We start from the raw sequence: 217,189 nt of genomic DNA on the forward strand, positions 1-217,189 counted from the left end.
TGGAAATGGGCTGGCCAGCTAACCAGCCAACAAAGATGGAAGAGATGAGAGAAGTAGCGTAGATACCCCACTTCCTGGTGGTGAGTCCAGGAAATTGCCCTGAGCCTCTGTGTAATAAAAAAAGGATTTTTTATTTATGTATTTAAATTTTGAACACAAAATGACATTGTGCTGTTAAAATGATTTCTTTATTATGTGTTTTTTTCTTATCTGAAATGTTCTCAGACTGGAGTGAAGAGGAGCGCAGCAGTTTGCTGGAGAGGATGATGTTAAGAGATGCTTATTCTGGCCTTATGCCAGTTTGCTGGTAAATGCTGACACCTAGTGGCCCCTCCAAGTACTTTTGATTTTTTTCAATTAATCTGCCATTTTGAAATCTTCAGAGCATATGATGCAGTGTAAATGTGCCTTCACATCTGGATCATTATCCCTATTAACCCTGTCGTGGACAAATTGATAGTATAAGTATATTTTCATTGATGCGATTATAAAATGTATATTTTCAAAAAGGTAATGTGTCCCTTTACCAACCCAACTTTATAGATTATGGAAAAAGTTTATTTATAATAATAAAATAATGGCCAAAACGTTTATTTATTTATAAAATATGCAATTGTTGCACATTCTTTTTATAATAAAACCCAACATATTTTGTCAAACTTTCAAATAATATTAACTGGCCCATATTGGTTAAGAAATAACACAAGATGTTTTGCTGAGTTTATAATTAATTAGTTTATTTTCATAAAAGTTGAACATGAAGGTTGAAATCAAGATGACAGCGTAGACATTGGCATGACAGGGTCGACAAGGGCTTTAGTGGAGTAAATATGGAGGAACATTTGACAATTTACAACAAGAAATCTTAAAGGGTTAATATAAAAGGGTTTTAAACTTTTCAAGAATTCAACTTCTGTTTTCACTAATTATAATAAATTTGCATAAATATACAAATTAATAGCAACATAAACAATTTTTGTTTTTCAAATTAAACAAAATTTGCTAATGAATGTGTAAATCTTTACATTGTAGGCTGAAGGAGCCTGGTAATAATAGGTGATATCTCTTACTGTAACAAAGCACTTTGCATTTTGCCCTTCTCCATTTATTTATTTTTTTCAAAAATCCAGCCCACATCAGACGCATAAATCCGGCCCACATACCGCCTGGAATGATGGCAATAAGGCGGTTCACTCCTGTTTGCCAGATATGGGCCACAATTAAGCCATTGACATTCCACGTGTCAGCCAGAATTCAACCAAATGAACCAGAACTGCCCTATTCTGGCCCACAGTTTGCTTTTACTCTAGCACAGATCCGGCCCACACCAGACACGTACATCTGGACCACATACTGAATGGAATGATGGCTCTAGGGCAGTTCGCCTCTGTTTGTCAGATATGGGCCACACAAATAAGTCCAAAAAAAAAAAAAAAAACACACATCAGCCGAAAATCAACCAAATGAACCAGAACTGACCCTGTTCTGGGCCACAATTTGCTTTTATTCTGGTCCAGATCTGGCCTACACCTTACACTTGCTGAGTGTGGCAAAGAACAAACATCCCAGCATGCATTGCAGCATGAATACATTCTATAGCTTATTGATGGTCCAGTTTCATTATTTGCTCTTGATTCTGCTGTTTATGTTGACGTTGTTGATTTTGTCACTTTTAGTATTCTGTTTGTGATGTTTATGAGTTTTGTTCATTTTGTTAATTGTCACCATTGTTGAGGTTCATACACTGATTATTGGTGTCTCTGTGAGCAAAAGTTGATCCATAGAACTTTTTAGCTTATAAACCTTCATAATACTTTGACATGTGCAATTATGTTATTTAGGTATTTTGAATAATAGGTTAACATTGGATAACATCAGTGAATTATATTAGTGCATCACAGGTTGCGTCTTGCTGAATTTTATTGTTTTTTTTTACTTGGTTTGTTTGCTGTAATGAATAAACTTTTCAAGCAAATTTCTTAATCGTTACAGCAGTCCAAAAACAATATTTATATATAGAGGTTCAGGGCTATGAGCCCAACTAAAGCAAACCCTTTTATCCATGATGGTGACTTTAGTCCATGTGGTCCACATATGTTTTAAGATAACTTGGCCACATTTGCCATGTTTTCTCTGGGCTGCTTTTGGCTCACAGCCACATTAGCCATAGCTTACTGTGCTGAATATTTGGCAAAGTGACCCACAATTGTTTTAGGATAACTGGGCCACATTTTCCATATCTTCTCTGGGCCACTATAACCTAATGGCTGCATTAACCAGAGTTTACAGTGCCGGATATTTGCCAAAAGTGGTCCACATATGTTTTAAAATAATGGGGCCACACTTGCCTTATCTTCTCTGGGCTGCTTTAGGCTCACAACCACATTAGCCAATGTCTTAAGATAACTGGGCCACATTTGCACCTACACCTGTGAGCCACTTCAGATTTAGACCTAGATTACCAATTAATGACTGCCACATTTTGGCCATCTGTGGCCCACATTTGTCCTCCATCATTTGGGCCAAATTTATCATTTTCCACATGGGCCACATTAGGCTCACATTCAGATTACATTTTTCCGTAAGTGCCAAATCTTTGCCTTAAATGGCCCATGTATAAATTTGAATCTTTGGCCCCCCTTTGCCATTGTACAGGTAGGCCACTTCAGGCTCAAATTCATTTTGTCTGGGCGGAAGGAACACAACCCGTACAGCATAACTGCCTAAAGTGGCCCACATTCGTATGCTTTTAGGGCTTAATAAGTTTTTAATAATGTTTTTCAGAATGAGGTAAATAATTAGTTTACAGATGTTCACGTAAATGTACAAACACTTAAGGCTGTATTTTTATTTCAAACAGTCAATAAGTTCCTTTACATGGTCTTTAACAGATTGTCTAGACAGATTGCCAAAAGGTTTGTATTGTGTACTTATGTATTGCATCTACTAGTGGAGTATGTGTGTAAGTGTTGTAACATAAAAACATGAACTAGTTAACAAAATATTAAATAAATAAATAAACTGTTAATAACAATGCATATGTCCACCCTGTCAAGGAAGGATTTGTGACAGGAAGGACATTTTTGGCAAAAGATAGCATTTATTCAGCACGTACCTGCAGCTATTTAAGCTGTTTTAATTAGCTGTCCAAACAACAATCACCTGCTCCACTCTATCCTTATATAAAGCATGATTATTGAAAAATATACACAAAAATATGCATGGAAACATATACATATATTTTATATATAAAGAAAGTCTTTACACTATAAAATAATGCTTTACATAAAAAGAAACAGACATGTCTTCTGCAGGAGCTTTCCTTATTTCAAATATTTACAAAGGGACAGCCTTGTTTTTTTTCTGGCACCAAAGTCATCAGTAATCTCATCATATGATAATGTTCTGCTAATTTAGAGTTGATTAATATTATTGCCAGTCCACTCAAGTGCTTGTGTACCATAGTGGAGAGCAAGTATGTTTTGATGAGCTTCATCTTAGAAAAACTTCACTCAGCAGAGGCAGTGGTCACAAGAAGTGTTACAGCAATGCGCAAAACAATAAAAAGGTTTGGGTACAACTCTTGCAAGTGGATGTCATGAAGAAATAATAACATTTCCAAAGCTGTTGTGAGTGGTGGCAACTCTGAGAGGTTTATCATTTTTTTAGCCAGCTCAGAACCTGCTTCCCCCAGTGTCAGAATTTTCTATGTGCAGTGTTTCTGTAATGATTCTTTTGACATTCCTTAAACTTGGCTGAAATCTTGCTTTGACCCGAGTGAAAATTTCAAATCTTTCTTGTAGAGATGCCAAAACAGAGTCAATAATGCTATAAAAAAATGTTACCTCAACCTCTTTGAGGGCATCGCTGATGGGCTCATCTGCAGTCTTGTAGGCAAAATGTCTTTTCATGCACCTCAGCCGCTTCTCTTTAAGCTTAGGCTCTATGTTTAGGGTCTCACAGAGTTCCTTTGCAACTGACTGAGCATCTGCAAATCCAGACCGTCTGTATTTTGAGAGAAAATCTTTTGCACTTTCAATGAGTCGAACAGCAAAAACAATTTGCATTAATTTAAACTGTTCACCTGGTTAATATCTTCATGTCAAACTATACTATTGTGCATATCAAAAACCTGAAGGAAGCCACATCTTCTGCCAGGGCCTGAGCATCTACATTGGCAACGGGATCATTAATTTTTTGCCATATTTCAATGAAGGCATCTCTGATCTCCTTCACTTGGTATCTGACAGCTGTAATGCTTTGCAGCCTGCTTTTACACTTTACGTCACTCCAGGACTTTAATGTAAGATGGACATGCTTTAACAAGATGCTCCATCGCTGTGTAGATCCTGAAAAATATGTGAAGAGTTTCTGCACATAACCAAAATATCCAACAGCATCATTTAATGCCTTTGCTGCATCTGCTACCACAAGATTCATTGTGCTCCACAAGGTACAAACAAAGCTCTTGGATTTTTCTTTAATAAGAGTGCGCACCTTGACTTTTCTTCTTTCTATTAGCACCATTGTTGTAGGCCTGTCCCCTGCAATTTTTAAAAGGAGCAAAGCCTGACAAATATCATATTTGACAGATTTAATGCTGTAGTTTTAGATCAAATCAAATCACTTTTATTGTCACATCATTAGCAGCACGTGTGCTATGATGAGTGAAAAGCTTAGATACTGGTTCCAGACCGTACAAAATACAGATGTGCAAATACAACGACAGTGCAGATAAAATGACAGTTCAAAATACAGACAGTTCAAAATATAGACAGTGCAAATACAACAGCATACTCCTCAAAAAAAAAAAAAAAAAAAGACAAAAAATAATAATAAAAAAATCCATGTTTCAAGACATCCATATAGCCTTAAAGTATTCATTAAACTTTTGCTTTGGTTATGTTGGATTTTTAAGCCAATTCCATGCGTGTTCAATAAGAAAAGGTCTGGAGAGGGTTTTCTTCAATGCCAAAAATATCATAGATATATACATTAGATATCACATAGGGACCCTGAGCATGCGTCAATAGCGCCGCCACATTGGTACATTGCTCCCAGGACAAGTGTCATTCAACCGCACTAGTCAACACAGTGTTATTACGTGAAGATGCTAGACTTTAGCGCTGTGTACGGATGTAGTAATGAGCAAACAAAGAAAACAAAGCACAAATGCAGAACATTTAAGATTAAGTTTTTACATTTTTGTGTTCTCAACTTTTGTGCTAAACAGGTAACGTTATTGATGATAATACAGTCACTTACTGCATTAACCATGAGGCAAAGTAGCTATAACCCACACTAAATACTCGGCTTATGCTAGTTTTGTTGAATAAAATCCGCAAAAATCTGCAAAAGAAATATGATAACGAGATGCTGCACTGTCAGAAACTGGTATTATTGTCGGCTAGTCAAGGAAACGTTCATAACGGAGATTTATTCACAAACGAATCGCTCCCTCCGTCAGTATGAGTAGTGAAAGCAGGAGATAAGGTGTGTTTCAGGACACGAATTAGATCAAATTTAACAGGGAGGGTGGATAGTACATTTCCATACACACAAACATAAACTTTTTGTCAGAAATGCCTGTGCAATCACTGATCCATCAATGTAGAAAAGTGATGTAAAATTATAATTTTCGTAATTAAAAAAACTATTTGAATACTAACACCCAGGAAAACTCCCGATCATAGATACATGTGTATATGTGTATATCTCTGGCGTTGGATGGCCATAGTCCTCCACTGTACCTTGGTACCGCATTCAATTCAATGGAGCGCAACCCTGTTCCAAAATGGCAGCTCAACTGACGCATTCCTTTCAATAGACAACAACAGGGTGGGCGACATCTAATGTATATATCTATGCAAAAATATTAATAATTTATTTAATACAAATAAATAATTTAATGACAGAGCTCTGGGATACTTTACCCCAATGCAATACAAGAATTACATTCAAGAGGTTCGCAACTAACAACCTAACATTTCCTGACATATACACAACTGATATTAACAGGTGGAGTTTTGCTGTAGCGTCACTTATCAGTCATTCTTGTACCCTAGACAAGCTTCCTCTTTTCTGCAACCTTTCTCTGCACACCAAAACTGAACAATTAAGTGCATCTTTAATGTATTTCACAACTTCTACAAGCATCATGATCCTTGTGACATGTCTAGACTTTGCATTAAAAAGCAGTCTGAAACAAGGGCCCTCGCACTAAATTTATTCTTATTCTGCTATTTCCCTCTAGTCAGCAGTTCCTTCTAAAAAGTATGCAGCACAGTAAAAAAGAGGAAGTATGCCTGGTCAGTGTATGGTCTCATACAAAATAAAAAGATTTATTAATCTTTTGTTAGTCTAAACAATTATCTAATAAAAAATTAAGACACAAATAATAAAAATAAATTCCTTTTGTCCACAGTTCTAAAGTCACAGAAAGCAATATTACTGGCATTTGTTCTTTGTGACTTGCATTTGGTGTGCAGTCAAGAATAATATAGTATTTTGCCAGATCAATACTGGACACAGTATTTTGTTGCTTACAAGCTCTATCAGCCAATATTGGGTTTGCTGTCCAAGATAATGTGTGTGTGTGTGTGTGTGTGTGTGTGCGTGCGTGCGTGCGTGCGTGCGTGCGTGTGTGCGTGCGTGCGTGTGTGCGTGCGTGTGTGTGTGCTTTTGTCCTTAATGTTTGACAAAATATTTTCTATCACAGGATCAAATAGTGCAAGAAGCTCAACCTTCCTGAGAAAATTCTAATAGTTTGAATCATAAAGATGTTCTGAAGAGGCCCTAAAAGTAAAATTTTGTGATGCCAAAGATATTGTGATGCTGACCAACCACGTGAGGACATCTCGCCATCTTTTCCTCTCTGCCTGTAAAAGAGTCAGTTCTTGATTTATTGTCTTCTTATTCTTTAAGTGGTCCTCAAGTTCCCTCCATTTCAGCATTGATTGTGTGTTATCTATGCTATTGTCGTGACTCCTCAGAGTATTGCTGAGATTGGACCAGTCACTGAAACTCTTCCTTGACAGATTTGTGTCTTTTAAAAGGAAGAGTTTACAGGTAAAGCAAAAACAGTTTTTGTTCTTTGAATACATGAGCCAGCTTCTTAAAAACTTGTCTCCGTTTAAAAGTACATGGAAGAATTGCATATGATTAAATCTTTGTCCATCTTTGTTTTTTAGGAAAGAAAAATTTGAATCTACTTTATATGGTTCTTTCTGTACAATTTCAAGACATTCCAAATCTGTGAGGTGAGATGGCCAGAGTGAAGGATCAGCTGGAAGAACACCATGTCAGTTTCAACTTCTTTTTCGGCTGGTGATCTCTCTGTGTTCACAGAGCTTTTGCCAGAGTGTAGACTAACAATTGTGGCAACTGCACCTGTACTTGCATAGCTGGTAGATGGACAGTCACCAGTGCCGCATCCTGTTCCTGCATCTGTGCAACTACTAGGTACCTCTGGATTACTGTTGGATGATACCATCTTTTGTGACATATTTCAGCATTTAACCTGCAGGTACAATGCAGAAGAAATTAGTAATACTGTTTTTTTCAATTGTTTACACACATTTTCTGAAAGCAGGTCTCATATTGTCAAAACTCTACACACAAATCACAAAACACACACAGATTGGGCAAAACTCTTCAATTCTTCTGCAAAATTAAACTCTGCGTTCAAAACAATATGATTTCTTCTCAAAATGGTCTTTTGTTTTAAAATGACACACACAAACCATCACATGAATAAACATTCATAAGATCGGTTGAATGTGTGTGCTGAATGTAAAACACTCTGACCACCTCTTCTCCATTCATCATTATGACTTTCTGTAAGCCTTTTTTTGTTCAGTGTTACACTTTACTACAGACAGTAGGCCTACAGAAGTGCATTGTAAAATAATTCAGAGTATTGTTTTTATACAAAACAAACAAATACCAAATATATTTTACTGTATTTACCCCACAAATACAGTGACCACAGTTCATCCCAACCAACACAAAGTTGCAGATATTGTGGTCTACATATGCCATCAACAGAAGTATTTACTGAATACAGTCACAGTAAAAAAAATAATAAATAAATAAAATAAAAAAAAACATCTATACTGCATCCTCTTTTCTGTTTCGGTCTGGCCAAGCAGTGGGGGAAATGTCACTTTGCATGGCGAATCCAGCCACGAAAAGCTTCAACTGCTATAGCTTGGAGAAGGGGTATACGTGTGTGTGGATTTTGGTCATACACTTTACATCTCCAGACAGAAAAAAAAAAAAAAAAAAATCCTCAATAGGTTTGAGGAATGGAGAATATGGAGGGGGAGATAAACATCTAAAAAACATAGGTGGGCAGTAAACTAGTTGTAAACCAGATGAGCTCTGATTTCTAAATTGCAATTCTGTGAAATGTGTTTGCTCATGTGATGAGTTGGTATGCAAAGTAGGCAGGGCCGGAGTGGGAGTCCTTTTCAGCCCTGGAGTTTCAAGCCTCAGACCGGCCCACCTCAGTTTACGACTGACTATTATTAAAATAAGGACATTTCCAATTCAGTTTCTAATTACACTATCACGTCTTTTTTTTTTGAGAAAACAGCTGCTTCAGAACTTCAAATGTTCAACAACCCTAACAGTATTATGTCTTAACAAAAAAAAAAAAAAAAAAAACTACTTAAACGAGGATCAAACCCAGGTCCGCAGTGTCGTGATCTAACGTGCTATTCACTGGATCACAACAGCTGTGCAATAAGTGGTGGCTCGTCTAACTTATATCATCATTAACCAGGCTGCGAGAAAATAGATAAAAAGAGCAGAGTTGCGGTAAAATAATCAATAAGAAGACTGTGGTCAAGTAAAAAAAAAAAAATAATTAAAAAAATGTGTGACTGCTGAGAGCAACAGATTCTGGAGCTAGGGACACCCTCGCGGCCAAAAAACGGACCGGCCCACCGGGAATTCTCCCGGTCCTCCCGATTAGCCAATCTGGGCCTGAAAGTAGGACAACTGACTTTACAATTGTGAATGACAGTGTGTTCCTTGTGAAAACAAAAGATTTTCTGCATGAAAATTGTGCAAAATGCATAGAATTGTGTGTTGTGTTTTGAAAAAAAGTGTGTTGTAAACCTGCAGTTTGAGTGTAAAGCAGGAATCCTGCTTGTAGTTTAGCAGAATTGGTTCAGGGGGTTGGTGCATCAGTTACATGTTGTAAAAATTGTGTCTGTAGTACAAGTAATTGTGTGTAAACATCTAAGAAAAACTGTAAAAAAAAAAAAACAAACTCATACACATTCAAGTCAATGGGCTAGTCGAGCACACTTCATAATGTTCCTTAACTACAACCAAAATGTGGATTTAAGTTGCACTATAATCTATGATGACAAACATACTTCCTGTGTCAGTATAGATACAAGATATTTGCCAGTTTTTCTGAGAATGTATGCGTTATAAAGTCAGAAATCTGAGATAAAAAGTTACAACTCTGAGTTATAAAGTCACAATTATAAGTTAGACTTTATATCTCACAATTCTGAGGAATAGTCACAATTGCATGATATAAAATCAAATTGAGGGTTATAAAGATGTTTGAGTGTGTTATAGAGACAAATTCCTTTTTAACTAAGGCACTTAGTTTAAAAAGAATTCTAAAGCACTAAACAGACCATCTGAAACTAAGCTGTATTTTTTATGCCTCATTTCTTCTTTTTTTTTTTTTTTTTTTTTGACTTAGTTCTGTTATTAATTTGAGGTCACAACAGCGGAATTAACTGCCAACTTATCCAGCAAATATTTTATGCAGCGGATGCTGTTGCAGCTGTAACCTGAAAATAGTTTTCCATTATGTGTAAAAAATATAATTCACATTTGTTGATGTGAATTTTCCTGAACTCAGCAACTATTTATTTTTATGTTGTAAGGGCGGTCCCATGGGGTTTATTTGGGAGCTGCAGACATATGTATTGTACATAGAAATATGTCTATGGTATAATAGATGGCCCAACACAGTGGTTGCTACATGATACATGCACACTGTGGATTCTATGTCTTCTGCAGCACAACACCACTAAAAGGGCTGTAGGTTATTTTATTTTTCAGTTCAGTAAACAAAGTATTAACCAAATACTATGTCTTGGCCTTCAATGGGAGAATTGGGCTCACGAATCAATACCAGATCACAAGCAGAGAACCTAGAGCCTTTAACACTCCATTTAAGATCAATCTCCTCAACAGGAAAAAAATTCTTTATGTGACTTGCTTAGTCTCAGTTGTGACACTTTATCTCAAAATTCTGACTTTTCTTTTTTGCAATTGAGAGTTTATATCAAGCAATTGCAATATTATATATCAGAATTGCATGACAAAGTTAAAATTCTGACTTTGTGACACGGAATTGCAACTTTATATCTCAGAATTCTGGCTTTAGAACTCAGAATTTTGAGGGGTTTTTTCACGCAATTCTGTGATAAAAGGTTGTAACTTTTTTCTCATTTTTTTATTCAAAGGTGGGAACTGGCTTTCATAGAAAATGGCTTGGTTTATTATGAAATTTTTTTAACAAAAATAAACTCTTGTCTTACTATAGCTTGAAAGAATGAATGGCAGCAAAGCAAGAAATTATTTCACATAAACTGAATATACACTACGAATCAGGCAGTTTGGTTGCAGTTGTGGTGATGTTAAGGGTTAATTAGCCCCTCTAATATAACTTTACTTGATTAACCAAAATATTGTTTCCAGATTCATGGATGAACATACCTGAAAGTAATGCACAGGATTTTCTTTTTCTTTTCTCAGCCCCAGACTGTTGTTTTTCCAGGCATTGTATTGCATTACCTCCACAGGCCTCCAGGGCACCATACCAGCTTTACAAAATAATTTGCTAATTTCTTATTTGAAATAGTTCCGGCCACAGATAAAATTTTAAATTTTGGTGTTTTTATTTTCATATAGATAATAAAAAAATGCTTTAATTTTGGCCTTCTTAGACATAATATGATCACATGGTATCGATATTGATAATGTTGAAGTTGTGCAACAAAGTTGTGCTGCGTCATACTCTGACGCAGTGGTGTGAGGAAAACCACCTCTCACTCAACATCAGCAAAACCAAAGAGTTGGTGGTGGATGGTGAGAGAAGAGAGAACACACCCCAGCACCATCAACAGGATACCAGTGGAAAGAGTCACTGGAGCACTTTCAAGTTTCTTGGAGTACACATCGCTGAGCATTTGACTGGACTGCCCACACAGACACAGTGCTGAGGAAGGCACAACAACGCCTCTTCTTCCTCAGTCGTCTAAGGAGGTTTGGAATCAGTCCTCCGCTGGTTCTACACCTGCACTGTGGAGAGCATCCTGTCTGGCTGTATCACCACCTGGTACGGAAATAGCACAAGCAGCAATTGCAAAGGCCAACATAGGGTTGTGTAAACTGCTGGACGCGTAGTAGGAGGTGAGCTTCCCTCCCTCCAGGACATCTACACCAGGCGGTGCATGAGGAAAGCCAAGAGAATTATCAGTGACTCCAGCCACCCAAGCCACAGACTTTTCTCTCTGCTACCCTCAGGCAGACGGTTCAGCAGCCACGCACCAGGCGGCTGAAGTAAAGTTTCTTCCCTCAGACTATCAGGCTGATGAACACTTAACACTCCACACACAGACTCTTCTATACCCCACTTTAACCAATCCATACTTGAAACAATACTGCCTACAACTGTGGACACCTTTTTGTTGTACATATTGCTGTCAATTTCACACTGTCGCTGTATTTGCACTTTAATTTTATTTGCACTGTCTGTATTTTGCACTGTCGTTGTCTTTGCACTTTCTGTATTTTGTTCTGTCTGGAGCAAGCACCTACGTTTTTGACTCATCATAGTATGCGTGTTGCTGATGATGTGACAATAACAGTTATTTGATTTGATTTTTGATTTGATGACATTTCAGATCACTATTTAATTTCTTGTTTATTGTGCATTGATAGGTCTACAAATTCATCTTCTATTTATAAATATGGTAAAACGATCACCTAACACTTACTTCTGATGAAATCTATTGGTCGATAGATCCTTTCTAGCCCTTTAGACATAGTTGCTCCTTTACACTTAAAAAAGATTAGGGAAAAATTCTGATGCCATAGCACATTGAGCACACATATGCCTTAAAGAAAGCTGCCTGGAACATAGGAGGAAGAAATCAAAACTAGAGGTTTTATGTCTGGCCTGGAAAGAAAGCATACCTAACTTAAAAAAAAGCATTAAAGTCTGCCAGATCTGCTTATTTTTCAACTTTAATAGAACAAAATAAACACAACCCTAGGTCCTGTTTAACACAGTAGCCAATATAAGTAAAAATAAAACATCAACATGCATTTTTCAGAATCTAGATCCTATACCGACCAAATTTTAAAGCAATTGTTTTCAAAAGTTTCTGAACCTGTTCTTAACATTTGAAGTTCATTCCTACATTTCCGATATCTTCCTAAAACTTTTAAACTACCTGTCATTAAGTCACTTATTTAAAAAAAAATAAAAATCACAGCTTAATCCCAAAGAACTAGTCTCATAGATCCATTTCAAGCCTGCTTTTTCTAACAAAGTTACTAAAAAATAAGTAGTATCTGCTCAACTATGTTCCTTCCTACAAAGAAACAATATTTATGAAAAATTTCCATCAGGATTTAGAGGATTTCATAGCACAGAAACAGCACTCCTAAGAGTTACAAATGATCTTCTTCTGTCATCTGATCGTGGTTGCATATTGGACCTCAGTGCTGGATTTGATACAATCTGTCATAATATTCTCATTAATAGGCTTGAAAATTATGTTAGTATTACAGGAACAACATTGGCCTGGTTCAGGTCTTACTTATCTGTATGTTATTAATTTGTAGCAGTTAATGAAGAGGCATGGGTGATCAAAATGACACTGGGGTACCACAAGGCTCAGTTTTTGGTCCCTTTCTTTTCAGTTAGCTTTATGCTGATGATACAACTTTATATCTCCTCTCAACCTGATCATTTGTATTAATTAACGAAATTAACAGATTGTATAGCTGATATTTAAAATTGGATGACTAATAACTTCGTATTACTACATTCAGTTAAGTTGAATTTCTGCAGTTATCATAACGTAAAATTTAGGACTTTTTAAAACCTTTTGAAGACCATTAAGTATTAAATTTAAGACCTATATCACAATACCAAAAGCACACATACACGAAGAAAAAATGCAAAAATCACAAAATTAGTGGCAAAATGTATGTATTCAAAATGAACAATACTGAAGACAGGTTAGATGCATCATTGAACTACAGGAAAAAAAAAAAAAACAAACATCTTAATGCTGGATTTATACTTTCGCCTGGCGCCGAATCGCGCAACTCCGCAAAACTTGACATGTTCGCTGTTGTGATATTCTTTAAAATCACACGTCAAAAAGAAACTGATCGTAAGGTCAGATGGATAAACAGAGAAGTAGAAAGTTTTTGAGACTAGGTCATATCATTATGGTCATTCCATGTTTTTAAATGAATGGTTTTTATTATTTTTTATAATTTATTTTAATGATTATTAAGATTTTTATAACCATTCAAGTTTTTTTAATTAAACTTTGATGCATCACTTGCTTTTATTCATATCTCGGACAGTTTTACCTATTAATGTTTAATAAAATATTAATGACAACAGGACATGAGTTGCTCTACAAATATATATTTTTATTATGGCAGGAATAAACGCAAAAATAGAACACTTACTAAAAAATACTGATGGTTTTTTTTAGATTTAGCCTGCTCTACAATTCACACATTACTGTCTGGTTAGTTTCTGTCCTCTACTTATAAGCTAAAAAGGCAATAATGGTGCAAATATTCCTGACCATTACCACCAATAAAGCCTAGAAAACAGGCAATCAGTATATTGTAAACCGATGGGTTCAAATATTAATTTCTTGTTATCAAATAATTTGTTCCTTAATGACAGTTTTATAACTAATAAATTGTTTTAAATTCAAAACTGTAATAAACATCAGTGTAAAACCTATAAATGGTGGAAAAACATATTCTGTAATTGTGTACCTGGGTCACTTTTGCCATGAACTCTTTTAGCTTTAACAAACTTTTCTCTCAGGTTTTCCCAAACTTTTTAACAAAAACTTTCCTCCTTTCCCACTGCTCTTGCAATTTCTAGCTATTGGTCATCTGGTTATCTCTATGATCATGCATGGACTGATCATAAAGGTGTCTGTACAGTAGTACCTGTTTCAGATAAAATCTCTTCAAAGTGATGTATATTCAACAAAAAATAATACACGGCGCCGCGCAAACTGTTTGCTCGAGTCTCAAAATATTTTGTGCACTCCGCCAGCTGAAATCATGTGGCACGCACCCAAATGAACCTCCGCAAACTCTTCGATGAAGTCACATTTGCCACGTGCACTCAATAACAGAGTTCAATAACAGAAAGCTGATTGGCTATTGCATGTTGGTCTCATTTGTGGTTGTAATTACATCTGGACTAGTGAAATAAAGAACTACAACACCACGAAAACCAAGCAATAATCACAAAAAAAAGAATATAATGAGTATAAGATATAGCGTTACATGGACATTAGAAAAATAAGACCTGTGCATAAATATTTAAGACCTAGAACAGCAGATTAAGGACTTTTTAAGGCCTAACATTTCGATTTTTAAATTTTTGACTTTTTAAGACTGTGGAAACCCTGTAAAAATGTTGCCAAACTTCGACATATGCTATCAATGTCTGTTGCGCAAAAGCTAATTCATGCTTTCAGGACCTCTCAGTTAGATTATTGTAATGCATAACTAGGTGTTTGCCCTATTGGACTAATTAACAAACTTCAGCTGGTTCAAAATGCAGCTGCTACAGTGCTTTCTAGAACAAAGAAATATGATCATATTACCCCAGTTCTTTCATCACTGCATTGGCTCCCTAATAAAAATTGTGTAAATTTAAAAATTTTTATTGACTAACAAAGTCCTGAACAGCTTAGCTACACAGTAAAATCTTCAGAGTAAAATTTCCTCAGTTCAGAGAACATTTGGTCCCTCTCTAAATTGAGCAAAATTTACTCAGCAGCAGAGTTAAAATTAATGAGACAATGATGGGGTTAATTAAGTGATGATTGAGCACTGATGATGAACACCTGCTGTTAATAAGCAGAAACAGAAGGGAAGCAGCAGCAGCTTCGCTCATTGGTTACTTTATTTCTGTCAGATGTTCACAAAAGTCCATATAAGATTTATTGAGAATTAACCATTTTAGTTATTTTACAAAAAAAAAAAAAAAAAAAAACGTTTTTTTTCACCTGATGTCACCATCATGGAGAAAAGTGGTTGATTTACTTGGACTCAATTTCCAAGTTTTTGACTTGCAATAACAAGTATAAAAAGAGCACATGTGATCAATTGGATTGATCCTGTGTGAATTCTTACTCTTGATAACAGTAACTGTACAAGAAATTATGATTAAATGATGGATTATCATATAAGAAACAAATATCAGTGTTTTTCAAGAGAATGGATCTCAACTGTGGTGTTATATTAAAATACATTGAGCATCTGAATCACTTTAGAGAGACAAACATCAATAATCAGCTTATCTATCTCAACAGTGGTTAGAGATTTTTTTTGGCTGCTGTGCATGTTAAGACAATAATACGACATTCATCCATAGTTCCCAGCATGCACTGTAGGAAAATAAAACTCACCATAGTTGAGAAGCATACGCTTATTCTTTATGTCTGTGGGTTTTAAGTCATTCAGATGTTCAATGTGATCTGATAAAGGTATTGGTGAGCTCCATTTTCTTAATACAGTGCTCCTTTTGTGAGACAACATTATTTAAACTTAATAAGTCAAAACCAATTTTACTGATTTGACCAGTGACTAACCCACCACAGAGTCAATTATCCAGAGCACAACTGCTCTCTTCATACAATATTTGCCACAATACACTATTTGGCAAACAAAGAAAAACTATCTGTAGAAATCAAGTCAGAGTCCAAGTAAAGCAGCTACTGTTCTCCTCAATGGTGACAGTTAAACACAAAAAGTGTTTTTTTTATTATTATTATTTTTTTAAGTTGTAAAAAAAAAGTTAATTCTTAATATTATAACTATATGGAATTTTATAGAGTGTGGCAGAAATAAGGCCAAACAGGTTGTTAATAAGTAAAGCTGCTGTTGTGGAGTTACTTAATGGTCCTTTGCTGAGATTTTGAGAGATTTAATGTGTTTTATTTCAGTTTGTTTAATCTACGGCTGTGACTGAAGGTAGATGTAGTTTTGTGTTTCTCTTCTCTGTTTCTGCTTATTAACAGCAGGTGTTCATCATCAGTGCTCAATCATCACTTAAATAACCCCATCATTGTCTCATTAACTTTAACTCTGCTGCTGAGTAAATTTTGCTCAATTTAGAGAGGGACCAAATGTTCTCTGAACTGAGTAAATTTTACTCTGAAGATTTTACTGTGTACCCAGTATTTGAGGGAGCCCCTGGTGTATTATAGCCCCTCACGTCCACTATGCGAAATTAATTCTGGACAATTGATTATTCCCAGAATATCAAAATCACCTGTAGTCAGTAGTTCGTTCTCATATCTGGCACCTAAACTTTGGACCAGCCTTTCTGGCACAATTTAGGAAGCAGACACACTCTTTCAATTTTAAACTAGATTAAAGTCACATCTCTATGCATTAGCATACATACGCATAAAACACAAATGCTTTTGAAATCCAAATCTTATGAAGAATTGTTAGTCTGCATTATTTAGAGCAGGGGTTTTCAAACTGGGGTCCGCGGCCCCCTGGGGGGCCGCCAGATGGCGCTAGGGGGGCCGCAAGAAATTTTAGATCAATGAGCCCACATGGATGAATTTTGTGCCCCGCATCATTCTGAAGGTTAATATATTTTATTATAATTTTAGCTCAAAAGTACTGCAAAAATTAACCTTTATACTTATGTCATTTAAATGCAGTTGACACTTTCGTGACACAGGAAAAGAAGCGCAGCGGCCCACCTCCATGGACGGGGACTTTTATTGAATAAGCGCTTCTGGCCAGGCGCTTCCTGACTGTGATTTTTGGCGCTTGTCTGCTGCACCTAACGGCGTTTACCTTTCACTTACGCTTACCTCTTTTACGCTAAACAACTAAATAAATGCTCAGGTTTGACTGACTATATTTCAGTTAAAATACATGATCAATAAGAACATTATCGGTGGCTGAAAACACTACCCTGTTTATGGCTTGCGTTCCTAAGTAACCGATCAGCTGGGTGCTGCGGAGTTCGAGCCTCTCTGCGCAGGCTTCACTCATAGGGAACAAATAGCATTTTAAAGACAGGGCACAACATTGCACCTCGTCCACAGCGCGACAGGCTTTTACACTTTGCATTGTACAAATATCAGACTTTGCAGCATGGCAAACAAATATATTAAAATTGTAAAGCAAAAAGTGCTGCAATAACAATGAATGGAGCTGTCATCACATCAGCGAGTGCTCAGTTTCACTCCTGTTACACTGATGACAGCTGGATGAGCTCTGCAGTGGACGTCTTACACACATTGGTTCATAACTGGATGATTAAAAAAAATTGTATACACACTGAGTAAAACTACTATAGCCTTTAAAAATTATAATGTATCTGTTTGTGTTATGTTATAGGGCTAATAATTATTAAATATTAAAATGTATTAGTGCTCTGTATTTAATGGAGCTCAACATACCTGATCAAATTTTAATACTCTGAATATAAATGCATTTTTGTTCCACTTTTTCCCATATTTGTTTATGTAACTAATTTAAATGTAATGTTCAGTATTATTATTAATAGAACAAACTGGTATGGACATTTTAAAGTCAGCAAAGCTTCTAAAATTAAGCAAAGTAAAACTTGTGGCTCTTTGAACTTGAATACCCAATTCTAGATTGCATTTAGGAAATTATTTTTTTATCAGTGTAAGTCAGGATTGTCGACCTGAGTAAATTATGATGTGCACAAAAAAAAAGGAATAAAAATAAACAAAACACACTAAACCACTACAGCCTCCATTGTAGTATTGCTAGTTACAACAGTACAGTTAACTGTTAACAGGCTGATGAATGACAAAACTCTTTAAAACTTTAAAGCTTTAAATCTTTAGATACATTTAGACTCTCAGCTGTAAGGGTAAATACAGTAGAGTCTAGCTGTGCATAGGCTGAAAAAAAGCATAAAAATGGCATAAAAACTGTGTAAAGTGACAACTTGTACACAAAATATGGCTTGATGGAATAATCCAGTGAGAGCAGACCACAATGAGTACTGCGCATCAAGATTTGATCAATTGATTGAAGCACTAAAACCATGTCAACTCAACTAACATCTTACAAAAATTAATCCAGATAATGAATAATATAAATTTATTGAATAATATATAATAATATAAATGTATTGAATAATACAATTTAAAAAAATTAAGTACAGTTGTTAATTTGAGGGGGTGGCGTCATTTTTATTTTTGGGGGGTCCCCGAAAGAATTCGCCCTACACAAAGGGGCCCTCAGCTGAAAAAGTTTGAAAACCCCTGATTTAGGGCAACCGGAGCTGGGAACACTTCCCAATAGAAATTAGACATTTGAATGGCATATGCACTAATGTTAGTCTGTTTTTATGAGCCTGGTTTGTCTCGAGGTTTTTTTTTCTGACTCTTTGGTCAATTGGTGAAGTTTGTTCCTCGCTGCCTTCGCTTGCATGGCTTGCATAATTTTGGGACTTGTGGAGCTGTGCATCAATGGATTGGCTCTTCAGTGTTTGGACTTTCAGCAGTGAAAACTAAACCACACTAAACTGAACTAAACTGAAATTAAACTTTAAAATCTGGACTGACACAGTTTTAATTTATTAGAACTTCTACAGTGTGTTAAGCTGCTTTGACACAATTGTAAAAGCGCTATAGAAATAAAGATGAATTGAATTAATCTAATTACCATAAAACTGTCAAACGAAACAGTAATGAAATTGTAACCCTTATACAACATATCTGTAGGTAGAACAACAGAAATTAAAACACTGGCAAGGATTCTTAGAATTTATAAACATTCATTAAACATTTGTGCAAATGTACAGCATAAGTTGCCATTTTTCATTCACACAGCAAATCTTAATGACAATTGTTACACCAAAAATATTAAGGTATTGCAGCATGAAACAAAACTATTGATATTTATATACATTAAAATGGCAAAAATAAATAAATAAATAAATAAATAAATAAATAAATAAATAAATAAATAAATAAACTGTCCAGATATCATAATTTTCAAATCCTGTCCATGCAAACAAAGTTGGGTTTTCTGTTATTATGGTGAATTTTGAGGAAATTAAGTTGGGGTTCATCACATCAACAAATCAAGATACTGAAGTACTGTCATAAGATACAAAGAATGTATTAGGATTTAAAACACAAATTTGACTATTGATAAGACCTACACAGCATTTTCTTACTGTCTATTGAGGTAGTTGCTTGCTAGTTACAACTAAACAGCTAAGTTGTTGAAACAGTATATGTTTAGCATTCACTGAATGAACACAAAAAACATGCAATGATGAACAACAGTCAACCATTATTATGGTGGAACATCAACGGAAATGTGGCAGAGATCATCGGTCTGTAAAGATTGACAATCTGCAGTCTGTGAAGCTGGAGAATGTGAAGTCTGTGAGCATGTAGAATCTACAGGAATATGTGAAGTCTGTTGACATGAGTCAGCGGTCTGAGAGCTTTCTTCCTCTCGGGGAAGTCTTTGAATGTCCTGCCTTAACTGCAGTAGACTTTTACCCCTCTCAAGTCTGCTTTTATCCACTAGCCGAAAAGCCTCCATGAATTCATCGATGTCAATGCTACCATCATTATTTGTGTCCATACTGACAACCAGCTCATTAATGACCTCATCAGAGATCTCCATTTTCAGATAGGCACTGAGCAGTTTCAATGTCTGACGAAAATCCTCAAAAGAGATGAGACCTGACAGAAACAGAAATGAAGGCGTTAGGATTGCATATGAAAAGACATACAACTATGTTATGTCTGTTTTCTGCAAGAATTATAACATGCATTTAGAAGATATATTATATCTTGTTTCATGCAAATATTTTTTCACACCTGAATTATCTGTGTCTACTATTCTAAAAATGGTCTCCAGTGTGGATCGATGTCTATACAGTGTCTCCAACATTGACTGCTCAATGACCTGTAATAAAAACAGAGGACAATCGTTTCTGCAGAGTATCTGTTAAGATATAGTCCGTTATTTGAATAATGCGATTAGAACATGGGCTTCAATGTGTTTTTTTTTTTTAAGTTGCAATATATACATACAACAGTGTTAAACACAAAACAAAACACTGTGTACCTGAAACCAACTGTAAAATGATGCATTTCTCATATTACTCGCATTAATTCATATAACTTCCCATAAAAAAATAATACATATCTCTTAAAAATTATTAAAAGTACAAGCTGAGTGACTGACATTTGTTGGTTTGTACAGTTACAATTTGGAAATTTATTTTCAAAATTGTTTATTGTATTTTCAAGATCTGAGTTAAACTCTGCTGCTATGTTCAGTGTGGGCATAAATGTCACATAAAATGATATTCAAACTCACATTAGTAGCATTTAGCAATGCAAAAAGGTAAATAATTAGTACCTGAGGTTATTGTTGTCTCAGTAGTTTATGCTGCTGTTCAGTTATGAGAAATAGGATTTAGAATTACTTTCTAAAATATAAATTTGAGGTGGCAGTTTGGACAAAAACTGTGTTAAAGGAACACCACCATTATTATTATTTTTATTTATTAGTATTATTATTATTTTTTAAAGACCAATTTTACAAGTCTCCAACACTTAGCCATTTTCTAAACATTTCAGCTGATCATTATAGCTTAGCATAATTCATTGACTCATGGATTAATTTGATTTGACCATTAGCATTTCACTCTAAACAATTCCAAAAAGAGTTGTAAAAAATGAGTTTGCCTCGATCCAACTTCATGGTTAAAAGGTCATGAAACACCAAAACACATTTTTTGAGCTGTTGATAGTCGTATGTGTCCCAAACTGCTAAAAACACTATTAGAAAAATTGGTAGTTTTTGCGTTATTTCGAGCAAATTCGTACTTCCGAATTTTTGAAACTGCATCACGGCCATGAGATTTTATCGTGTGTTCCAGCGTGCAGACTGGAAGTCTGTACCTGGGTGTACCGTATTACGTCCCCAAGTGTGCTGCATTAATGCATGAGTAAGGCTTGGTTCAAACCAATAGCGCGCTCTATTGTGCAACTTCATTAATATTCATTATTGTTACAGTGTTTAGACGGCAGAGACGCCACATTGTGTTGGCAAAACAAGCATGCAGTGTTGCTTTCATAATTTGCTTCAGTCAAGTTTTGTTTTCATTTTCTCTCTGTGAGAGCACAGCTGGACTCACGTGTGGATTACAGTGGACGCGACGCTCAACAACAATAACTTACAGTACGTGTCTAGGAACATTGTTTACTCAAGAGCTTTTCTCTTCTGCAAATGGAGATCCGGATTCGCTGCTCGTCTCCTCTTAATAAAGACGCGGTTCTAGTTGCTGTGGATTGTCCTGTCTCTACAGATTTGGTAAGTGAGCCACCAGTAGTCTTTGTTTATTCAGTTTGTTTCAACTTTTGCACCGAGTGTAAACAAGTTAGCACCACAACCAAACTTTAACGTTCTCTTGCAGAACGTATTAAGGATAGGTGTGTGCATTTGTTTGTATGTGGGTGTGTCGTTTCATGCATGTGTTACAGGTACGAACGGCATTGGAGGATCCCCATTTCGTGCTGATGACGTTGGCCGCTGACTGTTTGTGTTGGTCGCTGACAGGTTTGCGCCACCAATCACTAATTGGTGTAGCGTTTAAAAGCCGAGCCCAAACTGTTATGGCGAGCTTTCTCTCTCCATCTCTTTCCTTCTCTCGCCACTTCTCGCTCTTATTCTTTCTGTGGGTCTCTATGAGCAGGGCCGGCCCGTGGCATAGGCAGTATAGGCAAATGCTAAGGGCGCTGTACATCCAGGGGGGCGCCAGAAATGAGCGCGGTTAAGTTGGTTTTGTTTGTGATATTCTTGACACATTCAGTGATAGATGGCAATAACTCAAAAACATCTTAGCCTAAAAAGATCTAAAGTGTGTTTCCTACAAAAAGACAAAGCTGGTTATGTTTCACAGCTGTCTTTTTCTTTTTTTTCGCTCAACATTATGACCACTGCTCCGTTTAGCTGGGGATATGCGTTTAGCCGGGAGAGCTGAGCTCGCGCGGAGTGGAGCTCTCAGTAAGGGACCGTCGGAAAAGCCAATATTTTCATATTGTTTGCTATGTTTTATATCATTTGAAGCTATTTGTTGTCCCATATTTTTTACATCCCAACGTTGACAGATATGGCATAACATTGCTAATCAATAAATATCTATAGTGCTATCTGTTAGTTTTAACGTCAGCTAATGTTATGGAAGGGCATAGATGTTATGGAAAATAGTAATAGTAATGTAACTACCTCCATCATTACTTCCTCAAGCAAATGTGTAAATATTAGATCTATTCAGCAATAATGTTAATTGCATTGGCATATTTATCTGACGTTTTCCCAGCTTGTAGTTGCTCAAAAAGCTATTTAGTTTCTTACAGTGGAATTTACTGCGATGTGATGGGGCGCCACCTGAAATCTTGCCTAGGGCGCCAAATTGGTTAGGGCCGGGCCTGTCTATGAGGACAGTCTCTCTTGCAAGGACTAGTCTGATAGAATGTGCTTTGCTTGTGTCTTATTGTCTTGTCTAAAGTTAGAGATGATAATGCAACGTGTTTGCTTGTGAACTTGTCCAGTTAACTGAGATGTTTGAGTGATACCTCGGAGAGGTGTAGGAGTGAGTAAGTCGCGCGATATACATATACAACACTGAGATGCATATTTTAGTTCATTAGGTTCAGGAGAATGTGCTGTTTTATGTATGTTTTGTTTTTATTTAGAGCAGTTTAGTTAAGACGTTTTGTACGTTGAAGATGTTTCTTTTCATGCTTTTCTTTTCATATTTAGTCTAGTTTGTTAAAAACAGTTACTGAGTTTTGTTATATTTATTTCTTTGATTTAAGCACATTCAACTAATTCCTCTCAACCCCCCAAGTAGTTCATCATTTAATCATTTTCCAGGGATGTAAATCTATATCTTTTTAGCAGTTGCTGCCTCTGCTCCAACTTCAGAGGCTGAAGATCCAGGATGACGGTGCCTTGCTGTACATACAATTGTGCTACAAATCCTCCTTTGCATTGATAATTCTCACCAACAACTGTTGCTTGCTAGATGCTGATCTCTGCTGCTCTGTGGGCTCATGTCATTCTTTCAGCATTTTCACATGGAAGATTTTTCAGGTATGATGTCTGGATAGAACTTCTATTTCATAGATCACAGTAACATTTTTTCATGTCATGTTGTATGGTTCTTGCCACTTTGCCAGCAACTTGTTGTCTAACGATGGAAGTACCAGTAGCACTTGATCTCCTTTCAGTCAAGCATTTTGTCATGACATGGTTTTGCTTCTCTTAAGAAAATCACAGGTTTTCTTGGGTGATACATGCTGAAACTTCTCTCTCAATTAAAGAGCATAAGGTATAATGTTTTGCTTGTGTGACTTACCATTGTCTTCCTAACTGTTTAAGATGTCCAGATTTGATGGGTAAACAAAAGTTAAAAAGAGGAGAATCCCATGAGGGATTGTACTTCCGGATATGTGAACAGTAAAAATGGTACCCATGTACCCTCATGTCTCTGAGACAAATTTTGTTACCATGCTTTTTAATGTTTTTTGAATCAATAAACAAACCCATCAGTTTGTGGATGAAAGGGAGTCATACATAGTCCATCCAAGTAAATGGAAAAGTTTGTAGCTCTGTTTCTCTAAATCTATTGCCCTTCTGGGTCCAACAATATCCCCACCAATTATTTTAAACGGTGTACATACAGTGGGCAATAATGGTGCTACTGCAGGGTTTTGGGTAACTGCTAGTTGATTATTGGGACATGATTTGCAATAGTCTTTAACATCTGTGAATATTCCTGATAAAAAAACAAAACAAAACATTGGTCTCTTTGGTCTAGTTCCTGCTCTTGTCTCCAATCTCATTTCTTTTGGAACTCCATACAGTAAATATTTGAAACATGCTTGCCAAAGCAAAGACCGCTGTATTACTTGATGTTGGTGTTAAATGTGTTCTGCCTTCTTACATTCAACCTTTCTTGGTATGTATGCACATTGCTACACTCTTTACTTGGGAGGCATCAGCTTTTTGGTTTAAGCTGGGCATACACTGTGCAAATGTGGCTCAGATTTTGAGCCAAATTCTGACTTATGCTACTTTTCTTTGAATTAGCTTGATTTTCAGTTTGTCATGCTGTGTCCATGCAGTGTACAAGAGGAACAGAGAAGCGATTAAACTATCAGCAATTTGATTGTTTTCTGACATGCCCCTTCTGACATGGGACTTGTGAAGAAATTGCACAGCTGAATCAGAGCTATGAAGTGACTGATTTAAGTTCACTGTTTATGCGCTCACTGCACCTGGACAGGGACCTCTAATTAAAAGTTATTTTATGCACAAGTGCTAAATATATTTACAGCTGAAAGTGATAAACATAACAAAACACTATGTCCTCGAAACCAAAAATAAAACAAACTGTACAAAGTATACAACATTTTTCTTGTCACTTAATTAATTTTGCAATATTAATACAACAGAGGCTTGAAATGTAGTCTGAAAATATTTAAATGAAGGGCTGTGCTTTACCTCTGAGTTGGGCTTTTTTAGCGCAAGATCACAAAACCAGCCATGGTAATTCAGCATACCGTTGGTGGTGGACGACACTAGCTGAGGATGGAGGATCCTCCAGGGCAGATCCAGGTGAAGAACACGCTCAACTGCTCTGGCCCAGTCACTCAAACTGATCAGTCCTGTTGAAGTCATACATTCAATATTTGTGGATCATAAAAACCTCTGACATGCAAGCCAAATAATTAATTTTAAGAGTATCAAAACATATTGCAAAACACAGCATATCACACGCATATTCTCTTGTACATCCGAATGAACGTGAAACTGAGCGCAACATGCATGAGCGCAAAACCCCTCCCTGCTAACCCCCTCGTATGAATATGCTAATGACTCTACTTTGGCAAAACCCAACAAAATTTTTTTGGAATTGAACACAATGTAAAAAGATGATTTCTGAAAACTACTAAAAGTTCCACAACATAAAATTACAAAAATATCTCTTTTTTCAAATAAACTCTTTATATACAGTATATGCCGTGTACTGGAAGTCTGGAATTTTTGACCTGTCTGCATAGACTGGAGTATTATAAATTATTATTTTTTTAGGTACTGTATACTGTGACATTTTGACATCTTATGGCAGACATCTTTCATTAATAGTGCAGCTGCAGATCAGCTAACTTTTTTTAGTTCTTCTGTAATATTCTGTTGTGGTGACCCTGGATTAATAAAGAGACTAAGCCAAAAAGAAAATGAATGAACAAATGTAACTGGAAAAGTCTCAGCTTACCCTCTTAAAAAGCAGCAGTACACTATCTTTACGTGTTTTTTATTAATAAAGTTTTACCACTAGCAGCGCTGAGACTCTTCATCCTATTTTTCAGAACTGGTATTTTATTCCATCTAATTTCTAAAGCAAATATTATGAATTGTATACTAGACAACCATTATATATTTCTGGTCTTAGCATTGCTCAGTAGCTATTTTCAATGATTGTTGACTTCCTCCTGAATAAACCATCACCATTTGTCTGTTACTTTCTTCACACATAACTTCCATCCATACTCCAAGCATTGACCACCTTTCGGGTCCTGATCTCAAGCTTTCGCAAATTACTGTAAAAACTAATCACTAATCAGAGCCCTCATTTGTTTGTCATCATAAACTGTGGACTTCTTGCAAAGTATTTTACAGTATTTTAAAACTACAAATATACAAGACAATCTTCAGAATAATCCATCATCATAACATGACTTGCCTAATTACCATAACTTGCATATTGTAGATGTTTAAGAACAAATAGACTGATACTTCTTTGTAGAACTGCAGTATAGCTGTCTTCTCTATTTTACAACCAACAACACAGTCGGTTTCTTACACGTAACTTTCTAAGGCAGGGATGTCAAACTCAATTCCTGGTGGGCTGCAGCCCTGCACAGTTTAGTTCCAACCCTAATTAAACACACCTGATCAAACTAATTAAGTCCTTCAGGCTTGTTTGAAACCCACAGGTAAGTGTGTTGGAGCAGGGTTGGAACTAAACTGTGCAGGGTTGCGGTCCTCCAGGAATTGAGTTTGACATCCCTGTTCTAAGGTCATGCTACATAACCTATTATTAAACACAAGGGTGAGACAAACAACCATAAATATAATCTACAGTTTCCATATTTTGACAAATAATTAGTCATTTCCAAGAACCTGTGAACATCATACTTATCAGCTGCGGTTGGCATAGAGCTGACTGCATCTGTCTTTGTGGGGTCAGGATTTATGCCCTCGTCAGTTAGAAGATGACCCACAAATCAGACCTCAGACACCCGGAAATGGCAAATGTCAGGGTTCAGCTTAAGATTTACAGCACAAATTCTATGCATGACCTCCCAAAGGCGCAGATCATGCTCCTCTGTTGCCCTGCCCTGAACGAGAATGTCATCAACAACGATTGCACATGGCTGTCCTTCGAAATGCTGCTCCATACTCCTTTGGAAGACTTCACTTCCTGTGGATATTCCATAGGGCATTTGAAGGAAGGTATATTAGCCCACCAGGGTCATGAAAGTGGTCAGCCTCGATGACTCATCATTAAGGTGCACCTGTCAGAATTAAGGATGCACCTGTCACTTTGCATTAAGGATGCTGAGCACCTTGGCCCCTGGCATGTAGGCGACTGCCTGTTCGATTGTTTTCATATGATAATGCAGCCTGAGGAGAGCTTTGTTAAGGTAAACAGGGTCAATACACAGTCTTACAGCACCATCTTTTTTGCATGCAGCTACTATAGAAAAAACCCACTCACTGGGTTATTGAACTGCTTTTTGACTCCCAGTTTGGACATTCAGTCTAGTTATTTGGTTATTTTGTCTTTCAATGCCAAAGGCACTCGTCTGGGAGCACATATTGTAGGGTGCACAGAGGGGTCAAGGTGCATGTGATATATTACAGGCAGTTTGCCTATAGTGTTGCAGTCAAAGAGATGATGTAAGCTCAGGAGCCCCCGGCTGGAGATCGTGCACACTGGGCCATGTTGCACAAAGTTTAATTTGACACTGTCTTTGAGGCCCAATATAGGTTTTACATCACTGTCAACTACATGGAACTGCAGTGCCCCGCATGTGAAGTTTACATTAGTAACACCTAAAGTCTTTATGATCTGACTGCCAAAAGCCACAAGGTTGACTGGATCAATGTGCTGGAGAGCACCTTTGGAGAGTACATTGCACTGTGCTCCTGTGTCGATTTCATTTAAGTTGCTTCCCTGTGTTGGAAGTAAACAGCAATATGAATATCTCTCCTCTATCCGCTGGCATAAAAGACATTTGCTGATTTATATGCAACCTGTGCATCAAGATCCCTTTTTCTATGTGTCCTCCTTCTGCGTATGGTGTTGGGTGCTCTGGTCGACTGAGATGGACCTTTTCCAGGTCTGTTGTTGGAGCGTGTTCTGTTCGATCTGTGACATTTAGACAAGTGTTTTCATTTTCCACAGGTATTGCATCACTTGTTGAAGGCTGGACAACTGCTTCGGTCGGATGAGCATGAAGGATACTGCATGGCACAAACTTCGCTTTACTTCTTTGATTCTTTGATAGCTGTTTCTTTTTTTAATTTCTTTGTTTCCCTTCTCAGACTGCTCATGTAGTATGCATTTTTCAATATCTGAGTTTAGAGTTAGATTTTTTTCTTTTAGCAGCTATGTGTAATTATTGTTGTTGTGAATGCCGCATACATTATACAGCATTCCAAACTCTCATTTTTTTCTCAAGGTTTCGAACATGTTGAAGTACGACTGAATTGTTTCATGCAGCCTCTGATTTGTTGTATTGAATGCATGTCCATAATTACATTCTTTACAGGCAAGCAAATTTCCTCAAACTTCTTTACTATTACCTTTGCATCCTCCAGATCTTCCCCCTCCTCCTAAAGTGAAAGTATCATATTTATCTTGAGCATCAGGACTGACGAGGTTGAAAAAAGTTTACACTTGTACTTTTGCAGTTCCTTCTGAAAGACAGGTATTATTGTATATGTGCCACTCATGCTTAAACTTTGTCCAGTTGTCCTTGATTTTGTCAAATATGAGGGGTTCAATCTTGCGAAGTCCTTGTGCTATTGTCAGTACAGGTTTACTTCTAACACCATGTAGATGCGTATGAACTAATAGACTGATTCTTCTTTCTAGAACTGCTGTATCACCATCTTTTCTTTTTTTTTTTTACAACTAACAACCACTTTCATGTTCCACGAGTAGGGGGAGGCTGCAGACTTGGATCCAGACAGATCTACGGCCCAAGCAGTTTTACGGCCCAGGATGTTTTACGCCCCTGTGGTTCCTGTTGTGTCCAGTAGAGGGAGGCAGTACAGTATTATTTTAAGCCTCCAGAACTTTATCACACCCAACCAAACGCAAGTGGTGCTCGCTGCAGAGCCATTTGAGGAGAGCTGAGCTCCAGTGAGGGGGAGCTTAAGCTTGAGCTCCACCTTTTTTGCACTTCTTCTACGAGTGATGTCACTGGGGGTAGGGTTAGGGGTGGGGTTGGTGTACGCATTAAAACAGCTTACAGGAGGAGGAGCGAGAGCTCATGCTCCCCCTCGCAGGAGCTCAGCTCTCCTCAAATGGCTCTGCAGCGAGCACCCTCTCACCAAACGCGACACCATGAAGAGGTATCTATGTTAAATACGTGTTTAAAACAGTAGCAACCATGAAACTTAAACCTTTTTTTTTATCAGATTAAGGTCGATATAAGTGTATGTCAACACAAACAAATTGGTGTAATATAACAGCAATGTTTTACTTTGACTCAATTTTAGCTAACTGTGCGACCAGCTACATGTTCTACATCAACAAAAGAGTAAAAGAACATTAACCTACATAAGAAAGTGTGTTATGTAGGCTAATTTTCTTTTAACTTTTTGTCTCAGCAAGGGAGTAATTATTATATTTTTTATAATTATTTAAAGATATATATTTTCTCATGGATTAGACCAGTGGTTCTCAAACTTTTTTCACCAAGTACCACCTTAGAAAAAAATCGTCTCTCCAAGTACCACCTTACGACGCTATTTTTTAACCAGTATTAAAAAATAGCGTCGTAAGCCTAATTAAGCAGCTACAGGTGTGCACAGTTTTAAAACGATGCAGATTACTTCCTATTAGTAAGAATATGTATTATTGTCAGTCACTTTAAACATTTGAAATAGTCTGAACATTAACTGTGCTTGCAGATAAAAAAAAAAGTTTTAGTTAAAATGTGCTTTTAAAAGTTCATAAAAAATGGCGCTGTTCTTAAAAAGTAAAAAGAAAACTGCTGTACTTAAATCTAAAGTATTCATAGTAGCCTATTCATCAAAAGCTGGAAATGCTGCTTGGACCTTATAAATATAGGCTATATGTCATATTCATACACTTTCAGACAAATCTTGAAATAAATGTTAAATGTACATGACAGGGTTCATACAGGCACAGCCTAAGGAAAATCAATTCCAGCACCTATTTTTTTTTTCAAGACTGACATGCTATGTATTGAAGACCTGAAATGTATTCTCAGAAACCCATAAAACATTATATAGGAATAGATACAAATAAAAACCATTAATAATAATATTTATTAATCATATATTAATAATATAATAAACCTGCACTAAGTGCTTGTGAAATCTTTTTTGTACTCAAGTAAAAATACTATTACACTGCTAAAATAACACAAATTTTAGTAAATAATACTAATATTAGGTAAAAGTACAAATTACTCTTTTAAAAAGTACTAGTTGGTTACTTTTGAAAAAAAAAATCTGATTTTTATTATGAAATCACTTTTTTTTAAGTGTAAACCTGATTTAATGGTTTGATTGCTTACATCCCAAAGCTACATGTATAATTTGCACTAACAAAGGAAGTATAGTCAATTTTTCCTTTCATGACAATTAATCTTTTTCAATAGCACTGGTAAAACTACCAAATAATCTTTAAGGCCATAGAGACACTTTTCGCCCATTTTTAAAAAATATATATTTTTAAGCTTTGAAAGGTTAAATTAAAGTATATGGTAAAAAGATTTAAATTTAGCCTTTTATTTACATAATTTACACTATTTTCTTTACAATATGGCAAATTTGTTTCTTAAATAGCTGTACATCACATGTAGATTTTATTTTACACTTGATCTTAATCTAAAATAGAAACGTAAAAAATACAAGTACAAGTCAGTAAAAAATAAAACAAATGACTTCATTTTACTTGAGGTATTTGAAATATGACAGCACTACATTTATCAAAGCAGTGCTTTAAGAGCCTTATTGTAAATTGTGATAAATAAACAATAAGTAACAACGGATTGCTTTGACCTGTAATGCTTTAGGACAGATCAGAATACAGCTAAATGTATAAATCACACAAATACCTCATCCAGAAACATTTCCAGCATAATTATTTTGTCGTAAAGAAATAAAAAATGTTCCACCTTTGCTAAAAGTAAGTTTCACTTCACAACACAGCCAAAAAAGAAGACCATTAGCATTGTCATCGATCATGCATCAATCTATTTCTAAATATTTGATAACTTTGAATACTTTTGACTAAATTTAGTTAAGGAGCAAAGATAAATAATGTCTACTTTAATAGTGGAAAGATCGCGATTGTATTCTATCTGAGCACACACGTGATCATGAGAGCACTTGCAGTTCATTTGAAAAAAGCCTGTTTAAGAGCTCGCATATCTGTTTTAGCGATTTGAGTACATGAATGCGCTCTCGTGTTAAAATAAAGCACTCGCCGCATTTGCAGAAATTAGTAATTGCGCAATACCTTCATTCCCGCGCCGCCATTCAGAATGTATTTAGAGGAGTGACAGGTCAGAGGCGAGTCGACTGGCTGTCGGAGAGCGAAGCGTGTATGAAGATCATCAAATAGGCAGGAAATATGTCCGCGGTTTAATTACTCTGCTAGACATCTCTGTAGTGAAAAGCATTATTCCAACAAAACATTTGTTTTTAAGTTGTTTTTTCTGTCTCTGCAACACAGAAAGCCTTTGTCCCGCCCTTACGTTTCACGCAACTAGACAAGGTCGACTGTAATTGGCCACTTTTCATGTCAGTCAAATCACGCTTCAGAATCAATTCTTAAACTTCGGAAACTGATTTTCAGCAGCTTATCACACAATGCACTAAAATAAACACTCTAAGCACAGCGTTGTGATCGTACGCTTCAAAAAACAGCCAATGCTGATCACATCAATGTTATATTACGCATTAAAGGATTAAAAGTGTTAATTGTTTCTTTCATTATTCAGCGATTCCTCCGCGTACCACTAGGAGGAAGCCCGCGTACCACTAGTGGTACGCGTACCACAGTTTGAGAACCACTGGATTAGACAATACACTTGCATGGTCTGGGTTGTCAGCCAAATCAACACTTAAACTACACAACATTATTCCTCCAAATTTGACTTTGTTAAATATTGAAATAAATCTAAACAGATCTGAAAATTTAATTGATTTTATTTTAAATTTTAAAATTGCATTGCTTTCAATTACAATCAATATAATACAATCCTGTTCTAGTTTAAACAGTTAAATTATCATATATCTATAAATGCATATAGAAACTCACAATTATAAATGGTCTACTCATTTTTGTTCATAGCTATGCAGTACATTTTATATATTACCAATGAAGTTTGCATTGCACATGCAATCATATTGTTTATCGGTTATTTTTTCATAATATTTATTGTAACAATACCTCTGCAATCTTATCAAAGCACATCATAACTCCATATTGCACTGTATTGTTTGGTTATCATTTTGTTATTTTCAAAATGCAAATTTATATATAAACAATACAACAAATGCTACAATTAACCATTACAGTATCCAAAAAATTGTGTTTTTAATTTTTTAAATTAAATGAATCTAAATTAATTTGCAATAGAGCTTTTGCAGATCTGGAATTATTCGGTGAGTGTATCAATTTTACATATTTTATAGTGAGTTTATAACTCACTTTATGATACATTAATCTAGCATTCATTTTTAGTGTAATCTAATTAAAAATTTATATATTTATCAACAGGACATTTAATAATCTGGGAGCGTTGACTTCAAATGTATTATGTGGTCATATCTTTCATCCCCCCTACTGAACGCATTAGGAACAACAGGGGCGTAAAGCTGTGGGGCGTAAAACTGCCTTGGTCGTAAAACTGCCTGGATCCAAGTCTGCAGACGCCCCATATTGACCTTATTCTAAAATGCGGAAGTGCGCCTGTTTTCGCGATTGTCTTAGAACTTCCGTTTCAGTCGCCTATGGGAGAAATGACTAGGAATAATAAACGGCAGAAAACGGGCAAACTACTTGCTCTACAAACAAATGTTTGCATGACTATACAGACCAAGTAGAATAATATAACAAGGAAATATCAGTTTGCAACATCAAACAGCGAAACGAGTAGTTTTTAATGTCTAAAAATGAATGGAAGTGAATGAGACCGGAAGTCTCGTGCCAAAAAGATTCAAATGGCACGCCCGCTCGTCCGCGGATGTGGTGTATTGGGATAATGTGTGTGTGTAATGATCTGGGTGTTGGTCTCGCTATTGATTGGTTCTCGACAACTATTTAAGCCATGTGATGTATTGTTGTGATGACGTTGTTTATATCTAAGTAAAGCACGCTTGATGGCATTTCTGTGTGTTTGTCTCGTAAATATATAACAAACTGGCGACGAGGAAAATTGTGTGGATATGGCCCAAATCGGAAGATTAGGTGAGTATAAACCAGAAAATGAGTCCTGGTCAGCATATATTGAGCGAGTGGAGTTATTCATGATTGCTAATGATGTGGATGATACAAAGCAAGTGGCGACATTACTAAGTGCTGTTGGTGCTTCCACTTACGGGCTATTGCGAAACTTGGTTCAACCTTTAAAGCCGAAGGATAAGACATTTAGAGAAATTGTCGGGATCCTGCAAGCACACTTTGAACCCAAACCGCTAATAATAGCTGAGCGCTTCCGATTTCAGCACTGCATACAAAAGCCTCATGAAACTGTGTCCCAGTATGTTGCCGAACTCAAACAATGTGCGTCAAAATGTGACTTTGGTGCAAGTTTGGATGAAGCGTTACGTGATCGTTTTGTTAGTGGAATACAAAGCGAAGCATGCCAACGAAGATTGCTTTCAGAGGATGCGCTCACGTTTGCACGAGCATTTGAAATTGCTCTCAGTATGGAAACAGCTGATCGGGATACGCAACAGCTGAGGAAAGCAGAGGATGCGGCGGCTGTGCATAAAGTGAAAACTACGCATCACCAGAGGTATGCATGTTATCGATGTAAAGGTAGCAATCATAAGGCACATGAATGCTATTTTAAGAATTCTAAATGCCATCAGTGCAGAAAATTTGGTCATTTAAAGAAAGCGTGTAGAGAAAAAGAAAAGCCTTACCCGAATAAAAGTAAACATGAGAGAAAGAGCAACGTGACGGCTTATATGGATGCCGAAGAGCCAGAATTGGAAATGTTTTCTCTGTTGAGTGATTTGGAAAAACAGAAGTTTAAAGTGAATTTTACTGTGAATCAGCAAGATGTACTGATGGAAGTTGATACAGGAGCTGCTGTGAGTATAATTTCCCACCAAACATACAAACAGTCATTTGCTAATGTACCACTGGAAAGAGCTGAAGTAAAGTTAAAAACTTATACTGGTGAAAGCATTAAAGTTCTGGGACAATTCAGAGCCACTGTTCAGTATGAAAACCAAATAAATGAGTTGGCCTTGCTTGTGGTTGAAGGTAACGGACCTAATTTGTGTGGTAGGAATTGGATGCATAAAATTAAGTTGAATTGGAAAGGAATTCACTATGTGAATCAAATGCAACAGCCTACATCAATTCAAGAAGTTCTTGAGAAATACAATGCAGTCTTCAGGGATGAATTGGGAACTTTTAAGGATATTAAAGCTACAATTTCAGTAAAATCAGATGTGCAGCCAAAATTTTTCAAGGGTCGTCCACTACCCTTTGCCATGAAAGAACAGGTAGAAAAGGAAATTGAGCGATTGGAGAAAGCAAATATTATATCTCCAGTTACATACAGTAAATGGGCTGCTCCAGTTGTCCCTGTGGTAAAAAAAAGATAAAACAATTCGGCTATGTGGAGACTACAAGGTCACTGTAAATCAAGTTGCTAACACCGAAACGTACCCGTTACCAAGAATTAAAGAAGTTCTGGCCACTTTAAGTGGAGGAAAAGTATTTTCTAAAATTGATTTAGCTCAGGCATACCAGCAAGTTTTGCTTGATGATGACTCAAAGAAATACACAACAATCAACACTCACAAAGGACTTTATGTCTATAATCGTCTGGCTTTTGGCATTAGTTCAGCTCCCTCTATTTTTCAACGTATTATGGAAAATTTGATGAAGGACCTGAAAGTTGTGGTATACTTGGATGATTTGTTTATTGTTGGAAAAGATGAACAAGAGCATCTATCAATTCTTAGCCAAGTCCTCCAGCGATTACAAGACTCTGGATTAAGAGTAAAAAAAAGTAAATGTGAGTGGGGCCGGACTCGAATTGAATATCTGGGTCATGTGATGGATGGAGGAGGAGTGTATCCAACGAAGGACAAGGTGAAGGCTGTCCAGGATGCTCCAGCACCTTTAAATGTAAAGGAATTGCGAGCTTTTTTAGGCTTGGTTAATTATTATGGACGTTTTGTACCAAATCAGAGCACAGTGTTGGCTCCATTGTATAGACTTCTAAAAGAGCAAGTGATCTGGTATTGGGGGAAGAAAGAACAAAGTGCATTTGAGAAGTGCAAAGAGCTGTTGACTAGTGATAAAGTGTTAGTACACTATAATCCAGAGTTACCTGTGACACTAGCATGTGATGCTTCAGCTTATGGAATCGGAGCAGTGTTGCAGCATACAATGCCAAATGGTGAGGAACGCCCTATTGCTTATGCTTCACGCACTTTGTCACCCGCAGAAAAGAAATATTCTCAGATTGAGAAAGAAGCATTAAGCATTATTTTTGGTGTAAAAAAATTTCATCAATATCTGTGGGGACGATCCTTTAAGCTGATGACTGATCACAGACCTCTTGTGACTTTATTTGGGGAACATAAACATTTCCCAATGATGGCTGCTGCCCGTATCCAGAGGTGGGCAATAATTTTAGCAGCCTATGATTACCACATTTGTTACCGCAAGGCAGAGATGCATGGAAATGCTGATGGGTTGTCACGAGTGCCATTGCCTGAAATTACAGATGTGGGTACAGAAGCCATGTCAGCACATATTAATACCCTGCTATCTAATCATATACATGAGGCCCCTATAAATGCATCACAGATTGCTAGAGCAACTAGAAGAGATCTACATATGTCTAAAGTTGCCCAGTATGTAATGGAGGGTTGGCCAAGTGAAGTGGCAGAAGAGTTGGAGGTGTTTCAGACTAAAAGAGACGAGTTATCGATGGAACAGGGTTGTGTGCTATGGGGAACAAGGGTGATTGTACCTTTCAAACTTCGAAAATCAGTGTTGTATGAACTTCATGCAGGACACCCCGGCATTGTTAAAATGAAAGCCCTGGCTCGCAAGTATGTGTGGTGGCCGAAAATTGATATGGAAGTGGAAAAATGTTGCAAAGAGTTTGAAATTTGTCAACAAAAACAACGAGTGCCCAGTCAAGTTCCTCTTCATCCATGGGAGTTTCCGGGTGAGTCTTGGAAACGTCTGCACATAGATTTTGCTGGCCCTTTCCTGAACAATATGTTTATGATTGTAGTGGATGCTTATTCAAAGTGGTTAGAAGTTTTCCGAATGTCACACATTACATCTCAAGCTACAATTACCAGATTGAAGCGATTGTTTTCAGCATATGGATTACCAGAACAGATTGTGACTGACAATGCAACTACTTTTACTTCAGATGAATTTCAGACATTTGTAAGAAGGAATGGTATTTTGCATACTACTGGGGCACCTAGACATCCCGCCACCAATGGGTTGGCAGAGAGATATGTCCAGACCTTTAAGGTGGGCATGAAAAAACTGAAAAACGAGCAGATGTGCATTGAAGATAAAATATCTTTATTTTTATTGCGCTATCGCACCACTCCAAATTGTACCACTGGCCAATCACCATCTGATCTTTTCTTGAGGAGACATGTCCGTACCAGGTTGGATTTTCTGAAACCAAATATTCATGAAGTTGTTCGCAAGAAGCAGTATTTGCAAAAACACTTACATGATCATAAGTCACGGGAAAGGTCCTTTGCTGTTGATGAGTCTGTTTTCTTGCGTAATACAGCTGGAGAAGATCCAAAATGGTTGTCTGGAGTGATGGTGCAGCAGACTGGACCAGTATCATATAAGGTGTGTGATTCATCATCAACCCCTATGTATAGACGGCATGGTGATCAGTTGAGGCCACGTCATTCTTCATCAGAAACCGATCAGTTGAGTTCGTACAGCTCATTGGAGAAACCAAGTTCTGAAAAAGAGTTGACTGATTCAAGCAGCCAAAATTCAGGGTTGACGGAGTCTCCAGCTGTTGAATGTGAATCTGGACTTCCTGTATCTGGGGCGGCAAGCCCAGTGGGGCCACGTCGATCTAAACGAACTATTAAGTTACCACAACGTTTCAGAGACTAAGTGGAAACATAGTAATGTTAAATTGTATTTTGTGATGTTTGATTTATGTGATGATTATCTTAAGAGGTAGGGTGATGTGGTGTATTGGAATAATGTGTGTGTGTAATGATCTGGGTGTTGGTCTCGCTATTGATTGGTTCTCGACAACTATTTAAGCCATGTGATGTATTGTTGTGATGACGTTGTTTATATCTAAGTAAAGCACGCTTGATGGCATTTCTGTGTGTTTGTCTCGTAAATATATAACAGCGGAGAATAAGGTGAATAGTGTTCCACACATACAGTAACTTCCTAAGGGCATTCTACATAACCTCTTATAAAACACAAGGGGGAGACATAAACAAAAATAAATATAATCTACACATTAAGAGTAATTATCCTAGTAAAGGCTTTAAATTGCAATTTCGGTTGAATCTGAGTATATTGAAAAATATTTAGATATAGAGTGGATTTTCTGATAGATGTCCGCTCAAGGGTAGAGTAACATGTAAAATTTCTGTCTTCATGATTATTAATAAAGTTGAGTGTTTAAGGGTCTAGATTGTATGATGACCTTAGTGTCATCCCTCTTCAGAGAAAATTTGGAATAATATGTTTCATTGCTTTTTCTGTATGCCAAATGATTTGTTTCCTCAGGATGCATGCATAGTCATGCATTTATACTTCTGTTTGCTGTTTGTGTTGCTCTGCAATACCACTTCTAAAATGCTACCTGGCAGTAGGTTTTAATTTTTCTCTGTGCCAAGTCTCTTTCGCGGGTGTTTTGTTTTTTTCTGAACGCTCCAAGTAGCTCAAACTTGCTCATTCAGAAGCGGGAACTGGTGGAAGGGCATCAACAATAATCATAAAAACACAAAACAAAAGTCTCCATCCATTTCTCTTTTACAGGACTCGACACTTGTAAACATTCCCTCCAGCAGGTTCGCGGTTCTCAGCACCGTCCACACTCATCACCACTACCAAGCTGACTAATCACAGAGTTTGCGCTGTGCATTATTACGATGTGTAATTACATTTTTTAAGAGGTGCGCATCGGCATCAGCCACGGCAAGACTTATGCGACTGCACGATGACTGCTCTGGAGCATATGCGTGTGCTTAAGGCTGACTTATACTTCTGCATCAAGTAATCACTGGAAAATATTGTTCAGAATTATGCAAACACACATGCACATTGAAATTTTCGAAGTCCATCTGTGTTTTTACATCAGGTTAAAACACCTTTATGTATGACACAGTTAATGATGTTATGTGAAGTATAATTGTTGCTGTTTTTAGATTTTAAGCAGAGCAGCGTACAAACTCTTTGAGATTGTTATAGCTGGTTTCTGCTGATGAAACTGCAAACTATCTTTAATAATCGATTTTAATTGAATCTCTGACTCCTTTCTTCTACATCTGACAGATCATTTTTAGTTTAAAACTGTTGTTTCCCCTAGACTAGTAAAATATTATGTTGTCATCATGACAAAGATAAAAGAAATCAGTTATTAAAAATTGTTAATAAAACTAATTTCATTAGAAATGTGTTGAAAAAAATCTTCTTAAACATATATTATGGAAATACTTTTGTGAGATCGCTACATGACCAATCCCTCTGATTGGTCTTTCTGATCTCTGATTGGGAGTGTTCCTGCATCCAGCACAAGTGACAGCACAAGCAGCAGCAGTGGTCGAGCTGGCTTTTCTCCGTCTACTCGGTGTTTCGCTGTGTGCCTAAAAGAGCAGATTTCCTAAAAGCGCAACATGGTTGAGCAATGCGTCTTTTAAAAATTTCCTTCCGACCATGTGTTTTTTGGTGTAGTGGTTTCCTCTCTCTGGATATTGGTCATGATCATTGCATTGCATGTCTGGGGATCTAGCATGTGGAGGTGGTACTCATGGAGAGATTATGCCCTCTCTGCAAGGGCATGTCTGTTATGCAGCTGAGGCCACGGCTCACCATTGCAAAAGGCTGCACCACCCATGTTGTTCCCACAAGTCACACAGGCATGGAGAGTGCCTTTCTCCACCTGGTCCTTGTGTGCTACAGGCCTCGAAGCCCTTGACAGCAGAGTAGCCAGGGGGTATGAAGCTATCCCCTTCAGTTCAGCAGCACCATCTGAAACATGCCCAGGAGTTCTCAGAGGTGAAGGAGCAGTCAAGCATGATGGAACATGCTATCTATTGTCAGGTTCCTAAAACAGCTCCTCCCCAGGCTCATCAGCTTCGATAGCTCTTTGCTGAGGGTGTCCACATGCAGTTTCAAGACCTGCTCTGCCTCTACAGAGAGAGCCACTCGGTGCGTTGATTGACTTGGCGTCAATCAAGAGGGTCAGGAACCTGGAGTCATTTTCAGTCAGAGAAACATGCTTAGAATTTAGGCTGGCTTTCTCTCACATTGTCCTGATATCCAGCTATATGTCCTCACCTTTTAGAGACCAAGCACTGTCCACAGAGAAGGCAGATGAAGCCCTTTCACTGCTGTGTCCCATTCGCATGCCAGACTTTCCTATGCTTCTGAGCAGCTCTTTGTCTGTTATGGTGATTGGCAAAAGGGAAGTGCTGTATCAAAATATGTATATAATAGAGGTTAGCCAACGCAATAGTTGATGCGGTTGCCCTCATTTATCAGTGCAAGGGTTAGCTGTTACCCCCAGGAGTGAGAGCGCACTCAACAAGAACTGTCGCTTTCTTTTGGGCAATAGCACATGGTGCCTCTGTAACAGAAATGTAAAATTTTCATTCGGAAATTTTTTCCAGTGCCGTATGAAATCTGGTCTGGTCCCGCGACAAAGCCCAGGTACAGCTACGGGAATGCATACAGCCGAGTGGAAAAGAGAGGGGAGGAAAAGTCACGCCAGCAGGTCAAATGGGCCACAGTGAGAGAGAGAGAAATGGAGTTCACTTTCATTACCTTAATCGCAGAGGAATAGGGTCTTCTGCTGGAAGTGTCAGTGAAAGATTGTCCAGAAATCACACACACGCAGTGAAATTGTGCACAGTTTCTGCGTTTTTAAGTAGTTGACGCCTGGAATGTTGTACTGTAAATACCTTCCTCGCAACAGAGCACATATGAGGTAAATGACGCCAGTACATAATTACCAGTTATGATTATTACTGAACCGATACCGAATTGTCCGCGACTGCATCGCGGTGCACCAAAGAAACAATTAATTTTGACACCCCTATTACCACAGCAGCTGGGTCTCCAGCTGATAGCTGAGTATTTAGCTTCTTTAGCAGCTAAAAGTATGTAGTGCTCTCCTGTAGCTTCTGCCAATATACTCTCATAAAGCTTTATTGGCAGTTTCGGAGCTCTTCTTTGCCAACTCATAGGCATTCATTGGCCTGTTTTCTTACTCTTCAGGATGATTGGTCATCTGGCAATCTCCACAAAGTTTCTCTTTTAGACACATGTCTCCATTTCCTCCTTCGGGAAACGTGGATTACAGACATAGCCAGGACAGTACACAGTGACTTCATTAAGTGGCACAATGCTGCAGTACTGTGTTAAAAATGTGCTTTATTTGGGGTAATTGTCTTTACCTGTGTTCTCCTTATCGAGTTCTTGAAAGGCACTGAGGAGATCTGACTTGTGTGCAAACAGCTTCTCACGTAGGACTTTGAGAGCTGTGTGCTCTGTGCGTTTTACACTGAAAAAAAATAAAAAATAAGCAGATTCTATTACAATGAATCACTGTCACTGTAACAAAAGCAATAATCATCATATTGAAAATAATTACAACACAAGGTAGCCCTTATCACAGATTTCGATTGATACAAAAGCATAACTTTTAACTGTAACAATACATGTAAATTGTGAATAAATATTATTTCCCTAGTACAGGGTTTCTCAGTCAGCAGCCCGGGCACAATGTGGGTCTTAAGGTGACTTACAAGTTCATCAAAAAACATTTACAAAATTGATTACTAAAACCATTTAAAATAATTCACAGTGAGCATTCTGTCGCCATAAAATCCCCATAAATCCTGTGTTTTTTTTTTGTCACCATAAAAATGTGATGTCAAACCCAACCTCAGCTGCTGCCATGACATGTAGGCACCATTTGTGGCTGAGGGAGCAGAGACAAGTGTAAATATATGAATAACATGTTTACATCCCTAAAAACTTCAATTAAAATTGGCATAAGCCACTTATGTTAATATGATTATGTTTACTGAGATTATGAGCTTAATCAAATTTTAGATAATTTACATGAGGTAAACTTTAAACGCATTATTGCCAAAATCCCATTGTAATTGAATTAAAAGGGTGAATGTAAACATACCCATTGAACAACTGTTGTAGGAAAAAATACTAAAAGTCAGTGACTACCAGTTTCCAATATTCAGCTGAAGGGAGAGTCCAAAAGGTCTAAAACCACTTCAAGGTGAGTAAAATTTAATTGATGAAATAATAACATTTTATTCAATTCCTTAAGATAAATTTTGGAAATTTGGTATTTGTAGAACTATTTGTATAAAATATCTGTTTGATACAGTTAAATGACAAAAAAATGTGATTTGGACTTTTCACCTTTTAAAGTAATTGGTTCTTTCGGTATTATTGTGGACATTGAGTGAATAGCTTGAGAAACACTGGACTAGTTTATCAAAGGTAAATAGTATCATGTGTGTTAATTACTTTTGTGGAAAGCTCAGTCCTCGGGTCATACTCGTGGCCTGATATTGAATAAAATAAGGCATGAGATCTGGACCAAGCCGGACAAAGGCTCCTCTGTTACTTCCAATCTCATAATAGTTTGAGGCTGAAAAAAGTGTCACAACCTGAAAGTGAAAACATGGAGAAATATGAATTAAAATAAACCAAAAAAAAAAAAAATTTAAATATACACTGGCATTATAATACTTTAGGCAACTTAACTACACTGTTTAAACAAGTCCATAAAATTTACAGAAAAATACCAGCAGCCGTGGTTGCCAGAAAATTTCCGTAAAAAAATACGGAAGTTTATAGAACTGTTTAAATTTATGGAAAATAACCGTACTGATACAATGTTCAGTTCACAAAAATGTAGCTTAGTGTATAAAAACACAAAGCCATTCAATGCACTCATGTATTCATGTGTGTTTACAATTAGTAAACATATTTTCACTGCATCAGTAACTACACAGTTACCTTTAAACAAAAGACGATGCAGCATAACGTCAAACTTTTGTAGTTCATCTCAGACTTGTACCCAGATGCTACTATCCTTCGCATTGGTGATACTAAAAACGTTTTACAGAATTTTGCTCTTTTTCTTTCTTGATTTTACAGTAAAATATGGGCAGCTGTGGTTGCCAGTAATCTGTTGTTTTTAACATTTTACATTCGTAAATTCAGTTTACAGAATATTCTGTTAAAAATACATTTAACAGTCTGTATTTTTCTTGAAACACATTTAACCCCTCAAATCCCAGAGCAAAATCCTCACTAGTGTCCTCACTACAGAGGGTTGAACACTTAGACAGTGATAAAGTTAATGAGATAATTAAATGTCTAATTAAAGGAGGATTGAAAATTATAGATATACAACTGTTAACAGCAGAATCACTGAAGGAAAGGAAAACACAAGTTACAGCCAAAACCAAAGATGAAATCAACTGAGAATAAAAACTCTAAATAAAATAATAATTAATAAAAATAAAACAAATTACACAATAAAAACGTAATTTCTCAATATCTCAGCACAGATTATTAAACAACTCCACAAACATCAGGAGCTTTACTTATTATTGAATTTCTGTCTCATAACCAACAGTCAATACTTTAGTATTAATAGTTTCTCCAAAACGAAAATTTGATCAGTTACAGCTATTTTCCGTATTTTGTACAGAAATGAGCTTAAAATCATTAAACAGGTTTTTACTGTAGATTGTAAGACAGACATTTACTGTTAAAATCAAAAACTTTTTTTACAGAGTACCCTTTAATGTTCTCATATTTAAAAAAAAAAATTTGAAGTTCTAAAGCAGCTGTGTTCTTGAGAAAGATGTGATAGTGTCATTAGCAACTGAATTGGAAATGACATTATTTTAATATAGTCAGTCATGAACTGACGTGGGCCGGTCTAAGTCTTGAAACTTCAGGCCTGAAAAAGAGTCTCACTCTGGCCCTGGTTTGAACTTACAGACATGTTGCCATGACAGTGAATTTGAATTTGTGTCAAATCATAAAAAAAAAAAAAAAATCAAATTCATCTCCCTGAATAATCTACGTATGAACAGACCCAAAATTTGTCTGTGATCACTGACCTTGCGATTGTGGCAAAACTCATATCCATCTTGTTTGCACTCGTGGGAGCGGATAATGAGCTGCAGATTGTGTCTGTTTAGAAAGTCTTCGGTGATATTAGGACCCCAGTAACAGCCTCCACCTCGCACCTCGTTTGGTACACAACCGTCCTGAGACATGGGGTCACTCCACAGTAGGTCCAAAATCTAAACATACACAAAAAAACGTCACTGTCTGTTAAATTCAATTTACTTTTAAAATGTAGATTGTTAAATGAATAAATACATTTGAAAGAAGAGAAATGTAAACCAGTTTGCTACAGTATGTGTCAGTGTGTATTTACAGAATGGTAAATGGAATGCAAAACTATATATATATATATATATATATATATATATATATATATATATATATATATATATATATATATATATATATATATTAGGGATGCAACAATACAGTTAGCCCACGGTTCAATACATACCTCAGTTTTTTACCACAGTTTTCGGTTTGGTTCTCATGGCTTGACATGTGTTTTTTTTTTTTTTTTTATTATTCTATAGGCAATAGGAACAGTAAGAGATTAAGGAGAAAAAAATAAAAACGATTCATTGCAATACTCATTTTGTTTTACTTAAAAGCCAAGAAAAGTACTCCAGTTCCTAGTGTATTGAATTAAAAAATTAACATTGAAATCTCACAGCTGCTGTTAGCCCATGTACAAACTGGGGAACACATAAAATCCTACACTTTGAAAATAAAAATACATGCAAAGTTAATAAAGATAAATTGTCCATTTCAAATAAACATATTTGTACTTAAGTAAACATAAATAGACAATCTTAATTATCTCGGTGCTGGAAAAATGCAAGACTGTAATCCAGGGCTATTCAATTGGCGGCCCGCGGCCCGAACCCGGCCCCCGAGCCAATTTTTTCTGGCCTTCTAAATGGTGTGACCAAGACATAAAAATAAATTTAGTTCAGTCGAAAAACGGCCGCTATAGCTATGAAGTGCTGTGCGTGTGTTCAATTCAGTATGAGCTGCAGAGGCTGCGCAGAGCGTGAGTCACCATAAGCGAGTGGTGCGGACAGCCTAAAACATTTGGATATGTTTTGTAGAAAATGCCTTTTGTACAATGCACTATAATCATTTATAGGGATGCAACGATTTGCTGATTTCACTATTAACTGCGCTTTAATTCTTCACAGTTAATTAATCGTAAAGGCTTCTCTAAGCCGCATTTCTGTTGCACGGAAAATTTATGACAAGTTGCCAAATGTGCACAAGTTTAAAGTTCCAAGTATGTACACCGAGGCTAATACGCACGCTTACCGTATTAACTATAGCAGCGGCCGTTCCCATATCACATCTTTTCTCCTTGCAAGTTTGTTATTTTTAATGTAAGAATGACAATTTGCACGCACAAGTGGAGCAACGCGCTTGTCTCTGTCTGGGCGCACGCAGTAAAAAACATCTCACGGTGATAGTTGTGTACGCCTTTCAGTGCAATGTCAAGCGCCCCCTTACTTTAGAGCATAGTGATTGGATATTTACTCGCGGGGAGGAGTTTCCTTATCTCAGCTCACGGACTTACAGGTACACATAGTCAATCCAGGGAAATATAAAACACACATAAATTATTTAAACGCAAAACCGAGAATACCGCAATTCACAATCGCGTATTAAAACGTGGAGGTTGTACCAAACGGTCCAATATTATATTGAAAACCGTGGCATCCCTAATATATATATATATATATATATATATATATATATATATATATATATATATATATATATATATATATATATATTAGGGATGCCACGGTTTTCAATATAATATTGGACCGTTTGGTACAACCTCCACGTTTTGATACGCGATTGTGAATTGCGGTATTCTCGGTTTTGTATATACTGTTGTATATATATATACAACAGTTCTGTCTGGTTCTCGAATCTCGAATCTATTGGCTGATAGCCGTACGATATTCTGCAATATCATAACTCCTACAGCCTCTTTACTCTTTGTGTATTACTCTGCCCACATACAGCCAGCAAAAAGCACCCACTACAGATCTAAAGTTTAAAAGATGCACGCTCAACTGTTTAATTGTCAGCTTATGGTTTGAATCCGGAAGAAAGTAGTTCCTCATACAAAAGGGTTTTTGAGACTCTCCATGTTTGATTTTGTTTTTATATACACAATTATGCCGTCAAACTGTTGTATAAATGCAATATCACATTCGTAGCAGTGCGATATGGCTGTATATTGGCACTGGTGGTGGCACTAAGGCACTCGGCTTGCAGCCTCGTGCCTCGTGCCAACGCCTGCCTCCCACTAGTGCCGATATACAGCCACATCGCACTGCTACTCGTGTGATATTGCTCATATATATATATACATACATACATACATATATATATATATATATATATATATATATATATATATATATATATATATATATATATATACATACATCTGCATAAGCATTCTGAATGGCATTTATGGTGAAGTGCACCAGTGTTGCAAGCTGGAAGGTGGCACGTCCCAGACTCAATAGTGTCCGGATGCAGCCTTTATGATGCAAGCTGAGATTGCATCACTCAGCAATGCAATGTCAGACACAATGCACTCAAATGGGGCGAGTGACTTTACTGTGACGGGTAGGGTTATGGGTGTGGTTATGTGAGCCCATTAAAAAGCATTTGATGCAGCTCAGATTGCACTGCACCAGGTCTGCATTCAGATCTCTCTCCCCATCTTTTTTTAAAAAATGTGTCACTAGCCAGTTGGCCTTTGGCTCTATGTTGTGTGATGGAGTTTCCCGGCCCTCCACCGGGCAATGATTCCCATTAAAATTTCCATAAACATTTTTCTGATCACTATGGAACACAACAAATTTGTCATAAAAAATCAGTAAAAGTGTCAGTACTCAATATTCAATGACATGTTAGTGACAACTTCATTTTTTTCTGTATTTGAGTTCAAGAAAAATATCAACAACGTGATTATAAAATTCTTGACAATTCTTGACAGGGAAAAAAAGCCCTTTTCTCTATTCCTGAATGTAATCTGTTCGGTGTTCACAGCTTTTGACAGGCTGTTTTACTATCGTTTACTATCGTAAGGTCATTGCTACAGTTTTTAATGACACACGACTCGTATTGACAGGTGAAAATCCAATCTAGGTTTGTTGCGGCTCCGAGCGGCGCATCTGGTGCCTCAGTCAAATTTAACTCAGTGTGCGTGGTTATTAGTCTCGGTGTACAAGCTCAGCATTTTAAACTGTAAAACTATTCAAAGACACAAATGATTTTGTACTTTCTGCTTGGTCTGTGTCCGAGTCTTAAATGTACGATTGAATGCTGGTCTTTTCACTCATGTTGCTTCTCTCTGTCTACCTGTCTGTTGCCAAACACAGAGTGGGGGAGCTCTTGGCTCCGCCCCCTTGTTACATTGGGCGGGAAGTCAAAACTAATTTTCATGTGAAGCAACAAACCCCTAAAACAGCGAGCTGTGTACACGCCCCCAAAATAACACTTTTTAACACTTTATAATAAAATAATCTGAACTGTGTTTTGAACTGAACCTAAACTGGCACACGCAGAAGAACCATAATATTAATATTAAATCATAAACAAACGGGTAAACTATGTGCCCTTTAAATATAATCTTCTTGGCTGCAGTTTGTGCAGTATGAAATATCCTATGTTGGTACATGTTTAAGTTAAGAGCATGAACATCATTTAATAAACAGATTTTGGGTTTTTTAGGAATAAATGTATTACAAAATTCTCATATAATTTGAAAGACTTTTTCTCAAAATGTACTTTTATGATATGCCATGCAATATCAAAATTTACTTACAACTAAGTCTTAAAACTGTGCAGTCGACATGACCAGAAATATAGCTGAATGTTAGAAAACTCCAAACCCCTTTTTAACAGGTGGTCTCTGTAATGTTTTAAGATTCTAGGGTGCTTGTTGTTCTAAATAAATTTAGTTATTATCTGTGGTGTAAAGTAACAAATTACAAATACTCAAGTTACTGTAATTGAGTAGTTTTTCTTAGAAATTGTAATTTACTAGGTAGTTTTAATAATGTGTACTTTTATTTTCCCTTGTGTACATTGTTATTGCTGGATTAATACTTTTGCTCCATTATTTTCGTTTAACCTGCAGCCACTTCTTTTATTTTTTCTTGTCTGTGAAGATTGGCTGAGTAATCTTGTGATTTCTGTCCAATCAAATCGCACATAGAAGTTAAATCGCATTATAATGAACTACCTCAGGACGTGTGCTTTATAATTGCAGTAAACTGTTTGGAAGCATTAACTGTGTCCAAGAAGATGTCCAAAATCTTTACACGCAGTGACCCAGAGACTGTTTAGATGCATGTCACTGATAAGAAGATGACGAATGTTTACTGTTTGGTGACCAAAATGGCCTTAAACACCCAGCAGGCACAAGACATCAACATGACATCGGATTGATGTTTTACCCCAACTTCATAGGGACTTGCATTTTGTTTGGAAATGAAAATTGGGTTAACATCAAAATCCCAACATCCAACCTAAAATCACATCAGAATCCCAATGTCCAAACATCCAACCTAAAATAAACCAAATATCAACGTCTAAATATGTTACAGATTGACCTTGTTATGGTTAATGATATTACAGATTTACGTCATGGACGTTATCACTATGACGTCTCTTAAAGATGTTAGATTTTGGTTGCCATACATTATTAATAAATGGGAATATTTGACATTAGTATGACATTGGCTTAAGATGTTGGCTCGATTTTGGTCACTTTCCAAAACATCCTAAATTTTTATACATTGGCTAAACATTGAATTTTGGTCACCTGACATCACAACCTAAATCTAATCTAATATTAACATCTTATCACATTGTGTGCCTGCAGGGCAATAACTAAATGCACTACAGAATATTACGTTTACACACATTCACAAAGTAAAAGGATATGCATCAGCTTTTTACAGTGTAATACTACTTTTGAGCACTTTCAAAATGTCTACTTTTTAATCATATTTTCAGTAATATTTACAACAGATACTATTACTCCACTTGCACTACATTTTTAGTCAAGTAATGATACTTTGACTTGAGTATGATTTTTCAGGACTCTTTCCGCTACTGGTTATTATGGAATTTATTTTTTTTTTAAAAAAACATCAACATAAACTTTAAACATAAACCAACGTAAACCATAACTAGCGCAATTTAAGAGGGTCCTTCACTTTAAGGAAGGAAAATCAGGGAGATAAGAGCAGTGTTCTGATCTCTGTGAAAACAACATTTATTTATTGCAAAATTTAAGGAATCCGAAAGGAGTTTTCCTATCAAGTCCCATACCACCAAATATAACTCAAGGGGTAGACCATCTAGGCCTGGGGCCTTACCTTTATTGATTGACTCTAGAACTTCTTTTTTACTTAGTTCAATTGGAGACTCTAAATATTTCTGTTTTTCATCACTTAGGCAAGGAAGATTGAATATAAATAAATTTCATATAAATTTAATACTTTGTTTATCCTTTACCCCACCTATATATTATCAGACATGCTGTGAGAATTTCTTTGCTCTGTTAAACATCATTTGGAAAATATTTTAAAAAGAAGGAAAAAATTCGAAGGGGGCTAATAATTCTGACTTCAACTGTATATACCTAAATTGTTATAGCTTTTGTTTGTTTCATATTGATTTCTTTATTTAATGTGATTTTATTATATCCGATATTTATACTTATTTAAATGATTTAAATTTAGTTAAGGCTATTTTATTTAGATATAACACTATTTTGTAGAGCCCACAAGTGGACATGTCATTTGTAAAGCTTTATGTCTTTCTGTTGAATTCGTATTTTGTATCTCCAAAATAAATAAGGAAAAAAAAATGTTTAATGCACAAACACAACTTTTAAACCGAAAGTTACCTGATGCTGTGTCTTTAATATGGTGTACAGATTATTTTGCGTTATTGAAACATCAAGGAAGATGCAGCCCTTATAACTAAAACTGCTTTATTATTTTTTGCAACAGACTTACATTTAAAAGGGAACATAAGGGCAATCATAAGCATAAAGACCCCTAGCCTATAAGGTGTTTTATGGAATAGCCTATCTTAAACTGACCAGCTCACCCTGGCATGCTCGCTTTGCATCATTATGTTTCAGTCTTAAAGCTAACTATTTAGTGGGTCTTTCTGCATTAACATAATAATTTTGTTTAGTGGAATGGATCAGAAATCTTGCCTTTCTTAATAAAAGTGCCTTACAATCAGATTTTAAGATTCCTAAAATCTTTTGTTCTAAAAAAGTTTCCTTTAATTGTTTTTAATTATTTCAATTTGGTTTTCCAAACAATTTAATTCTTAAGTTAAGGTTTATTTTCATAGAAGGCAAATGGTATACAGTTCCCTCTCTAGTAGTTTCCCATAAAATCTATGGATTAACAGCAGAGCTGAGAGAAACATGGTCAAACTATACTGAAATGGTTTAATAAAACCATCTTTCAATAGCAGAGTTGTATTAAAGCGCCACCTTTTTGTCCTTTGAGATCTCATAGGGGGAGACAAATTACTGCCGAATGGTCTGATAAAAGCATAGGAAGAATACTTATGTTTTTTATACTTTAAATAAAATATTTATATAATAATATAATAATATTAGATTTTAATGTATTCCTAAAAATTGTATTGTGTCAGGAAGAATAAAAGGTATAGTCCCTACAATTTTCATTCTTTATTCTCCAGATATCACAGAGGTCATTATCATTCAATGCCTGTGAAGCCTGGTCATTATATACTGAGAAAAGAGACTTATCAATAGAAGGATTGATGACTGTATTAGCATCCATACCCACCAGCAGATTGTAGTTACCAAAACTGAGGGGGAGTTTGGTAAGAGAAGGAAAAAAAATCTAACTCAAATTTATTTGGGGCTTAGACTGAAACAAAAACTATTTTTGGAATTTCATGATTCCGAAACTGAAACGTACGTAATCCACCCATGTTCATCACTAAAGAAAAAAATATTTTTTTTAATTTCATGATTCTGAAACGTATGTAGTCCACCCATGTTCATCATCCCCTGATTTCTCTCTTTTGAAAATGAAAAGGCGGCTATCATTTTAAAATGCCTATTTTGACAACAAGTCACCTCTGAGGTCCTAAAATGGGATTCTTATATATGAGCTATATCTATATAGATATAGTGTCCTGCTTATTCAAATGTACATCAGTATTGAAAGCTCAAATTTCCACTTGAAATATGTAAGCACCCTTCCTATGAGGTTGAATTTAGTCATCAGTGGTTTGCACCGTTAGATCACATCCCATCGAAATGTCAGCATCTAGCGATGTGACGAACCTCTCCAGGTCTGTGGGTGTCTGGTCACAACGCGACTGGTCACTTTAACCATCACTGGGTATAACAAGAACGACTCAATGCCCAACTGTTGGATGCATTTCCTATTTTCTGGCATAATTTTCCGTTTGTGAGATGTGCCCTTGCTGTAATCTGGGAAGAACCACAACAAGAATTTCTGACTTTCTTCAGGATTGCTTGCCTGTTGTTGTAATGGAGTAGCTTAAAAATCTGAGTGCTCGGTTTCTTACTGGATGTATCTTCATTTGCATACAGGTGATGTAATCATTCAATTTCAATCATCTTACCTTGTAAGGCAGGCAACCACTTAGGAATCTGGGTCTGCAGAAACTTAATTGCATTACTGCTTTTCGCTCCTTCAGGTAAGCCCACCAACCTTAGATGATTTTGTCCGGCCTTGTCTTCATAAAACCATAGATTCTCCTGCAGCTAACGTGGCATGTTGGTGATCGAATCCATTTTATTTTGTGCACTGTGGTTTGCATATAGTCCAGTCTGTCGCCGATCACTCTGACATCTTTTTCCAGGTTGTTAAGACATCTAGATATCATTGAAATTTCCTCCCAAATGATTGCAGACATGCTAAATTTTATGGCAGTCAGTTGTTTTTCGGCATGGCGTCATGAAGGCGTTCATCATCTTTAAAGGGCACCTAGGTTACCCCTTTTTTCAGATTTAATATAAGTCTTTTGCGTCTCTAGAATGTGTATATAAAGTTTCAGATCAAAATACCCATCAGTTTTTTCATTATACCTTTTACAAGATGCTGTTTTATACTGATTTCCAGCAGGGGGTGGTTTTGTCATACTGCGCCTTTAAGACGATTCTTTCCCGCCCACTGTTTCTACATGCCTCCTCCCTCAGCTGCGTCAGACAACAGACAGACTTAAAGGAAGGTCTCACGTAGCGTTTGTGAGATACTACAGTAAGAACTAACCTTTACTAATCAGTATTGTGAAGTTGCATTGATGAGTCACACACAATATCGTTACAAAGTTAACGCGCGCGTGCACACACGCACACACACACACACACACACCACAGATGACACACACACACACACACACACACACACAGGCAGGCAGACAGAGCGCGCTTAGCTTAGTTAAGGCTAACCTCAAGTACTGTGTGGATATCTGTTATGCTAATGTACAAAATAAACCTGATTTAACTTCCACAAACCGGGATTGAAGCGTCTTCTTTTATAATTGTTCTGACACGCGGCTGTGCTGATGAAGTAAAGCTGAAGTAAAACGCTGTAATTAATTACACACATACTCCGTTTTAAAACACTTTAAACATGTGAAACTTACTCTTAGTCACATTTGATGATGATTGCTGTCCAGATCTGTCCAAACAGCTTGAAAAGTAGATTTTTTACTATAGGTGCCCTTTAAATCATTTTTTAGAGGGAGAGTTGGGTTGTTCTTGTTTGGATGTCATCTCTTACATCTTTTAACAAAAACAAATGCTTAAAGCTTCAACTTAAATCTTTGTCAAATTATTTTCAAACCAAAAGGACATCTGAAGCGGAGTGCCAAATCACTAAGCAGCCATCACCATTCATTGCGCATGCGCATCTCCCACACTTAACAATTTCTCAATCCAACTGAAATCATCTATTAGCTCATGTAATTCATTAAGCAGCAGGCACGTGCACACATAGGGCTCAATCTGTGCAGTGCATAGGCCCTTTTTAGTCTTGGATAGAAAGTGCCCTTCCAAAATGAGCTGAAGTGCTCATTTTAAATTTTTGTCAAATTATATATATGTCAATATATATATATATATATATATATATATATATATATATATATATATATATATATATATATATATATATATATATATATATATATATATATATATATATATATATATATATATTATTTATTTATTTATTTATATATATTTATTTATTTATTTATATATATATATATATATATATATATATATATATATATATATATATTTATTTATTTATATATATATATATATATATATATATATATATATATATATATATATATATAGCATATTCCTTACAAAATTGTTTCATGTTATTTAATTTTCAACAGATTTTAGCACAAGAAGATTTGAAGACACAATGTGAATGTTTTTTATACTACTAGTTTTATGTAACATTATATAATATGAAAAAATACTGTACAAAAGGAGAGGAAAATATTTTCACTATTGAGCAGTTTTTTTCTCCATTAGGTTAGTTTGTTTGCCCATGATATGTTGTCTTGCATAAAAGGTTGCTAACTTATTACAATGCTGCTCATAATTTTGGACTTTAGCAAGAAAAATTACAATATTTGATTTAGATTTTTTAGATCAGGATAATCAGGATTTTTTAGATGTTTCTGGAGAGCCACCTTCCTGCAGGTTTCAGTTGCAACCCATATTAAACACACCTGCCTGTAATAATCACGTGGTGTTCAGGTCCTGATTAATTGGTTCAGGTGTGTTTGATATGGGTTGCTAGCAACTGAAATCTGCAGGAATGTGGCTCTCCAGGAACAGGGTTGGCCACCCCTGTTTTAGATAATTTGCCATAAACTTGAGCCACAAGAAGCTTAGTTGTTTGTTAATTACTCACCTTTACAATTTTAAGACCAATGAAGGATGAATTTACTTTGGCTCTGCAATTTATAGTACATATAGTGCGTTCCAATAGTGGAGATCAGCTAGTTGGTGCTATCCAGGTAAACTTCATTCTACTGTTCACTGTAGACAATATTAATAACATGCCTGATGTTTTTTGACAGAGAAATCTGCAACAGAACATGCATACAAATAAATTAACCCCTCAAACAAACACTTTTCTCTATCTAGGAAGAAATTGGGTAGGGGCTCAAGCCCCTAAACTCCCCTCACAAGTAATGCCCCACCTCTTCCTCTGCATGCTCATGTTGCAAGGTACACATTGTAAGTTACTTCATGCATTCATTTTCTTTTCGGTTAGTCCCTTTATTAATCCGGGGTCGCCACAGAGAAATGAACTGCCAACTTATCCAGCACGTTTCATGCAGCGGATGCCCATCCAGCCACAACCCATCTCTGGAAAACATTCACACATACATTCACACTCATACACTAAGGACAATTTAGCCAACCCAATTCACCTGTACCACATGTCTTAGGACTAGTGGAAACCGGAGCACCCGGAGGAAACCCACGCAAACGCAGGGAGAACATGCAAACTCCACACAGAAACGCCAACTGACCCAGCTGAGGCTCGAACCAGCGACCTTTTTGCTGTGAGGCAACAGCACTACCTACTGCGTCACTGCATAGCCTGTAAGTTACTTATACCTTAAAAATCTGTATGTTAAGATTTATTCAGTTATTCACAAAAAAAAAGTGTATTTAAATATTTTTATAGACAAAGTTGTGGCATAAAACTGATAAGGCTGTGCTAGTGGTGCAAATCAGAGAAAAAAACGTAAGGCCATTGAAGCTCACCTGCTTCCACTCGTCATTGCTGGTGTCGGTGAATTCAGATGACTCCGGTTCAGATTCAGTGGACTGGGTAGATCTCAGGATGTGCTGAGACTTGCTGAAGCTGGACAGGCTGAACTCTGCCTGTCTACGGCGAACCTCGAGCTCCTCCTCAACCGTCCGAGCAACAGTTCTGGAGAAGTCTTGAAGAGAGCGCCTCTGGAAACTATCCCGAGCCCCAAACTGTGAGGGAAATGTCAGAGAGCCCCTTCTGTTTTGACAGATTACCACCTTGCCAAAATGCTCTGAATCTGCATAAAAATTACTGCATGATGGAGTTGTCTTCCTAGGAGGCCTCAGTGCAGACACGTACTAGAGAAAAACAACGTTCATCAGTTTAGGCAACACTCTCCAGTAAAGAAAAATAGTTAATGGTTATCACTACACTTTCTTGATTGATTACAATAATTGCAAACACTATTTTGCAATACAAATTCTCTGAAAGGCTTTTTAAATATGCAAATGAGGAATTCTTCCAAATGAGGAATGACAGATTAAAAATTTACAAATTTAATGATGGAACTAGAAAGGTAATTTCACTGAGGGATATTTGGGAATCGCTGTTTATCAATCAATAATTCAGAAAATACTGTCAACAGCCATTCTATGTAAATTAAAACATTGATAATCAGGGACATTTTGTGTCAATATATCCCTTAGGTAAAAACCTTAAGCTTACAAATATGAATCAAACTGTAAATTTTAGATTTATGAAAGTGGAGTAGCTCAGAGCGTGAGGAAAAAATAGAGAATCAAAATGTATTGTAAATAAATTTCATAGACACTGCTGTAATTAAACTGTTGCAATAGCACCTTTAATGTGTATTTATATTAGACTGAAAATAAATCCATAAATCACAAAATCTCAATCTGCAATTATTGATGTAGTCTGGTTGTTTGACTTACTCTATGTCGGTCAACTCGAGCTATGAGAGCAAGGTTTGTGCTGTCTGAGATTCCTCCATGGACTATAAGCACCCGCTGATCGATCACTGTCACTAAAGGCAGCCAGCTGAAGATCTTCTGCAGCAGCTTCAGAATACGCTTTCCATGCAGCTACAAGTAGATAAGAAATGTCAGATCTCAGATTCAAGGAAAAATGCATCAAATGTATTGCTTTATATTGTGAATCTCAGAGAAGTACGGCCAAAAGAGAATAACACATTACTGATGACGTTAAAGCAACAGAAACATGAGCTTCATCATACATTTGACTGCAGTTATACAGATACAAAGTAACTGCATGATAGAAACAAAGGATAAATTGGAAAACTTTTAAATTAGTTTTTAAAAGTTTTCAAATTTCATCCTAGACTAAATTTGGTTAAGAGAACGAGTTACAAATTAACTTTTGTAAATTTATTGCCTTTATATATATATATATATATATATATATATATATATATATATATATATATATATATATATATACATACATATATACACACATATATACACACACACACACACAAACAAACACATTTTTGCCACCACGTTTTGTTCATTTACAAGCTACTAGATATTGATAGCCACCAATGAGGGAGGAAAAGAATGTAGCCTTCTGGCTGTAATCCTCTTAACACGGACTGTGAAAATAACTGACCAGAGTTTCCCCTTTTAAACTGTAAGTCTGAGATAAACAGCCATATGGTAAACAAACAGGAATTACTGAGCATGGGCAATAATCATGTAATTAATTACTTACCTTGTATTTCCCCAGCACTTCTTTGGTGAAGCCATACCTTTGAACAGAAATAACCGTTTATAGAAAATCTGGGGAACTGATTAATTAGTACACACAAAATTTGTACATCCAAATTTACATGTTAAGGAAAAACATTAAACAAAACATTTTAAATGATTACAGTTCAAGAGAAGCAAAAAATTATAAAACTTTGTTGAAATTTTGGCGTTTGTAATTTCCCCCCAATATTTTGCATAATTTTAAATGCGTTATCTTTCTATTTCTAAAGATGTTCAGTGATTAAAATATAATTTTAATAAATATATATAAGGCAGGTTCTGTGTATGTAAAATTGTCACAATATGATCAACACACAACATATAATGACAGCGGTGAGAATATAAGAATATAGCCAAAGGTAAATGATCTGATAATACTAATAATTCTTACTTATAGCCCTTTTAAGCTATTTATATCAATTTGGTAACTTTATATGTACGATGTTGTGGTGCTGCATACAACTTATGATACATGTTTTAAGAGGCACTTAAATATTGAAACTGAAATCAAGTGCCATTACCTCAGATTAATAATATGGTCTTCATGGTTTCCTCTATTAAGATAAACATCACCAGGATACACAAGCAGAAAAGTAAATAATATCAGCAGAACCTCCATGGAGTCTTTCCCTCGGTCCACATAGTCTCCATTGAAAACATAGGGTTTTTCCATTGATGGCATTCCATTCTGGACAAATTAGAATAGATATACTTAACCATTGTGTGCTGTTGGGGTTATTTTTATCCACACTGAGGTGATTCTGAGTCTTTATTTGGCCACAACTTTCTCTATGTTTCAGCAAATGGCATGATTTTTGGCGACAAATCTTATGTTGAGACATATGTTGGGAAAAGGCTTTGGAAATTAAAAAAAAAAAAAAACACAAAAATACACTACAAATTTACTACCCTTTTGATTTGTTAGTGTCTGTTTTTGTTATTATAACAACATTTTTTGATTGCAGAGCCATGACACCATATAATCATGCGTCATTGATTGTCGTTGAATATTTGTTGTCGATCATTAGTTGCAGCTTAGTTTCTTAGTTTTTATTGTGTGTGCACCCATGTGTCAGTGTACAAATGTGTGTGTTTATCTGTGAGAGCCCATTGTGTCTAAAATAAGCACCTCAGCTTTTAGAACATAGTACATATAGTAAGTGTATTAGTTCATGCACACAATAATGTAAAACTTACCCCAAATAAGTTATGCCATCTGTTGATCAACAGTAAAAATGACCTCTTCCCAACAGGGAAAACCACCAATAATGAAGAATGCATGGTTATATGGTGTTATAGCTTTGCAATAAAAAAGGTTATAATAGCAGTCAATGGGACAAAAACCAACAAAACAAAAGGGTGGTAAATTTGCCCAGAGTGTGTTTTTAATTTTGTATTTTTTTTTTTTAATTTTCAAAGCATTTTCCAAAAATATATGTCAAAATAAGATTTGATGCCAAAAATCATCATTAAAGATTTTGCGTAGGCTAACATAATCAAAAAGCGGATTATGCTAGAATTGAAATGCCTACCTTGTAAAATATTAGCAGTAAGTCCTCTAACTGTCCATGTAAATCACCTGTAACAAAGGTCACAATTTACTTAACAGGAGCAATAAATAGTGTCAAAATAGAAAAAAATAAAGGCATGTGGTGTCAGGCACTCTCACCACAAATGGTTATCTCTTTGCTATGGCATGTAGACACTCGGTTAATATTTGGCAACACTCTGAGTAACTTCCACGTTTCTAGAAGAAGCTGAAGAACGTAACGAGAGTGAAGCTGCTGCTTGGAAAAAAAATAAAAGAAGTGTACATAATTAGAGAAAAAGTCTTGAAATAATAAAGCATAAGTTTCTTAATGATACCATTAAAGAGCCCCTATTACAGGTTTTTGAAAATTACCTTTCATGCAATGTGTAACAGCTCTAAGTGAATGAAAACACCCAGCTCAGGGTTAAATCTAAAGTTCCACTGTGTTTAAAACCATTGATTCTAAAAGAAAAGAGTCTACTCATTATGTGTTCAAATTTTTTGCCTGTTCATATGGACCAATCTTGTTCTGCCAATCATGCGCTGTGTTTGTTTCTGACAAATGATTGATACAATAACCTACCCTGCAACACAGGATTCAAGGCCTTTTTCTGTTAAAAGAACGATCAGCATTGTATGGGACATTTTTCAGTAATTGTTACACAGTTTATATGGACCAGTTTCTGTACTCTGGCTACTTCATAACCTTGGTGGGCAATTCTTTCTGTCTCGTGCTGAATGCAGTCAACCAATCACAACAGACTGGGTTACTGGACCAATCACCATAGATTACATCATGTAAAGGAGGGGTTTGGATCAAATGAATTGCTAAATAAATCATATGGAAGTCATTGGGATAATTATGTAAAAATAAACCTTTTATAAAAATGTTAAAAAATATTACCTTTTATAAAGCATAAAAGGGGTTCCTTAAGAACATATTTTGAATTACTTTGATAACCACTTCTTAATTTTAAAAGAAAAAAAATCACTTTAATAAACTTTTTGTAATTTTAACGATACTTCATGGAACCAAAGGTGCCAATAAAGAACCATTGTTTCCTAAATACCTAAAACATTTATTTTATGCATCCTCATGGAGCACCTACTTGTTTGTTTTTGAAGGCTTCTACAAGATCAGCAGCCTGGTCCATATCTAAAGGAAAGGTCAGCCGTGGGCCAGAGTAAATGTCTGGCACATCAATATTGGTGTAGTTGAAGTATCTCTCCCACTCTGCATCTCTGCAAACTTCGTTTTCTCGGAAGATATGTGAGATAAGGTTTCCTGCATGAAAGAACATACAAGATGTTTTTAGCATGGTTTATTTGAGTGCAAATATGTACTGTATAGGTGGTTTGTGTTGCAACAGCTTGTTTTACGTTCACTGCTTGAAGGAGTAAAGTTATCCACCAGGTAACCAAGAAAATTGTATAACTGCAAAGAAGTGAACAAAAAATGTCATATCATTATAATTGCAGTCACAGATTTATTTGAAATTGAGTTGTCCATCCATTCATTCTTCAAACCACTCACCCATTCTTTCTTCCATCTATCAATCCATCCACAGACTTTTTAATCTCTCCATCCATCTATATTTCCATTTTCTATCCATTCACATTTTGACCTTTTTTAACCATCTGTCCTTCTTTTTTCATCCATCCATTTATATTTCCTTCCATACACTATCTTCATCCATCCATCCATTCATCCATCCATCCTTCCATTCATCTATCCAACCATTCCGCCAATCATACCTGCCTTCAAATTGGGTTTAAGGTAAACAATTTCTTACTTTGATCTGGTCTTGTAGGTCTGCATACTCCATGGACTGGAAGATGTTCCAAGTGTATCTTCGTCTCATTTCCATGCGAGCCACATACTGTTTGTGCCAGCGCTGGATCAGCACTGCAGCTTTTATTGCTTACAAGAAAACACTATATTTAAATCAATGTATATGTGATTGATTACAAATTTACAATTTTCATATAAGACTTCCGGAACCGCACCATATTCAGCATCATTTAAGGGATTACTATGTAGGATTTAAATCAAACCTTGCTTATCAACTCATACATATACAGCTATATCACTGGATGTTCAAAACAATATATATATAACTTGCATATATACATAAACTCGATCCTTGCATATACACCCACTACAATACACGCACATACATAAAAACTCAGTGCATGCAAACACACCCACACACACTGGCATACACATATAAACTCGATCATCGCATGAACATCCACATTAACACATGTACATACATAAACACGCTGCATGCAAACACACCTATACTCGCATATAGCCTCAATGCCTAAACTCTAAAACTATAAACACTCTTGCAAACATACAAAATAAAATTCACAAACATATGTACAATTTATAACTTTATCAGGTTATTGAAAATCTTATCAAATAAAATGTGATCAACAGAAGTATTACTTCTGTTAAATAATGAAAATATAATATGTATAATAATATTAAATATTATATAAATAGACTATAAAATATGTAAGAAAGATTTTTATGTTAAGCCTTCTGATTACTTAGGCAACTACATAAACAAATATAAATGGACAGATACAGATGTCCAATATCTACAATTTCAAGGCTGTTTTAAAGATTTATTTTAAAACCCTTAAAGGACAAACAGCAACAAAATTTGAACTTGCCACCAGAACAAATTTTGCAATAGAAGTAGCCTAGACCCCAATTTTTTACTATTATTACAATTATTATTATTCTTCTATGATTATTTAAAATATATATTGATGTTAAATGTAAAAGTTTGTTATTGTTTTGATTGTTAAATGTGCAGCATATAAAATAAAAAGTCAGATAAAAAGTTTCTGTTCATCATGTTGGTCAAGCTAACTCACGCGAACAAGTTCAGAATCTCTGGACATTGCTTCTTTTCTGTTTAATAACTACTTCTTTGCAATAACTACAGCATTTTTGGTGAGAGGCAAACCCACTTAAACAGTACATTCCCCTACTAGACATAAGAATTGTAACCTGTGACAAATAGTAACACCAATGAAAAAACATATAAAATTCATTCATTCATTTTCCTTCAGCTTAGTCCCTTTATTTAGCAGGGGTCACGACAGCGGAATGAGTTCCCAACTTATCCAGCTTATGTTTTATGCAGCGGATGCCCTTCCAGCTGCAACCCACTACTGAGAAACACCTATACACTCTCATATACACACACACACCACTGCTAATTTAGCTTGTTTAATTCACCTCTTTCGCATATCTTTGGACTAAGGGGGAAACTGGAGGACCCAGAGGAAACCCATGTGAACACGGGGAGAACATGCAAACTCTGCGTAGAAACGCCAACTGGCCCAGCCAAGGTTTGGACCAGCGACCTTTTTGCTTTCACCCTCAAATGACTTTTATGCTAAAACTATTTCCATTTAAACAGAAAGAACTTCCTTTTACACTGAAAGTTCATGCACATACATTACATGAAATGACATGAAATAACTTGCAAATATGTATATACACAACAAATTTATATATTTTTATTAACATTATTATTATTTATTAAAAAGTTTATATTCATATGCAAAAGTTTATATGCAGATCAAGTTTATATTTATATGCGAAGGTGTACAAATGTGTTTTTGCTTGCAGCGAGTTTATTTGTATTTGTATATGTATGTGGGTGTATGCATGTATCAAGTTTTTATGTATATTCACAAGTTTTATGTACAGTTGAAGTTGGAATTATTAGCCCCCCTGAATTATTACCCCCCTGTTTATTTTTTTCCCCAATTTCTGTTTAACAGAGTTTTATTTTTTTTTCAGAACATTTCTTAACATAATAGTTTAATAACGTATGTCTAATAACTGATTTCTTTTATCTTTGCCTTGATGACAGTAAATAATATTTAACTAGATATGTTTCAATACACTTCTATACAGCTTAAAGTGACATTTAAGGTCTTAACTAATTCGATTAGCTAGGCAGGTTATTGTAGGCAAGTTCTTGGATGTGTGAAAGTTTGTTTTGATTATATCAAAAAATAAAATTGCGTAAAGGTGCTTCGCTTATGTGTTAATACGAAAGGTTTGATTTAAATCCTAAAGGCACCTCATAGATTACTATTTATATTCTATACTGCAATTGTTAAATATGTAGTTTACACCTCAAAAATGAACAAACAAACCCTTGGTCACTCTTCTTCATTTTAGTCCCTGATTCATTAGGGGTTGCCTTAGTGGATTGAACCACTAACTACTCTGGCATGTGTGTTATATGGCAGATACCCTTTCAGCCACAACCCAGCACTGGGAAACACCCATACCCAAACTTACACTACACACTCAGGTCAATTGTGTTTAGTCAATCCACCTGTACCACATGTTTTGGATCTAACCCTACACAGTAAAATCTTCAGAGTAAAATTTACTTAGTTCAGAGAACATTTGGTCCCTCTCTAAATTGAGCAAAATTTACTCAGCAGCAGAGTTAAAGTTAAAGAGACAATGATGGGGTTAATTAAGTGATGATTGAGGACTGATGATGAACACCTGCTGTTAATAAGCAGAAACAAGAGAAACACAAAACTACATTACCTTTAGTCACAGCCGTAGATTAAACAAACGGAAATAAAACAAATCAAATCTCTCAAAATCTCAGCAAAGGATCATTAAGTAACTCCACAAACAGCAGATTTACTTATTAACAACCTGTTTGGCCTTATTTCTGCCACACTCTATAAAATTCCATATATTGATAATATTAAGAATTAACTTTTTTTTACAACATTAAAAAAAAAAAAAAATTGTGTTTAAGCTGTCACCATTGAGGAGAACAGTAGCTGCTTTACTTGGACTCGGACTCGATTTTTAACATTAGTTTCTCTTTGTTTGCCAAATGGTGTATTGTGGCAAACATTGCATAAAGAGAGCAGCTGTGCTCTGGATAATAGATTCTGTGGTGGTTTAGTCACTGGTCAAATAAGTAGAATTGGATGTGACCTATTAAATTTATATAATGTTGTATCACAAAAGGAGCACTGTATTAAGTGCAGTTAAATGAAGCTCACTAATACTTTTATCAGATCACATTGAACAACTGGGACAATCAAAACCCACCGACATAAAGAATCAGCGTATGCTTGTCAACTATGGTGTTTTTTTTTCCCTACAGTGCATGCTGGGAACTATGGATAAATCTCGTATGATTGTCTTAACATGCACTGCAGCCAAAAAAATAAAAATCTCTAACCTCTGTTGATATAGATCCGCTGATTATTGATATCTGTGTCTCTAAAGAGATTCAGATGCTCAATGTATTTTAATTTAACACCCCACCTGAGATTCATTCTCTTGAAAAACACTGGATTTTGTTGCCACCATCTAAATGTAATTTATTGTACAGTTACTCTCATCAAGAGTAAGAATCCACACAGGATCAATAAACATGATTACATGTGCTCTCTTTATACTTGTGCTCTCTTTATACTTATCATTGCAAGTAAAGAAAACTGACATTAGAAATCGAGTCCAAGTAAATCAACCACTTTTCTCCATGATGGTGACATCAGGCAAAAAAAAAACTTTTTTTTTTTTTTTTTTTTTGGCAAATGTAAATAAGAAAAACGATTAATTCTCAATAAATCTTATATGGACTTTTGTGAACATCTGACAGAAATAAAGTCAATCAGGTAACCCATGAGCGAAGCTGCTGCTGCTTCTTTTGTTTCTGCTTATTAACAGCAGGGGTTCATCATCAGTGCTCAATCATCACTTAATTAACCCCATCATTGTCTCATTAACTTTAACTCTGCTGCTGAGTAAATTTTGCTCAATTTAGAGAGGGACCAAATGTTCTCTGAACTGAGTAAATTTTACTATGAAGATTTTACTGTGTAACCCTGACCCACACAAGAGAATATACAAACTACACACAGAAATGCATGAGACTTAAACCAACACTCTTGTTGCTTTGAGGTGACAGTGCTAACCACTGAGCCACTGTGCCGTCTAACTAAATGAACATCATAATGTTAATAAAAGAGGAATTATGCTTACTTCTGGCTGCTGTAGATATGCATTAAAATAGAAGAGAAACAATAAGTCAGTTTATATTGATATTACAGAGTAATTATACAAGCACATATCAAACAAATAATTATTAATCATGTATTAATTCAGTAGCTTTAAGAGATTAAAAAGGTTTTATGCTGGAATGGTAAAATCTCACCTGAGATGACATTTCCATCTGTTTCAAAAATAAGAAGTCATTAAGGCAAGTTATATTTGAGCTAAATAGTTTTTGAATATACAAAACTCTCACATACATCCATGTATTATTTTTAAATCACACCAGAGATACAAATACATGTTAAACATTTTACCTTTGTCATATCTTCTATTAAATTCACTGTTTTTAGTGACACCACATCCCATGGTCTCTCCTGTAAGTAAACATATGTAACAAGTAAATTTAATTCATAATGTAAAACCTTTATGGAACTTTATCAACCCTGAAAAATCAACCAAATTTTGTTATTGAAAAAACAAAGAAAGAAAGAACAAAAAAGCAAACTTTATTTATTAGGGGTCGCCACAGTGGAATGAACTGCCAATTTATCCAGCATATGTTTTGCAAAGCGGATGCCCTTCCAGCTGTAACTCAGTACCATAAAACACCCATACTGTACACTCTCACATGCGACACATACACTACAGCCAGTTTAATTTGTTCAATTGCATGTCTATGGACTGTGGGGGAAACCGGTGCACCCGGAATTAATTCAACATAAACTCAAATAGCAAACTTCTTGCTTACTTACTGAGGCAACAGTGCTAACCACTGAGCTGTGTCGCATGCACAGCAATAAATAGTAAAATAAAATAGTAACTATATTACTTTCTGGTTAAACATACTTGAGTAATCTTTTTTTGTATACACATTATTCATTATTTTTAAATGTTTCAAATATTATTAATCTGCATTCAAATAAACACTAAAATGCACAGTATCAGATAGGTTAGTAACAAAATAGCAGATGAGATGATTATAAAAATCTATTCTTTAATAAATCTTTAACATAAAAGCAGCATATGCTAAATGTCATGTTGTTGCACAAGATAATGAGATTCAGAGCACGACTTAATCTGGGGTTGTTGCTCTCCTGCAATGGCCTCAATCCTTCTTTACTTAGCAATCAACACACCCCTGTGCTTCTGTGAAATGTCAACAATTCATGTCACCATCTGTTGCTTGTCAAAATAGTTAAAGTATACAGTGTGAAAACACTAGAATATGATTATCCTGTGTTTTTATTTCTCATAGAGAATACTCAATTATCAGTGATTATGGACACTGGATTTATTGATTTTTTTTATTTTTCTTTGTCACAATAATTCAGCACAAAAAAGCTCAAATTATGTGTGCTCTGAATTTTGCATACTGGCAAGTTGTTCCATTCAAAGGATGCAAGACCTATTTCCCACTCTAAGAGGTAACTTTAAATTTTTTTTAAACAGTTTGGTATAATTACCGTAAAAAGGTTGAAACTAGTCTACTAACAATATCAGGTTCATGAAAAATTATTTTAAGGATGCTGTCATGATCTTAGTAAACATTAGTTCCACTGAGAAATAATCTGGAAACTTAGTTCTCTTCAAGGGCATGCTGGATTTAATCAGGTTATATATATGTTCGAAAACCAATTCCTTTCAACCGACAAACATGCAGAGATTAGACACAGTTAGGTAAGAGATCAAGAACTGGTTGCCACGAAAATTAAATCTAATGCCATAAGGGATTTGCAATGAACAATAATATTGCTCCAATGTGAAAATAATTTATAATCTTTATAAATATGATATTATAACATCATTTAACCCATATCAAGCCTGGCTCATTCAGGCCCATTAAGCAACACATTTCAAGCCATTTAGGTCATTAAATTTGTAGTCAAATTGTCAATATATATCCCATTGTTTGAAAGTGCCAGCAAGCCATTTCTCTTCAAAACTAATTTGCCATCAAAGTTTACAAAAGAAATGCCAAATAAAAACTCACCTGATGAGTTTCTCTAATGATCAGAGAAATCCCACAATCTTTAAATACATAATATTCCTCCCAAATGCATGTATTTCCCTGGTGTATTCCATTGGTGCAGCAGTAATTCAGTGCAAATAGTGTGAGTGAATAAAAATTAACTTGTGGACACAGAGAGTAGGCATCATTGCAGGCTTCACCATATTCGTCAATGTCCTAAACAAAAATCCTCCATTTATACTGAAACGAATGAAAAAAGTTTGTGTTGTGATGGCTCCTCAGGCCATCAGTAAGTGTGTTTTCTTTGTCTTCTTCTTAAAAGTCTGTGCTACTGAATTAAGTAGACACGACCAGAAGAGATTAGTGTAATAGCCTGATGTGACTTGACTGGACTTTGTTGAGGATATGGCACTTTCCAAACGGAAGCAGATGGAGAAGTCTGGGGGATGTTGCTGTGTAATGTCTATGTGACATTTGTAAGCTGTGTAACATTTGTAAAATGAGAAGTTTAAGCTTGTGAAAACAGAAAATAACCCTAATAAAAAATAAATATACTAAAAAAGAAGTACATTTATTTACTGCTAAGTAAACTACAAAAATGTCCATGTATTAAATAGAAATAAACTAAAATTGTACTTATTTAATGCTTTATTCAAATGCACTTTATTCAAAGTGCAAAGAAAGTTTATAGACAACATTCTTTTCTCTACTCTGTAAAGAAAGAAAAAAAAAAAAAAAAAATATATATATATATATATATATATATATATATATATATATATATATATATATATATATATATATATATATATATATATATATATATACTGCATAAACTACCAAATAATACTGCCCAAACTTTTTAGTGACTGGACAAATCTAAATTTTTCAATTGCCACAAATGAAATTCGGTAAACTGATTGTAGTAACAGCCTGTTAACATTGGCTCAATGACAAATAATGTGTTGAGCCAATTAAAAAAAACATTAAGTCTGGCTAATTATATTGTTGGCCCAATTTATTATTTTAAAGGGCACCTATGGTCAGGGCCGGAGTGGGACCTCTTTTCAGCTCTGGAGTTTCAAGCCTTAGACCAGCCCCCCTCAGTCTAGGACTGACTATATTAAAATAACGTTATTTCCAATTCAGTTGCAAATGACACTGCGTCTTTTTTAAGGACACAGCTGCTTTAGAACCTCAAATGTTTTTCATAAATATGAGAACATTACTTCTTTATGGATATCCAGTCCTTTGTAATGGTCGTCACACACAAAATAAATAAATAAATAAATGTACCCCTACATAAGTAACCCAAATAGTATTATATGTGTTAACACTTAAAATTAAGAAATATATATTTACTTTGGTGAGATTCGACCTGGTCTTCCCGATTAGCCAATCCGGGCCTGCCTATGGTGAAAAATCTACTTTTCAAGCTGTTTGGACAGACATATGTGTAGGTATAGTCTAGACCCTCATATTGGGGTGATATAAACACACCCAGTCCTTTTTTTTTTTTCAATTTAATAACATAAAAACGGTGGACAAATTGGAGCGGTTTTCAGAGCAACCGCAACTTGACGTAGGAGTGTGGTTCCCCCTCCCACCAATATTGATTGAAAGGCCGCATCACCATATCCTCAGTTTGTCATTTCACATACACCATTTTCAGCATGTGAGTCAAAGTGATGTTACTAAAGGAACACCCTTGCTCTATTTTTAGATGTATGGCTCACTGGGCTCAACACAAGATCAACATTCACCACATGATCACTCTAATCAGAGTTATTGTTTGTAACTTTAGGTAGGTTTGCATACATGTGTACTTTTCACTGCGTGTACCTTAAACTTCTGCCGTTTGCATTTCATGCGGTCACAGAAGCTCCTTCTGATCTTAACTAGGTTCAGCTGAAAATTACAAGCGCGTTGCCTCACGTGCACATCTCTCAATTGGAAATAAATAACAAACGTGCCGAGAAGCCCCTGTCTGCAGCCTGCAGATATGGGCGGGGATGAATGTGGGGCGGGGCTGCACATTCAGCCACGCCCACCTGTAATTTCATTGGTTAGTGGAAACGTAATAGCGTGAATGCCCACTACGTGATGTCAGTAAACAGGAAATGCATTTCTTAAATTTTGTTTTTATTGTTAATAAACACAAAAATACACAAAAGTGGACATTCTTGCTGAGTGTTTTATATGTTAATTATGTTAAGTTATGTGAATTTCATAATGGTATTTCTCCTGCTAAAAAATATTACAAAAGACTCAAAAGACTCTTTTCACAATGGTGTCACTTAAGAAATGCAGTGATTTTAATTCTGATATTTTAATGGTTTATTATTTTGCTTCAAAATGCTATTGCATATTGCATATTTACAACAAATAAAGACGGAGTCTGAAAAAATAAATGAATAAAAATGCTGTGTTTTTAGTTCAGTTAAATTTTTTACCTTTGAATGGGAGAGTTCTCTGGAAAATTTACAATTGAAAATATTAAAATTATACTTTGATTTAAGGCTATTCAAAATATTGGCCATGTGTCCAATTGTTTCTCTTTTAATACTGCACTGCTTTGAGTTTTATTAAGAGCAGGGATAAGATATTATTTATTAAGGGAAGTATATGTTTGTAACCTTTTTACTTATTAAATCAGATTATTTCATCATATAATGGATTTATTTTTACTTTGATGCTGCTATGAATATAAACGTATATCATCTGTTATATGTAAATGTTCCAGCATGAGTAAATTGTTTTATTAATTTTTTTCATGTTACATGGTGTGTCATCTATGGATGCAATCAATTTTATTATTTATTAATCCATTAAAGTTTTGTTCAGTTTCTCCATTTGAATGAAGACAGTGCTCTGCTGCCACCTACTGGGTGGTTTTAATATCTGTTCTACATTTTAATTAATAAGTTACAAATAATTTTATGATCTAATATTACTGAATTAAAATGCAGTCTTCTTGGTTTTATTTTTGTAATATTTGTAGATACAGGGTAAATACTTTAATACCACTTTCTAACAACCCTTCTGGATCCATTTCTTCACTGTAGATCTTTAAAAGTTTTTTTTGTAATGATTTTGTTTGGTTATTAAGAGTCACATACAACATTGTTATTCTATTTCATTTAATTAGAATATTAAATACACTTAATATTATATTAATAGGGTGGCACAAATGGACAGTTTTATTTATTACTTATCTATTAGGAAACAAATTAATGAAAATAAATTTGACATTAATAAGTGCAGCACTCGTGTAAACTTCAAAATTTTTAATTTGACAAATGCTGATAAATATATACCAACTTCATCTTCAATAAAAACACCAACACAAAGCAATACACTGTTGAAAGTCCCTCTTTCTCGGTTCAAGTAAAAATCTGGCAGATGTTTTTTTAGATGTCAGATGTCTCACCTACAGAACATTGTGTATGCACATGCACACATGTACAAAAGGAAGACTGACAATTTATAGAAAAAAAAATTATAATTTAAGATACAGCAGTTTGAAATTATTACCTTTATTAAACATAAAAACAATTATATATTTTTTACAGGGAAATTACACTACAGAAGTAACAATCTGCTGAGAAATATATTGGGAAGTCATTTGTTGAACAGAATGCTTGCAGGACCCCCCTCTCGCCATACCCAACAGACAAAGCACTTTGTCAAAGTATATGGCACTCTGATCGATGACACCTAAATAAAATCAAGTACATATTTAAGCAAGACACAACCATAATTCAAAGTTTTAAAACTAACGGAGTACTGTAAAAAGTGCTTGGCATATTCTGTACTCTTTATCATACACACACACACACACACACACACACACACACACACACACACACAGTCTGCTTCTTGAATTTTGGATTACTGACAATGGCTCGGCGAGGCAGTGGCGCAGTAGGTAGTGCTGTCAACTCACAACAAGAAGGTTGCTGGGTCGCTGGTTTGAACCTCGGCTCAGTTGCCGTTTCTGTGTGGAGTTTGCATGTTCTCCCTGCCTTCGCGTGGGTTTCCTCCGGGTGCTCCGGTTTCCCCCACAGTCCAAAGACATGCGGTACAGGTGAATTTGGGTAGGCTAAATTGTACGTAGTGTGTGTGAATGTGTGTGTGGATGTTTCCCAGAGATGGGTTGCGGCTGGAAGGGCATCCGCTGCGTAAAACCTGGCTGGATAAGTTGGTGGTTCATTCCGCTGTGGCGACCCCGGATTAATAAAGGGACAAAGCCTACAAGAAAATGGCTGAAAAGAAAATGGGCTGAATATGCAGCCCCGCCCCGTATTCAGCCCCGCCCCGATCTTCGGGCTGCAGACGGGTGTACTTGACCCAGATAGCAAAATACACTTGGGCCAGATGCGGCGGCAGAAGCGAGCCGACGCTGCCGTAACCGTGCACCGGAATCGGGCCGTGAGAAATGTGCGGTGTGGCCCGGAGCTGGCGCGACTAAAGTCTTCATATACCTTGATATAAAACCTTTTGTTATTAATACTGGAATTTGTAATTATCTACAATGTTTTATATTTTGAGGCCATTTTCTAGCCACGGTTGACCGCGGAAATGTATTTTAGACGGTTATATACACCGCCATATTGTGAAGAAAAATCACAGTTTTGTCACCGGCAAAGCGACTGATTATGTGAACGTGGCTAGTTACAAACGTGGCGTGTGTATGCTTGTAACTGTTACATATCTTCGTTTTAGTGTCTAAGTTATATTAATGTTGAGGAGTGTCCACAAACTCTCATGTCCAGAATTGTTGGTGCTTTACTATTGTTTAACTATACTTATGTTAATGTAGAATAATTATTAACATACCACGTTGTATAAATCGACGTTTTAAGTTATACTTTGTTCTTTTATGTTACTTAATAATTTGTCTTATCTGTTCTGAAACTGGTACCTTGAGCTATTTTACCTATTTTATTAATATCTCAAAATAAATAAATAGTTATTGCTTTATCTTATTGCTTTCCAGAAGTTTATGAAGTTTCCAATTGTATTTCAGGACAAGACTGAACAACATAATGCAGCCTAACAGCATCAGACCAATGAAGGCATGTCATACGAAAGCATGGCTCAGTTACAAGATGTAAGTATGTCTCATTATCTATACCATGGTTTTAATGGCTTGCATACTATTTTAAATTTGTAGGTTTTTACTTACAAACAACAATAAATGTACACCCACGTGTTTAAAATTATTTTCTAGGTATTCATCGAAAGATGAGAGATCAACTGAAGAATGCTATGGATCTGACTCTAAGGTACTCTTTCTAAACTTTCTCCACTTGATTATTATTATTAAATTCTAGCTTTGGATGGATTCATTCATATTTGTTTGTATGCCACATCTTATGTTCCAGGAATTGATTTTACAGCAGCACTCCTCATGTTGCCAGCCTTGTTAAGCGAGACACTTCAACATTTCGTTGTGCTCCGGTGCGTATGTTGTTTTCTGTTTAGTATATGCTGTGATAAATGCATTTTATAATGCTTGATATTCTTTATATTAGGATGACGCAGTGGGTAGTGCTGTCACCTTATAGCAAGAAGGTCGCTGGTTCGAGCCTCAGCTGAGTCAGTTGGCATTTGTGTGAGGAGTTTGCATAATCTTCCAGTGTTCGTGAAGGTTTCCTTCAAGTGCTCCGGTTTCCCCACAAGTCCAAAGACATGCGCTATAGCTGAATTTGGTAAGCTTATTTGTCTGTAGTGTATAAATGTGTGTGTGAATGAGTGTGTCTGGATGTTTCGTAATACTGGGTTGCAGCTAGAAGGGCATCTGCTGCATAAAACATATGCTAGATAAGTTGGTGGTTCATTCCACTGTGGCGACCCCAGATTAATAAAGGGACTAAGCCGAAAAGAAATTGAATGAATGAATGAAATTTATATTAGTCTTTTAATCTGTGATACTTTTTTTTTTTTTAATCAGTGAATATTAATTATTTTACTTTCTATGCATGTTGATTTTCTCTTCATCAGTGATAGAGTGACTGATATTAATGTAATTATTGCTTTGTCATTTACAGTGAACCATCTTCACCACATCCAACAGTTCAAGTACAGGAGGAGGCCACCGACTGGACAACTGTGTTAACAAGACGAGTCATGGCAGTCTTCAGAGTTGATGGGATTGCGATTGGCCGGGCTAATGATGTGGACAAATATACATTTTTGACATATCCATCTTATTAGAAGAACACCTTGATGTTTCTGCAGTGGAATGTTTTGAATGAACGGTGGACGGTGACAAGCCTGGATCTACTCCAGTTACCAGAGTGATCAACCTTGTTTTTTGTTTCTCTACATGCTCTTCGATAATCACAATCAAGTTAATCCAGCACACTGCTCTCATTCATGCATAAAGCAAATTTTTAAATATCTTGTGGTCCTAATGACTATCAAAGAACATTTTCCAGTTATGAGTGCCTTACATGTCATGTTTATCAAAAGCATAAACACATATTGTGTTACAACAAATTACAACTCCACTTGAGGATGATGAGGAGTAATCTACTGATGTTGAGGAAGAGGCTACTGATGTATTTGGTTTTCTGCACTGTTGAAGCAATTTATAGAGAAAGTTTGCCTTCATTCTGAAATTCAGAGAAAATGTTGATGACAAATTATTTATTATGACCGAGTATTCTGACTAAAGACAAATACTTTGGACTTTATAAAGTGCAGTACTTGATGTAGCCTGTGTAATGTGTTTATAAATCTTAAACAGTATTCTGTAGATTATTTAGTTTTTATTTATTATCTAAATTGTTCTTCTTTACTGTTTTACATGTCTGCTGTATACTTGCTGTGTAATTTTATTTCTTGACACATTCAGTTGTGAGTTGTAATGAAATATTTCTACATTAATAAATAAAAATGGACATCTGTGAACCAAAATATTTTATTTATTTATTTATGCATGCTGTCACCAAAGGATCAAAATGCCTGGGTCAGTACCCTGAAAATGCTATATAATATAAGAAGGTACATTTTTGTACCTTCGGTGGGGGTACAAAATTGTCCCTTAAAGGGTACAAATGTAGAAGGTACAATTTTGTACCTTTAAATAGAGGTACAAATTTGTACCCTTAAGGGTACCACCCCAGTGACGGGCCATTTGTACCCTAAAAGGTACAATTTTGAACCTTTTTTTCTGAGAGTGTAGATAAGAAGGCTGTGAAGCTTCATTTTGTTGGATAAGACAACAAAGCAAAAAATTATTGCATGTTTGATGAGAAAAAGAGGAGCATTCTAATTTGCTGAGATGTAATATTCAATTCAGAGTCAGATTTTGTCTGGAAACAAGTAGACATTTTTTAGAAAATACAATACAAACAAATTATGAAAAAAAAATTGTGAATGTTACTGTCAGTGAAATTTCTGAAGGTGGCAGCAGGATCAGAAAACCACTCAAAAGGTATGGATATGATTCATTTCAAATAAATGTATCTTTATTCCTATAGCGCTTTTACAATGTAGATTGTGTCAAAGCTTAACAGAAGTAAATAATGATGAGTTTGCTGACAGAGTGACTGTTGATCATTATGCTGGTGTCTGTCATGTTATGGAACCTAGCACACTGCAATGTTGAGTCCTAATGCAAAGAATAAGCAGGAGGCAGTTGTTTGGAATATGAATGCTGCTTAAAAATGAGGGCCTAGATTATATTATGACCTTAATGTCATCCCTTTTCAGAGTGAAATTGGAGTTGTGTGTGTTCTATTCGTTTGTGGAACATTTTACAGGTCTGGGGTCAGCTCTAAATAGCTCAGTGAGTGTCTGACTTTTATATGCATCATTGGAAGATACTGTTTAGAATTATGAATACACATGAACATTTTCTATGTAAATTCTATATGTTTTAACCATTCATGTTAAAAGACCTAGATGTATGACAGTTAATGACGTAAAGTGAAAGTATACTTGTTGATTTGAGACTGCGGACTGCAGTTTGCAAACTGCAAACTATCTTCAGTAAACTTTATTTAATTGAATCTCTGACTTCAGCTCTTCTTTAACTGACAGACTAGTCATTTTGGGGTTAAAACTGTTGGTTAGTCAACAATGTGAACTCAAGTTATTACCAGTGCATATTACAAGTATGCTCTGATTGGTCAATAAAAAATCCTATGGCTTGTAAACAGTAGAGGTGTAACCTTGGTGTCCTGTTCCCTCTATCGGACCATCGTCATGGCCTCCAAAGCATCCCCATCCACTGAATTGGCTCCATCACTGTCTTACCACCCCACCTATAGATGGTGTGCGGTGAAGCACTAGCACCATTGTCCTGTGGCTGCCGTCGCATTATCCAATTGGATGCTGCACACTGATGGTGGTGTGGAGAGAACACTCACCCTCATGAATGTGAAGCAATTTGGGTGTATTGGGTGCCATACAGGATAAATGCACTACATAAATACACATTACATTACATGATATTACGATGGCCACAAGACCTGACATAGCACAAGCATTGAGTGTTGTATCAAAGTTCAACACCAATCCAAGTTCTGCACACTTGATGGCAGTCTTTGTAACTTATTAAATAAAAGGTAGCACAGATATCAAAATAAAAACATAGTAAGCACTGTCTTAATTCATCCAAACACAAAAAAATTAATGAAGCATGTGAGAATAAATAAGTAAAATAATAGTGAAAAAGACTGCATTTATAGATGACACAAGTTGTAATATGAGATTTTTATAAAGAATTTTACTTGTGCTGTAACATTTACATATAATAGATAATGTAAATTTATATTTACAGCAGCAATAAAATAAAAATAAATTCATGATTGAGGAAAGACTGAAATAATGATGAAAAGCTTGTAAATATATACTTTTCTTATTAAACAAGTTTATTCCTATTCTTAATAACTTGAGAAAAAGTAATAATTTTCAAACTCAGAAAGCAGTTCATTATTGAAAAATAAACATTTGCACAATGCCCAATAAGTTAATCTTAATATTTTAAATTTGTTGTGAATTTTCCAGAGAAGTATTGCATTTAAAGGTAAAAACCGAGACACCAATAAACTGTGTTGTGGAAAGGCGGAAGTGACATCATTGTGAAAAAGAATTCTGGGAAAAGACATTCTATCGGTTGCATCATTTTTCTTAAATTGGATTTATCATTTAAAAAAACTTTTTTTCTATCCCAGCATCTTGGCTAAATGTACCCACCAGCTTCTGTCCAACAAGGCCTCCTAACCATTCCTATATCATAATTGGCTTCATCAATCTCTCCTCTTCATCAATAAGCTGACGTGTAGTGTGTGGTCTGGCACAGAATGGCTGCATGCCATCCAGACATTGTTGGTGGTTGAGGAAACTCCCACAAAATCTGTAATTTGAGTGTCCAGAAAATATATAGATGTAATGAACTATTTTTCTGCTTCACTTGGCCATTAAAAAAAAATCCACTGGTCACAATTGTTTAAAAATATTTTATAACTGGGAAAAAAAAGTTTAAATCTGCAAAATTCTTGGCAAAGAGATTTGCTTACTGAGTCTGAATAATAATAATAATAATAATAATAATAATAATAATAATAATAATACACATTTAAATACATAAAAAAAATTTCTCCACATTCTCAGAGTACTGATAATCTACCAATTTAAATGTTTGATACAAAAGCAAATATTATAAAGAATAATTAAGATTTAACATAAAAATAATGTTCTCTCAATAGAAATGATAGAAGTGAATCAGAGATACACGAGTTGCACACACTTAAGTCTATCTCATCTTACTCAAGAGAAACTTGTATTTGATGCACAAAAATTTCTTGACCATTTCCACAATCAATTTAAAAGTGAACCACTAGTTATATATTACACTAATAGTCTGAACAATGGTATCTTTACACTAGTCCCATAACCTTGAGGAGCAATCTTTTTCAAGAATTCTCTAGAATCTGTTCTCATTTTACCAGTAATATCAATCCATGAATTTTAGCTGAGGTCACATATTGCCTATCCTGATGTTGGGATTCAGCAAAGGATCCAGATTTGGATCTGTTTCAGCAGAGGCCCGACCAAATTTGGCCATGATGATGATGAGGGTGAAGAAACCGATCACTCCAAACAGCAGCAACAAGAAGATTCGATGTTTCAGTGCGAGTGTCTTTTTCTTAGTGCTAGTACAATTCCTAGGAAAATAAATGAATGCAAAAAATTACATATTATAGAAAGACACTATACTATTACTTAAATAAATTGGCTAAATTAAATCAGTACATTTGGCAAGCTAGTAATTTTAAAAATGCATTGTACTGGAATTACACATTACTTTTATAAAATAGCTTCTGAGAAAATTGCACAATTACAGGTTTAGCCATAGACGGCATTTATGAGAAACAAATCATTTTCAGCAATAGACATAGGACACTCACTTTAGCACCTGTGCAAACCAGTTAAGTGCAGGCCGTCTGCGGTATTTATCATCATCAAAATCAATCTGCATGACTGCACTGTGTCCTAAATCACGTGTGTCATACAGCTTCCTTGGGGAAGTAACTGTAAAAAAAAAAAAGACAATTTTAAGAAAAATAATATGTTAGAGACTATAGTTTACAATGTGTTTTTTTTTTTGTACATAGAACACACTATCTGAGATATTGTATTCCTAATGCAAATACAATTGCATACTATTTCCAGACAAAAACAGACACCTGACCAGTGTTGGGCACCTTCCATTAAAATAGTAATTAGTAATAGTTACTAGTTATTTCTCACAAATAGTAACCAAGTTAGTAACTGAGTTACATAAATTTAAAAGAAACTAATTTCCAGGGAAAAATAACTATTGCATTACTTTAAAATAAATCACTTTAATGTTGTTGTGAAACAAAAGCAGATATCATGTCAAATTTAAGACCTTTTTAAGACCATTAAGTATTAAAGTTAAGACCTATATCATAATATCAAAAACACGTGAGAGAAAATGCAAAAATCACAAAATTTGTGAAAAAATAAATTTATTTAAATTGAACAGTACTAAAGACAGGTTAGATGCACCATTGAACTACATTAAAAAAATTTAATAATAAAATAAAATAAAAAAACATCTTAAGGCTGATTTATATTTTCGCCCGGCCGCACATCGCGCACCTCCGATGACTGCGCGCGCACCTCATGAAATGGGCGAGGCTTTTATACTTGACGCATTCGCCATTGGGATATTAATTAAAACAACAGGGGGCTGTCAAAAGAAACCCAAAATAAAGTCAAACGCATAAACAGTAGCAGGAGTTTCCGGAACTACTTCATATAATTAATATCTTTCAATATTTTTAAACTAAATATTTTTATTATTTTTATAATTTATTATTATGATTATAAAGTTTTATAACAATTCAAGATTTTTTAAATCAAACTTTGATGATCCCTTGTTGTTTTTTTACTATCTTGGACAGTTCTACCTATTAAAGTTAAATATCAATGACAAGAGAACATGGGTTGCTATACAATTATATTCTTTTATTATTATAAGAATAAAAGAAAAAAAAATACTTACTGAAAATACTGACTTTTTTTTTAATTTGCCGACTCAACAATTCACACATTACTGCCTGGCTAGTTTCTGTTCTCTACTTATAAGCTAAAACGGCAATAATAGTCTAACAATCCTGTCCATTATCACCAATAAAGCCAAGAATTTGGGCATCAGTATATTGTAAACTGATAGGTTCAAATATCCTTTTCCAGTTATCAAAGAAATAATGTCACTTAATTGTAGTTTGTAGCTATTACATTATTTTAACTTCAAAATTTTAATATATACATCAGTTTAAAACTTATAAATGGTGGAAACACATATTCTGTATTATTAAACCACATGGGTCTCCACTTTTGCCATGGCATCTTTTATTTATTTTTATTTTTTAACAAACTTATCCCTCAGGTTTTTCCAAATTTACAAAACTGTCCTCCTTTCCCACAGCTGTTGCAATTTCTAGATTTATTGGTCATCTGGTTATCTCTATGATGGAAAGATCATAAAGATGTCTGTACAGTCATACCCATTTCAGACAAAATCTCTTCTAAGTGATTCATATTCAATTTAAATCAAATGCGGTGCCGCGCAACTGTTCAACCGAAATCTGTTCACTACATTTAAAATTAAAATTATGTTGAGCGCACAGGATGTGAACCTCCCCAAACACAGCGTTGACGTCACATTAGCCGCATGTACTGGGCTAAATAACAGAAAGCTGATTGGCTATTGCAAGTTGGTCTCATTTGTAGTTGTAACAAGTTACATTTGGACTAGTGAAATAAAAAACACCTTGAAAACCAAGCAACAACAACAAAAAAAGAATTTAAATGAGCATTAGAGGTAGCGTTACATGGACATTAGGAAAGTAAGACCTGTGCAAAAATATTAAAGACCTAGAACAGCGAATTAAAGACTTTTTAAGGCCAAAAATTTGGTTTTTTTAATTTTAGACTTTTTTTTTCTTTCAAGACCCCCCTAAAACCCTGCTTCATATGAGACACAGTCATACACTTGTACTGCATGTCTTTGGACTGTGGGGGAAACCGGAGCACCCGGAGGAATCCCACGTGAACACCAGGAGAACATGCAAACTCCATGCAGAAATGTCTCGAAGTAGCAACATTCTTGCTGTGAGGCGACTGTGCTACCCACTGCGCCACCATGTTGAGCTATAGTTGCACAACAAAACACAATAGATGGTTTATAATTTATAGATATAAGCAATTATTTTGTTAAATTCTGTCTAAGTAATAAGTGTTTGCAGTGGAGCAAAATTAAGTTTAAGTTGCTTTGATGTCATGGCTTTGTCTCCTCATTAGGTAGCAGAGCTCACGTTATCACCTGCGTTCTTACTGTGAGTTCACACCGAAGGCGGTGAGAGCGTCAAAGGTCGCCCTGGCGGCCCTGTCGACAGCGCTGTCTGCCTTCACAGCTCCAGCAGTAAGAGTGTCAAAGTTCACTATATTGATCTCGTATTTAAAGGAGCCGTTACCACATATCAGCAAATCAGTTAGATTCCCGCATAAAACATTCTTTCTGAAAATGTTGCACACTTTTTATCAAATTCATTTAACAAGGGAAGATTTAGTTGAATGTGGTAAATGCTTTGCTCCACTTAATTATCCAATTTGTCCATATGTCTGAAATATTCTGAAGCAGCAATCCTGTTTTGTATTGTCGCATGAGCAAAAAAAAAAAAAAAAAAAAAAAAAAAAAAATATATATATATATATATATATATATATATATATATATATATATATATATATATATATATATATATATATATATATATATATATATATATATATATATATATATATATATATATATATATAACTCGCCAGTAACTTTTTTTTACGTTTGTTCCTGAAAGAAAACATTGTAAATAACTGGATATGCGGCGACCACAATAATCAAACCCTTGGGAACAACTGTGGTAGGAACCAAAGTTCACAGTGACTGTGATCTGTGGACTCTCAAGCGGTGGACTTCTACATTCCGATTGCTTGTCGCCGAACCACGTCATGGCTCATTACCATAAAAATGACATGATTTCAACCCTCCTTGATGCCCACACTGGCGAAGATGCATTGTGCTGCTCTTCACCACCAGCTCAAGTTTAAAAATTACAAAAAAAGTTACTTTTAAAATTACTAAAATTACAGATGCCGAGAGACTCTTTTTTTTCCCTGGGCATAAGTTGCACAATGCATAAACATTATTGCCTTTCACCTCAATGAGGGAAAAGTAGTGCTACTTCTAGTTTGCAAAAGCTACTTTTGAACTTGTTGGATTTGTCATCGTTCTGACTCCTGGTATTGGTGTATGCGACTGACTCTGCGTGTGCTTGTGTGTGAACACCCGTGCTATTCTGCCTCTAATTGGCTAATAATGGAAATGTACTCTGAGCCAATCATCACATTCTCAGTTACACCACTTTCACAGACACACCAATCATCATCACTGGTTGGTTTTTGTGTCCCGCAGCCCAAACACACACAGACATACACCCCAGAAAAAGAGGTCCTATGGCAGGCTAAGTGAGATGCGGCTTGCATAAAAACGGATTCAGTGTTCTCTATTAGTAGTAACATGCATTTTATTGTCAGTAACTGTAATCGCCTTCTTACGGGGAAAACTTATAACATCTACAGTTATTCAATTGATTACTCATTATTAAAAAATAAATAAATAATAATGATGTTAATAAGCTAAACAAAGCGAGAGAGAGCGAGAGAAAGAGAGAGAGATAGAGATAGAGAGAGAGAGAAAGAGAGAGAGAGGAGTAGAAAGCCTACATGCAGTGTTCTACTCATGCACATTGAGAAACGATCTGTTAAATTTTGGAAACACATTAAAATGAGTGACCCCAACTCTTTTCATTTTAAAGTCCTCAAAAACCGAAGAAATGGAGATTGAAAAAAAAAAAACCCTGATTCAGATGGTCCTGAAGCTGCAAACAAAAACCAACACAACAAATATGACTAACAGCAAGCAGCATCAGGACAAGGACATGCTCATCCACAAAATTAAGCCTAATCAAATATTAAATGCACAAAAAGAAGAGTATCTGATTTACTGGAATGAAGCAGCCGGAAAAAAAAAGGTAAACTTTAATGTTATTTAGACCTAAACAGGGATTATACGACAGCAACATATCTGAATGCAGTAAAGGACAGTAAACTAAGAACAACAATGACCAGATACAGGCTGAGTGCTCACAGTCTGACTGTAGAGACGAGCCGATACAGACAGAACTGGCAACCTCGAGAGCTACGCATCTGCCCACACTGTGCCCAGGTAGAGGTGGAGATGGAGGAACACTTCCTGACCCGCTGCACTATCAGCACATCCGAGAAACATTCTACACCAAACTACAGAGCATTTACCCACAATTCACTAAGTTAGACAATAAAACACAGCTTCAATATTTACTAGGGGAAAAAAATGAGTGTCCTTCTAGCAGCCCAATACATTAATGCCCGTCACAAAAAGAGAGAACAACACCAATAAAAACATTAGTGATGCGCCTGCAAACACACACACACACACACACTGACGATTATATATGAATCATTGTAAATATACTGATTATTATTGTTTTTATTACCGTTTTATCCTAAAAATGTACAGTTTTTCAGATCTATTTTTGTATTGATTTGAATGAATAATTAATGTTGAATAATATAGTATATTGAATATTTATGTGATTTATTTAATAATATGATGTATTGTTGATATTTTTTTATTTTATATAAATATCATCTTTTTTTTTTTTTTACTACTACTATTTACTATGTGTACAGTTTTTTTATTATTATATATGTATGTTACTTTTTATGTAAACTTTATAACTGCTTTGGCAATACATTTGTAATAATTGTCATGCCAATAAAGCAATTATTGAATTGTATTGAATTGAATTGAGAGAGAGAGAGAGAGATTCTTCTGAGACTCCATTGACTGCACAACAGTTAAGACATTTACAAGTATTAAAACATTTTTACTAAACTGATGTTTAGATTATGTGTAGGCCTCTGTATTCTGTTATATATCGTTTTTACATATAACTGATACAAATATATATTTATAATTGTAAAAAGTTATTATTAATTATTCATAATTCCCTATGAGCTTATTTTGCCAAAAAAAAAAAAAAATCTGAATTAAATTTACTTACGTCAACACAAATATTTTTCAAGTAGCGATCTCAAGCTTGGTGTCAACAGAAGTTTAAGTGAATTGTGCCTCTTATGAGATGTAAACCAAAATATGCTTATTACATTTTGTTTGATTTGTGGTTTGCTGCAAATATCTCACATTCTGGTGCCATTGCATCACAATAAATATTATTATTATTATTACAGTGTAGTATAACTTTTAAAATAATTTGAAGCAAAAATTACATGTTATGCAGTTTACAGTTTTATGCAATTTACATGTTACATGTAAGGCAAGAACATAACAGTGCTGGTTACCTGTACTAATGGTGACTGTGTCTGTGGCAGAGGTGGTGACCATATTGAAGACAGTGTTATTTGGGGCACTCTGTTCTCTATTATTATAGATGTGCTCCCCATCCTGATGGGGTGGTAGACTGGTGGGTGTGGGATTTGACATCGAGACATCCACTGAAGTAGCTACAATACAGAAAATATGAAATCAGGTTCTGCAGAATATTGTATTTGTTTAGTAATATATTATAATTCAAAGGAGAGAACTTTCCTTCTATTATCTTTTGTTTCTTACAAACGTTGTGAACAATGAGAGCTAATATAAATTAACCATGTAAGGCTTGAAGAACACATATATGATAAAAAGGGCATGCTAAATGTGTAGGACCCTAGTCAGCAGCTATAAATAAATGAAAGCTATTCATAAGACTTTAACAGTTCATGACGTATAAGATAAACCACACTGTGTCTAAAACAGGAGACATACATAAAATCCTGTGGACCACATATGTGATGGACAATAGAAATTCTAGTATTGCCTCTGCAAAAATTGTTTTAAGGAACAGTTTGGGTACCCCTCTGTGGCTGGATAGAGAGAGAGCGGCTACAAGAGAAGATCACATCGATATGCCATTCAGTTTCGGTCATGCTTTTCATACAGTAATACATAGTGTAGTGATAGTGGGATGTGTAAAATTATCCCTTTTGTGTGGAATTCAAAACCTATAATCACCTAATTCTGACTGATTACAACACAGAATTGATTTGAGTTAGTCAGTGAACATCTCAACAATCCTAACACATGTGCAACCAATCATGAAAAAGGATATTTAAGATAGCCAATTGTTAGTTTTGCTTCTCCTTATTGTGAACCAGTAAGTAGTAAACCTCAAAATAACTTCTCAATTATCTAAAATTAGAATAATTTTTTCAGCATGAATTAGGAGGATACAAATAGCCACCACAAAGGTTTAACGTCTCTATCTTCACATTCAGAAATATATTAACAGAATGGAAGGCCACAGAAACAGTTCTTGTGAAGAAAATATCTGAATGGCAAAGGTAAGCAATGGTTAGAATGGCCACAAACTACAGACCACCTCAAAAAAGGTCCAGAAACATCTTGCTGGTGATAATGTCATTGTGAAGAGTGCCTTGGACTGTGGAACTATGTACAAAGAACAGCTTAAAGAAAGGGTGATGCAGAAAAAGCCTTAACTGCATTCTGCCAACAAGAAAATTTGTTTGAGGTATGCAAAGGCCCATCTGGACAAGCCAAAATCATTTTGGAAAAATATACTGTAGGGAGACGCCACAACCATAGACACTTTGCATGACAGAAAAAAAATGCTCCCTATTGTAAAATATGCTGTGGGGATATGTGGCAAGCACAGTTACTGGAAACCTTATAAGAGTTGAATGTCTCATGGATTCCACCTAGTATCAGCAAATTATTAGGGACAAAGTTGCATGTTTCAGCAGGACAATGACCCAAAGCACAGTTCCAGATCTACCAGGGAATTCATGCTAAGACATGATACAATGTTCTAGAGTGGCCATCCCAGTCCCCAGAGTTGAAAATCGTCAAAAATCTATAGATTGACTTGAAAAGGGCCATTCATGCTCAGCACACATCAAACATGACTGAGCTGGAGAAATTTTGCTAGGAAGAATGGTCCAAAATGCCTTTAGCAAGAATTCAGGGACTTATGCTTGACTATAAAAAGTGTCTACAGGGTGTTTTGTTCACCAAAGGTGCCTGTACATTGATATCAGTATTCTGTTGGGGAGTCCGACTTTTTGCACTTGTCTGTTTTTGTTACGACTTAAATTGCACTGCAACTGTTGTTTAAATAAATGTTATGTCAGAAAACATTCTCATGTTAATTTCATCTTAGTAAATCCAAACGCGGGCGTGAAATCTACCGTACACAAAGTTTCTGTGTGTACACAACGTTGATACATGAGGCTCTTGATGACTGTGGAGGCCATTTGAGTAAAGTGAATTCATTGTCATGTTCAAGAAACCAGTCTTATATGATTCACACTTTATGACAAGGTGTGCTATCCTGCTGAAAGTAGCCATCAGAAGATGGGTACATTGTAGTCATGAAGGGATGGACATGGTCAGCAATACTCAGGTAGGCTGTATCTATTGTCCAACTTTGGTAAGCCTGTACGAATTGTAGCCTCAGTTTCCTGTTCTTAGCTGACAGGAGTGGCAACCGGTGTGGCCTTTCTTCTGCTGTAGCCCATCAGCACAAGGTTCGACGTGGTGTGCATTCAGACATGCTCTATTGCATACATTGGTTGTAATGAGTGGTTATTTGAGTTACTTTTTTCTGACCATTCTTAGTAAACCCTAGGTCATGCATGAAAATACAGAAGATCAGCAGTTTCTAAAATACTCAAACCAACCTGTCTGGCACCAACAACCATGCCACTTATCTCCCCAAAAATCACTAATAATTCTTCCCCATTTTAATGCTCAGTGAAAACTGCAGCAGATCATCTCGAGTTGCTGCCATTTGATTGGCTGATTGGAAATTTGTGTTAACAAGCAGTTGGTAGCAGTTGCCAGTGAGAGTGTATTCACATTTCTTCACGATGGACGTTCAGCATTCTCCAGCATTCGGTACCTAGACTGCAGCTCTGCACAAGACGTTTGGCCAGAGGAAAAATGGTCCTGCCCAACTGAGCCTGCTTTCTCTCTAGGTTTTTTTTTTCCTTCACTTTAATCAATTGGTGAGGTTTGTTCCTCATCGCTGTCGCCAATGACTTGCATGGTTCTGGACAGGTGGAGCTGCGCATTGATGGATTTGCTCTTAAGTGTTTGGACAGCAGTGAAAATCTAACCACACTAAACTGAACTTAAACTCTGAAACTGAACTGTCACAGTTTCAATCTATTATAATCTGAATAAAAAAATGATAATATTGCTGATTTGAAAGGCTAGTAGGCTATGGCTTGCAATTATTTAAAAAAAATTATCAGGGGTCCCCAAACTTTTGCATAAAACTGTAACTCTTCGTAAATTTTTGAAATAATCTTTATTGAATGAACAACAAATTCTTACTTAGCAATTTATTATGATCCAAAATATTCCACCACCATGTACACATTTTGTACTGTTGTGTTTTACAGTTTTCTAGAGAAATGTTATGCTTGCTGTGGAGCGAAGTTACTGCTTGTATAGCAAAGGCAGAAAACCATTATTTGCATCATAGACTTGGTTTCTGAAAATATAATTATGACAAACTCACTCTCAAAAGTTGACCATTCAGAGAAAGAAGTACCACTATGTGTCGTAGTTTCCTCCTCTTCAGGGTCTTCAATCTAGGCAAAAAAAGTAATGATAAATTGGAAATGAATGGCTAATTTGGTGTTAACATTTAATATTGAAAAACAAATGTCCTGAAATGTCATACTCGTACGGATAATCTAAAACACATAGTCTTGTTGTGAATACTTTTTTCTTAGATCTTCTGAGGCCTGTTGGATAAAACAGGTTGAACAAACTCCATGTTGACAGAATTTCGTATTGACAAACCAAACAAATACAACCTAGTTAAGATCAGGGGCCGGTTCCATGGAATAAAACATGAATATATGGAATGAAACGTGAATTTATGGAATGAAACATAACTATATGGAATAAAAGTTTGAATATATGGAATTAAACTTGAACATATAGAATGAATTTCTGATCATGGGCTCAGTGGTTAAAATGATTGCAAATGTGTATGGGTGTTTTCCAGTGTTGGATTGCAGCTGGAAAAGATTTAGCCAAAAAAGAAAATGAATGAATGAATTTCTGATCACCAGAGCCATAGTGTGTTATTCATTTTCATACAAAGTTTCATACAAATTTTTTCACACAAAATTTAGTAGCAATTTAACACCCTGGCTATAATGCATGATGGTCCAGGTATCATGCAATCATTTGATTTGGTCTGGAAAATGAAACATGAAAAAAAAAGGAAATATTTACTTTAAGTTATATCCTACTCTCATTAAATGTGGACTATTAGTTGTGACATTAGTAATCATAAAAGGAGTGCTGTGTGTGATTCAGTTACTAACTAAAATGGTTTGTCTCCTAAGCCTTGTTAAAGTCCAAAAAATCTTAATGTGTGGGGAAAAGAAAAGCTAGCAGATTTTTTTGGAGTAACATGATACAACTAACAGATTATTTTGGAGTAACATGATATAAATCTGAATCAAACTTCTAGCACAATGCCATCAGTCATGTTTACAGATCGCATTGGTGTGATTTTTGCCCTGACAGGCTATTTGTTTTTACTAGCCTAAAGTGCTCTTAATAAATTAATTAAATTGGAGAGCACAAAATACAATTAAAATCCCCTGTCCTATAGACTATACAACATGCTATCAACACAACACACTTTCGATTGTAACCTTTTCAACAGTAACCTAAGAATCTCGTTCTTGCTATGATATAGCCTACTCTGCAATGGTCTCAGATGAGCATTATTTTTAGCATTGTTTTTGCTTCAAAACCAGCTAAATCCACTTCTGCTTTTTATGCAAAACCTTCTAAATCCACCTATTGAGACAAGACATTGTAATTAGTTGAAAATCACTAAAAATGGAATTAGAGATTATTTTACCAAACATAAAACACAAACACAAACCACCTGAAATTAAAAATACATCTGTCAAGTAAGTGGCGGTTCATTCCGCTGTGGTAATCCCTGATAAACCAGGGAATAAGCAGAAGGAAAATAAATGAATGAAATCTGTCAAAGTGCATTAATCAATAACATTAAAATTGACAAATTAAATATTAACAATCTATTGTCATTTCTAATATTTGGAATTTGGATTAAATGCAAGTGGAGCAATGCAAACAAGCTTGTTAGATTCAAAAAATGTAGTGTAAAACATTGTGAAACATTATTATCTGTGCATTGTCCATTACTAAAAAAAATGAAATAATTTATTGAAGTAATATAAATAATGTTTATGTTTATACATTATATTTATCTTTTAAAACACAGCATGCATTAGCAAATAAAACACAAGGTAGACCTACTGTGCAAAAAAGAGGATGTCTTTATTCATCCTCACTATACTCAAAATCTTGGTCTCTTTTTTGTCTCGTTTATCCTCATAGCATCCAAGCTCATCAAGATAATGCAAAGCAGTAATGAAAGCAAAAGGTGGCTACTTTGAACCTAGAATGTGACATATTTTCAGTTATTTCGCACTGTTATGCCGCTTTCTCATATAGGGGTGCTAAATATAGGTACATGTCACGGCATCCTTATTTATCTAGAGGTCATATCATGCGGGCCTCTGGGTAAATTTTATTTGAAAGTAAAATTACAAAAATGTAGCGTTATTATTGAAAATGATTAGAGGCAAAATAAATAATACTTCAAATATCTCTGTACATAACAGAAAAATCAACAAAAATGATGCAACAATAAAAGTGCATTTGTATTACAGTGGCAGAAATATATTTTTGGACAGGTCATGTCAAAAGTGAGCGGGCACTTTCATTAATAAAAAATATAGCATTTAAATTATTTAATTTTTAACAATCAAATTACAGCGGTTTTATATCAAAAGTTGATAATTATTGATTGATATAACTGGAATAACTACAGCAGTCGCGATCGTCTGATCTTATATGAAGCATGAGATCGTGATGACATATGATGATGTGTGCAAGTGCTGTAGTGGTGTTCCAGTTCTTAGGGGTAAATTTTAAAGCCCTTTCCCTTTACACTCTGGTTTTAAGGTTCAAGGGTAAGGGGTAGGGGTACAAAAATAGAATTGGAATTGGGCCTTAGATTTGCACACATTACTAACTGAAACTTAATTGGAAAGCTATGTCCTCCTGGACATTATTAAATAGGTGCCCGATCAAGTCTGGCTATAACAGGGGATTACCGTGTTTGATAGGGTAATCGATTCTGATTATCAAGATGATGGTTCGCCTAAACCAGCAGAAATAATAGCAATAGGACAAGATAACACTGTTGCAGTGATGGAAGCAGGAGAGAAGAAATGGTTAACTGTTTCTGCCAATAAATGCTCTCTGAGAGAATTATAACAACATTTGCTAGGTCTTTCTTGTGTGCAAGAATATTTAGAGATGACTCTTACTGGGGCCTTATAGGGGAGAATGGAGCCAAAACAATCAAATCCACAATTGTTGGGCCACATCCTTTGGGTGCACACCAGGATAAATTGCAAACACTTTCTTTTGAGCTGAGGGAAACCATTTAAATAAACCACAGGAATACTGATAAGATATTCCATTGTTCCTGGGCTTCAAAACTTAAAAATCATTCTTAAATCTGAACTATCATGAAAATGATCTAGTTGTTTTCCTGCAGTAACTGGATTATGCTGAATTGTTAGACTTTTGGCCTGGATGCCAGGAACAGAATTAAAGCTAACAGATGTTGCATATCCCAGAGTACAGGACAATGTTATCTGTGAAGCTAATGATTCATGTATAATCTGTATATTATGGGCAACCAGGGGTTGCATGGTATACCAACCTCATCTTTGTATATTGAAGAAATGTAACAGATAGATATTAGATTGTCCAACAGATTTATCTATGTTAATGCAAATGCTTGTGTCATCATTATCTAGAAAATTACTTCAGAGGGGAATGTGACGGGCAGAAAATTACTGGATCACAAAACCTACCCACTCACAATCCCTGGCCTTTTGCACTGTTCAATTCTACAGAGATTTACAATGAAACCACATTTCACCTAATAATACTATGGGTCCATAAGCCACAACATTTAGATTGACATATTGTACCAATACCGCACACCTGCATATCCGATGCACATGCTGTTAAATACACCACTGCATACTGGGCAGGGCTCGACAATAAGAACTGCTCGATGGCCCGGGACCACCGTGAGATGGTCAGGACAGGATGGTTTAATTTGGGTCTGACTGTCTAAAACAGTCTTAAAGGGCACACTTAATATCACATGATGCTTTGTGTTGCGGCAAAAATATGAACAGTGCCATGCATTTTAGAATTGTAAACATAGCCTATAAATTTCTATCAGGGTACGCAAACTGGCACAGCATAAAATTGTTGCTGTGCAATCTTTTTTTTCTGCAAAATGTTCATTGTATGAGCGGATTTAGGAGACATTCCCAAAGAATGCATCTTTGCACCCAAAAAAAAAAAAACGCAAACCGCAGCGCTCAGGAATGGTTTAAAACAGTTGTCATGTCAACTCGCTGTAGTAAACAAAGCCTGCAATGCACACTCCACCTTCAAGCTCTTCTTATTGGCCCACTGCTCAAGAACAGAATGCAAATTAATTGGGTAATATCAGATGTCAATCACTCACTTCAGATGACAAAGAGCTACAGCCAGGAGCCACAGGCATGTAAAGGTCAGAATATGAGAGCATGAATATAACGCTGACAGATTTAGTTTTTTTAAACCACCTAAAGTTACAAAAATTGCACATCTTATTAGTGATTGTGGTTGATTTTTTTGAAAAGTGAATAAAAGACTTCCGGTGGGTTAAAGTCTGCTATAAAAATGACTAAAGCTATTTACCTTAAGGTCTGAGGGACGATATTGTCAGTCATGCAACTGTTGTACATCCACCATTGCAAAAGAGCATGTATTCACTAAGATTAAACTAATACTGCAGCTCATGAAAGTTACTGCAGTTACTGCTATTAAGACGATGTATGCAAATAATAAGTTATATGTCAATATTATTTGTGCTATATCAGACACAACCCGTGAGAACAGCAAAGTTATTGTTAACTCAGTTCATCTCATTGAAGTCAATCAGTGCGTGCAGGGTCAGTGAGCGCATGCAGATTTTTGTTTGTTTCTGTTAAATATGTTCATGTAAAACTTGTAGTAACAGTGCTCATAATTTTTGGTGGGTGCGCCTACATTTTTGAAGTTAGAAACATTGATGCTACCAACCAAAAAGGTTCATTTCAAGCTCTGTATGTTTATATATAAAATACATTTTTGATTTTATTTCAATCACTGAATGTTTTTAATTCCCAGTTGTATTTAAAGTAAAGTTATGCTGAATAAAAAGTGTATTTATACAGTTATGTTTGGCTTTTGACACATTATTTAAAATATGAGGCTAAGAAATCGATATTAACTTATTTTTTTGGTGGGGCCGATAGAAACTAATTTTATAGTACTAATTTAGGAGTACTTAATACCCTCGTCAAACAGGTCATTGCAATTAAGTTGTCAAAAGTGGAAAATATTAATTTGATGTTTTATAAAAAATAGGGCAGTGTATGTTATCGACGATGTTTCGTCAGAAATACCAAGCTTATTAGGATGTAGTTTCTGCTCGTGTATTGAAACATTCTATGAATGACTTCACTGGTATAATTTATCATCCTGGATAATTTGGACAAAATGTATTGTTAATATAATGTCTGAAAAAATTTAACTTTATTATGTACAACAAACAGTAATGTCCAGTAATTACATTGCTTGGAGAAAAATGTGGAACATCAGTGACTAATATTGGCTTAAAATACAATGGGTACAGAAAGTATTTAGAGCTCCTTAAATTTTTCACACTTTGTTATATTGAAGTCCTTTGCTAAAATAATTTAAGATTTTTTTTCTATGTACACACACCCTATACACCCATATCACATGGTTCTAAGTATTTAGACCCTTTGCTCTGACATTCATACATTTAACTCTGTCTATTTCTTCTGGTCATCATTAAGATGGTTTTACACCTTCATTTGATTATACTGATTAGACTTGATAAGAAAAGCTAGACACCTGTTTACATAAGACCTTACAGCTCACAATGCATGTCAGAGCAATTGAGAATTCACACCAAATCCAGATGTGGAAAAATTTGTTGCATCTGTCCCAGAAACACTCATGGCTGTATTAGGTCAAGATGGTGCTTCTACTAAATACTGAGAAAGAGCTTGAATCCTTAGGACCTTGTAATAATTAGTTTTTTTCTTTTTTCTGTGTTTTTGTCAGTATGGGGTGCTGTATGTACATTAATGAGTGGTCACAGTACTGTTCACAAGTGGGAACAATTCAATGTAATCAGGGCAGTTACACTATGAGAATAATCATGTATTGTCTATCATAACTTAAGGATCTTATTTTACCATGTATTAAAACTGTGACTGGTTGAGTCCTTATCATAAGTGCGATTAACATATCTCTGACTGACAGTACTGATCAAGGAATTGGAATGGATTGGAATGTGCTGTTCGCAAATGAAGGAGCAGTTGTCTAAAAGTGTGATTATTCTATACAAATTGACATAATGATTGAAGTTGGACCAAACACTGTGTGTTACCACAATAAATCCTCATTCCAAACTGCCTTACTTTGGATTTTCAGGATGCCTAAGAGATATACATATTTGGCACTAGTGAAATGGAACCTATTGGTTAACTAATGAAACTAGTGCTATGATTTAACTCAGTTACAATGGGAAATTTTGCACTCCAGTTTGGGAATATTTTTGGAGAAACAGGCTAAATTACTAAAAGTTATAGAGAATGTGGCAACACATCTTCATAACACTGCACTCAAACTCGGCAAAGGAACAGATAGCAAGCAGTGGAATTTCATGACTTTAAATTTAACAATGCTGTTTCTTACAGAGTCAGGAGTACAATATTGACAGCAGATAATCATAATCTGATGTACTCAACAAATGATCAGGGGCCTCATGAATCAACACTACGTATGCACAAAAACTTTACGTACGCCAGGTTTCACGCTTACGTTTGGATTTACTAACAATGAAATTAACGTGAGAATGTGCGTTGGTCTGTGCCAAATTCATGTCTAGCGTACGTGTATTACGAAGCAATTATGTTAAATTGCACACTACAAAGTATCGCATCAATATGTGAAAACATTGCAATTAATTTATAATTGATAAAATAGGCTAATTGACTATATATATAATTTTTTTTCACCAATTATGTGATTTAGAACAGTGGTTCTCAAACTTTTTTCACCAAGTACCACCTTAGAAAAAAATTGTCTCTCCAAGTACCACCTTACGACGCTATTTTTTAACCAGTATTAAAAAATAGCGTCGTGGGCCTAATTAAGCAGCTACAGGTGTGCACAGTTTAAAAACGATGCAGATTAATTCCTATTATTAAGAATATGTATTATTGTCAGTCACTTTAAACATTTTAAATAGTCTGAACATTAACTGTGCTTGCAGGTTTAAAAAAAAAAATTAACATTTTAGTTAAAATGTTTAAAGGTTCATAAAAAAAAGGCGCTGTTCTTAAAAAGTAAAAAGAAAACATCTGCACTTAAATCTAAAGTATTCATAATAGCCTATTCATCAAAAGCTGGAAATGTTGCTTGGACCTCATAAATATGGGCTATATGTCATATTCATACACTTTTAGACAAATCTTGAAATGTTAAATGTACAAATGACAGGGTTCATACAGGCACAGCCTAATGAAAATCAATTGCAGCACCTATTTTTTTTTTTCAAGATTGACATGCTATGTATTGAAGACCTGAAATGTATTCTCAGCAACCCATAAAACATTGCATAGGAATAAATACAAATAAAAACCATTAATAATAATAATAATACTAAAAATATTTATTAATCATATATTAATAATATAATAAACCTGCACTTAATGATTGTGAAATCTTTTTTGTACTCAAGGAAAAATACTATTACACTGCTAAAATAACACATTTTTTTGTAAATAATACTAATATTAGATAAAAGTACAAAGTACTCTTGTAATAAGTACTAGTTGGTTACTTTTGAAAAAAAAAATCAGATTTTCATTTTGAAATCACTTTTTTAAGTGTAAACCTGATTGAATGGTTTAATTGCTTAAATCTCAAAGCTACATGGATAGGAATTTGCACTAACAAAGGAAGTATGGTTGATTTTTCCTTTCATGACAATTAATCTTTTTTTCAATAGCACTGGCAAAACTACCAAATAAACTTTAAGGCCATAGAGACACTTTTTGCCCATTTTTTAAACAATATTTTCAAGCTTTGAAAGGTTTAATTAAAGTATATGGTAAAAATATTTAAATTTAGCCTTTTATTTACATATTTTACACTATTTTTCTTTACAATATGGCAAATTTGTTTCTTAAATAGCTGTACATCACATGTAGATTTTATTTTACACTTGATCTTAATCTAAAATACAAAAAAAATAAATACAAGTACACTTTCAGTAAAAAAATAAAACAAATGACTTCATTTTACTTGAGGTATTTGAAATATGACAACACTACATTTATCTATGCAGTGTTTTAAGAGCCTTTTTTAAGAGCGAGTCGACTGGCTGTCGGAGAGCGAAACGTGTATGTAGAAAATCAAAAAGGCAGGAAATATGTCCGCGGTTTAATTACTCTGCTAGACATCTCTATAGTGAAAACATCCGAGAAGCATTATTCCAACAAAACTTTTGTTTTTAAGTTGTTTTTTCTGTCTCTGCAACACAGAAAGCCTTTGTCCCGCCCTTACGTTTCACGCGACTAGAAAAGGTGGACTGTGATTGGCTACTTTTCATGTCAGTCAAATCACCCTTCAGAATCAATTCTTAAACTTCGGAAACTGATTTTCAGCAGCTTATGTCACAAAGCACTAAAGTAAACACTCTAAGCACAGCGTTGTGATCGTACACTTCACAAAACAGCCAATGCTGATCACATCGATGTTATATTACGCATCAAAGGATTAAAAGTGTTAATTGTTTCTTTCATTATTTGGCGATTCCTCTGCGTACCACTAGGAGGAGGCCCGCGTACCACTAGTGGTGCGCGTACCACAGTTTGAGAACCACTGATTTAGAACATATAAAAGCATTTGCAAATGTATACAACCCTTCTATGGCCTTATTAGAGGAAATTGTCAATGGTTGAATCTAAAGAGAACGCATTTTTTAGGAATCACAGTGATTTTCTGAAACACGATGATGACTGGCTTATTAGCCATTTCAGATATCCAAGAGCTATGGAGCTCTGTGCTGAGTTGGGTTCAAATATGGAAAGAGAGACAGCAAGGAGGCTACAAGGTGGCAGGGTGCGCGATGGGTGGTGTATTTAAAGATATTATTCCAGCTTTTTTATATTTTACTTTATTGAGCGTAATTATTTGACTTCATATCAGGAGACTGCGGTTATCCATTCAAAACCTAGCTGTTGACCACCCTCAACTACCCACAATATGACCAAGCGTGCAGAAACAATGATGCCCATTCTAGCACTCGGTCAGTTGTAGAGTGGGCGATTGGGCAGCTGAAATGCCGGTGGCACTGCCTTGAGAGGGGAGAGGTGCTGCTATACCGCCCTAACAAAGTGTTCCTCTAATACATCTGTCTTCCACAGACACGGATACTACTCCAGACAGTAAGGTGTCGCCCACAATTATGGCAACTCTCTCCTCAAAGGGTGTTAATTCATTTCCTGTTCCCCCGCCTGTTCGGTCAACACTTTGACGGTGCACCACTGTTCTCCTCTTAACCTGCACCTTAACATCAGACCATTTCTTTTTTAATTCGTTCACAGTGCGTTTTTGTACAAGTTTTTGTATATAAGGCCCCAGGTGAGAAGGGGAGGTTAGGATATTGACTCCAGTCATGCTGACATGCAAAAACTCGAACGTTAGAAATAATGGGCAGCTAGTTGAGAGAAGTAAAGCTCCAGGGGAGCTTGATCATCTCCCTCTACCCTTTCAACTAGTAGGCAGCTGACTGTTTGGTGTGGTCAACTAGTAGGCAGACCAGGACCCCAATTTTGTCTATACAATGGACGCGTGTTGGTCTTCTAATGTGGCTTCAATGGGCCCCCCTGTCTAAAGATCTGTAAATAATCTTTTTGCTTGCCACTGTGTTATTCATTCATAATCTGCTTTCTATCCACTCGCGAGGCAGTGGCGTAGTAGGTAGTGCTATCGCCTCACAGCAAGAAGGTCGCTGGTTCGAACCTCAGCTCAGTTGGCGTTTCTGTGTGGAGTTTGCATGTTTGCTTCGCGTAGGTTTTCTCCGTGTGCTCCGGTTTCCCTCACAGTCCAAAGACATGCGGTACAGGTGAATTGAGTAGGCTAAATTGTCCGTAGTGTGTGTGTGAATGTGCGTGTGGATGTTTCCCAGAGATGGGTTGCGGCTGGAAGGGCATTCGCTGCGTAAAAACTTGCAGGATAAGTTGGCGGTTCACTCCGCTGTGGCGACCCCGGATTAATAAATGGACTAAGCCGACAAGACAATGAATAAATGAATGAATCCATTTATGCATTTTTATTATATATTATTCAATATGGTTTATGAATATCATGTTTATTATTATTATTATTATTAACTAAATCAGCTCTATGTACCAGCAATAAACAGATTTATTGCTTGATTTGTATGGTGTACAGACCTTTTATTGGTACCTTCTCTTGTTAATGAGCACCAGACCTGTCTCACTCAAGTGAAAATACAAACCACACTAAAGCCATTTTGTATGATGAAACACTTCAGATACTAATAATTTGGGCATACTAAAACACCTCCTCTTGCACAAATTAATTAAGCTCTGTGTGCTCACATCTGTCAGTGGATCACCAGCTTTCTGAAATATAGGCAGCTGCTGGTAAAGATGGGAAAATTCTCATCCAGTGCCCCAGGGATGTGTTTTCTCCCTACCGCTCTTCTCCCTCTACACCAATGATTGCACCTCTACAGACTCCTCTGTCAAGCTACTAAAGTTTGCAGACAACACCACAGTCATCGGCCTCATTTAGGACAGTGATAAGTCTGCTTATAGACAGACAGTTAAAGAGTTGACTGTCTAGTGCATTCACAACAACCTGGAGCTTAACATGCTTAAAACAGTGGAGACTATCGTGGACTGCAGGAGGAACCCCCCTTTTCTCCCCCCACTTACCATGTCATGGACATCAGTCATTTAGGATTCTGGGCACCACCACCTCCCAGGAGCTGAAGTGGGGCACTCACATTGACTCCATTGTGGCCCAGCTAAGACTGTACTTCCTTCATCAGCAGAGGAAGTTCAACTTGCCACAGGAGCTGCTGAAAGAGTTCTACACTGCCATCATTAAATCCATCCTTTGCACTTCAATCAGCTTAGCTACCAAATCTGACTTCTGAATACTATGTCAAATAGTTCGGACTGAGCGAATCACTGGTACAAGCCTCCCTACTCTGAAAGAATTGTACTTATCCAAAGTAAGCAAACGGGCTGGTCAAATTACAAACCATGGTTCACTCTGGAGCCCTTACATCCAGCACATTTGAAGTTTTATCATTTGGTCGATGCTACAAAGCACTGTGAACCAGAACAGCCAGACACAGGAACAGTTTCTTCCCTAAGGCAATCCATCTAATGAACACTTGATCATAATTGAGGAGCAAACACTATTTACACACATACACCTATTTTATTTAACAACATACATAGTTAACATTTTAATTTGCACATAATATAGATATACATACAAAATTGTATATAGTACTATACTGTACATGTGTGTCAAAAATGTATAGTCTTTTATTCCTTTATTATCTGTGTCTTTTTGTCCTGTCACTGTCATTATGTTTTACAACAACAAATTAATTGTATGAGTAAACATAGCTGGCAATAAAGCTCACTCTGTTTTTGATTTAAGAAAAAGCAAAAGAGGGTGACACAAAGCGAGTTGTCCATGTTGTTGTACCTGTGAAATTAATTTATATCTGATACTTTCCAGTTCCTGGTGTGGTGAGAATGTTTTTCAATTTATGAAGTTTGAGTTTGCTTATTAAGATTGCTATATAAAGTTAGCGTATTTATACCAAGAAACAAATTACTCCACAACTAATTTAAAGGACCGTTTATACAGACATAAAACATTCAAATAAAGTTTCATTTAGAGTGAAAGAGCACAAAAGCAACTTATTTCAAGATGGTCAAGATGGCTGAGAGATTTAGGGCCATATCATACACCTGGCAAAATGTGGCGCGGCGCAATAGTTGTTTGCTAGTTTCAGCTTAGCGCAAGAGTCGTTTTGACGTTTTGCGCCACGCTGTTTAAATAGCAAATGCATTTGCGCTCATATGTGCACCCATAGGAGTTCTGGTCTAAAAAAGAAGGCGTATTGAGGCGCATTGCAGCACGTTACTATTTTAAGGAACTTAAATAGAAGGTTCAAATAGATGAGATCAAAGCTGGTCTATTGTCCACCACAGAGCGCATCAGTTGTGCACCTCGCTTACACACTGCTTAATACAGACAGGGTGTACAGCAATACGCAATTATCTTTACAAATAAAAATATTTAAAATATTAAGGATATATATATATATATATATATATATATATATATATATATATATATATATATATATATAGAGAGAGAGAGAGAGAGAGAGAGAGAGAGAGAGAGAGAGAGAGAGAGAGAGAGAGAGAGAGAGAGAGAGAGAGAGAGAGAGAGAGAGAGAGAGAGAGAGAGAGAGAGAGAGGATTTAACAGGGATATATAGCCTATAGGATATATATATAGGATATATATAGGATTAAAATATTACAAAACATTATTTTCTAGCCTACATAAATATAAAAACCAATCTGTGCGTACAAGGTTTCCCTATCCATGAGAGCGAAAGTGAAAGTAGATAATATGAAGGCCTTATCTCTCATTCTCGCACTGCAAATGCTCTGTTTAACTGTTTACTTGCAAGTGAAATGCTTAGTTTTTCCAATTACAAAATCCGTCATGTCCGTCATTAGGTTACTTATGTTAATCATTTTGTTTTAGTTAAGTAATACTTATTGGTAAATTAAATAATTTGTGCATTCATATATTTATATTTGCTTCCTTATATCTCTAAAAAATTTCACACAGAATTTTTTCTTAATTTCTAAAACATAAGTATTATTACAGCATGCAATGTTCATTAAGAATTATTTTATTTTATTTTATTTTAAATATTTTGTTTACAATTAATGTGTAGGATCTACTAAGTATGTTATTTCAGGTTTGTCAAAATTTTGAAAATATATCAGGTTTAATCAAAATATATTTTTAAAATGGTTGTCAATTGTGTTAGGTGTTTGGGTAAAAAATTAATAAAAAACGATTAATTTAAAGGAAATTATATTTGGAGTATAACTATTTAAAGTAACTGTACATGGTATTTTAAAACGTCAAAAAGTGAATTACCTTTTTTACAGTTGGTTTTGCAGAAACTGTGAGATTTTAAGGTAATGGAGATTCATTTAGGAAATTGTGGTGGTAAATGTTAAGTACAAAGTTTTCAATTAATGCAGACAAATGCTCCAGACTTTCAGACTTTTTTTCCCGAATATCAGGAAAAAAAAATCAATTGGAAAAAAAAATTCTTTCATGATTGAGATTTTTAAAACAAGGTTTCTGTGAGAATCATTCTATATACAGTTGATGAACTCTAGGCCAAAAGCCAAATGAGAGTACGTTTGAGTAATTTCCACAAGAGTCAGAAATTAACTTCTATTTTAATGGTGAGATAACATAAATATAATGAACTTCAACAAATTTACAAGGCACACATAAACACTACTGCTGCAGCAAACATTTAGGAAGGCAACTTAAAGTAAATGGTCTTATATAATTGCAATTTGATAAACTTTTTTATTCAATTAAATTTTAATATTGTAGTTCATAAGCTACTCAAATTAGCTGTAAAATCTATTTTAAAGCTAATTTATTTGTAAATATTTAAATGCAAATGTTTTATTTAAAGCCACTATTAATGTTATTGACAACTCAAAACTCTTAAAATATATCAAATTCAAATATAATATATAATATGAACAAATTATAAGCAACAAAAACAAAGTAGTTCCATAGTAGTGACCCAGAAAATAAACCCCACTCATGTCTCAGAGAATGCACAAGTTAATCTTTCCTGCCTGAGTATTTTGGAACATCCCAAACACACAGTGGACTGTGGTACTGCAGATCCCTAGCCCTAACTATTCCAACTATTAGGCCCTGCCAATCTGGAAGCTTTTAAACATGGGTGAACATGGCAGCACACATGGGTAAGGTATCAGAATGAACTGATAAATGAAAAAAAAATCTACCATTCTACAATCCTTGTAGCTCCCCAGACAATGCTGTCCCAATGATGATTTTAAACCCGGATAATAAAATTAGCAGGCAAAAGCAAAATTATTCAGTTTTCCCCACAAGTTTTTAAAGCTAACAGGTCCTAACATTGTCTTAATTAATGCTTAACACACATAAAACTGTTATAATATAAAAAGTAGTCAAGGGTTTCAAGAACCTTTTAACTGTTTATCTCACATGTAGAAAATAGTAATAATAAATAATGGTAACTGTTTAGTTTTGAAATGTAATGTATCATAACTATAATATTTATTGTACTTCCTTACCAGTGGAAGACCTAATCCTGCTCTAGCCCAGTTCACAGAGGACAGTTGTTCTCTGAGCATGTCAGCAACAGGACTAGCCAGGTTTCGGGGTGGAAACACAGGACCCTGGCATGTTGGGCACTGGTATCCATCTGGTGCCGTGTTGAGAGGTTGATGAGAGGCCAACTCATTCAGACACGACCAGTGGAACAAATCTTACAAAAGAATAAATGTACAGACATTTATTAAAATTAATGACAAACATTTATCTAAGAATATACCACATTGAAGCTCCTAATGTAGTCAATTAGTGAAGAATGTTTTTTTTCTGAATTTGTGTTTAAGCACTGTAAGATAGGTCTCATTCACTAATAATTGGATGAGTTTATCAAATTTAAAACTGAAACATCTGAAATTCTCATCAAAACTTCCCATCTAAATCGCAACACACATGTAAGCTTGTAGGTTTGTTCTTAAATTCGTTTTTCTGTTAGTAAAATTAGATTGATCTGATATTACAGCTCAAAAAAGCTTCAAATATAGGGCTTTCCTTGGAGCAGCACTTGTCCAAAGTTAATTCTGAGACAAATTATGAAATAAGAAGAGAAAACTAAAGATAAGGCATGGAAACTAAAAAAAAAAAATTAATGACGGATATGGAACACGCTTTCAGTTCAGAAAATGCAAGTTGCACTGCATTTTTGTTGACTTTAAAAAAAAAACTCTTCGTTTTATGATGCTAGGCCACACTGCATCAACAGTCTTGATGCTCAGGTGTTCCTTCTGCAGAGGTAACTTTTTCCGACTGCAGTGACATCAAGTGCTCCGTCAAAACACGAGACACAGTATGCAAACATGAGATGTGTGTAGTGTACATATAATCTATTGCGTATGTGTGATGTGTGGCATAGATTATTGCGCTCGCATGGTATAAGTTGTTCTTTAATGTTTTCTTAAATTTAAAGTACATTTTAGTACACAATTTTTGATTAATCGAGATTTATTATGTAAACTGTCTATACACACATTTAATGCAAAAAAAAAAAAATTGTAAGCATGTTTAATGAATGAAACCAAGTGCATTTATTTTCTCACCATAACAAACTAGTCGAACAGTATCCTGGGAATCTAATGGTTGGATGCACAAACTGCAGTTGGGGTTGTAATCACTGTCTTGTAGCCACTGTAGGTATGACTGTACAATACACTGTATAAAAAAAAAATCACAATAAACAAACTTTGATTATGAGCTCAAAATATTCTTGCAATGCCAAATTGAAAATCCTGACATCATTCAAAACGAGTTAATTAATGAAAAGCAATAATACCAACCTTGTTGTGATTAGACACAAGACAGTGCTCACACACGTTGACACGGTGTTTAAAGCAAAACAGGTTTGTTACCTTCTTCTTAGGGCACTTGCACAAGCCCATGGTGTCTCCCTATCAAACAAAACATCACATCATTATGTGTGTGATAGATATGTGTGTGCATATTTATATGATCCATATATCTATATTTGTAAAAAGAGGCAGTCAAAATTACAGTTTTTTTCTGTTATGTCAAATTCCAGGATGTTAAATAAAGGTTGTTTCATGAAGACATTTTGTAAATTTCCTAAGGTAAATATATCAAAACTTCATTTTGACGAGTAATTTGCATAACTAAGAACTAAATTTGGACAGCTTCAAAGGCAATAACGTTATTTATCATGTCAATTTGTTGTTTGTTTTTTAAACTGTTAGATTCCAGATTTTTTAATAGTCGTATCTCGGCCAACTGCTGTCCAATGCCAACAAACTAAACATCAGTGGAAAGCTTATTTATTCATGTAATGTAATGTGATGCGTTTATGCTTGCATATACCCTAGTTAACGTTACGTGTTTGATTTAAATTTAATTATAATGTAAAACTGGCATTTAAAATGTAATATACAACATTTAATATAAACCTTTAACGTTAAACATATTCGCTTTCCTTTGCACTTAACTAACGCTAAAGGTAAACAAATGGTCTCATGTTACATCGGAAATAGATAAAAAGTTTAAGATTGATGTAAATATTACTGATACGGGAGCTGCTCGCAAATACGTTGATAAACATATTATTAAAACAATAACGTTACTTCATATATGCGTGTGTGTGCATATGACAATAAAAAAATATCGGATAACAAAATGTTGCAAATACCAAGACAAAGAGATTAACTCTTTCTCAAATGGTTCAGTATTTCTCAAAATATCATTACCACTTCTCCCTTGGTTGCTTTGTTGCCACGTCCTTTCCGCTTCCGTCGCAGGGTAATGTCGTCAGATTAATCGCTTACTCTGGCTGGCTGCTTTCTAAACCATAATGTTACGTCCTAAATTCGCATTATACTACGCCCTAAAAAAAAAAAAGTTTGTTTGTCGGGAATACTTTAGAGAATGGAAGCTTAAACTTTCTTAATTTCACAACGTTAAACAATACCTTTAAAATAAATTATATAAAAAACTGTCTCAATAACCCATTGTCTATATGGAATCTGATCCCTAATTTATTTTTTTCCAAATTAGGTGGATTAAAGTTTTTTTTTTTTAAGTTTAATTATAATATTATGAAAATCCCCATAAAATTGCCCTATTTTCATAGGCAAATGTTATTAACTTGGTCCCTCATATTTAAACACAATGTTACACTTTATTCATACATAATTTGGAATAATAAGAACATCTTGTATAAAAACAAATCTCTATTCTTCAATAACTGGTTTAAAAAATAATATAATTTATGTGTCTCAATTTTTTAACGATAGGGGTTTACTTTGTAACTACTCTGAATTTTTAGTTAAGCACGGAATTCCTATAAGCCCAAAAGACTATTGTTGCTGATGATATTCCACAAGGTGTTTTTATGCTTTTTAAAGGACTTTCATTTCCAATTACTTGTCATTCAGTGGACCTTTGGAAAACATTTATTGGTAAAAACTGCCTATTACTGTGCCTAATGTGATGTCATATTGGAGTGGTTTTGTGAATGATATTTCCTGGAAGAAAGTTTGTCATTACCCCACAAATTTTTTATAACAAACAAAATAAGAGAAGTTACCTTTAAACTGATTTATAGATGCTATTAATCTTAAAAGACTTAAGAATGATATTAACACCAACTGTTCATTTTGCTTAGTGAATCCTGAGACGTCTGTTCATTTATTTTGGACTTGCCCTCATTCAATGACATTTTGGTGTGATGTTCTTGATTTTATAAAAGTTTATGTGAAGGCAGATTTTGAATTTACATATAAGAATGTTATCTTTGGTTTCCATGATTGTGAAAAGGAAAATAATACTTATTTCATGAACCTTGTTTTTTGTTGGCCAAATTTCATATTCACAGGAGCAAGTTTTGTAAGTGTAAACCTTTTTTCCCTAAATTTAAAATTGAAATGAAAATGTATTTTGAGTGTATTGAAGGATCAATCAACTTAAAAGCAATACGAACAAGGACTTTGATTAAGGACTTGGCACTTATCTTGGACTAAATGACTAAAAAACCCTGGATTGTTGCTGTTTGATTCATGACATTTGTTGTTATTGTTTTTCAAGCATTCAATAAAAAAATAACAAAAATAAAAAAGTTTGTATTTTTTTTAATTGAACATACAGTAATGTACAACAACTTGGCATTATCAGTACACCTTTACATTACAAATAAATGGAAACAGGTGAAAAATAAAGAACATATAATGTTACATAAAATAATTATAAGTAAATACATAATTAAATCTAAAAACAAATTAATAAATAAAAAGGACTTGGCGTTTTATACTGTAATTTATAATTTTTTTTTATCAAAGACCGAAGATTAATTGCACTTTTTGTTTTCATTATCTTAAGAGATTTTAAGAGATTTTGTATATGAAAGAATCTCACTGCGTTCGCGTGGGTTTCCTCCGGGTGCTCCAGTTTTTCCCACAGTCCAAAGACATGTGGTAGGCTACTGGTAAATTGGGTAAGCTAAAATTGTTTATAGTGTATGTTTTGCAGATTAGTGTGTGCAAAGGTGTGAAAATACAAGTGTTATATATATATATATATATATATATATATATATATATATATATATATATATATATATATATATAATATATATATATATATATATATATATATATATATATATATATAAATATATATATATATATATATAAATATATATATAAATATATATAAATATATATATATAAATATATATATATATATATAAATATATATAAATATATATATATAAATATATATAAATATATATATATATATATATATATATATATATATATATATATATATATATATATATATATATATATATATAAATATAAATATATATAAATATATATATATATATATATATATATATATATATATATATATATATATATATATATATATATATATATATATATATATATATATATATATATATATAAATATATATATAAATATATATATATATATATATATATATATATATATATATATATATATATATATATATATATATATATATATATATATATATATATATATATATATATATATATATATATATATATATATATATATATATATATATATATATATATATATATATATATATATATATATATATATATATATATATATATATATATTATATATATACACACACACACACACACACAAGTATTATAAGTTCTGGGTGGAGTAATATGTTTTGTGTTTTAATGATGTCTAAGTGTATGTATGCTGTAAAGTATGTTATGATCAGTGTCAAAAATTTATTTCAGCTCTTTACAGTAAAGTAAATTAAAAGTAAATTATCATAATGGTAGTGGAATTAAAATATATGAAAACAGACAGATAAATATGCAGCAGAATACAGACAATAACAAAAATGTGTCGTGATTAATGATTCAATAAAATAACTACAATATGCAGTTAGCAAATTGTATAATAATAATATTATACAATATGTTGTATAATAATAAGACAAAATAATAAATCAATCAATGTGTTAGTTATTAAATGTAATGTCTTTAAACAAAGTTTGTGTGTTCAGTTTGGTAATGTGGTACATCATTATTTTGTGGAAGACAGACACAACTAATAAAAAGAAAGAAAAATTATGATTATAATGCCAACTAAATGTGATTTGATTTACCTAATACACGTTCGCTGATATAGAATAATATAATATTATAAAATGTAATCTTCCATTTCCCAGCACTGAAGTTTTGCAGGCAGGTTTCTTGACGTGTTATAGAGATGTTCTTCAGTTCTCCTTACTTATCTGATCTCTGCGGCTGCGGTCGAGCTCCTTTGGCAGATGTAAGGGGCCTATTAGTCTATTAGTCCTATGACAGAACTAACAGTATGGGATAAGATTAAATGTGTGGAAGCCTTCTCTCACACAGCTGAAAAATGTTGTTTCATAAATCTAATTTTGACTTGACTTTATCTATCTATCTATCTATCTATCTATCTATCTATCTATCTATCTATCTATCTATCTATCTATCTATCTATCTATCTATCTATCTATACACACTTTACATTTAATAAATTAATTTTTTTTTTTACTTTTTTTTTTTTCAACTGTGTAAATTATAACATTTCATCTTAATGTCAAAAAGCACTTCTAAATCATAACTATTACATTCCTTCCCCTTTTTTGTCTAAGGTGGGGGAAGGAAAGTAACAAAGTAAACAAAAATTTAGAATTTAAGGGAAAAGGACCTAAATTAATGAAAATTGTAAAGTTTAAAAACAAAATTTGAGGGAACACTTTAATCCTCTACCTCTGAAATGTGTAACAACCACAAGAGTAACCTTAAATCTTTAGTTTTCATTAAATCAACAATAAAGGATACACAAGTCTTTAGGAGAAGAATTAACCAAAACAAACAAAACTAGTTTAGGAGAACTATTAAGTAATCTAGTCCAGGTAAATGAAAAGAAATAAAACAACAAAGGCTTTCCTTAACTCCCTTACTATGAACAAACAGTAAAACAAGTACAAAAATAAAAACGGCACTCTCTCCCTATTGTAAATCAAATATTCAGACAAAGAAACAATAGTTACCTTTTGAAGACCACACACAAAAAAAATAATTTTAAATAATACAACTACGAAAGCAGACACACTGCCTATAAAGCTCCACAATAGAAACACCAAGTTTTTTCAAAGACAGAAGTTAAATTGAACCAAATAGCTTATTAACTTCTCATGTCACACAACAGGTCAATACCCACAAAGTATGCAATAACCACAAGTCTGGAGCAGAGGAGAAGTGAACCCTCTCCTTGGGTTGAGGCACATTGCTCTTTTGTAGCAGCGTGTCACTGCAGCACGCTCCAATTTATTCATATTCCCAGGGAATTATATATTTTAAAAAAAGAGGTATATAATTAGTTTTAAGCTGTGAATCTATTTACCAACATTGAATTCCCTCTAATTTACAGAAATGCAATTTTACATAAATTCTCAAAAAACACCATTCATACTTTGAAATAAATATTACAAAAATCTACAAAAACCAAAGTAGATTATTTTAAAGCTATAAGTGGGATGTATCTGTCAAGTGAATATTTAGTTAGATTTGGGGATGAGTCTAATAAATGTGTTTTGTGATGATATTGAAACAACATATTTGTTTTTTTCTATATATATGTGGATGCATTATGGTCAGATGTTTATGACCGGTTTACCCAAAGATTCCACACATAAGGATCTTTAATGTGAATGACATAATTTATAAATTTACTTGTTATGGATAGTAAAAAAAAAGATGCCTTCTTAATCAACAACAAAGCTTGGAAAATTCTACATACACAAATCAAAATATTTTAAGGTGAAACTAATATTTTGTGCCTTTTAGAACTGAGATTCTTACATAAATGCCCTTAGGAAACAAAAACAAAAGTGCAATTAATCTTCTTTGGTAGAAAAGTATAAATTGCAGGAAAAGCCCTTGTCCTTTTCATTTATTTTATTTAGTTATTAATTATTTTTATGTAATGCATTATATAATTTGTTTTTTTTTTAATAATGTAAAGATGCCAAGTTATTTGCATTACATTTTACTCAATAAAAATATATGGAAGTCCTAAGATACATTAAAATATTTTTTGTCTTGTTTTCTCTATCTCGACATAAAAAAAGTTCAGTTTCAGCTTATTCTACTATGTTACGCATATCACATTATTTGCAGCTTTCACTTCTTAAAAGTAACTGAAAATAACTTGCAGAAAGGACAATCAAATAAAAAAATAAACAAAAAAAATTCTTTATAATCCAATTCATGCAACAATTTTTGCACTTATACTCTAAAATGAGTACAGTTAAGGGATAATTAGTAAATAATTATTAATTATAATCATATACATTAATAGTCATGAATTTGATTGATGATACATTAATTATTAGCATAATTGGCTGCTCCGAACTCTCTTAATACGTGTTACGCGAATTGTGCAGACTCTGCTGCTCTAGCAAAACACTCATGTTGTTCTTTCTTCATACAATCATTAAGTTACATGTGGAAGATTGTTTTAAAGGCCGAATTAGGTAGAATTTGGTGGTCATACATTGGGCCAAATAATTAATAATATTGATAATTATAAATAATAATACATGAAAGACAAAAAATTTGTGCTCATGATAAAACTATGTTGAGATCACTAGTTTTCTCAAGAAAAAATATTTGAATGCATGGCCTCTTAAGACTTCCATAGTCATAACATGATATAAGGTAAATGTATTCTCACCAAAATACTTTTTTTTTTATCTGAGTACTTTGATTAAAAGTAAAAAGATACAGAAAATACCTTTGCCTGGATGTTTATTATCAGTATATCAATATACCAGAGTTATGTTTGAATGGAAATGTAAAAAAAAAAAAAACAACAACAACATTGTACTGATCTATTTTTTTTGCATCTACAGTAAATCCTATAAATAAAAAAAAAACTATTTAAACATCAACATTTATAATTGGCGGTATGGTTTTACAGTGTTTAGTGTTGCCTCACAGTAAGAAGGTAGCTGGTTTGAGTTTAGACCATGAGACATTTCTTTGTGAGTTTGTCATGTTCTCCCAGTGTTCTCTTTGGTTTCATCCGTGTGCTCCGGTATACTCCACAGTTCAAAGATATGCGGTATAGCTGAACTGGATAAACTAAACTGTCCATAGTGTATAATTGTGTGTGTGTGTGTCAGTGTAATTGAGAGTGAATACGCGTTTCCCAGCACTGGCGGTTCACGAGTTACTGTACCTTCAGTGGTTGCTGCTGGACAGGCATCTGCAGCTCAAAAAATATATATGCCAGAGCAGGGCTTGACATTAACGTTTTTGATCACCAGCCACTGTGGCTGGTAGTTTTCCAACATTACTAGCCACTCGTCTTTTTCACTAGCCACAATTTTGTTGGGAAAATATACTATAATATTATATACATAAATATGACTTTGACATGATAAAATTACTTGATTTAGATTTTGCATTATCTCCACATGCCTCCTGATTCATTTCACTTTTTGTGTCGTGAATGAGCTTGCTGAATAATCATGAAAAAATGGATTATGGATTCATAGCATTACAGTTAGTTTTTATTTCACATAATTTTCAGAGCTCAAAATGAAGGATTTACCAAATTTATATCTCTGACCACACCCAACATAAAAATTTAATAATTTCTTAGCTACAAATTTTAAATGTGTCAAAACAAGCAAAATATAGCTGTATACTATACTTTTTATTTACCAAACGTATGCACAGAAATCTGTCCTGGCTAAAGGTCCCAGATCACCAGTTAACTACACACAAATGGGGAATTAATCTCCCATTAAAGCGATGTTATTGTAAAAAAATGATAATTAAACCAAATTAACACATAAGAAAGCAGGTAAAAACATACCGTGTGATAATAAAAGGATGATCACACACAGAGGAAATGTTTGATCCTTAAATAATCTGTTCAAAGAATGGGTAAAGCGAAAGCAACTGGCACTTCTTACTATAAGCCAACTCTGGAACTCTTGAAAGCAGCAAGACTTTGGGTGCATGTTCATAACTTTTTGTGTAGTCTATTTGAAAGAGAACCGATCACATCAGTTGTGTTTCTAGACACATATGCTTCACGAAAGGAAACGGGAGTGCGCAACCGTTCTAAACAATCGCGCACATCACCTCTGCCGTTAGGGCGAGTGATTATCCTCTCATTCGGAATTCACCTGCTTTGCTCGAGCAAAGTTGCGAACGCAATTATTTTTGTCAGTCGTGCATGCACATTGGAACATCCTTATTGTTGAACCCTGCTTTTAAGAATTATTATCTGGGAAAATTATTTTTAACCAGCCAAAGTGGCTAGTGGGAGTGTCTGTCTTACCCGCCACTGCTGAAATCTACCCGCATTTGGTGAGTGTTAATGTAAAGCCCTGTGCCAGAGTAATTGGCAGTTTGTTCCACTTTGGCAACCACTGATAAATCATGAAATAAGCCCAAGGAAAGTGAGGGAGTGACCTTTAAAATTGTAGACAACATGTAGCTGTATATATTGTTTATTAAGAGTCAAATCAATCAAATCACAATTAAAAGCTTCAGAATCACTGTGGTTTGTTCAATAAAAACTGCAGCAGCAGCCGTAAGAGGGCTTCATTCCAGCCCAGCACATCCCCGTCAGTGACCCTCTCATATAAACCCATGCTTTCTGTGCCCCAGCATAAGTTTATCCTGCCATTTTGGCCATCAGCCCTTGGACTCAAAGCAAGAGTATTGAGCTGATAGCAGAAAAATGAGAAGAACTGTCCATCTGTGATGACAGCCTGAGACACAAACGGCCTGCTCACATCGTCTTCAGCCCAAAAGCCTTGTCAAAACAAAACACATTTAGTAATTAAAGACACAATATATAATTTATCACATTTTCAAAATAAATGATGAGGTAAGGTCCCCAATTACTTAAAATGACACAACAACATCAGGCTAAACATTTTATAACTATCACTTCTGCATTTGTCCAGCTATTTTACCATAGTTTCTACATACAGAAACTGAGAATAGTGCCATTTTAGCTATATTTAAAATGGGAATTTCTCTGGCTTAATACGTCCATGGGATAATGTAATTGCATAACTTCTACTTTAAGACAAATTTCTTAAATATTGTGCCTTTCACAAATTTCACAAATTTCTTAAATATTGTGCCTTTAAAAGTCATTGTCCAACAACAAAGATAAAAACAAGATAATTTCAAATTAGAATTGGTTTTATAAGAATGCTGATATTATTAAAAATGACTAACCTTGATACATAGCCTGAGCCCCAGTCCATGCGAAAAGGCTGGCAATTGCATTTGCTCTCAGTGACACCTCCACCTGATTAGAGAGGCCTCTCTTGTTCATGTTATCTCTGCAAAACCTATCAGGAACAATGTGAAACTGTGTGTGACCATAGCAGCAAGGGTCTTCCAGTTTGGTGCCTGTGGGGTAAAGCAAACCAAACCAAAAACTTAATATATTGTTCACACGAAGCTGTGTGCTACCACAATTACTTTAAGTAGTTTGATCTGGTGGTCAAATTCTTGTTAATAGGTTGTATGGACATGGCGTAATCGTTGGCATGCAAAATTCAGATAGAGGAAAATCATAATTAATACTTATAATATTCCTCCATCTAAATTTTGCCTGTCAACGAAAAATTATTATTAACAATGTTTTTACATATGTTTATATATTATATACATATGATGATTTGAAAATGAAAATGTAGGGTTTTTAAAAGCTGGCATGCTCTCAAACCCTACCCATTCATTTCAATTAGTTTGATCTGATCTGAATTTAAAAGGTGGCTTGCATTTAAACCGTACACATAAACCTACCCCTAATTTGAGGATAACCAAATACTAAAAAATACCAATGTGACTGGACAAATTAATAATCAGCATCCCTTTAGATCAATGCTGTGTTAAAGCAAATGTTGCGCAGTAGAGTTATTTCCTCCCTTGCACAAAAAATATCCTTGCCACATGTATTGCGTTTAGCAATGTTGCTATCTTTTTCACAAAGTTTAAGCAATCTATTGAACTATTGCTATGGGAAGTATCAGTGCTAATTAGGGTTGTGTTGACAGACACAATGCTGAGCTGGCATTGGGGTCCTCCGCCCTGCCCCTATCGCAGCATCATCGCGCTTGTGAAAAATACACATGGCCCCGATTACACTAATACGTCTTAGTTTTAAAATTGCATTTTATAAGAAAAACGATCCTTGTCCACACTGGCGTTTCACCTAGCATTTCTGATAAGCCCTCCTTCCACATTATACCGCTGGAAATGCACATCACGTGACCACACACACACACACACACACACACACACACACACACACACACACACACACACACACACACACACACACACAAAAACAAACACAAACACTCTGTCATGTGCTGTAGCGTCTGAGCTCCAGCAGTTAGCCCAGAGAACAATGAACGTCAGACAGTTTATCAAGTATGTACCGCTGGATGGCGTCTCACTACAGTTGTTACATGTGATATTTAAATAATCTTGTCTCTATCTAACGACTCTTTGGTCTTTTGAATCTATCAGATGACGTGTCACAGCATCAGCACACTATGATTTGGTTATGGGTAAAACAAAGAGCATGCAGGTCAAGTAGTTGAAACATTAGGCTACAAATAATAAGTTCATTATGAATTAATTAATTATTCATAAATAATTAATTCACCGTCGCTTATGACGATGATGCCATCGTCCATTGTAATGTTTCACATTCGACATCGTACTGTAAGGATCCAAAATATCAGACCCTGAGAACTGTTATGGAATTTCATGAGACAAGATGCAATGTTCCAATGCACTTTCAAATCTGAGAAGTGATGAAGAAACCAACTGTTCCACTGTTCTATTCAAATCACTGTTAACAATGCAAACACAGGCAGGAGAAACAGAGACACACTACATCAGGGAAGAATGCAGGAATGTATCCTGTACTTTCACCCCAAGCCCCCCTTCTTGACCCTTATGTTACCTTCTGATTAGAGCACATTTCACATAAAATGTTTAAGGTTTTAATATGGTGTATCTTGCAGCACTATATTCATGTTTGGTATCATTTTAAATGTCTCTGTGTGATTAGTAAAGTGGTTTTAATTTTACAGTAATATTTCACTGGTATATAATGATTTGGTTTTTGACTTCTATAAGATCTTGATAAGATGTTCTCCCTCCTCAGAGATGGTTAAGTCCTCAAATTCACCAGGCCAGGGTTTCTGTGACACCTCTATTGTCTTGAATTTATGGCTGTTTGTTTTGACTTGAGTATATAAGGTAACATGTGGTATAGGACAGGGGGAGGTCTTGTAAAAAGACACCCCATTGCAGCATCTCTGAGACTTATGCTGCAATGTATTTCTCTGGTCAGGTGTGCATCTATAATTCTTTGATTTATCTTTGATTAATGGATGTTATATTGTTAGTCTCATCTCTGAATTGGCTTCCTGATGATTTATTATGTAATTGGCAGAATACAATTTTACCTGACAAATAAAATGTTAAGTTTTGAGAAAGTGAGAAGTGAGAGTGAGAAGTTGAAAATGAGAAGTGAAAGTGAGTTAAGTGAGAAGATGCGCAAACCCGGGGCATGGAACTCTGAGCGATGTTGGTCCCTAATGAACGTACAATTAGAATATCGGACCTCAGAAAATATCAAAACTCTAAATTAAATCATAAATGATGAATGTGATCCGTTCTTACAATTAGAAGTATAATCTAAATTTTAGGATCATTTAAATTGGAGTCAGATTGAATTCGGAGCTAAAAAAACTAATAAAAATTCATTCTAATAAATAATAAAATCCTTTTCATAAGCACTAGAAAAGGCTTACATGCATTAAACCTTCGACCATGCTGTTAGTTTCGTCATTAAGCTAATAGATGGACTCCTACAGTACAATGCCAAATTAGTCGACATCGCCTAACCCTAGAGCTGACTGTAAAGAACTGTCCATGCAGTTAATGAGACGTGGTTGAGGTTCTTGTCAAAAGTCTTGGCAGACACATACAACTGTAAAATGGCCATTCGTCACGTGAGAAGAACTGACAATGTTAGGAATTGATAACAAACTCAAAATTCGTGCATTATACCCAAACACACCAAACTAAACATTAAAGAAATTATAAACATTAAACACTAAACATTAATTACTTCTAAAATAAATTGATCAAAATCCTTCATTTATACTCTTGGAGATGACGTGTCTCAAGTAAAAATCCCAAAAGCTTCACATTGTAAATATCAATCACAAGTAGGGATGCACCGATCCCAATACTTAGATTGGATATCGGTTCGATACTGCATATTTTTGCTGGATCAGGTATCGGCCAGCTGGTACCAATCCAAATCCGATATAAGCCAACTAAGCCATGAAGGTAGCCTATTAATCATGCACTAGAAAGTTGTCATGCAGGCCTCCTATTTCCCAAATATTCTGAAGTAATTCTATAGTTTAACGTGAAGCACAGATGAATATGAAGTGCTTAAATTCATGCTCACTGCAGCGCATCTATCCACTGCGCCTATCAATCATTCTTCATTCATTCACAACTCAAACTGTGTTTGCAAAACTTTCTCCAAGACTATTTGTTCCTGTTAGTTTAAATAATAAGTGGAGAAATGGATTTAGTTTTGCATTAAATCTGTTTATTTAGACCTGCAACAAGGAGTTCATTGCTGTTTCTTAACCATGTTGCACTGTGTCTGTTAGATAAGATCGCATTTGAAACATTAGCGTAGAGGGTTATTACCTGCTCTTCACATACAAAGTAGGTGTACCTGCAATTTTAAATTAGAAAATGCTCAATAATACATTGGACAGATCCTCAACGCACTGATTTCTTCCCTTTGTGCTGCTCAATTTTGAAAGTGTTTGCAGATACCAGAAGGCTGCATGCTGTGTCAATTCAATTCACCTTTATTTGTACAACGCTTTTACAATGTAGATTGTGTCAAAGCAGCTTCACATAGAAGATTATAGTAAATTGAAACAGTGTCACACCCTGGCTCTGCAGATGCAATCTGCATCGCTCCCTAAGATTATTCTCACAATGAGTTATTGTTCTCTCATCCTTCCGACTGAGTTCATTCTTCTGAGATGAATACTTTAAGTCCTGCGAATAGTTTGTAAAGCCAGGCGCATTGTGGCAAAAGTAGTTGATTAAATTAAAAAAAGTAAAACTGACGTACGCAATATGGTTTGCCATTAACAGAAAAAATTATTTAGCCTAAAATAGGCTACTCTGAAACTGTGAATATTTCACTGTAATTTTGTTTATATCATTATTTTATTCAACAGACCAGTTTGTGTTTTGGGGCTGAAGCATACAAGCGGACCTTGTTTTGAACTTTCTCCATCTCACTCACGGCACCACTAATCAAAAATTAAAAAATTTTTTTGGCTTAGCCAATTTTTTAATGGGAATTATGCCAGGTCATCTAATACTAAAGAATTTAAATCAGTTTAGTTTTAAAAACCAGGCTCTTTAATAAATCCTTAATGTGAGAAGAGTGGGGGAATGTGTAAAAATATCCCCTTTGGGCGACCTATGGTGGCAGCTATTGGGTCACTTACAGAAAACATTTTGGCCTTTGTTAATTTCACTCACAACCTTTAGTTAGTTTTTTACCTAATTTTATCATAGACACAGAATTGTCATCATTAAATTAATTAATGTTAAATGACATGATGTTGTTGTCCTAGTTAATATGGATGCAGAATCACTTTATACCAATGTTCCATTTCAGGGTGGGCTAGAGATCAATTTTTTCTTAATCAGAGGGACTGTGTATTCCTAAGTACTACTTGTTTGAGTGATGAATTTTGTTTTAATACAGATGGTGGGAATTAATCAGTTGGCTAATGAGCTTAGACAGAGAATTCTGCATTGCATTTTTTCATAAGTGTTACTAAACCAAACAACATTTGTTTTTAAAATGAGTTGGCCCATTTAAAGTCCCCATGAACCGGAAGCTGCAATCGTTATTTTTTCATATTGTGGCAATTCCTAGAGAAAATGAATTTTAAATAAACAAAAGATGGATGTGGTTTGTTTTTTCTACCAATGGCTGAATCGGTGTAGTAAATTATGCATTTTACTCAGAAAAATCGGTAAAGGGGTTTTAGAAAAGTTAAGGGTTCCTAGACCTTTTCCAACTTCAAATTCCAGAACTTTTCAAGCACTTTCAAGGTGCATTTTTATAGTTTTCCAGCATCTAATAACCACAGTAATTTACGTTTATATATGCTGTACATACTTGTTCACATTTTAAGCCATTGTGCCATTTAAAAAAAAAGTGCAATATGACATTTCAACTTAAATTGTTGAATACTTTGGAGCATAGATTTATTAGGATAGTTAACCCAAAAATGGAGAAAAAATAAATTCAGTTATTGGATGATGGATCTTAAGTTAGGTCTCTTTCTAGCTATAGTTGATATCTCTAAAATTAAAAATTGAGCTATTTGAGTGTAGTACCAAACTTTTATGATATTTTATGTGCATTGCTTTTTAAAAATTCACATAACAAATTAAATGAAAGGCATAGTTTGTAAGCTTTCATCAATTCATTCATTTTCTTTTCGGCTTAGTTATTAATCAGGGGTCGGCACAGCGGAATAAACCGCCAACCTATCCAGCATATGTTTTACGCAGCGGATGCTCTTCCAGCTGCACTAAGAAACACTAAGAAACACCCATAAACTCTTATATTCACACATATACACTACGGCCAATTCAGCAAATTCAATTCACCTATAGTGCATGTCTTTGGACTGTGGGGGGAAACCGAAGCACCCGGAGGAAACCCATGTGAACACAGGAAGAACATGCAAACTCCACACAGAAATGCCAACAGACCCAGCTGGAACTTGAACCAGTGACCTTCTTGCTGTGAGGCAATCATGCTACCCACTACGCCACCACGACACTTGAGTTGTCATCAATATTACTTTTTATAATTATCAATATTACCAGACAAATGAATACAACTTCAATAAACACTTAAATTGTGTAAAAAAGGAAAAAAATGTTTCCGTCTTCTGCTTATCCTGAGCAGCACTCACTCTATTGTGTGAATTACACAATAAATAACTTAAATCGGCAAGGAAGTGCCCTTTAGACTGCTAAGTTTAAGAATCTGCAATGAAAAGTGCAATAATGAAACTGCCCTGGACAAAATATAGTGCCAAAATAATAACAAGCTTATCCAGGAGTAGGCCAAACAGAGCATGTAGGTAGATATTGGCATGTATCTTATTTGTATACGTCATCTTAACAGCAGAAACTGTATTTTCATAAGCTGCAATATTAGTTTAATCTTAGTGAATGCAAGCCCTTTTGTGATGGTGTGTACACACTGCAGTTGCATGACTGACAACATCATAAAGATTAAATTAAGGATTAAATAGTTCATCTCGATGTCCCATTATTTGTAACTTTAGGTGGTTTCTAAAACAAAATTTGTCAGTGTTATTTACATTCTCTCGTTCACCACAAAACTGGCAAAGTGAACTAATGTGAGCAAAATCATATGATTAGTTTTGATTTCTTGGGGATTTTAAAACTGCACATTTTAGCATTTATGCAGGTATGTCTCTCGTGTCTGTGAGGCAAATACAGGGTATATACAGAACTTCTTGAGTTAAATTTAATACGTTTTATAACCTTTTTTAATACCTTCAAAAAAATTTTTACTACCAGCACAACTTGCACAAGCTGAGACTGTAGTGCCATAAATGTAATATATTTCTAAATGGAATAACATATTGCAGATAACATACTGTTAGTAAAGCAGAGGGATTAATGAAAGTGTCACAGTGGGCCTTTGTTTATAGTTCTATAATGTAATACAGTAGGTGAGAGTTCAAAGTGACTATTACCGCCGCGCCATATACCGCCGCCGTTTAAAATAGGAGCCGCTTTGTTTTTAGTGTATGACCGCAGTTTGTGAATGAGCCGCCAGGGGGCGCAAAGGGACGGGATGCGAACCGACAGAAATAGCCCACACAGCAGCCTTAAATATGCTATTGTGCTTGTAAATGAGATTAAACAATAAGTCAAAGCATTATAATTCCTTTATTAATCATTTAAAATTTGTTAACACGATTTATTGTTATTCTAAACTTTTTAAGTGCAAAGAGGATTCTTTTTGAAAAATAGAATTGAAGAAGTTAAAGACAACTAATATGAAAGCACAAACATTCAGTACAAATATTCTAAGTATGCCTAAATTAAAAAATTAAAGCAGTCTTTTAGCCTAAATGTAAAGAGATTTTCAGTGTTTGCTATTTTGGTAGGACTAACACAAGACCTTTTCATTTATGTTTTAATTTACCTTTTTATTTACATTTTCGTTGTTGATTATATTTTACTATTTAATTTTATGTCACAATTATTGTACATAATAATAAACGAATAATGAAAAATAATAAAAATAGGCCTTATGTATTTAAGGACATGTGGTGAAACACTAAAGCAGGTCGCACACCAGAAGCGCACATTCGAATGATATTTAACATGAAACTAATCAGATGGCGCTCTGTGGCGCGGCTGAAAAATGAACTGCGTCCTGAGCCGTCGCCAGGCGCCGCCGACAGCCGCCGACTTGCGGCGCCGGTGTGTGTATCCTGATGTGTGTATCCTGTGTGTATCGCCGAGCGGCGCTTCTGGTGTGCGACCTGCTTAAGAAACGGTCAGGCGCATGGTCTAAAGAGCTTAAGTTGAATACTGCTTCATAAAATAATTTTGCCGCAGGACATATCTCGCAGGTTTATTTTTAATAGTTTTCAGTTATTTTTTTTGTTTCAAAACAACAATGTTCTCTTTAAAGTTCTCTTTAAAGTATAACTGTTGTTTTGTTTTTTACTTAATGGCCCAGTATGTTTTGTATTTTAATTTCAATTTCAGTCACCTTGCATATGCATTTGAAATATAATGCGCGCATAACCGCGGAAAGAAAAAAAAACTGTCAAAGGTTAGAGCTAATTCATCAAAAGGTCGCATTCTGCTTTCACTCACGCCAAAAAATGCTCTGTTTGAATGCTCTGTTTTGATTTAATTATTATCATCGTACCCACTATATAATTATTTAAACCTTCTCTGGTGTTTATTGTTTTTAGAAAATATCTAAAATCTTTAAAAAAAATATATCTTGTAAAATAAAAGTTTAATTTGACTTTAACAGTTTCATTTATGAAGGCTACATAGACCTACCTAAACTGTTATAGCTTGCTTTTGCTTGTTTTATATTGGTTTATTTATTTAATGCGGTTTTATCCGATAATGTAATTCTTTAAATTATATTTTAATATGGCTCAGGCAATTTTTTCAAGATTTGACACTTGTTTTGAGTCTACAAAAGGGGACAGGTAATTTGTAAAGATTTATGTCTTTCTGTTGTCTTTAATATGGTGTATAGATTATTATGCGTTATTGAAACATCAAGGGGACGCAACAAAGTCACTTATAAATTAAAATTGTATTATGCAACAGCCTTTAAAACGGAAACATAAGGGCGATTATGAGCAAAAAGACCTCAGCCTATAAGGTTAGATGTTTTCTTTCCCTTATTTATTTATTTATTTATGTGTTTGACGCATGTAACTCGTGTGCGATCGGTGTAATGACGGCAAGCCATCTTTCCCAGACTCGGGGCAAAAAAAAAGTGTTATAAAAATAAAGTTGCCGCAGGACATAAACGAAGTCCTGCAAGTTTAGTTTTAATAATTTAGTTCCAGTTCTGTTCAGTTTTTTTTCTCAAAACGTCTGTTCTTCTTTAAAGTATAATTTTAGTTTTTTGTTGTTGTTTTTTTACTTGTAATGGCTCAGTATCTCAATATATATATATATATATATATATATATATATATATATATATATATATATATATATATATATATATATATAATAAACTTCACAGCCACAAATATAAATAACACAACTTGCGAGTGAAACCAACAAGGGTTGTGCATTTTAGTTTAACTTTTTGAGCGTTTTAAGCAGTTCGGTGTTAGTTTTTTTATCAAGCCGAAACTAAACAGCGCATTCTCTCCACCTCCTCGTTCATAACCAGCTGGACACACGCTGCTGAAGCAAGCAGGAGAGATAGCCTACTCCGTCATTCATAATCTTAGCTGATTTATCGAAAGAATATATTAAAGAGGAATGTTCTTTTAACAGTCCCGATACGTTTAATCTTTTTATTTTTTTATTACTTTTTTTCCTGTCATTTCTCTTCATCAAATTATTTTTAAGCTGCTTGATTATGTTAAAACAGAAAGCAGAGCCCGTCAATTGAGAGCGATGCATGTCATGTGTTGCATAATTGCCTTTTTTCCTGTGCGTGCGTGATCAATTTCTGATCCTTTTTTGCTTGGGCTCTCACACACAACCTTTATGTCTGCTGTGTCTTTAATATGGTGTGTAGATTATTATGCGTTATTGAAACATCAAGGGGGACGCAGCAAAGTAAATTATAAATTAAAATTGTATTATTTTATGCAACAGCCTTACATTTAAAACGGAAACATAAGGGCGATTATAAGCAAAAATACCTCAAGGCTAGATGTTTTCTTTCCCTTTTTTATTTATTTGTTTATGTGTTTGGCACATGTGTGCGATAGGAAAACTAGTGTAATTAAGGCAAGCCATCTTTCCCAGACTCGGGGCAAATTCCGCCTTTCCTTTCACTCCGTCCCGAAGCCCCAGCTGGCCCTCCTGCCATCCACTGCGTAAAACATATGCTGGATAAGTTGACGGTTCATTCCGCTGTGGCGATCACAGACTAATAAAGGGACTAAACCGAAAAGAAAATGAATGAAGAATGAATTAATAAATTAATAATAATAAAATAAAAATAAGGTAATAATCTTTAAACACAAATGCCGCGTAAGCGGCCTTTTTATTTTTAGAGATGGTACATTTGAATTGCCTCTTCCCACTTCCCCCACCTCAAAATTGAAAGTTGCAAAGAGAACTATAGCTCATTTACACCTTGATGTGTTAGCCTCAATAGCAAAGAGCACAGCCCATTCACACCTCAACACAGAGCAAGTTTAGCGGAAGAATGTCAAATCAGAATCACGCAGATGAAGCACACCAGCTACTCCTTTCATGAAACTATTAAATGTGAATTGTCATAAATTTGCTTATTTGCAGCAGCTTTTTTTCGCGCAACAGAATTGCGGCGTTGGGAAGCCGTCAAGGAATAAAAACAGGGTCAATAGTGAAATCGGCTTTTCATTGTATCCCTATTACCTATATAAATGCATTGAAGGCCTTTTATGGTGTCATCACGATAGAATAGCCTAAGTTATATTGAAATAATTTAAAGAACAAAGTTATAAAAACTCACATTACATAAATAAACAATTAAAAATATGTTTAGGTTGTCTTTATTTAATTGCCCTTGTGATGATTGTGTGCTTATGTGCTTATGTGCGTTTTACTTATAACGTGATTCAAATGATGGATCTGCGACAGAGAAACTAGGGGTTTTGGGAAACATGCATCACTATATCCTTTTTTTCCCCAAACTGTGCAGAGTTCAGCCGCAAGTTACTGTACGTCTTTTTTTTTTGGGAAAGCACCCCATGTCCGCTAGTGCCGCGCGCCTCTTTCTCTGGGCAAAAAGGAGTTGATTTTTAAAATATTAAATATATAGATGAAAATTGGTTAAATTTTGGCACGGATAACACGCAACTCAATATGCTATATAATTTTTTTTTATCATTTTAAATGTAAAAACAAAGATTTATCTTAGGCTATCATAAGTGTGTTTTTTTAGTGATATTGTAAACCATCATAAACCATTAGGTTACTAGGCCTACCCGTCATTTTATTTATTAATTATTTTATTTATTGAGCCTTTTTTAATAGCTTGTTTTCAGGTTATTTTCATTTTAGGGTCATGAGTTACAAGTCAAAACTACTTGATATGTTGTATTTTAGCTCTTAAAATAGATCTACAATATATTTTTGTTGTTTAATTTTGCATGAGCAAATAGCAGTATAGCCTAAATTACATATTTTTAAAAGATTATTATTCTGCCTACCTGCAGCGCACGAGGTTTCTCGGTTGATCCGTGGTAAATCCACTTAAGCACTATACCTATTCCATTTATAACACTGCAAACTTGTCTTCGCAGGCCGATCATCTTTAAACCCAAAAGGCATTAATTATGTGTTATAGCTTGACTGCTGCTGCATAATGGGATGTTTCTCTACACAACTGTAAAAGTGCGCTTTTTAGCAAAATGAAAGCAATTTTCAAATGGTTCTGCGTTTTGTCAATTTTAGCTTAATTGTAATAATATTAATAATAATACTAATAAATAAATTAAAATATTATTTATAGTGTAGCCCACTGTGGGACTGTGCAGCAAACTATTTATTTTTATTAAAACATTTTTATTAGGCTACATCTTCCCGAATAACTAATAGCTATATGACTGGCAGTTGCGTCTCTGCTAAAATTAATTTAACAGCAAATTTCTTATGTGTTTTTTCCTTGTAGAGCTCAAGAGAGTTGTGTTTAAATAATTAGTTAACCAAAACATGTAATGAATTAAGCTGCTCGTATCATGTCACCCACTTTTCTCCCTTGTGAGTTGAGTGCGCCTCCATTGCCGTGTGCGCGTTTTAAAGGCTATTTACGGGCGCACCTGACCTGACAAGGGGACCGGATCTCTGGACTATAGAACTAGCTTTAATCTCACCATTTTCATAATTCAATTGCTATGTCATATATTTTAAAATATTTAAATGTGTGTTCTGAAGGTTGGAACGACGGGAGTGTTAATAATTAATGACAGAAAGAATTTTCAGTTTGAGTGAACAATCCCTTATGAAAACTGGGGGGGCACAAACTCTTTCTGAGGGGGCAATGCCACCCTTTGCCCCCCCGTAGCGCCGGGCCTGGGCGGGACCGAGGGTGTGCTGCGTCGCGGGGGCACTTTTGATCATTTTGGAAGGGCACTTTCTATCCAAGACTAAAAAGGGCATGTGCACTGCACAGGTTGAGCCCTATGTGTGCACGTGCCTGTCTCGGAGTATTTAGTGCACTTAGTTAAGATATGCAGCTCCGTCTCAATCAGCTGCTGAGGGCACAGTCGCTTCCCCAAAGGCAGCCATGTCCGCTGCCCTCTTCTAACATGTTAGAAAATACTGCAAATCAAGCTGTCGGTATCTCCCCGCGGTGGAAATTGTTCGTTATTCGAAAAAAAAAAAGAATAAATATCAGTGCGCAAGCTTTCTAGATTTATTTTAGGCCTATATTCAGCTGTTTTAATCTTGCAATTCTGATAACTTTTAGAGATAATGTCTGTTTTTATCAACTTGTCTGTCATTTATTTCTCATTTGCTACTTATTTTATTAATTTGTTGATGTTAATATACTACATATAGTCTTGTATATGCATCTAAAATCCTTTGGCATTCAAATTTGCTTTTAACTTGAAAGAGAGAAAGAATCTGATTTTACCTGTCAGAGCACATTGCATATGCCTTTTTTTAATAACATTTATTTAACAAATATTTTAGCACATCGAAAGTAATTAAATTACCTGTCTTTTGATTAAAACCTTTATGCAAAAAGATCAGAAAAAAGGCAATATATGCGACATGACATCGCTCTCATGCCACGATTTGAGGATAAATTCGCTTTTAGGCGCTGCTTTGAATAAAATAAAACTATTAAAAAGCACATTAAAAACACTCATAAAGTAAAACATTAATAAAGGAGTATCTTATGAAAAAACACCAATTGACGGGCTCTGCTTTCGGTTTTAAAAGAATCAAGCAGCTTTAAAAATATAATTTGCTGAAGAGAAATGACAGGGAAAAAAAGATTAAACATATCGGCACTGTAAAAAGAACATTCCTCTTTGATATATTCTTTCGACTCCGACACATCAGCTAAGATTATGAACGACGGAGTGTCTCTCCTGCTTCAGTAGCGTGTCCCGCTGGTTATAAAGGAGGAGGCGGAGAGAATGCGCTGCTTAGTTTCGGCTCGATATATTTAATTAAAAACTAACACCGAGCTGCTTATAACGCTCAAAAAAGTTAAACTAAAATGCACAACTCTTGTTGGTTGCACCTGCAGGATGCACAATGAACCTAACGCGCCATTATTTTAATTCTATATTCGTGAAGAATGAGCCAACCGCATATGCTAAGTCAGTCCAGTTGGTCGGGACTCTCTGCTTTATAACTTTATAAAATTAGTTTATTACAATAATCACACTTAGCTTTGCCATCGTTCTTCACCACATATAGCCACTCAACACATCTTGCGGTCCATCTTTAATGTTTAGATTATTGAAGGTGCTATTTATGTTTTGAGAAAAAAAAATAATAGTACTGAAACTAAATTATTAAAAATAAACTTGCGGGACTTCGTTTATGTCCTGCGGCAACATTATTTTTATTACACTTTAAGTGATCTGCTTGAGGTAGGATAATCTATATTATTTTGCTGTTTTTTATATGCGCACGTTTAAGATTTGAGATAATAACATTGTCATGATAGTCAAAGAAATCAAAACATTATTTTCACCCCAACGCAATTTAATCGGGCACTGAAGGCTAATAACTTAATTCTTATATTTGCTTTTTGACTTCTCACTATGTATCTTTTCTACAGAATAGTATAGTGTAAGAGCATGTCTATTACCAGAAAAACTAAATTAAAATTATATATTTTAATTGAACACATCACATCACATACAGTAAGCTACGCCTACAGAACAGTCTGTTTAGCATTGTGAAAAGGCAAAGCTGAATATCTGTGGTTAAAGTGCCACTCAGCGGTCAAATACCGCCGTCGCCGCGGTATGAATGGCGGCACAAGGAACACATTGAAGTAGTAACATCTGTATATGTCAATAGTCGCTTTTCTAAGAACAGTTCGGTACGGTTACGGTTGTTTCTCCACTGAGCCTGGAAAGGCGCAGCACGATTATAAACCTTTCTCCGCCCTGAATTGTGCTTGAATGTGAGTTATATGCTATAAAAAGTCTGACTGTTACTTTATGAAAAATACATTTTTTGGTTTACATCAAACAAAAATGAAGAATTGCAGAAAGAAATATTTATTTTGCATTATTGTTTTTATATGCATGTCAACTTAATAAATACATTTTCTGCTACAAAACAAACTATATATTGTAATAAATCATTCAATTTAAGGCTGAAAGCTGCAGAGCAGTCATCAATAACTAAAAGGCAAAATAATATACATCTCAAGAAAAAATGGACAAATGGAAGAAAAGTCTCACTTCTATCACTCTTTAAAAGTTTTGGTTTGGGTTTGTGTCATTTTAAATGCTCAGTCTAGTTATGCGCTGATTTACAGTTTTCAGTGTTTGTGGGAATAAAGCAGGCGAGTCAGCCGACCAGAGCAGAGCAGTATTCTCACAACCACTGGCGCAATACTGCTCTTTCTTATGAACCGCAAATTCAGTTCAAACTTAGTAAAGGCGAGCTTCTTAGGCAATGATGTGTGCAGTGCTAGATTTTACATTTATAGGGGACATTTGCACTGAACACGCAGTGAATAATGCATAGAGTTTCAGGCACCTACTCAGTTGGCGGATCAACATTTAACACATAATCGCTGTAATCAGTACTTTACACTCTTTAACCGTTTGCATTCCCCCCATTCCCCACACAAGCTCCCCGTCATCTGGCAGCAGAAAGCTTTCAGTGATTGACAGCTGATATGAACTAATATAGCGCCAATATAATCGTCTTCTTGCAGACGTGCCTTTAAGCCTTGTGGCTGTTGCCAACTACAGGCATAGGCCAGTCTTTAAATCTTGCGTCCTCCAGCCTGAGGTCCGAAAACATGCATTTCCCGATGTTTTAATTTAATTACTGAATCAAAGGTGAGCTCGCCTATAGTTGGCTGCAAGCCAGCTGGGTAGCCGTTGGTTTGTTTCAGTGCGGGCGGAACTCCACCTCACATGAGAGCACTCAGGTCCTACTCTCAATATATAAATAAATCCAAGCAAAATTTAGAATAAAGGCCTACACAAATTGAAAATTTATCTAAAAAACTGGTCTCGAAAATTTAATACCTTGTCAGATGACGTTTATTACTTTTGAATACTTTTAAATGGCCTTAATTTTGGTAAATTTTATTTACTACCTTTTACAACCCCGCGGACACCCTGAAATATTTTTTTTTTGAGTGTGCCAGTCATGTTGACAGGAAGACACTTTTATTAATTTATACTACTTTTAATCAAGTTGACAGCATTTTAGCCCATGTTTGTTTAGAAGTTTGTAACCTCCAGTTTTGTTCTTTTATTAGTTTATTACAAGTTGACATGTAAAAGAGGCACAGTTTAATTTTATTTATTTATTTGCCATAGCTAAAAAAAAAAAAAAAACTTGTCTGAAAGGCCTATAGTCCTATAGTTAAGTATTTTGGTTCTTCTGGGACAAAAGCAATTGAATGAATGCATAAGTTTTAAATCAAAGTGAAACCATAAACAAAAAGACTGGCCGCTGTCATCTTCACAATACAAGAGCAGCTGTTCATAGGTTATTTTTGGTCAAAGATGCAAGAATTTTAGTGTGAAGGTGCTTTTCCAGAAAAAAAAAAAAGAATGTCGTTATGAATATTAACTAGTATTAATGCACTAAAGCAGCAATTTTAATCATCCAAATAGAACAGACAAACCTATAAAGATGTTGTTGTCATACTGTCTCCTGAACAATGGCAGTAGGTCCGGAGCCAAAGAGATGACAGGAACTTCACCAGAGATCTCTGCCTCAGGAAGAACAAACTGCAGGAAATGAAATCAAGCATACATCACACAAAATTAAAAACAAAAATTGCTTAAATTATATAAATCATTAACACTGTTCAGTTCGGTATCATACTTCAGGAAGTTGTTGTGGGATTCTGATCTGACTGTGAGGTCTGTCATCAATCTGGAATCTCATCGGCTCGATCAGTCCACTCCTGTGTCCCCTTGGGATAGTTCTCTCTCCCTGGAGCCAGTAATAGTTAATCTGGGGGTCATAATCTTTAGAAAATAAAAACAAAATTAAAATACGACACACAAGGAGTACTACATACACTTTCAAGTGAGAAACTACTACTATGTACCAATTTTCATTACCTTGTGGAGAGCATTTCTGTGAATTTTGTAAAAAAAAATATGCATCAATTCATATTAACTTCATATGAATTAGTCCTAATTTCTGAATGTTTTTATGTATAATTCATTTCTTTTATTTTTCATTTAAATTTATAAATGGTATTTATACTACTTATTATATGGCTGAATACATCACAAAACTGGAAGAGATTCTGGAAGCTGTCCTTTGTAAAAATGTCTTTTACAACATAACATAATTAAAAAGAAACTGTAACCACTTCTCTTTGTGCCATGTCCCTTCATGTTTCACAGAACAAGCTCTGTCAAATTAGCATTTGGACAGCATTTTACCTTACTCTTTCACTGACATTAGTGGCATGCGTTACTTACATTACTGACATTTAGGCCTACTGACATTAATGGCATGTGTCACTCACTGACAAGAATGGCATTTAGTCCCACTGACATTAGTGGCATGCTCTGATATTAGTTGCATGTGTCACTCACTGACATTAATAGCATTTAGGTTTACTGAGATTAGTGGTATGCACTGACATTAGTGGCATGTGTCACTTACTGACATTTATGGCATTTAGGTCTACTGACATTAGTGGCATGCACTGACATTAATGGCATGACATTAGTGGCATGTAGCATCATCACTAGGGTTGGGTACCTTGGTAACCGGTATGTACTGGTTTTAAATCAGTGCATGAATTTCGGTGCCTAATTTCGGTGCTGTGGCAAGGATGTAAGAAGCATCAAAGGGGTGGATGCAAAAAAGGCACACATAGGCGTTGTGTCACACCATCACTAAACATTTAATTCTAAACAACTTTGAGAAATACGGACAGGCGATATCACGCATTTGTTATTGTCACTAGGGAACAGACGCACGTAATGTAGTACAGCGCATTCAGCCTGGTTTTCGGTGAGCGAGAGCGACACTCTTCAGATCTACACGCGTGATCACGTTCATCTAATTTGCTTAAACTAATGCCTAGTTCAGACTGCGTGATTTTAGCCTTGATTTTGGCTCGCCGACAGGTTTTGAGAAATTACCGAAAAATGCCTGAAATCACAGGCAAATCGCTGCTCGTGCATGTGAGTGACAATCACACAGTATGAACTATCAAAGACGCGATCTGAGAGAATCGCCAATGAGTCGCCGATGCATGTGAGATAGGGATACTTATTTCGGTTAATTTTGCTAACCGACAACCGCCGCTCATTAATCGGTTATTAACGGTTAACTGGTCAGATTACTATTCATTTTATATTAAACAAATTGCCATGTCTATTTTGTGTCTGACACATTAAATATTGCATAAATACTGATTTATTTTTATATGCTAGCATATTAATAATAGAACAATACAACAGAGCATTTTCACGCACCTGCAGCGTTTATCACAGAAGAACAGAATAATCTAAATAAAATGAATAAAATAAATAGGACTGCCCTAAATTATTTTCCACTTAAATAATTCATTTATATTACAAATCGAAAACACTGACTGATTATTTGTAATAACCGGCATAGGCTGTTTTTTTCCAATCATATTTTGTCTTCCGTCAAATAAAATAGCAGACTTCTTCAAATCGCTCGCTCCACGGAAAATATGCATTTTTTTAATGCTCCGCTTGTATTATTATAGTCACAAAACCTTTTTACATTTTTAAAAGAAATCATTATTTTAAAGATTATGTCTTGACGTGGTTTCCCTTCTCTCCATCGCGGCTCAAGTGCGCGCGCTGCGTGATGAAAAGATAACAACACGCGCGCATATGTTGACTTCTTGTAAACAGTTTTGTTGTTTAAATATGATATTGCATTAATGTGCATACATGCTTTATAAGCTGTAAAATAAAAGGTAAAGCCTATTTGTTGCGTTTATGAGGCAGATCCAGGTCAACATTAGCGCTTTTTTTACATCAACACGTCTGTTTCAAGCAATATTCTTCTTCCATTTTGCTTTTTTGGCAAATGTGTCTGTAGGCACGGGTTATACGTTAACGTCCCGCAAGTTAAGTATGTCTTGCAGTTGAACAAGTGGCCGACCATAGCTAAAGTGCTTTTTTCATTCCAAAAACGCGAGGCGCACCTGCCTTTATATGTTGACAAGGAAAAAAGAAGAGAAGAGGCGCAGTCCTCTTATGAAACGACTGAATCAGCTGGGTATCGATTGTGCAAAAGTGTTGCTGTATATGTTGATAAAATTGTAATATTTAATAATATTATGATATTCAAGATTTGTACATTCATACAGCTCTGGATAACTTAAAACAGCAATTAGACCTTCAGAGCAGCAATAATGCGTCCTGAAGTAAAGCGAAACGGCTATAAACTCCAGCATGATAGAGTGATTATATGCTGAGTATCTATATTATTTATTTATTAGATGTATCAATAAATAAAGTATAACTATAGAAACTGTGTTCATCTTAACTGAAAGCTTCTGCGTGTTTGCTGACCTCACGGATCGCGCACCTGTCAGTCAGTCAGTCAGTCAGTCAGCACGTAACCCCAAAGGATTAAACAGATAGCGCACAGCACTATAAGGTTACAGAAAAGTTTGCGCTGTTATAATCCACTTACCTTTTAATACGTTTTGATGCAATTATAATCCGCTATTAAAAACAACAACAACAATAACTGAATGTTTTGAATGGGTATGTAGTCGTGGCGGGATGCATTTTGTTTCCCGCCACGGAAGAATGAATGTAGCGGAAACCAAGCTCTATAAAAGTTCTCTGTAGTTGTCTTGACAACACAAACTGCTGCTCTGGGATGAGCCGCGTGCAAAAGATGCCCCTCTTAACGCAAAGGCGCATTTAATCGGCCCCTTATGCAGCCAAACTAAAAATATATAAAATAATAATTTTAATCGTTTAACTGATAGCATTAATCGGTGACAAATGCACCCTTTCGGTTAACGGTTAATCGATTATTTTGAGCATCCCTACTGTGAGATATTTGCCGTGCTATATGTCTGGAGCTGTCGGCGATTAAAATCATGCCGTGTGAATTGAGTTTTGACTGAAAATAACATCAGACATCGCCTACAGCCAATGAGAGAGCAGCTTTCACTTGTGTGTGCGTGTGTGTATACCTGCTGCAGGCCACCGGGAGGCTGGGGGAGAAGTTAAAAGCGCTCTTTTTCGGTTTATTTGGACCCACGAAATGGAGGAAAAACTAGTGGAGGTTTGACAGGACTCAGGAACAACTGTGTCTGTTTGACGTTTCATACAGAAAGAAATTAGTTTATTATCAACGTTGAGGAGAAATGGCTAATTCCCTTTAAAGGTGAGCAAACATGTACATGTTCTACCCCATTAAAGGCTTCTTTCTCATTATGTAGTTAATAAAAAAAGATATACTACAAGTTTTTGGCTGTGAGACGTAGTTTGGACGAAGTTGTCGGCGATTCTTCCTATAGTAAAGTCATGCAATGTTTCTGAACTGCTCTACGTCCACACCAAAACGCTGAAAACCCACATCACGTGACAACACACACTCTCGGGCAAGCGCTGCAGCATTTCTACCCAGATGAGAGCTCTGCTAGTCGGACAGCTCATCAAGCATCTCCCGCTGGATCTAATCTCGCTATATTTGCTAAACGTTATATTTCATTCATCTTGTTGTCTTTATCTAACGACATATTCCCTGAATTTGTTCATTGGAATCTATTACTTGTTCAAAGGTAACGTGTTTTGGCTGAGCGCAAAGATAAGTTAATGATTAATCCATGTACATTCTGTATATTGACTGATCGCTTGCCTTTATTTCCTACAATGTATAAACTTATTGTATGTTATACTTTTATAATGGCCATTGTCACTTATTAAAACTGATATTCAGCAAAAGAGAGGGTGTGTTTCGTATTTTCACTGAAATTGAAAGGAGGCAGTTGCTATTGGCTCCGTTTTGTTATAAATATCCACACAGTGAAGATGACGCTCATATTATGCAGCACGACGCCTCAACATTTCTGCTGTCTGTTAAGTTGCTAATATTAAAATAAAAAAAGCAGTTCCTTAAATCATGTTTACCCTTTATTTTTGAGAAAGTGAAACAATGTAGCCAGGGTGATGTGAATGAAGTTATAAAGTACACTGTTCCCTTTGAAGATTTACGCGTGTCCTCAGTAGTCTGTTTTCCATATCAAACTGAAAAGGGGGAGACTGCAGCCTTGATCAAACTTGCGAAGTCTGAACTTACAAGAAGGGGATGCGAGACTGAATTGTGTGTGTGGGCTACTTAATATTGAGGAAAAGCCCCAATCAGATAGGCGAACGTCTGCAGCCCCGCCTACATTTTCAGATGTCTCCGTCTTTCCCCATCCACACTGAGACGGAGCAGCAGCATTTTAGAATGAAAACGGCCTCTCCAGCGTTTCCAAAACGCTCCGTTTTCGGCGCTCGAGAACTCCGGCGTAGTGTGGACGGATGGCGTAACCGTAGCAAAACTTATGCGTTTTAAAACGAAAACGCATTAGTGTAAACGGGGCCTCAGATGCGCAGCTTCACACACGAAAAGATACTTTTTGGTTACATTTGCCAACACGGGGAACATGTTTGGTTGTCTGTTGTTGTCCTACAGACTTCAATTTCTTAATGTGTTGATTAACCTTAATGCATTATATATTAATAGCTTAGTCCTTATGAACAATACATTTATAAAAATACATTATTAACGAATATATAGGCTGTTGAAGAATAAACCGAATATGAAATATGATCCTTGCATAATGATCACAACTAAACAAGCTAGCACTCATTTTATATATGAACTATAAATAAAAAAAGAAAGAAATGTTAAGAAATTAAACATTATGTAAAAAATCTAAAGACTACAGGCTAAATAATAGCGCCTCGTCAGAGCCAAACCGCATCACCGCAGTTTACAGCTTCTGTAAAGATCAGACAGCCTATACAGATCACATAATCTCAATAAACAACATGTAAATGTATAAATATTTTGATAAGTATTGTTATGGAATATTTATAGCTATATGCTTTGCTTTTTTGGTTTTATCGATACCAGCTTTGAGCTCTCTCTCAAAAGCGGCAGTTGACTGCACAAGGTGTCTTGTGTCACTGTCAGTGGCGGATTACACACAGCATACCCTGGCAAGATGTTTTATTTGTTGCCGATTGGCGTGTTGTTCCTTTTTTAAAATGCCTTTTATTTTTAAAATCTCTTAAGTTAATGTTGTCTATCAAGTAATATAATCTCCCTCTAAGATATTGTAGTTCAGTAACGTGGTGCGCAGTATACAACCGTTAAGCTTAAATAGGCTAAGCATACTTTTATTAATATTAAGACACATTAATACAAACTAGCCACCCTTTGATTTTTTTTTCGTTTACGTATATTTTTATCAAGCAATGAATAGTTTATTTTGGTTTTAATTTGGAATGCTTAGAAAAAACAAATGTGAGGACGGTGTGATGCTGCGTTCACACCAGACGCGGAACGTGCGTCAAGCGCGTGAATAGACATCCTGCGGTGCGAATGGCGCGGCGCGAATGACGCAAATTGCACGAATGATGCTGGGCGAATTGAGCGTTTTGCGCGTTTGACGCGATGAACGAGCGTTTCGTGCGAATCTCTCGATTTCGAAGATCTGAACTTCAGCGTAAATTCACGCCGCGTTAACCAATCAGAAGCTTGCTCTTGTGGGGGCGTGATTGTGACGTAGAACCTGTTGTCGGTGTTCCGAGGGAAATCCTCCAGCCTTCACCGACAACAGTTCATCAAACTGGGCTTGGCTCAGTCAGAAGCACTGCTGAAAACCTCTGTCAGCCAGGTTAAGTTTCTGGAGGAGTTAATGAGCTCACAGAGCTGGATGCACATCTGAAAGAATGTAGTGGACTCAGACACGACCCTAAACGTATCGACGCTGTTTTTCAGTCTTCATAAAGCACATAAACACTGTTATTTTCTTCATATCATCCATGTTAGCCATTTAGCTATGAAGCTAGAGTCACCGGGCAGACAGAAGCCCTGCCCATCACACAAATCCACGTCTGTTCTGATGTGAATTTGACACGCAAATGAAGCGGAGTTTGACGCGCGTATGAAGCGAGTAAACTCAAATGTTTACGCGGCTATTTACGCGTGAATAGCACGATTTGTCTGGTGTGAACACAGCATCACGGTGGAAAAGTGATGTCACCGGTGTTGCGTCTTAAAACCGGTATCACCATCAACACCGTCTATCGTGGCAAGCCTAATGCTCACGTAAATCATATTCAACTCTTTTAGATTTGCCTTCACTCATTTTTGACTTCCGTCCTCAACACATGATTTATTTTCAACACATTTTTAAACATAATAGTTTTATTTATAATATCTACTTTTTTATCTTCCCCATGCTGACAGTCAGTGCATAACATTTAACAAGTTATTTTGTTGTATTCAGACAAAGTACCTTTAAATATTTTAGTTTTTTATTAGGATTAAAGTGTAATTTAGACTTAATCAGTTATCTACAAAAGGTAAAAAAAAAAAAAAAAAAAGTTAAAATAGAAAGTTAAAATAATTATCAATTCAAAAATTAAAAATGGCTGCTTTTATTCACGAAATAAACAATAAGAAATAGAACTTATGACTCCAGAATAATAAATTTTTAGGAAACACTGTAAAAAAATTTCAGAAACATAATTTTAAATGAATGGGAGGGCAAAATAAATTGACTTCAACAGTAGGCCTGTTAAAGTTTACAGGTGCAACAATGTGCCTTGATGTACTTGAATGTTAGAAATGTGTTATCCTACACCAGTATAACATTACTTGTCTAATAAATGAACAAGGAAGATTATTTTGAATTTAAGTTATTTAATTATCTTGTTTATGAAGACTGCAGAGTGATGCATGAAAACAAACGACTTCGAATAATGTTTTAAGTATTTTGTGATATAGATTAAAATGTGCTCCTAGTACGTGGCCCCTGCCCGCCCCCCACAGGTTAAAAGTAAGCTAATGCAATTTCATAATGCAAATCTTAAATGCATGCTAACCAACAAATGATCAAAGGAAATTTATATATGTAATACAATATGAATTGATGTTTACTTTAAACTTTAATTATATTGTTCTATTAAAATTATTTTTTTTATATATTTTGTCAAATAAAATATTTTTGTAGAGACATCCACCATCATTTTGGGGCTAAAAAGTATCAGTTCAGGCACTGTTTTGGTACCGGTATCATTTTAAAAGTATCGATTTAGCACCCGTCAAAAAAACCTAAACGATACCCAACCCTAATCAACAAAGCTAAATAGAGCTGCACAATGAATCGAAATGATCTCGATTCGTCCCCTAGACGAACTTAATTCAAGTTCAGGAGAGAAGCAAAGGTGGCTGTACGAGTCTTTTCATTATTTCACATACATTGCTCTGCGACATGGACACCTCCAAATTATGTTAAAAGAGTCACATACTGTATTTCTAAGGTATAATTCACCTAAAAATTTCATTTTTGTCTTCATATAATCATATAACAGTGAGCTGTTTCCGCAGAGGGCGGCTGCGCGCTCTACTTAATGATAAATCCTTTAGTGAACAGAACCTGCAGTGAATGACAGGTAATACAGTTGTAAATAATATTGAGTTTGTTTCACAGAGTGATCGTTTGGGTGCCGCGCATGAAGTATAAGCAGCACTAAGCAGTGAAAATTAAACCGAAAGCGTGCACATCATTTAAATAATCATGTCGCATTTTTGAGTTATGATTGCGACAAGCATTTGATATGTTATTTCTTTCATAGTGAACATACAGTTGTGCAAGAAAATAAATGTTTACAGTGTCAGTAACTACTCTATAATGTTGATTTTACCTGTGAATTAGATGGTCTAATAATGTTGTCAATGACTGCAAGCATATATCTCAAACATAATTCAACATCAGAATTATTATAGGAAGAATAGAATTATTTATAGAAACCAGTAGACCTACACATAATATTATTATTGTTGTTTTAGCACGTTTGAGAAACAAACAATAATAACTGCAGACTCATATTAAGCTTTATTTTACATCTAAAGAATCATGAGAAAATCGTGATCTTGATTTTAAACAAAAAAAAAATTGTGATTCTTATTTTAGCCAGAATTGTGCAGCTCTCCAGCTTAATTATGCTTATAAACAAATCAGCAGCTTGTTTACATTCATTGGATATAATCAGGGGTCTGTTCTTCGTACCTCGCTTAAATGATCTAAGATGATTTGGCAGATCCTGGATCTTTTAATCTTGATAACTGATCTCTCGCTAATTTGGTTCTTCAAACAAGTTCGCGAATTAGATTAGAATGTCTGGATAAACTGATCTGAGATCGCTGTGTGTGTTGTGAAGGACAGATCTATCGATCCTCGAAATCATGATCAGCAATGCAACGATTGGCTGACGGCACAGCAGCGTAATGACATCATCTGATTAATATTCAATTATCCATGTGAGCAAAATTACGTCAAATTAGCAGTAAACGGCTTGTTAAATATGACACGCAATAACCTTCCACATTTGTTGTGAGATTCAAGAGTATTCAAATACAAGAGTATTCATCATGTATTTAAATGCATATCAATGTATTTAGTTCTACATTTAGAAAAGATTTTCTTTATTTTAGAAGCCGTTTTTTTAATCGGTGTAAAGAATAAATGGTTGTTTACAAAAACATTTTGATATTGGTAAAGGTGTCTGCAACTATTGTGAAGCATCAAATCACTGACATATTAACTATCAAAACATGTTCATGACTGCATAAATGTATTATTGCTTTAAAAATTTCACATATGTTTATTATACACAATTTGTACTAAGCGATCTAAAAAGTTCATATCAATAAGTTTTCTCTGTGCACCACCAGGTGGCAGTCTTTGTACTTTCATTTCGAGAGTGCAGATTGCATAAGTTTTATTAATATATATAACTTTATTTATTTTATTAATAACTATAACTTATAGTTATATATATATATATATATATATATATATATATATATATATATATATATATATATATATATATATATATAGTTTTAAAAGTATTTACTCTTTTCCCAAGTGTATATAACTACTACTGTAAGAAAATATCAGAATTGGGAACATACTTTCTGTATTATATTTGCTTGAACTGAGCCGATCTAATCCTGTTTATATAAATTGAACCTGCTCCCGATCAGGTTTAACCTGGCAGAACTGTTGCTATGACAACAACTCTCGGATCAGCTTTGAAGAACGAAACGATCCTGGATCGTGTCAAATCGTCAATATCCAAATCCAGCTAACTGAGTAATCCACGTACGAAGAACGGACCCCAGGGCCGGAGTGGGACTCCTTTTCAGCCCTTGAGTTTCAAGCCTTTGACCGGCCCACCTCAGTTCACGACTGACTATATTAAAATAAGATCATTTCCAATTCAGTTTCAAATGACACTATCAAGTTTAAAAAAAAAAAAAAAAAAAAAAACTGCTTTAGAACTTCAAATGTTCAACAACCTTACAGTTTTATATGTCTTAACAATAAAAATGAAAAAAAAAAAAAAGTTAATCACTGGTGAGGATCGAACACGGGTCAGCGGCTTGATAACGCAACGTGCTGACCACTAGACCACAATGGTACTGCTATGCCTGCTTTCCCGGGATGATATTTCATAAATAAGAATACAATACAATACATAAGAATAGCGGAGCTGCAGCAAAATAATGGATAAAAATTGTGAGGCTATGGTTAAATAAATAAATAAATGAAAAAAAGTGTGACTGCTGCTTTCTCCGTTTGCCTAGCTGGAGAGAAACAGTCTGCGCAATTGAAGCGCAGAGTTGGTTTCATTGACTACAGCTCTCATCTGATCGGCTGAAAGATACGAGTTACCCTGCCTCTGCGTATCCAGGGGGAGTCGTACGTGAAAGAGGATTTGCACATTCTCGTTCAGGATAAACTCGCAAGTTTTAAACATTCAAAACTTTTTGTACACTTTTATACATTTGTACACTTTTATACATACAATGGTGTTTTGCATTTGTGAAACGTATTTTATGAAAATGTATTTTTATTTTGAGCACGTGAAAATTTTTGTGAATATAAATATGTTACGCACGTGAGTTTGATTTTATGCACGTGAATTTGACTACGCATGTGCACATAGTGTCTTTTGCGTGAATTTCTTTTGAGACTAAACTGATTCCATATAAATGTCACTAATGTCAGTGACACATGCCACTTATGTCAGTAATGTCAGTGATCTTGTGACATGTGCCAGTAGGTGTCAGTATAAGCACGTTATAAGCTTATTAATCTTATAAGTTTCCATTTTCTTTAATATTTAAAAATGACTAGGCAAATGACACCTATTATCTTACATGAATATATGTTATGAATTTATAACATGCGTTTTATTATAACTTTACAAGGCAATTTTTTTAAATACCTTAAAACGAAAATAAGTTAAATAATAAAATAAATTAATAAATTAACAAACAAAAAGAAGTCCATTTAGTAGCCAACAAAGGAACCCCCACAATGCAATGATATGGCACAACAGATAAGTGTAACCCCTCCTTTACATAAGCATGCCACAATAAATTTGAATGACGTCAAATCACTAAATATTACATGCGAAAGTATGACTACGAATACGTAAAATAAATGCTTTTCAATTAAAACTTCATGGAGTAGGCCAGCATATAAACTAACTTGCGACGCAATGAATCAGGTTAAAAGTCGCGTAATGATTTTCATTAAGCTTTGCCGGGTGTCAATGTCACTGCATTGACATGCAGCGCGACACTCTTGAGTGACATGCCTCTACCGAGTGACACATGACAGTGAAAATCGATTTTGTCACTACACTCACTGGCATGTGCCAGTGGCATCTGTACGTCAGATGTCGCGTCACTTCATGTTAAAACTGCTGCTAGGAATAACTCACGATGGCACCCCACCTTAAAAAAATCGGATTAATGCAAATTACATGGGTTGCCCCATAAAACTCGAAAAATACGGAACTCCGTATTTGTACAGAAGAATCCCATGTCTGAGAGGATTTCCTGAAAACATGTTTCATTAGATTTAATTTCAACAATCCACTCTGTGATGTTGAAACGTAAATTCAGAAGCGAAGCTTTTCTACAATTACAATACACAAAAACATTACCGCAAATAATAACCTCGTTATTACCAACAGCCATTTTCCTCAACCGGAAAACTCTGTTGAAGAAGAGTATAAAACAAAAATATCAAACTCACCTAAACTAGACAGAGACAGTACGGGGTTTTCTTTGGCCAGAAGGTTTCTCAGATCATACACAATATTCCTCAAAAACGGAGAGGCGGATAGCTCTTGCTGTTTGTGAACAAAACTTCTTGTTTTCTGCAGGTACCAGTGCTCTTGCAAAAGGTAGTTGCAAACTACGGACTTTGCCTCTGAAACCAGAGACTCGTCAACAGCCAGCGCAGAACCTGCTTCTGCCCCGACGTATTTCTCTGGCAGACCGCTGATATAGGCTGTTTTGGTATAGTGCTGATACCATCTGTCCGCGTTGAGAGAAAATGTTTGCGGGTAAATGACGTACTTCTTGCGCTGGACACGAGTGAGCATTCGAATCTTCTCCTTGACACTGCACGAACGCAGCTGGCCGAAAAACTCGTCCACTACACGCCTCTTGGCCGATGTGCTCTTCGCGGTCGAGGACGGCAGAATGGGCGGATATAATTCCTTTACTGTGGAAGCTTTAGCCTGGACATTTCGGTTACAATTGTGGCGTACTAATGTAACGGAAAGAAAATGGCACAAGCTTCGCCTGGTGCAAGTTGCCATGTTCACCTTCTTCTTCGGTTTTTCTTTCTTCTTCTTATATATTTATTGGCGCTTGACAAAAAACATAATAGTGTATTTCCGCCACCAACTGGTACGGAGTGTGCATCATTATGACTCTATAGTCCAAATCTATTACAATGTGATTACTCCAGTCGGCAAATTATGAACAAAAGTGTAACTGGCCATTCTTGTGTTAAATCAGACAATCAGTCAATTTGATAGAGCGAGAAGAATTCTGTAAATTAGGGTTACACGTGGGTGTTCTCCAAAGGGAGTATTTGTGGATGCAAAAAATACATTAAGACTCAAATGATGAGTACAGAACCAAAAAGTAAAGTCTATTGGATAGGACAGATAGAAAATATAAGACAAATAAAATAAGAAAAATATGAAAGAGATTCAGATCTAGAAAAATAATGTTAGGAAGGGATTAAAAAGGGGGGAAAAAAGAAGAGCAACAAAAAATTTAATTAACTACAGGTATAGTACAACAGGTCAAAGTGAGCATTTATAAAGAACAAAATGAAGTTTTTATGACATTTTTGTTCCACATATATTCATATAAGTAAAAAAAATAATAAATAAAAAACTGGGACGCAAAAGATTAATATTAAAAGAAAAATCAGAACAGAGAGAGTGGAATCTATAAAGAAATCGAGTGATTTTTAGTCAACTTGTAAAAAAATTACAACAAAAATGCATGTACAAGACGTTTGATGAGAGAGCAAAAAGTAATTAGGAGCTGAATGTGAAATACAGAAATTAATATAACATGATAATTGAGAAATAGGTCAGAAAGTCAAATTTCAACAGTTCAGGGCCTGTACAGGAAGGATTAAAATAAAAACAGATGTAGGTCTGCCAAGAAAATACTAGATGCTAAAATAGGTATAAAAACACTGGAACTTTTGGTGAAAACAGGATTAATTATGCTATGTCCTTGACATTTCTTACATCAGTTTTAATTTGATTATGATTATATGACTAATAAAATGTATTTAATTTGAATTTAAGTTTTTTAATTATGGCATTAGTCTAAACAGACAAAAGTGTCATGTATTTTGTATGAGTGTGCTACCCGTACCTGTGTGACGTCATCGTGTGTGTTCAGTTAATAAAAGAATACTGCATGGAACAGCAGGACCACTCTAGTGTTGTCTCATACATTATTTAAAAATGTAAAGTACCAAAAAGTATTGTTTACAACTGACAAAAGTCTTGTCGCCTATCCAAGAGCAACAAATAATAACTTCAGTTCTAGTTGATCATTTGGTATCAGAAGTGGCTTATAAGAAAGGCAAAGGCCTTTAGATTACGCTTATTTTACCAAAATAAAATTTTATCATGTCTTTATTATTTAATTAGGACAGACAGGTCTGACTTTGCTAAGACAAAAGTCTTGTTACATCTTTAAAGGATTCACAATCAAAAAGCTAGCACATCACCTGTGACAGATACTGTAATTTACACATTCCCGGGTGTGTAGAAGAAGAACCACTAATAGTTACAAAAGATACTAGTGTCTGATAAATAAATACTAGTACAAATTAATAACTACTATCTATTTAATAGTTACTAGTATCTAATGGATTGGTATCAGTATCTAAATAAATAAGTATCCAAATAAGTACTGGAATCTAATTTCTGCTTACAGGATAGATTAAATTTTAAAACGGCTTGCCATATGTTGAAATCAACAATTAAATTATTGATATCAAAATTGTAATTCTTGATATCAACAATTAAATTTTTCATATCAACAATTAAATTTTTGATATCAAGAACTGAATTGTTGATATCAATAATGTTGATTGTTGATATCAAAATGTAATTGTTGATATGAAGAATACATATCCTGAGAAGGAATAAAAGTCATAACGGCTTGCCATACTCTTTCTGACAGGGACAGATCTTTCTTCAATGGCTGGAGTGATCAATATATCAAAGAAAATACAGAAATAAGCAACATCCTTAAAATGTGTAAACCCTGAGTTATCAAGAGTGTGTTCATGATTGTGTGTGGTTCCTTGAACATGAGTCAGATCAAAAGTGTTAAAAACAGTCATCAGTTCTTTTGCAGCATTGATTTGTGGATTATCAATGTGAATAAATATTAAAATCCCCAGCAATACTAAAATAGTCAAATTCAGAAGTTACTATTGATAACAGCTTTGTAAAATCAGCAATAAAAGTTGGAGAATATTTTGTAGATAATGATCAGTAAAATGTGTGGAGCATCTTTTAATGCTATACTCAGATAATCAAAGTCACCAAATGACACTTGTTTACACTCATAGGCATTTTTAAACAGGGATGCATCCACCTCTCCTATTAACTCTGCAAACACTCAAAAAAATCTAAGTCTAAAGGAGCTATTTCATTCAGGACTGCTGCGCTACAACTGTCATCTAGCCAAGTTTCATTTAAAAGCATAAAATTAAGACAATTTGTGTTGAAAAAATTATTGACTAAAATGACTTATTGTTAAGTGATTGGATGTTTAAAAGTGCTTACTTAGCAGTTTTAGCTGTTTTTCTTACAGCAGTCTCAGATTTACATTTAATAGACACTAAATTTGAATGATTTGCTATACGGCTTGAAGAAGTCTTTGGTTTTCTGTCACGTATACAACACATATCTGCGTACATAAAGCTACGCTTATTTTGGGCAAGCGGAGACAGGAACACTTCCCAAAAGACATTATAGTTTGAACGCGCTCATGTTATTTATTCATTTTCTTTTTGGCTTAGTCCCTTTATTAATCTGGAGTTACCACAGCAGAATGAACTGACATCTTTTTCAGCACATTTCTACGCAGCGGATGCCCTTCCAGCCACAACCCATCACTTGGAAACATCCAATCACACTCATTCACACACATACACTACAGACAATTTAGCCTAACCAATTCACCTGTACCGCATGTCTTTGGACTGTGGGGGAAACCGAAGCACCCAGAGGAACACGTAAACGCAGGGAGAACATGCAAACTCCACACAGAAACGCCAACTGACCCAGCCGAGACTGGAACCAGCAAACTTCTTGCTGTGAGGCGACAGCACTACCTAGAGCGCCACTGCGTCTCCATAATCCTGGACCAGGCCTTATGCTAAGCAGCTGCTGTGGTGATCATGGAGAAGTGGAGAGCATGAGACTGATTCCTATAAGATCCCAGTGATAGATGAATCTTCGTATTGATCCCTAAGGGCCAGCCTGTACACCTCTCCCACCTGCAGCCACTCCACGATGGGCGTCCAGAGTTATCCAGCCTACATTGTCTAGACTGCAGCTCTGCACAAGCAGGCACGTGCACACATAGTGCTCAACCTGTGCAGTGCACATGCCCTTTTTAATTTTGGATAGAAAGTGCCCTTCAAAATTGATCTGAAGTGTCCCCGCGCCAACAATGCCCACCCCCACCCCACCGCTACTCACTTTGCGACAAACCAAAAAACTAAAAAATCCATTAATTTTCACTAGTTGTATTAGTATTTTTTTTATTACTATGCTGGTAACACTTTACAAAAAGGTTCAATAGTTAATGTATTTACTAACATGAACTAATCATGAACAACACATGTACAGCATTTATTAGTCATAATTGAACATATACTAATGCATTATTAACATCCAAGTCCATGCTTGTTAACATTAGTTAATGCACCATGAGTTAACATGAACTAACAATGAACTACTGTATTTTCATTAACTAACGTTAACTAACATGAACAAATACAGTAGTAAATGTATTGTTCATTGTTTGTTCCCGTTAGTAAATTGAATAATTAACATTTGCTAATGGACCATATTGTAAAGTGTGACCATTATACTTTGAATGCTTTAAATATAAGTTAAATCTTTGTAAACTAGAAATATATGTACTGTATATCCTTTATTTTACAAATGCGGGTAATACATTATAGATTTTTTTTAAAAATTATATTAATAAAATTTTTAAATTCAACTACTGTGCCCAGGGGCCTCTGCATTCTTAATCTGGGTCTGCTTTCAGCAGTGAAAATTAATCCACACTTCTATCTGAAGCTGCTTTGACACAATCTACATCACAAAGGTGGTATAGAAATAAAGATTAATTGAACTGAAATTGAAAAGTCTATATTGTACAATATTGTCTATAGTGTAGTATAATAATAATAATAATAATAATAATAATAATAATAATAATAATAATAATAATAATAATAATGAAATATGAATACAAATTAATAATAATAATAATAATAATAATAATAATAATAATAATAATAATAATAATACATTAATTTATTCATTTTCTTTTCGACTTAGTCCCTTTATTAGTCTGGGGTCACCACAGTGAAATGAACAGCAAACCTATCCAGCGAAAATTTTACGCAGCGGATGACCTTCCAGCTGCAACCCATCTCTGGGAAACATCATTCACATTCATACACTGGCAATTTAGCTTACCCAATTCACCTGTACCGCATGTCTTTGAACTGTAGGGGAAAACGAGCACCTGTCCTAGAGGAAACCCATGCGAACATGCGGAGAACATGTAAACTCCACACAGAAACGCCAACTGACCAAGCTGAGCCTCGAACCAGCGACCTGTGAGGCAACAGCACTACCTACTGCGCCACTACATCTCCCATAATAATAATAATAATAAATCAGAATAAACTGTACATTTAATAATCAACATTTATGGATAAAACAGTAATAATAAATATTTATAATCAGCATATTTACAAGACTCATTCATAATAATCTAGATGTGTGTATTTGTTTTCTCTCTCTCTCTCTCTCTCTCTCTCTCTCTCTCTCTCTCTCTCTCTCTCTCTCTCTCTCTCTCTCTCTCTGTTTCTGTGTTAGTTCTAAATGGCATTGAAAAATAAACTAAAATTAAAAATGACCTGCAGGGAGGGTTCTGCGAAGGTTAGATTTTGGTTACAAAAATAAGAAAAGAAAACCCCTGCAGAATACGTTCCCAAAATCGTTTGTTTCAATAAAATCGGGACCGATGAGTGAATGTTAAGGGAAGTATATGTGTTTGCATTCTCCAAGTAAATAATAATTATTATTATACTATTTTCAAAACACTGAACATTGAGACTTTTATTTTAAAACCTACAGAACATGAGCACCGGATGTAAACAAATCTTTATAGTCTTTGGCATAGAGGGGGACGGCCACGAACGTAGTTTGTCCTTAAAATGACAGCCTGCGGTGTTTTACTAACCCGGCAGCTTTTGCCTTTTGGACGTGGTTTATGGCGTGTATTAACTGTCAAGGTGTTTAAATCTTTTTCAGACTCTGCAGCCTGAAATGCCTCGAAGATTTTCATTGTAAGTTAACGTTACTCATAAATCCACGTCTAAGAAGTTTTGTTTGTTTGCTTCTTTGTGTTAGAGCTGCTATTCTACCATAAATGACGAGGTTCGCTTGGCGCAAGAAGCCAGCAAAAAATACGGAAAACTTGAACCAACCATCTTTACGAAAATAATTGACAAAACTGTTCCAGCTGTTATCATTCATGAAGACGACAAGGTAAGTGTAGAATCCCTGTAACTTTATACTTCTACGCTGTAGATTTTTTTTTTAATTGAAGCATATAATTGACAAGGATGAGTTATATAACAATCATACAAAACTTAGTGATGCAGAAAATTAAATAAAAAAGTAATCTAGTACTATAGTACCTGTGTAATATTTTGAAAATAAATTTATTTTACCTTATTAAGGAGTAAAAACTTATTACTTGTTGACTAAGTATCATTATAAAAGGTAAAGAAAAGTTGTTTCCATTTCAAAATGGCTTTCGAGAATATGAAAGTTATTAAATTTATTAAAGTTTTTATCTACTTATACCACCAAGTACAGTTTTTGGAATTTGCTTTAAGACTGAGTTATTAGTAAGATACATTTTCATTAAGTAAAGCAGTTTATTAGAGATGCTTTTCACTATCAAATTAAAATCATTGTACAAAAAAAAAAAAAAAAACAATCCCTGAAGAAGAAAGAATTTCCTGAGAAGTATAACTCTCAACACTGCAATTTAGTAAATCAGTCATGAGTCACTGACATTATTATTTTGGGAATCATGGAAAATGTTTGGAAACTCTTGTAGTGGAGGACTGGCCTTCTGGAGCTAAACATCTATAGGGCTTCATCTAATAATTATTTTATTAATCGATTAATATGTCGATAATTTAAAAAGCATTAATTTCCAACCTTTTATTAAAAAAAGCTCATCCCTGAGCTGTTATAATAATAATAATAATTATATATATACTCTCTAAAAACTGCTGGGTTGAAAACAACCCAATTTGGGTTGTTTTGGTAACCCAGGGCTGGGTCAAAAAGGGACAAACCCAACGATGGGTTACTTTAACCCAACAAGTTGGGTTACAAGTTTAACCCAGCATGCTGGGTTGTGATTTTAACCCAACTATTAGTTAAAAATTACTACACTGCTGGGTTGAATGTAACCCAAAGTGGGTCAGAAATTTAATCTAGAAACTGATGATTAAAATCACTAAAATAAAAACAATTCTACAGCAATACATAGTTGTTCAGTAATGGAATTTTATTTATGACAAAAGATAAAATGTGTCCAAATGAATTTAAGACATTTTTCCCATCTGCACCTCAGCATTAACCCTTTGACGGCCTGCTCTACCAAATGGTTGACCATGTTTTTACTGTTTTAAATAATGACTGTTAAAGTCATTAAAAAATAAAGATGATTTAGTGTTCAAAATATTTCTTTTAAATATATATATATACATTTTTTTAAATTGGTCTTACACTTAATTTTTCAGATTTTTCATCATTCTGGTAATTCTGGTACTTTTGCCATAAACATGCATATCAATCATTTGGTAGAGGTTGATATTTTAGAAATTATAACGTGTTAAAAATGTACTGATTGTGTTCAATAGCGACATTAGCAGTTGAGAAATGCAATCCAATTTTTTTTTTTTTTGGAAGGGTAGTTAAAGGGTTAAGACAATTTATATGAAAATTTATCAAACTGTATCACAGAAACACTGACTAAAATCAGTAACAATGCATCAGACTGAAGTCAGACAAATTACCTTAAGAAAATGCATATTTGAAATACATTCAAAAACATTTGCATCATGTATACATCAGGAATTATCAGTAAGAGGCAATTGCAATGTTATTGCAGAGTAGAGAAAAACAATAGTATAAGGAAGTAATAATGAAATGCATCTAAATGACTGAAGTCAGAAAGTAACTTCAAAATACAAATTTGAGCACAAACATCAACATATTCTCATATAAATCATCAACTGCAATGCAGAAAAAAAAATGTGAAAGTGATAATGAAAAGGCATCAAACAGCTTGAAAAATCAAAACAAACAATAAAAACTAAGAAAATACAAATTTTATATTAAGAAAAAATAAGAAAACATTTTATAACTTTCCCTTTAACAATTATGTGCAAACATCAATATATGAGATATAAAGGAATCATCAGTAAGGATGATCAAGTTCAATGTAAATGCAGTTTTGATGAAAAAACAGATATAAAAGTTAAAATGAAACCTGAGGATGGAAGCATTTTAAAAACAAATTTGAAATAGGAAAACTTTTTTTTAACTTTTACTCGAACAATCATGTGCAAACATCAATACTGAGATATAAAAGAGTCTGTAAGAAACATTAGTTGCAATGTAACTGCAGTGTAGAGTGTCTTTAAAAAATATCAAGTCCATTATTATGTGCCGTCATCATAGCAAAGAGAAAAGAAATCAGTTATTAGAAATTAGTTATTAAAACTATTCTTTAGAAATGGGTGTCATGGTGGCACAGTGGGTAGTACAATTGCCTCACAGCAACAAGGTCGGTGGTTTAAGCCTCAGCTGGGTCAGTTGGTGTTTCTGTATGGAGTTTGCATGTTTTCCCTGTGTTCGTGTGGGTTTTCTCTGGGTGCTCCTTTTCCCCCACAATCCAAAGTACAAGTTAAAGAACACAGAATCCAAGGAAGCAGTGAGGTCACAGTATTAATGATTACTGTTTGTCAGCAAAAATTAATGCTATCAGAACCCTTACTGCTAGTGTCTCCTCCCCAGGATGTCCATAAACCACAGTCTGCCACACCAGGGAACACTGCTTGGGGTAGTTCACACCAAAGATGTAGAATGCTTTATAGCAAACGTCCACTTTAGCAAGTAATGTACTTTGCAATAATAAATGGCACAGCATGTGAGCAAAGGCTTGAAAGAAGTGGTGGTCTCCAAGGATTAGAACATGAGGAAACTCAATAGATTCTTGAATTCAATGGACGAAGATACTCAGCAATATTGGTCCCAATCTGAAAAAATAAATAGAATTAAGATTTATTAAAAACTCAAAAGTGTTAAAGTTAAATATCTTTAGAGTTAACTTTAAAACATATAAAATACCTTTAGAAGCAATTAAGGCCATAACACACCATGCTATCAGCCAGTGTTGGCATTAGTTAACCACTGACCATGGCACTATGCAAAAATTTTTGGCCCAAGTGAAGATGACTTAATGCAACAACAGGTTTGCCTAAGGAACTTTTTTTAATAAGTAATAGTAAGGCAAGATGAGCATTTGAAATTATTAAGTATTTAATTGTGTTTTCTTAATGAATATAGATAAGACCCTTCTTCCTGAGCTGGGACTGTTTGCAACCGTATTTGCATCATTTGAAGCCGCATTTAAATTTTCTTTAAAAACTTCAAAAATGAGGCACAATCTCAGTCCATGCAGATGGAGAAAAATGCTGAAATATTTTCCTAAAAAAAATCTTTCTGACTGAAGAAAGAATGACATGAACAACTTGGGTGACAAGGTGGTGAGTACATTATGTGTGAATCTTTTTGTTGGAAGTGGACTTCTCCTTTAATGAAAATAATTGGCTTACAGGCCATTTAGCGTTTGTTGCATTCACTATCTATATAAAGCATCTTATCACTAAAATTTTGAGAAACCATAGCTGTGACCAAATCACAACTTTCACAAAACCGTCATCTTTTTATGTTTTACGCAGCAGATGCCCTTTTAACTGCAACCCATCACCAGGCAACAACCATACACTCTCATTCACAAACACACTATTGACAATTTAGCTTACCCAATTCAGCTACACCGCATGTCATTGGACTGTGGAGGGGAAACCCATCCGAGGCTCAAACCAGCTACCATCTTGCTGTGAGGCGACAGCACTACCCACTGCCCCCCTATGCCACCCTAATAACAAACATAAAAATAACATTTTCATTGTTAATAAAATAACTAAGACAAGCATTATGCATTAAATGCATCAATATGCATCGAGAAACCTTTAATTGAATCCTTACCCTCTGAATTGTATTCAAATTGAACTAAAAACGAGGAAAGGTTCGCTCCTGTGCTAAAAATAAAACAAGAGAATGTCACTGGTTGCATGAACAGCAGATTTTAAAAAATAACCAGACAAAGACAAATTGGCATTAGAGTTTAATCTCTCAGTTTAAAGTGTTGAAGTGGCTAATGATTACTAGGGCTGCCCCCTAATAATTGAATAACCATTAGTCAACTAAAAATGTATTATTCATTCATTCATTTTCTTTTCAGCTTTGTCGCTTTATTAATCTGGGGTAACCATAATAGAATGAACCACAAACATATCCAGCATAAGTTTTATGCAGCAGATGCCCTTTCAGCTGCAACCCATCACTGGGAAACAAATCATTCACACACATACACCATTGACAATTTAGTCTACCCAATTCACCTTTACCACATGTCTTTGGAAACCTGGGCACCTGGAGGAAACCCACGCGAACACGGGGAGAACATGCAAACTCCACACAGAAACGCCCATTGACCCAGCCAAGGATCGATCAAGTGACCTTGTTGCTATGTGGCGAATGTGCTACCCACTAGTTGCAGAAAAAAAGTCAATGTATGCTGCATGAATCTGCTGTGTAAAAAATATGCTGGATAAGTTGGCGGTTCATTCCGCTGTGGTGACCCCAGATTAATAAAGGGACTGAGTCAAAAAGAAAATGAATTAATGAATAAAAGGTTTATTAATAAATCTGTAATTATTCAACTAATGCTTCAAATGAACATCACAAGTCAACCAGACAAATGTTTAGACAAGGGCAGCCCTAATGATTACAATGAACCAAGTAAAATATTATTACATACCTTCAAATGTGGGGATTAACTCCTCAAGATTACATTCTTTTAGTTTGATTTTCACGCAATTATCCATCTGAAAAAGAATAACAGATAAAGCGTTTAAGCAAAATTAAGTAAATAAAGATCATGTTTGCCAAAAGTCACTATATCACAAAAATACTCCTGGATAATAATTATCCAGGGTGTCGCATAAAACGGTGGTCAAACTTTTTCTTTTTGCAGTCGAAGATGATTAGACATTTCTCAGACATTTCCGTTTGCATGAAACGACCCATACATACAGGATTAATTAAAGATATCTCAAATCACGTCTAGAATGTAAAATGCTCATAATAAATTAATAACATTTGCTATTCAATGTACAGCTAAACAAAATGTACATGCAGAGCAGGACAATTATTGTATATATTTTGATTAAAAAAAAAAACATTGTTAGAGAAGCTGAATTCAACACTTATGCATCAAAGTATTGTCACAAAAATCCATGAACAAACTTAAGAAATACAAGAGTAAAAATACTACTTACTGCTTTACAGTTAACACCCCAGAAAGATCACAAATCACAGTAATGTTACTTACTGTCATCACCTAGCCAACATAAAAATCTGTGTCATTCAAAAGGCATTTTATTACAATAAAAAGCTCCTAAATTATCCTAGGTGTTGTGTTTATAAAGTGGTCATCAAACATGCTTCACGTTAGTTTCATTAGTTACCTTATACTTTTCAAGCTCCTTCCGATGCCATGCGCGCTTTCCCGTCCACCGATCAACAGGTTGGGCGTAAGGCGGAGCAGCAGGTCGGGCGTGAGGCGAGCACAGGTGGGGCGTTAGGCGGAGCAACAGCTCGGCCGTCAGGCGGAGAAACAGGTCCGGAGAAACAGGTCGGTCGTCAGGCGGACTCGGAGCAACAGTTCGGCCGTAAGGCGAGCACAGGTCGGCGGTGAAGCAGAGCAGCAGGTTGGGCGTGAGGTGGAGCAACAGGTCGGCCGTCAGGTGGAGAAACAGAAAAAAAAGCGCGTGTATATTATACTAAGTAAAATAAGTGTGTTATTTCTTATGAAAATTGTTAAATACACACGAAATAACTTGCGTCTCACACAGAATTTCACTCGCTTCCCCTCAAAGACAGCGCAAAGAAAATGGCGGTTTCTCACGTTGATGTCCCTGCATGTTGACGTGACGTGTGCTCTCTCTTTCACGTCCGCGTTCCCAACCTAGCACTGCTGGGGTATAGATTAAGACAGATTTACAACCCAAATTGGGTTGAATCAACCCAATTTTGTTACCAAGCAGTTTCAACCCAGCATTTGGGTTAAAAAACCAACCCAGCGTTTTTTAGAGTCTGTGTATATATATATATATATATATATATATATATATATATATATATATATATATATATATATATATATATATATATATATATACATAACTTACTAAGTAGTTATGTCCTGTTTTCAATCCAAATATCTAAAGAAATGTAATCAACATACATACTAGACACATGAAACAGTATAAGAAATTATGTCTTGTTTTCTATAAACAATAAAAAAAAAAACATCTAAAGTGTTTGTAGGTGATTGTTTGCATAAAACAAGCAAAACTATTTGCCAATAAGGTAAGAAAAATCGTAATGAGATAAAATCTTAAACAGAATTAAGCATCACTTAATTTTCTCACGCTATTTTTCTTGTCTAGTCTTGATTTAAGATTTTTAAGATATTTGGACTTGAATCAAGACAAACTTACTTAGTAAGAAAAGCTTTTTTTGCAGTGTAGCTATACATAACAACAGATGAATGATCCAAAAAAGGTGAGTGAATAAAAAGTGTCTTTAGTCTTGCAATGCAAAGTAACTATTCCACTGCTGCTTTACTACTGTTGTTAACCCTTTCACTGGTGAGTTTAATATATTCTATCTAAAACTGGAAATGAGTTTTGTTTGTGTAGTAATGGCAACCATTATTTTAGAACGTTCAACCTTCATGTTTCCATAGTGACACGTCCTGTTTGTTACTTGAAACATTGTAGTCACAAGAAAGCTGTATGACAGATGTATCTTTTTATTTAGTTTTTTTTTTTCGTTTTAATCAAAATATTCACAAACTGATATTCCAATTCACAAATATGTGAGTTTTTTTGTTGTTTAAAAATACAAATGATCTTGATTGTGATCTATAATGTAAGATGGCCTTTTCATGTTTACTTGCGGCCATGCATTTGCCTTATTCGTAAAAGCAGGATTCAGCATGTAAATTCATCAATTCCTCCAAAAAATGCATGCCAGCAAGTGGCTGGCCAGCTAGGAGAATAATAGATTGAACTTTATTGTTACTTTCACTACATTTATCTGATTTGAATAATTTACATCAGCAAATTATATTTGTATGGATTGTTAGACTTCCATAGACTTTCTTTTGTGTTTTACAAACTCTAAATGTATCGTTTTACTAGTACTTGTGTGTGTTTACATGTCTAAAACATAAAATAAGCAATAGGTGGTTAAAACGCTGCATAATTGTGATAATATGACACGTCTTTCTCTGGCTCAGGGCCAGCCAATACACCAAAGCTTAGTTTGAACTTTTCAGTTATGCTATGAGTTAACAAGCTAACGCTAACTTGACATTCTTGTCAAGCTTGCTAAACAGTAAACACCAGTACCAGGGACTTTAAGTTTCTCACTTCAAATCGAAACAAAAATAGTATTCTGTAATGATTTACCCTGCTGTTGAACTCCTTTCCTCCTCATCCCTCTCTTTAGGGCGCTGAGCCCTGTATTGGTGCACAAGAGAGACTGTGTTCATTCTGCTCCGCGCTAAACTAAAGTGTTATTATTATTATTATTTTTTAATAACCAAACATCCCCAAGTCGCACGACAAATTACATGTACATGAGTATAAACAGTCTGTAAAATTAGCTCAGGTACATTTTGTTTCCACTGATCATTCTTGAGATGTTTTGGCAGTTTAATTGGAGTTCAGCTGTGGTAAATTCAGTTGATTGGGTATGATTTGAAAGGGCATACACCTGTCTATATAAAGCCCCAGGGTTGACAGTGCATGTCAAAGCACAAACCAAGCATGAAGACAAAGGAATTGTCTGTAGACCTCTGAAACAGGATTGTCTAGATGCACAAGGCTGGGGAAGGTTACAGAACTCTGAAAGTTCCAATGAGCACAGTGGCCTCCATGGTTGGGTATCATTTGGGTTTTTTCGATACCGGTGCTAAATCGATACTTTTAAAATGGTACTGGTGCCAAAACAGTGCCTGAACCGATACCTTTTAGCCACAAAATTAATTGACAAAAAAAAAAACTATATATGTATGTATGTATGTACGTATATATATATATGTATGTACGTATATATATATATATATATATATATATATATATATATATATATATATATATATATATATATATATATATATGTGTATATATATATATATATATATATATATATATATATATATATATATATATATATATATATATAATATATATGTGTATATGTATATGCATGTATGTATATATATATATATATATATATATATATATATATATATATATATATATGTATGTATGTATGTATGTATGTATGTATATGTATGTATATATATATATATATATATATATATATATGTATATATATATATATATATATATATATATATATATATATATATATATGTATGTATGTATATGTATGTGTGTATATATATATATATATATATATATATATATATATGTATATGTATGTATGTATATATATGTTAAAGATAATATGTGCAATATATATTATTATAAAATTAATAATGTTTAGGAACATTGATACAGCCGTAATCTTCTTATGATACAAACACAGATGAAATAGCTCTGATCATGTAAATGTTTGTACTAACCATACTGCACATTTTTATTAACTTAACAAAAAGTTATTTCTGCTGCCCAGTGTGAAAGCTATTTTTCAGCTCAACTGGATCAAAAATTTATCAAAAAGCTGTGTGTGAAATTGAAATTTTGGACACTGAACCTTATTTTTTTTAACAATATTTTTTTTCTTATGTTCCTGCACTCAGCAGTTTCTACTCTTTGCTGATGGTAAAAAATGAACAACTGAAGTGACCTTTAATTAGCATTTTGCACTATTTTGCACCTTGACAAGTCTTAATGCTATGAGCAGCTGGGTTTCTTGCACTACTTTTACATTATGTAAAAGTTCACATTTATGCAACCAATAGTTAATAAACTGGTTGTTTTTTTCCATACTTACTGTTGCTGACTTGTTCTCAGTTTGATCTAGCGGTTCATACATTCAACTCAACAAAATAGGTAAAAATAAAGTATTCATAATTTGTGCTGATATCGGATTTATATCGGTATCGGACTGATGGCTGCAATATCGGTATCGTATCAGAAGTTAAAATGTTGTATCGGGACATCCCTAGTTAATATTGCCATTTCATGAGTCTCCCCATTCAGTTGAATAGAGGGCTTGGACCCGGAAGCCGCTTCGCATGACGTCACACTTAACAAGGGGATATGCCTCATGTCCTACTTTTGATTGGTTAATACTTGATGTCATCGTTAGTTTGATTGGTTTTTGTCCAGTGAGGAGGGTGGGTCTTCTAAGCAGAGATGCTTCTCCAGGTAACCCTCCGCGTCTTAAAGTTTCACAGTTTAAACGCAAGCTACTTCAAAAGTACCCCAGAGAGTGGGAGTAAACAGATAACTGGCTGCAGAGTGTTAGGAATTATTATTAAGCTACTGCACGATTTGTCGGAGAGCGTTCTCTGTGGCCCATGCTGTCTGTGGGACAACATGCCTCTGGAGAACAGCATTCCCGCAATGACAAAGCTCGCAAAAATAAAAGCAGTAAGACTGTTCTCCGTGCCCCAAGTCTCTCCCGAAGCAGATATGGTAATGACAGTGACCTAGTCTGGGAAAATATAGCTTTTTTTGTAATTTACTATTTTTCTACATGCAATAAAGAACAGTCTGTGAAAATAATAATAATAAATGTATTTAATATTAACTGAGTAAAACAATGTCAACAACTGAAATCACAGTGAAATTAATGGCTACAGTCAAACATTATCTCGGAATTAGATGTGGCCTGGTTTTTACACACTGGGTCACAAATTGTAATTGGTAAAAATTTTGCAAATACAATGTAAGTGGATCATAATCCAGTGTAATATTATGATTTGTTTGTTAAGGTTAAGTCAGGCACATAAGCATCAATTTATTACATTAATCATTACATTTAATACATTAATAAACAACATAATGCCCATGTAAAGAAAATAAACTAGTAAATTGCAACTTTCCATATTTTAAAATTAGAAATAGGCTATATGAAAACTTTACTACACTGTAAAATTGACCCTACTTTCCCTATTTCTGACATTTTTTAAATAACTGTCCGATGAAGGCTTTAATGGCAAGCGGAGTCCTCAACTGTCAGATTTCACTTCACACCAAAAGGCGCTAATCCCGTCACGTCTGTGTTTTTGAGGCTGTTTGCTCACTTATTCTAATCGGATATAAACCTGATCGCTCAGACCACTTGGGTGATTTGGGATGCATTCCAGATGAAGCTGGATAGGTATTATAATTTTTTGGACAAAATTAATATAAACTAAATGAATTATGACATGGAGAAAATTTGACCTGCGCCTGAAACACCTGTAGGTGCGCATTTACAGCCAAAATTCTATTAAAATATGTGTACTATAAGCATAAAACATGTTTTAACTTTTTAGGCCTGTAGCCAGGGGGGTTTGGGTGGTTCGGAATACCCACCCCTCACTGACAAAGGTCCAGGGGCCTCATGTACGAAGACTTGCGTGGAAATCTTACTAAAACATTGCGTACGCACAAAGCTGTAAATGTGCGTACGCAGAAAAAAATTCAGATGTATGAAACACTGCGTACGCCGAATCTCACGCATATTCTTTTGTACATCTGAATGAACGTGAAACTGAGCGCAACATGCACGAGCACAAAACCCCTCCCTGCCTCCTCCCCCGTATGAATATGCTAATGACTATGCTAATGTAAAAACCCAACGAAAAAGCAATGGCAAAAGCAAGCAAAAAGAGAAACTTTGAACAGAATGTGAAATGGAGGTGCTGCTTTCGGAGGTAGACCGGAGAAAAGCGGTGTTATTTGCAAGTTTGTTCGGCGGAATTAACAACAAAAGAAAAAAAATAGAGTGGGAGAGTTTAGCTGATACGGTTAACACAGTTGGGTCTGAACATCGCACTGAGTGCATTTAAAAAAGAATTAGTGTGGTTTATATCTGTAAAATGTTGCAGTACCCTTCGCAGTTTCAGTGGCGCACCTCACAAGAAGCATATGATCATGTACTGACACGTTCGAGCATAACTCGGCTCGAATCCAGCGTCTGATGAATTCATTCTTCTTTTTTTTTCCCCGCTACATATCAGATTTTGCCCACTATTTATCACGAGAAAGACAAGTAGGAATCATCAATAAGTTTGTGCATCATATTTTATTTGCACATTTATTGAATGGAAATGTTTCTGATTCACGCATGCAAATTTATCTTCACATAGTGTCTTTATAGCAATGTGCGTGCAGTAGATAGCTCAGATTACATTGGGAAAACAGGCGACCGCTGCAAATTGTGCTTTAATGTTTAGCTGGTCAACTGTATGGTATGGAAATCTTACATACCTACTATATGAACCCGTCTCATACAGACGCCATTGCAAGGATCAGACACTTTGTAGAGAAGAATTTAACACAACTGCCTCTAGGAGTCGCCAATGGAAATAAAACAGACACGCACAAAAAATGTGCGTACGCCTGCCAGAAACCTGCCGTGAACCTGCGCAAATTCCCACGTTCAGTTCATTGTTAGTAAATCCAAACGTGAGCGATTCTGAGCGTGAAACCTGGCGTACGCAAAGTTTTTGTGCGTACGCAGCGTTGATACATGAGGCCCCAGATGTTTATGTTTTAATAATTATTTTTTATTGAACTGGCCAAACTGTGACTAAGGACAGTTGAATGAGCTGGCCAATTTGTTTTTTGTCTAATAAATGTTTTTTTTTTTTTTTTACTTTAAAACTTTAACAGATTGCTATTTTTTTTCCTAATGACATATGATGTAATAAATTTGTATTTTAAAATTTGTCTTGTTTGAATTTTTTTAACTGCAATTTTTAGGAAATATTTTAGTACATCAAAAAGTGTGGTTATGATGACATCTGACTAGCTAATCCAGCAAAAAAGTCACTAAAATGAAGTATTTAAATCTTGTAGTTAAATAGAAACTGAGGCATATAACTAAAAAAAAGGTCCACTTTTTGAGAAAAAAAGAACCACCCCCTACACCAGGCTGGCTACGGGCCTGTATCCATTCCTGTATTTATTCTGTTTGCATGGTTTCATTTTTCATTGTTTTTCTATAGTTTATGACAGAAACACTCTCATTTGGCCATATTCTTTTCATCTAGCCCTTTTAAACCAGTAGGTATCTTAAATTAATGTCCATGGCTTTATTTGTGCATGTGATGTATGCAACAGTATTTTTTTTATTGGTTATGTGGTGGATGATCTTTCTCTCTCGTGAACATGCTTAAATACTTGTGCTACATGACAATATAAAAGCGTCTTTTAGTCCTTGTGTAGAATTTGGTCACTTAAACAATGAAAAGAAAACGTCCACTTTTCTGTACAGTATAAAACGTGTTTGGTAATGATGAAGTGTGTTGAATCTGTAGCAGTTCAGTATGTATGTGTGCACTTAGAGATGTGTGTAGGTGCAGAGAATATAGTGTCAAACAGCTATGTGTAATGTTCTGTCGCAAAATACGGCTAGAAGTACTACATGATGGTAATAGTTTAATTGTGGCAATAACATATTTGTACTGCACTTCAATAATGCAGCTTTTTGCACATCTCACTCTGGTGAGAAAAAAAAAGCGGTTAGGTAGGTCACACCCGCCCAACCGAGTGACGTGCATCACAGAGGCCAGCCTTACCAAGTGTATGCAAAGCACTTGATTTGCGGTTCAAATTCAATCCTGCTTCCAATCTTCAATGCTAATTTCCTCCTCGCGCTCCATCATGCTAACATCTCGACTCACGAGACAAGTTTTTATCTCGAAAAGAAATCTCGTCGGGATTTTATCTCGCTAATTCTCGTAAGTATTACAACTTCATTTGAAGCTATCTCGTGGCCCACCTGCAGAATTGCTGAGACCCACTAGTGGGCCGCGGCCCACCGGTTGAGAATCCCTGGCATAAAACACCTTATAGGCTAGGGGTCTTTTTGTCTTATTATGTTTCAACAACACATAATAATGCTTACACATCTTTACAGTTCTCGAGAGTTTTTGTTAAGTTCAAAAAGTGTGTTTGTGCATGAAACATGCGCGTTTTAATGCAAGTGTGTGTGTGTGAGTGAAAGACTGAGTAAAAGTGCGTTTCCTTGACAAGTCTTATTGCAATGAGCAGCTGGGTTTCTTTCTTTCTTTCTTTCTTTCTTTCTTTCTTTCTTTCTTTCTTTCTTTCTTTTTTTCTTTCCAATCTCAAGACAATCTCAATTTCTAGACAATACAACATATGAATACAACAGAACGTGATAAAATATTACAAATTACGTAACTGCTTTTGTATGCTCAACACAATAGTGTCATATCTAGATGAAATAGCCTAAGCTATATTGAAATCATTTAAATGATTACACATATTGGATATAATAAAATCATTTTAAATAAATAAATCAATGTAAAACAAACAAAAGCTATAACAATCTAGGCATATACACTACAATTAAATTAAATCGTTTCAAGCCATTATAACTTTCACTTTAGAAAGACCTATCTGAAAAAAAGATTTTAGACATATTTAAAAAAATAAATAAACAACAGAGGAGTTTTGAAATATTATTCATAAAGTATATGGATACAATGATAGTAGTCAAATCATGCAAACTGAATTTTTTTTGGTGAATGAAACCAGAATCTACCTTCTTTTCTGTCATCCAGTCCTGTGCAGTGCTGCTTTACGAACAGATTGAAAAAAACTGCAAGTATAAATGTGATCTATGTCCTTAAAGGTTCAGGACACCCTGGAGAACTTTTTTTTTTTTTTTATATTAACAGATTTGTGTGTGTTGAGCATCAGTTAAGACAATGTTAGCACCTGTCAGCTTTAATTGTGGGGAAAACTGGATAATTTTGAGCTTTTGTCAGCTAATTTCAGCTTCCGGGTTTAAAATAATTTTTGGGGCGGGATCAAAATCGGCGACGTAGTGCAGTACTGCAAGTGCAATGATGACGCGTCGGTTTCTCATTATTATTCATAGCGGGGTTTTCTTATCCTATGAGAACAGCCGGCTGCTTAATTATTCATGAGAGCACGTGCTTTCCGAAGGCAGACCTGCCAGTTTCAAGCAAGCTGTGAGTGAGACACAGACCAACGGCACGTAGCCGTTCATGAAGGCTCGTATGTGTTTGTTTCCATGATACACGGGTTTGTTGCATGTTTTTTCCCCGCGATCCTGTCAGGGCCGATCATACAGCAAAGCTGTGTGTGTGCTGCAAGCATTTTTGTCGGGAGAGCAGCACGAGAATTAGAGAATGGCGGACGTTGACTTTTATCAGGAGTTCGATCACATTCAGACACATCGCCGTGCTGCTGTGTTTGCCTAAATCCTCTATGTTACCAGCAGGGCTAATGGTTAAAATTGACAGGTCAGGAGACCTGCTGCACTGAGTCTGCATTCAGATCTATAATTTAGACACGGGGATGGAGGGAGAATCCTTATAGTGTTTACATGAACACACTTATCTTTCTAATGATATAAATTGTGGTTATGTGTATATGAAATTACGAATAACAAATGTTGCAGGGCATTAAATTACTGTTTATTTCTTTGCATTTTTACTTTGTGAACCATAAACTCATGCGTCTCACGGTTTGTGTCTTAGTTTGTGAGCTAACTGACAACAACAGTTGTTCGCTCCCCTTCTCCCCTGCTGGCCACGCCCACTCCTGCCCGATGCTCGCGGAGCTCCACGCCCATTAATCATGCATCTTTTGAAAAAATTCTGAAATAGACTTTAACCGAAAGTGGGGGGTGTCATGGCCCTTTAAACACCCATGTTTTTATATGACATGGTAAAATTTAAAAATGAAATTTTAATGTAGAGCTTTATTAGTGGATAGCTCTGACCGCAACGAAATACAGGCTATCGCCTGTTTTATTACTTGCTCTTACTGTATGTCCTGAAACACTTAACAATTACCTTTACTTAACCCTCTGGGGTCTGAGGTTGTTTTGGGGCTATAGAGAAGTTTGGACATGCACTGACATTTGTGTTTTCAGTATTTTAAAAACATATTAATGGCTAAAGTGTGATAACACTGTAAACAGCACAAGTTGGGCTACATTAATACCTAAGCAGCATGTTTGTATGTGTTTGTGTTTTTGAGAAAGAAACGTTTATGCGTGGTTAGTGAAAAACGAACATTTTGAAGTCACTGAAACAAGGCCGTGAAACACACAAAGAACATTTGTGCACAAGACTTTTAAGAAATGGATGTTGTAGCCTAGTGTTTTTGCTTCAAAATGATGTGTGAATCATCTTGTTCACTTGCTAACAGAAAACAATATAATGAATTAAAATTTCGAAGTCACTTTTTGAGTCAAAATGCTTTATGCGAGAAGGTGTAACTATCATTACTATGTAGTGCAGGGCTTGACAATAAGGACTGCCCGATGGCCCGGGGCCTGCATCCGAGACGCTTGGGCCAGTGTACTGAATGTTACTGGCCCGATCGGGCCAGTGCTGCCTGCTGTGACTGTCTGTCAATTGTGTGCAAATACAACCTTGGGCTGCTTTCACACATAGACGTTTGTTTTGGAATCTGTCTCGTTTTCCCCGTTAGCGCGCTTCGTTTGGCATATGTGAATTTTGCTATTGCGCTCACATCCGCGCCAAATCAATCAGTCCGAGATCGCCTGAATGAGATGGTCTCTGCTCTATTGAGTGGATCGATTGTAGTGAGAAAACAAAACAATGCAAAGAACTAACAACCTAGGCTATACCACAGTGTATTATGGTTGTGTAATAGCCATATACAGCTATATGAAGAGAGAATGATGAGCAGGGCGGGATGTCATTTCTGCCGGTAAATGTGCGCTTCATGTCTAATGCGAAAATGAAAGCATGATAAAATATTATTGAGAGCTGTTTAAACATTGACCGAAGTTAACATCTGATAATTATTCCATATTTTAATCTTATAATATGTTGTTTTAGGCCAGTTGTTTTGTTCATTTCCACACTGACAGCTCGAAGGAAAGATCAACACTGATCTACTTCATGATCTGATGGGAGTCTCGGTTTATATGCTATCTCTCTATAATTTAAGCCTATAATGCAGAATTCTAGCCAAAGTTTCTTTAATAGATTGATTAATTCAATAGATAAATAGATTTTTACAAAACCTGACAACTGAAATGAGGCTCTGTATAAAAAAGTCTGACCTCTCTGGTTTATATTAGGTGACGATGTCTGTGGGTTGTTAAAATTAAAGTGCACATTTTTGCTTATAAAATATTCTATACACAGCTGCTCAAAAGTTTGGGGTCAGTATGATTGTTTAATATGTTAAAATAAGCTTCTTCTGCTCACCAAGGCTGCATTTATTTCATCATAAATACAGAAAAATTGTGAAACGTTACACTATAAAATAACTGTTCAAAATTAGTTTATCATTTAATTTCATAATTTATTCCACTGATTTTAAAGATGAATTTTCAGCTTCATTACTCCACTCTTTAGAGTCACATAATTCTTCAGAAATCACTAATATTAAATATTTTTGTTGTAATCATTTATGTTGTTGTTATTATTATTAATGGTAATAGTAATAAAAGCAATCATGTCTGGACTAATCATTTTATTTGAAACTACATACAATAAGAAAGCAGTTTGTTAACATTTTAATAAATATTTAACAATGTAACATTTTTACATTTAATGAACGACGCTGAATGATGAACTGAATAATTTTCCTTTAAAAAACATTAAAAAAATTAATATAACTTTTAACCGGTACCGTGAAAAAAATTTAAAAGTAAAATAAATAAATAAATATATATATATATATATATATATATATATATATATATATATATATATATATATATACATATATACATATATACATATATACATATATACATTTAAAGGCTTAACCTTGTTAAGCCTTTAAATGTCACTTTAAGCTGTATAGAAGTGTCTTGAAAAATATCTAGTCTAATATTATTTACTTTCATCATGGCAAAGATAAAATAAATGAGTTATTAAAGATGAATTATTAAAACTATTATATGTATAAATGTGTTGAAAAAATCTGCTCTCCGTTAAACAGAAATTGGGGAAAAATTAAACAGGAGGGCTAATAATTTAATAATTCTGACTTCAACTGTACACACACACACACACACACACACACACACACACACACACACACACACACACACACACAGTCAAATAGCTTAACTTCTTTTTTTTTTTTTGGTGGGGCCAGTGAAAATTTTGGCAGGGCATGTAAAAATCGGTACCACTGGCCCGATCGGGGCAAATCTGAAGGATAATGAGATCGTTTGACTTGTAGAGCCTTTTTCTGTATTATCAACACAAGGAAGACACAATTGTAATAAAGGTGTATTTATTAACAAAAAAGTAATCAAGGGTAACTACAATTACTAAATGTACAATAAATGAAGTGCATATAGGCGAGTGATGAAGGTGATTAAGTTAGGGTAAGGTAAACCTTATTTTACAATAACAAAGAACTGAGGAAGTTTTTGTTATTAAAGAATATCAGTTATAAACATCTAATTAATTAGAATATTTTATACTGAAACACACTATGCCAAGGTCTAATTTAAAGGGTTGGAAAGTGGAATATTTACGTTTCTGCCTTTGATGCAGTGGATGGAAGAACTTGGATCTTCCTGCAGATCTTGAAGCATGAAACGAGCAGACTTGGCTCTCTTGAGCTTTGAGTGGAAGAAATCTGTAGTTTCCGGAACACGCAGACTGGAGATTTCTAGAAGTGGTGGTTCGATGTCGGGAACACGCCGACGTCTTTATCCTTGAGCGTAGAAATCTGTATCTTCTGGAACACGCAGAAATTGGAGATTTCTGGAGGTGGTGGTTCGATGTCGGGAACACGCAGATACCTTTTCTTTGAAGGTAGAGTTCCTGGAAATCTTTGACACGCAGATTTTTGGAGGTGGTGGTCTTGATGCGATGGTTTCAGATGCCTTGGAAAAAGCAATGTGAATCCAATTACCAAATCCTTGCTGGAACTGGCACAAGTTCTGATGTCTAGGACAGAACCCCGCAAACCACCATGAACCACACTTTGACCACTCTTCGACCACCGTTTAGGACACACACACTCTTCTTAACAGACTCTGCACAGACGCTTTAGGACCCACCCTTAACAGAACGTCTTTGTTTAAGACAATGTCTTTAATACTTTTTCTGGAAGGCGTGATTGAAGGATGTCACCTTTCATATCCAGCATTGTGATTGGATGATCCTGTGAGTTGGTCACTGAGAGGTGTCATCCATAATGTGGCCTGCATTTGCATAGTCATAGTCCACCGGTTAACTATTATAATATTTAAGAGTCTTAAATATTTTCCTATGCATAATTCACTTTCCAAACCACATCTAATTTACCCAAGGCAGCATTTGCAATATATAGAGTCTAAACATCACTATGCAATGTTGATCTTTACCCAATAATTCATATATAAACCTTAATAAGCAAAGTTGCATACAGTGGAGCATTTCAAGCAGTGCATATTAAATATATACATGATCGTTCGAATATACTGGTATATGAAGTGAAATTTTCCATTTGTGCCTCTTTTGTGAAATGCAAGTTTACTGATCCATGTGTCTCTCTGTGTTTGAGACGATGTCAAAAGTTGATTGGATCTAGAAGCAAGTTCTGGGCTCTTAACACCTTTGTCTTTCAGATAAACAAAAGACAGATGGTCACTGTCTCAATTGCCACTTTCTGATGAGCTTAAGAAAAGGGTCAGAGTTTAGTGTTAACTTTGCAGCATTTGTTTATATTGCAAATTAATTTCCACAAGTTAATTTCCACAAGTTCCTGGCTTTACCGCTGATCACTACACTTTTTTGTTTGCAGTTTAATTAAAATATTTTAATTACACAAAATAGTACACTCTATAAAACTCTGCAAACTTTATAAACTTACATATAAGAAATCTACTTAAAAAGTTTTTTGTAAATGAAGAGTTTCGTTACAAAACTAGATTTATCCATTTTGACAAATGTTAGTTATTTAACATTATTATTTAAGACATCAACAGTCAATTTCATTCACAATATGTATACAATAAACTATTACTTGAGCTCATTAAAGTCCAGGAACACAATATTCTTCAAATCAAGGTTATTTTTTTACTTAATGTAAACACATTATCTTAAAAATCTGTCAAATATCTTAAATTGGTTAAAAATACATCATAATATATGGAATAGTATATACAAAGTTTGAATTATAATAAAGATATTCTGAGTTAGTTTTGGTAATCTTATATTAGAGCATTGTTATTTTAACCACTTAAACTCTGCTGCTATTTGGGGATTTCCGCCTGGATTTTGCCTACCCAAATTTAAAAGCTTCCCAAATCCACATAAAGGGGTGTAAATGCAAAAGTTTGGTATCATTTTAAAGAAAACCCTTTGAATTTTCATAAAACACTATTGAAAGTGTTTAAAATAGCTGTATAGGTTCTGTGTGGTCTAGCGTGCTGTAATTAATTTTGTTGGTTCCTGCACATGTCTGTAATCATAGGAAAAAAGAAAAAGGTCTCTACCATAATCTATGCAGAAGTTATTGCATTCCAACTGATGAGAGGTGCTGTACAAGCAACAGAGACCGATCATTGTTTTCATATTTCACTATTCTTTTGTTTGATCAAACATAATTCACTGTGTTTGGACCACATCAGACATATAAAAGGATTACTTATGCACATCACCTTAAAAACAGAGAAGAATGGCCCTGAAGGGCAAAGCAGAAGGTAAGAGATGACAGCTGTCTGTGCTATCTGGGGCTACTTATTGATCATGAATGTATTGTTTACATTTCTGCACCATTGAAACACCACAATTCATTCAACAACTGTTTGGCATATGCATATAATTCAGTAAAAAGAATGCTAGAACTGTATGAGCACCGGCAAGAGCTTTCATTTGAGCTATAACTTGTACATGTGTCATATAAAAAAAATATGAACCAATGTAAAATACCTAGCTTGAGTATCCAAAATACTGTGCATTTAAGTGTAAATAACTTTTAGACAGTAGTATAAAAACCAAAGTGATGCATATGTGCAAAATATAGATTCTACACTTTCACACAACACCACTTACGGGGGTCTGGTGCAACGCTAGCCCTAGGGCCGGGTACGCAGAGTTTAAGTGGTTAAAGAATGATAATTAATCCATATTAACAAAAATTACTGTGAACAAAAGAAAGCGGGTGAAAAACACCATGTGAGATAATGAAATCTTTTTAAACAGTCGCACGCATCACAACAGCTTTTAGTGCAAGTGATCATTCGGTATTCACAGAAATTATTTAAAGAATAAACTTACAAAGGACACTTGGAAATGTAGCCTTGCAGACAGGTCTTGTGATGGGGCGCAGCGCAGTATTTCAACAGCAGTATTTTAACCGCTGGCCTTCTTCCTGACATCAGCGGCGACTGACAGACGCAGGATTACTTTATCTTGGTCCACTTTTGTAGCGTTTTTATACATTTTTGTAGAAGGTTAGAAGTAGAAGGCTACATCTTCATCTAATAGTTTGTCGGCATGACACAGACCAACAGTTAACACTACAACGAGAAGCTGATGTAGCTGCTGTTGAGGCACAAGTGCTAGAAGATGATGAAATAGAAATGCATGCTGCAGCTGAAAAAGGAGAATCCGAAGAGAAAGTAAAAATTGAACGCACAAGTGAATATGTAAATTCTCAATTAAACCTTACAAGTCATTTCCCCTCCGCACACTTCTCAGCCTTGCCTAATGCTCCAGCCTCTCGTGCTGACTCACACAACAGCTTCATAACATGGAGTCCTCCAGTAAAAGACCCTTCACATACACAGTCTATTAATGACAAGCCAAAGTATCAGGATGCTGATTTTGTACACTTACCTGCTGCAAACCTGTCTAGTCCATCTACGGGTATTATAAAATCTGAAGTTGACAGGACAAACCCCTTTATGAACATACATGCGAAGCCCTATATTCCTCAGTGTATTCCTTCAACTAGCATGCTACCCCAGGCAGAGCCTTTGGCGCAGTATTTAGCACGACGTGATCTTGTTTGTTCAGGACTGTACCAATTTGATGATAAGCCTGAGAATTATCGAGCATGGTGTTCCTCATTCACAAGTGCAGCTCGGGAAGTTAACCTCACGGCAACCCAGGAACTGGACCTCATGACTAAATGGCTTGGGAGGGAATCTGGTGAAATGGTGAGGTGCATCCGTTCAGTGCATGTCAACAATCCCAATCTTGCATTGTATAAGGCATGGGAAAGACTAAGTGAGTGCTATGCTGCTTCAGAAATCATTGAAAGGTCACTATTTCAGCGCTTGGACAGTTTTCCTAGGATCACAGCTAAAGACCACATCAAATTACGTGAACTCGGGGATTTGCTTATGGAAATCCAAGGTGCTAAAGAAGATGGTTATCTCACAAGCCTATTGTACCTTGACACCTCACGTGGGATTGCACCAATTGTAGATAAACTTCCGTATGGGCTTCAGGACAAATGGGTGACTTCGGGGTCATGGTATAAAGAGAGTCATGGCCGTTTTTTCTCCATTTGACTATTTTTGCAGCTTTGTGTGTCATGAAGCGAAGAAGCGAAATGACCCTAGCTTTATGCATCAAAGCAGTGCTTTGTGTGGTGTTTTTCAGATTAAATAAAACTTTTACATGTTTTCCATGCATAAGTCTTTAATAATTAACCCATAAAGTGTCAATTACTAAGAAGTTGTTTGAAGAATTAACTGCCATATTATGAGCACAGTATAGACCAGTGTTACAGACCGCTGAGATAAGCACATCCTGTTATTGAACATAAGAATGACAGGATGTATGAGCCATGTGTGTGCTAAGAGGAGATATTTGCCTTAAAAGGTTAACTCTTAAGAGAAGATGCACGGAAGACAACTGTGGTATAAAAGGACTGTCTCTGTAAGAGAGTTCAGAGTTGAACCTCTCCTGCGCAGTGTATTGCTTTTGGTTTCTTTTCTGCTTGAGCAAATAAAACGTATAATTTTTGACAGATTGACTCCGAACCCATTTTTGAACATGCACTGAACCCTTTGAAGTCCAACATATGACAACTAATCCGACAAATTCACTGGAAGAGTTTTCACACCAACAAACCCATCTCTGTTCACAAAACAGACGTGTGTGCAACCAAGGAAGACCCTAACAAAATCTGTCCATTACACAATAAACCACACTCATTGAAAAAAATGCAGAACATTCAGAAACAAACTCCTTGATGACAGAAAAGCCTTCCTTAAGGAGAAAGGAATATGTTTTAAATGCTGTTCCTAAATTTCTCATCACGCCAAGAAATGTAAGTCTTTTGTGAAATGTTTTGAATGCAACAGCACTAATCATGACACAGCCATGCACCCTGGCCCGTCACCTCAAGAAGTCAAATCTCTTCCACCATCACAAGAGGACGGCGGGGAGGGAGAGTATAATTCTGATATGACGTCTGTCAATACAAGCTGCACAGAGGTTTGTGGTCCTGGTTAGTGGGGTTGCTCATGTTTGAAAATCTGCCTTGTAAAGCTGTACCCAAAGAGTAACAAGGACATGGCCATAAAAGCATATGTAATTCTGGATGACCAGAGCAACCGTTCATTAGTCAGACCAGAATTCTTTGAGCTGTTCAATTTGGAGAGTGAGCAGTTCACATATAATCTTAGAACTTGCTCTGGAACTGTAGAAACATCTGGCAGGAAAGCAGAAGGATTCCAGATTGAGTCTCTGGATAGCAGAGTTCTCATATCTCTTCCACCACTCATTGAGTGTCATGAAATCATGAACAATCGGTTTGAAATTCCAACTCCAAATGCAGTTCTTCACCAACCTCATCTACGACACATTGCCAAGCACATTCCAGACCTAGATCCAGAAGCAGAAATACTTTTGCTACTAGGAAGAGATGTGATTAGAGCACACAAGGTCAGGCAGCAGGTCAATGGACCAAACAACGCCCCCTTTGCTCAACGTCTGGACCTGGGATGGGTGGTAATAGGAGAGGTGTGCCTGGGTAATGTACACAAGCCCACAGTCAACACATTTAAAACCAGTGTCCTGGAAACTGGTCGTCACTCAATTTCTCAACCCTGTACAAGCTTTATGCAGGTCAAAGAGAAACAACAGAGCAGTGTGTTTAAAAAGGCAACTGAGATGACACTTGGACAGACAGTGTTTTGCAAAACCGAGCATGACAATAAACCTGCCCCTTCTGTGGAGGACACAACCTTCTTGAAAATTATGGACACAAATGTCTTCAGAAATGAATCTAACAGCTGGGTAGCTCCTCTACCATTCAGAGAACCACGCCAACGCTTGCCAAACAACAAGGAGCAAGCTATTAATCGATTCTCAAGCCTGCAACTAACCCTCAAGAGAAAACCTGAGATGCAGCAACAGTATGTGGAATTCATGGAAAAGATCTTTACCAACGGACATGCTGAGGTAGCACCACCACTAAAAGAAGGGGATGAGTGCTGGTATCTTCCCACATTTGGGGTCTACCACCCCCAAAAACCCAATCAGATCAGAGTGGTTTTTGATTCCAGTGCTCATTACTCTGGCGTCTCTCTCAATGATGTGCTCCTCACTGACCCTGACCTGAATAATTCCCTTGTTGGTGTCCTGCTACGTTTTCGGAAAGAGAGGGTTGCAATCCTAGCTGATATTCAGCAAATGTTTCATTGTTTTTTGGTGCGTGATGACCACCGCAACTTTTTCCGTTTCCTGTGGTACAAGGACAACGATGTCAACAAGGAAATTATTGAGTATCGAATGAATGTCCACGTCTTCGGCAATCGTCCATCACCTGCCGTGGCAATTTACGGACTACGGAGAGCCATCAGAGAAGGTGCAAAAGATCATGGTGAAGATACCATAAAGTTTGTGGAAAGACATTTCTACGTCGATGATGGTGTGGTGTCTGTACCATCTGAAGCTGAGGCTATCGATTTGCTCCAACGAACACAGGCTTCATTAGCTGAGTCAAACCTACGCTTGCACAAGTTTGCTTCAAACTCTCAGTTTGTTATGGAAGCTTTTCCTCCTGAAGACTGTGCTCCAGTGATTAAGGACTTAGATCTGAGTGGAGAAACGTCTCCCACACAACGGAGTTTGGGTCTGTTATGGGAGATCTGACACATTCACCTACTCTACATCCACCACTACCAAACCATTCACCCGTCGTGGAGTTCTCTCCACTGTCAACAGTGTTTTTGACCCTCTGGGTCTACTGGCACCTGTCACGATCCAGGGAGGAGCCTTTCTTAGAGAACTTACCTCTGAAAGTGCAGACTGGGACACATCCCTTCCGGAGGTCAAACTAAACAAATGGGTGGCCTGGAGAAGTTCTCTTCAAGAGTTAGAAAAGCTTCACGTGTCACGTACATACACTAAAACCTCACTAACTGAAGCAGTGCATACAGAATTGTGTGTGTTCTCTGATGCATCAACCAAGGCCATAGGTGCTGTGGCATACCTGAAAGTGCTTCAGAAAGATGGGCAAGTTGAAGTAGGGTTTGTTATGGCAAGGCGAAACTAGCACCCCTGTCCGAACCTACAATTCCCAGGCTTGAGCTGTGTGCGGCTGTCTTAGCAGTTGAGATGGCAGATCTCATTAAGGATGAGCTAGATCTGGAATTAAATGACATAAAGTTCTTTACAGACAGCAAAGTGGTCCTTGGCTACATTTATAATGAGTCAAAGCGATTCTATGTGTATGTTCACAATAGAGTCCAGCGCATCCGACAGTCCTCAAGACCTGAGCAATGGCACTACGTACGTACTGAGGAAAATCCAGCAGATCATGCGTCGCGATCCTTACCTGCATCATGCCTGGCGCAGACTTCCTGGTTCACCGGTCCCTCCTTCCTTCGACAGCCACCTGCAGAAAAAACAAAATCAAGTAAAGTGTTTTAGCTAATTGAGCCTGAGAATGATGCAGAAATTCGTCCTCAAATACAAACATGTGCTACTTACCTGGAGGAAGCTGGACTTATATCTACCAGATTTCAAAGGTTCTCCACCTTCACCTCTTTAGTAAGAGGAGTAGCGCTTCTAGTTCATGTCGCAAAATCCTTCAAACACTCAAACCAAAACAGCAACTGCAAGGGTTGGCACAGATGCGACTTACCACGTACTCCAGATGAGATGGACCAAGCAAGGAATGTTGTGCTTAAAGCAGCACAAAAAGCTGCATTTGCAAAAGAGCTGTCAGCACTGCTAGCTGACCAACCTGTATCCAAAAGGAGCCGCTTGCGTAAACTCAACCCAATCATGGAAGCTAATTTCATTTGTGTTGGAGGAAGATTAAAGCACTCTGAGATATCAACTGCCGAAAAGAACCCGATAATTCTCCCTAAAGAAAGCCACACATCTTTGCTGCTCATTCGACATCATCATGAGCAAGTAAAACATCAAGGCCGTCATCTGACAGAGGGAGCAATCAGGGCAGCAGGACTGTGGATCTTAGGAGCCAAGTCGCTAATAAACTCAGTACTTCACAAATGTATAACCTGTCGCAAGCTGCGTGGAAAGTTTGAAGAGCAGCACATGGCGGACCTGCCATCTGAACGTCTCAAAATCTGCCCTCCCTTTACATACGTGGGGCTTGATGTATTTGGACCCTGGTCTGTCACTACCAGACGCACCAGAGGAGGACAGGCAGAGAGCAAAAGGTGGGCAATCATGTTTGGTTGTATGAGCTCGAGAGCTGTGCACATCGAGGTCATTGAATCTATGGATGCATCAAGTTGCATAAATGCTCTCAGGCGGTTCTTTGCATTAAGAGGTCCTGCAAAACAGCTCCGCTCCGATTGCGGTACTAATTTCGTTGGGGCATGCAAGGAACTTGGAATGGACAAGATGGTACAGAGGTATCTCAGCGAGCAAGGATGCAGTTGGGAATTCAATCCACCTCACAGCTCGCACATGGGAGGCTCATGGGAGCGCCTGATTGGCATTGCAAGGAGAATTTTAGATTCAATGTTTCTGCAGCTAAAAGCTCGCTTAACCCATGAAGTTCTTTGCACACTACTAGCAGAAGTTACTGCTATTATTAATGCACGGCCACTTTTACCGGTGTCTGCAGACCCGCAACAACCATTCATACTTTCACCTTCAGTGCTCCTTACACAGAAGACAGGAGTTCCACCTCCCCCTGGAGATTTCTCTGACAAGGACCTGTATACAAAGCAATGGAGACAAGTTCAGGCGCTTGCAAACCAGTTCTGGACACGCTGGAGCCGTGAATACTTACCTTGCTTGCAACACAGACCGAAGTGGACAGTACCTCGCAGAAACCATCAAGTGGGAGATGTAGTTCTGCTCAGGGATAAGCAGATAGCCCGCAACTGTTGGCCCATGGCCAGAGTTTCTGCTGTATTCCCAGGAAAGGATGGATATGTGAGAAAGGTTGAGGTTTCAACAACTGACCAAGGGAATATAAAAACCTTTCTAAGGCCAATTTCAGAGGTTGTTCTGCTTCTACCCAAAGACTGATCTGGAAATTAGTGTATGGCCCAGTTCATAGTGACCTTACATAGGTCAGGTGGGGAGTGTGTTGCCCTTTAAGAAGTTTTGCTTTAAAATATCTTCTATAAATATTTTATATGCATATTTCCTTTGTCAAAATGTGAAATTCATAATTTATTTAATTAATCTACTTCGTGTGTAAAAAGGAATACCTTTATTTTGCATTATAACATACTTCCTGTTTAGTCACTTCCTGTTAGTGTTCCTGGCTTTTTGTGGAAGCCATGTCAGACATGCGCTCTCTCGGACAATCTAAGCCATCCGCTTAAACTCTTCATAGAGGCAATGCCGTAAGTTTATGTTTTGCACATTAGACATGTTAAAGACTTTATATCAGTGATTATTTTGTAAAAAATACAATAATTAATAACTTTGTTTGCTAGTGTAATTCCTACTGCAGGGAGAACTGTAGTCTGTTTATGTTATGTATATATAAGTGGAAATACCTGTCAAAAGTCAATTTCTGAGAATTGTTTTGTTATTTTTGTTGCAGTTTTCACCATAAATGCTAATAAGAAGAGTGACAGTAAACGATCAAACTTGCTACGACTCTGTCTTCATTGGCTATGGTTTAACTTGGTGTTTAGTCAGTCACAACACACTGCACGAGAACACTACATGCGTAGTATAATGTTAAGGAAATAAATTATTCCATTTTGGAATAAGGCTGTAACATAAAAATGTGGAAAAAGTAAGCGATATGGATACTTTCGGGATGCACTTGTACATAAACACATACAAATATATTTAACAATATATAAGGAAAGTCTAGAACATATTAAAAAAGAAAAAACTTACAAAAGAGAAAAATCTAATTTGCCATTGAACATTTATGTGTTCTACAGACTTTCATTTTATATTGTTTAATTTGTATTTATGTATGCATGTGTATAATGTGTGTATAAATGTGTATTTGTATGTATGAGTGTGTATGTATATGCGTAATTATATGCATTTATTTGTACACAATACTTGTTTATTTGTCTATATATACATATTTTTCATGGGTCCATTCTATATGTATCTTCATTGTATTATTTGAGAAATATGTTGTATAACACGCGCCATCTTTTTAATTAAGTTAACTTTTCATTTAGTTTTTTTTTCTCCATCTATCAATGCTAAATTATTGATTATTGATAATGATTGTTGAGTTGACCTTGTGTTTAATATATTATTTTAGTATTGTTTTGATATTGTAATAAGTCATGAGACCGTAGCATTCAAAAGAAACTCCAGACGCACCTGATCATTGTTACCCTGATGAAAACAGTTGTTTGCTGAAAGGCATAGGCAAAGTTTAAGGAAATAGACATGTCAATATAGGCTTATACATTTGAATACGTTTAGATCATTTAATTTAATAATTACTATTGGAATGTAAACTGAGACCGTGGAGAGAACAGATAAGAATGTGTGGAAAGCAGAAAGAATTAGCAAAGGGCTTTTGTTTTGCATTATTTCATTTTGTTAACATATCTGTTTGCAAATCTTCTGTTTTGTTGCAGTGTCTTGCCTTCAGAGATGTAAATCCACAGGCTCCTGTGCATTATTTAGTTATTCCAAGGATTCCCATTCCCAGGATAAGTGAAGCACATGATGAAGATTCACTGGTTTGTTTGTCCATGTTTTATTGATTGTCGTATTAGGAATTAAAAAGAATGGCATGTCTTTAAGATCATGCATTTTTCCACCCAGATCTTAGGCCATCTGTTAGTGGTAGCCAAAAACATTGCAAAGAAAGAAGGCCTGGCTGAAGGGTACAGAGTTGGTAAGTAAAATACCCTTTTAAAAGAGTTTATTTATCATACGTATTTGATCAAATTTACAGTTCCTTAAGTAGGAAGCAATCATTAGAATAATATAAATATTTTAATTTATATTTGATTCATCAGGCTTTTATGTCCAGTATATTAAAGCTGGTGAAAAAAAGTTGTTAAAATCCCACTCAATCCCACTACCAAAAAAAAAAAAAAAAAAGCTAAGAAATATAGTTCAGTTAGAGTAAAAGTATTGGTGTAAATTCTACAGTTGTCAAAATTAATAGATTTTTTTCATGCACTGCGATCGGTATCGGTTCAGTAATAAATCATAACCGATTATTATGTACTGACATTATTTATCACACATGCACTATATCGCGGTAGCATACTATGGCAAGGGAGTTGAACGTGAGTAATTAAAATGCTCTAACTACTTAAAAAACTGTGCTAAGCTCACTGCTTGTGAGTTTGCCGGGACTAATTGCTAGGGAGGAAATGAAAGCTGTAAAGCTCAATCTCTCTTTTTCAGTCCAATCACAGTCGTTTTTGTTAAACTTGTGAACACAATGGCCAACCATAGGCATTTAGGTACTTACCTGACAGTGCTCAAACAGCAAGCAAGATTATTATATAAATATTTTCTAAATGCTCCTGTCATCTTCTGTTCCTGTACTTGAGTTTTGTTTGATATTCAGAAAGCCTGTTTTTTTGATCAGGTAAAATTGGAGGTACTGTTCATATATCTGACTGCTTGTATTTACAGACAAAATTGTTTTCTTGTGTTGTGAAGTAAAATTAAAAGTGCGTACTGTATGTAAAGCATCATCGATGCACTGAGATTGAATCAAATTAATGATAATCTTAATTTACCCGAACTGAGACCAGTGTAGGTTAAATACTACTCAAAATATGAGGAACAATTAGCCCTTCTTGAAGTGCTCAGAAGTCAGTTATTTTTTTATTTATATAATGCATTTTACAGTGTATACTGTGTCAAATCATTTAAACATAGGTGGAGTTCTAGTAAATTAAAACCGCTTAAGTTGTCAGTGGAAGTTCAGTTTAGTTCAGTTAAATGTAATGTAAATGCTGAAAGCCAAATCACTGAAGAGAAGCTCCTCTGATGCACAGCTCCACTAGTCCCAAACCAAGCAAGCCTGTGGCGACAATGACAAAGAACAAACTTCACCATTAGACAAAAGTTAAGTGAAGTCTCCTCTGGTCAAATGTTTTGTGGAGAGCTGCAGTCTAGTCCTCAGTCGAGTAGGTCACGGTAGGTGTTCAGGCTAGCCCACAGCATCAATGCGGAAAATTTTCTGTCAATAGGGTTTTTGGAGGAATTAGTTTCATCTGAATCAGATTCTGCTTATAATTTAGGCCGGGTCCAAGATTATGTAGACCTCAGGATAAGAAGAAACAGGTAAGGGTTCCTGGCTCCATGTTGCACTAATTAATGCAACCTAACAATCCTTTAAAGAGCCCGTATTATGGGTTTTTGAAAATGACCTTCCATGCAGTGTGTAACACAGCTCTAAGTGAAAGACTATTTAACTCAGAGTCCAATAAACGAATCAAGTTGGGTTCGGATCTTTTGTTTGATTGCATTGACGTTTTCTCATGTAGCGGAAGGGCCGGAGCTATCGGGAGCTGAATCACTGTTGTTATTTTTTATTGTGAAAGCAAAATTCTCCCAAGAAAGGGATTAAAGCGCCTCCAAATAGTGAATGCGGTTAAACTCATGGCAAGTACTGTTTGGTGCTTTGGTCATTTATTTCACATATTTGGCAACTGGCAAACGTCATCAGGGAAACAGTTTGAATTTCTGCTTTGTGAAAAACCATTAGTGTTCCACACTACATACACATACTCTGCTGTTGAGTAAGTGCATAAGTACATAGTGCATAGTGTGTCATTTGGGATGCAGCTGATGGGACAGATTTTGACAGGGACTTTGTCAGTGACTTTTACAGTTTATATGGACCAGTTTCTTCTTTCTCCGGATCATAACACGAAGTGTCATTAAATTGTTGCTATTGTTGTTATTGTTATAAGTTGTAATCACACCCTTTTGCTACAGATTAGCTTTGTGCTAAACAAATGCATATTATAATACAGTAAACGTGTTTTTTGACTTTGCACGCTTATCAGCATGTTGTTGGAGACCCCTAAATCCAAAATATGACATTTTTAAATGCAAAATAGATGATCTGGATTTCAAAAGTTTTGTGTTTTTGTTTTATGCATATGCTAATGAAAAGAGAGGTTCCCCTTCGGGTGGGGAACTCCAATGCTATTAGTGGATTTGATTTAGGAAAATCCACGAATTGGGAGGATTCGGTTCAGAAGCCGCTTGTCTGAAGGAGTATGGAACAGGCCAATGAATGCCAATGAATTGGCAGCATAAGCTTGCGCAGGTGTGCTTCATTGCCAATTAACCCAGCATACAAGCACACGTGGAGCAAGCAGACGCCATCCTTTTTGCTTCAGAGACTTTTCTGATTGAGTCGATGAGGATTTCTCTTGCTGACTACAGCGACTTCTGAGCGAACGAGTGTCTCCCGGTCCAGAGTGGGTATACGCGGCGGCAGACGGTCGAGCCTTTTCAGGATGGTGCTCCGACTGTGCGTTTCTGGTTGCGGGGGTTTCCTGGCTCCGGATGATGGACACGATCACTGCATTACATGTTTTGGTGTCCAGCATGTTAATAAGGTGCTCGGGGGCGGTTCATGTTGTCACCGCAATGCCATAACCGTTGCGCAGTTAAGATCGCGGCTAGCTTTCGTAAGAGAGCGAACCACCCCAGTTGCTTCCTGCTCTGCAGCGGGCACTCGGGCAGATCTGAGGCTCTCAGCGGGAGATAATCCGCCGCCCAAGGGCTCGCGGACCTCCCGCTCCTCCAGGCGCTTCATCAAGCTTCGGGCATTGGGAGTGATCCGTCTAATCAGATGATAGCTCTCACGCTCGCTGACACCAGAGACCAGATGTCCACCGCGACATCTGAGGGTGGGCTTTTATTGTCCGATGATGATCCAGACCCGCTCGCCCCCTCTGGGCAGGTGAGCGCTGTCAAAATGGATCCTGAAACGGACATGTTAGCCGTGCTTTCCCAGGCTGCTTCGGCCGTGGGTTGAAGATGGTTTGTCCCCCAGCTTCGCGGCCGGACCGACTAGATGGGGCTACGTAGAGAACCAGAGGGCAAAGCCTTCAAAGCCTCTCATCCCCTTCTTCCCGGAGGTGCACAGTAGGCTCACGCGGTCTTGAAGGGCACTTTTTTCTGCTCGTGCTGCGTGTCCCTCCGCCCTCACTACTCTTGATGGTGAAGCGGCCAGGGGGTATGTGGCGATTCCTCAGGTTGAGCGCACGATCGCGATTAATCTTTGTCCGCGTGGCGCCTCTTCTTGGCGGAGTCTGCCTCATCTCCTGTCCAATGCCTGTAAGTTATCTGCCTCCCTCGGAGCTAGAGCTTACAAGGCTGCGGGCCAGGCTGCTTCCGCCTTGCATGCGATGGCCACCTACCAGCGCTACCAAGCGCAGGCGCTGGCCGAGCTGCACAAGGATGGGTCCAACCCAGGCTTATGGGCTTCGCACCGCATCTGACTATGCTCTTCGGACCACTAAGTCCGCTGCGTGTGCGTTGGGGAGGATGTGTAGCGCGTACTCAGTGGTGCTCGATTTGCTACTAGTTTAGCACTTTGAAATCGCCTGGGCCAGCAATCAGAAGAAAAAGGATTTGACTCAAAAGCAAAAAAAAGGTAAGTAGAATATGTATAAGTATACTTTCACTATTACACAATTTAAAAGAGAATAAACCAGTCACTGAAATTTTGATAAATTGTCTGTAATAATAAATCACTCAGATACTTAAAATTTGCAGTAAGTGCAGAAATAACAAAATATAATTTGAATAGTAAGACCACAAAATAAAAAAGATGTCAAAAGTTAAATGCACAGTTTAAAAAATTCAATAGGAAACGGTTCAATTCAAACATCAAAAATTCAATAGGAAACAGTTCAATTCAAACATCAAAAATTCAATAGGAAACAGTTCAATTCAAACATCAAAGTCCAGTGTTCCGTTAGGGCTCAGATACCAAAAGTCTGGGCTCTTAATGTTCAGTTCAGTTCGAAAAAAAGTAGAAAAAAAATATAGCAATGTTCCTCAACGATGAAAAGTTTAAGCCAAAAATTGGGGAAAAAAATATATGCGTAATCCACAAAAATCCAGGAAGCAAACTCCAAAAATATAAATCAAATGGTTCGATCCTACCAGATTTGATGACTGATCCCTTTGTGTCTCACCAGTCACAAAATAATGGGGTGGCTCACCAGTCCAAACCGAACAGAATGTTTAGGATGGACAGTTCTCAATCACGACTCTTCAAAGTGTAGAAAAAAAAGAACCAAACCAAAAAACCCGGCCTTGAAACAACAAAGCCGAATAAAGCATTATTTTCAGTTGTCCGAATAAATCATCTTAAACCTAAAATGAATTGCCTGTCTAAATTATTAACACACACTAGGGTTGTAACGGTATGAATTTTTTACGGTATGATAATCGTCTAAAACAATACCACGGTTTGACGGTTTCGCGGTATACGGTATGTTACAAATGTTACAAAATAATAGAGCAGTGAAGCAAATTTGACTTTTTCCAAATAATATATTTTTAGTTACTATAAACAACACCACTTACAATGAACAAATAAAAATAAGAAAATAATAAATAATGTGTCAAAGTCCAAATAAAGTCCAAATAAACATGGTGCAAATTCTCAGTAAAAAATAGATATAAATATTTAATATACTATAAATAGTTACATAACGAAACTAGATTCAATATGGAACATCCTTAGGTTTTATGTGCCAGCATGGATATGGTTGTCTATGGATATGGATTTGGATATGGTTGTCTGCAATGCAGACAAACAGCTGCATCTTCATTTGCGTCTTTTGAAAACAGCAAGAACAGCAGTTCGTCTTTGCTGTGTCACTGTTTTGTCATGTTTCTGTGCTGCTGTGCATGTAAAAGTACTTATTATGAGAATTATTTCATGCAAAACTTTTTTTTTGCGTTTTATTTAGCCGCGCATAAATGTATGCCTTTCTCTCATTCCGTGTTGTTCAAAAAGCTTGGTCCACAAACAAAAGCGAAACCTATGCTTATTGGTTGTGATATAGCGAGTTTGAACCAATCTGGGCATGGAGGAGGGACAATGCATCAATGTATCATGTCTGGTTTGTCCGGAGACACAGTGACGAGCGTTTCTTTGTCAAATCAGCGTTGTCGAATGTTGATGACGTAACCGCACTGATTCCGGAGCCTCTGAAAGTCTGCGAATGTTATGTGATACAGCACTGGAAAGATGAGATTCTCTTTATGCCAATCTTTGAATTGTATGAATCGGATCAGCGGATCAAAAGTTATTAAACATTTAAGAGCAATACTTATTTTTAGCCGCGAGCAGCTGTCTCGGTCTTTAAGGGTTAAAACCGTTGATATGCAATTGTTCATGGTATGATAATCGTGCACATTCAAATCGTGGTTAACCGTCATACCGGTATATTGTTACAACCCTAACACACACACACACACACACACACACACACACACATATATGCTAAGTCACCATGTGCTCGTGTAATACATTGTGGTCTATGTACATAGTTAGCAAAGCTAGCATCCATCTAATACACATTTTACTAAAGAAATCATTTTCAACCATAAAACTTTTCAACTAGAACACATCACAAACATTTAAATAATTATATACACACATTTCACACTCATTCCTTCACATTTCTTCACATGTTTATATCACAATTCACAGTATATGAACTCAAAATAATAATATGCATATCTTTTAAAGAATCAGAACTTACCAAGAAGAAATGTAGATGATAATGAAAATTATCTTTTGACTTCTAGAGCAATCAATCTTTAAATTTCTATTTCTTCCTAAGTATTATTATAAAAATCATTAGATAAATAAATTAATCACTCATGTAAGCTAGATTATTGATCTGGGTTACAGACGATGTCCACACTAGTGATCCAGGAGCGCCACCCCTGGCTAAAAGTTGGCTGATATGCACGAAGTCGACAAAGTTAGCTTTCTTGACTCCCCCATATGCCAAGCTGGCCTGTTCGGCGACACCGTCTGTGAATTCATCACAGCCTGATGGGTGATGTCACCTATCGGCGGGACCGTAAGCCCCCTCCGCCCGCAGTACCATCCATATCTGCTCCTCGCCGAAGGCGCCTGCCTACGAAAGCTGCACCGCCCCCGCACACGCCTCTGGCGAAGCGAGCGCGTCGAGCACCTCAGAAGCAGGCAGCCCCCCCTACCCAGAACGCCGCTAAGTCCGGCAACGGACCGTGAATCGTCCCTGGGACAGGTCATCTGGAGAAGAGGGAACTTGCTCTTTCCCCGCTGGAGGGCGGGGCCCCATTTCCAAAGGCACTTTTTACTGCCATGAAAACATCAATGAAAGAGCACTTTTCCACTTTCCCCGGATGTGTCACATTCCCCGGATGTGACAGCCCGAAATCTGCCTGTCTGAGATGCTGTGCTTTTAGCTCGCAGGTTCGGTGCGTTTCACTCAGTGATCTCCTTTCTCCCACCCCTCGAGCCTCCCCTCCGGAGCTTGGGTGCGGAGCGAAAGCAAATCTCTCACCTCCAGCTCTTCCGTGGGAGCCGCGCGCTTCCCAGATCAACACACCCACTCCACGCTGCCCCACTGCTGGTACGGCAGCGATTGTAGCGATGATTCCATTAGCGAGAGCTCTGCCTGCCTGGTTAGCGCAGGCCAGCCATTCGCGGTGGCTCATACGCACAATCAGACTCGGCTATGCAAATCAGTTTGCGAAACGGCTTCCCAAGTTCACAGGTGTGTATTCAACAGGGTCAGTCCCCTGCCCGCCCCTGTCTTGCGAGAAGAGATTGCTATCCTCCTGGCGAAGGATGCAATCGAGTCGCTCCCTCTAGCCGAGATGGAGAGCGGGTTTCACAGCCTGCACTTCATCGTGCCCAAAAGAGCGGTGGGTCACGGCCAATCCCAGATCTGCGCGGTTTAAACCGCTGTCTGCACAAGCTGCCATTCAGAATGCTCACGCAGAAGCACATCCTCTGGTGCGTTCGTCCTCTGGGTTGGTCTACAGCATTAGACCTGAAGGATGCGTATTTCCATGTCTCCATTCTTCCTCGCCACCGTCAGTTTCTGCGGTTTGCGTTTTAAGGTCGAGCTTGGCAATACAAAGCCCTCCCCTTTGGGCTCTCTCTGTTTCTGCGGGTCCTCACCAAGCCCACGGAGGGTGCCTTAGCGCCCCTTCGGCTCACGGGCATCTGCATACTCAATTATCTCGACGACTGGCTGATTTAGCCCACTCTGGGGAGCAATTGGTTATGCACAGAGACAAAGTGCTCCAACAGCTCCAGGCGCCTCTCCGGAGAGCGCGCTCAGCTGATGCTGTACTGTCTGAGAGAGTTTAACAGCAAAATAGTGGTCCCACTGAAATTATTTCAGAGGCTCCTGGGGCATATGGCATCCGCAGCCGCTTCACAACGCTCGGATTACTCCATATAAGACCACTCCAGCAGTGGCTTCACGATCGTGTTCCCAGACGCGCATGACACGCACGCGCACACAGAGTCACTGTTACTGCGCTGTGTGGCCGCGCCCTCAGCCCTTGGAACGACCCCTCGTTCCTACAGGCCAGAGTGCCTCTAGGACAGGCATCCAGTCTTGTCGTTTCAACAGATGCTTCCAGCACGGGTTGGGGGCTGTGCATTGCGGGCATGTAGCTGCGGGCCTGTGGAAAGGAACCCAGTTGCATTGGCATAGCGCCTAAAGCTGTTTGTAGTGTTCCTCACTCTCTGCACTGGCTCACAGCTGGCCTCGGGGCATGCACAAATATGCGTTTCCCCCAGTGAGCCTGCTCGCGCAGTTACTGTGCAATGCCAGGGATGATGAGGAACAGGTTGCTGGTTGCGCCCCTCTGGCCCAACCGGACCTGGATGTCAGAGCTCTCCCTCCTCGCGATGGCCCTCCCCTGGCAGTTCCCTTTGAGAGAGCACCTTCTCTCTCAGGGACAGGGCACCATCTGGCACCCTCGCCGATCTTTGGAACCTCCACGGGTGGTCCTTAGACGCAAGGAAGACTTACCTATCGATTGCGGTGGCTAATATCGTCCCTCGGGCTAGAGCCCCCTCCCCGAGCACGCCTATGCCCTAAAGTGGAGTCTATTCACTGAATGGTGTGTCTCTCGCAGATAAGACCCCCGTAATTTGCCAGATCAGCGTTGTGCTTTCTTTACCCCAAGAGAAGCTGGAGAGCAGGCTGTCGCCCTCCACACTCAAGGTTACGTGGCTGCCATCTCCGCTCTCATGACGCAGTGTCTGGCAGCACTGTGGAAACGCATAACCTTATCATCCGGTTCCTCAGGGGCGCTAGGCGAATTAATTCACCTTGCCCCCCTCTCATGCCCTCTTAGGATCGCGCCCTCGTTACATGAGCTCGCGTCAGATCCCTTCGTTCCTCGACTCAGTATCTTTCTGTCCCTGAAGACAGCTCTGCTGGTCGCGTTGATATCGATTAGAGGGTCGGGGTCCTGAAGGCATTTTTCGGTCAGTGAGTCGTGCCTGTAATTGGGCTGGCTTTCTCTCACGTCCTGAGACCCCGCCCGCGATATGTGCCCAAGGTTCCTACCACTCCGTTTTAATACCAGGTAGTGAGCCTGCAAGCGCTGCCCCGGAGGAGGCAGACCCAGCCCTTTCTTTATTTGTCCAGTTCGCGCCTTGCGTATTTATCTAGGCCGCACTCAGAGTTTTAGATCATCTAAGCAGCTCTTCGTCTGTTATGGCGGTCGGCAGCAGGGAAGTGCCGTATCGAAACTAAGATTATCCCACTGGATTATGGATGCCATTCTCTCGCTTATCAGAACCGAGGTGAGCCGTGTCCCCCGAGAGTGCGTGCGCACTCCAATTCATTGGCCCGTTCCATACTCTTTCAGACAAGCGGCTTCTGAACCGAATCCTCCCAATTCCAGGATTTTCCCAAATCAAATCCACTAATAGCATTTCCGTTCACCTCATCGGGGAACGAGGATTACTTTAGTAACCTGAGCGTTTCTTTAGTTTTAAACTGACAGAATGTGTCTGCCTCCCGAACTGTGCAAGGCTGTTCCAGAGTTTGTGATGGATATGAGAAGAATTCTTCTCAACGCTACAGTTGATTATGATATTTAAATTAATATTCAAAAAACTAAGCGTAGTGGACATGAGGAAGCTCCTTTAAATTAGGGCTGTGCAATTAATCGAAAATCCGATTTTTAGCCTCAAACGATTATGAAAAAGCATTAATCGAGATAAACTATTATTGCATCATATACCACCCCCTTTCCAGCTGTACACATTTGTTGCTCTTAAAAGCGCGAAAGACCGCGTGCTTATGTGTGTGTGCGGCAGGCACACACAGTCAGAAGCATGCGGCTGGTCAGCATCTGGTCTTATTCGCACACTGAGACGAGCAGAGGAGCGCAGACATCTAAAGTCATCTTAACGTGAGCGCTTTAATGGTCAAATATGTGTCCAAACATGGTGTTTAGAGATTATTCTTATTAACCCTCATTTGTGTAATAAACAAACGAGTTGAGAATCAAAAGATACGTGAAAGAGAAACTATTAAAATGACAGCGCAAAATATCCCTGCTGGCCGCCAGTTTTTATCATTAACCAAACAGCAAGGAGAAAATCCCTCACTACTCATGACTGAAGAATTTTTGTAGCTAAAGTGTTTTTCTTATAGGGGGAAGATGCTTAAAGCACAGTTTGTTTTATATTTTTATTCTATTGTATTTATTTCTCTTTCCTTTGCAGGGTGGAAAATGACTGTATATATGCAGTTGAAGTCAGAATTATTAGCCCTCCCAAATATTAACCATCCTTTTCCTGCCCAATTTCTTTTTAATGGAAAGAAGTTTTTTTAAACTTATTTCTGAACATAATAGTTTTGATATCTCATTTCTAATAACTGATTTTTTTTTCTTTGCCATGATGACAGCACATATTTTACTAGATATTTTTCAAAATACAAGCATTCAGATTAAAGTGCAATTCAAAGGCTTAATTAGAGTAATTAGGCAAGTCATTGTATAACAGTAGTTTCTTCTGCAGACAATCAAAAATATATTGCTTAAGAGGGCTAATAATATTGACCTTAAAATGAGTTTCAAAATATGTAAACCTGCTTTTATTCTAGCTAAAATAAAACAAATAAGCCTTTCTAAAGAAGAAAAAAAATATTATAAGAAATACTGTTAAAATTGCTTGCTCTGTTAAACATCATTTATTAAATATTTATTTTAAAAAAATAATTCTCAGGAGCGCTAGTAATTTTGACTTTAATTGATAATCGTTTTGAATAATCGTGATTACAATTTTGACCAAAATAATCGTAGTTATGATTTTTCCCAAAATCGAGCAGCCCTACTTTAAATACTGGGGAGCTAAAACATTTAGGGCTTTATAGGTAGTCAATTATTTTTTAATATGGATGCCATGTTTAATATAGAACCAATGCATTGCTGAAAAGAACTGAAGTAATATTATCATATTTCTTAGTTCTACAAATCTCTCTAGCAGCTGCATTTTGAATAGGGTTGGGTATTGTTTTTTTTTTTTGTTTTTTTTTGATACCGGTGCTAAATCGATACCGCTGCCAAAACGATGCCTGAACCGAAACTTTTTAGCCACAAAATGATAGTGGATGACTCTTCAAAAATATTTTATTTGACAAAATATTTTAAAAAATCATTTTAATAGAACAATATAAATACAGTTTAAAGTAAACATCAATTCATATTGTATTACATTAATACAATTTCTTTGATCATTTGTTGGTTAGCATGAATTTAAGATTTGCATTATGAAATTACATTAGCTTACTATTAACCTGTGGGGGGCAGGCAGGGGCCACATACTTTTAGGAGCACATTTTAACATACATATATATATATATATATATATATATATATATATATATATATATATATATATATATATAGGGATATAACGGTCAGAATTTCAGAATTCAGAATTCAGAATCAGAATTTCACGGTACTGTAATACCTCGGTATGAATGTCATGGTATGGTATTTATTGAATCATTTACAGGAAAAAACAAAACTTATGAAAATACTCCAAAAAAGTGCCAAAAGTGTCAATGACATACAAATTAGCCATCTATCTGTAAGCTTTGAAACAGGAACTTCAACTTTAATAACAAAAAAATATTAAACCATGTAAAAAAAATAAAGTTTCAATTTAGTATTGTTGAAAACTCATCACATTCAACATTTAATCACTCACTCACTTAGATAGAGATGGGTTTAAAGGAAAATTATCATATAAATATAATCTGGTAAAAGCTGGTATCTCTGGGCATTTACAATGTCCCCTGCAACAGAAAAAAAAACCCTCTCATTTGGGACTGAGGTTTCTGGGACAAGAGAGATATGACTTGGCCCAGGTTGACAGCAGTGGGTAACGTTGTGCATTGTCTTTCCCCCACTTGAGAGGACAAACCATGAGTAAGATAGAGGTCTCATGTCTGCATCAATCTGAACAGTGTGCTTACAACACCGCTATTCACTACGCACGCGACAACACAGCTGATAAGAACTCGCGCGACAACACAGCTGATAAGAACTCGCGCGACAACACAGCTGATAAGAACTCGCGCGACAACACCGCTATTCAGTACGCGTGCGACAACACCGCTATTCAGTACGCGCGCGGCGACAACACCCGCTTTAGAGTTTTCCAGCTCTTTTTTATCCCCGCTTCTAGCAGCACACTCCATTTCCGCATTACTGGATCTGTAGCGACAACAGACCGCAAAAGATGGTGGTCAAGCATGGGCTGATGGAAATTGTAGTTTTCGCTACCTCCCGTTCGCTTCATTCGCCTGAGCAAATTTTCTCAGAAGACCTATAGTTTTACCGAGTCATGCGACTACGGTAATATCGAAAAAAATTAATATTGCGGTATGACGGTATTTACAATACCGTTACATCCCTAATATATATATATATATATATATATATATATATATATATATATATATATCACAAAATATTGCTGCACCTGTAAACTTTAACAGGCCTACAGTTGAAGTCAATTGATTTTGCACTCCCATTCATTTAAATAATGTTTCTGAAAACTTTTACAGTGTTTTCTAAAAGAAAAATATTCTGGAGTCATAACTCGTATTTCTTATTATTTATTTCATGAATAAAAGCCGTTTTTAATGAAAAATAAATAAATAAATAAATAAGGTCGACTACAGCACCTTTCCAAGAGATTTCTATGCATTTCAGCAACAAGTGCTGCGAGCGAGCGCTCCTTCAGTGCAGCAGGGCGCATTATAGTGGCTATGCAGGCGCTCCCGTCTGAATCCTGACACAGATGCTGTTTTATTCCTGCATTGTGCCAAGAAAAAATCAAACTAGACCTAAGGTCAGGCATATTAAACCAATTATCCTATGTTATTTAGGCTACACATATGTTCAATATAAACTTTTGAGTTCGGTCAGCTGATAATTTTACGTTCATATTGGTTTAGCCTATTCTATTCTAGACATGTTGGCCTCGCTTTTACGCTTTTAAGGTTATTTTGCCTGAATTTCTTTGTCGCACGGTAATGGCGTAGTATTTCGTTATGCTTCAAGTTTGAGGGGAATGGGGATGATTCTAAGTCCATGGGTTATTGGGGCACTTGTCATACATGCACTTTAGCCTGGTCAGACTTTATGTTCGCTCAAAGAGGGATGGAATATCTATTTTTCTAATTTAATTTCTAATTGTGGGGGTGACTGAGCCTACAAGGCTAAGGCACTATATGACGTTTTTATTAAAAATTTTTTCAACTGTTTGCCAAAGCATGCGACTATAGCCTATGCCTACATTAAGATATTTATGTTAAGATTTTTTTACTGCCTGTTGTTTCTTTTGGCTTATAAAATAGGCATTGTCTAATAGGGATATCAATAAAGGTTCATCTGTGTCGCATAACTGGTGTTGTTTCCGATTTCTACAAGCTCAATAACATCCACAGCAAAAAATAAAAAATAAATAAATAAATAAATAGTTGAAAAACTGTGCCCATTAATTAGATGTGCAAGGCAAGCAGTTACGTTTTTGGGGTTGCTATGGACAACTACAAATGTAAACATTATTAGGCTATAATGTAAATGACATTATTCTATCTATTTACTAAAAAATAAAGTGAAATAGGCATTTAGTAGTAGACTAAATAGCAGCATTTTAAAATGATGTGTCAATGCGTTTTCTATTAGGCTACAATAAAAAAGTTGTATAGTACAGTGCGTTTAATTTAGGCTATTTATTTACTTTTGTCCCTGTGCGCCGATTGGAGACGGAGTTCACTGCTGATTTTCTGAGAGCTCGGGTGCTTCTCATTTCTTGTTTGTGTATCCTCGTTTCCTTTCCTTGCTTTCTTCCTCGTACTTCCACCTTACGTTCGAGGGAAGGACGCAAGGAAAAGACTCGAGGACCGAGGAATCGAATCAAGTGAAAAGACACGTCCTCGTATCTTTAGCGTCACTTCAAAGCGTCAATTAATGACTTGCACGTTTGGATTAACTGCATGTCTACATTAAAGTCATTATCTATTCTATAATGATCAATAAAGAAACATTTATTTAATAATAAAAAGGAATAAGCCATTCAAATAAAGAGCCCAATCAGCAGATGGCGGGCGGGTGCGGTTTTAAAAATTGGTCAAAAATGTTACTGCGGATGGATGGCGGACGGATGATGAATTTTGTCATGCGGTTACGGATGAAATAATAGCCATCCGCGCATCTCTAGCACCTTCACAGAGATAGGAAGTGCTGCGAAAACAGAGGGAGCGAGCATAAGCGAGTGCCGGAGGGAGCTAAAGCACGCGAGAGAGCCATTCCTCTGCCTTTGAGCCCCCAAATGTGTCATTAAATTTGACATGTTTCCCCCTTACACGCAACTTTTATTAAGACAGTTGCTGTGTCAGAATCCTTGCTTGTAAAATACGCTTTAGAATGCTTAGTTTAAGCAAATTGGATGAACATGATTATGCGTGTTGATCTGAAAAGTTTCGCTCTCGCTCACTGAAAACCGCTGGAAAACCAGGCTGAATGCAACCCTAATTTTGAATCAGCTGAATTTTGTTATTTAGGCCTACAGGGCAACCAGCTAGTAGTTGCTATCAAAAATCACCGCAAAACTTTTGACTGAAGACCAGGACTGATCTGAAGCGGTCTAACCACATAAATTCTCCTGTAGCACATGTCTTTGGACTGTGGTCTTAATAGTATATAGAGTAATACTCATAACTCACCTCATAACATAAGTTGAGTGTTTTAAATAAGACATAATGTGAGATGATTTTGTAGTTGTTTAAGTCACGATGAATCAATAAAAGTGTCTCGAATCAATAATCTGTGTCTTGAATTTGGTCTGCACCCTAAAGTAACAAGTTGAGTTTACTTAGAAAACATGTGGAAACTGATTGCCTCAAATTTATGAAGCAAATTAGGTCACCAACTTTGAGTACCTACTACTAACTATTACATTGTGTAGATAACTTATTTACTTGTATTGGTTACTAAACAACACGAGTACTGATTACTCAACATGACAAGTTCAGTTAACTTACAAATTGTAGTTATGCTTAGAACACCTAATTTGCAGCAAAGTAGTATTCTCAACTAGCTACTTGTTTATATCACTAGACAAAAGCTGGAAACTCATTGATTTAAATTTAAGAAGCAATTAGTTCACAGCCTTTGAGTAAATACAATTAACTCTTACTTTGTGTAGGTAACTTGTATACTTGTTTTGTAGAGTACTGGTAACTCAATCTGCCTTAAATTTCTCTTGAACTCAAACAGAAAACCGGACTGTATACTAGTTATTCGCCACTCTCTTAAATATTATATATACTTATTTTATGTTATTGGGTTCCACATAACTGAATTAGGTTGCATTTAAGTAACAATATTTAAGTAAACTTATGCTAATTACATAGGTAATGCAATTATGATGAATTTAACATTGTTGATTTAGTTGTAATGCAAGTTAAGGTGTAGTCACCTTCAACCTAAAAAAAAAATATATATATAATAGAATTTTCCTTTAATCAAGCAACATTTATTCCAGCAAAAGTTACTTGTACAAAATCTGAAGACTACACATACAGCTGACCATGCAGTTATCCAAAGCAAGAAAAATGTAAAAAAAAAAAAAAAGTAGCTGTCAGAACTTAAACAAATGTACAGCAACTGTTCAACATTACAAAGAAAGCATAACTCCTGCCTCTTGGTCTTAACATCAAGTTGCAGTATTTACAGAAATAGTCTTTTTAGGACCTGGACCATGACAGAATATTTGCACCTAGCCCCATAAAGTGTTTTTGAAAAACTTCAAAAGAGTACCTTGGGTTTTGTGAGAATCCAAGTTCAATGTGTAAATCACAAGCATAGAAAACATGCATTTGCCACATTGTCCAAGTTTTTAAATGTCTTCAGTCATGATTCCAACCCCTTCACAACGGTCCGTAGCATCTGCTTCTTCCTATATGACAAGAGGGTTTCCTCGGGTGGTGTTGTACAGCGAAGTTAGGGCTTTATCATGTTCAACATCCTAAGATCAAGATCAAGTACAAAATAAACAATTACCAATAGATCAAGGGTGAAATGAGTTTTGTTTAATTCAATATTTAAATAAAATGTAAATAACTTGCTATGTACTACTTTATGAGTTTTGGAAGGTCTTCAAGTAAATAGCAAGTGCTTTCGGGATTCATTCACATTTTCTTATGGTGGTGACATTCTAAACAATGTGAAAAAAGCTTTAGTTAGGAATTTAGTTTAAAGATTATTTGCTGTATACTAATATTTAAAGGTGCAGTAGGTGATCTGCCAAAATGCTAACCGCTTAGCATATTATCTTTGGACGGCGGGGAGGGACTGTGCTTCAAAGCCACACCCCCTGAAATCGCGAGCGCGCGCACCACGTCACAACAGCCAACAAACAACCTACTAGTTGATGTCATCCACCAGTTAGTTAGTGCCAGCGCCGTGCAGGAATTACATGAAATTTGCCACACTTACATGCGAATATTCAGATTAGCATGGTAAACAGTATAGGAAGACTATCATTGTTCAAAAATCATAGCATCACATTACATTAATTTAAAATATTTATTTTCTATTTTCTACTTAATAAAACGAAAGTGTACAAACTAGAAAGACAAATTAACTTTGATTTTTAATTTCTAATAATTCGTAACCACTTCACTCTCCCCATCAAAATTAATGTCGTCCCGACATTACTTTCCTGTTTATCTCCCACGAAAACGGAATAATTTCTTGTCATCATGTGATATTAATGTCTAGTGGTTGTATGTCTCATTACTTGTGTGCTCTGCATATTATGAATAGGGGTACGAGTTGAGACTACCTAGTCTGTTTCTTCTTCTAATCCCACTTTTCCTCCACAAACTCTATCTTTCAATATATGTATGAATATACTGGCTCATATTGCTGCACAAGGTAAGTCCAAGGAGTTACATTCTGCATTTCATATGGCATGGGATGAAACGCTGTGGTGTTAGTATGTCCAACATTATAACAGGCTGGATTGCCCAAATAGTCATAGGTAAATGTTCTTGGTTGTCTCCTTTCCCTTTGAGGCCACCTGGTTTCTTGTTCTGCCTCTGTGCTACTTTCACTCAAAGTAGTATATTCTTCTTGCATGTTCTCAGGTGCCTCTTCAGGTTGTTCTTCCTCTAACACATCAACTTCTTGTTGAGACATATCCTCAAGGTCCATTGAAACATTTGTTATCTGATCCTGTTCTGTCCGTTCACTGATTTGCTCTTTTTCTTTTTCAGGTTCACCAGACAAGTCACAAGGTAAGTGTTCATTTACTAACTTTTTGTTTCCCCCTTTAGGTAATCCAGACTGAGCTTCAGATACATTCTGCTCTCTGTATCTTTTGCCCAAGGCTCTGAGGCTGGATTTCAGGTAAGTAATAGTAATAAGGACAATCTTCATCCTCATCCTCTTCTGGCTCAGGTTCATTCCTTTTTACTGGTTTTAGATTTTTTGATGGTCCTTTTGATTTTGCTTTCTTTCCAGGTTCAATCTCCAGTGGTAAGCAATCACAGGGCATCAATAAGTTTCGGTGAAGAACACGTGATCTTCCTTTACCCTGCTCAGGTCTCACTTCATAAATTGGGCATTCTTCCCCTAATCGTCGAACAACTGTGTGTATCAGATCCTCCCAGTGGCTTCGTAATTTCCCTGTGCCTCCCCTAGGTGTAAGATTTCTCACCAACACACGATCTCCTGGGTGCAACACTGAGCTCCTGACCTTTCCATCATAGTTCTTTTTGTTTCTCTCTGAAACCTTTTTGCTATTCTGTTTTGCAATCTCATATGCTTCCTGCATTCTTTGACTCGACTTCCTGCATTCTTTGACTTGATTTTGTTACATATTCCTTGTGGTCCTCAGTCCCTCCCTCTGGCATTAATCCAAAAAGCAAGTCTACAGGTAATCTTGGCGAACGCCCAAACAGAAGATAAAATGGTGAAAATCCAGTTACCTCACATCGTGTACTGTTGTAGGCAAAAGTAAGTTTGTTTAACGATTCCTTCCAGTTGGACTTTTGTGTTTCTGTTAAAGTCTTTAACATCTGGAGCAATGTCTGATTGAAACGTTCAACCTGCCCATTTCCTTGTGGGTGGTATGGTGTTGTTCGTGATCCTGCAATTCCACAATTTTTCTTTAATTGAGAAAGTAACTGGTTTTCAAACTCAGCTCCCTGGTCATGATGAATCCTTTCAGGGAATCCGAATTTCAGTGCGTAATCATTGAAAATCCTTTCAGCAACAGTTTTTGCAGATTTCGATGTAGTGGCGTAAGCTTGAGCAAACCTTGTGAAGTGATCCATTATAACCAAGACATATTCATACCCTGCTTTGCTTTTTTCAAGGTGCAAAAAGTCTATGGAAACGAGTTCAAATGGGTGAGTGGTGACAATATTTGTGAGAGGTGCTCTTGTTTCTTTACTTGGCTTCTTCTGTTTCAAACAATACAACACTTGGTCACAAAATGTTCAATCTCGTTCTGCATTTTTGGCCAGAAGAACCTGTCAGTAATGAGGGACATGGTCCTTTCCACTCCCTGATGACCCATTTTACTATGCAACTCTTGCAAGACACAATATTTGTATTTTTCTGGCAACACAAGCTGAGTTCGGGTAGCTGTCTTTCTGCGAAGGATTTCATCCTCTCCGTAAGTAAGTTTGTCCCATTGGCGTAGCAAACTTTTACTTTGTATACTAAATGTTTTCAGTTGGTGTCTAGAAGGTTTTTCGCCAATCAACTTGCATTGTAATACTGGCCCAATATGGGCATCTTCCCTTTGTGCTTGTCGTATTTCATCAGTTGAATATCTTTCGCTTGACTCCACAGACTCTGCTGGGTTTTTAAGTGAGGTCATGGCTGTCCATGACGTTGTACAATCCTGCATTTCTATTGCCTGCACAGTTGCTTCAACACAATCAGATGTAAGTTCCTCTGTACACTGCTCCATTATAGTTTCAATGTCTAGTGGCATACGGGATAAACTGTCTGCATCTATGTTTTCTTTTCCAGGACGGTATTTTATTGTGAAATGGAAGTCTGCGAGCTCTGCAACCCATCTGCATCCTGTTGCATTTAACTTTGCACTGGTCAAGACATAAGTGAGAGGATTGTTGTCACTGTACACTGTAAATGTGGACGCATTGAACAAATAATCTTTAAACTTTTCACTGACAGCCCACTTTAGGGCCAGAAACTCCAGCTTGCCTGAGTGGAGGTGGTACATCTTTTCTGCGGCTGTCAAAGTTCGAGAACCATAAGCGATGACTCTTAATTTTCCATTTTGTTTTTGATACAAAACAGCCCCAAGTCCCTGATTTAAAGCATCAGTGTGGAGTATAAATGGCTGTGAGAAATCAGAAAATGCAAGGACAGGTGGCTCAACCAGACAGTCAATCAGTCTCTCTAGTATCTCTTGATGTTTGTCTGTCCATATAATTTGTGTTTTGGAGGACAATCCCCTACTCTTTTCTTTCCACTTTTGATTACTTTTCACTTTGTAATCCTCTCTATTAGTTTCTGTTTGTTTCAGTAGGTCGTACAAAGGTCCTGCAATCTTTGAAAAGTTCTTTATATATTGCCTATAGTAACTGAGCAGGCCCATGACAGATCTCAGTTGTCCAACTGTGGTAGGTCTTTTCTCTTTCAGGCTTTCCACAGCAGCTGTGTCAGCTGGATCCATTTTACTTCCTTCCTCAGACACAATTCTCCCGAGGTACCGCACTTCACGCTTAAACAACTCACATTTGATAGGTTTTAACTTTATCCCATACTGTCTTAATCTTTGCAAGACCTTTCTCACATCCTCTACATGTTTTTCAAAAGTTTTGCTAAAAACCAAGGTATCATCCAGATAAGGAACACAGATATTGTCTCTCAGCTCTTCCAGGCATTCCTCCATGCAGCGTTGGAACACTGAAGGAGCATTCATCAGGCCGAAAGGTACCCGGATCCACTCATATAAACCCCATGGTGTAACAAAGGCAGTTAGTGGTCTGCTTTCCTTGGCCATGAAACCCTGATGGTATGCTTTTCCTTGGTCAAGGAGTGAAAACCAGGAGTTCCCTCCCAGACTGTCCATTATATCTTGTACCCGGGGAATGGGCTGCCTATCAGGATGTGTTTTTCTGTTCAACTCTCTATAATCAATACACAAGCGTAAGGTGCCATCCTTTTTCCTGACACACACTACAGGTGAGGCATATGATAAATTTGATTTCTGTATCCATTTTTGTGCAATGAGATCATGCAGGTAGTCTTTCATTTCCTGGTAGAGCGGTTTAGGCACTGACTGGTAAGTACGTGCTACTAGAGTAGTGTCTTTCAAAGAGATGGACAGTTGCAGCTTTTCAATGCAGCCTATGTCAGTTTCGGATTTGGAAAATGATGCCGCTTCCTCTTTTAACATTTGTTGAACAATTCGTTTTTCAGATTCATTAAGATGACTTAAGTTTACAGGTGGAACCCATGTGTTGTCAGGGGTGTGGCCAGCTTCAATTTTTATTTCATTTATTCTTAATGATGGTAAGTCATTATTGTCAAACGCAGCTGTTGGATACACAGACTGTACTGGCTGTACTGTTCCTATAACCGTCTTGCCCATTAGCATTAAGTCGTGATCTGTGGGGTTTTGTACACTGATGATGATGTGTGGGGACATGTGCTTCTGTAGGGTCACTACTGTTTCACAGAACTCCAACCCCTCTGTCCATTGTGGGTTAACATCAGGCTCAAAGAGAAGCAATGTGTCTTTTTTTTGTCGACGAGATTGTACCCTGCATTTTATTTGTACAGATGTGTGTTTTGGCACCTGAATATTTTCCTTTGTTGTTTTAACAAGGTATTCACATGGGGTTTCTTCGTGGATTTGATTAATAAAAGCATGTACTTTCTCTCTTTCCACATTAGGGAGAACTGTTCTCAGAAATTCATTTGTGACTGGCTGAGGTAATTTATTGTCATTTAGAATTCGCTCAATCACATTAAATCCAATAATAGGACGACAAAGCTGCCTGCCCTCCATCACCAGCACAGGTATGACAAGTTCTTTTGTTTCAGTTTCAGTTACTGTCAAACCAAAAGTCACTTCTACCCATCCCATGTAAGGAATATCCTGGCCACATTTGCTGCCACAAGACGGAGACTTTCAGGTGCATTGATTACCTCTGTCACATCCCTCAACCTCATGTTAGGCAAGTACTCATTTTTCCACAGTTCATCCACTATGCACACTTGTGATCCCGTATCCCATAATGCATCAACAAGCTGGCCTTGAATGTAACATGGTAAAAAACACTGCTTTCCAACAAAATCAGCACAAATAGATTCTTTTGCATTTGTTTCCTTTTCAATCATGGCAGAATTCATATCACGGTTGGAAACTTGTTTGCATTGATTCTTATGTTTTGTCCAGTGATGACATTGACAGGCTTTGGAGCAATAAAGTGTTTGCTTACAGGCAGAACATTGTTGCAAATTTAAGTCAGGATTCACTACACCACAGTGTGCACAGCTTTGTGGGGACTCCAATGTTTCACTGGTCACTTCCTGTCCATCGGTCGTGACCCGGTCTTGTTTAACGACTGGTCTCTGTACATCATTGGATTTCGCACTCTGCAACCTGCCAGAAAATGGTCTCTACTCCCACATCTATAACAGTGGGTACAGTGCACATCTAATCCGCTCTGCTGACATGCCACACATTTCCTTAGAAGGACTGGAGGAGGGTGGTATTGTTGTGGAGGGAGCCAATGTTGTCGCTGATATGCTCCCCTTCGCCTGTCATAGGGCTGCAGATAACGTGCAGTGTGGTATGTAGACTGGGGAGGTTGCATGCATATGGGATCCCTTAAATGGGTGGAGGACTGTGTGGGCATGACCTGAGGCTGTCGTATGGATTCTTTAATTTGAGCCACTTCTACACTGAGATCCTTCAACATTGCCATGTCAGACCGCATTCCTTTTAACTCACTCAAAAGGTCAGGCTCAACTTTCTCTGTGTTTCTGTGACACTGTGTCTTTCCTTTTTTTTCAATAGCGACTTTATTAACTTGTACAGAATTTACATTAGTGAGATGATGTTGGGATAGATACTTTTTCTTGTTTTGACGCTCTGTTTCATTTGCACATGCAACATTGACCTTATCCAATAGAAGTTCATCGCTCACCTCATTTCTTGTGAGGTAAGGTTGCAGGTCACTTCTAATACTATCATTTTGTAAGCCGGTCAGGACAGTGTGGAGAAACATACTCTGAACAAGATTTGGGTCATATTTCAAAGTAGATTCCGCCTCTTGGGAAGCAAACAGAATCTTTTGTCTCAAATCAAGACACCGAACAATAAAACTTTGTGGATTCTCCTTACTACTCTGAACTTCTGATGTTAGCTGCTTGTACAGTTCTGTTGCACCTCTTTCCTGATAATGTGCTCGGAGAATTCGTCTCAAAATAGGCAAGGTTAGATTTGGTTTTCCTTCCAGATAGCTACGCAGCTGCATGCCTGGTGCTATCGCTCTGATTACAGCATCCACTATTTCAAGTTCTGAAACCCCTCTGCTCAGTCCATGCTCAATTTGATGAGCCAAACTTGAAAAAGTCAGTTTGTCTTTCTGTCCATGCTCACCGATCTGTCCTGAAATTTTAAATTCTCTATTCCAGGGAAACATAACTGGTTGAGAGGGCACTTGATTTAGGTAGGTACTTGTTTCTTGTTGTGTGTTCATACTGTGCGATGCAAGAGGGTTTTGTGATTTGGTTGTGCGTTGTTGATTGTTAGTGTTATAGTACGTGTAATCACCTGCTCCTTGTTTTTGTTCAATTAGCTTTTGCAGGGCTAACTGTAACGTGTCAATTTCTTTTTGCAGTCTTTCTTGCTCTACGTTTTCTGCTACCTGGTCTAAGGCCCCTCTTATTGATGTGTGAGTTGTTTGTTTTTCTGGATCACTGTTTCCAAACTGAATTTCACAAATTTTATCTTTTAAGCACAAAAGCTCTGACATACCAGCATCTTCAAGCTCTTCTAATGTCTCTCTCTCAATGTGTTTTACAATTAAAGAAATGAGTACTGAACGACTTTTGTTGACAGCGTTTTCACACTTAACTTCCAGAAAGTGACATAATTCAAGAAGGTTTCCTTTTGAGAGAGCATATAATGCTCCTATAACCTCAAGCTTCAAGTCCTCTAAGGAATCCATAGGTTGCTCAGTCTTTGGAAATGTGCAGTGTAATGTATGTGTGCAATGTCCGTAGCTGGCTGGAATCTTGCAGCAATCCTGATACTGTAAGTTGATCTCAGATTAAATGCACTTTTGTCCGAACACAACAGGGACAGTGGACACCTTCACTTCACTGATCTCCTAGGCTGAGTAAGAAGATGAATGGCACTGAAGGACAACTGTCATCACTCGAAGCCGACCCACACTGCATCCATCCCAGCGGTGCCTCCAAAATGTAGCGCCCTCACCGCCTGATGAGGGACAATAATGTTAATAAAAACACAGGAAACACGGAGCTGCTGCTGCTTCACGTCAGAGTCTGTGTATTGTTTGAGCAGCAAGCCCCTCCCCCTCATAAGGTATGAAGTAGAAGTAGCCAATCGGAAACATGTAAATCATAGCATCACATTACATTAATTTAAAATATTTATTTTCTATTTTCTACTTAATAAAACGAAAGTGTACAGACTAGAAAGACAAATTAACTTTGATTTTTAATTTCTAATAATTCGTAACCACTTCATAGGCTGGTGTTTTGTTGTTAAACTAAATATAAATCTACATTATAGATGCTGTCAAAGAACTTAATGAAACTGAAAATAATCACATCAATCTTTCACCAGGAGATTTCAGTGGCTAAACAACATGTCTGTGCTTATAAGTCATTCATAACGAAACACAATCTAACATAAAATAGTTTCAAAACAGAACATTACCTGTCTAACAGTAATTCTTCAGCCATGGTGTCGTCCTTCCTTCAGTGTGCTAAAGTAACTCCAATATTGATTCAGGTTTTTAAAAGTTTCAATTCAGCTATTGATTTCTCCCGGTCCGTCTCTTGACCGTGCGGCCGATTTAAGGGTGAATTATACCCGCGCCTGGCTTTACAGTAATCGGCCCGAGCTCGGCTGTCCTTCGGCGCCTCTGGCTCCGACTCTGCATCTGCGAGCGTTTGTGATGCGTTCCGCTCTAATGGCGGATCTGCGTGAACAGATGCGCAGAATTCGGAATCTACTGACAGACTGCTGACAGACAGTCTGACCTGCCTATCGGAATTAAGGGAGATGACGGTCCGACTCTATTTAATTTGATAAACAGTTTTTAGTATTATGCTTTACCCAGAATATAAAAATACATATAAACAAATTTAGATCATTTACTGTAATTATTACTGTTGGACTGTGAAGAGACTTTCAACCAGCACAACAAAAAATGTTTCTGAAGACAATCACCTACTGCACCTTTAAAGTAGCTTCATCAAGAACCACTGAGAAATGGCAAGTTTCGCTTCTTCATTAGCTTCTTTGGAATTTTATGTGACATTTGAAACTGAAGAAAAGGAATTAATCATGACAGCATAGGGTAATATACAGCACGACGAATGGCATTGCGTTATCATTGCTATTGCCACATTGTCCAAGTTAAAGTATTTAGATGCCTTCATTGATAATTCTAACACCTTCACAATGGTCTGTAGCATCTGCCTCTCATATAAAATGAGATGGTTTACCGGGGTGATGTTGCACATCGAAGTTAGAGATTCATCATGTTCAAGACCAAAGAACAAAAAAAAACAATTACCAATAGAATTATTTCTTAAGTACATTATTTCATAAAAAAGAATAACAAGATGCAAAATACAGCAAACTAAAAAAAAAAAAGAATATTAATTGACTCTCATTAACTTTTAAGGTAGGTGTTATAGCTTTGTGGTACAGCTTTTTTGAGGCAAAACATAATTTAATACAATGATAGTTTAAAAAAATGTACATGCTTTTGCACTGTTTAAAAAATTGATATTTGAACCTTATAGTTAACCAAGATTAAATTTTAATGTGTAGATATTTAAGTAAACCCAAATTAATCAATACAGATTCTTATACAATTCAATATATAAAATCACTAAGAAAACAGAAGACATAGTAAAAAAAAAATCTGTAAAGTTTTGATTCTAGACAGTTTGGAGACCTTAGACGTGTGTTTATTAAATGTGTTACTGGCTTTATTTTATTAGCTGTATAATTTAAATATAGAGTACATTATAACTAAGGTTTTTAAACTCGAGTCTGGACAACCTCAAGCCTAAAAGTACTCGAGATTTTGTGGAAGTGTATTTTTTTTTCAAACTAACACAAACATTATTTTAATTAAAATTAGTAAGTTGAAATTTGGTTCAAATTCACATTAATTAAATAAATTATATTAAATAAGTAATAAAATGTGCTTAAAATAAGTATATTTTGTGTAAATAATAATAATAAAGTTAAAGTGCAAGCATACAGTAGGGAGGATAGTAGCATCTGTGTGCAACTCCAATATGAACTAAGATAGCTGATGTTGTGCTGCATCTTCTTTTATTTAAAGGTAACTGATACTAATGCAGTGAAAATCTGTTTGCTAATTGTACACACATTAACACATTAGTGCATTGAATGACTTTGTTTTTATGAGCTAAACTAGGTTTTTGTAAAATGAGCATAGTATCAGATGATGGAATATGGTTATTTTCTGTAAATTTAAACAGTCCTATAAAACTTTCGTATTTTTACAGAAAATTCACTGCCAGTATTTTTCCGTAAATTTTACAGATTTTTTTTAACAGTGTAAATACGCAATCAATGTTGCGTCGATTGAACTAAACAACATTACGTTACCTTTATGTAACTAACTTAAGTTTACTCAAATGAATATTCTTTCTTTAAGGTAACTTAACTCGGTTACGTGGAACCTGTTGACATAAAGTTAATTAAAGCCAACATATCATTTTTTTAGTGAGTAGACTTAAAAGAACTTGGATATTTTTCAAATACATTTTTGTACCATTTATATCCAGTTTTTTCCACTATATATTGTTTTTATAAAAATGAATTATATAGATGCCAGTTAGATTTTAGGATGAGTGTCCTATGATTTTGGATAATCATATTTGTGGGTCTATGGAATCTAAAATATGACAAAAATCATGCTCTATAATTTGTTGTGTAATCCATTTTAAAACATGTATTACATGCCTAATTATCTGTCATTATTTTTACAGTCATCAATGATGGAAAAAACGGTGCACAGTCTGTGTATCACCTTCACATTCATGTCCTTGGAGGAAGGCAAATGAAATGGCCTCCAGGATAGCTGAAACCTGTATATTTTTGAACAAGACATATAACCAGTACTAAGAAGGAGCTTTGGTGAATCTTATTCAAAAAATGTAATGTACTACTGTTTCCTCCAATAAAACTTGTTTTATTGAATTTCAGCTTTCAATGATGTTAACAAGGTTCTATGGGTTTGCCTCAGGGTGAGTTGTGGGGGGTGGAGAGAGTTATAATTATTGTTTCTCATTCGCGGGCATCAGGGGGCCACTATGAGGAGACTCCTGGAAATTCCGGGAGACTTGCGATGTCTGGCTTTTTCCCTGCTTTCTCAGGGGTCACCAAAGTAGAATGAAAGTACTATTACTCTGGCATATGCTTTACTGGTGGATGCCCTTCCTGCCACAACAATATCCAAGGCATTGAGATTTAATTTCTTAAGGAGGGGCTGAATAACAGCAAGTTTCTAAAAAATAACAACTATACCCGAAAACAAACAATTATTAACAATAGAACAAACAATAAAATAAATAATTATTAACAATAGAAAGTACACTAGGACTAATTGAACGGAAACCCAGTAGCATTACTGACAGGAATTTTTCAGTACACAGAGGCTCCAGCAGCAGTAACATATTGACAAGTAGGGTTTGGTGCTTTTTTTGTGTCATAGACAAAAACAAATATGGATGACGTGACACCACCTTTTTCCAATAAATTCAAAATGGCCAAAGACTAACACAGACTGTTGCAAAAAAAATAATAAAAATAAAAAATAAAAAACTGAAAAATTAGCCAAAGCATATGTGTAAAATATCATGTGTGGAGCCAGAGGTTGGAGCCATAGTATCAAACTTTCATTCAAATGCCTGCATGTCAAATCAACCATGCCCCTTAAACTTGTCATTTGACTACACATAAGTGCAATGCACATAACTGGCTTGCTGAAATAAATGCATGTGATAAATGATGTAGGCTGTTTAAGTTAGGATAATAAGCTTTGTGGCAAGCAAAATAAATTCTCTCTCTTGTAATAGATTGTTGGTCTATTAACCATACCAAATGTTATTTATTATTGATATATTTGTTTAAAATTGGTATATACCAATAATAAACAAATATACTACTAAAAATCAAATATACTAATAATTTACCTTGATGTCTTCATAGGGGTAGAAAAATCATTTGTAAAATATTTAAGATAACATAATTCATAAGTTTCATAAATATTTGTATTATTATTGTTATTTAACAATAAATCAGGGAAAATATATTAGAAAAAGTAGAGATGAATACACAAAGATATCTATATATCAACAGGATATTAACACATTCCATCCCTGCAAAAGAATCTGTATCAATTTTTACAATACACTTTAAGCAGCATTTATAATTAATAATAAATCAATAGATGTCAATCAGCTGCTGCATCATCACAATTTGTTTAATTATCAGTTGTTTGTATTTTTTTTCTTCATTTTCTTTTGGTAAACAATGCTCTAATTATATGTGCAAACAGGAATTTACCTTAATTTTAATGTTTTTTTTAGGTACATTAGCACTTTTTTCGAAGACTACGTAAATTATTGTATTTTACATTGTTGTATTTTGCTCTGTTTGTTATATAATGTTATGTTTAATGTTATGCGCAAACCAAAACAAACTGAAATGTTGCTCAGGAATCATTAATATGAATTCCTTGTCACACCCTTGGCTTATTCCTGCAGTTCTTGTCACCGTTCTTCCTCATCATCTACCACACACCCACCCTGAACTCTCACCTGATTACTGTTCACACACACACACACACACACACACACACTAATATAATATAATATAATTATATATATATATATATATATATATATATATATATATATATATATATATATATATATATTAGTGCTGTCAATTGGAAAAAAAAATAACTAATTAATCAGACTTTTAAAAAAAAATTAATCGCATTTAAAAGACTGAAACTTGTAATTTCGGCTATTCGAGTGTAAAATTAATGTAAACGCAAGACAAATACTTTTTAAATTCAAAATATAATTCATTATTAGAATTTCTGTTTAACTTGTAACACATATTTCTTCATGTAAACAACATGCCCACAATAAACCATCAAGATCCTAGCTTGACAGCCATATTTATTACAGAAATTAAAACACAGGCATGTTAATGCCATTTGAATTTCAAAACAATCAATGCCAATAAAGGAAAAAAGGATTTCCATGTTGGATTCTATGTGGACTGCAAAAAAAATGCAAGTGGTGCTCGCTGCAGAGCCATTTGGGCGAGCTGAGCTCCAGCGAGGGGGAGCTTGAGCATGAGTTCCACCTTTTTTTGCACTTCTTCTACGAGTGATGTCACTGGGGGTAGGGTTAGGGGTGGGGTTGGTGTACGCATTAAAACAGCTTACAGGAGGAGGACCGAGAGCTCATGCTCCCCCTCGCTGGAGCTCAGCTCTGCTCAAATGGCTCTGCAGCGAGCACCAAAATACAGGCATTGCAGATATGGAAAATTTTAATAATAATAAAGTATTGAAAATCTGTGCATGCCCTTGAATAGGTTTACCAACTCCCATTCTATAAAAGCACAAAAGCCATATATAGGGAATAACGAGAGTTGACAAATTAAAATACGAATTTTTTTTTATTCATTATTAAAATAAAATTATAATCCACACTGGAAATGTGGGTGCATGTGTGTTTTGAGGGAGCCTAATAAATAATGAACAAAAAAACTGCTGGCTGACGCACACAGTTAATATTGATTAATAAAACAAAGATAAATTATAAAGGCAATGTGTCAGAGACCCTTAAAAAACATGTTTAACTCAACAATGAAACCTTACATGTAGCTAAAAGATTTTACATTGTCAATCAAATGAACTTAAACAATTGAAAAATGTTTAAGTTAAAACATATTTGTTTGGCCCACAACAACAAAACTACACAGTAAAATCCTCAGAGTAAAATTTACTTAGTTTTACAGTTACTTGGTCCCTCTCTAAATTGAGTAAAATTTACTCAGCAGCAGAGTTAAAGTTATGGGATAATGATGGGTTTAATTAAGTGATGATTGCTCACTGATGATAAACACCTGCTGTTAATAAGCAGAAACAAGAGAAGCAGCAGCAGCTTTGCTCATTGGTTACCTGATTGACTTTGTTTCTGTCAGATGTTCACAAAAGTCCATATGAGATTCATTGAGAAATAACTGCTTTAGTTCTTTACATTTTACACACAAAAAAAAAAAAACATTTTTTGTTTTTTTACCCTGATGTCACCATCAAGGAAAAAGTGGTTGATTTACTTGGACTCGATTTCTAATGGTAATTTTTCTTTACTTGCTATGAGAAGTTTAAAGAGAGCAAATGTGATTAAGTTGACTGATCCTGTGTTGAATCTTTCTTCATAAGAGTAACTATGCTTATTATGATTATGTTTGACTTTTCAAATTATATTTACTTGATGGTTTATCACATAAGAAACAAAATGCAGTGTTTATTAGGAGAATGGACCTCAGCTGTGGTTTAATATTTTTTTTTTAAACACACTGAGCATCTGAATCAATTTAGAGACATCCGACATCCATAATCAGCGTATCTATCTCATCAGTGGTTAGAGTTTTATTTATTTTTGGCTGCAGTGCATGGTAAGACAATCATACAACATTCATCTGTAGTTCCCAGCATGCACTGTAGGAAAAAATAAAAACATAGTTGAGAAGCATACTCTGATTCTTTGTCTTTGTGTTTTAGATGTTCAATGTGTTATATGATCTGATAAAAGTATTGGTGAGCTCCATTTTCTTAACACAGTGCTCCTTTTGTGATACGTTATTTAAATTGAATAGGTGAAAACCAATTTTACTGATTTGACCATTGACCAAACCACCAGATTCAATAATCCAGAGCGCATTTGCTCTCTTTATACAACATTTGCCATCATACACTGTTTTGCAAACAAAGAGCAACAAATATTAGGAATCGAGTCAGAGTCCAAGTAAAGCAACTACTGGGGGGTATTCCAGAAAGCTGGGTTAACTTACCATCTGCTAAACCCTAAACTCTCGGTTGATTTACCCAAAACCTGCTTACCGCGATGTTATGTTGGTTCCAAAACAGGTGATAAGAGTTAGTTACTAGTTAGTAAATCAACCTCCTGAAGATAACCGCGGGTTAATGCGCGTGCACGGCCCACACCTGAAGGCATTTTCAGTAGATCGTCGAATTCAAGAGTAACCATAGAAAGTCACAGTGAGAAAAAAAAGGGCAACGCACTTTACAGAGGTAGAGGTGGAGGTTTTAATCACAGAGATTACACATCTGCTTCAACGAAAGAAAGAAATAAATAATAAGAAATAGATAAGAAAAGAAAAAATAAATAATAAGAAAGTTTGTTAGTTCATTAAATTACACATGCCACCCTCCATTTTATTCATTGTAACGAACAATTAAACTTCTCTTTAACATCCTTTTGAGTATGTTGTGTAACCATTCATGCATTTATTTTTATTGCCATTAATTTCTTAAGGCCACAATATGTGTATTGACTAATAAGGCTTATAGAAATAGTAATCTTTCTGGAGCTAGAACTCTGTCCAAAGTCATTAAACACAGAAACATTCTCCTAAAAGGTAATATTTAATTACTGGAGCTCTGTATTTAACACTCTAGAATATTCTTTCTGTCATGCAGCTAATAGAAAGAGGCCTGTCTAACTTCTGTGGGCCACCAGTTAGAGGAGCTGCTGTGTCCTTTAATAAAGGCTCATCAGTGGTTGAGTTTTTGACTTAAACCACACAATATGTAACTGTTGTAAGTAATTGTTGTCAGGTAGTTTTAGGTTCTTTTTATGCTTTTTATTTTGCATGCAGACGAAGTTCCTTCTGCTTAAACTAACAAGCAGTGTAAGAATTTGTCTGCACTTTTCCATATTTGAATATTACTCTTGGATCACAAAATCTTTTATATATATATATATATATATATATATATATATATATATATATATATATATATATATATATATATATATATATATATTCTAAAGTAGCTTTATTAGGTCCATCTTCAAATATAAATAAAGTCACATGAGCATCACCTTAAGGTGAGAAATGTATATGGAAAATATGTTACACGTTGAAAGGTGCGTGTATAAAGCAGTGTAAAAAATCATTAATTTTATTTCAGGAAATTAAGAAATTAACTGACCAAAATATTTGATTAAACAGTTTTTTGACAAATTACATTTCTTAGCACTCTTCCATCTCTTTTGTCAGCTTGGGTCACTGAGATTTCCTCTGGGTCAGGCTGCAGGTAGGGTGTCATCGTATGAGGCAGAAAAGGGTATCTTTTGTCCTACAGGAAGTAACAATGTAGTGCCCAGTAATGATTCTATTGTATAATACAAATATAATACAAATAAACATTGTGTAAAGCAACATTTGCTTTGTTTTTTTTAACTATATTTGTATTATAAACTTGAATCATTACATCCTGATAATCAGCCATTTAGCCTCAACATATAGTGATGAGGTGGGATCATCACATATGAGCTGGTAAGTGGAAGCAGTAATGAGTTTAATAGTTGAAACACCAAAAGATTGAGGACAGAAAATTAAGTTGTGCCTGCACATTTATACTATGGACAGATTTCATATTATCAGTGTCCTTTAGTGACTGATGGAGCTTTAAAGCCGGCTGCAAATAATGCACACAAGCATTTGGAAACCCTGAAAAAAATATCATATTAAAAAATGTAGGTGTATGTGCATGAATTTATACATATGAACGACGTCCTACATCTTAAATTATAGATATATTTTCCTGCTAGATTCGACCTCACTCCGCTATGAGCTCCGTTGATCATTAACGACGCACTGTCCACTACACTATTGCTGTGCTCTGAATTAACTGTGCAATGATATGCAGTGATTTATGACCAAGTAACTGTACAAAAGCGTAAAAAACAGTTCAGTGCCAGGCATACTGTACAGGTGGTAATACTGCCACATTGTACAGTTGCCTAAAATGCCCTGACGCGAATACAAAGAGCTGCACTGAATGTTTTTTATGGTAAGCCCAGACCAGCGGTTTGTCACATTTGATTTCAAAAAGGTTTGTTAAATACATTAACATTATAAATTTGGTTATGAAAAAAATTACGCTCTTAAAACCCTCTCACAATGAAAAAACTTGTATCTGTGCGTCCACATCCATAAATATTCTCATCAAAAGAGCACGCAATGCTCAGTAAACTCTCTGAAACAGACTAACTCTGGAACATAGCAACTTACTCTCTGAACATAACCTGCTCCGGAGCAGGTTATCTTCAGAGAGTAAGTTGCTATGGCTACTTAACATACCCAGAAGATACCTCCGATTTTGGAACCAAAGCTGAGGTTATGTTCCTACTTACTCTCAAACTTACCCGGGTATGTCACATAACCTGCTTTCTGGAACAGCCCCCTGTTCTCCTAAATGGTGACAGCTTAAACACAAAGTGTTTTTTTTTATTTATTTATTTTTTTTATTGTTGTTGTAAAAAATGCCTTATTTAATTCTTAATATTATCACTCTATGTAATTTTGTAGAGCGTGGCAGGAATAAGGCCAAACAGGTTGTTAATAAGTAAAGCTGCTGTTTGTGAAGTTGCTTAATGATGCACTGCTGAGATTTTGAAAGATTTTATGCGTTTTATTTAGTTTATTTTATGTACGGCTGTGACTGAAGGTAGATGTAGTTTTGTGTTTCTCTTCTGTTTCTGCTTATTAACAGCAGGTGTTCATCATCAGTGCTCAACCATCACTTAATTATCGCCATCCTTGTCTCATTAACTTTAACTCTGCTGCTGAGTAAATTTTGCTCAATTTAGAGAGAGACCAAATGTTCTCTGAACTGAGTAAATTTTACTCATGATTTTACTGTGTTCAAGTATACACTAGTGTGTTGAAGTTCAGCTTCTTCCCTCCTTGTTCCCTGTAGTTAAAGGGTAAATACAGTATTTGTTCCCTCCTTGTTCCCTGTACTTAAAGGGTAAGTACCACATTTGAGGGTTGTAAATTTAAGGGAAGCATTGTTCCTCCTTCGTCCCCCCTTGTTCCCTGTACTTAAAGGGTAAATACCACATTTGAGGGTTGTAAATTAAAGTGAAGCATTGTTCCTCTCTTGTTCCCCCCTTGTTCCCTGTACTTAAATGTAAATACCACATTTGAGGGTTGTAAATTAAAGTGAAATGTTGTTCCTCCCTTGTTCCCTGTAGTTAAAGGGTAAATACAAAATTTGTTTCCCCCTTGTTCTTTTTAGTTTACAATGTAAAATCTTGAAGGCAGTAAAATAAATATACAAACACACAATATATTTCTTCTTTACTTTGTAACCTTTATTTTAATAAATATGCATTTTAAAACATTTCATCTTAATCAAACATTGTCTTGTCTATCATTGCCTATACTCATTTATTTTCTCTTCGGCTTTGTCCCTTTGTTAATCTGGGGTCGCCACAGTGGAATGAACCACCAACTTATCCAGCATATGTTTTACGCAGTGGATGCCCTTCCAGCTGCAACCCATCTCTGAGAAACATCCATATGCACATGTGATCATATTATCTAATTACGTTAATGCAAATGTTATTTTATTAAAAATCATATTAAAAACTCAAGGATTTTAGATGCATATGATCGTTAAACACGTCATAACAGTATTGTTAAAAGGGTCTAATTGTTAAAAATAGGTACAAACATCAGATAGAAACAAACACTTCTATGAACAAAAAAAAAAAAAAAAAACTTGTTTTATTTACCTCGCGCTGCCATCCTTGTACTGCCGTGAACAGGAAATTCTGGGAATGGACGTATGGTTGAATCGATTTGTCTTCAACAAACCGATCAGTGTGACATCAAAACATCGCGAGAACAGCAGACAGCTCCGTGTGTATTTGAATCCATCTCACGATATTGGATCACTTCAGGTACGTGCCTACTGATTCGTTGATTCAAACGAGTTGTGAATCAAGAAGCTTCAAAAGATATGAATCAAACTGCAACAGCACGCCACAAGGTTTTGCTCAGACTTTTGGGACGTTTGGAATTGCTCTGTCTCGTCACCATGTAACACATGTGAGTAAATCGTTGTTAGTAAATAAGGCCATTGTTACGATTAGAAATTGTGCATTGACCAGATTATATTTACTTTGTTTCATTTGTTTTAGCGTAACATTAACGTTAGTTCATGGCCGAATTTAAACGACCAGCAGCGAATATTTACCAATGATTACTGTCGTTTACTTAGTTTTTTTTTTGCACATCTTAGAGATGTTGCCAAAGTTCCTCTGGATTTACTTTCTTCCTGTCATTGAAGACAGACTGGATGATGATCAGGTCAGATCTCTGTGGCTGTTGTCATACTCACTGTGCAGACTATTTTCTCCCTGTATACGTTAATTACAGCTAAGTTTATGACAAAAATAATGTTTGGAAATGTAAATTGATATATCAAACTGGCATGCTACAGAAAATATCAATAAATGCCACCCCCCCCACTACTAACGTTAGGCTAAAGCAGGTCACACACCAGAAGCGTTGCTCGGCGGCGCGCCACGCATTTTAGAATTCTGAACATAGGTTTCTGTCAGGGCACACACACCGGCGCCGCAAGTCGGCGGCACCCAGCCACGACTCAGGACAAAGTTCATATTTCAGCCGCACCACAGAGCGCCATCTCATTAGTTTCATGTTAAATATCATGCGAATGTGCGCGTCTGGTGTGTGATACTTTAAACTGTCATGTGCGCGGTGTGTCGTGGCGCCGAGCGGCGCTTCTGGTGTGCAACCTGCTTAAGACTTCAGCACAGTAGCCTACTGTGCTTTAATTATTATGACTATAAATTATCACAATTTCCCATATGATCTGATGATAATAGATTTGTTTGATAGTACTGTATTGTGTCTATATGGTATCTGTAAATGTTTAGTGTGGGAAATTGTTGGACAACCACCACACACACATTAAACAGCAAAATAAACATGTCTATAGCTTACTAAAAGCCTTTATGTCTGTTTATATATTTTATATAAATGCAGAGCAGCAAGACCCATGGGATTTCATCAGCCACTCACCATCAGAGTCCTCAGTGGAAGCTGAGAAGAAGAGCAGAAGAGGAAGCCAAGCAAGAGATGCCATAAAAAAGGGGGAAGGAAATAATGTGTTATTTTGCTGTTTGAGTATAGGGAGGCCAGCACGGTGGCGCAGTAGGTATCACAAGACACATCTATTTTTAATGCGCTGCTCACGCTCAATTAAAGTGACAGTGCATTGATAATGACCAAAACACATTGAATGACAGTAAAAAGTAGCAATTATACCCAATAAATGCGTTAATAAAGTCAAATGTTTTATATATAGTCATTCAAATGAACTTAAAACGATTAAAAACGGCAACAAACATTTATTTAGGCCCGAACTACAAAACCAAATGTAAAACAATTTAGTATCAGTTTTGCTTAAGTTGCACACTAGTGTTGTAGGAGAGGGGAAATAGAATATTTACGGGATTTGTAGTCCATAGCGAAGTGTATTGTGGGTAGTGTAGTTTGACACGCATGCTGGGTTATGTGAGCTCGCTGTGTTCTGTGCAGCTGAGCAGAGCAAGAAAGTTTTCTTTGTTTCGGCTTTTGAAAGTTTCGGCTTTGTTTTCTGTTCACTTGAATTATTCCTACCGGGAGCTGTTTGCACTGTGAATCTGACAACACGAAAATAAGTAAAAGAATGGCATGCATTGGTTACTTTTGTCTGTCTCATCCTCTGCACGAGCATGAATTAACGAGCTGTTATTCTGCCGCTGGACATCATTGAAGCAGAGAAAGTAACACTAGTTTGATCATGTATAAATATCATTATAAGTATATTGTATAAATATTATTATAACTAGGTCTACAGCAACCTGATAATCAAAAAACAAATGACATGATATCACAGGCGATTGTCCTCTGACTGTAGACACTTCTCATATAGCTTGAGAAGCATACAGTACTATTTGATTATAAAATTGTAAAATAAACATTTGCAGGTTAAAGAAACAGCATAGGAGGGGCCTTGGTGCAGATGAAAAGTTTAAAAAGTGTATTTGTATATAGAGAGACATGGGTAACTAGATAGAATAGACAGAGATAGGTTGATCTCTGCAGCAGCTGCCGAAGAGCTGCGCGCTGCATACGCAGCTGGTGTGAAAGGCAAACGCCTGCGTTCTGCTACTGCTCGACATACGCGCTGCTCACGCTCTGCTCATGTGCCGCTGACGCTTGCGGTGTGAAACAGGCGTTATAACTACAAATACAATCATTATACTTATGCAGTACATACAGAAAAGTACACTGTTATTTCACTGTACTCACGCGGTACTTTGCGGTTTGTAAAAGAAAGCGTTACCACCTCAATAAGTAGTTTTACCTATGGACTGTATGCTGCACCCTTAATGGTATCTCAATTGCGAATAGAGAAGTTATTTTAAGTCATTTAGCTGATGATACAACCCTCTTTTTGAAAAATAGTGACCAAATTCCAACTGCGATTAAAATAATTAACAATTTTTCCTGTGCATCTGGTCTGTACTAAAATATTAATAAATGTGGACTGATGGCTGTTAAAGAAAGTGATGTTAATAATATATGTAACATTTCTATAAAAACTAGGGTAACATACTAGGAATTATTATTGTTAAAGACCAATTGAGAAGATGTTCGCTTAATTTTAACCTATTAATTGATAAAACAAAAAAAAGGTTACATTTTTTTGCTTCAGAGAGACCTCTCTCTTAAGGGGAGAGCTCTCCTTACAAAGGCTGAAGGTATAGCCAGACTTACAAATGCCTCTTTAGTGTTATATCTCTATACCCACAGTAATAAAGATATAGATAAAATGCTATTTGATTTTCTATGGAAAAGTCAAACTCATTACATTAAAAAGACTTTAATTATGAATTCATATGAGAATGGTGACCTTAATTTCCTAGACTTCACCACTATGAACCACACCTTTAAGGTTAATTGGATTAAACACCATTTAAAAAAAAAAAAAACAATTCTATTTGGAATTTTATCCCCCATGAGGTCTTTTCAAATATTGGTGGTCATAATTTTATTTTGATGTGTAATTACAATATATACAAAATCCCAGTTAAATTATCTGCCTTCCACAGACAAGTGCTCCTATCATGGTCGTTAATATATAAGCATAATTTCTCCCCACATCACTATTTCATTTGGAATAATAGACACATTTTATACAATTGCAAATATCTTTTTTTTTTTTTAAATAATAGGTTTAAAAACAAAATTAATCTAGTTAGTCAGTTAAAGAAGGTATACTCTTCCCTTACAATGAATTCCTCTCTTATTACAAAATCTCAATTACCAACAAGAGTTTTTAACTGTTATTAATTCAATTCAAGTTCAATTTCTTCAGGGGTTCATATGTAATTTAGAGGGATTAATCAAGTCCATGCTTCAGAAGCATTTTCTTTTGATATCACCAAATCTATGTGAGCAAAACCTGTTTTACTATATATACCAAGCGTAATAATAAGGCTATCCATACTATTTTCCAAAGAGAACTTATTATTGTACCTTATATTCAATTTTATTGGATGTCTTTATTAAAGGGACAACTGATTTGGTGGAAAAAAAAAGTGTGGCTGTTACCAAAAAAATTAGAAATGCACCGATATGGATTTTGTGGCCGATACCGATAACCCATAATTCTTCAGACTTGGCGGCCGATAGCCGATATATATAGGCCAATAATTATAAATAATTCAAAATGTTATATACACAGCAAACTTTATAAAAGCTAAAACTCCACTCTTTTGAACTGAATAGCCTATACTCAAAGCAAAAAAGCTATGATTTCAAAATTGCAAGGTGATTTTAAAGACCTATAATCACCATTTCACAAAAATCAGCATGCAAAAAATACATTATTTCATTTTCTTCATTGCAAATTAACATGCAAATTGACTGTTGCATAAAATTAAAAAGGTTAAATAACAAAATGGGATTTAATCAAGCGAGTAAAATATATTTTGAACAAAATGAAAATGAAAGAGCTAAGCACTAAAAACCAGCTCAAATGCTCTTGAATAAAACGGGTTACAGTGATGTACATGTGTACAAATATGTCCGAAAAATCCTTTTTTAGAGGTGTTTTGACAGCTCTGAGAAACCGTACAAGTAACACTGAATGTATTATTTTAGAAAATGCTACAAAAATTCATCATATTTGGTGTTTTTGATTATTTTGAACATGCAGCATTAACGTTTCTGTGTTCGTTCTTGCTGTCAATCATGGGAAAAATGAGCGATGAAAAGTTTATGATAAACCGCTAAGGGCGCAGATTTGCCCTCGGATTTTGATACAAACCTGATCATTGAGCTCAGATGACTTTATAAAAGAAATACCATGTTAGAAATAAAATTAAAGAAATATCTTAAAACTTCTCCACAGATTTTATTCTGCAAAACATTATTTACAAAAATTTAAAAGTGTGATTGAAATAAATTGTATTTTTTGTAATCAATATGAGGAGACTGCATTACACTTATTTTGGCCTTGCGCATACTCAGGCAACTTATGGAGTGAGGTGCAAAAATTTATTAATAACAAATTACAGTGTTCTAAACCTCTATCATTGTTGTTGGAAAATGTACTTTTTGGCATTTCTATGTACCCTTTTCAAGAGAAAATAAATTTTTATTTAATTAATTTAATTGTTTTGCTAACAAAATTTTACATTCACAAATGTGAATTTACCAATAAGAAACGTTCGAGGTTACAGAAGTAACCCTTCCTTCCCCGAGGAGGGGAATGGAAGTGCTATACAGTGGATTTGATCTTTGGGAAAATCCACGTATGGGAGGATTCGGTTCAGAAGCCGCTTGTCTGAAAGAGTATTGAACGGGCCAATGAATTGGCAGCGTAAGCTTGTGCAGGTGTGCTGCATTGCCAATTATCCCAGCATATAAGCACACCTGGAGCGAGTAAACGCCATCATTTTAAGTTAAAGAGACTTTCAAACAGCTAAGGGACAGTCATTATGGCGACGGAGTATAGCACTTCCGTTCCCCTCCTCGGGAACGAAGGGTTACTTCTGTAACCTTGAATATTCCCATTTGGTTGGGGAACTTCTGTGCTATACAGTGGATTTGATCTTTGGGAAAATCCACGTATGGGAAAACTATGGAAAGCGCCATAATGACTGCACCTTACCAACGCCCCCGAGTAGGGGATAGTCAAGCAAGCGTGACGCACCCACATCATGGGAGGTGTGGTCCTCCAACGTGTCCCTGGCCCTAATTTATCCTACCTCAACAGAAGTCTTACGGATTTAGATATATTGTTTGGGAAGTCGTGAGCATCTAGCTGGGGGCCACGGAGGAATCTGCAGGGCTCACCTGACGGGGAACTTTACTAACAGATAAAAAGGCACACGTATCTCCGTGTTAGGAAGAATGACGCAGCAAGCGTGTTTCAACACCCTACCGAGTTGTTTCCTCAATCACCAAAGGGTTACCTAATACCCTTGAGGAAACCGGCTCCACTCGCTGATTGTAAAACCTTGCAAATGTGTTGGGTGTCGCCCAGCCCGCAGCTCTACAGATGTCTGTTAGAGAGGCACCCCGTACACGCGCCCAAGAGTATGCAACGTTTCGAGTAGCGTGTGCACGCACTCCCGGGGTACACGGCTGACCTCGACTCGAATAAGCGAGTGAAATAGCATCCACAATCCAGTGGAATAATGTTTATTTCGATACGGCACTACCCTGCTGTTGACCGCCATAACAGACAAAGAGCTGCTCAGATGACCTAAAATTCTGAGTACGGTCCACATAAATGCGCAGAGCACGAACTGGACAAAGTAAAGAAAGGGCCTCCTCCAGGGGCAGCGCTTGCAGGTTCACTACCTGATCTCTGAAGTGGGTGGTAGGAACCTTGGGCACATAACCCGGGCGGGGTCTCAGGATGACGTAAGAGTAATCCGGCCCAAATTCCAGGCACGAGTCACTGAGCGAAAATGCCTCCAGGTCCCCGACCCTCTTGATGGAGGCCAACGCGACCGGCTGAGCTGTCTTCAGGGACAGAAATCGGTAACGCTTTCTTTTACAACCCGCAAAGTACCGCGTAAGTACAGTGAAATTACAGTGTACTTTTCTGTACGTACTGTGTAAGTATAATGAACGTATGTGTAGGTATAAGGGAACAAACCGTAATGTTTGGGTAATAAGGGGGTAACAACCAGATGTTCATCACGAAAATTACCGCGTAAGTACAGTGAAATAACGGTGTACTTTTCTGTACGTATAGTGTAAGTATAAATAACGTTTACGTAGGTATAAGGGAACAAACTGTAAAGCTTGGGTAATAAGGGGGTAACAACCAGATATTCAGCATGAAAGGTACCGCGTAAGTACAGTGAAATAACGTTGTACTTATCTTTAAATTGCAAAAGAACAAACCATGTTTGCATAATAGGGGAGTAACAATTAGATATTCATCACGCAAAGAAGTATATTAAGTTCACAATGTACTTTTCTTCAAGTATTGTATACATATAAAGAATTATGCAAGGATGGTGACAACCTATTGCTATCTGCAAATGTACTGTACATGCACCTGCGTGAGTACATTAGTACTCTTATTCAGTGCTTGGGTTTTATATGGGGTGTTTAATGAATAAAAGATTTACAGCCTGTGAAATTATGAACCCTTATTGTATACTGTATGTATTTTAAATCTGCAATTCAATATAAAATATATTTTCATACACTACTTACCTTATGTTTACTCGTCGATCTCACCAAAGCCATCAATATCTCCATAAGTCACTATCAACAAATAACTTTGCATGACATAGGCCTAAAGTCAGGGTTCAATGTAGATTAAAACAGGCTCACATCTTTACTGTTGTTGCACAGGGGGGCTAACCGTTGCATTTCAGTAAATGTATAGCTGATGCTTTATAGAAAAATGTAGCAATTTGGTCTTCAATCAATAAAAACTGTTGCTGTAGTTTACTCTGTTCTTAGTGTTCACGTATACACTAGTGTGTTAAAGTTCACCTTCTCCCCTCTTTGTTCCCTGTAGTTAAAGGGTAAATACAGTATTTGTTCCCTCCTTGTTCCCTGTACTTACAGGGTAAATACCACATTTGAGGGTTGTAAATTAAAGTGAAGCATTGTTCCTCTCTTGTTACCCCCTTGTTCCCTGTACTTACAGGGTAAATACCACATTTGAGGGTTGTAAATTAAAGTGAAGCATTGTTCCTCTCTTGTTACCCCCTTGTTCCCTGTACTTACAGGGTAAATACCACATTTGAGGGTTGTAAATTAAAGTGAAGCATTGTTCCTCCCTTGTTACCTGTAATTAAAGGGTAAATACAACATTTGTTCCCCCCTTGTTCCCTTTAGTTTACAATGTAAAATCTTGAAGGCAGTAAAATAATATACAAACACACAATATATTTCTTCTTTACTTCGTAACTTTTATTTTAATAAATAAGCATTTTAAAACACTTCATATTAATCAAACATTGTCTTGTCTATCATTGCCTATACTCATTCATTTTCTCTTCGGCTTTGTCCTTTTGTTAATCTGGGGTCGCCACAGTGGAATGAACCACCATTTTATCCAGCATATGTTTTACGCAGTGGATGCCCTTCCAGCTGCAACCCATCTCTGGGAAACATCCATACACACCCATTCACACGCATTCACTACGAACAATTTAGTCTACCCAATTCACCTGTACCGTATGTCTTTGGACTGTGAGGGAAACCGGAGCACCTGGAGGAAACCCACGCGAACGCAGGGAGAACTCCACGCAGAAACGCCAACTGACCCAGCCGAGGCTCGAACCAGCAACCTTCTTGATGTGAGGAAACAGCACTACCTACTGTGCCACTGTGTTGCCACCCAGCTGCAACCCATCACTGGGAAACATCCATACACACTCATTCACACACATACACTACGGACAATTTTAGCTTACCCAATGTCACCACATATTTTTGGACTTGTGGGAGCACCCGGAGGAAACCCACGCTAACATGGGGAGAACATGCAAACTCCACACAGAAATGCCAACTGACCCAGCCGAGGCTCGAACCAGTGACCTTCTTGCTGTGAGGCGATTGTGCTAGCCACTGCGCCTGCCTATACTCAAACAGCAAAATAACACATTATTTCCTTCCCCCTTTTTTTTCTGGCATCTCTTGCTTGGCTTCCTCTTCTGCTCTTCTCAGCTTCCACTGAGGACTCTGATGGTGAGTGGCTGATGAAATCCCATGGGTCTTGCTGCTCTGCATTTATATAAAATATATGAACAGACATAAAGGCTTTTAGTAAGCTATAGACATGTTTATTTTGCTGTTTAATGTGTGTGTGGTGGTTGTCCAACAATTTCACATGCTAAATATTTACAGATACCATATAGAAACTATACATTACTATCAAACAAAAGTACTATCATCAGATCATATGGGAGATTGTGATCATTTATAGTGATAATAATTAAAGCGCAAAGGGGAAAGGCTTAAATATATGTGCAGGCATTACAGACTTAGAAGTAAATATTATTTGCAGTTCAGTGTACATATTTAAATTCTGTGTTACTCATTAAATGGTAAGTAAATGTAACGTTTGGGTGAACTACCCCTAAGGTTAGTTTTTGATTAAGTACATGTCTTAACCCATCATTAGTCCTAAATAAAGTGAAAGATATCATAATATGGTTGATGTACTGTTATGGTCCCTTTTTACATTTCAGCGCAGTGAATGGGAAAGTACAACACATTTTTTTTTTACAATCTTCTTTGCTCAAATTAAATGAAAACTTTATGATGGTGTTGTCTTGACAATTAGAAAAAGAAAAAAAATTGCGTGAAACTGATAAGAACAGAAAATAACATCTAATTTACTCTAATTTACTCATGTCCATAGACACTGTTTGAAACACCTCGCACATGTAATCATATTATATAATACATACGTAAATACAAACAAATGTTATTTCTTAAAAAATATTATATAAAAAACTCAAGGATTTTAGATGCTGATGATCGTTAAACGCGTCATAACAGTATTGTGGAAAGGGTGTATTGTTAAAAATAGGTACAAACATCAGATAGAAACAAAAACCTAAACAAACACTTCTATGTACATAACGTCATAAAAATACTTGTTTTATGTACCTCGCGCTGCCGTCCTTGTACTGCCGTGAACAGGAAATTCTGGGAATGGAGGACGGAGAGTTGAATCGATTCGTCTTCAACAAACCGATCAGTGTGACATCAAAACATCGCGAGAACAACAGACAGCTCCGTGTGCATTTGAATCCATCTCGCGATATTGTATCACTTCAGGTACGCGCCTACTGATTCGTTGATTCAAACGAGTTGTGAATCAAGAAGCCTCTAAAGATCCGAATCAAACTGCAGCAGCACGCCACGAGGTTTTGCTCAGACCTTTGGTACGTTTGGAATTGCTCCGTCTCGTCACCATGTAACACATGTGAGTAAATCGTTGTTAGTAAATAACACGACTGTTACGATTAGAAATTGTGCATTAACCTGATTATATTTATTTTGTTTCATTTGTTTTTGCGTAAAATTAACGCTAGTTCATGGCCGAATCTAAACGGCCAGCAGCGAATATTTACCAATGTTTACTGTCGTTTACTTTGCACATCTTAGAGATGTTGCCAAAGTTCCTCTGGATTTAGTTTTTTCATGTCATTCCAGACAGACTGGATAATGATCCGGTCAGATCTCTGTGGCTGCTGTCATACTCGCTGTGCAGACTATTTTCTCCCTGTATACGTTAATTACAGCAAAGTAAATGACAAAAATAATGTTTGGAAATGTAAATAGATATATCAAACTGGCATGCTACAGAAAATATCAAACACCCCCCCACCCCCCCCCCCCCCCCTAATTACTAGTAACGTTTGCCTAGGACTTTAGCACAGTAGCCTACTATTTAAGCCTTTTCCCCTCTGCGCTTTAATTATTATCACTATAAATGATCACAATCTCCCATATGATCTGATGATAGTACTTTTGTTTGATAGTAATGTATAGTTTCTATATGGTATCTGTAAATATTTAGCATGTGAAATTGTTGGACAACCACCACACACACATTAAACAGCAAAATAAACATGTCTATAGCTTACTAAAAGCCTTTATGTCTGTTCATATATTTTATATAAATGCAGAGCAAGACCCATGGGATTTCATCAGCCACTCACCATCAGAGTCCTCAGTGGAAGCTGAGAAGAGCAGAAGAGGAAGCCAAGCAAGAGATGCCAGAAAAAAAAGGGGGAAGGAAATAATGTGTTATTTTGCTGTTTGAGTATAGGCAGGCGCAGTGGCTAGCACAATCGCCTCACAGCAAGAAGGTCACTGGTTCGAGCCTCGGCTGGGTCAGTTGGCATTTCTGTGTGGAGTTTGCATGTTCTCCCCATGTTAGCGTGGGTTTCCTCCGGGTGCTCCCACAAGTCCAAAAATATGTGGTGACATTGGGTAAGCTAAAATTGTCCGTAGTGTATGTGTGTGAATGAGTGTGTATGGATGTTTCCCAGTGATGGGTTGCAGCTGGGTGGCAACACAGTGGCACAGTAGGTAGTGCTGTTTCCTCACATCAAGAAGGTTGCTGGTTCGAGCCTCGGCTGGGTCAGTTGGCGTTTCTGCGTGGAGTTCTCCCTGCGTTCGCGTGGGTTTCCTCCAGGTGCTCCGGTTTCCCTCACAGTCCAAAGACATACGGTACAGGTGAATTGGGTAGACTAAATTGTTCGTAGTGAATGCGTGTGAATGGGTGTGTATGGATGTTTCCCAGAGATGGGTTGCAGCTGGAAGGGCATCCACTGCGTAAAACATATGCTGGATAAGATGGTGGTTCATTCCACTGTGGCGACCCCAGATTAACAAAAGGACAAAGCCGAAGAGAAAATGAATGAGTATAGGCAATGATAGACAAGACAATGTTTGATTAATATGAAGTGTTTTAAAATGCTTATTTATTAAAATAAAAGTTACGAAGTAAAGAAGAAATATATTGTGTGTTTGTATATTTATTTTACTGCCTTCAAGATTTTACATTGTAAACTAAAGGGAACAAGGGGGGAACAAATGTTGTATTTACCCTTTAATTACAGGTAACAAGGGAGGAACAATGCTTCACTTTAATTTACAACCCTCAATTGTGGTATTTACCCTGTAAGTACAGGGAACAAGGGGGTAACAAGAGAGGAACAATGCTTCACTTTAATTTACAACCCTCAAATGTGGTATTTACCCTGTAAGTACAGGGAACAAGGAGGGAACAAGAGAGGAACAATGCTTCACTTTAATTTACAACCCTCAAATGTGGTATTTACCCTGTAAGTACAGGGAACAAGGAGGGAACAAGAGAGGAACAATGCTTCACTTTAATTTACAACCCTCAAATGTGGTATTTACCCTGTAAGTACAGGGAACAAGGGAGGAACAATGCTTCACTTTAATTTACAACCCTCAAATGTGGTATTTACCCTGTAAGTACAGGGAGCAAGGGAGGAACAGTGCTTCACTTTAATTTACAACCCTCAAATGTGGTATTTACCCTGTAAGTACAGGGAACAAGGAGGGAACATATACTGTATTTACCCTTTAACTACAGGGAACAAAGAGGGAAGAAGGTGAACTTTAACACACTAGTGTATACGTGAACACTAAGAACAGAGTAAACTACAGCAACAGTTTTTATTGATTGAAGACCAAATTGCTACATTTTTCTATAAAGCATCAGCTATACATTTACTGAAATGCAACGGTTAGCCCCCTGTGCAACAACAGTAAAGATGTGAGCCTGTTTTAATCTACATTGAACCCTGACTTTAGGCCTATATCATGCAAAGTTATTTGTTGATAGTGACTTATGGAGATATTGATGGCTTTGGTGAGATCGACGAGTAAACATAAGGTAAGTAGTGTATGAAAATATATTTTATATTGAATTGCAGATTTAAAATACATACAGTATACAATAAGGGTTCATAATTTCACAGGCTGTAAATCTTTTATTCATTAAACACCCCATATAAAACCCAAGCACTGAATAAGAGTACTAATGTACTCACGCAGGTGCATGTACAGTACATTTGCAGATAGCAATAGGTTGTCGCCATCCTTGCATAATTCTTCATATGTATACAATACTTGAAGAAAAGTACATCGTAAACGTAATATACTTACGCGGTTCTTTGCGTGATAAATATCTTATTGTTACTCCTCTATTATGCAAACATTATGGTTTGTTCTTTTGCAATTTAAAGAAAAGTACAACGTTATTTCACTGTACTTCCGCGGTACTTTTCATGCTGAATATCTGGTTGTTA

The 217,189-nt window shown here is 36.1% G+C and overlaps 4 protein-coding genes and 3 long non-coding RNA genes across 32 annotated transcripts; 3 read left to right on the forward strand and 4 right to left on the reverse strand.

The window, feature by feature from the left end:
* Positions 1-19,077: 19,077 nt before the first annotated feature.
* On the reverse strand, positions 19,078-66,177 carry ppef2a (protein phosphatase with EF-hand domain 2a). Of its 4 annotated transcripts, XR_015491796.1 has the most exons (19): positions 65,704-66,177; positions 65,484-65,623; positions 63,801-63,867; positions 59,217-59,358; positions 58,804-58,858; positions 58,533-58,708; positions 57,562-57,676; positions 57,425-57,471; positions 56,414-56,580; positions 55,855-55,891; positions 55,056-55,205; positions 54,416-54,461; positions 54,114-54,332; positions 43,243-43,428; positions 41,630-41,772; positions 40,531-40,637; positions 24,868-25,031; positions 20,166-20,253; positions 19,078-20,027 (listed from the first exon to the last, which is right to left on the reverse strand). XR_015491796.1 is itself a non-coding variant. In XM_087254176.1 (18 exons), exons 4-18 carry the CDS (start codon positions 59,289-59,291, stop codon positions 19,630-19,632), a joined length of 2,256 nt encoding a protein of 751 aa, XP_087110302.1. In that variant the 5' UTR covers positions 59,292-59,358; positions 63,801-63,867; positions 65,484-65,623; positions 65,704-66,177; the 3' UTR covers positions 19,078-19,629. The 4 variants fall into 4 exon arrangements, 1 of the variants encoding a protein (XP_087110302.1); XR_015491794.1 differs by having other exon boundaries at positions 24,927-25,031; positions 54,114-54,461; XM_087254176.1 differs by having other exon boundaries at positions 54,114-54,461.
* Positions 64,642-72,386, forward strand: LOC137495634 (uncharacterized). Of its 4 annotated transcripts, none has more exons than XR_015491799.1 (6): positions 64,642-64,917; positions 70,492-70,575; positions 70,696-70,750; positions 70,850-70,925; positions 71,000-71,176; positions 71,516-72,386. It is a non-coding gene; the product is annotated as an uncharacterized LOC137495634 (long non-coding RNA). The 4 variants fall into 4 exon arrangements; XR_015944613.1 differs by lacking the exon at positions 64,642-64,917 and adding an exon at positions 69,789-69,902; XR_015491798.1 differs by lacking the exon at positions 64,642-64,917 and adding an exon at positions 69,804-69,893.
* Positions 68,983-101,121, reverse strand: zfpl1 (zinc finger protein-like 1). 8 transcript variants are annotated; one of them, XM_087251487.1, is made up of 9 exons: positions 101,093-101,121; positions 100,175-100,285; positions 99,938-100,049; positions 98,864-99,057; positions 84,713-84,785; positions 81,474-81,635; positions 75,887-76,010; positions 75,425-75,643; positions 74,175-74,832 (listed from the first exon to the last, which is right to left on the reverse strand). In XM_087251487.1, exons 2-8 carry the CDS (start codon positions 100,274-100,276, stop codon positions 75,457-75,459), a joined length of 954 nt encoding a protein of 317 aa, XP_087107613.1. In that variant the 5' UTR covers positions 100,277-100,285; positions 101,093-101,121; the 3' UTR covers positions 74,175-74,832; positions 75,425-75,456.
* A 7,283-nt stretch (positions 101,122-108,404) lies between these two features.
* On the reverse strand, positions 108,405-136,891 carry mrps30 (mitochondrial ribosomal protein S30). 3 transcript variants are annotated; one of them, NM_001089371.1, is given in 5 exon segments: positions 108,405-108,728; positions 109,163-109,339; positions 124,623-124,728; positions 124,826-124,971; positions 136,305-136,882. In NM_001089371.1, coding segments are annotated over 5 exon segments (1,263 nt in total). In that variant the 5' UTR covers positions 136,876-136,882; the 3' UTR covers positions 108,405-108,465.
* A 5,128-nt stretch (positions 136,892-142,019) lies between these two features.
* On the forward strand, positions 142,020-196,910 carry hint2 (histidine triad nucleotide binding protein 2). Of its 2 annotated transcripts, XR_015490636.1 has the most exons (6): positions 142,021-142,148; positions 142,267-142,404; positions 170,488-170,592; positions 170,678-170,750; positions 193,773-194,021; positions 196,700-196,910. XR_015490636.1 is itself a non-coding variant. In NM_001083572.2 (5 exon segments), coding segments are annotated over 5 exon segments (486 nt in total). In that variant the 5' UTR covers positions 142,020-142,070; the 3' UTR covers positions 196,792-196,910.
* Positions 143,423-160,557, reverse strand: LOC141385608 (uncharacterized). 8 transcript variants are annotated; one of them, XR_015491809.1, is made up of 8 exons: positions 160,018-160,557; positions 149,769-149,819; positions 147,759-148,267; positions 147,570-147,631; positions 147,050-147,116; positions 146,215-146,267; positions 145,989-146,104; positions 143,423-145,199 (listed from the first exon to the last, which is right to left on the reverse strand). It is a non-coding gene; the product is annotated as an uncharacterized LOC141385608 (long non-coding RNA). The 8 variants fall into 8 exon arrangements; XR_015491811.1 differs by lacking the exon at positions 149,769-149,819 and having other exon boundaries at positions 146,215-146,262; positions 147,759-148,264; XR_015491807.1 differs by lacking the exon at positions 149,769-149,819 and having other exon boundaries at positions 147,759-148,264.
* On the forward strand, positions 187,693-193,516 carry LOC147844400 (uncharacterized). 3 transcript variants are annotated; one of them, XR_015491804.1, is made up of 13 exons: positions 187,693-187,825; positions 187,940-188,121; positions 188,316-188,434; positions 188,797-188,829; positions 188,950-189,102; positions 189,278-189,372; positions 189,461-190,163; positions 190,329-190,390; positions 190,494-190,642; positions 191,357-191,395; positions 191,507-191,640; positions 193,106-193,140; positions 193,312-193,516. It is a non-coding gene; the product is annotated as an uncharacterized LOC147844400 (long non-coding RNA). The 3 variants fall into 3 exon arrangements; XR_015491806.1 differs by lacking the exons at positions 190,329-190,390; positions 190,494-190,642; positions 191,357-191,395; ... (1 more) ...; positions 193,106-193,140; positions 193,312-193,516 and having other exon boundaries at positions 188,950-189,098; XR_015491805.1 differs by lacking the exons at positions 187,693-187,825; positions 187,940-188,121; positions 188,316-188,434; ... (3 more) ...; positions 193,106-193,140; positions 193,312-193,516 and having other exon boundaries at positions 189,506-190,163; positions 191,357-191,482; positions 191,555-191,640.
* Positions 196,911-217,189: the final 20,279 nt, after the last annotated feature.

Source organism: Danio rerio, chromosome 5 (genome assembly GCF_052040795.2).
Source record: "Danio rerio strain M-AB ecotype USA chromosome 5, GRCz13ab, whole genome shotgun sequence".
Classification (NCBI taxonomy): domain Eukaryota; kingdom Metazoa; phylum Chordata; class Actinopteri; order Cypriniformes; family Danionidae; genus Danio; species Danio rerio.

What these genes read in the sequence shown, in the direction of transcription:
- ppef2a (XM_087254176.1), bottom strand. Translation starts at nt 59,291, where the DNA reads ATGGAAATGAGACGAAGATACACTTGGAACATCTTCCAGTCCATGGAG. An exon ending in GACCATATTATTAATCTGAG is followed by an intron (nt 55,892 to 56,413) that starts GTAATGGCACTT and finishes TTCTGTTCAAAG; the next exon opens with GTATGGCTTCACCAAAGAAG. An exon ending in GCAATGACGAGTGGAAGCAG is followed by an intron (nt 43,429 to 54,113) that starts GTGAGCTTCAAT and finishes GTGTATGTTTAG; the next exon opens with ATTTTGGACCTACTGTGGAG.
- zfpl1 (XM_087251487.1), bottom strand. Translation starts at nt 100,276, where the DNA reads ATGGGCTTGTGCAAGTGCCCTAAGAAGAAGGTAACAAACCTGTTTTGC. An exon ending in TTGTGTCTAATCACAACAAG is followed by an intron (nt 100,050 to 100,174) that starts GTTGGTATTATT and finishes TTTTTTATACAG; the next exon opens with TGTATTGTACAGTCATACCT. An exon ending in CAGGATTAGGTCTTCCACTG is followed by an intron (nt 84,786 to 98,863) that starts GTAAGGAAGTAC and finishes TTTTTTGCCTAG; the next exon opens with ATTGAAGACCCTGAAGAGGA.